The sequence below is a fragment of the Onychomys torridus genome, chromosome 1 (assembly GCF_903995425.1).
Source record: "Onychomys torridus chromosome 1, mOncTor1.1, whole genome shotgun sequence".
Lineage (NCBI taxonomy): Eukaryota > Metazoa > Chordata > Mammalia > Rodentia > Cricetidae > Onychomys > Onychomys torridus.
In genome coordinates, this window is record NC_050443.1 from 105,469,377 (window position 1) to 105,733,532 (window position 264,156).

Consider the following 264,156-nt stretch of genomic DNA (forward strand, 5'->3'; position numbering starts at 1 on the left):
GTGGCCAGAGCACTCTCTAAGTGTTTGTTTTCATTACAGAAAAAGCTGTCTGAAGTCTAGAGTTCTTGCACACACTTAATCCCAACACTCAGGAGACAGTGGCTGAGGTCCAGCCCAGCCTGGTCTGCACAAAGAACTCCAGGCTGGCTAACCAGGGTTACATGGTGAGACACTACTATAAAGAAAAGATTATCATCACTCTTTTGCTGGAATGTAACATCAGGATTTTGCCTTTTTAATTGCTGTTAGTCCAGAGCCTGGGTTTTAGGACTGAGCTGGCTTTGAAGTTACTCCAGGCAGAACCTTACAACCTAGTGTACTTAAAGCAGAAGGTTTCTGGGAACAAGACCGGTAACCTTGGAGGAGGAGTCGGCTGCCCAGGATGACGTCCTACTTGGCACCAAATGGCAAAGCTGCCTATGTATACATATTGTTTCACTTTGCTTTTCGAGACAGGGATTCTCTGTATAACTGCTCCGGTTGTCTTAGAACCCACTTTGTAGACAAAGCTGGCCAAGAACTCAACAGAAATCCGCCTGCCACTGCCTCCTAAATGTTGGGATTAAAGTTGTGAGCGACCACACCTGGCTACACGCATTTTAAAGTTTCCACAATAAAAGAATTTTGGAACAGGCTCTTATTATAATAAAGAGCCGAAATAAGATGATGATTCCAGCTGGGTGGTGGTGGGACAAGCCTTTAATCCCAGCACTTGGGAGGCAGAGGCAGGTGGCCGAGTTCGAGGTCAGCCTGGTCAACAGAGCGAGTTCCAGAACAGCCAGGACTACACAGAGAAACCCTGTCTCGAAAACAAAACGATGAGGATTCCTGGAGGAAACTGAGGGGGCCCTGTCCCAAACTAAGAAGTGGAGGACTGTGAGCTACTGCAGAGATGCCACACTTCCGGTAACCCAACTTCCGTGTCCTCTTCCAGACCTGCAGCACCACTGGATGAAAGCAAATGCCTTACATTGATTGGCTGTTTCTGAGGCTCCTCCTTACGGCGGAGACCTTTAGGGAACTTCTCACTCCAACGTCCTAGCCTGCCCTGGACTCCCGGCTTTCTATTGGACTGCCACTTTCCAATCCGCAGGGTTTCTGAGCCTGAGTCCTCAAGCCCCGGGGCCCATTGGCTGCAGTGATGGCGTCGGACCCTTAGGTCTTTGTGGGCGCCCTACGGGTTAAAAGCAGAGGAGTAAACGCGAGCGAGCCAGCCAGCTGAGCGTCTTCGCCCAGGTTAGATTGCCTTCCCCTGCCCGCACGCGTCGCTCAGCTCGAGACCCTGCGCCTCCTCCCAGGGGTCGCCAAGTGCGCTTGCGCGGTAACAGCCGCCCGCACTTGTGCCATTTCCCCTTCCCTTCTTCCGAATCGCCTTCCCCTCCCTCCCCTGCCCCCTTCCCTGCCCTGCCACCCTCCCTTCCCCTTAGGCCCTTCGGTGTGGTCTTCCCGGCCCTGATCCTTCCCCTACCCCCCCCCCCCCCCCCAGGACCCTGGCGCCCCAGCCGCAGGTGCTGCGCCCCCGGGAGCCACGATGTGTGTCGTCTCAGAACCTGTGGACCTCACTGCCCTCACTGCCCTCCGTTTCCTCCACGCAGGCCCCCACATCCCTCAGAATGACGTTGGACGTGGGGCCGGAGGATGAGCTGCCCGACTGGGCTGCGGCCAAAGAGTTTTACCAGAAGTACGACCCTAAGGACGTCATTGGCAGGTGAGCCATGGCCGGTAATTCAGAGGTTCAGAGAAGTCGGATCCCAGCCAGGAATAAAGGATTCATTCTGAAAGCTGGCTAGCTGGGAAGTGGTCAGTGGAAAACAGTGACTAAACTAGTATTCTGAGTTAATACTTTCCCCCTTCTCTAACCTATTCATTTATATAGTCAACAAACTTGACTGTGCGCCACACACAAAGGCGAACACAGAGGGTAGACAATGTCTACACGCTGTAGTTCAGTTAAAGTGGTTCAAAGGAGCACGGGTGTGTTTCGCAGGTGTCCAGCTAGCTAGGTAGAGGTCTGTATAAAAGCTGCGGTCACCATCACTCCAGATGCTCTATGGGTTTTAGTTTGAGAAGCACAGTATACTACTGGTTATGTTGTGTTAGACACTAATGGTACCAGGTGAGGGGGACAGGAACATAAAGTTTGTGTCTTGGGGTTCCCACTCTAACAGTAGAGACAGATAATGAAAGCAAAGTAAAGGTTAATGCAAGTGTTAGGGAAAAAATAAATAGTCAGGATTAAAACAATGAAGGGAGTCGGGGGTTTAGTTCAGGCCCTGGGTTCAGTCATCAGCTCTGGAAAAAAAAAGAAAAGAAGCCTCCACAGATGAGGAGCTTTAGGAGATTTCTGAGAAAATGATAGGAGGGGGTGGGGTTTGGGAAGCAGTGGTGTTCGTGGGGGTCAAAGTTAGTGTTTCATTCGTGATAGATAGACAAGAGCTTTACTACAGCGCTGCTTTCTCGGCCCCAAGGAGCTGAGTTTGGAGTTGACACGGGAATTATGAGGCCAGGTAAGTCATGAGCTGAGGCGGGAGGCTTCTCATTTAGAGGGCCATTTAGTGCAGTGCTTGAGGCTAGACTGTGGTAAGAGGCGGGGGAGGCAGGAGAGATGAAGTTGGAGAAGTGAGGACCGTAGGGCTTTAGGCCACAATAAGGAACTTAAATTTTCATGTAGTGCAACTGTCTGCTTTCACATCGTAACATGATGTGAGGATGCTTGTGAGCAGAGACCGTGTTCTTCCTGCACCTCGGTTGACTGGGAATAAAAGCAGAATCCATCTTCTATTTTGCTGGTGTTTGGCATGAGTTGGGTAATTGTTAGGAGACTTTTTAGCATATGGTGGCACTTAAAACACTTAGGTTTTAAAAAGCTCTTTCTGGCTCTTATGTAGAGATTGGATAGGACAGGGGCTAGTAATGTGGTAGTTTAGATTGGTGGTGATTGCAGAGATGGAGAGAAGTGGGCAGGTTCAGGTAATGGTTTCAAAGGAGACTGGATATAGATCATGAAGGAAGGAGAGAAAACAGGTGACTTTTAAGGTTTTTATTTGAGCATTTGAGTACTGAAATGAAGACCGAGAAAGGATTAGATTGGGAAATGGAGTAAACAAATCAGGAGTTTCATTTTGGAAATACTAATTTTGAGATGCTCCAGTGGATGGTATTTTCAAATGAGTTTGAGTCTGGAGCTCAAGGAAATCTAGATGACAATCATAAATTTGGGAGGCATCAACATGTAAAAAACAGCTGTGAGGAGGGAGAATAGAGAGAGGTTGAAAGGGGCCAAGGCTCGGGTCCTGGGTCATGTCACCATTTAGCAATCACTTACAAAGAAGCTATCAAGGAACTTGGGGAGATATCTATGAGCTATAGAGGGAGACCGAAGAGTGCACTCTTAGAAGCTTGGCAGGGTCTGCTGTGTGAAACGCTCAAGAGGCCTGGGAAAGACAGGGGTGTGGCGTTAGACTTGGCAGACACATTTAGATATCACATGGAGATGTCATTAAGTAGTTGGAACCAGGATTCTAATGAGAAATTAAGGATCAAAGACAATATAGTGTGTGAGTTGCACATAAATATTTAAAGCTTCTAGGACTCAGTGCAGGTCACCAGTGTTCTATTGCTGTGAGGAGACACCATGACCAAGGCAACTTATAAAAGAAAACATTTAACTGCAGGCTTGCTTACAGTTTCTCAGGGTCAGTTCATTTTCATCTTGGCAGGGAGCATGGCGGCGGGCGGGCAGGCAGGCAGGCAGGCGGGCACTGGAGTGGGGCCTGATAGCTCATCTCATCTACACACAGCTGGCAGATACAGCAAAACTTGGCCTGTCCTGGACTTCTGAATCCTCAGAGCTCATCCCCAGTGACACACCTCCTAATCCTTCCCAAACAGTTCCACTTCCTAGGGAGCATGCATTCAAACATATGTGCCTGTGGGGTTATCCTCATTCAAACCACCACAGAGTGTATTAAGGAAAGGAGCCCACATCCAAATCCTGAGGTGTTACAGGGTTTGGGACAAGCTAAGGAGGGTGTAGAAAGCATAAGAGCTGTGGGGAAGAATCAAATATTGACTGCACTTCCAAGGGAAACAGAAAGTGGTTTTGGAGGCGGCAGATCAGAGGTGGCACCCCCAGTTACTGTAAAGGCCACTTGTCCTTCTCCTCCTCTTTTACAGCTTGCCTTTCTTACAAGTAAATTAATTGCTTCCCCTTTTTTGTTTTGTCTTGTTTGAGACAGGGTTTCTCTGTGTAGATCCAGGACAGGCACCAAAACTACACAGAGAAACCCTGTCTCGAAAAAGAAAACAAAACACCTGGTGGAGCAGTGAGAGGTTTCAGCTGGTATCGTGCTTGAGGTACAAGTCTGAATACCTTAGTTTGATCCCTAGAACCCACATAAGGAAGGAGAGAACCAATTCCCTAAAAGTGTCCTCTGGCCTCCATACATGTGCGCGACAGACACACACACACACACACACACACACACACACACACACACAGTGATAAGTAATAAAGGAGTCTGGAAATAGCCAACAAATGAGTTGAAGTACAGACTAACGCAGGACTAACTGAGGTCATTAGGTGGGTAGTTCTTGGGTGGTCATTAGGTCATTTGGTGGGTAGTTCTTAGGTAGTCATTAGGTGGGTAGTTCTTGGGTGGTCATTAGGTCATTTGGTGGATAGTTCTTAGGTGGCTGGTGAAGGAATTGGAATTGGATGTTGTTTTTCCCTTCTTTTGTATTTTATATTTTTGTTTTTCAAGACAGGGTTTCTCTGTATATACCCAGCTGTCCTGGAACTTGCTGTGTAAACCAGGCTGGCCTCAAACTCAGAGAGATCCGCTTGCCTCTGTCTCCCAAGTGCTGGGATTAATTTGTACTACCACCTCCTGGCTCCTTTTTTTTCTTTCATTTTTTTTTTTTTAAAGATTTATTTATTATGTATACAGCATGTATGACTGCAGGCCAGAAGAGGCACCTGATCTCATTACAGATGGTTGTGAGCCACCCATGATGTGGGTGCTGGGAATTGAACTCAGGACCTCTGGAAGAGCAGTCAGTGCTCTTAACCTCTGAGCCACCTCTCCAGCCCCCCTTTTTTCCTTTTTTAAAGTATGATTTTAATTGAAATAGAATTATATAATTTCTCCCTCCCTACTACCCTCCCTCAAACATTTCTCATGTCCCCCACTTTCAAGTGGATAGCCTCTTTTTTTATTTTTAAAGATTTATTTATTTATTATGCATACAGTGTTCTGCCTTCACGTATGCCCGCACGCCAGAAGAGGGCGTCAGATCTTATTATAGATGGTCGTGAGCCACCATGTGGGTGCTGGGAATTGAACTCACGACCTCTGGAAGAGCAGCCAGTGCTCTTAACCTCTGAGCCACCTCTCCAGCCCCCTCTTTTTCTTTGATTATTACTGTTATGTATGTATGTGCGGAAGAGGAACAGAAATATTGTAAGAGCCAGAATACCAGGAAGTCTATTGGGCTTTTATTTTTATCTTTCAGGTAATAGGGTGACAGGTAATTTTTTTAATCATTTTTTTTATGTGCATTGGGGTTTTTTTTGGTTTTTTGTTTGTTTGTTTGTTTGTTTGTTTGTTTTGAGAAAGGGTTTCTCTGTGTAGTTTTGGTGCCTTTCTAGAACTCACTCTGTAGACCAGGCTGGCCTCAACTCACAGAGATCTGCCTGGCTCTGCCTCCCGAGTGCTGGGATTAAAGGTGTGCGCCACCACTGCCCGTCGATAAATAATTTTGAATGAATCCCACAGTTAATTTTAAGCGTGAACATATAGCACATAGAACATGCTTTTAATTCTAGCACTTGGGGAGGTAGAGGCAGGTGGAACTCTGAGTTTGAGGCCAGCTTGGTTTGTGTAGCAAGTTCCTAAGCCAGCCAGACTTACAGTGAGACTCCTCGGTGTGTGTGTGTGTGTGTGTGTGTGTGTGTGTGTGTGCGTGTCACTAAAAAGGGGACAGACAGCTGGTAGATAGGGCACTTGCTTAGCATGTATGAAGCCCCGGGTTCGATCCCCAGCATTTTAGTGGGGGTGGAGAGGAGAAGAGACTGTTACTCACGGCAACTGATAAGCTGGGAATTTCAGACAGTAACACAACTGAACCTGTGTTTAGGAAGCTGATTGAGAAGCAGTGTGTGGGATGAGTTATGAGAACCTCAGCGGAGGCAATAAATGCCCTGAGGTGAAGCCCTAGGATGTGGGTTAGACAGAGTGGTTGGGTGGGATGAGAGAGAGGGACAGTTTAGCTATGGAGTGTGAACAGCCACAGCATTAACAGATCAGAAATATTGAGAGAGAAGTTAGTTTTGGGAGAAAGTGCAGTAATCATGATAGATGTGAAATGTCCTTATGATCCACAAGGAAAGATGTCCAGGAAGACATGTCTGACAAGGGAAATATCTGGGCTTAGAGGTTGAGGTCACAGAGGTGCAGAAGATACTCAGGGAGAATGTTCAGGGCTAAGTATGGAGCCCTGGGCAAGCTCAACTTACTTTTTTTTTATTTATATTTGTTATTTTTGAGACAGCCTCTGTGTCACCAAGGTTGGCCTGGAACTCAAAATTCTTCTGCCTCAGCCTTCTGAGAGCTGTAGGTAGAGGCATTGGCCAAGTACTCAGTCAGCTCTGTTGATTTGTTTTGTCAGGGTTTTGGTGGGGGAGCTGAGGGGCTGGGTTTGAGCTCAGAGATTTCACATGCTAAGGAAGTACCCTGCCCTTGAGCTACAGCCCCGCCCTCTATTCTGGCATTGTTATTCCATGCTCAGCAAGTACACCACCCTACACTAGTCTGCTAGCCCAAGGCTGACCTCTAAGGAGTGGGCAAAGAACAAGGCAGAAAAAAGATTGGGCTTTGAGTCTTAAGACTTGGCTTTTCCCTTGAAATGAGCTAGACTCTTACTAGAAAGGCTTACTCACCAAGAATAAAAGGTGTATGGGAGGCTTGAGGAGGGAGTTGTTCCTTTCTACCAGAGAACAGACACAGGACTACTGGTGGAGGTGGCAATTAGTCTGGACTTGAGCCGTTGAACTTCCCGAAACTACAAGATTCTTAAATGAAGTTTATTAAAGATGAGTTGACTAGAGACTGGGAATGTAGCTTAATGGTAGAATGCTTCCCTAGCATGTGTGAGGTTCTGAGTTCCACTACATACATACATACATACATACATACATACATACATACATACATACATACATACATACAAGTTAGACCATAAGCTTGACACTCAGATGGACAAGAAAATGAAATTATAAAGTGACCAAGAATAAGACAGTAGGAAGAGGTGAAAGTATTGGTGGTCCGGTTAAGATATGGCCAAAAGGTAACCATAACCACCCATTGGCTACACTACATTTGACCTGACACTCAGTAAATTTGTATTTTGCCTTTTACTGTGATATGGATGACAGGATTCTAAACAAAGGAGGCAAAGCATGCAAAAGAGAACACAGAGGTAAGGCCCTGTAAAGGACAGCCAGGAAATCAGCAGAAGAAATATGTTTTCATGACAGAGCCCACGCATGGAATCCATGTGCCTTTTACAAAAGCCAAATGGACTGTCCTGCCCCTATCTTACTAACATTTTCAACACCCTGTTGAGATATTTTTGTCCACGTTTCAGAGTTGTAGAAGATAAAGTCCAGCCGGGTGGTGGTGGTGCTCACCTTTAACCCCAGCACTCGGGAGGCAGAGCCAGGCGGATCTCTGTAAGTTCAAGGCCAGCCTGGTCTACAGAGTGAGTTCCAGGACAGGTTCCAATACTACACTGAGAAATCCTGTCTTGAAAAACAAAAACAAAAGAAGAAGAAGATTAAGTCCAGATGAGTCATTGGGTCATTTCTGGATCAGCTGGTGGCAGATTTGGGGGCTGCACTGAGGTCTTAGTCTTAAGATCTTTTCTTACATGTAGAACGTTACAGGGTACAGGGAGGTTTGGGGTTTGGATGGAAACTGGAGATAATTTCTTGCCACTTCCTGCCAGGTACAAACTCTGGGACTGTGAAAAGCCTTGCTCAGTGTGTAAGCCCTGATCTAGTCTGTATTTCACCCAAGTTATCTGCCGGAGTTCCTGTGGGCTTCGTGTGGCAACTTGCTGGTTGGTACTTACATGCCTGAGGACACTGCGAGGCTATTTAAGGCCAGGGTTTGTTCCTCTGGTACTTGTCCTGTTGTCAAATGGGTCTTCAGAGTCTGGTATAATGGACCAAAGGCTCTATTATATATGGAAGTAAGAATATAAAAGCCAGATGTGGGGCGTACTTGAGATCTCAGAATTTAAGTAGCTGAGGCAAGAGGATTGAGTTCAGGGCCAGGCTTGTGGATATAGTGACACACATCTTTAATCCCAGCACTTGGAAGGAAGGCAAATGCAGTCAGATCTCCGTGAGTTCGAGGCCACCCTGTTCTACATAGTTCCAGGACAGCCAGAACTATACAGTGAGACCCTGTCACAATTAATTAATTAATCAATCAATCAATCAATTAATTAAAATAAAGGAAGAGAGGGGGCAAAAGAAAAAGGGTGAGGAAGTTGAAGAGAGTGGGGGCCTGACTTGACAATCGTTTGCTTCTGCTAGAGGAGTGAGCTCTGTGGTGCGCCGCTGCGTCCATCGGGCTACTGGTGATGAGTTTGCCGTGAAGATCATGGAGGTGACAGCTGAGCGGCTGAGTCCTGAGCAGCTGGAGGAGGTTCGGGAAGCCACACAGCGAGAGATGAACATCCTTCGCCAGGTCGCTGGCCACCCCCATATCAGTGAGGCTGCGTTCCCTGTTCCTAACCATACCCTAGAATGTCCTGTAGGTCTCTCTCTCTTCCTCCTCACTCTCCCTCCAAGAACGGCCAGTCTTTGGGTCCCTGTGGCCTCCTTGGTACTCCGTCCTGCCCAGCAGAATAGTCTAGCTCTGCCTGTGGGTGGAAGACCACCTGCGATGTGTGTCCTTTCCATCCCTCTCTGCCTTTCTGCCTCTTTCCCCAGTCACTCTCATCGATTCCTACGAGTCTTCTAGCTTCATGTTCCTGGTGTTTGACCTGTGAGTATCCCCCGCCCATCCGAGAAGCCTATTCCTTGCCTCCATGTGTGGCCCCAGTGTTACAGGGCAGGGACCACTCTGTTTACTTCTTGCTCTGCCTCCCTGAAAGCCCAGGCACAGGCCCCCTTCTGTGTGCCATGATGGAGGCAAATATTTCAAGAGTAATAGTGACCTATCAAAATGGTCCCTGTCCCAGCTCCTCATGGTTATAAAATGACTGGGATAGAAAAGACTAGGCACCAAGTATTCACCAGTGAACTAATTCCTTATAAAAGTGCCTCACTCAGCAGGCTTTCCTCATTTACCATACTGCACTGCTGTCCACCGCTGCCTGTGGGTTCTTTTTCTTTGGTTTATCTGAATCTGATGTTCTATGTCATATGATAGAGTGCAACGGATTTCAAGAGTGTTAGTTAGCCAGGCATCATGCCTGTAATCCCAGTACTCCAGAGGCTGAGGCAAGAGGATTGCGGATTCAAGGCTAGCATGGGCTCTGTACCAAGACCCTGTATCTGGAAGAGGAGGGAGTAATCTGAATACCAAAGATTAACATAGACCTTCAGAAAAACATTCATGAAGCTGTCAAGTGACCCTCTGCAAAAATCTCAGGGGAAATAGGAAATGTTGCAGGTCTATGACAGTCTGTTTTGAGTGTTGGTCAGAATTGTAATTATAACCTCAATTTGATTATGCTTATTTTTGTATGTATTTTGGGGAGGGGGTTGGTTTTGGTTTTTTTGTTTTGTTTTGTTTTTTAGAAACAGGATCTCACTCTGTAGCCCTGGCTACAAACAAAGGTCCTCCTGCCTTTGCCTCCCCAATGCTGGGATTAAAGGTATGTGCCACCACACTTGGCCGTGACCTCAATTTTAAAGAACGATAAAAGAGCAAACTCCACAATGGTTTCACTCTACCTCTTGGTACGTGTTAATTGAACTTTTGGCCCATGTTCTAGACGCTAACTCTAAGAGGTTAGTATCTTACAGCCGTAGCCCCTCTCAGATAGGAAAGACCTCCTGTGAACTACTGTCCCGAGAAATCACTATTCTCACTAAAAGTGTCCCTTCATGGCACATTAAGGATATTTCAGCCACCAATCCACTGTGTCAAAAACTGCCCTGGAATGCAGCTCACTGCTGGAATGTTCTCTCCCATGCTTCTGCAGGCCACAGAGGTTTCTCTCTTCACTAGCCTTGACCTCTTCTCAGTAGGGTGCATCTGCCTCTTCTCCCCTCCCCCGTTCCCTTAGGATGCGGAAAGGAGAGCTATTTGACTATCTCACAGAGAAGGTGGCCCTCTCAGAAAAGGAAACCAGGTACTGGTAGAGCCTAATGCCCCTGGGATGTACAGGGAGTGGTACAGGGAGAAACAGAAGAGGACTTAGCCTATGCTTCACCCAGGTCCATCATGAGGTCTCTGCTGGAAGCAGTGAGCTTTCTCCATGCCAACAACATTGTACACCGAGACCTGAAGCCTGAGAATATTCTCCTAGACGACAATATGCAGATCCGCCTTTCAGATTTTGGGTTCTCCTGCCATTTGGAACCTGGTGAAAAGCTTCGAGGTGAGGGAAGCAGGTGCCTTAAGAGACTTGGGAGGGAAAGAGACCCATGCTTGAGGTTGGCTGGCCAGTTTGAGAGCTGAGTCCCAGATGCCAAGGAAAACAAAGTAAATACATGCTGAGTAGCCTCTTTGGTTTTTCAAGACAGGGTTTCTCTGTGTAGCCTTGGCTGTCCTGGATCTTGCTCTATAGCCCAGGCTGGCCTTGAACTCACAGAGATCCACCTGGCTCTGCCTCCCAAGTGCTGGGATTAAAGGCATGCGCCACTTCTTGATGCATAGGCTTTGTGCAGCTTAGTGGACTTCCTTACCTGGGAGATTGGAGATGGATAAGCAGAGGACTATGCCAAGGAAGTGAGAAAAAGGAACATTGTTCAACCTGAGGGATCCCAGAAGAGGGGCCTTCTGAGCTGGACCTTGCCCTAGGAGGAAAGGAAGAGTAGGGCTAGAAGGACCCAGCAGTTTGTTTGAAGTGTAGATATAACAAGACCTCTGCGTGGTGCTTCCCTGCTGTGAGGAGACTGGTGTGTCCAGCCAGCCTTGTGTAACATCTCACCTGGGGCCCTGGGAGCCAGAGCTTGCATGATGTTACGCATTCACTGTGATAAGAAATATTTCTGGGGGACTGGAGAGATGGCTCAGAGGTTAAGAGCACTGGCTGCTCTTCCAGAGGTCTTGGGTTCAATTCCCAGCAACCACATGGTGGGTCACAACCATCTATAGTGGGATCTGATGCCCTCTTCTGGATTGCAGGAATACATGCAGGCAGAATATACTTAAATAAATCTTTTTAAAAAAAAAAAAAAAAGAAGAAGAAGAAGAAAAAAAATATTTCTGGGATTGGGAAGATGGCCCAGTGGATAAAGCATTTGCCATGTAAGTTTGAGGACCACAGTTTAGATGGCAGCAACCATGGAAATACCAGCATGTAGGAGGCAAGGAGGCAGGACCCTTGGAGTAAGCTGGCTAATTGGACTATCTGAATGATTGGAACTTTGGGCTCAAGTGAGAGATCTTGCCTAAGTATGTGAAGTAGAAGACAGTTGAGGAAGACGGCCAATAAGTAAAGTCAAGTGCAGAACTCCCAGAGCTGTTCATTAGCTATCTTTCCCTTTTTGATTTTGCACTGCACGTACTAATAGCTATGAAATAATGGCATTTACCATGGGCAGGTACCACACCAAATCTCTGGGCTGTGGCTTACTTCCCTAATTAAATAGTGTGGAGTCTCCTTTCTATAACTAGGCGTGAAGACAGGTTTTGCTCTTAGGCAGCCTGACTGTAACTTGCGGACGCTGTACTTCATGTCCTTCAGGTCTCCACACAAACCCCTTTAGAATCCTCTGCCTGCCTGCTTCACCCTCTTTCTTGGCTGGAGTCATTCGGGTTTCACAGTAAACCTCCACTCAGGGAAGCTCCCCTGGTTTTGCATTTTCTTTATCACATGGTTTACACTCTGCTACTTCTTACTTGCTTCCTGGAAGATAGTGAGCTTGGGAAAGGTACGTCTATCTCAAGTCCATCTAATAGAGCTCTTAGTACATGCTAGGTAGTCAAATATTCACATTCCCAGCCTTTTTCCATTTCGGCTTACTAAATTCTCTTAGAAGTACAACATGGAATAGTTTGGAATTTCTGAAATCAAAGAATTGGTACCTTTGAGTGGTAAAAAGAAACTAAAAATACAGATTTGGGGCTGGAGAGATGGCTCAGAGGGTTAAGAGCATTGACTGCTCTTTCAGAGGTCCTGAGTTCAATTCCCAGCAACCACATGGTGGCTCACAACCATCTATAATGGGATCTGGTGCCCTCTTCTGGCTACAGGCAGAACCCTACATACATAATAAATAAATCTTTTTTAAAAAATTACAGATTTGTGTCAGTTGAGTCTAGGAGGAACCTAGACTCAATCCTGATGCCATGATAAAGAACCAAGGAAGGATTTTGGGTTTTTGTGGGCTTTTTTGTTTTGAGACAGGGACTCTTTCTGTAGCCCTGTCTGTCTTAGAACTAGCTATGTAGACCAACATAGTTCATGTAGACCTCAAGGGAGGGTTCTAAACAGACTACCCCCATAAGTGCTTTAAGAAATTCCAGGCTTGAGCTGGGCATGGTGGCACACTCTTTTAATCCCAGCACTCAGGAAGCAGAAGCAGGCAGAGTTAGTTCCGAGCCAGTCAAAGCTACACAGTGAGATCCTATCTGAAGAAAAAAAAAAAAGGAAAATCCCAGGCTGGGGATGTAGCTCAGTGGTAGAATACTTGATTAGTATGTATGAAGCCCTAAGTACAACCCCAGGTGTTTAAAAAAAAAAAAAAAAAAAAATCCTGTCTTTCAAATTAAAGAGAATCAAAAAGAACCCATATTTCTGTTTGTTCTCCGTTGGTGGGGTGGAGTTCCACTCAGTGGAACCTTTGAAAGGGAAGATGGGCGGGAAGGGACACAGCCGAATTTTGAATTTTGCTTTTCACATGTATTATGTATCTAATAATGTGGTAACAAGATGTATTGATGAGAGTGTAGCTTACTTTGCCTTGAAGGTGGAGGAGGGAAACGATGTGGTTGAGTAAGGCCTTGAAGTCATTCCCAAACTTCTAGGAAGGCCACTGTCAGCTTTGGCAGGAATGTAGTTGGTTAGCGAGGGACATGGCCTTGCTCTGAGGCTCAGCAGGAAGGGAACACTCGTGCTCCGGCCGACTTGAGAAGGCTCTGGTGTTTAGTGCTCTGGAGGGGCTGGTGGCATTCCTTCAGTCTTGTGCCCTCTCTCCCCAGAGTTGTGTGGGACCCCAGGGTATCTAGCACCAGAGATCCTTAGATGCTCCATGGATGAAACCCACCCGGGCTACGGCAAGGAAGTCGACCTGTGAGTTTGTGCTACGCTTCCTTTTCCTTCTGTGTGTCATGTCCTTGCTTGTTACCCAGGCCAGCCTAACCATGGTCTCATTCTCAGCTGGGCCTGTGGGGTGATCTTGTTCACACTTCTGGCTGGCTCACCACCGTTCTGGCACCGGCGCCAAATCCTAATGCTGCGCATGATCATGGAAGGTCAATACCAGTTTAGTTCACCCGAATGGGATGATCGTTCAAACACCGTCAAAGATCTGGTGAGTAGCAGGGAGGGGCCATTAGAGGACACTAGGGAAGACCCAAGAACGGGCTCTCATACGCTAAGGTTTCTCTAGATTTCGAGGCTGCTGCGGGTGGATCCTGAGGAGCGCTTGACCGCTGAGCAGGCCCTGCAGCACCCTTTCTTTGAGCGCTGTGAAGGCAGCCAATCCTGGAACCTCACACCACGACAGAAGTTCCGGGTAAGCCTGAGATTGGCAGGGTCTACACCTAGGCCTTGCCCTGTTCCCTGTGCTGGATGCTTTAGTGGGGCAAATACTGACCCTTTCCCCAGGTGGCAGTGTGGACAATTCTGGCTGCCGGGCGAGTGGCACTAAGCACTCACCGTTTGCGACCACTAACCAAGAACGCGCTGTTGAGCGACCCCTATGCACTGCGGCCTGTACGGCGCCTCATTGACAGCTGCGCCTTCCGGCTCTACGGGCACTGGGTGAAGAAGAGCGAGCAGCAGAACCGGGCTGCCCTCTTTCAGCACCAGCCTCCCAGGCCTTTCTCTATCATGGCCACTGAAGAAGAAGGGGCCGCCAACGTCATCACAGAGGATGAGACTGCGCTGGTGCTGGGCTAGGGCCTCATCTCTGACAAACCGGAAAGCAGGACTCTCCAGGAGGAGATCTTTTCTTTTTTTTTTTTTTTTTTTTTATCATTCCAGCCTGTTGGGTCTCAGCCCTTAACCCTGCCTTGCCAAGTCTACCACTGATAATGCTACTCATTGCAGAAACCAGCCCTCAACCTCCACCCCTCCTGGACTCGGAGGTCAGGGCTGAGATGGAAGGGAATCTCCCCACACTGTGCCTGGCCTTGTCACCGCTGTCTGTGATGCATCTGAAATAAAACTGCTACGTGCCTGGGAGAGCCAGCGCCCTGTCTGCTGCCCAGTTGCACAGGGACACACGAAGGTGCTGTGGAGGTGGGGGATGGGATGCTCTCTCTGGCCAGGTCTTTATTGGAGAAGATGCTGGGGATCACTTGGTCTTGGCCTTGCCTTTGCTGGGAGGGGGCTGACTGGGCCGCTCCAGGGCAGCCAGTTTGCTGCTCATCCTTTCCTCGCTGTCCCTGAGCTGTTCCTCCACCAGCTGCTGGAGCTGCCTCAGTTCCTTGCTCAGCTGGGTCTTGATGTAGGTCTGGAGGATGCACACCTCACCTACAGGGAGAGGAGGAGGACAGGGGTGTTAACTGGGAATGAGCCACTGGGAACCGTCAGCTGGGCAGAGTGGCCAAACTGCACTCTGGATTCAGATTCTGACTGCACGTGGGCCTGACATCAGGCAGCCAGCCTCCTCATGAACGATTCTTCACCGTAGGGTTGAGTTAATATGCACAGCGTGTTTAGAAGCGGGCATCCTGGAACCTAGCGTTACCAGATCTGTACTTGCTGTTGTCAAGTACTGTCCCATCATTCTCTTTCTGGGGCCACCTTTTCTACACATAGCAACACCCCAGGAGTTACATTATTATCTGGACTTGGGCATAAGGAATTATTTAGAGAGGGACATGGGGCTGGAGAGATGGCTCAGTGGTTAAAGGGACTGACTGCTCTTCCAAAGAATCTGGTTCAGTTCTCAGCATCCACATGGCGCTCACAACCATCTGTAACTCCAGTTCCAAGGGCATTCAGACCTTTTCTCCCCTCTGTGGGTTCTGCACACATGTGGTACACAGATGCACATGTAAACAAAACTGCCAGACACATAAAATGAAAATAGATAAATCTCAAGAGACACCAGAACTAAAACTACGTCCCTAGCTGGATATAGTGGAGTACTTCAACCACCCCAGCACTCAGGAGCTTGAGCAGGGCTTGTTCAAAGCCGCCTGGGCTACACAGCAAGACCTTTCAAAAAGACAGAACAGGAGCTGGTGGGATGGTTCAGTGGGTAAAGAGCTTGCTGTACAAGTCTGACAACCTGAGTCAATCCTCAGAACCCACAGTGGAAGGAGGACTGACCCCCCAAAGCCCTCTGATCTCCACACACATTCTGAATGTCTCTAATAAAATAAAAAATACCAGTATGTCTGTAATGAAACAAGGGACTGGAAAGATGGCTCAGCAGTTAAGAAGCAGAGGGAGGAGGGTCTCTAGGAGTTTGAGGCCAGCGTGATCTACGTAGTTCCAGAACAGGCAGAACTAAATAGATCCTGACCCAGAAAAAGAGGGTGGGGGGTAGGCTGAGGATATACAGTTTGGTGGTAAAATTCTTATGCAGATGGCTCTAATTTCATTCCCCAGTATTAAAAAAAATGGTGTGTGTAGGGGCAATGAACTCAGATAGACCCAAACCCTTCCTTTGACCTTGACACAGAGTCCCAGGGCACCTTAACCCCTGAAAATGCTCACTTGGCTGTTGCTCTGGCTGGGTCACAGTTTCCGGTTCTTCCTCCTGTGGAGAAGCTGCTTGTTCTGCTGTGGCCTCGCCATCTTCTTTCTCTGCACACCAGAAGCAGGAAGAGGCCTTAGTCCCAGCCCTGGCCCAGTCCCAGCCTGGTCCATCTGTACCCATCTTACCCTCTGGCCAGGACTTGGGTAGCGGTAGTCCCATGTACGTCAAAGAAAGGTCCAGCCGAACCTGGGCAAACAAGGGAAGAGGGGGCTGAAAGGATAGCACCTTCAGGAGGAGGAAGGGAGGCGGGGCCGCTCTGCCCGTCCACAGTACCTGGGGTGTGAAGACGTATTTGTAGAGCTTGAAGTGGCGGAAGTAGGTGTTGACCACGTAGTCTGCCAACGCCAGCAGCTGTTCCTCTTTAAAGAGGTCGATGCTAAAAGGGGGCCGCTGTGATGGCAATTAGGAGTTAAGTGCCACGACAGCCTCCAGAAGCCCACCTACCTCATCCTCCAAAAGTGCAGCTATCCATGAGCAGGGGCAGACCCCAGGGCACCTTCCCAGGAAGAGGGTGGTGGGAGAAAACAGGAATTTGGGCTAGATCTTACCCTGACTCCATGGCAAAAGAGGCTGCTGGTAAAGTATCGGTAACACTCCTCCACATTGCCCAGAGGGGTAGCTGGACGGAAACCAGGTAAAGCACTCAGCCTCCCACCCTCCACCCTTTCACCCCACTACTGCAGAGCAGGGCATTCACAAGTGCACAGATCTAGGAGTAAGGCCTGGCTTGTTTTATTCATTCACTCAACAAATACCAGGTTCTCACTATAGACTTTTCTAGTCACCGAACAAGACAGACAAGGTCCCATCCTCAGGAGGTTTCAGGGACAGTGTTTCATTCTCTAGTTTAGGCTAGTGTGAAACTCACTGTGTAACTCAAGTTGACCTCAAACTAATGGCATTGCTCCTGCCTCAGCCTCCTGAGCACAGGGCTTTCAGGCTTAAGCCAACCATACCTGGCATCAGGAAGCTACTTTGTTCTTTTTTTGTTTGTTTTTGTTTTTGTTTTTATTTTTGTTTTTTGAGACAGGGTTTCTCTGTGTAGCCTTGGCTGTCCTGGAACTCACTCTGTAGCCCAGGCTGACCTGGAACTCACAGAGATCCGCCAACCTCTGCCTCCCCAAGTGCTGGGATTAAAGGTGTGCGCCACCACTTCCTCACGGTACTTTATTTTTGAGAGAGGGTCTCCTATTGCCCAGGATAGCCTTGAACTCACTTCATAATTGAGGATGACCTTGAACTTCTGATTCTCACAGGTGTGTGCCACCCCACCTGATTTATACAGTGCTGAAATTGAACCCAGGATTTTGCAGATGCTAGGCAAGCACTCTACTAACTGGGCTACATCCCCAGCCCCCTATTTACATATTTCTCAGAACAGACCCATAACACTATTACATATGTTTCATTTATCAATTAGGAAACAGACCTCAAAGGTGATAAAAATGTGGTGCAATAATACTAGTTATGGTGGAACCAACGTCCCAGATGGCAGTCCCCCTGCTCCTGCTTCCCACAGTCACTTGTGCTAGCCCAGCCTCCTCTCCTGGGGCTCAGAGCTTTTGGTGGCTGCCTCCCTCTCACCAACACAGGCCTTGTGAAGATCTTGGAGCAAGGCACAAGCTGCTGATGTCTGCTCTAGTGAAAAGCCCTGCTGACGGCAGAAGATGAGCACATGGGAAAGGAGGTCCAAGATAATGGCATCCCGTAGGCTCCGCTCAGGACAGCCGAGCTCCAAGAGCTCAGCCAGAACCCTTGGGAGGGAGAGGAAGGAATGGTGACTAGACGGTTCCCCCACCCACCCTCACCTCAGGATTTAGTTTTATTATGTGGGTATGGGAATTTTGCCTGCATGTGTGTATGTGTACTATGTGTTTGTCTGGTACTCAGAAGAAGGTGTTGGATCCCTGGGAATTGGAATTACAGACTATGTGGGTGCTGGGAACCAAACCTGGGTCCTGGGGAAGAGCAGCCAGTGCTCTTAACCACTGAGCTGCCTCTTGCAGCCCATGACACAAGCCTCTCCTCATCCCCATCACCTGGTACTCTAGTGTCCCCCCAGAGCTCTCTCTCTTCCAACTCAAACCCATACTCTCTCATCTCTTCCACAGTGGCTGCCTTCTCCAGTCTGTGCATAGAATGGATGTCCAGGTATTTCCTGTCAGGAAAAGATGAGACAAATTAATGACGGCTCATATGGGGCCATGACTTCCAGGGCATTGGACTGGGGATCAGGAGTTGAGGCTTGGCTAACTTGCTAAGTCATTTTTGTGGGCCTCACTTCCACTGTAAGTGAAGAACATTATGGTCTAGGATCTAGACTCTAGATGAGCCCTTAGGAGACCTTTTATCTATAAATCCAATGATTAGAAAATCTGAGTTCTTGTCTTGCTGTGTGTGACCATGGTGAAGTCCCCCCGGGTCTTGGTTTCAGTCTGCACAGTGCTCCATCATGTTTACATGCTTGGTACTTGTCTGTCTTCTCACACTGCCACCTGGACTGAGGAGCCCGGAACACTGGTGACTTGAGCCTCTCTCAGCTCAGTCTCTTCATCTGTAAAATTGGGGTACCCTGGCTGCTGGATAAGACTGTTGGGGAGACCTTAAAGGAATAATAAAAATGAGAAGTGTAATTTCCCCCCTGGCTCTCCACACTCACCACATACAGATTCGGGGCTGGGGTAGCGGTGGCTGTGGAGAGAAAACAGGTTATAGAAAGAAAAGCTATTACAGTATGTGGCCCCCAGTCCATGGCCCGTAGTGAGTGGCTAGGGGGTCTGAGAATGCTATAATTTCATGTGTAGTACAGGGGGCGAGGCTTGGTTTTGGTGGGCTTTAAATACTATTTAGCAGCCTATTAACACGGTGACTCCAGAAATGTCTCGAACGTTAGTAAACGTAGCGGCTGGCGGCGCCTTACCGGGAAACCTGTTATAAATATTCACTAGTGGACAACTCTCTTCGGCCCTCACCGGGAACAAGTTGGCTCCAGGATCTTCAGCCACGTCCACAGAGGTAGTGGCCGATGCGGCGGGCTCGGTCGGAACGTCTGTTCCGGTCCTCATGGCCAATCCACCCACCGAGCTGGGACACCTCTCCAGTTCCTGCTGCAGTTTGGGGAGCTGTTCATATTCCGACTGCACCTTAACACCCATGATCTGGCTGGATGTGGGGCTGATCATCTCTGCGTCCTTCTGAGCCACAGCCAGACGCTCTCTTGCCTGGGATCTGGGACAGCCAGCTCCCCCACTGCAATGCCCCGACCTGCCCCTTCTAGTGGTTCACAGGCGGTGAAGCAAGTGGCAGCCAATCCACAGGGGGGCGTCTTCCCGATCTAGTCTCCCCGGTGACCGTTGTTAAGGAAAGTAGAAAATACAAGCGCAAGCCAATCATTGAGAAGATAGAGCGCATGCGTAACAAGTTGCACGTGCCTCTTCAAAGTTGCTTGTAGAGGGTCACTCTTTTTAAAGATTTAATTTAAAAGAAACTGTGGCCGGGCGGTGGTGGCGCACGCCTATATCCCAGCTCTGGAGGCAGAGGCAGGACGATCTCTGTGAGTTCGAGGCCAGCCTGGTCTACAGAGTGAGTTCCAGGAAAGGCGCAAAGCCTGTCTCGAAAAACAAACAAAAAACAAAAAGAAAGAAAAAAGAAAACAGTGTGTGTGTGTGTGTGTGTGTGTGTGTGTGTGTGTGTGTGTGTGCGGTGTCCACGGAGGCCAGAAGACGGCGACGCATCACCTCGATCACCTCGATCACCTGGATCGGGAGTTACAGGTGGTCGTGAATCGGGTCTCTCAATGGCAGTAAAGTCTCCAACTGTAAATCCACCTCTCCATCTCCTAGGCTGCAAAGTGCAACTGCGGTGTCAGTAACTATGGGAACAGCCTGCTGGCCAATCATTGAGAGACATACCGTCGATCGCGAAAAATACTAAAAGACTCAAGAGGCGGAACCAAGAGCCACCAATGGAAACAGGAAATAAGTTTCGCCACATCCGGAGCTGCTCTGACGCCTGCGCCGTGCGTCTGGCGGCCGGTGACGTCCGGTGAAGTCCAAGATGGTGGCGCTCGGCTGACCCTACCGTGGGTGCGGACCCTGGCCAGCGGGGGCGGGGTCCGGCTGGTGAGCCCCGCGGCACGCTCGGGGTCCGCAGCCCCGGACGCGTCCACAGCCCTGCCCTCTGCTTTCCGCAGGTGACGGAAGTGCCGCCTCCGCCCGCTGACGGCCCGGAGAGCCCGGAGCCGCCCCGCCGCCACCGCCGCTATGTCTGGCCTCAGCAACAAGCGCGCCGCCGGCGACGGGGGCTCAGGACCCCCCGAGAAGAAGCTGAACCGCGAGGAGAAGACCACGACCACTCTAATCGAGCCCATTCGACTTGGGGGCATCTCTTCCACGGTTGGTGGGCTTTTGCTGAAGTCATGTTTGGCCTCAGCCCAAAGAGTTCAGAATCTTGAGTGTGCACGTGTGTGTATATACACACAACGGGGGGGGGGGGGGGGCATGGCACGCGTGTGATCAGAAAACAACTTTGTAGAGTCGTTCTCTCCTACTCATACATTAAATATGTTCCCATAAGTCGTGCGATTTGTTAAAAACCTGTCAGAAAAAGACAGTGGTAGAAACAGAATGTGAAGCTCTCTGTATATGTCTGAGTCTTTGTGGATTTCGCTGGTAGCTAGCCTTAGTATACTGCTCCCCTTTAATCTAGTCGCCCTCCCTTGTCTCTGTGATGGCTCAAGACCCTGACTGACACGCCTCTGCTGTCTCTTCCCCCGGGTAGGAGGAGATGGATTCCAAGGTACTGCAGTTCAAGAACAAGAAGCTGGCGGAGCGGCTGGAGCAGCGGCAAGCTTGTGAGGATGAGCTCCGAGAGAGGATTGAGAAACTGGAAAAGAGGCAGGCCACTGATGACGCCACGCTCCTCATTGTCAACCGCTACTGGGCCCAGGTGGATGCCCGAAGACTGCCCTGCTGGAAAAGGCACTGAGGCATTCATAACCTCTTTCGTTCTCTCTTCTTTCAGCTGGATGAAACCGTAGAAGCCCTTCTCCGATGCCACGAGCGACAGAGAGAGCTGTCTTCGGGAACAGAGGCACCTGGGTTCCAGGAGGGGCTAACCCGTGATGTTATCCCTCGAACAGACCCAGGGACATCAGATCTAAGGGGTAGGACCAGAGCCCTGGGGACCTTAATTTCTGAGAAAAGTCTGGAGAAGGAGGTGGCTTTGATGTTGATCTGCTGAAATGCCCACCCCACCCATAGCTGTTTAAAGTTGGTTTCATGCCAGCTGTGGTGGTGCACACCTTTAATCCCAGCTCACGGGAGGCAGAAACTGGTGGTTCTCTCCTAGAGTTCCAGGCCAGCCATGGCTACTTAGCTACATGGTGAGACTCTGTCTCAAAAACAATTTAAAAAATGAAATGGTGAATAAGAACAAAGTTTTAGATCTAACTGGATCTTCATAATCCTTTCTCAAGAAGTAGAAGCAAGTGGATCTCTATTTTTTCTAATTTATTATTTATTCAGTTATGGTCTTTTGAAGCAGGGTCTATGTCACCCTGGCTGTCCTGGCACTCCACCTATAGACCAGGCTAGCCTCAAACCCAGAGATCTTCCTGCCTCCTGAGTGCTAGAATTAACGGCTTGCACCACCACTGCCCAGCCTCTGTTGTTAAAAAACAAAACAAAACTGAACTGGTCTTGAGTCTTGGGCAATCTTAAACAGATCACAGGTGTAAAAATTAAAAAGAAAAAAAGGAAGAAAAGGGATACTCAATAGTAATTATGGGTTTATCTAGACAGAGGGATAAACAAAGGTAAACAGAAAGAAATATATTCTTGCCATAAAGGAAACTATATATCCATAGTAAGTAAAAAGTATTGGGACTGCTGAAAAGGAATAAATGTCTTGGGAGGCTGGGTTCTACTTTAGATTGGGAAGGCAGAGGAGCCTTCTCTGAGGATGTGATGTTACTGACCCTTAAGAAAATGAACTATTGTTAGACATGGTGGTACAAGCCTTTAAGGCCAGCACTGGGGACTCAAAAGCAGGTGATCTCTGTGTGTTTGAATGAGGCCAATAAGATCCTGTTCTGTCTCAAAAAAGAAAAGAAAGAAAATGAGTTATTTAAATTTAGGTCTCTCCCTGTGGAGATGGGACAAGAGCACACTGCAGGTGGTATTATTAGCCCTTGAGATTAAAGAGCTCCTTCTGGAACATGGCACAGTTTGATGGGCACTGCCACTTTTATTCCCTTTATTATGGGTTATCTGTCCTTCCAGAACCCGTGCCAATGCAGTTTCGAACCCCTCTCAGTGAGCCAGCCTTGGCTTTTGTGGTGGCACTGGGTGCTAGCAGCAGCGAGGAGGTGGAGCTGCAGCTGCAGGGACGGATGGAATTCTCCAAGGCTGCTGTGTCTCGAGTGGTAGAGGCCTCGGACCGCCTCCAGCGGCAGGTGGAAGAACTCTGTCAGCGAGTATACAGCCGGGGTTAGTTCTTTAGACACTGTCCTAGAGAAGTCCGTCCCCACCTGCATCCTTAGGAGTCCCTTCCCTAATCTCCGTAATTCCTTGAGGACAGAGCTCCCAGTGAACAGTCAGCCTTGTTCTTGTTGGGACCACTTAGTTCCAAAGGGGGATTTCGCCTTTGATTCCTGAAGTGGGACCCCAGAGAGATGACTGGAGGAACTGTTGTCTCTGGTAGGGTCAGACCCCTCCAGTGAGAGGGCTCTCTGGAACACTGTACAAAGCTCAAAGGTGGCTGTTATCCCTCTGGACCGAGAGGCAGGTACCCAGGCTTTGTGTGACAGCAGGCTTCTCTCTCCGGTTGTCAGCCAAACGGTTCTCCTCTGAGCTGGCTTTGGTGAGACATCTGGTACATCGCTCCGCATGGAAACTCCCGGGTTATCCAGGGCTTGACTCTCAATCTGGGCTCTGCATTCCTAGGGGACAGTGAAGCCCCTGGGGAGGTGGCTCGGGTGCGCACCCGGGAGCTGGGCAGAGAGAACCGCCGACTCCAGGACTTGGCCACCCAGCTGCAGGAGAAGCATCACCGCATCTCGCTGGAGGTGGGTCAGGGGTCTGGGTGCAGCTCGAACCAGGGCAGGGTTTGGTGTGCCACCTGAGGGGTCTCGGGAAACCAAGCCACTTCCCGTCGCCCCCAGTACTCTGAGCTCCAAGATAAAGTGACGTCCACAGAGACCAAGGTCCTGGAGATGGAGACGACGGTGGAGGACCTGCAGTGGGACATCGAGAAGCTGCGCAAGCGAGAGCAGAAGCTCAACAAGCACTTGGCGGAGGCCCTGGAGCAGGTGCGGGAGCGGGTGGAGCCAAGTACAGTGCCTGGGACTCCAGCTCTGCCCCTCACTTCCCTTGTGTCTGTTTTCTCTGCAGCTCAACTCTGGCTACTATGTGTCTGGGAGTTCCTCGGGCTTTCAGGGAGGCCAGATCACACTTAGCATGCAGAAGGTGAGCAGCAGCATCCCTCCAGTCCTTCAGGCCAGTCCAGCCCTTGGCATCCCCGAGGCAAACGTCTGTATTTGAGACTGTTTCCCGCTGCACTTCTTTCTTTCATTCACTTACGTACTCAGTTATTGAACAACTTCAGGAGTTAAGTGCTAGGAGCTAGGTGACTGGAGCGCACCAGTGACCACGGGAGCCCCACTTTGTTTGAGAAGCCAACGTGCATATTTGAGCGCGCTCGGTCCTCTTGAGCACCTCCCTCCGCCTTAACGCTGGACTTCAGTCTGTGTTTGCACAGACTTTATGTTTTGCTTCTTTGGTCTTGAGGCAAGGTCTTATGATATAGGCCAGGCTGGCCTGGAACTTGCTGTGTAGCTGAGGGTGACTGATCCTTTTCCTTTTGTCTCCCAAGTGCTGAGATTATAGGCTTTGAACTACCATACTTCTTTTTTTTTTTTTTTTTTTGGCGGGAGCTGAGGACCGAACCCAGGGCCTTGCGCTTACTAGGCAAGCGCTCTACCACTGAGCTAAATCCCCAACCCCAGAACTACCATACTTCAAATCAGTTTCTTAACATTTATTTTATTATGTATACAGTGTTCTGTCTGCATGTGTGCCTGTACGCCAGAAAAAGGCACGAGATCTCATTATAAATGGTTGTGAGCTACCACGTGGTTGCTGGGAATTGAACTCAGGACCTCTGGAAGAGCAGTCAGTGCTCTTAACCTCTGAGCCATCTCTCCAGCCCTCAAATCAGTTTCTTAATGAACTCCAACTCTATTTCATATGAGAGAGCAATAAAGTTCCCATGGAAGTTAGGGAACTTCTATTCAGGGGAACATACAAGTAACAATAGAACATAAGTGGGTAATGAGCAGCATGAAGAAGTACAAGAAAGACATTCCTGTGCAGGGCTGATTTTCCCCATCTCCTCAGAGCCTGAGGCAAAGCCTTGGTCTGACTCTGTCAGTGCTCAGCACAGGGGAGCCTGGGAGGAATGCATGGAGGATTGTGGGGGACACACTGCCCGTCCTGGTCTTGCCTACCACAGCCCCTTCCACTCCTTAGTTTGAGATGTTGAATGCAGAGCTGGAAGAAAATCAGGAATTGGCCAATAGCCGCATGGCAGAACTAGAGAAGCTTCAGGCCGAGCTTCAGGGGGCTGTCCGGACCAATGAACGTCTCAAGGTAGGCTGTGTTGAGACTGAGAGGCCTGGACTGAGCCGCAGATCTGGCGCTAATCGGACCCTTTTGGATGCCTTCCTCCCCAGGTGGCCCTGCGGAGCCTTCCTGAGGAGGTGGTACGTGAGACAGGGGAGTACCGCATGCTACAGGCTCAGTTTTCCCTGCTCTACAATGAGTCTTTGCAAGTGAAGACCCAGCTGGATGAGGCCCGGGGGCTGCTGCTGGCCTCCAAGAACTCCCACTTGAGACACATTGAGCATATGGAGGTATGGTCTTGGGATGAGTTGGGTCTGGGGTGAGGACTAGACCTGTAGGGTTGGGACATTCATGTGCTCCCATGGGTCCTTATGAATCTGCTAAGAGTCCTTTGGTCCTAGAATCTTCCTTGGCCAGAGATGAGACTGGGGGATGTATATCTTTGTTTTTCTTCCAATTTTAATCATTAACTCTGTTTACAAAATATTTTTTTAAAGTACCATTATAATAACCATAAATGTTCTGTAAGACCTGGGCTCAGAGAACAAACTCACAAGAGATCCACTTGCCTCTGCCTCCTGAGTGTACAATTATGTACGATTAAAAGCATGAACACCACCACCACCGCCGCTGCCTTTACTATTTCTATAGTAATCAGATGTGAAGTAACACAGTAAAATACAAGCCCGTTTAAAGATCTATTTATTTATTACGTATACAGTGTTCTGTCTGCATACATCTCTGCAGGCCAGAAGAGGGCATCAGATCTCATTACAGATGGGTGTGAGCCACCACGTGGGTGCTGGGAATTGAACTCAGGACCTCTGGAAGAGCAGTCAGTGCTCTTAACCTCTGAGCCACCTCTCCAGCCCACACAAGCCCATTTAAACACAAACTGCTTTAATGGCTGCAGGAAGGAGCTGGTTTTGTTTTCTGTTTTTCATGCATCTGGTTCTGGTAGAAAACAGTTTGCATTAGGGCAGTGTGTACCCTGGAAACTTTGTTTTCTGCTTGTGCATATTCATTGGATCCAAAACCACACGTAGATAGAGCTTGTTCTAAGCACCTTCGGCTCCTCTCCCTCCAGAAGTCACAGTGTTAAGGACTTGGATGTTTTCTGGGAATGGCATTTACAATTACTTATCTCCAGCCAAATTTTACATTTTCTCTAAGTGAAGCAGTAAACATAGAATGAAAGCCTCCAGAGACCAGTCTCTACCCACAGTTTCCACCAGGGAGCACAGCAGCAACTCTGCATGGCAATGGGAATGAATTTCAGTTTATTCCTGTTAGTTTTTAATCATGTTAATATCAGAAATAGAGCCAGATATCCAAAAAGAAATATTAGTGCCGAATATTTCACGGTGTGGAATCAGGGTTGCACATATGTCTCAGTTCTTATTTAAAAACAAAAATAGCCGGGCAGTGGTAGCGCACACCTTTAATCCCAGCACTCGGGAGGCAGAGCCAGGCGGATCTCTGTGAGTTTGAGGCCAGCCTGGGCTACCAATTGAGTTCTAGGACAGCCAAAGCTACACAGAGAAACCCTGTCTTGAAAAACCAAAAAAAAAATAAATAAAATAAAATAAAAATAAAAATAGAAAAAACCAACAAACCAACCAAACAAAACCAACCAACCACGTTACATATGTATGTGTGTGTGTATCATTTAAAGTTTTTATATATATGGATGTTTGCCTGCATGTTGCTGTGCACTACATGTGTGCCTGGTGCCCTCTGAAGCCAGAAAAGGGCATCAGATCCCCTGGAACTGGATGGAGTTAACAGATGGTTGTAAACCACCATGTAGGTCCTGGGAATTGAACCTGGGTCCTCTGTAAGAGCAGCCAGTGCTCTTACAACTGAGCAATCTCGCCAATGCTTCCTTCTTTTTTACAGTGGTTTTTTTTTTGTTTTTGTTTTTTGTTTGTTTGTTTGTTTGTTTAAGTGTTTTGCTTGCATATATGTATGTGCAGCACAGTTTGCCTGGTGCCTGCCGAGACCAGAATCCCTGGGATTAAAGTTATAGAGGGTTGTGAGCTGTCATGTGTGGATTGGAAACCAAAAACAGGTCCTTTGGAAGAGCAGCCAGTGCTCTTAACTGCTGAGCCATCTCTTTATCAAGGTGTCAGTGTGTAGCCTTGGGTGGCCTGGGACTCACTGTATAGATCAGGCTGGCCTCCCATGTAAGACATCCACAAGCCATTGCTTCCAGAGTGCTGGGATGAAAGGCATACGCCGTAATGCTTGGTGTATTTATCTGTCTTACATTCATTCACTGGGGTCCTTTTTGCTTTTCTGAGAGACTTAAGCTTAAGTAACCAGTGCTGGCTTTATTTCTTTTTTCTTTTTGAGACAGAATTTCTCTGTGTAGCCCTGGCTGTCCTGGAACTAACTAACTCTGTAGACCAGGCTGGCCTTGAACTCAGAGATCTGCCTTACCTCTGTCTCCCGAGTGCTGGGATTGAAGGCATGCGCCACCACCATCTGGCAGCTTTATTTCTTTTCTTTTCTTTCTTTCTTTTTTTTGGGGGGGGTGGGGATGGGGGGCTTCCGAGACAGGGTTTCTCTGTGTAGCTTTGAAGCCTGTCCTAGAACTTGCTCTGTGGCCTCGAACTCACAGAGATCCGCCTGCCTCTGCCTCTCGAGTGCTAGGATTAAAGGCATGTGCCACCACCGCCCGGCTTTTTTTTTTTTTAAGATGTATTTATTTATTATGTATACAGTGCTCTGCCTACATGCATGCTTGCAGGCCAGAAGAGGGCACCAGATCTCAATACAGATGGTTGTGAGCCACCATGTGGTTGCTGGGAATTGAACTCGGGACCTCTGGAAGTATAGCCAGTGCTCTTAACCACTGAGCCATCTCTCCAGCCCCAGCTTTTTTCTTTATAAGCAAAAACTGGGTCTTTTCATTAGTATGAGGGTAGGATTTTCATAGGCTGTGTGTTTTTAATACCTCAACCCACAGAGTGATGAATTGGGGCTGCAGAAGAAACTGCGCACAGAAGTTATCCAGTTGGAGGATACCCTGGCCCAGGTACGCAAGGAGTATGAGATGCTGCGCATTGAGTTTGAACAGAACCTTGCGGCCAACGAGCAGGCTGGTACGTGGTGGGCTTGGGTGGAGGGAAGCCTGAACCTTTGGGCTGCTTATCTAGAGCCAGTAACTTGAGGGTTTCTCAGAGCCTCAGTCCCCCACAGAAAACAGGCAGTACACTACCTGTACCCTCACAGTGCTGTCAGCAGCTGGGATGTGTCGCTGAGCCGGTGACGCCCGACTGTGAGCTCTTCTGACCTCTCTCTGAGAGATTTGTCTCACAAAGGTTTATTGAGTACTCCCCATGAGCCACACTCAGTTCTAGGTTTTAGGGTTTTGCCAATAAACAAAGACTCTCTGCTCCTGTGGGGTGAGTTTAGTAGAGGGTGATAGCCAATGAAGAACAAGTAGAATAGTGAGGCAGGAACCGAGCATGATGCCCACACCTGTAATCCCAGCACTGGGGAGGCAGGCAGATCTCTGAGTTCGAGGTCAGCATAGTCTACAGAGCAAGTTCCAGGACAGCCAGAGCTACACAGAGAAACCCTCTAAGGGGGTGGGAGTATGGGGGCGGGCGTGGGGGAACACCGACTGCTCTTCCAGAGGACTCAGATTTGATTCCAGTACCCACAATTCCCAGTGATCCAAGACCCTTTTCTGGCCTGTGGGGACACTACACTACACAGACATACGTACATGTAAGTAAAACACTTACACATAAACTTTACAATTAAAGATTAATGTTTATGTGTATAAGTATTTTGCATATATGTCTGTATGAGTATGCATGTATGTCTGTGCACCTCAGGCATGTGTGCCTGATGCTCATAGAGGCCAGAAGGCACTGGATCCCCTGGAACTGGAGTTACAGACTGTTGTGAGCTGCCATGTGGGTGCTGGGAACTAATCCTAAGTCCTCTGCAAGAGCAGCCAGTGCTCTTCACCACTGGGCCATCTGTCCAGCCTCTCTGAGGCCTTATTTCCCCTCTGTATAATGGGAGCGTTGGCTCTATTCCGCTTCTCTCCCCTCTGGGGAGTAGGAGAGTTGGAAAAAGACAGTCCTACGCACCCACTTCTGCCTTTTTCCCAGGGCCTATCAACCGTGAGATGCGCCACCTGATTAGCAGTCTCCAGAATCATAATCACCAGCTAAAAGGGGATGCCCAGCGATATAAACGGAAACTTCGAGAAGTACAGGCTGAGATTGGCAAAGTGAGGAGAGGGAGCTGCCTGGGAAAAGCCTTCGATCGATCTTAGTGAGCAGTGGCTCACCTCCTTCTTGTTTTCCTCCATCTTTACAGCTCCGGGCCCAAGCCAGTGGTTCTTCCCACTGCATTCCCAGCCTGAACCAGCCAGACGACTCTGGCCTCAATGCCCTAGCCCCAGGGAAAGAAGATGGGGGGCCAGGCCCTGGAGGTACCCCTGACAGCAGAAAGGAGATGACTTCAGTGCCTGGAACCGCCTCTGCTGCGTCTTCAGTAAAGAAGGAGGAGCTGGTCTCCTCTGAAGATGATGCCCAGACCCTAACTCCTGGGGCCCAGGGCTTGCCCCCTCGGGGCCGAGAACCTGAGGCCAGACCCAAGCGAGAACTTCGGGAACGGGAAGGGCCTAGCCTGGGGCCCCCTCCCATAGCCTCAGCTCTCTCAAGGACTGATCGAGAAAAGGCCAAGGTGGAGGAAGCCAAGAGGAAAGAGTCGGAGCTGCTCAAGGGTCTCCGAGCAGAGCTCAAGTGAGGTCCTGTTGCTGTCCCTCCGCGTCAGGCAGCTCGCAGCTCTCCTTACTAAGAGCCCTCCTGTCCCCTTCTCTAGGAAGGCCCAGGAGAGCCAGAAGGAGATGAAGCTGCTGCTGGACATGTACAAGTCAGCACCCAAGGAGCAGCGGGATAAGGTGCAGCTCATGGCAGCTGAACGGAAGGCCAAGGCTGAGGTGAGGGCGGGAGGGGCATGCAGAGTCTGGCCCAGGGATTTCAGAGCCGTGGGCCAGCTTCTCTTCTTCTTCTCTCACTATGCAAAGCAAGCTAGTAGTGGTGTTGCTGTATGGACCAGTGTTTGAGGGCTTCCTCCCATGGATGCAGGTGGATGAGCTTCGGAGCCGCATCCGAGAACTGGAGGAAAGAGATCGAAGAGAAAGCAAGAAGATTGCAGATGAAGATGCCCTGCGACGGATCCGGCAGGCAGAGGAGCAGATTGAACACCTGCAGCGCAAATTGGGTGCCACCAAGCAGGTGTAACGCCCTGTGGTCTCCTTGCTTCTAAATGCTGGGGTTCCCTTAGCCCTCTGTTTAGTGCCTTTAGCGCGGGACGTTTTGATGGTCTGGGTACATGCTGTTTTCTCGGGAGCTCCCCAACAACTACCTTGTTAATCCACCACTTCCTACTTCCCTTCCCATGCAGGAGGAGGAGGCGCTGCTGTCCGAGATGGATGTGACGGGCCAGGCCTTTGAGGACATGCAGGAGCAGAATGGGCGTCTGCTGCAGCAGTTGCGGGAAAAGGATGATGCCAACTTTAAGCTCATGTCGGAGCGCATCAAAGCCAACCAGATTCACAAGCTGCTCCGGGAGGAGAAGGATGAACTGGGCGAGCAGGTTCTTGGCCTCAAGTCTCAGGTATGGCAGCTACGGTGTGATGCTTGTGGATGCAGCTGCAGTTTGCACCCCGTACTGAGGCCTCCCATCCTCAGGTGGATGCCCAGCTGTTGACAGTGCAGAAGCTTGAGGAAAAGGAGCGGGCTCTGCAGGGCAGCCTTGGGGGTGTAGAGAAGGAGTTGACACTGCGAAGCCAGGCCCTGGAGCTCAATAAGAGGAAGGTAAGGCTGGCCTTTGGGCATGGCAACTTGTATGATTGGTTCATGTATTTCCCGCTAGCTCTGCTTGGCAATCCTGACCCAGGTGATCCAGGGTGAAGCTTGGCTCTGTTTCCTGGATAGCTCACAAGTATATGTTTACTGTTTATCAGGCCTTGTACTCAGTACTTGGCACAATTAATCCCATTTTATTTGTGTGTGTGTGTGTGTGTGTGTGTGTGTGTGTGTGTGTGTGTGCTCGCTCGCGCTCTCTTTCTCTCTCTCTCTCTCTCTCTCTCTCCCCCCCCCCCCTCTCCCTTGAGGGTAGGGTTGAAGGACAGGGGTTGTTTTCAAGATGTTATTCTTAGTTGCCTTAGTTTTGAGGCAGGGTCTCTCACTGAACTTTCCATTCTAGCTAGGCAGGCTGGCTAGTGAGTGAATCCCTGGGCTTTGCCTATCTCCACTGGGTTACAGACATGCACTGCCAATCCTGGGTTTTGACATGGATCATCTGGGATTGAGTACAGGTCCTCATGTTTGCCTCACCTGCCCTTCACCCACTAAGCCAGCTCCCCAGCTTCAGTAATCCTACCAGGATGGTTTTGTTTGTGGGAGCTTTTTGTTTTTAATTTATGTGTATGTGTGTATGTGTGTTCAAGAGACCAGAAGATGGTGCTGGATCTGCTAGAGCTGGTTATGGACAAGTGTGAGCCGCCATGTGGGTGCTGGGAACTGAACTCGGGTCCTTTGCAAGAGCAGCCAGTGCTCTTAAGCAGTGAGTCTCTTTAGCACACCCTGTTCCATAACTGAGGGATCTGAAGCTTAGGGAATGTCAGTTGACTTGTTCAGGAACAAATACAGCTGGGATTGAGACCCATGTCAAGTTCCTGAGGACTGGGCTAGAACCACTCATTCGGGCATGCAAATGGCTCAGTTGAGTAGAGGCACTTGCCTCTAACCCTGATGACCCAAGTTCGATCCCTGGGATCTGTTTGGAAGAAGGAGAGAACTAACTCTTAGAAGTTGCCCTCTGGCTTCCGTGGGTGTGGCATGCCAATTATACCCACACACATACAGCCAATAAAGTCATTTTTAAAAAAAATTTGAGGTTGAGGCCTGGTCTACAAAAGTGAGTTCCAGGGCAGCCAGGGCTGTTACAGAAACTCTGTCTGGAAAAATCAAATAAATAAATAATAATTAAAAGTCATTGGGTAACTTCAGCCGGGCGGTGGTGGCACACGCCTTTAATCCCAGCACTCAGGAGGCAGAGGCTGGTGGATCTCTGTGAGTTTGAGGCCAGCCTGGGCTACAGAGCTAGTCCAGGACAGGCTCAAAGCTACAGAGAAACCCTGTCTCGAAAAACCAAAAAAGAAAAAACAAAAACAGAAGTCATTGGGTAACTTCAAATAGATGTGGTGGTTGCTGCTATGTAGTCGTTTTCTTTCTTTCTTTTTTCTTTTTTTAATGTGGGTTCTGGGAATCGAACTTGGGTCCTCGTACTTCCGAGCACTCCCAGCTAAGGCATCCCTTCAGCCCTGTATTGTTTTCTTAAGAGGTTGCTTGCTTTTATTTTCTCCCTATGGAGATCATGATAGGTTTGAACTCCTTTTGTGTGTGTTTATTTGTCTAGTGACACGGTCTCTCTATTTAGCTGCTACTGTCCTGCAAGTATTATGTAGATCAAGCTGGCCTGTGGCCTTTGGCCTCAGACTCATAGAGATCAGCCTCCCGAGTACTAAGGTCAAAGACGCGCACCACCATGACCACTTTTTTAGATATCCTGATTTTAATTTATGTACATGGATGTTTTTGCCTGCTTATATGTCTTTGTACCACACGCTTGCCTGGTGCCCTTAAGAGGCCAAAAGACGGCGTCAGATACCTTTGAACTGGAGTTATAGGTGGCTGTGAGCCACCATGTGGGTGCTGGGAACTGAACCCAGATCCTCCGCTAGAACTGCAAGTCTTCCTAACCACTGAGCCATCTCCAACCCAGATGCTGAGAGCACAGGCTTTATATTAAACATAAGAAAAGTGGGCGATGATGTAGCTCAGTGAGTAGACTGCTTTCATAGCAGATGTCAGACTCTGGGTTCAGTTTCTAGTACCGTCTAACCTGGCCTATAAACTCAGCACTGGAAAGGTCATCAGGAGGACGAAGAAGTCATGTCATCCTCAGCTACAAGCAAGTCTGGGGCCAGCTTGGGCAGTGATATTTAGAGACCTTGTTTGGCAGGTGGATAGAGATAGAGGATTAACTGGAGAGACGGCTCAGAGTTAAGATGGCTGCTCTTCCAGAGGCTCTGGGTTCAATTGTCAATACCCAGCACCAATATGGCATCTCACACCTGTCTGAGGGGGTCCACCACCCTTACACAGATATGAATGCAGGCAAAACACCAATGCACATAAAATAGAGAATTAAAAAAGACAAGATTGATATTGATTTCATAACTAGTAGGGTATTGTCTTCTGGTGAATTCATTTGTGTAAAACAGGATTTTTATGTCCCTGTTACATGTCAGGTTGCTTTATGCTGACCAACACTGGCTGAGCCCTGCCTCCCCACCAGTAATCCCACAAATAAGTAATGCTGCCCATCCCTCACATTTCCCTTTGTCTGTCTTTGTTTTTGTGTGTTTGTTCATTTGTTCTTGAGACATGATCTCTCTATGCAGTTAGTCCTGGCTCTTGTCGAGCTCACTCTGTAGACCAGGTTGGCCTCAAACTCACAGAGCTCCACGTGCCTCTGCCTCCCAAGTGCTGGGATTAAAGGTGTGCGCCACCACACCAGGCTCTTTTTCTTTTTAAAACAAGTTCTTAATGTATTCCAGGCCGGCCTTGAGCTCTCAGTGACCCTCCTGCCTCAACCTCCAAACTGCTGGAGTAACAGCTACATGCCACTACACTTGTTTCAGACATTTGAGGAAGGAAACTAAGACTGTGTGAAAGAATAATGTGCTCCTTGGGGACATGACTTCAGAGCTGAGTCCCAAGGGAGAGTGAGTATGTCAGAGCTGTTGAGCAACAGAGACACGAGCCTGGAGGAGGTCAAAGACCAGAGGGAGCACTCTCCCGCAGTAAGATGCTATGCTGAAAAGATTAGGAAGAAGTGAGGCTGAGGACCACAAGGCAGGGTCATCCGTGGACTGTGGCCCCCAGGCTTGGGCATACAGTCCTCTCCTTCCTGTTCCCACCCACCTCAGGCTGTAGAAGCAGCCCAGTTGGCTGAGGACCTGAAGGTGCAGTTGGAGCATGTGCAGACTCGGCTTCGAGAGATCCAGCCATGCCTGGCAGAGAGCCGGGCTGCCCGGGAGAAAGAGAGCTTCAATCTCAAGAGGGCTCAGGTGTGTGCCTGGGGAGGGCCCATGGTTACAGTGCGGGAGGCATGCAGGCACGCGGTGTCTTAGCCTGGCTTCTGCTGCTCCAGGAGGACATTTCCCGGCTACGACGGAAACTGGAAAAACAGAGGAAGGTGGAGGTTTACGCAGATGCTGATGAGATCCTGCAGGAGGAGATCAAGGAGTACAAGGTGGGATGTGGTGACGGCTGGTGAGAGTTGGCTAGTCTCTGGGGCTCCAAAATCAGGTAGGATAGCAGAAACCCTGATTGTGATGTCAGACTGGCCAAGCATTGGTTGTATATATGCCATGGGGCAGGGGAGGGATTGCACCCTGTCCCCAGCAGTGAATTTGTAGTAATGCTACCATCTCAGTGATAAGTAATGTGATGGCAGAGGTCAGAGACAGGTCAGAACCCAAGGGAAGTCTCCAGAGTAAGTAGCCCTGGAGTGGGGAAGGGGTTGTGTAGCAACAGGCTTCCTAGAAGGAATTGTCACCCAAAGCTTGAGGAATGGGGATGAGAAGGGAAAGGCCCCAAGAAGAGCCATGTGGCTGGAGGAGAGATGGGTGAGTATCAGCAAAGTCCGAAGGGTGTAGGGCAGGCTTTGTAGCCTGTAAGCAGAGAAGAGGTTTTTACTTGTCAGGTTTGGGGAGGTGGAGGGGCATGTGACGCCGGGGATTACACCTTCTCCAAGCTTGGCCTTCTCGAGGCTGAGCGCATGCTTCTCCACTAAGCTGTATCCTCAGCTCCAGCAAAGGTCAGATGTGGGGCTAACAGCAGCTGTGGTGGGTGGGAGGGTGGGGACTGTCAGGGGAGTCGTTAGAGCAGTGCGCTCACTGAGTCAGAAATGAACACTTAGCTGAGTGAAGGCAGCAGACAGGGCAGATGGGCTAAGGCGGTGCTTAGGAGGTGGGACTGCTGGACTCAGGGATGGCCAGAGTGAAGGAAGAGGGACACCAGGGAGGCTCGGTTCTGGATGGAAAACTAGGTCGACAACACTCAGGAGTGGATTAGGAGCAGGTTGAGGAATGGTTTCAAGGGTGATGAGAACACGCTGCCTCTGAGCTCATTTGGGAGGCTGGGAAAGCATTTAACACCTCCAAAGGCTGGGCTAGAGAAGAGCAGGGGTATTCCTCTCCCCTTAGGAACCTCAATATTTCAGTGGCAGGCGGAAGTGACCCCCAAGGGTTGGAAGAAAATGGAGACGGGAAGTAGATGAGGAGGAGAACGACCTGAGCCTGCGCAGTGCTCCTGGGACTGGGTGGACTTGGGTGGAACAGGGTGGTCAGATCACCAGTCAGGAAGAGAGGAATCCCGTTGTGGCAGTTGGGCCTTCAGGAGGAAAAGGCAGACATGGACAGCTTGAAAAGGCTTTCCAGTGCTCATGGCAGAGTCCTGAGAGAGTGAGATAACACTGATCTGAGGAAGTTGGGCTAGCTGGCCAGGACTCCTGATAGGTCAGACACACGCCATGCAGGGCTGACACAAGGTAGTGGCTGACTGGAGCTGAAGGAAGGGCCTCCTGATAGCAGTTGGGGGGTAGGCGTTAGGCTAAGAGAAGGTCCCAGCAGGATCTGGGGACACACGGGGTAGGTCTAATTGAGTGTAGAGGTAGCATGTTTCTCACGACTAACATGTTCAGCAGTGACTTAGCAGGTGCAAAGAGAAGAGGGGGACCCATTGGAGCTTTTGCCCAAAAAAGCAAACAAGGCAGGAGATGAAGAGTTCAGGCTGGATCCCTGTCCTTAGGAGACCCAGCTGCTCTGCTGCTTTGTCGTTTTGTTTATTTTCTGTTTGGGTTTGATTTTTTATTTTTGGTTGGTTGGTTTTGTCTTGTGTTTGAAGGAGGTCTTATTGTGTGGCCCAGGCTGACCTTGAAACTGCAGCACTAACTCCAGCCTCCAAGTCCTGGGGACCGCAGTTGTGAGCACCATTCTTAGCTCCTTTCTGACTGAAAACTTGGTTTCTGAGCCTGTCTCCTCATTCATGCTGTGTGGGTTCCCACTTTCAGAAGTTATGGTCAGAATCAGAAGCATCTGCCATTGGGTAGGCCTAGCCTGGAATTCCCGGTGTTAGCTTGGAGTGTGGGCACTGTCAGGGATGCTCTAAACATGGTGTCTGTCTGTCTGTCTGGTCCAGGCGCGGCTGACCTGCCCCTGCTGTAACACTCGCAAGAAGGATGCGGTGCTCACCAAGTGCTTCCATGTGTTCTGCTTTGAGTGTGTGCGTGGCCGTTATGAGGCCCGCCAGCGGAAGTGCCCCAAGTGCAACGCGGCCTTTGGTGCCCATGACTTCCACCGTGTGTACATCAGCTGAACTTGAAACTCAGGGGACTCTGAAACACCCATAGACCCTAGGGGCTGTGCCCCCAGCTCCCCACTCCCCCAGGGGCAGTGGCCCCAGCCTCCTTTCCAGACTCCATGAACCCAGCCCTATGTACCTAGGTGGTTTGGGGCTACTGGTGCAGGAGAGGTGGGATTAACCAAGCTGAGCACCATCTTTTCTGAATGTCAGGTCTGCAGCCTGGGGCGCTCCCTAGGTTCACAACATCTAACTGGAGCCTTAGGAGCTGGCCTGACTCTGTTTCTACTGGGGAGACAGATCCATCCTTACCCCTAAAGGGGAATTCCTCCACCAGGAAAGGGCTTATCACCTGCCTACACGACCTCAGTGATGACCAAGGACCCTTTGCTTGGCACAGGGTCCTGGGCCCAGGGAGCCTTTCTTCACCTGCTTGGCTCCAGGCCTGGGCAGGGCTTTAGCCCTCCTGTGGAGTTTCCTGTACCCTGGTAGCTTTTGTGCTGAAGAAGGTGCAGCCTCGGGTGTCTGCCCTATTCCGGGAAGCTCTGCAGACATTGCCTCCTCAGTGCTGATTCAAGGTCATCCATTTCTCTTAGCCAGACTCTCTTCCCAAGGCCTCTTCAGCCCTCTTCGCACATCCTGCTGCTCCCTTGAGCACCTGGTCCTAGCCCTGCCTTCATCTTGGTGGTCTGAATTGTGGAGGTGCAGCTTGCCTGCCAGGAGGGAAGGGACAATCTAGCACTTCCGTCATTCCAGGTAGAGAGCTTTGCCTACTGTCCTGTGGCTAGCCTCTGCTCAGATACTCCCTGCAGTACCTGCCTGAACAGACTCAACAGTGAAGACAGGACCCAGTGGAGCCGGGAGATGGCCCTGCAGATAGCTACAGGATCTTTTGGACTCAACAGCCTCTACTCCAGAGGTGTTGTGTATGGGCTGCTAATTGTTATGAATAAATACCCAACCCTAGGCTGCAGAGTACCCAGTCCACTTGGTCTAAACACAAGTCTAGGTGCCGTACCTGGGTTGGTGTGGATCTGGGGTTGGGAACTGGGCACATCTGAGAACCCGCTTCAGCCCACCCAGCAACTGTGGGCCCCAGTGAACAAAGGCGAGCATATCTGCAGAGACCTGTTTCATGGAGCGACCCAACCCAGCTCACACTGGAGAAGCCTTTGGTTAAGGGTTGGCCACGCCCTTGGCGGTCATTGGCCATTCAGATAACAGCTTCTGGGTTGCATCCTGGGAGATGTAGTCCATTACCTCGCAGAGCGAGGTTTCCTTGTTGTACTGGCCAAAGGCGTGCGAATTTTTAATTTTATCCACCCCTACTCTGCGAACACACAAACCACGACACCTCAGCATGATGATTTTTCATTGTAACCTGCTCTGGCCACTATCTGAGCCCTTGGAAACAGTTTGACCAAACATGTGGAGTGTTGTAGTGTTGTCCGCTATTCCGGTGTCGCTCTCATGGAAGTCACCCTGGGGCTAGAGCCATGGCCGGTGCTGAGCGGGGTTGGGGTGGGTGTGGAAGCGGCAGTCTTGGCAGTGGCCTCCGGCTTAGAAACAGCAGTGCCTTCTGGGGGCTCTTCGGCCCTTTCTGCCCCCGGCTTGCCTTCGCGAAGACTCCCAGTGCTTTCTGCTTTCTGACCCCGCCTGGTTTCAGTGGGGTCGCAGTGACTGAACCAAGGTGGACTGGAGACAGAAATGTGGGCTGCTGTGACCTCGGGCGTGGAGCTGGCAGTGATGGGGACGCTCGCCGAAGCACGGGTCGCCCCAGGAGATGACATTGGGCCACCAAGAAAGCCACCCTGACTGGAGTAGTTAAGGTGGGAGAAACGCAAAGTATTGCATCATAGAGACACAGCCACCTGAGCTGTGCGCCAGCTGATCACCAGCTCTCTTCCAGCATGATCCTCCCAAGTCATGGCCCGCCATGGGCTCCTTAAATAAATGCACACCAATTCATTAGAGGCAAGTCCGCATGGGTTGGGGGTACTCAAACCTCCATGTGGGGTGGTAACCCCTAACTGTACAAAGTAGAGCATACCAGAGCATACCGCTTCCTTAAGTCAGACTGGAGAAGTACTGCCACCTTAGGGCAGTGAAAATCAGCCATCAGTCTGTCACATGGGTGCAGGGTGTGTCTTAAATGGCCAATAAGATTTCTTTGCTAGTCAGAACTCTCCCTTGGCCAACTGCAGGCAAGCTGGAGTTAAAGCGGCCTCAGCATTTGATGGAGACTTCTCCCAGAACTCACCTCAGGCTTTTGCTGATGCACCGCCGGCTCTTCTCAGGGTCACTGCCTCCTGATCTCTTCTTCCAACCTTAACCAGGCCTCCCTTTGCACTTAGCCTTCCTCTGAGGCGTTTATCAGGGCCCAGGCTACAGCTACTGAAACCCAACTCCCCAAGCTCCAGCCCTGAAAATCCATGTTTAAGGAGTGCGAGGGGACGTGTGACTCAGTCCCCCACAAGACTAACCTTCCTTAGACTTTGAAGGCCTCGGCTCTGGCTGCACCTCCATCCCTCCCTTATGCTCTGGAGCAGGGGTTCTCAACCCTCCTAATGCTGGGACCCTTTAACACAGTTCCTCATGTTGCAGTGACCTCCAAACATAAAGTTATGTTCACTGCTATTTCCTAACTGTAATTTTGCTGTTATGAATCGTGATGTAAGTATCTGTGTTTTTCAATGGTCTTAGGTTGTTCCACCCCCAAAGAAGTCATGACCCACATGTTGAGACCTGCTACTCTAAATCAATGCCCAACTGTTTGCCTCCTCTATCCCACCCCACTTCTGACATCTATACAAAGAATTCCCTGTTCCTGAGACCCCTAGACCCTGGAGTTACTTACTCCAAATGCCATCCACTCCACTGTGGCAGGCATGACCTTTAAATCAGTACTGCTCTGGTCCCCTTCCCATTGGAGTCCTTGCCCAACTGAAGACTCTTCCAGGACAGAGACTAGTCTATTTCTTCCAGGGACATGAAAAGGCAAGTCCTCCCCAGCCCACATTCCAGGAACAGAAAGGGAGAAAGCTTACTCTGGGATGTGGGCTAGAGGTACAATAATGTCCAAGAGACGGCTAGAGAAATGTCTCAGGGGTTAAGAGCCCTGGCTGCTCTTCCAGAAGACTTGGGTTCAATTCCCAGCACCCACATGGCAGCTAACAGCCATCTGTAACTCCATTGGCAGGCACTGCATGCACATGGATGCTCAGACACATGCAAATAAAAACCCCACACACATCAAAAATGTTTTTAAAGGCCAGGCGGTGGTGGCACACACCTTTAATCCCAGCACTTGGTTGGCAGAGCCAGGCGGATCTCTGTGAGTTCGAGGCCAGCCTGGGTTACCAAGTGAGTTCCAGGAAAGGTACAAAGCTACACAGAGAAACCCTGTCTTGAACCCCCCCCCCAAAAAAAAGTTTTTAAATTAAAAAGAGAAAGGTCAGGGATAAGCCTTTGTGTCTTCAGCAAGAGTCCATAACAGACGGGCAGAGATGGGCTATGGCTAGTGTTGGTCACAGGAAGCCCCTTAGGGGCCCATGACCAGACTTAGTAGACAGACAGTAGAAGCCAGCCTGGTATGAGGACTTCCTTGGAGTCATCCCAACTCCCTTAGATGAAATCAAGTTCTCAGCAGGTCCAACCACAAGGAGAAAATAATGGCCGGTGTGGAGGTGGTCTCCAGGCCGTCTGACTTCCCACAGGACTCACTTTGGCCCGGGGTAAATGGCCGCACTTCTAGAGCTTCAGCCCCTCCCTTGGGGAGAATCCGATGCTATCCTGGGGATGGGACAGAAGCCAGGGCACCACAGACCTCTCAAAGAGGACAGGTCATGGAGGGCTGAGCTAGGCCCAGGACCCAAGGGGGGACCCTAGAGAGGAAGCTGGCAGCTTTCTCCTGTGGTACTGGGGAGACTGCAGTGCTGGACCCAAGATAACCAGTACCAGAGCCACAGGCAGCCACCCAGCTGACCAAAGTTTTCGCTATTTCTCACGAGGCCATGGATTGTTTGTGAATTCCATAAACCTGTCAGCCTTCCCCAAGCAAATACTGGCCAAGAAGCATGGGGCCCTGGGAAAGGGGCAAGCCTGGGACAATACTGAGTTTTGAGGTCCTCATAGGCCTTAGTTCTGGGAGAGGGCATGTCTTGAGCTCACTGAACAGTAGGAAGAAGACACTTGGGAAATGTGACTCCTTTATTCTCTTCAGCTATTCAGCAGGACACGGGGACACAGCACTGTCACTGACACACACTCAAAAGCAGGACTTCCCTTCACTCCTCAGGGAGAAGTCGAGTGGGCAGGGCTTCCTCTGTGAGGGAAAAGGATTCTGGGAGCCTCCCCCGGACTGGGGGGGTCATGATGGTTCCTTTAGGAGCTCTATCTGGTCTCCATACTCAACAACAGCTCCACGTTCCCCTTGGGGCAGAGCAGCCTCACCCTCTCCGATGCTTGTACCCCCCTCTGCCCATGGTTGTGGGGCACTTCCGAAGGCTCTGGCCCACTATGGAGTTGGCTCCATTATGCCTTCCAGACTTAACTCTGATGGACCTTTTCCCGAGCCAGTTACAAGGCTTCTGGGCCCTCAACAGATTCCTCTCTGGTGTAGCTAGGTCTGAGAGGGAGGCGGCCAAGAGAACAGGTCTCACCACGAGGTCTCTGCTCTGCCCTTTCCTACTAGGAAACCCAGCCCACCACCTATCCACGTGGTCCATCTAGTACTAGCTAGAGTCAAGACCAGAGCCCTCACCTGTCTCCAGAACGTGTGAGCATCCTGCTGGGTAGACTACGTCTTGGTCCTCAATAGTTTACAGTCAGCCATGTTACACTGCCCGCCTCCCCCAGCAGTCTTCTGATGACACGTTCAGACCTGGGTCCGAGGGAATCCACTCCTAGTTTTACAAGGATACCTCTCTCTAGTTTCTGCTACCACCTGAGAAGGGGTCGAATCAGCTTATACTTAGGAGAGTATCTACTCCATTTTATAGGGATACCCCCTTTACCAGCATTTCTTTCGACAGACAGACAGACAGGCTCCTCCTGTCCCCATGGTGCCCTCCTAGCGGGTACTTGGGTCTCTAGCAAGGCTCTCTCTACCTGTGTAAGGCCTGCCTTTTCCTCTCCCCGGAGCACCGGCATTTCCCCCAGTACGCTTGATTTTGGTCCTTTAAATTTTGAGGGTCATCCACTTGGGGACAGGATAGATGAAGGATGATGGGTCTCTACCTTTTGAACTTTTAGGTAATGGAATTAGAGGTCTCTCCCACAGTTTTGTGGGGATCCAGGTCACTCTTCTGGGCACAGACAGGACACCTAAGGATCATATCACTTGGCGTCTCAGTCCTCTTCCTCTGGACAGAATGTCACTAACGCCAGCACTGGGCTAAGGACACTCACTCCCTTTGCAACCCAAATACGGGGGAGAGTCCTTCCCATCTTTAAGGGTCTTTGTTACAGATGTTTCTCACCAAAGTGTTTCTTCAACCACTGTGTAAGGAAACTGTCTCTGCTCCATCACAGAGCTCAGGTGAGCAGGTTTGGCTGGATTGATGAAGTGTCTAGCCTGTGGTGTCTGAGGAGGACATGGGTGTGGTAGGGGAGCATTTCTCACCCTTTCATGTCCTCCACTGGATTCTGGCTAAGGAGAGAAAGGCCAAAAGGATCAGGTGGAGTCTGTCCCTCCCCAGGGCCAGGATCAAATCTGATCACCCCATCTAAAGGGCATCCACGTACTGGGGATGAGGAAGGTGGTCAAGTTTCCATTGTCTCTTCAGGGACTCTGGTCCAGTCTGTGCTGTGTCAGGACATCCAGCATGTGCGGCCTGGCTCATCCTGCAGGCAGCCTTACATAAAGTTCACACAAAAGGCTGAGGTTTAAATCATGTTGCTGGTAGATCAAAGCTGTCTGTTGGGTTGTCTTGCCATCCCTGGTCACCACAGAGAACCCACAAGTGGCTCTCATGAACTTACAGAAATCTAAGGAGAACAAGCACATACAAGCCTGGAGTCTCTGAAGGAATTTGTTCTTTGGAAGGTGACTAGCAGCAAGTGGCTCCCCACTGAGGACAGAATTTGAGGAAACGGGATGCCACTGCAGTAAGACTTGTGGCAGTTAGCTTTCAGGAAAAACCTGTGAGACCTGAGAATGTGGCAGAGGCCCCTTGAAAGCCCAGAGGCCTCTCAGAGTAGACATCTCCAGCTGGCTGGGAAAAGGCTGGTCCTGCGTGTCTGAGGAGAACCCTGACGGCCTGAACTGGGATCTGCTTGCACTTGAAGTTTAACAAGCTCCCAGGGGGAGGAGGAACTGGCCAGCTTCCATCTGCAGTTTCTCCCCATGCTTTGTTTCCCTTCAAACAAACATTACCTTCCCTGATAGCTGAGGTGGTTTCTCAACATGTTCTCAATATTCTTACACTCAAGGTTTGTTATGTACCCCAAACTCCAGCCCTTAAAATGGCTTGTCATTTTGGGGGGCTCTTACTTATAAGGAACCCCTCAGTCCTCCTTCCCCTCATACATACAATTCACCCAAACCCCCAGTGCAATGGAAGTCTCGTCTACCTGCGGGTCTGGAAGCACCTAGTCATTTCCTTCCCATTTCTCTTCTAGCTCAACAGAGTTCCGGCAGGACTTCCCTGCTGAGCACTTTCCTCTGTCCAAGGCTGCCAGGAGAGAATAAATACTAGGTAGGAAGAGTTGAGGTGTTTCCTCCATCATCCAGAGCACCTCACAAGTCAGTGCCGACTCTATTCCCTAACCCTCTCCCACCCAAGGATTCTGATAAGGATTTTGATACAGGATTTTTATGGGTTTGTCTAGAGACATGTTAGAACCTCTTCCTACAATTAATAGGGCTTTAACCCACTATGGTTTACAGGATTTCTCTGCTACAGACTTAAAGGGCTTTGTTTCCTACATATTTATAGGGCTTCTAACCCAGCAGTTTTTCTCTACGGCTTATAAGTGGTTCCCACCCACAATCTTACAGGCTTCTCTTTGCTGATGCAAATGCACTATTTCTTCCCAGGGTTCTAGACCCTCCACTTTTCTATGATCCAATGGGGTTGGCCTCCTTTCCCCACAATTTCTCAGGAGAGAGAGGACCCTGGTCTCCAAACCTACTTCACAGGGAGACAGCTGGGTGACAGCTCCTATGGAGGAGGAGAGCTGTAACTTCTGTGAAGCCATCTCCACACTCAGGGCACAAATAGGGCTTTTCCTCTGAGAGAGTTTTAGGACTTTCCTCTTCCCTGTGGCTGCTGCTCTTTGGGGGGGTAGAGGCCTCTCCCTCATCTTCCTGGTTTGTGGACAAGGTGGCTGGCTCTGAAGGGGTGTCCTCAGGAGTGGGGGCCCTTTCTTGAGTGTGGGTTTCCTGGTGGCGGGTAAGAGCTAGTCGATCGAGGAAGGAGGCCCCACAATCAGAACAGCTGTAGGGTCTGGCCCCCAAGGGGCTCCTGAGATGCTCCAACAGCACTGAGGAGTTCTTCCCCAGCTCTAAGCTCTTCTGGGACTTGCCACCCGCATGGACTTTCTGGTGCTGCAGCAGCTCAGAGCTCAGGCCAAAGCTTTTTTTGCATTCCGGGCATTTAAAGGGCTTTCCACTTAGGAAGGGACTCGACTCTGCCCCTTCCCCAAGGCCAGTCCTACACTCAGGAAAGAGAAAGGGCTTTTCATTGCCATGGGTAAGCTGATGTTGCAGGAGCACGGCCCTGTCTAGGAAGCTTTCTCCACAGTGGGAGCAGACATAGCACTTGGAGGACAGTGGACCCAGCCTTTGGCTGAAGCCCTCCTGACCCTCTGGCACTTTCAAGGACTGTCCTGGGGGGTCAGCTCTGCCCTCCGAAGCACCTGGGTGTGAATTGCCTCCAAAGGGGAACCTGGAGGAGCGGAACTGCAGAGGCTTGGGGGCGGGGTGTGCTATGAGACCATCTGCATTTTTGTAGGGGTTTTCTCCAACATGAACACGCTGGTGCTGCATGAAGATGCCCTCATCATTGAAGCCCTTTCCACAGACCAGACACTTGTGGGGTTTGGCTCCTGGTGGCGGGGTCATCAGGGCAGGATCCCCAAGCCCTAGCAAGCTGTCACTCTGAGCTCTCCGGGCAGGAGTCTTGCCTCTCTCGTGGATCACGCGGTGCTGCTCCAGCTCCTGAGCCTCCAGGAAGGCCTTGCCGCAGTCGGAGCACACGAAGAGGTTCTCGTCCATGTGCGTGCGGACGTGCGTGATGAGGTTGGAGCTCTGGCTGAAGCTCTTGCCGCACTCGGGACACTTGTAGGGCTTCTCGCCCGTGTGCGTGCGGCGGTGCTGGATGAGGTGTGAGCTGCGGATGAAGCTCTTGCCACAGTCGGGGCACTTGTAGGGCTTCTCCCCGGTGTGGATGCGCTGATGGCGGATGAGCGTGGAGCTCATGATGAAGCTCTTGCCGCAGTCGGCGCAGATGTAGGGCCGCTCCCCGCGGTGGATGCGCTGGTGGTTGATGAGGTTGGAGCTGACGCTGAAGCTCTTGCCGCACTCGGGGCACTTGTAGGGCCGCTCCCCCGTGTGCGTGCGCTGGTGGCGCAGCAGCGTGGCGCTCAGCGTGAAGGTCTTGCCACAGACGGGGCACTTGAAGGGGTCCTCCCGGAGGTGCGTGCGCTGGTGCTTGATGAGCGTGGAGCTGTGGCCGAAGCTCTTGCCACACTCCAGGCACTCGTAGGGCTTCTCCCCGGTGTGCGTGCGCTGGTGCTGCGTCAGCTCCGAGCTCTGGATGAAGCTCTTGCCGCACTCGGTGCAGCGGTACGGCTTCTCCCCGGCGTGGATCTTCTGGTGCTTGAGCAGGTTGTGGTTCTGACCAAAGCGCTTGCCACACTCGGGGCACTTGTAGGGCTTCTCACCCGTGTGCGTGGCCTGGTGCTGGATGAGGTCGGAGCTGCGGTAGAAGGCGCGCCGGCACTCACCACACTTGTAGGGCTTCTCGCCAGTGTGGGACCGCTGGTGCTTGATGAGGTTGGTGCTTTGCGTGAAGGCCTTCTCGCACTCCGTGCACTTGTAGGGCTTCTCCCCCGTGTGCGTGCGCTGGTGCTGCACCAGATTGGAGCTCCAGCTGAAGCACTTGCCACAGTCGGGGCACTTGTAGGGCTTCTCGCCCGTGTGCGTGCGCTGGTGCTGCACCAGGTGTGAGCTCTGTGTGAAGCTCTTGCCACACTCGGAGCACGTGTTGGGCCGCTCGCCGGTGTGGATGCGCTGGTGCCGGAGCAGTTTGGACCACTGGCTGAAGCTCTTGCCGCACTCGTTACAGATGTACGGCTTCTCAGCCCCAGAAGGGCGGCCCTGCACCAGCTCCCGCAGGCTGGGTTCACTGGCAGTGACTACTGGGGTGCTGTTCCACGTGGTGAGGGTTCCCCACTGCCAATTGGTCTCACAGGCCTTAGTCCACTCAGATGGGGAAGGGACTACCTCAGAGGCTGATGGGTCCATAGGGGTCTGGTGGTCTAAGGGGTTGGAAGAACCCCGTGGGGGTGGGGAATCCTGAGAGGCTGAGGCATCCTGGGAGGGGCTCTCCAGGGGCATCTCTGGTGGGTCCTTGGATTCTGGACTCTGAGCTGGATCTCCCAAGATGATCTCCTCCCCAGAACTTTCCTGCTGAGGGCTCTCCGGTTCATTCCCACTTTCAGCACCTACAGACAGAAAGGGGGTCTCCAGCCCTCATCTCCTTTCAGAACATGGGGTCTGGTCTCTCTTCCCTCCGCTGTGATTGCCCAGAGTGTGGGCCCCTCCCTGAGCCAGGGCCACCGTCTCATCACAGCCACTCACCTGGGTGAGCACTGTCCTGGCTCTCTTCAGGACCCTGCAGATCTGGGCCCCACAGCACTGTCTCGGGCTCCATCCCAGAGCTCCCGACTGTGAAGGTTCCAGGGACTCTGGTGGGGGAGAGATGGACACACAATTCCACTTGGTTTTGTGCTTTTCTTTGTGCGTCCACTGTGTGACCCTCAGTGGCCTGCTGCTCTTTTTTCGGGCACCAGCTCTCCCTGCGCCCCGTGGCCCCAGAGGCCTGATTCCAAACACTGTAGATCTTAAGATCGCAATGAAGCAACTCAGTGAATGTAAAGCGTCAATTAAAAACTCGTCAGTCATAACCCTTTGTACCTAGACTGAGGCTGGAGCGCTATCCAACATCCACAGGGGAGGCAGACTTTCACCCCACACATCCCATGCCCAGAGGCCTGGAAACGTGTTATTTTGCAAATCAGACAAAGCTCATTAAGACTCCAATTTTCTTCCTTTATGGGACTGCTAATTGAGACCAATAAACTTTTCCTTTATGAGCCCCAGAGAGAACCAAGACTGACAGTTCTTAAAGGGTTAAAAAAAAAAGATTCCCCCAAGGGACAGAGACTCACAGGGCTGGAGCACTTTGCCATCTAAGCACAGAAAGGGGGTCACCCTGGGGTGGGAGGGTGAAGTCTGAAGTCAGGGGCTCCTACAGAAGACTAGGGGAAGGGGAAGGGAGAGGAAAAGGGATGCCAGGCTTGGTGGCATGCTTGGGGGATAGAAACAGGAAGATCAGAAGTTCAAGGTCAGTCTCAACTACAGGAGATCTTGTCTCAAACAAAATGAAGGAGAAGGGGAAGGAAGGAGGGAAGGTGGCGAGCTGGTGAGCAAGCATCCCCCAGGAGGGCACGGTGACTATCAGGTGCCGCTATCTCTCAGTGCCTTGGGAGACTCGAGAATCATTTGTCCGTTTTAGACATTAGTACAGTAACACTGGGGGAGACAACTCCACGGCCCCAACCTGGAAAATAATGGAGCTAAGACCACAAATGCAGGGCTCTGTGTTTGGCTTGCCCCTATGCCTCAAAGCACCGAGTGACCTTGACAGTCACATGAGACTCAAACTTGTGGACTACTGGCAGGAGAATGAGGAGTCAGGCTCAGAATGAGCCCCGACTGTGAGAATGGGCTGGAGAAATTCTGGGAAGGAGCTGGACCCAGTGATGAGGTCTGAGAAAATGGGTCTCTTGAGCTCTAGGTAATGCTGTCCCCAAAGCCATCCATTACCAGACCCATCCTTCTGCCTCCTGCTTTTTGTCGATGCTTTTTTATTACATGCCTCGGACAGTAAAAACTTCGTAGGATGACTGAATGAACTGGACATAGACACCCCTTGCTCCCGGAAAACCTATTTGGTTCAGTGTCTTTAACGATCGATCGGTTTGCACAGGGACGTCCGAAAAGGATAGCAAGTTCAGAGTGAGCCCCCTGGGGCTCAAATCCAGGGATGCTTCCCAGGAGAGAGAACAGGGCCACAGGAGCAAACTGCAGGAGGGCGCTCACATTTACACATGTACCAGATCCCTGGAGCGGCCCAGACTTGGAGTGACAGTGTGGCTAGGTACTTTGTGCGCAAACGCTCACCAGGAGGCAGCTGGTAAGTGAAGCGGTGGAAGCGACAGACAGCTAGCTGACCAGTGCCAAAGAGCAGCAGCAGAGACAGAAGTGAGTGGAAGAAAACCAATTTCATCGCCACGGTCTCCCCCGACCTGTGTCTTTAGGCGCCTCCCCGGATGGGAGAAAGGCACTCTGCTGAGCAGACCGAGGACAGAGGACAGGTACTCGGACTGAGAAACTTGAAACTCTGGGGCCTACCTTAGAAGGGGAAGGGTTAATGACAAGGCCACGGGCAAGAAGTAGCCAAGACGGGGAGGCGAGAAGTACTGGGACCCAGCCCCGGCCGGGGAGCGCCAGCCTCGGGCCCCGGAGGCCCCCGGAGGACCGGGGCGGGAAGGACGGCCCGAGGCGGCCGCCTGCCCGCGGAGGTGCGCGCGGCCCAGGGTGACCCTGACCAGCAGGCAGCGGGACCGCCCTCGACGCCGCCCCCCGCGCCCAGGCGGACCCGCAGCGCCGACCCCGCGCCCGGCTCCGGAAGGCCAGCCGAGCCGCCTGCGCCCCCTCCCCGCCGCGGACGCCCAGGCTCTCCCGGCGCGCGCGCCTCCCCTCCCCCGCGGCGGCCCTCGCGCGGCTCCCACAATCCCCCGGCCGCCGCCCCCGCCGCCCCGGGCCCGGCCTGCGCCCCGCACCCGTCGCCGCCTCCGCGGCCCTATTGTTCCCCGGCGGCTGTCCCGGGCCTCCGGGCCACCCCGGGAACCCAGGCGGCCCCGACTCACGGCGGTGGGGGTCTGGGAAAGGCCGGAAGGCCGAGGCCAGCCCCGGGGGACTTAACCCCTTAAGTGCCCTGCCTCGGGGGACGGGCGGGACGCCGAGGACGCCAGGGTCCGTCTCCAGGGCTGATTCCAGGCTGAGGACCCGGGGACCAGTTCAGGGTGACTGGGACGGAGCAGGAAGTGACCCCAGCTTCCCGGGCCCCTCTAGCCGGGAGTCAGAACATCAGCTCTATGGGATTTAACCCTTTGCCTCCCACGGCGTGGGAAGAGAATGGGGAGGGGAGTGCGGAAGCCCCGAGGCGGCTGCTGACGCCCCTCTCCCGCTGTCGAGTGGGGTCGCGCAAGATCGGCTTTCGAGGGCGCCCAGAGGCCGGCGAGGGTCTCTGGGTCTCTGGCCGTGCTCGCTCTCTGACGGCTCTGCCAGCCGCCCGGTTAAGCTGATCTCAGATTCGGCCGCGGTGGGTCCCCTGAGACCGGCCTTTGTTTGGACTCACCCTGGGATGGGGCTGGTATGCCTGAGTTAGTGACTAGGAGGTGGGAGCAAAGGTTGGGTGGGCAGCCCCGGTCCAGCGTAAGAGCAGAAGCTGAAAGGCCAGGCGAGACTAGCCTGGGCTACGCGGCCCCGCCTCCACCCCACCCTTTGTCCCTCTGCCCCCCACCTCCTCCGTCCCGGCTCCTTAGAGGAGGAAACTGAGACCCTGGGTGGCAGCAGAAAAGCCAGTGTAGGGTCCCTGGCAAAGGTGGGCAAGCATTATACCCTGCATCCCAGGGTATAATTCACAGCAGGGCAATCCTTCCAAAATCCTAGGACGCCAGAAGTTGTGATGAATGCCTGTAATTCTGTTGCTCTGGAGGCGGAAGCAGGAGGATCAGCAAATTCTAAGTCCGCCTGGTCCACATAGTTCCAGGCCAGCCAGGGCTACATAGTGAGACCCCGTTTCAAAACCACGCAGCGACCTCCCAGGACCAGGTAACTGGATTCCAAAGACTTTCCACCTTGTGTCTCATTTTTCTCCTCACCACAATCCTGAGAAAGAACTATGAATCACCCCTGTTTTACAGACAAGGCGATCAAGACATGAGGTGTGAGGTAGAATGTGTAAGTCCACATTTTTAAGTGAACCCAGGAGCGAGGAGACCAGAGTTGAACAGGAGTTGAGCTTTCTTCCCTCAAAAAGTTTAACAGTAATCAGGCTTGGTGACACATACCTGTGATCCTCAGCCATTAGCAGGCTGAGAGGCTGGAGAATCAAGAGCTGGGGTTCAAGGTCAGCCTGGGCTACACAACAGGACCGGCTCAAACCATAACTAACTAACTTAATAAAAAAGTTCGGGATTGGGGAATTTAGCTCAATGGTAGAGCGCTTACCTAGCAAGCTCAAGGCCCTGTGTTCGATCCTCAGCTCAAAAAAAAAAAAAAAGTTCCAGGTCCTGTGTGATGCTAGCACTCTAGAGGCTGAGACAAGAGGATCACTGTAAATTTAAGGCCAACCTAGGCTACATAGTGAGAGCCCTGTGTTGAAACACTAATCAATAAATCCTGACTTGTGATAGTGAATAACATGGTCAAGTTTTTGTTTTTGTTTTTCCCTTTGTTTCTCGAGACAGGGTTTCTCTGTGTAGCTTTGCGCCTTTCCTGGAACTCACTCTGTAGACCAGGCTGGCCTCGAACTCACAGAGATCTGCCTGCCTCTGCCTCTCAAGTGCTGGGATTAAAGGTGAGCATCACCACTGCCTGGCTAACATGTTCAAAATTTAAAGATTGCTATACTTAAAGAATCCATAAGAAAATGGCTTCAGTTTATAAGACGCTAGTTTGGGAAATGTACCCCCTGTCAGCAATCTTGCCCAAGAAAGATGACTTCCCAGACTAGTTGAGCTAATATTAAGAAGCTGCCTCTATTGTTCTTGCAAGACAATGGGTCCTGGCAACTAACCACTAGCTTTTGGTTTTTTAAAAACTGCCTGCTTTCTGGAGAACTGAGACACCTTTGGGATGTCTGTTATAAAATTAGGCACTGCTTACACAAAGGCAGGATGTGAGCTTATGCCCTAACTCTGATTTTCCTCCCCCGAAAAAAACAAAACAAAACAAATGAATACTGTAACTTCGTGTGTGTATGTGTGTGTGTATGTGTGTGTATGTGTGTGTGTGTGTGTGTGTGTGTGTTTCCTTTATAAACTGTACTAACATCAGATCCAGACCATAGGCAGAAAATTCCAAGTCTCTGCTGTGGTCCTGGCCAGTAATTTTTAATAAAGCCTCTTAGTTACTAAAAAAAAAAAAAAAAAAAAAAAAAAAAAAAAAAAAAAAAACCAAGAAAAACAAACAAACAAACAAAAAAAAAAAAACCCAGCCGGGTGTGATGTTGCACTGGGGAGGCAGAAGCAGATGGATCTCTGTGAGTTCAAGGCCACCCTGATGTACAAATCGAGTTCCAGGGCAGCTAGGGCTGTTACACAGAGAAACTCTGTCTTAAAAAACAAAAACAAAAAACAAACAAACAAAAACCTCACAACAACAAAACACTAATAGTCAGACTGATGAATCTCTGAAAAAAAAAAACCTCACAACAACAAAACACTAATAGTCAGACTGATGAATCTCTGAAAGACCTCAGACCCATAACAGACTGTGTGTGTGTGTGTGTGTGTGTGTGTGTGTGTGTGTGTGTGTGCATGTATGGTGTACACGTGCACGATGCATTAAGAAATCATACGAGGTTGTGGAAAGGAGCAGAGGGGTAACAGGAGAGCTGAGTAACTAACAACCCAAGTGTCAGAAATGGCGAAGGGGTACAGTTCTCTTGGTATCCAGGGTTTCTATGCGGCTTCAGGATTCCCAGCGCCAGCTCCCTTAACCCACTTTTCCTCCGGGCACTTCTGGAGCTTGTCTCTGGGTCTAGTCCTTAACTCCTCCCACACCGTCAGACTCTTGCTCTGCTTGGTTCCCGACCTCCTCTGTTCCTCATATCCTGTGACAGGGAATTCAATCGTTTCTTTTTACCTGTCTCTCTACATACATTCTACTGTCAGCTTTGCTTGGGCAGGGCTTTGCCTTTGTGTTTACTGCTGTGTCCCCAGGGCCCACAACTATTGTAGCATGTGCTCAATTTGTTGAACAGACTGCAAAAGCTGGGCCCAGCCCTGGGGCGGGGAGAAACCCGAGAGCTGCTGGCTGGAGGTGCAGAGAAGAGGTTAATTAGTCCAGCAGAAGCTTTGTTTGTTTGCTCTCTGTTTTAGCTGGGTTAATTGCTACATTTAATAATCAGTACATAAAAGCCAGGTGTGGTGTCTGTACCTGTAGTCTCAGCCAAAGTGGGAAACTGAGGCAGGACGACCACTTGAGTCCAGAAGTTTGAGATCAGTTGGGGCAACACAGTGAGACAATCTCACAAGATTCACATGTGCATTCGTTCCCTGCTTCTCTGGAAAATCCAAAGGCGTAACTGAGTGAAAGCGAGGACACATCCACTCCAAGGTACGGTTGTAAGGATGAGGGAGTGTGAAAGAGGCAGCTGAGAAGAGTCCAGAGCAGAGAAGGAACGAAGCAGAGGAAATATGTATGGTTCAGAGGTAGACTGAACCAGGTCATGATGGATAGGAGGGGGGGGAGGGAGGGAGGGAGGGAGGGAGAGGGAGGGAGGGAAAGAGAGGGAGGGAGGGAGGGAGGGAGGGAGGGAGGGAGACAAGATCTCGAATCTCTATTCGAGAGAGCAGAGAGAGCATGTGGCCCAAGTGGCAGGGTTGTATAGGAAAGAGAAGCTGGGCGAGGGGAGCCCCTTGCCCGGGAAGGTGTAGGGTGGAGGTGGGTGAGCAGCGAGGACCACAGGGACTGAGCGAGCCTAGCAGCCAGTGTGCACTTGGTATGCTACGGGGCACCTCAGCCTTTTGTCCTGGGTTTCTTGGGGGTCCAACAATAACAATATATTCAGTATGCTCACTTGACCCAAACCGACTGTAGTCAGGCAGAAGTTTTCTTCCTTAGGTGTCCCAGCGCCTCTCCTGAGTCCTCGGCTCTCAAGCTCAGGGACAGTTTCACTCGTAAATGCCCTCCCTATTGATTTAATTTTCGAGGTGGTTTTTCTTTCATCCTTTTGTCTGTGTCCCCTACGTTCAGAGTAAGAAATATGACGGGTGTGAACTGGTACCTTCTGACACATTATGTTTTATTTATTTGGGCTTTTGAAATAGGATCTCACTGTGTAGCCTTGAACTATGTAGACCAGGCTGGCCTCAAAATCATAGAGCCCCACCTGCCTCTGCCTGCCAAGTGCCGGAATTAAAGGCGCGCGACACTATGCCTGGTCACATTTACATTTGCTGAGTGCTCCCTGTGTGCTGACAGTCTTCCCAGTGTTTACACAGTGGCTTCTTGGATCTCCTCAGCATATGATGCCAGCCTTATCATCAGACTGATGAGAAAGCCACTGACACACAGTGCAGTTAGACTGAAATCCAGGTGCCACCGTGGCTCTTAACCATTATTCTTAGATGAATTCAAGTGTATCTGAACTAGCCAAGAGGCCTAATGGCCCCTCCATTCTCTCCTACTCTAGAAGTCAGAGCAAGGCACTAGAGAGGGCAGGAAAACTCCATCAGGTCAAACCTTTCTCCGATAGTGAGGAATGGGCGGTCCACTCCTAGGGAAGCAGGGATGCTCTGGCCATGTGCAAAACTGTGGTTGTCTTTTTGCTAGTGGGCAGCTGGTATGGTATTCATGTGAATGAGCCTGGCTGGGGAACTTGGGGAAGGATAAAGGGGACCCTTCCCCAGGCCTTTTATAGACAAACCATATTTCAGAAATGATTTACCATCCTCCCACAGGGCCCCTAAATACTGATCTCACACCCCAAGTGCAAGGTTGCTGTGAGAGTATAGAGGTACTGGTTGAACCTGGTCCATGTCCTGTACCCCCAGGCCACAGATTCTGCTGCCTGTTCTTAGAAGGATGAGCCTTAGTAGTCAGGGGCCATGCAGCCCAATGAGATAGTGCTAGTCTGAGCATGTGGCAAGAATTAGTTTCCTTTCCTAGAAGAGGGCATCAGTTAAGGCTTTGCAGTTAGAGGTCACAACCCTTGGCCTGCAGGCAGGAGAGCAGGAGCCTCATGTCTGGAGGACTTGGGGGCCTACAATCATATGCTCAAGCCCTCTGCTCCACAGAAGCAGCACCACAGAGGGCGGGATGGAAAGGCCAAGAGTTCAAGCTGAAGGAGACTAATCGACTAATGCTGTTTGCCCCAAGATCACTGCCGCATTGCAAGGTGGGTGGTTTCCTGGGGTAGGCACTGGGGAAGAATGGAGCCTCCCTTCCTGGAGATGTGTGTCTCAATGAGGTATGCTAGGGGCTTCTTTTCAGTATATGATGCTCAAATAAGAGACCTATGCCCAAGGCAGGGCTTCCTGGACCAAGGACTTTCAAAAATCAGGAACCTGCCAGGGTGGTAGTGGCACACACCTTTAATCCCAGTACTCAGGAGGCAGAGCCAGGTGGATCTCTGAGTTCCAGGCCAGCCTGGGCTACAGAGATCCAGGACAGGCACTAAAACTACACAGAGAAACCCTGTCTCAAAAAACAAAACAACAACAACAACAAAATTAGGAACCTATAGTGGAGCTGGGTATAATGGCTCATACTTCAATCCCAACCTTGGAGACAAAGACAGAATGATCCTTGGGAGTCTGAGTTTAGCCTGGTCTATATAGTGAGCTACTGGTCAGCCAGGGCTGCACGGAAAGACTGTCTCAAAAGAAGCCCGTCAGATCTCTGTGAGTTCCAGGCTGCCTGGTCTACAGAGTGAGATCCAGGACAGGCACCAAAACTACATGGAGAAACCCTGTCTCAAAAAACAAACAAAACAAAACAGAAGCCTGTAGTGGTTCCTGGCCTAGATACTCTTCTTTACATCCCCACGGCTTTTCCTTGTGTACTCTGCCGCAGAAACCTCCTGTTCAATGTGGTCCATTCTAAAATCAACGTCAGCTACACAACCCCTGCCGTCTCCCAGACTTGCCCTTTTCTCCACTGGCAACACATTTCAGAATCCTCAGCTCTATCTCCTACACCAAAGCCGGTCCTGCTGCTGCCCCAGGCCTGGGTGCCTCCACCTGCACCCTCTTCCAGCCCTTGCCCTAGGCCACTGAAGCTCCCTCTGGATACCCCCGTGCTCCATAGTTATCAACAGAGGAAAATTCAGGAGGGGGAGTCTTGGGAGCCATGTGAAATTAACATCGAGCAGCTTTGGAATTCATGGAATATGGCAGAGCTAGCAGTCAGCACAAACACAGTGCATGGGCCTTGGAGAGGTAGAGCCCAGAGGACTACATTTCCTGAACACCCCAATAAGCTCTGTTTATTGCTCTTGAGGTCACCACGTCCCTCATAATCTATAAGTTGTATGAAAATTCTAAGGGGGTTTCTAGTCCTCACTGGCCCGTGTTACTGGTACTTACAATAACAGTGATGGACTTTTTCCGACCATTGCTGCTGGAGCAGATTAATGATTCAACCACCACCCTTAGAAAGAATTCAGAGATGTAGATTGTTAGTAAATAGATTAAGATATTGTTGTTAGTGGCTTTGAAGTAGAAACTCTTGGGGAACAATTTAAAGTCTAGAAAGGCACACTCTTGTTAGTTGATCGAGGGACTCATTGAGGTCAGGGAACAAGAACAATGGCAGCCTGGTTGTTACTTGCTGACCTGCCTGTCTTGCTAGGATGGGTTGGTGATCAAAGGCGATGATTAATTCCTTCTACCCAGTTTTGCCCTCAGCTTCCTGATATGATTTAATAAAAAATTACTGAGTGGGTATAGACTCTGAGGTCTTAAAGTAGAAATGACTCATGGTGAAAAAAAATGAAATGACTGGTTTATTATATATATATATATATATATATATATATATATATATATATATAAATTTAGATTTGTGATTCTCTTAAGAATTTTTGTAAGATTACCTTTTGAGATAAAGAAAATGATTGATCCATTCTTTGTAATCACAAAATACAGCCTGCCAGTAAAGGAAGTAGCTGAGAAAAGTTCCTTGCTTGCTTACACTTTGTAAATCTGTAACAAGTTGCTTAGACATGAATGCTCCTGGGTCCTTGGGAATAACTTGTTTTCCACCTGTGATTTTATGTAAAATGTTTAATCATGTATGAAATAAGAAAATGCTGGTTTTTACTTGTATTCATTGTAATCATTCACCTAAGGATTAGAATGTAGCCACCTTGTAACTTTTATATTGCTTGAAGTGTTTTGCTGGGGTGTATAACTTGTAGGAAAAGAAGGGCAGAAGGACAACTGTGGAAGGGAAATGTCAAGGGGACATCTGGAAGGAGGTAAGGGAGAATAAGGCCCTGAAGTGTGTGTGGGTGTGGGGGGGTGTTCCCCTTTTTCACTAGCCCCAGAAAATTAAGTTTTGCTCCCTCAGAGAAAAAGGTCTATTGTTATGATTAGCCACTGACTGCCAAACCTCCTCTTCAGTTCCTAACCTGCTGAAAGCTGGCCTTTCAGCAGTTGGCAGGGGTGGGGGGTGGCTATAGAATATTTTTTATTTTATTTTATTTTATTTTATTTATTTATTTATTTGTTTGTTTGTTTGTTTGTTTGTTTGTTTGAGACAAGGTCTATCTACAGAGCCCAGGCTGGCCTCAAACTCAGAGATCCGAATGCATCTGCCTCCCGAGTGCTGGGATTGAAGGCGTGCACCACCACCTCCAGTTACTTCTTTTGTTTTATTTGTTTGAAGCAGGGTCACAATGCTCAGGCTGGCCATGGTGACCTTTAACCAATGACCTTGCCCTAGCCTTGCCAGGGCCAGGATTACAGGTGTGAGAGACTCTACACAGCACAACTTTTAAAAGTCAAAATAATTTTGAGCTGTAGAAAAACCATATTGACCAAATAAAATAAATGTGAGTATAGTATTAAATAAAAACAAATATAAGCAAAATAAAACTTGTGTGTATTATTTTTCAATCAAATGTTTGCATTAAGGTATGACCTGAAAAAATTCATGTCACCATTTTGAGCCTTAGTCATCTGCAAAATGACTAAGGGCCTTGACTTGGAATAATTTGTAGGACCTGATTCCTGAAGGGGCACCTAGGTGCTTGTGAATAATAGTTGCTTCTGAGAAAGGATTGCAAAGAAGAAATTTTTTTAAAACTTATTTTATTTGCCTTGGTGTTTTGTCCATATGCCTGTGTGAGAACATTGGCTGTCCGGGAATTGGAGTTATAGACAGTTGGCAGCTGCCCTGCTGGTGCTGGGAATTGAACCTGAATCCTCTAGAGAGCAAGCAGCCAGTGCTCATAACCACTGAGCCACCTCTCCAGCGGGAGGTAAGAGCTCACTCGGCTCTGTGGATAGACCACTGTAAGACCTTAGCATCTTCAGGTCTCGGATGTTCTGGTTGTTAACTCCAAACCCAGGGCTTCCACCTTTTGTTTGTTTGTCTGTTGAGACAAGGTCTGGAGTATCCCAGCTGAAACTCACTCTATAGCCAAGAGTGAGCTGGCCCGGTGCTGTTGCTCCCACCTCCCGGGCTAGGATTACACAGGTGTGCACCATCACACCCAGCTCCCACTTCATAGAACAGTTGCACCTTGCCTCCTTTGGCCTCGTCTGACTACTGGGTTTCTGCATAGTACCACATCTGGTTACACATCTGCACTATTCACATTTTTCTTTATTTCACTGATTTTTATTTTCTTTCTTTTTTTGGTTTTCTTTGACAGGTTTCTCTATGGAACATCCCTGGCTGTCCTGGAACTCGGTTTATAGACCAGGCTGGCTTTGAATTCACAGAGATCTGCCTGCCTCTGCCTCTCAAGTGCTGGTACTAAAGACATACACCACCCCCACTTGAACTAATTTTCTTAAATGAAGGAGATGTTTCTGAAGCTGGGCATAGTGATGCATGCTTGTAATCCTGACACTCAGGACCACGTACATTAAGATCCCATTTAAAAATTAAAAGAGCCTGGTGATGGCAGAGCATACCTTTAATCCCAGCACTCCAGAGGCGGAGGCAGGTGAATCTTAAGGCCAGCCTGGTCTACAAAGTGAGTTCTAAGGACAGGCAGGGCTACACAGAAAAACCCTGCCTTTAAAAGAAGAGGAGGAGGAGGAGGAGGAGGAGGAGGAGGAGGAGGAGGAGGAGGAAGAGAAGGGGAGGGATACAAATCTGAGAAGAAAACTCAATGTTAGTTCAATAAATAGAGAAAATTTCTACAAACTACCATCAGTCAAATGTCGGCAAGGTGGGCAAGCATGGGAATAATTTAGCACTTTGGGATTTCATCTGGTGTGTACTCACACATCCTCCCCTCTTCTTCCAATAACACATTTGACAACCTACAACCTTTACCTCCATGAACTACACCAGATCCCTCTCCATACAGCATCCCTAGAAACCTCAGTACTCCCTGGATCCCACCTGACTCAGGTTACCTATACACCCCTCTGAACAATAGTATAAGTTTCTCTGACCATATCAACAATCAAATTTAGATAGTTTCTATTCTAGTATATTCCCAACATATCCAAGCATGAAGAAATCAAGGGCCCATGGGCCTGAGCTGGTGTTGGAAGCATGCCCAGTGAGGCAAATGGTATCCTTAGGTAAACTTCTACAGGGAATCCCCAGTTTACCCTCTTAGGCCCGTGCATAATTGGACATTCATATGGTTAAAATCAGATGTATTATGGAATGGGACTTTGTGCAGTACAAAATGCTGAAAGCTGCTGCCAGCAACAGCTTGACCAGAGGCCACAAGAACACACGACAATTGATAGTTCAGATAGCAAACCACCAGATGACTAACTCTCTGATGGAGGAATCTCATTAAGCAAGGCTTATGGAACCACAGTCTCTGAAAATTGGTTGCTCTGTCTGTAACCAGTTTTTCTCTTGTGCCACTACATTTATTCCCTAGAAACAGCTGTGGGGTTCTTTCCACAGCCCAGTTGTGGTGTGGTTTGTACTTTCTGGGCACATGTATCTGTGGATGGTCAGAAAGATGATTTCTTTTAAGCTGTGTAATTTTGAACTTTTTAAAAAAAGATTTATTTATTTATTATGTATACAGAAGAGGGCACCAGATCTCATTACAGATGGGTGTGAGCCACCATGTGTTTGCTGGGAATTGAACTCAGGACCTCTGGAAGAGCAGTCAGTGCTCTTAACCTCTAAGCCATCTCTCCAGCCCCTTAAGCTGTATAATTTTGATGAATAGAAATATACTAGGATATGCTTCATAATTCGATCTATTATTCCATGAGAACGGTAAGACACTTAGGCCCTGTTTTCTATCACTAGCTCAGACTGACTTAAAGAAAACAGCAACTTCTTCTCAGTTCTAGACAAGATATATACAATTAGCTGATTTTAGGCCTCAAAACAAATTCAAACTAGAATAAAATTCTCACAAGTTAAACCTTCACAAATAGTACACAGGGACAAATTCCCAGATGTCTAATTGTGGAACCAAGGTCAGACACAAAGCAACTTTGACACTAGTTACCTGCTTGCTAAGTCTGGCTTTTAAGGACCTACTCCATACAAAAATTCCTCAGCAACTTGTTGTCATGGTTACTCACTTCCTCAGATGTAACTTTTTTTTCTTTGGATGGGATAGATATACGGGGAGAAAGAACAAAGAAAGGAAAAGAAGAACTTGAAAGACAATAAAGTGAATGGTCTGGTCTATACATGCGTGAGTCTTATTCCCTCAGATGAATAAGAATTATTCCTAAGTCCGGCTACTCTGAAGGCATTCTTCTTATTTTCGTGGGTGCAGTCCTGGGAGCTGGTCTCTTAGGCTGCTATAAAAAAAAAAAAATCTATAACCTAATCTATCAACCAAAACAGAGAACCACCGTAACTATGCCCCTAGGAAGTGAATTCCTCCTCTTGAACCCCATAAGAGGAAACCCTGAACAGTAACAAGGAGCCATGGTGCCCCCTTGTCTGCTATCAGCCTTGCCATATCCCTCTCTGAGCTGTCCCTTCACTTTGCTCTCAATAAAGCTACCCTCCTACTTTGCACATCTATGATCTTTATTTTTAGTTTTATGGCTAAGAGGTCAAGAACCTGGAAATGCCCGATCCTGACCACTGGCTGGAGCTAGAGCTGGGTTGGTAGGGTGTTTGCCTAGCATGCAAGAGACTCTGGGTTTGAATCTCAGCATTTTGTAAAATGGGTGTGTGGTACACACCTGTGATCCAGGTACTCAGAAAGTGGAGGCAGGAGGATCAGAAGTTCAAAGTCATCTTTGACTATAAGGCTGGGTGTGGTGATGCACATCTTTAATCCCAGCACTTGAGAGGCAGAGGCAAGCAGACTTCTAGAAATGAGTTCCAGGATAGCCCGGTCTACATACCAGGTTCCATGTTTCAGCTACATAGCGAGACCCTGTCTAAAAACAAAACATCAACAACAACAAAAATCCCACAAAACTTGAAACATACTTGGCTATAGTGAATTTAAGGCCAGCAAGGGATACAAGCAGGAGGAGGAGGAAAGGAGGGAGGGAGGGAGGGAGGGAGGGAGGGAGGGAGGGAGGGAGGGAGAGAGAGGTTGGAGAGATGGCTCAGCAGTTAAGAGCACTGACTGTCCTTCCAGAGGACCCAGGTTCAATTCCCAGCATCCACATGGCAGCTCACAACTGTCTGTAACTCTAATTCCAGGTGATTCAACACAGTCTCACAGAATATATGCAGGCAAAACACCAGTGCACTAAATAAATGAATAAATCTTTTCTTTTTTTTTTTTTTAGCTGAGGATCGAACCCAGGGCCTTGCACTTGCTAGGCAAGTGCTCTACCACTGAGCTAAATCCCCAACCCTAAATCTTTTTTTAAAAAGAAAAAAAGAAAGAAAAAAGACACCCCCACCACCCAAATACAAGCTATAACACAATCTGCCTGCTCACCTGCTCACTCCTTGGGCTGAGAATAGAGCTGTCCTGAGCCTTGAGAATCCTGTAATTGTGTGTGTGAGGGGAATGTTTTCATTTCATTTCTCTTGGGCAGATAGCTAGAAGTGGAGATGCTTTGTCCTATAGTGATTCTGTAACCTTCTTAGGAAGGTGTTTTTGTTTTTTTTAGACAGGATCTCTATATAGACCAGGCTGACCTCAAACTCAGAGATTGGCCTGCCTCTGTCTTAGGAACTTTTAAGTTGAGACTCCCTCAAAAGAAGTGGGGCACAGCTGGAGAGATGGTTCAGTGGTTAAGAGCACTTGCTGTTAGTGATTAAGATCCCGCCTGGTGGTGGCGCACGCCTTTAATCCTAGCACTCGGGAGGCAGAGGCAGGTGGATCTCTGTGAGTTCGAGGCCAGCCTGGTCTACCAAGCGAGTTCCAGGACAGGCACCAAAACTACACAGAGGAAAAAAAAATCCCTTACTATTATCGCAGAGGACCTGGGTTCTGTTCGGTTCCCAGCGGGGACATGGTGGCTTACACCTGTCTGTTACTCCAGCTCAGGGCATTCCATACCCTCTTGTGGCCCCCTCGGGCACTAAACTCACAGATGGTCCACAGATATACTTGCAGGCAAAGCACAAGCACACAGAAAATAAAAAATGAATTGAAAAGGTACAAACAGGAAGGAGGAAGAGGAGGAGGAGGAAGAGCACTCAGCATTTCTGCCTCTATCCATCCCCCCAAGAGAAGTGAAAACATGCGCACACAATCACAATCTTGTGAAGGCTCAGGACTACTCTGCTTACAGGCCAGCGGTGGAAAGAAGTCAGATGCCCACCAAGGGATGAGCAGGCAAATTGTGCTTTCGCTTGTATTTTGGCAGGAGGAGGTGCACCTGGCGCACATCTGTACATGTCGGCAAAATACTCATACTCATTCAATTAAAAATTAAAAATAACCACGAAATGTCCAATCCTGAACAGTACTAGCCTATTAGCATATAAAACAGACCCTCAGACATTAGTTGAGCGCCTCAGCATCACCTCCTTGAGGAAACTGTGGCAACACTGACCAGTCTCTAAACGGATCAAGGAGTTTAAGCAGAGCTCCAGGCATGGCCGCACACACTGTGGTGATCATGTGACCATGATGCCATGAAGCTGCTTGGCGGCAGAGGAAGGAGGCTCGCCTCAAGTTTGAAGCCAGTTTGGTCTACAAGTTCCAGACTGGTCATGACTACATGGCTTTTCTCAAACAAAACAATAACCAGAACAGAAGCCCCGCTTCACTGCATTCTGAAAACATCTTCCAGGGTCACAGAATTTCCTCTGTGCAGGGGTAGTGACATACTGGAGCAAGCACCATTTCCCACCATTTATTTCAAAAATACTTATTTATTGGCTGGCATGGTGGCATACACCTTTAATTCCAGCACTCGGGAGATAGAGGCAGGTGGATCTCTGTGAGTTTGAGGCCAGCCTGGTCTATAAAGAGAGTTCCACGACAGCTATGATTGTTAGACAGTGAAACCCTGTCTCACCCCTCCCCAAGTTGTGTGTTCAGGCGTTTGTGTGTACAGGTGTGTGTGTATGTGATGTGTGTCTCTCTTGTGTGTGATGTGTCTTTGTGTGTGTGCAGGTGTGTGTGTGTGTGTGTGTGTGTGTGTGTGTGTGTGTGTGTGATGTGTCCCTGTGTGTGCAGGTGCATGTATGTGCCTCTATGTTGTCAGAAGTCAGGCAGGGCGTTGGGTGTCGGCCTCTAGCAGCCTCTGCCTAGCCCTTCAAGGCAGGGCTCTACCTGATCTGGAGCTCGGGCTCCAGCAAGCCTAGTGGTCCTTTATCAGTGCTGGAGTTGCAGGCATTCGGGGACATCTGGCTTGTCACAGGGGTGCTGGGATCCAAATTCTAGTCTTCATGATTGTGGAGGAAGTGTTTTTAACCATCGATCCATCTCTAGCCAACCCTGGAGTTCGTTTTATTTTATTTTTTAAATTATTTATTTATTTATTTATTTATTTATTTATTTATTTATTTATTGAGCTGAGGACCGAACCCAGGGCCTTGCACTTGCTAGGCAAGCGCTCTACCACTGAGCTAAATCCCCAACCCGATTTATTTATTTTATATGCATTGGTTTTACCTGCATGTATGTATGTCTGTATGAAGCTGTCAGATCCCCAGACTGCTGAGTTACAGACTGCTGTGAGCTGCCATGTGGGTTCTGGGTCTTGAACTGGGGTCCTCTGAAAGAGCAGACAGTGCTCTTAAGCCTTGAGTCATCTCTCCAGCCCTTTCTTGATCGATCGATTGGTTGGTTGGTTGGTGTTTTTTTTTGTTTTGTTTTGTTTTGTTTTTTCTTCAAGACAGGATTTCTCTGCATAGCCCTGGTTGTCCTCGAACTCCATTTGTAGACTGGGCTGGCCTTGAACTCAGAGACTCACCTCCTGAGTGCTGTAACTAAAGATATGTGCCACCATGCCCAGCTTAGCCCCTGAGTTTTTTGTTTGTTTTGTTTTTGAGGTAGGGTTTCTCTGTGTAACAGAGCCCTTGCTGTCCTGGACTCCCTTTGTAGACCAGGCTAGCCTCGAACTCACAGAGCTCCACCTGCCTCTGCCTCCTGAGTACTGGGATTAAAGGTGTGTGCCACCATACCTGGGCAGCCCCTAAGTTTTTAACAAAATTCTATTAGTTACACACACATGCACGCATGTGCACACACAAGCTTGTATATGTCAGAGAACATCCGTGGGGAGGTGGCTTTCATCATCTACTATGTGGGTTCCAGGGATCAAACTTATTCATCCACTTAGCAGCAGGGCCACTGAGCCATCTTGCAGAACTGTTAATTTATATATTTCATTATTTTTGTTTTTTGAGACTGAGTCTCGCTCGTTATGCAGTCCGGGCTGGCCTGGAACTTGTGACTATCCTGCCTTGAGCTCTCCAGTGCCGGGATTACAGTATGGAACACCACACTCAGTTTTCCAATAGATTGTTTCTTTAAGATTTATTTGATGTATATGAGTGCTTTGCATGTATGTATGTGTGTGCACCATGTGCATGCCTGGTGCCTCAAAAGTCAGAAGGGAGTTATAGATGGTGGTAAACCATCATGTAGGTGCTGGGAATTGAACCCCGGTCTTTTGGAAGAGAAGCCTATATGCTGAGCTCTGAGTCACCTCTCCAATTGCCCGCCCCCACCCAGACTTTTATTCTGCTGTAGGAATAAGGTGACTCCAGCTTCCTTTTCTCTGGCTAGACAGACAGCCATGCTGACCACCTCATGGGGTGGATGCTTCAGTGTAGAACACCAGGCATGCAGTTCAGAAAGAAGCGGCTGGGTTGGAATCAGACTGGTGGGCTGTTGACCCTAGATTCTTCTTCTGTGCGGTTTGAGTAATATCACCACTTCACAGAGCCCCAGGAGCTCACGGGGGTCACATATATCAGGACCTTGGCACACAGGAAGCTGTCAGCAAGCAACTCTCTCATCATGTCACAGAGCTGACGCTTCATGACGGTCTTTTTGAAGTAATAAAAATGGTGAAAGTATCAGGGCGGCTGTGAACTTGAGATCATCTGCGCTGAGTTCAAGGGTGTCCTCCACAGTGCTCTGCGTCTGTAAAGCACCCACAGCATGCCATAAGTTCTTGTAGCAAGTGGTCTAATTAGCCGGATCTTAAGATCAGTCCTCAAGGCAGATGTGATTTCGTTTACAGCCAAGAAAGCAGAGGCTCTGACCCCGGGCTGTAGCCCAGTGGGTGGTAGGGTGCTTGCCTAGGATGCATGAAGCGGAGAGATTCCGTCCTCAGCACCGCATAAACCGCGGGAGATGGAGACATTAAGATCCGAAGTTCAGTTCCAGACTGGCCTGCGGTACATGAGACCCTGTCTCAAAAGCGAGGTGATTCATTAACTTGCCCGAAGAATTCAACAGAGACTATTCGGGGACATAAGCCTGACGGGTAGCCCCAGCATCATCGAGAGGCTACCCTGTTTCTTCCCTGGAAGACAGCGAGAGCGCCAGGCTGCGGAGCAGAAGGGGTTATTCCCACTGAGACGCGGGCGCTCGGCTCCTAGAGCGGCCAGGCGGGCGGGAGGAGCGCGGCTTCCCGGGCCAGGCGGGCGGGAGGAGCGCGGCTTCCCGGGCCAGGCGGGCGGGAGGAGCGCGGCTTCCCGGGCCAGGCGGACGGGCGGAGCGCGGCTTCCCGGGCCAGGCGGACGGGCGGGAGGAGCGCGGCTTCCCGGGCCAGGCGGGCGGGCGGGAGGAGCGCGGCTTCCCGGGGCCAGGCGGGCGGGAGGAGCGCGGCTTCCCGGGGCCAGGCGGGCGGGCGGGAGGAGCGCGGCTTCCCGGGCCAGGCGGGCGGGAGGAGCGCGGCTTCCCGGGGCCAGGCGGGCGGGAGGAGCGCGGCTTCCCGGGGCCAGGCGGGCGGGAGGAGCGCGGCTTCCCGGGCCAGGCGGACGGGCGGGAGGAGCGCGGCTTCCCGGGCCAGGCGGGCGGGCGGGAGGAGCGCGGCTTCCCGGGCCAGGCGGGCGGAGGAGCGCGGCTTCCCGGGCCAGGCGGACGGGCGGGAGGAGCGCGGCTTCCCGGGCCAGGCGGGCGGGCGGGAGGAGCGCGGCTTCCCGGGGCCAGGCGGGCGGGCGAGAGGAGCGCGGCTTCCCGGGCCAGGCGGGCGGGCGGGAGGAGCGCGGCCTCCCGGGGCGGGATCTTGGATTCCGACCGCTACAGCGAAGGGACCGCGGGGCTCCGGACGGAGGCCTCGGGCCGGTTCCGGAGGGAGGCCCGGGCGCTCCAGCCCTCTGCTCGCCCTTGCTGCCGTCTCTGAGCTTTGGGAGCCGCTCCCTGGGGCCTTTCCTGGGTCAGCCAGAGATGGAGGTGGTCCCGGGCTCGTGGCTGTAAGGTTTGGTTCCTGGCATGGCTGAGGTCACTCATCTAGAAAGCTGAGGAGCCAAGCCCGTGTCCGGACATTTAGCTCAGGGTCTTTATCTCTCGGCATCATGGGGAGTTGGTGTGGTCACTTTTCTAAGGAGGCTGGTGGCCCTTCTTCTCAGAAGAGGTAGCTTGCTTTGTTTGTTTGTTTGTAAGACAGGCCTTCTACCGCAGATTCCCACGCGCTGGGCTTAGAGATTCCTGCTCATCATATCCAGACTTCAGCTGTCTTTCCCACCTGCCAGTCAGCCGCTTCTGGGTTCCCACTGTACAATCATCGCCTTCATCCAGCTTCCCAGGCCTCCCCCTCTCCAGCTCTTGACAAACCCGTGTCATTTGCGTCTTGGCTGTCTCCACCTTTACCTCATAGAGACTCCAGACAGACTCTTCGGCCTGTCCACAGAACCTTGGGACCACTGTGTGGTCAGTGTCTGAATTCAGACCCACGCCCTTCAGCTTGGCATCCAACGCAGTTTGAGATGTGGCTCCAGCCACAGGTTGCTCAGTGCTGCTCGGAAATGGGTTTCACCCCAGGACGGTTGTAGAGGGAAGCAACATTACTGTAAAAGGTTGTCACCATCGCAACCAAGAATAGACATGTGAAACGGACCCGATAGACACCTGCATTCTACATCTGGCTGGATCCAAGTACTGCAGAATACGTGTTCTTCTCAGCTGCCCTTAGAACTTTCTCTAAAATAAATTACTACCACACAAGTAAGCCTTACAAGTATGGGACAATTGAAATAATTGCATTCTATCTGATCATCATAGACATCAAACCAACTAAAGACCCTAGAGTACAAGGCTCATGAGGTTAAACACAATACTGAGTGAGCATGGCTTCTTCAAAAAGCCAAGAAGGAATTCTAGAAATGAGTGAAAATGAAAATACAATAGATCCTGTGAGTCACAGTGGAAGTGGCGGGAAGAGAGGCATCTGTGCGGTAGTTGTCTATTTTAAGGAATTAACGGATAACCCAAATAAATAATGATACATACTGTAGGGCTTTGAAAACAAGCCAAACCTAACTCAGTAGATGGAAAGAAATAATTAAGATGGGGAGAAATTAATGATGTTTGAATAATATGATGAATGAAAAATTATAAAGAATGAAAGATAGCGTTGCTTCTTAGAAAAAATAAGCATGATGGCTGGGCAATTGTGGCATAAGCCTTTAATTCCAGCACTAGGGAGGCAGAGGCAGGTGTATCTCTGAGTGCAGGCCAGCCTGGTCTCTAGAGCAAGTTCCAGGACAGCCAGGGCTACACAGAGAGACCTTATCTCAAAGAATTAAAAAAAAAAAAAAAAAAAAAGAACCAGTTCTCACAAATTGTCACCTGAACTCCACAAGCAAACTCCGACATGCATGCACCCACTCACGCGCACACATATACAATAGTAAAATAAATATTTTTATTTATGTAGATATGTGTCTATATAGGTGTATGTGTGAGTGTATATACAGATATATTTAAGTGTATTTGTAGAGGCCAAAAGAGGGTGTGGGGCGTCCACCTTTGTCACCCTCCACCCATTGTTTTGAGGTGGGGTTGTTCCTTCAATTCAGGGCTTGCATTTTTCTTAGATAAACAGGAAGTTAGGAAGCCCCACAGACCCTCCTGTCTCTGTTCTAAGAACTAGGGTTACAGATGTGTGCTGCATGCCAGATTTGTACACAGGTCCAGGGACCTGAATTCTAGTCGTCATGATGTGCAGCAGATGCACTCAACTGCTGAGCCATCTCTCCAGCCCCAAAGACAATTTAAACACATCTATAACAAGTAATGAAACCAAAGCAATAATTAAAAACTCCCAAATAAAAAAGTCCAGGCCAGCCAGGCAGTGGTGGCACATGCCTTTAACCCCAGCACACAGGAGGCAGAGGCAGACAGATCTCTGTGGGTTGGAGGCCAGCCTGGTCTACAGAAAGAGATCCAGGACAGGCACCAAAACTACACAGAGAAACCCTGTCTTGAAAAACAAAAACAAAAAAGTTCAGGCCAAGCAAGAAGAACAGCTCGGCGGTTAGCACAATCGCAATGGGTGGACTTGGAGAAGCAGAGCCTGGAGGACTACATTTCCTGAGCACCCCGTGCTGTTATTGAGCACAGCTCTGTTTATTGCTCTTGAGGTCACCACGTCCCTCATAATCTATAAGTTGTATGAAAATTCTAAGGGGGTTTCTAGTCCTCACTGGCCCATGTTACTGGTACTTACAATAACAGTGATGGACTTTTTCCGACCATTGCTGCTGGAGCAGATTAATGATTCAACCACCACCCTTAGAAAGAATTCAGAGATGTAGATTGTTAGTAAATAGATTAAGATATTGTTGTTAGTGGCATTGAAGTAGAAACTCCTGGGGAACAATTTAAAGTCTAGAAAGGCACACTCTTGTTAGTTGATTGAGGGACTCATTGAGGTCAGGGAACAAGAACAATGGCAGCCTGGTTGTTACTTGCTGACCTGCCTTTCTTGCTAGGATGGGTTGGTGATCAAAGGCGATTAATTCCTTCTACCCAGTTTTGCCCTCAGCTTCCTGATATGATTTAATAAAAAGTTGTTGAGTAGGTGTGCACTCTGGGACTTAAAGTAGAAATGACTGGTTGTTTTTTATATATAAAAATTTAGATTTGTGATTATTTAAGATATTTTATAAAATTACCTTTTAAGATAAATAATAAAATGATTGATCCTTTCTTTGTAAATTTGAAATGCAGCCTGCTGGTAAAGGAACTGGCTGAGAAAAATACCTTTCTTATATCTTGTTAATCTATATAAACAAATTGCTTAGACTTGAATGTATGCGAGTCCTTGGAGATAAATTTTTACCTGTTGTAGTGATATATTGTGTACCCTATTAAAATTTGCCTGAAGATCAGAGGACACAACAGGCCAGTAGATTAAACATAGAGGCCAGGCAGTGGTGGCACACACCTTTAATCTTAGCCCTTGGGAGGCAGAGATCCACCTGGATCTCTGAGTTCAAAGCCACCCTGGACTACATGAGATTCAGTCTAGGAGAGAAACAGAGCCAGGCAGTGGTGGCATACTCCTTTAATCCCAGTACTTAGGAGTCACATGCCTTTAATCCCAGTACTGGGAAGCACACATGCCTTTAATGGCTGAGCAGAAAAAGGTATATAAGGTGTGAGGAGACAGGAACTAAAGACCTTTTGACTGAGGAAGCCCTTTTGGCTAGAGGCCTTTTGGCTGAAACCTTTCAGCTGAGAACTCTGAGACATTCAAACAGAGGATTCGAGGAATTGGCGAGGTGAGACATGGCTGTGACTTGTTCCTTTGTCTTTCTGATCTCTTAGCATTTACCCCAATATCTGATTCTGGGTTTTTATTATTAAGACCAATTGGAATTCACACTACAACCTGTAATTCATAAAATGTTTAATCATGCAAGGGAAATGAGAAACATGCTGTTTTTTACTTGTATTCATTGTAATCACTCACTTAAAAAATAGAATGTAACCATACATTATAATTTTTTAAAGATGTATTTATTTATTATGTACACAGCATGCAGGCCAAAAGAGGGCACCAGACCTCATTACAGATGGTTGTGAGCCACCATGTGGTTGCTGGGAATTGAACTCAGGACCTCTGGAAGAGCAGTCAGTGTTCTTAACCTCTGAGCCATCTCTCCAGCCCGCATTATAATTTTTATATTGCTTGAAAGATTGGGCTGGGGTATATAAGCTGTAGGGGAAGAAAATAAAGCAAGAGAGTCCCTGACATGTTGAAGGCCAAAAGAGGGCATCCATTCCCCTGGAACTGGAGTTACAGACAGTTGTGAGCCACCATGTGGTTTCTGGGAATTGAAACCAGGTTCTCTGGACCAGCAGCTAGTGCTCTTAACTGATAAGCCATCTCTCCAGCCCAGCTAACAAATTCTTTACAAAACCAATATTACCCATGCCAAAACCAGACATAAACACAATAGAAATTATAAACCAATCTCCCTGATGAACACTGATACAAAAAATTTTAATAAAATACTTGCAAACCAAATTCAAGAACATATTTTTTTTTTCAAGACAGGGTTTCTCTGTGTGGCTTTGCGCCTTTCCTGGAACTCACTCTGTAGCCCAGGCTGGCCTCGAACTCACAGAGATCCGCCTGGCTCTGCCTCCCGAGTGCTGGGATTAAAGATGTGCGCTATCACCACCTGGCAAGAACATATTTTTAAAAAACAACTCTTCCTGGGGCTGGAGGAATAGCTTAGCAGTTAAGAGTACTCTCTGCTCCTCCAGTATTTGGTTCCTAGAACCCATTTTGGGAAGCGTACAACCACCAACTCCTCATGGCCTCTGTGGACACCTGTGCACACGTCCCGCATACATTCACAGAGACATACACATAAAAGTAAATAAAATAAAAATATTTAAAAAATTATTTAACACTCTAAAGCTTTCTTTCTTTCCAAATAGCAGGAATGGTTCAACATATATAAGTCTATAAATGTAACATATAACTGGACTCAAGGACAGAAATCACACGATTATCTTGACAGATTTAGAAAAGACCTTTGACAACGTCCGGTGTCCCTCCTTGAAAGGCCAAAGAATGAGGAATAGAAAGCATATATCTCAACATAATAACTGGAGGGCGGGGTGGGGGCGCCCAGAGCTCAGAGCTCAGAGTTGGAGGCAGGTGGATCTCTGTGAGTTCCAGGGCAACACAGTGAGGCTCTGAAAACAAATGTGTGGCCAACATTATACTCAACAGGTTAAAACTGAAAGTTTTGCTGCTGACTCCTTCTCCTCTCCACTCATTATAGTGCTGTAAGTTTTAACGGAATCAGTAAGACAAGAAAAAAACAAAAGAGAAATAAGTGGGAAAGAAAAGAGCATCCCTAATGGCAATTAATATGATTCTACACATCAGACCCTAGAGACGCCGTCAGAAAACTCTTAGAATTGATAAGCACTTTCAGCAAAATGGCAGGATACAAAATTAACACAAAAATCAGTATCCTTTCTGTGTACCAATGACAAACATGCTGAGGAGGAGATCAGGGACGAAGCAGGGGAGATGGCTTAGCAGGTAAGGCACACTTACTGCTTTTTGAGGACCTACAAATTTAAGAAGACACTAGCATATAGAAACACCACTCCAGATGCCCATGAGTTGGGAGAATAGAGAATCATGGTACTAAAAAGAGTGTGGTGCCAGCTCAAACACAGATATGCAGAACGATGGGACAGAATACAAGATCCAGATAAAGCCACTCAACCCCAATCACCTAATGTTTGACAATGATACCAGCAATTAACGTTGGAGAAACGATTGGGCATGTACGAGGAGAGTGAGATGATCTCATCTCTCACCACAGCACAAAAATTAGCCCCAAACAGATCAAAGACCTTAACAAAAGACAGGAGCCTCTGAAACTGTCAGAGTAGGGAAGACATGTCAAGATCTGGACACAGAGAAGACCCTGAGGAAGACCCCAGTGCCTAGGAGCAAAGGCAAGTGACCAACAAGTTAGAGCCACTCTCCTTTCTGTTGCTGTGATAAACATGCCGACTAAAAACAGCTAAGGAGGGAAGGGTTTCCTTAAATTTTGACTTTCAGGTCACAGTCTGCCATGAACTCTGAAGCAGAAAATAGGGAGGAGGCTGCTTACTGCCCTGATCTCCTGGTTGCTCCTCTTCAGCTTTCTTATCTAGCCCAGGACCACCCACAGTTCAGTGGGTCCTCACATACCAAGTCAAGACAACACCCTACAGATGTGCCCTTGGGCCATCTGATCTGGGCAGTCCCTCAGTCAAGGCTCGTCTTACCAGGTCAAGTTGACAATAAAAACTAGCCCTGGGGCTGGAGAAATGGCAAGCTGGTGGTTAAGATCATGGGCTTGCGGGCGGTGGTGGCGCACACCTGTAATCCCAGCACTCGGGAGGCAGAGGCAGGTGGATCTCTGTGAGCTCGAGGCCAGCCTGGTCTACCAAGCGAGTTCCAGGAAAGGTGCAAAGCTACACAGAGAAACCCTGTCTCGAAAAACAAAAAAAAAAAACAAAAAAAAAACAAAAAGGGCATGGGCTTCTCTTCCAGAGGACCTGGGTGCTATTCCCAGTGCCCACATGACAGCCCTAACTGTATGTAACTCTAGTTCCAGGATCTGACATCCTCACACAGATGTACATGCAGGCAAAACATCAATGCACATAAAAAATAAAATAAAATTAATTAATTAAAAGGAAAATAAACCAGGCAGTGGTGGCATATGCCTTTAGTCCTAACACTCGGGAGGCACAGGCAGGCAGAACTTTATGAATTTCAGGCCAACCTGGTCTACAGAGTGAGATCCAGGACAGCCAGGACTACACAGAGAAACCCTGTATCAAAAAGACAAAAAACAAAACAAAACAAAATTAAAAATAAATAATATAAATAAAATCTTTAAAATAGCACAGACTCATAAAATTGACAAGCTTTTATATAGCAACGGAAGCAGTTAATTAAGGAGACAGACCGTAAAATGGGAAATATTTTTTAAGCTATGCATTTGATACAGAATTAAATTTTAGAATATACAACAATTTCAAAAACAAAACAAAATGAAAAACAACTACCGAGCAATAAGAAAACAAAGGACTGCTCAGCAGAAGATCTGGGTTTGGTTCTCAACATTCACATCTGGCTCATAACTATCAGTAACTCAAGTTCCAGGGCATTCAGTGCCCTCCTCTGGCTCCTGAAGATCCCCAGAGAGCACATAGTATCTGCACATATACCCAGATGAAACACCCATATACATAAAATAATTTTTTTTTTCAAAAAGAAAGCAACCCCAATCAATAATTGAGCTAGCAAAATGAACACATTTTTTTGAAAGGGGAAATGCAAGTGCTGTGGAACAATCCTTCTCTACACTATGAATATGTATTGTTCTCATTGGTTAATAAAAAGCTGACAGGCCAGTAGCTGGGCAGGAAGTTAGGCAGGAAAGCCAAACTGAGAATGATGGGAAGAGGGAGGGTAGAGTCAGAGGAGGTGCCAGTCAGTTGCCAAGAAAGCAGGACATGTAGAAATGAGGTAACCAACCACAAAGCAATAGATAGATTATTAGAAATGGGTGAATTTAAATGTAAGCGTTAGCTAGTAACAAGCCTGAGCTATTGGCTGAGCATTTATAGTTCATATTCAGCCTCTGAGTTGGTTATTTGTGACTAAGCGGTCAGAACAGGAAATGTCTATTTACATGCAAGTGTCCTCTAAACATAAGGAAACAAATTTATCCATTAGAGAAACATGAATTGGAACTATAGTGAGCCAGGTATAGTGATGTACAACTTTAATCCCAGCACTCAGGAGGCAGATGCAGGCTGACTTGATTCTGAGGCCAGCTTGGTCTACAGAGTAAGGTCCAGGATTGCCAGAGCTACATAGAGGAACCTGTCTCAAAAAACCAAAACAAAAAAACCCAAACAAACAAACAAACTGAGTTTCAACTGGCCAGCAGAACTTCTTTTTTATTTCTGTGATGTGTGTGAATGTGTAAATTGTACATGTGTCTGCATGCATGTGTGCTGATGTTTGTCCATTCTGGCACACATGCAGGCCAGAGGTTGAGATCATGTGTCTTCCACAGCTGCCTCTCCATCTTATGTTTCCAGTTACTTTTAATTTTATGTATATGTGTCTGTCACAAGTGTATGGATGCCTGTGGAGGCCAGAGGAGTCATAGGTGCCTGTGAGCTGCCCCTCATTGGTACGTAAAATGAACTCAGGTCTTCAAGAAGAGCAGCAATGCTCTCCCTGGGCTGGCTAGTTTATGCCAATTTGACACAATCTAGAGTCGTCTGAGAGGAGGGAGCCTCAATTGAGAAAATGCCTCCATAAGATCTGGCAGTAGGTAAATCTGTAGGGCATTTTCTTAATTAGTAATTGATGGGGGAGGGCCCAACCCACCCTGTTCTGGTGGTCCTGGCTTCTATAAGAAAGCAGGATAAGCAAGTCATGAGGAGCAAGCCAGTAAGCAGCATCCCTCCGTGGACTCTGCATCAGCTCCTGCCCTGCTTGAATTCATGTCCTGACTTCCTTCAATGAACAGTGATGTGGAACCTAAACCAAATAAACCCTCTCCTTCCTAAGTTTCTTTTTGGTCATAGTTTCATCATAGCAATAGTATCCCTAACTAAGCCAAGCCCCCACCTTTCCTTTGTGAGACAGGATCTTTCACAGAACCTGAGACTAGAATGGCTGGGGTCTGCCCATCTACACCAATATCAGGATTGCGGGTGTGTGTGATACCACATTGTCTCTTTATGTGGACAATGCGATCTAAGCTTGAGTCCTCACACCTATGCAGCCAGCACTGTCCACTCCAAGCTACCCCCTAGTCTCCAGGTTTTCTTTTTATTACATTTGTTTGTTTGTTTGTTTAAATAGGGTCTCACTGTGTAGCCCTGGCTGGCCTGGAACTCACTCTGTAGACCAGGCTGGCCTCGAACTCACAGAGATCCGCCTGCCTCCCTCATGCTGGGATTAAATATATGTGCCACCACGCACAGTTCCCTTTCCTGTGTGTGAGTCAACTCTCTTCTTCTACCACATGGACCCACGGACGGATCTCAGGTTGTCAGGCTTGGTAGCAAGCACCTTTACTTGCTGAGACATCCTGCTGGCCCCAGAATTCTTGTTACACTCGAACCTGTATTAAAATGGGGAGATTCAATTACAAAACCAAAGCGCTCCCATTTCCCAGTTCCTTTGAGGCATCAGAGCTATAAGCACAGTGGTCTCATGCTGGTGCACTCAGCACTGCTGGCGGCTGCCCACTTTAGACACAGCTTCAGCTGCTTGTCAGTGTCCACCGCTCCCAAGCACGTCCTCGCCTCTCTGAGTGACAGGTGTGCCTTCATTAGTTTTTTGTTTTGTTTTTTTTGTTTTTTTGTTTTTTTGTTTTTTTGGTTTTTTTTTTGAGACAGAGTTTCTCTGTAGCTTTGGAGCCTGTCCTGGACTAGCTCTGTAGACGAGGCTGCAAAGCTGAGGCCGAACCCAGGGCCTTGTGCTTGCTAGGCAAGCACTCTACCATTGAGCTAAATCCCCAACCCTTTTTTTGGTTTGTTTTTTTGTTTGTTTGTTTGTTTGTTTGTTTGTTGAGACAGGGTTTCTCTGTGTAGCTTTGCACCTTTCCTGGAGCTTGCTCTGTAGACCAGGCTGGCCTAGAACTCACAAAGATCCACCTGCTTTTTTTTTTTTTTTTTTTTGAGACAGAGTCTCCATACATAGTGCAGGTGGGCCCTAAACCCTCTATGTATAGTAGTTTCATCTGGCTTTGAACTTGTAGTTCTGTGGATTACAGGCATGGCACCATGTCCAGCCCTCGGATTTCATATAAGAGCTGTCTCTCTGGGGCTGTGGTCTTTATCAAAGGTGCACACCTGGAAGGCAGACTAGGAGGACTCTGTATGTAAAAGACCATGGGAGGATGTGCCCTGGCCTCTTCACTTCATTCTTAGACCCATTTTCCTTGGCCACTCAGAGCCTAGGGCACCTCCACACACATCGAGACCAGGTGCCTCACAACACTCAATGAACCTCATGACCGGGCCATGGCACTGTCTTCCCCAAACGGCAGATCCTGTTCGGCGAGTCCAAGGCTACTTCTACTCTGAAGACTTTCCTGCCAGCCAAACTACCGCCATTAGTGTGGAGGTGCTGGCTAGGTCAGTGGGGCCAAACTGCCAGCAGCTGTGTTTACTCTAGCTTTCCATGTTCAAACCTAAGTGGGAGTCTTGCAAATAAACATAGACAAGGCAGAGGGGTGCACACTTCATAATGTGCACTCCTGGGGACAGATGCAAGTGAATCATGGGTTCAAGGCTAGCCTGGGCTGCATAGTGTGGCTGTGTCTCAGAAGCTGGAAAATGTAAGGCAGTTAATAGCATTTCCTGCTCTTCCAGAGGCCTGGAGTTGGGTTCCCAGCTCTCTCAGGAGCAGCTTACAACTACCTGGAACTTCAGCTCCAGGAAATCAATGCCCTCTTCTGACCTCCTCTACCCACCACCATGCATCAAATCATTTAAAACTAAGAAAATATCTGCAAGTTTAAGGCCAGCCTGGTTCTACACAGTGAGCTCCAGGATAGCCAAGGCTATGTAGAGAGGCCCTGTCTCAAAAACCAAACAAATATATTTGAAGCCCAATTAATATAAAATTTAATAGCCTGGATATAATAATTTAATATTATTAATAATAAAAACAATTATCCAGGTAAATGACATAATCCTGTGCATGTTAAACACTGGAAGGTCTTTGTGTCTAGCCTGCCTAGCCACTCACTAGTACAGTGCCTGGCAGACGTGAGGTATGGGCTGAGGCAGCATGTGCCGTGATGAGGTGCCCCAGACAAGTCACAGGCACTGAGTTCCTGGCCAGTGCATGGCTGGAGGCACCCCCATGAAGCTTGGCAGTTCAGAGTGCTTAAGAGGCAGCCCCAGAAAACAGAGGTCTCGCCTTACCCACTCATGGAAGTCAGAGCACTTCAGCACCCAGGAGGCTCTGCTATGGATCCAGCCGGATCCAGACCTAGTGAGCAAAACCCCAGCCTGACACCACCGCTTCTGAATTCCAAACTCTAGAGTCACAGGAATTGACAGACACTGCTCTGTCCCAGCACTTGTCAGTGTGTCAGTGAGGCCACCACCATGCGGCCACCACTGCAGAGGAGAAGCCTGGAGTTCTCACGCCTGGTATCCGGCCCAAGGCCACTGAGAGTCGGGCAAAGCCAGGGTGAGACAGGGCAGGGAGAGGTCCTCGGGCACTCTCAGCAGCTCAAGGGAGTCTTTTCCAACTTTTCTTTTCTTTTTTTGGTTTTTCAAGACAGGGTTTCTTGGTGTAGCCCTGGCTGTCCTGGAACTAGTTCTGTAGACCAGGCTGGCCTCGAACTCAGAGAGATCTGCCTGCCTCTGCCTCCCAAGTGCTGGGATTAAAGACGTGGGCCACCACCTCTCTGCCTTTTCCAGACTTTGAATCAGAAAAAAATCCAGAGTCACAGCTTTGACTTGGGAAGGAATTTCAGGCTGTTATGGTGTCAAAACACCAGGAGCTAAACACTAAGATATTGCAGGGTAAGATTTATTCACAGCTAGGCCTAATTTACAGTCCTCTCCTCGGGAGCAGGGGAATGAAAGCGGCCTTCTGCTGCAGCAGAGAGAATCTTATGTAGGTCTTTCATGAACTTTGCAAGCAAGCAAAACTTAAACAAAAGCAGAACTTTCTGCTGTTAGCATTTAGCACAAACACAATGTCAAAGTTTGGGAAGTCATTCTGATTGGCCAATTTCAGGAAGCCTCAGTAAATCGCTTTTTCAGAAGGTTTGTGTGGTCTGTTGGTTGAAAAAACAGTCTATACAATAGGAACATGAATCTTATTTCACCTAAGAAATACAAGCACAAGCATCAAGATTCCAGGAACAGGTCTGAGGCTGAGTAGTAAGAGGAATGGAGGCGCTGTTGTTTTTTAGCAGGTGAAGAAAATGATTTTACACACATTGAAATCAACAGTGCAAACAGCAATTGGGAACCAGCCTCTGGCATGGCCGAACTGGTCTGGACATTTTGTTAAAGATACTTTAGTGTGGGTTAATCTCTATGCCTAAGGAGAAAGAGATGCGCAGACGTAAAGAAAAGAAAGCTAGGGTTTGGATGTGGCTCCTCTGAGGGTGGGAGGGACATGGCAAGTCCCTGCTCAGTCCCGACTCCTCCAGAGAAAGCTGCAGTCGCTTCCTGCCTTGGCCTCGTATCCAGTTTTGGTGGCTCAGGAAGCTGCTATTTTCTTTTAATGGGGTTAAAGGTGGCTCCGGAGATGCCATGGATGGCATTTTAATCTGATGACGTGAACCAGGAGCCACGAGGGCTGCACATGTGGCTGCCCAGGTTGTTGGGCACATGTCTCTTTCCTGTGAGCCGTGATTCTGAGGGGAGAAAGACCTCCCAGGTGTTGGTTGTGTGAATTCTTTCTCCCACTGGTGAGAGGCTTCAGCTAGATTCCCAGGTGAGGGGCTCCTCTCTCTTTTTATGTCTCCCACATTTTCTCCCTCTGTCCTGTCTCATACACGTCATCGACTCAAATGTTAGATGGGTGATGCACCGTGATCCACTCCAGAATGTTGTCATTGACCTGAAGTGAACTTGTGCATCTGTTAGCTGTCTTGCTCGCCATCCTTCTTCCTCTGTGACAGCACTGGTGGCCACCCTGTGCCTTTGTTTATTCTGGCCACTTCACGTAAGTGACAGCTTTTTCTGGGGCTTTAGATTGTAATTTTCCCTACTTAAAAAAATCATTTTGAATTCTGTGTGTGTGTGTGTGTGTGTGTGTGTGTGTGTGTGTGCGCACATGCATTCAGGCACTGGTTGCCATTAGTTATAGGCTGTTAGGAGCCTCCTGATGTGGGCACTGGGAACTGAACTTGGGTCTTCTGGAAGAGCAGTAAGTGCTCTAAACCACTAAGCCGCCTCTCCAGCACCTCTTCACCCTTTAAAAAAGCATTCACGGTATGTTTTTATTTTATATCTTACATGTCCAAAAAGAGGGGGTGAACATAGCCCTTGATTAAACATCACCAGTAAAGCCACCCCAAGAGGGAGGGGACAGTTGAGTCTTGTACAATATTAGGGGGACCAGCCTCAATATCACACATCCCAGGGGCTCAGGAGAGAGACTATGAACAGCGAGGACTATTTTGGGGAATAGAATCTCAGCACATCGAGCTTTTAGTCCAGTCATTTATTCTTCCAAATCTTCTTCTTCATCTCCCGTGCCCTGGGAGTCTGGTATATATACACTTATAAGCAGTAATCCCTTGGCAGTGCAAAGCCAGGCTTCCAGGGTCAAATGGAGGGGTGATAAGAATCACATAGAGGGGCAGTAATTGTTAGTTATCATTTGCAACCCCAAAGGGAAGTGACTAGTGGGGAAATGAATTACCTAAAGGCTAAATTTGGGTAATATCTAAGAAGAGGGATCTTATGTGTTCAATTATAATCTTAAACATGATTGATAGAAAACATTAAGAATCTGTAAGTTGCTAGGTCAATGGGAAAAAATAAAACTCTCTTCTTTTTTTCTGTGGCTCCTATCTGTCCAAGCTATCTGCCATTTTTCTGCAGGGTGGGGGAAGGTGTGCTCGGTCACTAGGCAACCTGTGTACAGCTAGATGCCTCTGGTGATAGTTAAAGGAAGATCTGGAACTAGAGGTAAGATTTGGGAAAGGAGGAAGTTAAGCTTAATTGGCACATCCCTCAGGCCTTCTCAAATGGGTAGTCTGGATGCTTAAGTCTGTTCTTAGAGAGTACAGAGGTGTCTCTGATAAGGTACTTTCCTCTGTCTGGGGATGGACCTGGCCGGATGCTGCCAGTGATGATAATTACAGGGAGGCTTGAACTGGGGTTGTGGCTGAGCATAGCTGTCAGCACAGATGATTATCTAAATATTCCTAGAAGTGGTTAGGTAAGGAGTTAAAGGTCTATAAAGTTAGTAAGGCTGTAAGAAAGGAGGGTCTGAGCTAAATTGTATAAAGCTGTTACTTAATGTCCACCTGACGTAGGCAGTATCTCCTTGTGGAATTTACCTTAAATCAGGAGACTAGCATGTGGTGGTCTGGACTGTTACTTCTGTTAGTCCTTGAATGTGGCTAAGGGAGATATCTGATTCCAGTGCTGAAAGGGGAGAAAGGGATGGTCTGGGGGGTGGGCAAGGAAGCCTTTCCTGAGGCTGTTCTCCAAATACCTTGAATGTATATGTCCAGAGAGTGATCAGTCCACACTGTTAGCCCTTCTTAGGGAAAAGTCAACTGGGCAAACAATGAAGGCACACATGATTTTCATAACAGAATACAGCTGATATATAACAAGCCAAGGAACAACAAAAGCTCCTTGGGATTTGTCTTCCTCTGGAGGAATTCCTTGATCCCTCCAGGTAGTGACTTTGCCATAACCAGCTGAGATCTTATGATGTATTCCTGCAGCCTGCAGCAGTTGAACTACAGACAATCCCCGCTTCATTGTTGCTACAAAGCTTCCAATCTGGCCATTCTTCCAAACGCATTGTTTTATTTTTAGTTAATGTATATGTTTGCCTCCATGTATATCTGTGCACCCTGTGTTGGGAGCCCATGGAACTGGTGTTACACACAGTTGTAAACTGCCATGTGGGTCCTGAGAACTGAATCTGGGTCCTGTACAAGAGCAGTGAGCTCTCTTAACCACTGAGCCCTCTCTCCAGCCTCCTGGGTGCTTCCTTTGGATGGCTATTGTTTTGTGTTTACATCTCAAAGCAATTAATACTATTTTATTCATGGGTTCTCAAGGGCTCCTACAGCACCACATACCTTCTGTGGGCTGAGGCTGCCTCCCAGGACTTGGTTGGTGGACTAGGAAATTGATTCCTGCTTCTAAGCATCACTCTGCCAACAGTTGTCCTATACCCCTACAAACCACTGCATTTCTGGTCCTGTAGCTAGCTTTAATAGCTCATCCACAAATGTGTGCTAAAACCCACCTGGGCATTTTAATGCTCAGAACCTGCTTCTGAGACTGAGTTTCGAAGCCTGTACCAGGACTCACAGGAGGGTTATGCCGCCCCCAAGTCCTGATCTTTGAACCCTGGGCCAACAGATTCATTATCTAGTTCACCACTTTTGGTGTCCCTGCTGGCATAGGACTACCTGGTCAAGAGGCTCCAGGCTGCTGCAATGATGGGATGAGCACGAAGCCACCGGGGCACGTTTGAAAGGCAGGTGACCAAGGAAAGGGTCTCCAAGCTCAGTTTGAAGCATTATAAAAAAGGGAGCCTAGCTGGGCTGTGGTGGCGGGAGGATCTCTGGGAGTTCGAGGCCAGCCTGGTCTACAGAGCGAGATCCAGGACAGGTACCAAAGGTACACAGAGAAACCCTCTCTCCAAAAACAAAAAACCAAAAAAAAAAAAAAAAAAAAAAGTGGGGGGGGGGGGGGGGGGGGGGGGTGGGGTAGCCTATTCCACCATGCCTGGCTCTGTTTTGCATTTTTGTTTTGTTTTTTGTTTTTCGAGACAGAGTTTCTCTGTGCAGCTTTGTGCCTGCGTGTGGGCAGGTAGGAACCCCAAGCAAATGTGGTACTGCGGAGCCGTTGCTTCCAGCTGCTGTGGACCGGTGTTCTTTCCGTTTGGCACACTCTGCCCTCTGTCTGCTAAGGCTGGGAAAAGGAACTGACTGCCCAACTCCTTTTCCTCTGACTTAGAGGACTTCAAGTGCTCTCTCCAGTGGAGATGCAGGCTCTTTCAACACCCCTAATTCAATCTTAGTTACCAACCTAGACTTTCCCCGCCTTCCCTGCAACTTCTAGGTACTTGAAGACTGAGATGAGCTAGACATGTGTGTCCATTGCTAAGGGTGCTGTATTTGCCAGACATTTACAAAGAACCTTCACACATCCCATCACGGCTGCCTCAGGACAAGGAAGAACTTAAAGGGGCCATAGAGGACATCTAGACAAACCCACCCCAGCAAGAAATCAGAGGACGTGACTTGCTCATGGCCACAGAGCAAATGAGGGTCTTCCCTATGCCTGCTTATTTACACTTTTTTTTTTTCTTCAGAGCTGAGGACCGAACCCAGGGCCTATGCGCTTGCCAGGCAAGCGCTCTACCACTGAGCTAAATCCCCACTTCTGTGAACCTAGGCACTCAGGATTAGAGACTTCCACGAAGGATAAGGTCTGTTGTAGGGCAGGCTCCTTCGACATCACCCGGTGGGTCCAATTCTTCTACTACCAGGAGATCCGGAAGATGGTGGTTCCTTGTAATTTGCGGGCTCTGGTTCCCTTGCCCTTCCAAATTAGCCTGAACTAGCCAGACTTGTGGTCGCAGGGCGTCCACCCACAGAGGCTCCGCTCACTGCAGCAGCTGAGCACGTCGCTGGAGACGAGATTCAGACGTTCGGAGACTTTAGCTAGCCTTCCTGAGGTCCTCCTCTGTGCCCAGTCCAGGGAAACCTGCCCTTGTCCGATTTGGGGGTGTGGCTTTAAAGTAGCTAGCGATGCACAGGCCACCCGGTGTTCGGTGGGGGCGGATGGCCGCCTTCTCATCCCTCCTCTCTCATCTCTGGCAGGCTCCAGCTGTGCATGATTTAACGTGCCTTCCCAGGCAACTTGGCTGCAACCCATCTCTTGTGACTCAAGGTCCACACAGAGACGACAGGGAGGTCCTGTAATCCCCCAGGGTGGAGACAGGATTGTGAGTTCAAAGCCTGCTTGGACTACTTAGCAAATTCAAGGATGGCCTGGACTACAGAACACCCAGTCCCCAAACAAACAACAAAACAGAAAACAAAGGCAGAGGCAGCTACAACAAACCTACAAAACAAAAATTGGAGGAGGCTGAAAGAGCACCCCGCCAGCAGAGAGGACCAGTGACAGGGGGGACTGGCTGCCTTCACTTAACCAGCAGAAGCCAGTGAGGACCTCAGAGTTTTCAAGAAGACATAATTGCAGGGAGCACACATCTTTAATCCCAGCACTTGCAGGGTGAGGCAGGGGGATCTCTATGAGTTTCAGGTTGGCCTGGTCTACACAGGGAGTTCCAGGACAGCCAGGGCTAAATAACACAGAGACACCATCTTTTTTGCTGTTGCTGTTGTTGTTTTTAGACAGGGTTCTCTGTGCAGCCTGGGCTGTCCTAGAACTCGCTCAGTAGACCAGGCTGGCCTCGAACTCAAAGAGATCCTCCTGCCTCTGCCTCCCTAACGCTGGGATTAAAGGTGTGTGCCACCACCGGCCTTGAATTCTTAACGTTTCTTCCTGTCTTATAAAAGCTGGGCTTATATGAATTGTGATTCTAATTAGTCTTATTAAATAAAAACCTGGAGTCAGATATGGAGGTGAAAGCTGAAAGATCAGAAAAGCAGAGCACAGTGGGCACTAGAAACTTCTTACCTCTATGAAATCTCAGACCAAATTGTGTGTGTGTGGGGGGGAGGGGGTCCTGTCTCTATGAATCTTCAGACCGAATGGGCTGGAAGTTGACTGTCCTTACCCTTCTGTAGCAAATACTTCACCAAATGGACCATATCCCCAGCTCAGGCACTGTTCCCTCTGCCTCTCTGGTTATTGAGGACATTTCTCTCACTTTTTTTCTTCCTTTCTTTTTCTTTAAACTTTGTAGTTCATACTGCAGCGCAGGCTGGTTCCAAATTCTGCCCTTGTACCTCAGCCTTCTCAATGCTGGGATTAGATTACAGACTCATGGCCACCATACCCAGCCTGGATATCATCTTTGTTATTATTATTGCGTTTATTTGTGCCTGTGTGTGTGCACACATGTGCACACATGCACTCCATGGCATGAATGTGGAGGTCAAAGGCCAACTTCTGGGAGCTGGATCTCTCCTATAATGTGGGTTACAGTCCAGACTGAGCTCAGTTTGTCAGCCTGGGTATCAAGCGTCTTTACCTCTTGAACCATCCTCTATAGGACCTCTTTGTTCATGCAAATCTTGTAGTTAATTTATGAGGCAGTCCTATGACTGGGAAACAGCTTGAGTCTTTTCTTAGGTGTATTTATCTTATGAGTGTTTTGCCTGCACATGTGTGTATCACCTACTTGTCTGGTACCCACAGAGGTCAGAGGCCCGTGATGCATTTCTTAATTATTTTCTTTTCCAAGACAAGGTTTCTCTGTGTAGCCCTGGCTGGCCTGGAAGTCATTATGTAGACCAGTCTAGTCTTTAATTCACAGAGATCCCCCTCCTCCTCCCTCTGTCTCTGGAGGGCTGGAATTAATGGCATCCACCACTATAACCAGCTTGATTTTTTTTTTTTTTTTGAGACAGGGTTTCTCTGTATAGCTTTGGAGTCTGTCCTGGAACTCACTGTGTAGACCAGGCTGGTCTGGAGCTCACAGAGATCCACCTGCCTCTGCCTCCCCCAGCTTGAATTTTTTTTAAAGAGAAATTTACCAAATCCTTTTAAATGCAAAATTCCATGGTACTAAATACATTTATAAGTCAAATATAAAGGCACACATTTGTAATCCCAGTAGGGAGAGCCAAAATTCAAGCCCAGCTAGAACTACATAGGTAGAACCGGTCTCAAAACAAACACTGTAAATAAACATACATAGTTACAGGGTGGCATAGTGGCTCAGGGGAAAGGCACTTGCTGCCAAGTCTGAGGGTCTGAGTTTGATCCCCGAGACCCACATTGTAGAAGGTGAGAACTGACTCCTGAAAATGGTCCTCGGACCTCCACATGTGTGCCACAGCAGGCACAGGCACACGTTAAATATAAGGTATATGTGAGATATGCTACATATATTTACATTGTTGTACTGTCCTCCTCACTGTCCATTCAGGAGCTTTGCTAATAAACTCAACTCCACAGTAATTAAAACATAGCCCCTGGTTATGCTTCCTACTCTTTTCTGGTTACCTTTGTTCTAGTTTATGTCTCTGAACTTGCTTATTCTAGGTGTCTAATATAAGCGGAATTATATTATATTTGTCTTTTTTTATTTTATCTTACTTTTTATGTGTAAGGGTGTTTTGCCTTCATATGTTTATGCACCATATGCATGCAGTGCCTGCAGAGGCCAGTAGAGGGCATTAGATTCCCTAGGACTGGAATTAAAGATGGTTGTGAGCTGCCATGTGAATACGAGGAATCAAAAAATCCAGGTCTCACTGGGGCGGTGGTGGCACATGCCTTGTATCCCAGCACTTGGGCAGAGGAGGTGAATCTCTGTGAGTTCGAGGCCAGCCTGGTCTACAAAGTGAGTTCCATGACAGCCTCCAAAGATACAGAGAAACCCTGTCTCGAAAAACCAAAAAAAAAAAAAAAACAAAAACAAACAAACCCGCGTCTCCGGAAGGGCGTCCAGTGCTGTCACTACCTGAACCACCTCTGCAATCTTTTTGTCTGACCTATCATGTTACACAAGGTTTTCAGAGTTCACCCATCTTATACCAGAATTTTGTTCTAAGACTGAAAAACTATCCCATAATATGCACATTCCTTATTCTGTCAATTAACACACCCGCTGGTAGACATGTTATGGTTTTCTCCTTTTGGCTGCTCTGAGTGACCAGCCAGCTCTGTTTTCAATCTTTGAGCCAGGTGTGGTGGCACACACCTTTTAATCCCAGCACTCAGGAGGCACAGACAAGTGTATCTCAGTGAGTTTGAGGTCAGCCTGGTCCACACAGAGTGTTCCAGAACAACCACAGCTACACAGAGAGACCCTGTCTCTAAAAGGGGGTAGGGGAGCTAAAGACTTTTTCTTCTGTTCCAGAGGCCTCAGTGCCAATACAATGACCACAGTGGCAAATTTCAGCCTAATTGAGCAATCACCAGGAAGTACTGTAAGGATTTACATCCATTGTATCATTCAATTAAAATGTCAATGTCAGGGCTGGAGCGATGGCTCAGTGGTTAAGAGCACTGACTGCTATTCCAGAGGACCTGGGTTCAATTCCAGGCACCCACATAGCAGCTCACAGCTGTCTGTACCTCCAGGATCCACCATCTTTACACAGACACACAAAAGGCAAAACAGCAATGCAGATAAAATAAAATAAAATTAGTTAAAATGTCAATGTCTCCATTTCATGGGAAAGCATCTAAGTAATAGTGGAGCTTGGATTTAAATCTCCATGCTCTTTGTCTCCAGAGCCTTAGCTTGTAACCAGCTCATACATGTAATTAGCTTGAAAGAGTTTAGCTTCTTTAGTTAGTTAATTAATGGTTGTGTGGGCAAATGTGGGCATTCCTGTGCTGTTGTGAACACGGAGAAGGCAAAGAACAACCTCAGAATCACTCAGCTTCCACCTTGTTTAAGGCATGTACCTCTCTCTCTCTGTATATATAGATACAGATGTAGAGATATAGATATAGGTAGATAGATAGATATCCTTAGGACATAAATAAGCCAAGAAACAAGTTATTTAAAAAATACTTTTTAAAGATTTATTATTTTTCTTTGTGTGTACGTGTGTGTGTGTGTGTGTGTGTGTGTGTGTGTGTGTGTGTGTGTAAATGCCATATGTGTTGCACAGGTGACTTTCAGAGGCCAGAGAGGGTGTTGAGTCCCTTTGAGGTGTTACAGGTATTTGTTAGCTGCCTGATGTGGGTGCTAGGAACCTAACATGGGTCCTCTGGAAGAGCAGAAAATGCTTTTAACTGCTGAGCCATTTTCCCAGCCCTATAAGGATAAATCTTAGCCAGGTGGCGCACACCTTTGATCCCAGCGCTCAGGAGGCAGAGGCAGGCAGATTTCTTGAGTTTGAGGCCAGCCTGGTCTACACAGAGAGTTCCAGGACAGCCAGGGATACACAGAGGAACCCTGTTGAAAAACAAAACAACACAACCCCAAATGTAAATCTTTAAGGAATTAAGTAAGAATGGCTGTTGAGATTTGGGGATATATAGAGTTCCCCCAAAATGCAAGGAATACTGAAATAGAAGACAAATAACCAGCAACCTAAAAGTAGATGGGCTGTGATCTCTGTCTCTGGGCAGAGACACATTTAGCCATGTGCACGTGAGGCTGGTCCTCTGAAGGCCTCTTGTGTGGTCCTCTACATGATACTATATAACTCTCTTTCCATTTATGAGTCCCACTAGACTCAAAGGACAAGGACAACATCCCAATACCCAGTGTACTCCAGGGCCTTGTATATATTCTGTTCTCCCTAGAATTTGAACTTAAGCTCAAGCTCTGGTTCTTTTTTTTTTTTTTAACTTTTATTTGTTTATTTTATTTGTATTGGTGTTTCGCCTGCATATATGCCCGTGTACCACATTCATGAGTTACAGACAGTTGTGAGCTACCATATGGGCACTGGGAATTGAACCTGAATCCTCAGGAAGAGCAGTAAGTACTCTTAACTGCTAAGCCATCTCTCTGGCCCCTTGAGCTCTAATTCTTAAATTGCATCTGGTTCCCAGAGTTGTTTCTGTCCTTGGTGCCTAGACAAGGTCCTGTTGCCCAGAATGAATTATTTCAACAATGAGGGGTAAGTATGGATTATCTCCCTAATGGAGTATCATGAAACCAACAATAGTCATGTTTGAAAATGTCAATGACATATGAAGATTTGGGCTTTGCTTTTAAAATTTTTTCCTCTTATTTACTGAATAATTAAATATTTCTTTTGTGAGACACAACAGTGTTCTCTGCACTCAAGGTTCAGGTCACAGGCCACCTTCTCTGTAGACCTACTCAGGTTTTTCCCACGAGAAGCAACCTTGCCTTGCTTGGATTTCACAGCATCTGGCTTTCTCCAGTCTCTCAAAACTTCTGCCATGGCTGTGACCACTTCACAGGCAAGATTGTGACTTCCCTATGCACCAGCTTCTAAGAAGATGTTCCAAGATGTTCAGCCAGACTTGGACTCATTTCCCACAGTGTGAGAGGAGATTGGGTGGCGTGGCGTTGGCCAAAATGAGGCCAGGAGAGAGGTGTTTGCTGACATTGCCTGGGCAAGCACAGGTGACACAGGTGTTACGATTATCATTGCACATTCATGCACAAGGAGATGTTCAGGCACAGGTGAGACAGGCACACTCATGCACAAGGAGATGTTCAGGCATGGGAACCATATTGGAATCCTCAGTGGCAACCAACAGCTGCTTGAGAAATTCTGAAACATCACTGTGGCCTTCCAAATCATATTTCCAGGTTAGCAAAACAATCTTTCTGAAACTTAGATCACCCTGCCACCCAGTGGCCTGCTGATAATGCCTCAGTGGCCTGGTAGTCAAGGCCCCTGTGATCTGTCTCCACAGACTTATTGCCACCTCCTGCCACACTCCTCCATACACCTCACAGAGTCCCACCCCCTTTGGATTCTTATTACCTTGGCTCCAGCTCACTTTCACATAGCATTCAGGATGGTCTGATACACAAACTGAATGATGCCACTTTATTACTGCATTGAAGTTGGGATGAAATCCTAGGGTTTTTTTGTTTTGTTTTGTTTTATGTGTATAGGTGTTTTGCCTTCATGTATGTCTGTGCCGCAGTGGATGCTGTTCCCTCCGAGGCCAGAAGAGGGCATCAGATCCCCTGGAACTGGAGTTACAGGGGGTTGCAAGCTGCCATGTAAATTCTGAAAATGGACCTGGGACCCCTGGAAGAGAAGCCAGTGCACTTAACTACTGAGCCAACTCTCCAGCCCTAAAAATAAATTTTAAAAACTTTATATTGCTAGCCGGATGTAGTGCTGCATGCCTTTAATCCCAGCACTCAGGAGGCAGAGGCAGGCGGAATCTTTGTGAGTTTGAGGCCAGCCGGGTCTACAAAGTGAGGTCCAGGACAGCCAGAGCTATGTAGTGAGAGCCTGTCTCAAAAAAAAAAAAAAAAAAAAAAAAAAACAAAAAAAAACCCAACCAACCAACCAAACAAACAAACAAAAACACGAAAAACTGTAGATTGCACCCCTCTAATCCCAGCACTTGGGAGGCAGAGGCAGCTTAGTTTGCATCTACATAACCAGCTCAAGGACATCCAGGGCTACATAGAGAGACACTGTCTCAAAAACCATTTTTTTTTTTTTTTAATATTCTCAGAGGACCTGATCCTGTGTGCCTTCATTGTGACACTGAGGAGGAAGGGTCACTCACACGTTCTTCCAACCCTGAATGCACAGCACACACACAAAAACAGAAAGAGCAGACGGACCCAAAAGGAGAAACTGTCTATTCAAACAAAGAGGAAAGACAGTCTATGCCACAATAAAAGATACAAGCAAGAAACCACGTGTGCTCCACATCGTTCGTAGACTTGATTTTGTCCTAAGGGGAAGATGTTCTACTGAAAGTGACTAGACACAACCCACGACAGACAAGAAGACCTTGAGCCGCGCGTCTGCTCGGAGATAAGTTCAGTGAAGGCAGGAAGGCGTTGCTGTAGGAATGGCCGCTTATTCTCAGTGTAAACAGACATGATGGACGTGACTTCTTCTCAGAGTTCAGACTACAAGATGTGAGGACACATTACAGGTGGACGCCGGTGAGAAATCAAGCGGAACGAAACGTTTACAACAGGGAGTGTGCAGTCAAAGTGTGCAGACATCTTTCACACCATTCTCCTAACAGTTCTGTAATCTCAAAACTGTTTCCAAATCAAAAGCTAAACACCAAAGTGGTCTGCAAGGTCTACGACACCATCCCCACCCAGCAGCCGGCAGGCTCAGTCCGTCTACACGGACTGCATTGCCCTTCCCCAACACAGTAAGCGCTTTCTTCGCTTGAGGGCCTATTATTGCCTTTCCATAGAATCCTCTTCTCCATACTGTGGGCCCCCCATACTGTCACTGTCCGAACGTATTTACTGTGTTCTTCCACAGAACTCTGAACTTTTTCTTCACAGTATTTGTCACAGTTTATAGTGTGTATTTTGTTTGTTTTTGAGACAGGGTCTTAGGTAGCCCAGGTTGGCCTCTAACTTGATAAGTAGCCAAAGATAACCTTGAACTCCTGACCCTCCCACTCCACCTCCCAAGGGCTGGCATTACAGGTGTGTGCCACCACGCTAGGCTAAGAGTTGGTATTCAGGGAGGGCTGAATACCAGTCTATTTTCCCTAGTTGCCTGGAGGCTTCCTGAAGGCAGGGCTTGGGTCTGTTCTGCTCATGAATGTGTCGCCTGCACCAGTTACTGAATCTGGCACAGCACTGGGCCCTCAAGTAACCAGCTGGCTGGTGAGAAGGTGAATCCCACTCTCCAAGTTCATTTCCAGCCGGTTGGCAACTCTCAGAAACACGCCCTGCAGTTAACCTTTAGTCCCAAGAGTTTAATCAAGGGGCACTGACTTTAACGGAGCCCTAGACTGTCCACTTGCCAGCCAGTTTGAAGCTAAGGAATGGGAGCTCACCGGAGATGCGCTGCTGCTAAAGGGGCTGGGGACCTAGACACGAGGCAGTCTGGTTAAATGAGAGCTCCTTCACTGGGTTAGAGGAAGTCTAAGCATGCCGCCCAGAAGACCCTGACTTAAGGAGACAGAGGAGTGAGAACTGCTGCTGAAGCCAGGGGGCGGGACCGAGGGGAGGACCTTACTCTTCCGCTCTCCAGCCTTGTTCAGGAGCAGCAGTCTGGTGCTGTGGGGTGGAGGAGCTCGGTGCAGGTGAAAGGCTTGGCTCCTGTGCTGAGAGAACCTATGAGCATGGGCAGTGGACTTAACCTTCCCAGACTGCCAGCTCTGATCTGAGGGTTTACCTTGTGGGGCTATTGTCAGGACCGTGTGATGTCAGCACTCTGCCCAATGACATGAGCACACTCATGGTAGGAGGGCACGGCTTCCAGCCCATGGAAACATTTCCTAACGGTGCACTCCGGTCACCTCTCAGCACTTTCTCATCTGGTCCTTCCTGCAATTTGAGTCCTACTTAAAAAACACTGTGAATACATCTATTTAGCACCGTGCTTTATCCAAAACCTTTAACCAAGAAGAGGGTATTTTGTTTGTGTTTTCCTGAGGTGCTAGATAGGAAACCCATGGCCCTCGCTCACACTAGGCAAACACTCTACTACTTTATTCCCTCAGCTAGCAGCCTTCTTAAAACCGAACCCCACTTGATTGCAGTAACCCTCACCTGAGAGCATGCTGTATCCTGTTCTCCACTTACTCGAGTGCCACCTCCCCTTCAGCCTAGCCATTCTGTATGGACAGAAGCATACCAGTCCCTCTTCCCGGGCATTCTATTAATGTCTGATGGTAACTTCCTACCTCCCGTCTCCAGAGGAAAGACCAGCAAGTTAATAGCACTTCACAGCTTAGTAAGTACCGGCAGCCTTCTCCTCCACCCTTCACCCTCACAACTGGCCCTGTGAGGTAGATACCGTGGGTAACGACTGTATCGGCCCACATGGATCAAGTGTGTACAGTGTACCCTGCTCTGAGTTAAGAGGTTCATATGTGATCTCACTTTAACTTACCAAAGCCCTGTGAAATAGATCCCGGGTCCCTACTTTACAGAAGAGAAAAATCCAGTGGTTAGAACTTGCCCCAAATCAAAGAGGTAGGAAGTCATGAAGCTAGGATCTGAACCGCAGCCTGCCTGACTCCAAAGCCGTGCTGGTAACCTTTCCACAGTATTACCTTATGAAGCAACAATATTGCTTCCTAGATATGATTCTACCCACTAAACTGAAGCTTAAAGAGGTAAGTGGTTCAGCCAAGGCCTCCCAGCCAGGCATAGGCAGAGCTGGAGTGTTCCGACTCCATGTGGTTTCTTTCGATGCCTGGGCTTCATATGCACACATCATTCCTGCTCAGCCCACAGCCGGGGTTTCTATTCAAAATCCTTGATGACGCTTATTGGGAAACCCAAGGGGTTTTGTTTTTTGTTTTGTTTTAATCTCAAAACCAATCAGGGGGATTGGGGATTTAGCTCAGTGGTAGAGCGCTTGCCTAGCAAGTGCAAGGCTCTGGGTTCAATCCTCAGCTCCGGAAAATAAAAATTAAAAAAAAAAAAAAAGTCAGGAAATAAACTGGGAAAGAGGGGACATACCAGAACTATCAGTGCTCTAATAACAGGTTCAAGAGCACAGAGGAGCCCTGGCTGGAAGGAACCACTGTGTCAGCTCAGAGCAGGAACAGGAAACTAACACAGGAAGTCAAGGCGTCTATCCTTGGGCTTTGGGACGCAGTAACTGGAAGGGAGTCACAGTCCAGTCCACTCACCCTCCTGTGGTCCCCGACATTGGAATGCTTTGGTGCCCTTTGTCCTGTTGAGTGAATCTCACAAAGAAGATAAACATGAATGGGTCTCATGCATAGGATATTTTATACAAGTCCTAGGATGGTCTGAGAAATTATGCAGTTGTAACCTAGTTTTTATATCAGCAATTTCAACTCATGATTGTGGAGTACTGGAAATCTAATCGGTAAACATTTTGTTATTCAAATACTACCCAGTCACACACCGGCGCTTTCTACCTTTTGGGTATTTAAGGCTTCGAGCTCTGTCTGTTTGTTTTTGTTTTTTGAGACAGGGTTTCTCTGGGTAGCCTTGATGGTCCTGGAACTCCCAGAGAGCCTCCTGCCTCTGCCTCCCAAGTGCTGGGATTACAGTCGAGCACCACCACCGCCCGCAAGCTCTTTTAAACTACTACTAAATGAGTTTCTTAGCGTTTGAAGTACAGAGAGTTATGAAAGATACAAAATAAGATTTTCTAGATCTTCCTAGAACTCCTGGTTTTCATTTTCAAATCCTGAAATTAGTATCTGTTGGAAACTTGAAAACTTCTGCCCCTCTGGAAATTCAGAAGCCTTCATCAATAGCCTCTGTCACTTGAAGCTCCTAAGTCACTCAACAGGGCAGCACATGGGCCTGGGATGGTCTTCCTGCCTCAGTAGTGTTCTAGAGGTCACTAGGGACTGAGCTGGAATCACTAGCCTTACAACAGAACTTCAACGTCATCTCCGTTATGGACACAACGTTCACTTTCCTCCCACAGGGCATCTGCTCATTTTATTATATTTTAAAAAAAATGTCCTGAGCCAGGCGGTGGTGGTGCACACCTTTAATCCCAGCACTCAGGAGGCAGAGGCAGGAGGATCTCTGTGAGTTCGAGGCCAGCCTGGGCTAGTGAGTTCCAGGCCAGCAAAGGCTGCATAGTGAGACAAAAAAATAAATAAATAAAAAATATTAAAAAATTTTAAAGTCCTATATAGTTTTCCGCTGAGAAAAATGGATGTTCCTTAAATGACTGTTTTCACAAGTCACGGCTTCAGCCCCGGCAGCATATCCAGCACAAGAAGTGGTATGCTAGCAGGAACTGTGGGCTCAGGCAGGTGGCTGGTTCTGCCACAGGCAGGCTGCGTGACCTAGGGCAAGCTCTTCAACCTCTTGGCTATTTAGCTTCCAGATCTGTAAAATGTAAAAGTAACAGGATCTATGACATAGGAATAGCGTACTAAATAATTCCCACAAATTGCAGTATGTAGTTAATAAGCCCTCAAAAGTGGGAGACATTCCCTGGCAGGCAGGCCCAACACATTGTTAAGTCAGGAGGCAAGAGGTTGATGAAAGCCCTTGGAACCACTCAAATGGCCCATTTGCCATGGGTTCCTCAAAATGGGTAGTCTCTCCAGGTAGGTTTGGCAGGCTCGGGGCTGGACTACAAGTCTCCATCCATTCCTGGATTGGGTCCTACAGCAGGAGGCGGAGCCTGACCTGAAGGGTCATTAGACCATGTGTGCCCCTCGCTTGACAGGCAAGGTTGGCATGTGTCTTCTCCAGCCAAAGGTTAACTGGCAGGCCTAGTGTCCAAAGGCCCGTGGAGGGGGGTGGCTGCCAGGTGTTTGTTGGAGTGGTATCTCTACACACGGGCATACTCCTACACAAGCATGAACTATGATGCCAATCACAGACTCCGCAAGGGAGCACCTAGGACCTGCTGCCCAATGCTTCAGACACTGCTCGCTGCCCACCAGGGCAGATCCTGTGGTTCCGAGGGTCGAAGGTGCCTCCCTGGGGCCCATGCCTGGCCTTTGGTGGGTAGCTGCCCTGGTGCATGAAGAGGTGGCCAAGTCGGCCCAGCATCTGTTCTTCTGTATATTCAAGTTGCTTCTAGGCATCACCCCGCAGCGTCCTCAGACGCTCCTTGTCTGTGACCTGCCCCAGGCACCACAGTTTTGGACCCACAACAAGCAAGATGGATCCATGATTTAGGGTCAGGGACAAGTGGAGAGCTGGCTGCCTACCTCCAAGCACACACAGCAGGCGTCCAGCTCCGAAGCTCTCTCCACCCTCACATGGTGCGAGTCGGCGACTGGGTCTTGGGGCAGCTAAAGAAGACCTAAGGGCCTCGCCTCGTTGGGTGGCCGCTCACCTCCCCTTCCCCTGTGGTATCGTCCTGGGTGCCCTCTGGGCCTTGCTCCCACCTCCCGGAGCTCTGGTGTCTGGCACCGGGGGAGTGGAGCGTGCGTTTGTCCGGAGGCCTCTCCTGGGAAGAAGCCTCCTGAGGGGCTCCGTTTTCAAGCCTTTCTCTTGGTGGGTTCTCCTGGTCATTCTCACTCCAGAATCCTGCAAGGAGAAAAGAAAACATGGAGCACTTCTCCACCTACACCAAGTCGGAAGGACAACAGGAGTCCTAACAAGGACAGCGTGCAGAGAATACCACAAGCTGCTAGATTCCGTGTTTCCTTGTGTGTGCATGTTCGTGTGTGCAGGCACATGAGGAGGCCAAAGGGGACCCTTGGGTGTCTTCCTCAATCACACTACACGTTATTGTTTGAAACAGGATCTCTCGCTGAACCTGGTGCTCACAGACTGACTGGCCTTGGCTGGCAGTTCGGTAAGTCTGACCGTTCCATTGTCTCCCTGCCTCCTCAGCACTGATAGTACACATTGACACCACCAGTCCGGCTTTATTTTATTTTTTCAGAGCTGAGGACCGAACCCAGGGCCTTGCCCTTGCTAGGCAAGCGCGCTCTACCACTGGGCTAAATCTCCAACTCCCAGTCCAGCTTAAAAAAAAAAAAAAAGAGCTAGGCATGGTGGTGCACATCTGTAATCTAAAAAAAAAAGCACTGACTGCTCTTCCAGAGGACCCGGGTTCAATTCTTAGCACCCACATAGCAGCTCACCGCTGTCTATAACTCCAGTTCCAGGGACCCAACATCCTCACCCAGACATACGTGAAGGCAAAACACCAATGCACATAAAAAATAAATAAAAAGTGTAACACACTCCCAGCCTCTTCCTGACTGGCTTAGGAAACAAGGTGGCTAGGAAGGAGAAATGATGCATCTACAGACCTATCTTTCCTGCTTTTTTCTCCTAAAGAGATCCTATTTACACTCTGCCTATTTCCCAAGGTTCCAAGTTTTGCTAGGGGACCTATGTGGTCTCAGAAAAATAGACGGTTAAGTGATTAACTCTGTAACAGGGTTGAGGGCTCAGGAAAAGGCTGATTAATGGACCCCCCCCCACCAAACAACAAGCCAACACTGACATATATATATATATATTTTAGACAGGGTTTCTCTGTGTAGCTTTGTGCCTTTCCTGGAACTCACTTTGTAGCCCAGGCTAGCCTTGAACTCACAGAGATCCGCCTGGCTCTGCCTCCCAAGTGCTGGGATTAAAGGAGTGTACCGCCACCACTGCCCAGCAACACTGACACCCTTAACACAGGCAGTCCTGGGGGAGCCAGCTAAGTTGCTCACTTTCCAGGACATGGACGGGAGCTGCCGACTTACAGAAAGTGCTCCTTGCCCCTGAGCCTCGGGGTGAGGCTGCTCTTGGTCCTGCCGTGATAGAATAATGTCTGCAAATCTGTTCAACCCCAGCTGTCAGGGACTGAATGGAACCTTCCCTCAGACTCACAGGTTGAAGTCCTAACTCCTAGTATTTCAGAAAATGGCCACATTTTGATATAGGGTCTTTAATAATTGATAACTGAATTAGAAAGTCATTAGAGTCAGCTCTAATCCCACATGATTGCTGAGGAAATTTGGATACAGAGCATGTCCAGGAAGACCATGTGAACACATGGAGAACATGACTAAGGAGAGAGGCCTCTGAAGAGACCAGCCTGCTAAGACCTTTTCTTAGACATCTAGTCCTCAGAACTGTGAAAGGCACTTCAGACCTGGAAGCCCTCTGAGGCCTGTGAGTCGGCACTGTGAACTCCAATGGTAGCAGACTTAGCCGGCTGGCCTCTACACTCTCCTGATGGAAGGTTGAGTATGCCATGAAGGCCATGGAAAGCAGTACAGCTATGAGGAGCAGATGTAAAGAGAGTTGTCTTGAGGTAGAAAAGCTAGTCCTTTCTAAACTACATGGAGAAGGCCCCAACACATGACTTTTACTGTTAACCAACATGTTGGAATCTTATATAGTACAGGTTTGTTGGCAGATATCCATTCATTAGCAGACATAACAAGAGAAGATACTGCCAACTTTTGGTTTAACTTTGGCTGTAAGAATCCTCTAGAACATCTCACAGACAGAACAGCCAGCATATACACGCGTGTACACACTACAGTGTTCTTAGACCTTTGGACAAATCCCATGTTGGAGGCCTTACTGTGTGAATGATGGTGCACAGCCCTGTATGGCTGACCCCTCTAGTATTTCATACGGTTACTGGGGCTGTGCCATCGGCAAAGCCAGGCAAGCTGCAAAAACAGCATAGAAGGGCTTCAGATGAAAGAAACAACCTGCTGTGATGCAGTTCAAGAATAACTGACATCATGTGATAGGGTTAAAGATCAAGCTCTTGAACTAGCACTCAGCTGGGTTGGTGATTGAACTAAAGGAAAGTTGTGGGATATTGTATCACACTGTGTGAAGATGTGTTGCTGTTTTATCTTGCCCGCCTAAGGTACCTGATTGGTTTAATAGAGCTGAACAGCCAATAGCTGGGCAGGAGAGAAGAGGCGGGACTTCCGGGCAGCGATAGGAACTCTAGGATGAAAAGAGGCAGAGACGCCACGGAGACACTAAGGAAGTCAGATGTACGTACATATGGAGAGGTAAAGAGCCACGTGGCAGGATGTAGATTAATAGATACAAGTTAATTAAGTTATAAGAGCTAGTTGGGAACAAGGCTAAATGTTTATAAAGGCCAAGCTTTCATAATTAGTAAAAAGTCTCTGGAGCTGGTGGTCCCAAAGAAAGTCTGACAACAAAGAAAGACATAAATTGTTTCTAAAGATATAAGGAAGGAGGCAGAGAAACGTGTTGAGGAATCTCTGACAGAAGACAAAGGAGATAATATGGAACATTTCAAAATCTCCTACTCTGTGACAGCCCCACACAACTGTTTTGCACCATGGATTGTACATACCCACTGACCAGTTTTCATCCAACATTAGTCTGATAACCACAAAAGCAACTGTCTGCCATGGAGGCCATTAACTGAGGGGCTTTGTCCTCACAGTCCTAGCAGAGAGACAGGGACCCCACTGGGGATAACAAAACTGTCCTGAGCCTCTTGCCTGGGTTGAAAGAACTCATCTCCTATTCTGGCTACTAAGAAGCAATAAAAATGAGGAAAAAAAAGAAAAGTCAAGGCCAGAGAGATGGCTCAGTGGGTAAAGGTGCTTGCCACCAAGCCTAAGGACCTGAGTTCAATCCCTGGGACCCACACAGCAGATGGAGAGAACCACCTCCCATAAGTTGTCCTCTGATCTTCATACAACGGTGTGGTAAACACATACAAATACTGTAATTTTAAAAAGAAAAATCGGGCTGGAGAGATGGCTCAGGGGTTAAGAGCACCGGCTGCTCTTCCAGAGGTCCTGAGTTCAATTCCCAGCAACCACATGGTGGCTCACAACCACCTGTAATGAGAACTGATGCCCTCTTCTGGCCTGCAGGGACACACGCAGGCAGAACATTGTACACATAATAAATAAATAAATCTTTTTAGAAAAAGAAAAATCAACAGACTGTAGTGGTTGGTTTTTGTTGTTGTGACAAAATCCCTGAGAGAAATAAAAGAAGAAAGGTTTAGCCGGGTGGTGGCAGTGGCGGTGGTGGTGGTGGTGGTGGTGGTGGTGGTGGCGCACACCTTTAGTCCCAGCACTCAGGAGGCAGAGGCAGATCTCTGATTTCGAGGCCGTCTGGTCTATAGAGCTAATTCCAGGACAGCCAGGGCTACACAGAGAAACACTGTCTCAAAAAACGAGGAGGAGGAGAAGGAACATTTATTCTGTCTCAGTCTCAGAGGTTCCTGTCCACGGTCAACTCAACTGTCATTACTGTTTCTGGACTTGTCTTAAGGCAGAGTGACGTGGAAGGGCATGAAGGAACAGACCTGCTACCCTCATCTCATGGTGGGCAGGAAACAGAGAAAAGACAGCGTTTGACAGTCAGGGACCCAGGCCTCCAGCTGGACCCCTCCCAAGCCTCTCCTGAGCAGCACAGCATCTCCTGGGCCAGGTTTGACCACACAGCCTGGACAGTTCACATGTCAAGGACAAAGGCTGTGGTGCACAGTGAACACTGCTATAGTTTGGTTGTAAACTGTCCCTCACAGCACACGGTTTAAGCACCTGCTTCCCAGCCAGTGGCACTGTTTTGGGAGGCTATGGATCCTTTGGGACATGAGGTCTGGCTGGCTAACACAGGCCTCCAAAGACAGGTCTTCAAGGCCTCCAGTTCTGTCTGGCTCTGCTTTCTTGATCCACGGAGACACGAAAAGCCTCTGCTGCCATCAGCTTGGCCACACTCCCCACCAGGCCAGACTGAAGCTGGGAGCTGAAACAACGCCCGCCCATGAGCTGCTTCTGCCGGGTGCTGTTTCAGCACCCAGGAAAGCGGCAAGAGACCAAGTCAGTCTCAGGATGACAAAGGGAGACCATCATAAAAAGGGACTGGGGCGGCGCTGCAGAGACGGTTAAGAATGTTTACTGTTCTTCCAGAGGACCTGGGTTTGGTTCCCCTGCACCTACATAGTGGCTCACAACTGCCTGCAACTCTAATTCCAAGGGACCCAAGGCCCTCTTCTGGCCGCCAAAGGCACTAGGCACACACATGAAGACAAAAAGTTCACATACATAAAATGAAATACATGAATATTTTTTTTAAAGAGAGAGAGAGCACTGGAAAGACAGCTCAGCAGTTAACACTGGCTGCATCAGGCCGTGGTGGTGCACACTGTTAATCCCAGCACTTGGGAGACAGAAGCAGATATCACAGTGAGTTTGAAGCCAGCCTAGTCTACAAAGCGAGTTCCAGGACAGCCGAGACTGTTACACACAGAAACCCTGTCTCGAAAAACAAAAACAAAAACAAAAACAAACAAACAAAACAACAACAACAAAGCCACTGGCCACTACTGAGTTCTAATCCCAGCACCCACATAGTCACTCACAACCATCTGGAATGCTGACTCCAGGGAACCTGGCACCTTCTTCTCGTCTCCACAGGCACCAGGCAAGAAAGTGGTGCACGGATGGACATACATGCAGGCACAACAGCCATATACATAAAATTAAATTATAATTTTAAAAACTCTTGAATTGGTGACATACCTTCAATCTCAGCACTGGGAGGCAGAGGCAGGAGGATCTCTATGAGTTCAAGTCCAGCCTGGTCTAGAGGCAAGCACCATCATCTGCACAGACACTGAGTCTCAGCTGGCCGGGTCATAAGTGCAGCCTGGACTGCGGCCTGGGCTTGCTTGGGAGCCTTGTCACACTCTGGTCCCTGTGGGCAACTCCACTGTTAATCTCCAGCCTGTTGTTTCTGATGTACAAATAGGCCTCCAAGCATCAGGCCTTTTTGGGGGTGGTAAATGTGAGGTTCAGCTTGATGTTTACATCGGAGAACACGTTTACAAATCTTTTTTTTTTTTTTTTTTTGGTTTTTTGAGACAGGGTTTCTCTGTGTAGCTTTGCACCTTTTCTGGAGCTCACGTGGTAGCCCAGGTTGGCCTTGAACTCACGGAGATCCGCCTGGCTCTGCCTCCCGAGTGCTGGGATTAAAGGCGTGCGCCACCATCGCCCGGCATGTTTACAAATCTTAAACTGCCTAATCCACAAAACTCTCCACTGGGGTATGAGCCCTGGAATTTGGGGGGGACACATGTTCTTCCCTGGTTGCCAAGGGTAGCCTTTTTTTTTTTTTTTTTTTTGTGGATATATTCTGTATGGAGAAAAGGCCAGGATGCTGGCTGGCTTCATACCAAACACCAAGTGCCATATTGGTTTGCTCCAAGAAAGATGTAGCTACAATCAGGGTCATCACCTGATAGTCTATAGTCATCTTCAATCACTCTCCAGAATCCCAATCATTTCTGTCCGGGCCAGACTGATAGAGGTGCCACTGCGCTTACATTAATCTCTGTTTTCCTCAGGGACATGGTCGTTCATGGGTCTTCTAGAGAGAATCTTCCAAGCCTTTTATTCAACCCTCCCCTGCTCCCATATTGGCCCTCAGTCTGTGGGCCACAGGGCCTCTGTAGGGATTCAGTTTATAACTTTTCCAAGTTCTTCTAGTACCTTCTTTAAGATCATGGGCACAACCAGATGGTCACCGAGTATGACATTAAGTGCGTCGGCAGAGGGCGCTGGAGGAACATTGCAAGAGGAAGGCGCTGGCTGTTGTCTGGTTCTGTCCCGCTGAGCTTTCCTTTCTCTTGTCTCTGGTTGCAGTTTTTCTGGGCCAGTCGATGGGGACATCCTGGGGGGTCCTCTGCCCTACGTGGACGTCTGGAACAGAGAGCCCCAGAGATGCTGCAGCTTCCTTACCATGCTTCCTCTTCCAACATCCAAAATCCAGACCGTATACTGCATTTGCGAGCACAGGTTTCTGATGCTTGGACATCTTTGCACACACACTACACCTTGACCTTGATGCTGCTTCCTCCATGCAGAACGGTGGCACAGTAGTCTTTCCCCAGAGCCTGGTTTCTATAGCAACTGTCTTAGAAGCACTGGACTACCTGTGTGTCTGGCAGCTCCTTCCAGTCCTGCACTCTCACTGAGTATGTGTGGTCAGTGCTTGAGTCCTGTACTGACATGTCTTTCCAAAGTGTCTGATCCCTTCCAGCAGGGCTGGGAAAGACACGCACGCATTCCCCAAGCGGATCACATGGGGAATGTCAGTCTAGTTTTGCTAGAGTCCCAGCAAAGCTCTCCAGTGCTGGCCCTTGTCAAGCACACTTGCCACGGTCCTTGGTTCCAGGACCAAGGCTTCACCCGACACTAAAGATGCCAGGCTCTTGGGACATTCCATTGTTGAGGCACATGAGTGACTTACCTGTCACATTCTTTCAAGTGACTCTTAGCCTTGGTAAGGACTCTTCCTTAACATTCGGCTTTAGAGACAGTGGTCAATCCTGTTTTCTGTAACTTATGTATTCTTTAGAATTATTTTGGTTCTTTCCAGCCCAGCCCCTACATTTAAATCATTTATTAATAAGTCTTTTGTTTGTTTGAGACAAGATCTCAAAATTACAGCCAAGATTGGCCTTGAACCTGTGATCTTCCTGCCTCAGCCTTCCAAGTCCCGAGATTACAAGTGTGTGGCATGACACCCCAAAATAATTCTGTGTGCTAAACTGTCCTATTGTAGTTCTGATTCTTGACTGTCTTAGGGTTTCTATTGCTGTGAAGAGACATCATGACCACGGCAACTTTTATAAAGGAAAACAGTTAATTGGGGTGGCTCACTTACAGTTCAGAGGTTCAGTCCATTATCATCATGACAGGGAGCATGGCGACTTGTGGGCAGATGTGGTACTGGAGTAACTGAGAGTCCTACATCTTGCAGGCAACAGGAAGTCAACTGAGACACTGGGCAATATCCCGAGCATAGGAAACCTCAAAGTCTGCCCCCACAGTGACACACTTCCTCCAACAAGGCCATACCCACTCCAACAAAGCCATGCCTCCTAAGAGTGCCACTCTGTATGAGATTATGGGGGCCAATTACACGCAAGTTACCACACTGATTGAATCCTGAGTATTCTAACTGGTACTGGCAATGGCCACAAGAAACAGACCTGGGAAGAAGACCTAGGGGATCGGTTTGGTCACCCTGGGCTTGCTGAATTCTTTGCCAATAGAAAGTGAAGTGCTGATATGCCAAAGGATGACAGCTGGTCAAGCTGGGACCTCCATGACCTCCAAGTCCCAGCTGGAGCTCGGAATTTTGCCTGTGATGAAGGATATTGTGTTAGCGAGATTATCCCAGACTGTCCAGGTGGACCCCATAAACCCAAGGATCTCTGAAATCAGAGAATTAATTCTGGTTGGGAACAGAGGACATATGACTTCGGAAAGGCAAATTCAAATGGTGAAGAAGCCATAAGCCAAGGAGTGTAGGGAGCCTACACAAGCCAGAAAGAGCAGAGACACAGATTTCCCCTTGTGGCCTCCAGAGAGGAACACACAGACATGACCACACCACAGAGACCAGTGGTGGACATCTGACTTACAAAACTATAACATGGGCTGAAGAGATGGTTCAGAGGTTAAGGGCACTGGTTGTTCTTCCAGAGGTCCTGAGTTCAATTCCCAGCAACGACATGATGGTTTACAATCATCTGTAATGAAATCTGGTGCCCTCTTCTGGCCTGCAGGGATGCAGGCAGAACACTGTATATGTAGTAAATAAATGAATATTTAAAAAAAAATAACTATAACATAATATATCTTTTTTTATTTGTTTGAGACAAGAACTTGTGATCCTCCAATCTCACTGACCAGAGTGAGTGTTGTGACTGATTACAAGCAATGGGCACTAGCAGCCATCAGTGTCTTAAGCCACTAAATGTATGACAACTTATTACATCAATACAAAATAAGATAACTAGAAAAGATGTTTGTTTGCTTTGTTTTTGAGACAAGGTTTCTTTGTGTAGCCCTGGAACTCACTCTGTAGACCAGGGTAGCCTCGAACTCAGAGATCCACTTGCCTCTCCCTCCCAAGAGCTGGGATTAAAGGCGGCACCACCACCCAGCTCTCTTTCTCATAGCCTCTATTTTACCTTCCTTTTCTTCAGCTTCCAGGTCTCACTTTTAAAAATGTCTTAGATATTATTTTACATATATGACTGTTTCCCCTATATGTATGTATAAGCACCACATGTGCTCTGTACATGCAAAAATATCTGATTGCTGGGCGTTGGTTGCACACACCTTTAATCCCAGCACTAGAGAGGTAGAGCCAGGTGGATCTCTGTGAGTTTGAGGCCATCCTGATCTACACAGCAAGCAGGATCCAGGACAGGCACCAAAGTTACACAGAGAAACCCTGTCTTGAAAAAAAAAAAATCTCTGATAATGCCCAGGAACCTGCACACTAAGTAGGAACCATTGTTCCTGTCATATTTACATCCCCAAGTTCAAAAGTGGCCACGTTCTTTCTCCAGATTCCATGACGCATGATGCTCTAGAACCCAGAGGAAGAATGTTCCTCTAAGCCTACCTTATGACCCACATTCATAAGAGTCCCCTCTTCACAAAGACCCTTGAGTTCATATTTTGAATTTGAAGGAAAAAACCTGAGATTTGGAGATAGAACTCAACTGGTCAAGTTCTTGCCTAGCGTGCACGAAACCTTGGGTTTGACCCTCAGAAGTACTTCATTAAACAGCAGCATAAATACTGGCACTTAGGAAATTGAAATAGGAAGATCAAAAGTTCGGTGTCATCTTCAGCTACATAGTGAATTTGAGGATACCCTGGGCTACATGAAATCCTATCTCAAGAAAAAAAAAAGAAAGGAAGGAAGGAAAAAAGGAAGAAGGAAGGAAGGAAGGAAGGAAGCTGGGTGGTGGTGGCCTTTAATCCCAGCACTCGGGAGGCAGAGGCAGGAGGATCTCTGTGAGTTCAAGGCCAGCCTGGGCTACAGAGAGAGTTCCAGGAAAGGCGCAAAGCTACACAGAGAAACACTGTCTGAGAAAGAGAGAAAGAGAGAGAGAAAGAGAGAAAGAGAGAGAGAGAGAGGGAGGAAATAAGAAAAGCTGCTTTTGTTAGAATGTTGGGAGATGGTTTGCAGATTCAAACCTGGAGCCATCCAGAGTGCGGGACTTGCTGGGAAACAGTGCCCATCACTACCCACTTCACGTTTGCAGCTTCCAAATCCAGGAGGTCCCAGGGAGCTCTCAGAACAGGGGACTCTTGGGTGGCCTCCAGGCTCCCTGGTGGAAGCACTAGCTCTATTGCCAAGGTAATTCCCCTCACTGTTCTAAAACTCGATTTACTTGTCTGTAAAATGGAGATCATCTGTCCTTGCTGGATATTGCAAAGAAAAAACTGTAATGGACTCAGCATCAGACTGCCATGTAGTACCCCGGGGGCTGGTTCTAGATGAGGACAGCAGTTAACTCATCCTTAGAGAGGAAGAACTGTGCAGGATAAAGGTCCTGGGGAGCAGACTCAAGTCTTGGGGTGCTCTAACTCCTCTCTGGGAAGGGTCATCTTTAACTCCACTTCTCAAGCATCTACAGACTGCCTCAGAGGACCCAGCATACAGGGAACCCTAAAATACTGCCCCAAGGACAGGGGAAAAAATGACCTGCCGGTCTTCAAACTTGGAGTTAAAGAATGCAGTCTCAGGCTGGAGAGATGGCTCAGAGCACTGTCTACTCTTCCAGAGGTCCTGAGTTCAATTCCCAGCAACCACATGGTGGCTCACAACCATCTGTAACGAGATCTGGCGCCCTCTTCTGACATGCAGGCAGAATACGGTATACATAATAAATAAATAAGTCTTTAAAAAAAAAAAAAGCAGTCTCCAGTCTGCCTCCATGATTCACTAAGTACAGTGAATTAACTTCTCCGTCTCAGCTTCCCATCTGCAAAATGAAAACAATACTACTTACCTGATGAAGTTCAAATGATTTGTGAGATTCTAATGTGCACAGTGCTCACGTGTGCACACGCGATGCTCAGACGGTAGCTAGTTCTCTCTCTCTCTCTCTACACACACACACACACACACACACACACACACACACACACACACACACGTGTAAGCCTAGGGCTGACCATCTTCACTAGGGTTGCAGGTATAGACCATCACACCCAGTTCTATGTGGTACTAGGGATCACATCCAGGGCTCTGGACACGCTGGGCAAGCAGTCTGTCAGCTGAAGTACATCTCTAGTGCTTTTTGGAGATTTCAAGTTTTCTAATAATTGATTTATGTACATTGGTTGTGAGGTGTCAGATCCCCTGGAAATGGAGTTACAAACAGTTGTAAGCTGCCACGTGGGTGCTGAGAACCAAACCCAGGCCCTCTGGAAGAGTAACCAGTGCTCTCAGCCTCTAAGCCATCTCTCTGGCACTGAGGTTTAAAGATTTTTAAAGTGTGTGTGTGTGTGTGTGTGTGTGTGTGTGTGTGTGTGTGAATGTGTGTGTGTGTATGTGTGAGAGAGAGAGAGAGCATGTGTGTGTGTGTGTGTGTGAGAGAGAGAGAGAGAGAGAGAGACAGACAGACAGACAGACAGACAGACAGACAGAGACTAGATAACAGTAGCTACTATTATGGGTGTCATTCACAAGCAGAGTGCTTGCTCGCATAGCTTGAGAAGTGGAGGTCCTGGGTTCCATCCTCAGCATTGAGGGTGGAGGGCAGCTAATTCAGGGGATGTAGCTCAGCTGGCCCTGGGTTCCATCTCCAGCAGCACATGAAACCAGGTGTCATGAGACACTCCTGCAATTCCATCACTTGGAAGGAGGGAGGGAGATCAGGAGTTAAGGACAGCGGAAAGACCCTGTGAGAAGGAAGCGATGAAGGGAGTGGGAGAAGGGAGTGGAGGAGGGAAGCAGCTGACCTAGCCTCCAGAGCAGCAGTGCTGGGAACCCAGGGCTGTGGTTCCAACCTCTGCCTCAGTCCACTGGGCAAGGAGTGAGAAACCATTCCACTTTCCAAACTAACTTCCTCAGCCCCTCTTCCTTGACTACAGAAGGGGTGTTAGGAGATCAAGCTGGTGAACTGAAAACACCAGCTGTCCTCATCCATCACAGCCCGGAAAACTAGAGCCCAGAAGGGACTCAGATGCTGCCCAGGGTCATGGTGATGGTTTAAGGAGCCGCTACTGGGCAGCCTAATCTGCACCAGCCGTGCTGTGGGGAAACCAAGGCCAGATTGCTCTGCAGGAGTGGCTGCCTCACCCTTGGCTCCGGCAGCTAGGCCACACCTGTCTGTGTTTTCTGGTTTCACAAAGGCTGAGCAGGAGGCAGGAGCCAGTCCCTCCCTCTACAGGCTCAGCCCCTCCAAGGCAAGGCGGTTGATGGTTGCTGAATCTACGTGTACCTGCTTCTTCCCAAGCTCTTGAAATACATGAAAACCTCAGCCATGCTCATTACAGATTTTACAACACATTTGACTTTGCCACTGCATCTCCTAAACACCCTCGAGTGTGCAAAACCACTGCAAGAAATTCAAATACAGCAGTAAACGTAATGATGCTGAAAACAGTGAGGAACTGGAATCCCAGAGCTGTGGGAGGCGAGGTCAGGAGGATGGTGAGTCCAGAGCAGCCTGTGCTACACAGCAAGAACCTGCCTCACAACAACAACCGAGTCACAGATCCTCAGACCTGGAACGTGACTCACAGTATTCCTGAAAAAATTCATGCAGGTGACCACAAACTTGAGGAAAAGATCATTGGCTTATTGTGTCCACATTTTCTTGGGGTAAGTAAGATCTAGACAGGCAATGTGACTTGTCCAAAATGACAATAAGCACAAGTCAGTTTGAATCTAGGAATGACCTCATCCCTGTCCTGCATCTCCATCCTATACCACTCAGGTCTGTTCTATCGACAGGAAGACAGGCCCGGCACACATGACAACCTGAATGAAAATCCACAGGCAAGTCTGAAGGGACAGAAAGGTTATTGTACTGTGTCCACCTGTTCTGTGGAGTCTTAGGGGTCACCAGCCAGGTAGCACCCCTGACTGCACAGCCTTACAGACACCCCCCCCCCCCCCCCCGCTAACTGATGACAGGCTTCTGCCAGTTAAAGAGTGTATGTTTTAAGAACAAGTGAGCACGTGATGAAGAACCACTGAAGCCATGATGAGATGGATTGCCCTCGCCTAACACTCCGAAGATCACCTGATCTCTACAGAGGGTCTCAGAGAGGACAGAGGCAGATGCAATAGTAACAGCTTGAGCATGCATATGTAGAGAGGGAGGGACTGGCACATATCTGAGGCCTAAAACTTGCTATGTAGCCAAGAATGCCCCCACCCCCGCCTGGTTTGCATGATGCTGGGGATTGAACCCAGGACTTCATGCATGCTAGGCAAGCGCTCTATCAGCTGAGCTACATCTCTAACCCTGACATCGTGTTGCAAATGTAACTTGAAAACAAGTAGGACTTCACCAGTGAAGATGTGCTCAGTCTTGTCCATTTATCCTTAACACATGTATCACCTACATTTTCCTTTGATGAAAAGGACTGTCACACACACTCTGCCCTGGAAGGACAGATGTGGCCTTCTACTGACAGAGGAAGGAAGAGATGCAACAACGTGGGAAGAAGTGGCATGCTCAGGATCTGACTTAGAAGGTCAAGGAACCTTCAGGTAGGAGGTAAGGTGACCCCGAGGCCTGAAAGGTAAGTGTTTGCTAGAATGAGAGGGGATTGGAAGAGCTTTCCAGCCAAAGGTGCAGAGGTGCTAAGTGACATAAGCCCAGGAAGCTTTAATGTTTTGTGTTGTTTTTTTTTTTAATCTTTTTTTCTGAGATGGTGTTTCACACACCCCATGCTGGCCTCAAACTCACTGTATAGCTGAGGATGACCCTGAACACCTGACTTTTCTATTAAGATTATAGCTCAGCTTCAATGTTAAAAGTCAGGTAGAGTTGCTGGGCGGTGGTAGCTCACGTGTTTAATCTCAGCACTCAGGAGCCAGAGGCAGGTGGATCTCTGTGAGTTCAAGGCCAGCCTGGTCTATATAGCTAGTTCCAGGAGAGCCAGGGTTACACAGAAAAACTCTGTCTCAAAAACACAAATAAAACAAAAGATAGAACATTCCAGGGAGAGGGGCAGGAGCCACGTGGATAGGTCCTGTCTGCCACGCTGAAGAATTTGGTAGGTGAGCTCTATAGGAAAAGACAAGAGTGAAGTGGCAGCCTGTGTCTCAGTGGCTGGAGGACAGTGGGCTGTTACTAGAACTAAGTGAGGGGTGCGGCAGATGGGCCAGCAGCCTGTGGCCACACAAGAGCCAACACTAGAAGAGGAAGAATTAAGTCCAAACTTCATCCACATAGGAGTAGCCAGTATCCCTAAGCTCCCAGTGATAAGCACTCTGGGAGGCACACTCAATGTTTCAGAATTTCCATTTTCAAGGGCAGCCAGGAGTCCAGTCTTTGAAATGTTGTCAACCCTGACAAGATTATGTAAACCAAGCAAATGATGTCCATAGGCCCAAAGTCGAAGCACTCTTAGTATTGCTTGGGGAACTTTCAAAATTCAAGTCCAAAGGGCGCCATGAAGGTTTCAATGCAGGGTAGTGGTAGACCACTTTGGGGTTTAATAAAAATTGATTAGGCTGGCAAGATGGCTTAGTAAAGAAAGCACCCACCTCTAAGCCACCACTTCTCAACCTATGGGTCGTAACTCCTTTAGGGGTCGAACAACCCTTTTACAGGGGTCACCTAAAATCATCAGAAAACACAGATATTCATAGTGATTCATAACAGTAGTAAAATTACAATTATGAAAATAATGTTATGGTTGGGGTCACCACAACATGAGGAACTGCGTTAAGGGGTGGCAGCATTAGGAAGGCTGAGCCACTGCTCTAAGCCGAAGGACCTGAGTTCTATCCCCAGGACCTCTCTAGTGGAAGGACACTCCCGAAGTTGTCCTTAGACCTCCACTTGCACACACACACACACACACACACACACACACACACACACATATACACACACATACACACACATTCACACACACACATACACAGACACACAGACACACAGACACACAGACACACACACACACACAGACACTACTAAATGTAGGTGATGGTGCTTGCCACCAAACCTGAGTTCTGTCCCACATCCCATGGGGTGGCAGGAGAAAACCAACCCCTTCAAGCTGTCCTCTGACCTCCACTGGGGTGGGCAGCACATGTGCATGTGAGCTTACATGCACAAGAAATAAATGTAAAAGAAGATCAAACATTAATACAATTTCCTGAAGTCCCCCAGTCCGAGTGCTAGATCACATGCTCGCCCTGGCCGTGAGGCTGTCCCCACACGAACTCACTTCCCATGGTCTCTTCTCCTCCCTTTGGTTCGCCAACACTGACCTTGCTGCAGGTGCCTCCTAGCTCAGGGCTTTCACACTGGTCATTCCCTGCAATGCTCTTCACACAGACCTTCCCATGCTTTACAGACTCATCGCTTCAAGGTTTTCTTCAAACACTGCCCCAGCAGTGCCTCTTCTGACCTCTCTATTTAAATATGCAACCACTTCTTTCTCCTATCTTTCTTTTCTGCAGAATTTTTCCAAAGTACCATCACAAGCCCCACAATGCTCCAGTCAGCATCAAGCAGCATACGACCATTTACCACAAGCCTGTACCACTGGGGGGGACATTATATATGTGGTGGTATTGTGTTCCCCAAAATATTGTGCACCCTAATAAACTTATCTGGGGTCAGAGAACAGAACAGCCACTAGATACAGAGGCTAGAAAATGGTGGCACTCACACCTTTAATCCTAGCATTCCAGAGGCAGAAATCCCTCTAGATCTCTGTGAGTTCAAGGCCACATTAGAAACAGCCAGGCATGGTGACACACGCCTTTAATCCCAGGGAGTGATGGCAGAAAGCAGAAAGGTATATAAGGCGTGAAGACCAGAAACTAGAAGCTTTTAGCTGGTTAAGCTTTTAGGCTTCTAGCAGCAGTTCAGCTGAGATTCATTTGGATGAGGACTAAGAGGCTTCCAGTCTGAGGAAACAGGATCAGCTGAGGAACTGGCAAGGTGAGGTAGCTGTGGCTTGTTCTGTTCCTCTGATCATCCAGCGTTCACCCCAATACCTGGTTCAAGTTTGATTTTATTAATAAGACCCTTTAAGATTCCTGCTACAATTATAGTTTTCTCACTTTGTGTTCACGTACTCTACAATGTCACACAGCAATGAAAAAGCCCAACATGCATTGGTCCAGACATCTCCTCTTCCTCATGGGACTCTGACTGTCTTTCTGACTTCCTACCAGGGGCCCTGCTACCACGCCCCCCCCCACACACACACAGACTCGCTGAAGGCAAGATTCTTTTCTTTTTTGTTAGTGTTATATCCCCAGAGCCCAGAACGGTATCCAGCAAACAGGAAGTACATCATAACTCCATGTCACCAATTCAGAGAGAATTCATCGGCCCTCATGGGGCATCAGACTGATGCTGAGTCTCAGGCTGACTATACCATTGTAAGGTCCCCAGAGCCAGGGGAGGTCCCACCATGGAAGGACAAAGAGGCAAGATGATACCATACTGGGAAGTCAAGGTCTGAAAGACAAGAGGAACCTCACAGGCGAGGGGAGAGGAAGGGGTCGTGGCACAGCAGACAGCGGAAGGGAAGCCTCAGAGGTGAGACCAGGATGCAGGGCGCCTGGAGAAGTATTGAAGGCGTGCAGCAGCAGAGGCCACATCCTGCAAAAGGAGCCAGACAAGAAGGCTTAGCGGGGTGGCACCAAGGACAGATGTGGGCTTGTGAAGGGCTGACCACTGCATAGCGGAAGACCCCAGGTCAAAGGGGAAAGAAGGAGGCAAGAAACTGTCAGGAAGCTGTTGCAGCATTTTTCTTGGCACTTGGAGAAAGCAGAGCAAGGCTGGGGACATGGCTCAGCAGTAGAGTATGTGCTTAGCATGCACAAAGCCCTAGTTCAGCCCTCAGCGCTGCAGGAAACCATGCATGGTGGTGCACGCCTGTAACCCAAGCACTGGGAAGCTGGAGGTGGGAGACTTGAGGTCTGCATCCTAGACCACTGTGATGGCTGTGTCTGCTAACTCGACTACAACTGGAATTAACAAAACCCACACAGGGACACCTGTGACAGAGTCTTCTTCATGGGCTCCTTTGAAGTGGGAAGACCTACCCCAAATCCAGGTCTCACCTTCTGCTGGCAGCCTACATGGAGGACACCAAAGAAGGCAGCTTTTGCTTCTCGCCCTCACTGGCCCTGGCAAGTTCATGCCTGCGCTGGTATTAGAGGCAACGTCTTTGGGATTCCAGCTTACGCTGACGGCCAGTGGAGACATCCAGCTTCATGGGTGGCCAACTACTGGATTCTTGGACTTTTCTGTCAGGAGACAGCCATTGTTGGACTAGCCAGACCACACCCTGGAAGCTACGGTAATAAATTCCCTTCATACAGATTTGTCCATTCAGTAAGTTCTATTCCTCCAGAGAACCCTGACTAATACAGGTTGTGGAACCAGGAGCAGCTGGCTCTACAGCAACAGAAGTGTAAGGATAAATTTTGTTTGTTTGTTTGTTTGTGTTCTTTCGAGACAGGGTTTCTCTGTGTATCTCTGGCTGTCTTAGAACTCACTCTGTAGCCCAGGCTGGCCTCGAACTCACAGAGATCCAGGTGGATCTCTCTGCCTCAGAAGTACTGGGATTAAAGGTGTGTACCACCACTGCCCGGCAAGGATGAATTTTTTTTTTTTTTCCCAGAGCTGAGGACCGAACCCAGGGCCTTGAGCTTGCTAGGCAAGCACTCTACCACTGAGCTAAATCCCCAACCCCAAGGATGAATTCTTTAAGTATCTGGAACAAGCTTTCCAATTTGCTGAGTTACTGAACCTCTCCTAGAAGCATGGAGAGCAGTTAAAAACCCAATTATGAACTCTCTGACAAACGTATCGGGACAAATACATTGGATTATCCTGATTCACCTAACTGTGAAGAGAAGGAATTTAATGATTCTATATATAAAACTTTGAGGGGGGCGCGGGGATACACGCCTTTAATCCAAACACTCAGGGGGCAGAGTCAGGTGTTTCTCTGTGAGTTCGAGGCCAGCCTGGTCCAGAGAGCGAGATCCAGGACAGGCACCAAAACTACACAGAGAAACCCTGTCTCAAAAAAAAAAAAAAAAAACCTTTGAGAATTTGGTGGAAAATATTGATGCTGGTTGGTTGTTCCTAGAATCTCTAGATAAACTAACAAAGGAAAAGAATGAGCTCCATGATAAAACTGACCAACTTCTCAGGATACTGTGCTGAAGGAAAACCGTGAACTCAGTGATAAACTGACCGTCTCCAGATGCCCATAAACAGCTAAAGGTTTCTAAGTGTGCCCTGGAAGGGAATCTTCTCTCCAACAGCCACAGAGCTTAAGTTACAGAAAAACACAACAAAGCCCTCATTGTAAGATCAGCTGAATTTCAACGGCAATCCAAGTCCAGGCCTCGGAAGGTGTCAGCAGTCAAAGTAAGGACATCAGTTGGTAAAGAATGGGACCGTATAACTTGGATGGAGATATGTGACAGGACCCCACTGAGTCTGAAAACACTGAACCTTCAGATTCTCAAGGGTTTATCTCATGTGAGGAAGAAGTTTATCTACCCTCAGCAAAAGATGCATCCCCACCCCAACTCCCTTCTGGAAACACTGCCTTTTCTGCCTTTGCCTGAGGAAATCAATTCTTCACTGTCAGCTAAACCAGCCATGACTTTCCCTGAAAGAAATGCCAGGCAAGAGATTACTAATGTCTCCCAGGGGCCACCAATAGTTGCTCTAGACCTATAACCAGACTTAAGGCCAGGCAGGCTCCTTGATGGGAGACAGAAATGTCGTCCATGGGGAGGTGTGCTATGCTACTAAGGAGCTTGATGAGTCTGCTAGTTCAGTCAAGCACAAGTCTGGGGACTAAGTGTGGGAGTGGACTATAAGGGTGTGGGATATTAGTGGAAGGAACATAAAACTGGATTTCAGGGGTGAGTAGGTGTAGAAATGGCTTAGGAGTTAAAGCACTGACTGCTCTTCCAGAGGACCCAGAATCCACACGGCAGCTTACAACTGTAACTCATTCATGTGATACACAGATATACACACACACACACACACCATATATGTATATATGGTGTGTATGTGTGTGTGTGTATATATATATATATATATATGTGTGTGTGTGTGTGTGTGTGTGTGTGTGTGTATACACACACACATATATAGGCAAAGCAAAACACCAATATACATAAAATAAATTTTAAAAACTGGATCAGTCTGGGAGGCAGAGGCAGGTGGATCTCTGTGAGTTTGAGGCCAGCCTGGGCTACAGAGTGAGTTCCAGGAAAGGCGCAAAGCTACACAGAGAAACCCTGTCTCAAGAAAAAAAAAAAAAAAAACAAACAAAAAAAAAACTAGATCAGGCTGACTTTATTGATATAGGACTTCTGAGTGGAGATTCTAGGTTTAATATGGAAGCTTGCACAGTTACAAAAGGCATTGAAGGCACACACCTTTAATCCCAGCACTCAGGAGGCAGAGGTGGGTAGATCACTTGAATTTGGGGCCAGTCTAGCCTCCAGAGTGAGTTCCAGGACAGCCAGGGCTACACAGAGAAACACTGTCTCAAGAAACAAAACAAAACAAGGTGTTTTGGTAGTTTAAATGAGGATGGCTTCCATGGTCTCATATATTTGAATGCTTAGCCCCTGTTGTAAACTGTCTGAGAAGGATTAGGAGGTGTGGCCTTGTTGGAGGAGATGTGTCACTGGGGGTGGGCTTGGAGGTTTCAGAACCTAAGTCAGGCCAGCATGTCATATTCTATCCCTCTCTGCGCTCCCCCACCTGCCTGTGGATAAGGATGTAGTAGCTCTCAGCTACTTCTCCAGCACCATGTTCCCTGCCATGATGATAATGGACTCACCCTCTGAAACCATAAGCAAGACTCCAATTAAACGTTCCCTTTTCTAAGAGCTGCTTTGGTCACGGTGTCCCTTCACAGCAATGGAACAGTGTCTAAATTACCTTCACTTATATTCACTCTATCAATTCTCTTCCTCTAGAGAACCCTGACTAAAGCTACATAAGAGGATGGAGACTCAGGACATGCCGGCTCAGGCCTGGGGACTGGGGATGGAGACACAGATGGGCACAGGCAATGGAAAGGAAGGGAAGATAAGGAAATGAAACTGGGACCCACAGGACAGCTCAGGGGTTGTGTCACCATTCGGCCACTGAGTCTGCAAGCCAAGAACAGAATTTGGAGGAAGGGAATTAACTTGGGAATAGGTGTGAGGCAGGAAGATAGAATGTTCATAAAGAAAAAGAGCACCCAGGTGCCATGGGCCAGTGGTTAGTGGGGAAGAAGGGGGAGCCTGCAGGTGAGAGTCCCCACAAGAGTGCACTTGGGGAGGGACGGGAAGGCACAGCACATATGCAGCAGAACGTGATAAGAAAAGGAGCAGGCCCACGGACCAAGACAGGGCTGGGGGTGCTGGCCACAGAGAAAGTAGCCAATAGGCTTGGGACAGTAGCCAAGGCCCGTGACCAGGAGAGGAACAGGGAAGACTGACCTTGAATCTTTTAAGGCTACTCAGAAATGGATACCTGCTACAGGGCCAGAACCTGCCCAGCTTCAATGATGGGCAGGTCCCTGGTACCTGCCCTGCACCGTGGGTACATCCTTATCTGTAACGTGGGATGCCGAGGAAAAGCTGTCACTTGTTAGCTCTTACTGTGCACTGAGTCAAGGGCTCTCTCCCCATGGATTTCCTCATTTAATCCCCAGAACAGTTTCACCAGGCTCACATTATTATTGTCCCCATTTTACAGATCACAAAACAAAGCAGATGAGAACAAAGAAGCACATCACACTGAGAACGACAGCAGGAGCTGGACAGACGGCTCAGTAGTCAAGCGCCTGCTGCTCTCGCGGAGGACTCAGGCTCCCGGCACCCACACGGTGGCTCCCAGTTGTCTGTAACTTCAGCTCCTGGGATTTGACACCTCTGGCTTCCAAGGACTCATGTGCACATATCCACATGTAGGCACACACACACACACACACACACACACACACACACACACGCATGCACGCGCACACACACACACCTCTACACATAATTAAAAATAATAATTTTTAAACACAGGGCTCTTCCAGAGGACCCAGGTTCCATTCCCAGTACCCACATACCATCTAAAATCTGTAACTCAGTTTCAAGGGATCTGTCACCCTCTTCTGGTCACCTCAGGCACTGAACACACATGGTGATAGGTATACTTCCAGGCAAAACACTCATACACATAAAATTGAAAATAAGAAACTGAATGCAGACGGTGAAATTCAAACCCAGAACTTGAACTTGAACTTGAACTTGTGGCCTCAACATCATGCTGCTAAGCCATCCAAGGCACTTTACAGTTTACAGAGCATTCACTTCACTGTGTCACTGAGGGGAATAATGAGATGACACACACCCAGAAAACTGCTGAGGTTACCACGAGGTCATACTGACTATTGGCCCTCCAGAGCTGTCCATACCCTACGCCCCAGCACATGAGCATGTCACTTTACATGACAACAGATTTTCAGATGGCCTGAGTTCCAAGATGGGGGGTGACCCTGTATGCCTAGGAAGCCCCTGTGAGCAGCAGGAGAGCCGGGGAAAGGGTGCCATGGTACAAGCAGAGAGGTAGAGAGATTAGCTGGGGTTGAGGAGAAGACAAGCCACAGACTGAATCCATTCCTGAGTCCACGTAGCTTCTAGAAGCTGGAAAAGCCAAGAAAACAGATTTTCCCTGACAGCCTACGCCAGGCGCCCGGCCTGCAGGCACCTTGACTCTGGCCCAGTGACACCAAGTTTGGACTCCGACCTTTAGAACGATGGCATTGTGACTCTTTCGTTCATTTGTTCCCACAATAGGAGTACCTGTAAGCACATCCCTGCAGTGACCTTCCTAGCCAGCCTGACCCCACTTCTGCCACAGCAGACACTCTGACATTTTAAATAGCTCTTCCCCAAACCTCAACCTCTCCTTTTGTTAAAAGCTAACACAGGGCTACCCAAACCTGACCTGCTTCTCTGACTAGTATGAGGAATGCTTGTATGGTTGAAGTTTCTCACTGGGCACTGGCCAGGGGTGGGGGTGGGGCAGGGTTAGCACAGGGGCGAGGCCCAGTTATTAGTGTATTAGTCCAGTAAACAAACAAGTCAGAGAGTAGAAACAGCCTGCCTAGAGCCACATGGACAGTGACAGAGGACCTCACAATCCTCCTGCCTCAGCCTCCTGGGTACTGGGATCACAGGCCACCATGCCCAGCCCCATTTGTTTACTCATTCATTCATGGCTTACTGTGGTCCCAGTGTTAAGCTAGGCACAGCTGGGAACCTAGTTCTGTCCTGGAGATGCCTACAGCCTAAAAGACAGAAATCCAGACTCGTGGTCCCCAAACGGCCTGACAAATACTAAGACAAAGGGAAGGAAGCAGAGAGGACTGTGGGAACTCAAAGGAGACGATGTTGATGGAGCCTGGAATCAGGGAAGGCATCTAGGAGGAGGTGGCAATTGTGTAGGCGATGGGAGGACTCAGCCCAGAAGTGTGGGCCTAGAGCCCTGCATGGAAGGGGTGTTCAGCTAGAGACACGGTGTGCCACTTCCTGGGGGCAGGGAAGGAGTCGGGTCCTTCCAGGCCTCTCTACCCGTCTGGGCCTGTGTTCCTGTGAGTGAAATGGGAGCTGTAATATCTGCTGGGTCCCGAGGAGGGTCAAAGTCGGTGAAGAAGGGCAGGGCGGGAGTGAAGGGAGGCGAGGTCCTGGCTCAAGCCCTCATGGCTCATCTAATCATGGTGAGCATGAGCCAAAACTGTCTCCAAAGACCCTCCCCAGCCTTGACAGGGAAATCACATGACACAAAATTACAAAAGGGTCTTTATTTATAAAAAGCCAAAGGGGCCCTTGGAGCGACAGGACAGGAGGCAGGCAGCTTCTCAGGGGTCAGGGGCATTTGGACAGATGCGCTTGAGTGGGGGGGCGCCCTCCGAGTCCTCTGGGTCACCCTGGGCTGCCTCAGGGACAGGTGGTACTGGCTCAAAGACAGGGTAAGCTTCAGGGGCCTGAAGAGGAAGGGCGGACAGGTGTGAGCTCCACTCTACCCCAGGAGTATAGATAGTCTCCTAGCCTTTTCCACTCTCTTCCCCTGGGGACCTAGAGTCTGGCGCAGGACCAAGTGACCAACAACAATGGCAATGCTGTTTGGGGGAAAGAATGTGATTTTTCGGGAAAGTGAATCAAGGTAGTCCTTGTAGGGAGGCATGGCAACGTCTTACGCTAACCTGACAGCTCAGGAAGTGTGTCTGTGTGATGCAGGCCCAGGCTCTCGTGCACACTGAGGAAGAGAAGCAGCACCCAGCTGCAGCCTGAGCCTAGGTTTTTGTTTTTTATCCTTAGAGGAACACCAAGATCATTTCAGGCTTCCAATGCTCTTAAATCAGCCGTGATCCAGCCCTCAGGACGGTGTCTCTAAAACAATCCTCTTCACCCAAGAGTCCAACCTCACCTAAGCCTTTTGGTGGGTTCTAGGTCCACATCTCCCTCCTGGACCCTAGAATGCAATCTCCCTCTGCCCCCAAAGCCCCATTTCCCACAAGGCCAGAGTCCAGCCTCTGGCCTCTCTCACCTCAGCTTCCAGTAATTCTGGAACAGGCTCCTCCTTGGTCAGCTTCGGGGGGTCCTCAGTACCGCCTGCGGGTGTGCCCCCTGGGTCTGGAATGCCAAATGAACAGGTACCTCCTGAGCAGCCACTCTGTGCCAGGAGAACAGGCCGGGGGCAAAAGAAACAGGCACCGACCACACAAGACAACACTGTGGGAACCACAGGAGGGCACCAAGATGCCAAGGGAGGGAGATTCACGTTGGATTGTGTTAGTAGGGAGTGAGCCAGGAGACAAACTAAGGTAGAGCAGAATTTAGGCAGAGGGAAATATATGCTTAGTGACCAGAGATTCTATGTTGCACTAAATCCAAACCCTGCCCTTAGGTAAGCTATTTCTCTGAGTCTCGGGTAAACCACCAGAGACTGCCATGAGGACCAAGTGAAGCAATATCTTGGAAGCCCTTAGCACACAGTAGGTGCTCAGTAAGTGCTAGCTAGCATTTTCATCCACTCATTCATTCCTTTTTGTGGTATCAGAAATGGGCACAGGGCCTCAGGCATGTCAGACAAGCACTCTACCACTGAGCACTGAGCTGCATCCCCTGTCCTACCATTAACAAAAGTATCTGGAACAATCTGGACACGGTCCTGAGGCCCACCCATGTCTTGGTGTTCTTGGCTGGGGGTTGGGGAGGCAACAATTTCAGCGGCCACAGTGTGTGGAGGCCCCAGTGGCCAAGTAAAGACTCGAAGGCCATGAAGAGCCACTGAAGGAGATGAAGCGGGACAGTCATCACTTGGGATCTGTGCTTGAGGAAAGGCTGTTCTGCAGCTGTGTGAAGGCCACCGGGGACGGGAGGCGAGGCCAGAGCAGGTACAAGTGAGAACCGAGAAGGTAGGGCCAGAGGCACAGAAAGCAGCCACACTTGGGAAGTAGTACTGACCAGACAGGGGACCGACTATATGAAGGCAGAAGAGCTGAAGGGGGCTCAGGCCCAAGGTGTTGGCTCACTGGCTCTGTAAGTCTGACCATCTTTCTCTGGATGACAGGCTCCTCGTGTATAAAGAGGAATCATAATAGGATCATAAAGCGACAGTAGAGATTGAATGAGAAAACAAAAAACAAACGCTGACGTGCTCAGAACACTCCGCAGGGAAGGGCACTCTGCTGCTAGTAACCACTCTGATTATCAGAATTATTTACTCCCCAAACAGGTATTTACTGAACATCTATTGTGTATCCCACAGTATGAATGAACAAGATCAGTACGGCTGACGTGAGATGCTAACAGGAAAAGACAATAAGCAAGCAAAAACAAATCTGCATAAACATTTCAGATGGTGATATGCTACCTATAAATCTAGGAAGCAGAGGATTGAGACAGCAGCTGGATGTAATTTCTGCCGGGGTCAGGGAAGGTTCTCCCCCAGGGGCAGGACGGGGAGAGAGGACAGGACACTGATACAAGTACAAGCTGGGGTCAACTTTGGAGAAGAGAGGGCTCCTGAGAGCCACCTGGTCCTACCTCTCTCTTGGCCCAGTTGTGGGGGCTGAGTATCCTCCGTAATCGCTTCCGGGGGTCCAGTAGGCGATCCAGGACGGCTGGGCTGGGGTGTCCCCCCAGGGCTGGGCTCAGTGCCCTTTTGCAGTGAACCTTCTGAATGGAAACTCTGGTTGCTGCTCTCATCTGCTGAAGCAAGAGCCAAGCTGGTCGGCCTGGGGGCCTCTGGTAGCTTCTCTCCCTCCCTCCCCATTCCAGGATCTGTACATACCATTGAGATCCAGCAGGATGAGGGGGCCACCCGCTCTGGGACTGGTGCCCCTGCCTCGCCTCTCCCGGCCGCCTCGGGATCTCTCTGCCCCGCCTCCTGCCCGCCGCCTCTCCTGAGTGAGAATGGGTAAGGTCAGAGCCAGTGGTCTGCTGAGCACGTACAAATCCCCTCAATACAAATAAGGAGACCTGGGCTCAGAGAAACAAGAGGTGTAGTCTCAGGTTGTGGAGGCTGAGTTTTAGGTCTTGAATTCAGAGAAGGGAGGGGGGCATGTGAGGTGTGTGTGTGTGTGTGTGTGTGTGTGTGTGTGTGTGTGTGTGTGTGTGTGTGCTAATAATCGTTACCATCTGCCTGAGCTCCACACTGGAGTCTGAAGCCGACTGAAGGTGGAGGCCAAGGGAGGGAGGGAACTGCCTGAGGTTGCCCAGATGCAAGGCTTGCTGGGGGTTGGGCTTGCTCACCTCCTCCTGGGGATCCACCACAGGCACCCACTTGAAGATTCGAAGGGAAGTGTCACCCACAGTCACCCAGCGCTTCTCCCTGTGGGAGGGCAGGAGACTGGTCAGGGAGACCCAAGGGTGAGCCCCACAGAGCAGGGGGTCGGGGAGATGTGCTAGGGTAAGGGAAGCTTCGCTAACGGGGCACAGAACCAGAAAGAGCCCCTGCAAAGCCTAGGGCACAGACGGATATAAGTTGGAGCTGCGGTTTTGCAGACACCTGGGGCACTCAGCAGGGTGCCACCAAGGCCTGGCCAGGGACTCTGGCAATGAAGACCCGGGGCCGAGCTTGCAAGAGTGTCAAAGCTTCAGGGGGCGGGGCATAGATGAGCTCCCGCTCTGGGAAAGCACCACTCCGGACCACGCTTTGTAGACCTCTGGGAATTGCCAGGGAAAGGGGAGCCCAGTCGATTCAGAGCACAGCTGGTGGGCGGGGGCAGCTGGCCAGGAAAGGGCGGACGCGTTAGGAGGAGGTGGCTTGGCTGTGTCCCTGGCCCAGGGGCAGCGCTCACCATCTCCGGACCTTCTCGATGGTCGCCATCACCTTCTTGATGTCATCTTTGGCCCGGCTCCGGGTCTCGGCCCGCACGGTCCGGCCGGCCATGCTGGCGGGGGGCCTGGGGCCGGGACAGAGCCCGTGGTGGGACGGCCTGCGGTCCGGCGATCTCAGGCTGCGCGCCAGGCCCCGGCGCCGCTCTTTCGGCCTGCCGTCCCTCCGGGAGTTGGCCGCGCCCTCCCTCGCTCCCCAACGCCTCCGCGCGTCCCCGCCTGGCTTCCTGCGACCGCGCCCCGCCCCGGCCCGTCCCCGGAGCGGCCCGGGCGGCGCGGGCGGCTAGAGCCCCGGCCTGGAAGCCCGGCCAGCCCCGCCCCGGCCCGGGCCCGCCCCTCGGGGCGCACGGACGCACAGCGCCCTCTGCCCGCCGCGGAGAGGGAGAGCTGGGGGGCAGCTGTGCGGCTGGACGCGCGCGGCCCGAGCGAGGCGGTGCGTTCGGGCCACGTGGGCACAGGGGTGCGCGAGAGGGACTGTCCTGGTGTGCGTCCGCGGCGGGTGGGCGTCCCTGAAATGCTGTGTGTGCGCGCGTCTGCCCTCTCCAGGCTGTTTTGATTCCATGCTGCCCAACTTAACTTGTCCATCCCATTCATTCAAGTCTCATTAACAGTGCCAAGTGCGTGCCAGACTTTCGAGTGGGGAGCGGGCCTCCTCAGCCAGAACGGCGGAAGTGAAAAAGACAGACCGTGTAGATGAAGTAGCAGAACAACTTGGCATTCCTTGAATGGGGGAGTGTAGTTGGTAGAGGTACTTTGGAAAACTGGCACTTTCCCAGTGAAGCTAAACGTAATGCCAACCCGGTTTCCCAGCTATTCCAGCCCCAAGCTGTCAACGCCCAACCGAAGAAATGTGTGCTGTCTAGGTTTTTTGTCTACTCGACACAAGCTAGGGTCCTCTGGGTTGAGGGAACCTTGATTAAGAAAATGACTATCACGTTGCCCTGTAGGTAAGTTTGTGGGGCATATTCTTGATTAATAATTGATGTGGGAGAGCCCAGACCGCTGTGGGCAGTGCCACCCCTGAGCAGATGGGTCCTGGGGACTCTAAGAAAGCAGGCTGAGCAAGCCTTGGGGAGCAAGCCAGTAAGCAGCGTTCTTCCCTGGCCTCTAATTCAGTTCCTTCCTCCAGGTTCCTGCCTTGAGTTCCTGACTTCAACTGTAAACCGAAATAAACTCTTTCCTCCCTAACTTGCTTTTGATCATGGTGCTTATCACAGCAATAGAAACCTCATCAGGTCCAAACGCTTCTGTGTGAACACCCAGACAGGTACTGGAGTACTGGAAAGTTTGTAGCTCTTTTCAGATAACAGCACAACCTGGGAGCAACGCCACAACAGATGTAGTGAAAGACCAGTTACAACCTGTTTATGCCATGGACACAGACACATCAACCAGAATGACCAAAGTCCTGCTATGCCCAACAGTGGGGATAAGCCTTGAATAAAAGAAAGTAGACAGCATGCATTAGGTAATTCTACCATGTAAGTTCCATGAAAAACCAAAAAAAAAAAAAAATACAACACATCTTTACATCAGTAAACAAACATCTTTTTGGTTGGTTGGTTGGTTGGTTTTTTTTCAAGACAGGGTTTCTCTGTGTAGCTTTGTGCCTTTCCTGGAACTCACTCTGTAGACCAGGCTGGCCTCGAACTCACAGAGATCCGCCTGCCTCTGCCTCCCGAGTGCTGGGATTAAAGGCATGCACCACCACCGCCTGGCTCACATCTTAAAATAATATTCAACAACACCCAAATTTAGTTCCCAGCACCCCATGTTGCACTGCCTGTCAATCTTGCTCCCGGGGATTCAATGCCCTCCTCTGGCCTCGTCCAGCAACTGCACTCAGATGTACATATGCTCCCCCCCCCCCCCACCCCCGCCCCCCCAATGAAACGGAAATGACTGCCTCTTGGTTGATTTTATTTGAAGTTGACCCATCAATAACTAGGACATGTCTGCTGTGCTGTGTGTGAAGGGAGCCTGCAAAGTTTGGGTGTGATCACACCCACCATGTCAGACAGCATTTCTGAACCAAACTGTGGTAAAATCTCAAGTCTGTCACACCCACCTACGTGACTTTGGGCAAGTCATTTGTCTTTATGGCCTCATCTATAACATGGAAATAAGTTAATGTGTATATATACACAGCATTTAGGATAGTGTCTGGCATACAGTGAACACTCAATAAATACTGCTGGTTAGTGTGTGGTTGTGGCCACTGCTGACAGTCTGGCTTCAAATGCACCTGTAATCTGCTCTGGTAATGAATTCCTTTGTTCTGATCCTTTGTGCATGTTAACATCCTCACACAGGCCATTCAGTCCATGTGCTCACAAAGGCCATTAGCTGAGGCCTGAAACCAAACAAGGATCCTCTCTGCGCCAGAGGCCAAGACAGAGAGAGTAGGTGCTTGGGACCAATAGCAGAGACAGTTGTGTCCAGTGCTTCCAGTGTCTCCCTCGGGCTGATGAGCTGCTGTTTGGGTGTGACCTGGATGAAGCCTGTGCTCACCTGTGTGAGAGTCTGGGCCCAGATGCCTAAACACACATGCGTGCGAGAGAGAGAGAGAGAGAGAGAGAGAGAGAGAGAGAGAGAGAGAGAGGGTGTGTGTGTGTGAGTGAGTGTGAGGGGCGGGGTCTGTAACGGTATGGGGAGGGAAAGGCTGTCTCACACCTGATCAGAGTGACAGAGAAAGCAGAAGGCATCTAAGACAAGAAGCTAGGCCAGGCGGTGCGTGCCTTAGGTGCACCCTGGCTTCTTTCTTTGTCCTGACCCACAGAGAGGACCTGAAGCTTTCCTCTTGGGTTTCCCAGCTTTCCTCTCAAAGCAGCCCTTATGGTCAAGCTCTACCTCAGGTCGGAGCCTGAGTCTCCTCCTCCCAGCAAGACACAAGAGCTGCCTTAAACGCCCAAGTGTCCATTCACTGCGCCAACACCTGCCTCCCCGCTCTGGCCCCTTTCCCAGTCGAAGCCTCACGAGCCAGTTCCTGAGCTCAGGGCCAAGGAATCTTGCCTGAAAGTAGTGGTGGGAAGGAAATGTTTGGGGTCTGAGCTATGATTGGCCGAGCTCGAGCCACGCCCCTGGCCCTTTCCCCCCTTTCCCCCCTCCCCTCCTCCCCTCCGGTAGGGGTGTGTTGAGGGAAACCGGGATCGGCCTGGGGCCGACATGAACCCAAGGGAGGGAAGTCTGGGTAAGGGACTGAGTGACTGGATCCTGGGTCCCTCACGGGAATAGGAGTGAGGTCGAAAGCTGGGATCTGGATCTCTGTCAACACCACCCCACCCCTGAGTCTGGGAGGAGAAAGACCTGGGCGGGGTAGGGGTGGGGGGGTCGGGGGAGGGAGGAGACGCCGGTGTCAGGTAACCAGCGGTTGAGTTGGGAGACAGGGCAGGCGCAAGGGTTTAGAGGAGGCCTGGAGTTGAGGCTTCAGGGGCCTGGGTTCGGGGCTTAGAGCGCCGAATATATGGGTGAGTACACCCTGAAGGAGGGCTGGGGTCGGGCTGGGGCAGGATAACAGTGCCTCTCAAAGTACTGGGAAAGAATCAAAGCTGAAGGACTGGAGGGAGAGGCCGAGTTAAGGAATCTTTGGTCCACGGAGGAGCTACGAGTGACAAGAGGCCAAAGTACAGGCTTCTGAGATCTTGGCTGGTGGTGGGAAACTCAGACGAAAGGGGTTGTCGGGTCGGGACTACATTCCCCAGCATGCACTGGGATGCCTGCGGTGTGAATCTTGGGAAATGTAGTCGTCTTCCTTTGGCACCACCCTCTGGTTTGTACCAGGGAAGGCCCGCCTGTCATTGATACGTTGATGCTGTTGAGCCTAGCTTCTCACCTAGGAGCATCAGGAAGAGAATGGGTCTTGGCTTTCTCTATCTGTAGAACAGGCCGAGAAAGCGCATTGCAACGTGAGGTTCTGTGCTTCGGTGATGCTGACTGAATTCAACAACAGTTGGAGAAATCCAGAGATATGTGAACTTTGTCCTGAAAGGGTCTCGGGATAGCGTTGGTGGTATAGGGTGATCACAGCTGCCTTCTAAGAAGTCTCCTGATAAAACAGATTCACAAGGCTAAAAGAAGCTACCCTGGAAGTATGAACAAATTCTTTAAAGTGGAAGGCAGAAGCTGATTTGAGGGTAGTGAGAACCTGGAGGCAGCCACTATGGAGGAGCTTATGAATTTGGTCTTAATAGGATTTCAACAGTGATCTGGGGGCAGGAGAGACATTTCACGTAGAGAAACTGCTTGGCGCCTGGTTTTCCCTCCATTGGGACAGATTCTTCCTAGCTTGAATATTACCATCCAGAGCAGAACCTCGGGGTTCAGGAAGAGCCAGCTTAGGAAAGATGGTTAAGGACTAGGTTTGGGTTGCCCTCATAACCCCTCACTCCCTCCTCTTTCCCACCAGAAGACCCCCAGGCTGACTTCTCAATCTCATTCCTTCCCCATCTGGAGGCCAAGATCCGCCAGACACACAACCTTGCACGCCTCCTGACCAAATATGCAGAGCAGCTGCTGGAGGACTATGTGAGTAGGAAGAGGGTTGGGCTGTGGGATGGGGAAGTATACATCACAGACGTCTTCACCTATTTCTCCCCCCTCATCCCCCTCAATGGAAATCAAAGTATCTGAGGGGACCGTTAACTTTCTTCTGGCCACACAGTAAAGCAGAGAACCCTACTAGTGGCCTTGTGATACTGTGCCTCAGTTTGGAGGCTCTGCCTCAGTGCTGGAAATCAGAGCCGGTCTGAGGAAACAAAGGGAATTCTGGGAGTCAGGAAACCTAGATTTGGGCTCACTGTGATCTTGAGGTCTCTACTTTTAGGGCTGTAAAATGAAACAGCTGAACAATATGAACTTCCACCTGGACATTTAGAGAAGCCAAGAAGAGGTTTCAATCAGGGGCAAAAATTCTACCTGTGAGGGGAACTTTTACAGAGTGAAGGGACCTGCTGACACCCTGTCCTGGCCACATGAAAAAGACTCCTCCAGATTACCAAGGTGTTGTGGGGAGAGGCTGGTGCTTTGAAACTAGGGCTGCTAACTTAAGACCTTGGGGTGCGGCATCAAAAGGACTGTGACGATCGATGCTAACGGTGGCAGCAGATGACAGGGCCAGCTTTGTAGCCATACTACCTTTGGTCCAACCAAATTCCAGCTCTGCTTCCTGGGTGAGTGACCTACTGCCGATCACGGTATTCAGCCCATTCCTTTTCTTTTTTTAAATTCTACTCATTTATTTTATGTGGGCACACAAGTGCCCTGGTGTGTACATGGAAGTCAGGAGACAACTGAGGGACTTAGTTCTCTCTCCTACCATGTGGATCCCAGGATTTTAATCAGGCTGGCAGGCACTCAATGGGCCACAACTTCCTTTTGTACCAGGCCTACCTCACCATCGTCAATCCCCGTTTTTTTAGGAAGACACTATATTCAAAGTAGCGACCACAAGACCTGCACCAGAGGCCTTAGGGAACTTGACGAATTACAAGTCACCTCTGTCTTCCTTCACATGCTGCCTGTCAAGATGGGGAGAGTCAGGGAATCCGGTGGAGTCCCTGCATGGAGTCTGTGGTCCTCAAGAGCCCTCTGATTGAAAGACAGAACAGGGAACATCCCTTGCTTTCACAGATGAGAAGGCTGAAGCAAAAAGAAGGGAATGGTCTTGTAAGAAGTCACAGCGGGGGCTGGAGGGGTGGCTCAGTGGTTAGGAGCACCGGCTGCTCTTCCAGAGGACCTGAGTTCAAGTCCCAGCAATCAATGTAATGAGAGATCTGGTGCCCTCTCTGGCCTACAGGGACACATGCAGGCAGAACACTTGTATGTGTAATAAATAAATCTTTTAAAAGAAGAAGGAGGAGGAGGGGGAGGAGGAGGAGGAGGAGGAAGAGAAGAAGAAGAAGAAGAAGAAGAAGAAGAAGAAGAAGAAGAAGAAGAAGGAGTCACAGCTATTCAGTGCAGATAGGTGTTTAACCCAGGTCTGGGGCTGAAGATATGGCTTAGCTGGTAAAGGGGCTTGCCAGGCAATTTGGTGTCCAGAGTTTGATTTCCAGACCCACCATAAAGGTGGAAGTAAACTGACTATAAGTTGACCTTTGACTGTCACATGTGCAATGTGGCACACTCCTTCCTCCCTGACACATCCTATACACATGCTTTAAAAAAAAAGGAGGGGGGGTGAGGATTTAGCTCAGTGGTAGAGCACTTGCTCAAGGCCCTGGGTTCTATCCTCAGCTCCAAAAGAAAAGAAAAGGTAGGGCACACACCAGCCCTTGGAAGGCAGAGGCGGGTGGATCTTTGTGAATTTGAGGCCAGCCGGTCTAAATAGTGAGGCCAGCAAAAAGCTAGTGAGACCCTGTCTCAAAATAAACAAGTAAGGTTAGGTATGGTGGCACATGCCTTTAATCCCAGCATTTGGGAGGCAGAGGCAGGTGGATCTCAGTGAGTTCAAGGCCAGCTTGGTCTGCAAAGGAGTTCCAGGATACTACATAGTGAGATCTGTCTCAAAAATAGCCCCCCCAAGCCAGTCGGTCGTGGCACACGACTTTAATCCCAGCACTCGGTAGGCAGAGCCAGGCGGATCTCTGTGAGCTCGAGGCCAGCCGAATCTACAGAGTGAGATCCAGAATAGGCACCAAAACTACATGGAGAAACCCTATCTCGAAAAACAAAACAAAACAAAACAAAACAAAACAACAACAAAATCCCCCTCCCCCCCAAAAAAGTAATTAAAAAATGGCCAATATTTATTGAGCTTTTCCTGGGTTCTAGAGTTTGTCCGTCGGACCCTGCATGCTCCTAACTACCTTATGAAATTGATACTCTTATTATCTGTTAGAGAATCCAAGACAGTCGTGTGCAAAGCCCATGTAAATTCTTGGTTTAATCTCAAACACAATAGGATCTGCTATTTGCCCGATGAGGAACCTAAGGCCCCAGGAGAAGGGAGGAGGGCTCTTAAGAGTGGACCAGCCCCGATCAAGATCGCAGGAGCCCGGCTGACTGGTGACCGTCTATCTCCACAGGTGCAGCAGCAGGGAGACCCCTTCGGGCTGCCGGGCTTCTCACCACCGCGCCTGGCACTGGCCGGCCTGAGTGGCCCGGCCCCGAGCCACGCGGGGCTACCGCTGTCCGAGCGGCTGCGTCTGGACGCGGCTGCCCTGGGTGCGCTCCCCGCGCTGTTGGACGCCGTGCGCCGCCGCCAGGCGGAGCTGAACCCGCGCGCCCCGCGCCTGCTGCGGAGCCTGGAGGACGCGGCCCGGCAGGCTCGGGCTCTGGGAGCCGCGGTGGAGACGGTGCTGGCCGCTCTGGGCGCAGCAGCCCGCGGGCCCGGGTCGGAGCCCGCCGCCGCCGCCGCCGCCGCCCTTTCCCCGGCCAACAGCGCTGCGGGCGTCTTCTCAGCCAAGGTGCTGGGGCTCCATGTGTGCGGCCTCTATGGCGAGTGGGTGAGCCGCACCGAGGGCGACCTGAGCCAGCTGGTGCCCGGCGGCGTCTCCTGAGGGTCGGTACTCTGTCCCACCTCTGTGGCTTCCCATTCTGTCGCTCCGTCCGTGTCGGTGCCTTCTTGGACTGTCCCCGACTTTCTGCATTGTGTGGTCTCTTTCTCTTTGGCTCTTGCCTCCTCAGGGAGCTTCGTGTGCCTACCAGTTTCTCTCTCTCTTTTTCTCTCTCTCTCTTTTCCTCCTGTCTTGAATGCTTTTGTCTCTGAGAGTTTCTGTTTCTCGTTTCCTGGTCTCTTGTTCTTTGCTTGCTTGTTTGTTTTTGAGACAGGGTCTCACTCTATAGCCCTGGGTGGCCTGGAGTGGCCTCGAACTCCCAGTTTTCACATCTGCCTCCCCATTGTCCGTGTGACTATGTGTAACTCTGTTTCATCTCATGGAGGTGACACTTTCTTCCGTTCCTTTGTCCTGTCCTAACTAGAAAAGTACCCGCTGGTCCTGTGGTGGCAAGGCCACCCATCTTCAGGGCCATCTCCCTGGTGTCCTCTCCTCCCACCAGTTCCTTTGGAGCCCTGTCTCTCCCTCCCCCACTTCCCTGTCCTTCCCTTTCTTCCCTCCGTACCCTATTCCCAGTGACCCCAGCCCCAGCCTGGTCTATGGAGAGGGAAAGGCAGAAAAACATCTTAAGAGAGTTTTATTTGAGAATAAATTAATTTTTGTAAATAAATGTTTAACAATAAAACCACAGCTTCATGAAACACAGTTGTTGCATGTGGGGAGAGAGATCTGAGGAGAATAGGATCCTTACAGTACAGGAGTGCCCTCCCCCTTACCCACAAAGGCACAGTACAAACAGATTCATGAGGAGCCCAGGCCAGAGTCACCATTTGTCAGTCCTGAACACAAAGTGGACACCCTCAGCAGGAAACGGAGGAGACATGAGCCCTAGTGGCTGTGACTAGACTGGGCCTCTGTCCACTGGGGAGTTCAATAGGAACCATCGATGAAGAGGTAGACTGAGGGTAAGGGCAAAAAGAGGCCTGTGTCCCAAAGAGGCCATGTCTTCACCTAGGAATTGAGGTAGACAGAGACAGGAAGCAAGCCCCTGGACTTCCTCAAATACAAGAAGAGGAAAGTCAGGGCAAGCTCAGGAGGGAGACCAGCTGTCCTCTCCCTAGGGTGGGAAGTAAAGCCTCTTCATGAGGGCTCTTCTGTCCAACCAAGAAGCAGAAATATCAACACACCACTGGTTTGTTGATCCATCAAATGGGTCCATGGAGCCCTGCCTAGATCTGGAAGGGAGTCTGGTCTGTAGGACCTGGCAGGAAGACCCAGGCAATCAAGAGTGGAGGCTTGGCTTCCAGGAAATCATCCCAAAGACTTGTCACAGGGGTCCTGACTGCTGAGTGAGATGTGATGCATTTTCCATCCCAGAAGTAAGGCAGGAATGAGTCCTCTAAAGGAAAGCCTGGGGCTTCTCACAGAAGGACGACCGTCTATGCTGGGTACTTGGCCTTCAGTAGAGCCAAGTCTCTCACAGCCCGGTCTGTCCAGTGACCATATTCCCGGGTCACTATGTAGCCTCGACATTTCCTCTCAAAGGCTGAGGCCCCGAAAGGGACAAGCCCCAGAGTATCCTCTTCTGGAGGGATGGGCAGCCCCAGAGCAGTCATGATGGCAGCCATGTTGCCCAGTAGGCCTTGGGCCCGGAGTCTCGCTGCTCCTAGCTGGGCCAGCAGAATGGGACTGCCAGGATTCAGATCACTCTGGTCGTCCCCCACAAGCTGGAGGTGCTGGGTCAGGGCCAGGAAGCCTCCCTGGGCTCGCCTTAGCCGCTCTGCATCATCCATCGCATGCCAGGTCTGGAAGGGGACCGCAGCAGGAGGCAGGCTGCTGAGCTGGAGTTCAGGGGCAGAGAAGCCGGGGTCACTGAAGGGGCTGCCCTGGTACTGGAGCTGCATGAGTGACAGATAGAAGTAAAGTGGCTGAGGAGTTTCTGGGGGACATCTTCCCTCTGAGACTGGCATTTTCCCGGAGGAGGCCACCATTCACCCTTTGGGAGCTGCAGGAATAAGCAAGTGTGTTACAGGCTCCCTTTTGTCCTCTACATCAACTGTGCCTCCATGAATCGCAAGAACCCGTAGCTCTGCATGGCAGAATTGTAAAATGAAGAGTATCTGACTTGCAGTAAGGTGAGAACCACTATCCATCATGTATGGCTATCAGTGAGCAACGTAGTCATGTTCACTCCGAGGACATTACTAAAATATAACAGCTGATGTTTCTCTTTATTTTTTTAAACAGGGTCTCTCTGTGTATCCCTCACTCTCTATCTGTATGTAGCCTGGCCTCAAACTCACAGAGACCCGTCTGCCTCTCTTCCCCTGTTGCTAGCATTAAAGATGTGAGCCAACACGCCCAACCTAGAGCCTAGATTTTGTAATTGTCATGGTGTAAAGCACAATGCAGTGGAGGAGTTGTAAACTCCAGGGTCTCAGGACCAGGTAGGTATGTGATTTAGGAAGGGACAGGGCTAAGATGAGGTCAAGTTTTGGCCAATGGGATCCCTGTCCCTGCTACTGGAAATGGAAACCAGCCCCTCATGGGTCAAGCAAACAAACATCCAAGACTCACAAAGCAAGCTGCCAGTTTTACCTCTAGACAATGAGTTAGTGTGGGGGTGGGAGCTTCTAGAAACGGAGTTCCACAGACCTGCTTCCAGACACTGGCACTAGCTCAGTGCCTGAAGGCAAATTACCTACCTGTCTACAACTCCATTTTCTCACCTGTAAAATGGACTCTAGTCCCACCTCTCAGAACGTTGAAGGGTGGTTCCAGTTCTAGTTAATGACAGCACAAGTGAATGTGTCTCTGTCTAAGAGCCACTGCACCCCCTTGCTCACAAAGGGGGTCTCTTGGACCGGCTCTGCTTGCCCTGTGCAGGCCGGCACCTCCTTCCTCAGAGCCCTGCTTTTGCCCAGTATCACTCACGTAGGTCTGCAGCAGTGTTGATGTGTTCTTCTGCATGTAGAGAGCCAGACTGTAGGCTTGACTGATGGGCTCTGATGGGGAGATGGGGGCCGCAGGCCTGAGGGGTGGCAGCAGGCTCAGTAGGCCGAGGGGAGCTGGTACAGGACATAAGAGGGTCAGCATTAAGTCCCTGGCCCACTCATCATTCACTCATTCCAACACGGCCTTCAAAGAGGACAGCATTTGTGGCCTGTGATGTCTTGTCTGTTCAGGTCAGAGCAAAATTACCTGGTTGGCAGATAGTTTCACGCCCAGAACTCCCCTTTGAGACAAAGTCTTACCGTGTAGCCCTGGCTGTCCTGGAGCTCACTATGTAGACCAGACTCACAGAAATCCACCTGCCTCTGCTTCCTGAGTGCTGGGATTACAGGCCTATACCACCTTATGCAGTTGTGGGAGTGTTTTTTTATCTGAATAGTCATTAGAAATGTTCCCTTTATGAAAATCCATCCAGCTGAACCAGGCTACCTACAAGTATAATGTGTACCTTTCAGAACATTTGTTACTTTCAGTAAAAATTTGAAACATCGGAGAGGTGGCTCAGCAGTCAAGAGCACTGGCTGCTCTTCCAAAAGACCCAGGTTCAATTCCCAGCACCCGAATGGAGGCCTCCAACTTTCCTTCACTCCAGTTCCAGGAGACCTGGCGCCCTCTTTGGCTTCCTCAGACTCCAAAAACAATAAAATTAAAAACAACAGCAACAACAAACGTTGAAAAACACAAAAGATGTAGCAGAATCTAATCACTTCTGTCCTTACCACTGTAACCCCTCAGGCTGAGCTCTGTCACCTCCCTCTCCCCTGGTCTCTGTTCCCACTTGGTAGCCCCTTGTATAGTCCCCTCCCATCCAAGCATGTCCCTCTGCTGTTCAAACATCCCACCTGGTTCGGCATACACAGAAGTCCCCAGGTGGACTTCCAGTGCTCTGTTCTCTCTATGCTCTGCCCACATTACTCCCTCAGGACCTCACCCTTGCTTTGCCCCACAGGAACCCCCAAAACACTTCCAAGGCTGTTTCATGCCGCTCTTCAGGCCTTGGCTCAGCAAAGCCTGGCCCTCATAACAAAACTCGGGCTTAGTGAGTAAAAGCACCTTCCAAATGAGGCTGGCAAGCTGAATTTGATCCTCAGAAGCCATGATGGAAGGAGAGGACAGTGTCCTGAAGTCCTCCTCTGGCCTCTTCATATCTGCACACACATCACACATGGCTCACACAACAGTAATAAATACAATATTAGAAACCAATGTCCCTCCCCTGATTTATCGTCTCTAGAGACCTGTTGCCTACAATTGCTTATTTGTTTATTTACTGACTTGTTATTTCTCCCTAATGTCTCCCCAGGAAGGGAACCCTTGCCTGGTTCATTGCTGCCCCCATACAATTGAGTGAATAGAGCCACAGTCTTATTTCCAGGCTCTCTCTGCATTGAGCTATATAATCAGTATTTATTTAATATCTTGGCTAGCAGACAAAAGGGTTCCATTGCAACACACACACACACACACTCACACACACACACACACACACACTTTATTCTTAGTCACCCTCCCCTCTCCTCTCCCCCTTTTCAAGGTTTCTTCCCCCCAAGAAAAGCCTCCCTCTGTTTTCCTATCACACATATCCCATAACCCTCTCTTGTTCCCTCCCCGCCCCCAGCCCTCTTTTCTCCTCATAACCCCCCTTCTACGTTCATGTCCTGTACATACAAATTTAAACTCAGCTTCTTCATGTGAGAGAAAACACGCAATATTTGTCTGAATCTGGACTATTTTGCTTAACGTCATGATCTTGGTTCCCTTCATTTTGCCTGAAAATATTATGATTTCATTCTTCTATAGCTGAATAAAACTTCATTGTGTGTAAGCATCACAATTTTTTTTTTGTCATTCATCTGTGGATGGACACCTAAGCTGGATCCAGATCTCCTGGCTATTGTGATTAATCCTGCAACATGAATGTGCAGATATCTCTGCAGTGTCCCAAACTTCTTGGGTTTTATTTGGTTGGTTGGTTTTTGGTTTTCGTTTTGGTTGTTTTGTTTTTGTTTTTGTTTTTGTTTTTTGAGACAGGGTTTCACTGTGTAACAGCCCTGGCTGTCCTGGAACTCACTTTGTACACCAGACTGGTCTGGAACTCACAGAGATCTGCCTGCCTCTGCCTCTTGAGTACTGGGATGAAAGGTGTGTGCCGTCACCCACCACCTTCTTGTTTTTTTTGAGATAGGGTCCAGCCACACAGCACCACACCTCGTTTATGTGGTGCTAGAGATAACCCCATGCAATATAAGTATTCTCCCAACTGAGCCGGCAGACCAGGTCCCAGGTTTTCATGCTTTGTCTTCACAGAGGGTCTCACTAAATGCTCGGGCATGCTAATGCTCTTTCTGTTCTGCTTCAGCCTCCTGAGTAATTCCATTTGAATACGAGCTAACAGATTACCCTCCCCAGTCCTGATGCAGCTCTCCTCCCATCAGCACAGTGAGGCTCACCTACCTGGGCAGGAGGAAGGTGAGTGCACATGGTCCCCTTAGTTATTCACATCCCTAAATTCAGAACCAATTAGGAGAGAACTGAAAATAAGCAGGTACACTGTACGCCTTCAGTCCCAGCCTTCGGGAGGCAGACAGGGACAGATCTCGAAGTTCTAGATCAGGATGGTCTACAGAATGAGTGAGACCCCTCTCATTTAAAAAAGGAAGAAAGCTGGGGTGGGGGGTGGTGCATGCCTTTGAATCCCAGCACCAGGGAGGGAGAGCCAAGCGAATCTCAGTGAGTTCGGGGCCAGCCTGGTCTACAAAGTGAGTTCCAGGACAGCAAGAGCTGTTACACAGAGAAATCTTGTCTGGAAAATTCCAAATACATACATACATATGAAAGAAGACAGAGTAGAGATGCTTTCTTCACTTATTCAACAAGTTTTAATGAGCTCATTTCTTCTCACGTGCCATTATAATTTACTTGTTTGTTTGCAGACTGAATCTTGTTATGTAGCCTAGGACGGAATTTGCTGTGTACTCCAAGCTGGCCTTAAACTCACCATCCTCCGGCTTCAGCCCCCCCCCCCCCCCAGTGCTGGGATTGCAGGCACATGCCACCGCCCCGGGGTGGCTTATTTCTGTGTCGCTTGCAGCACAAATCTGACAAGGCTGTCATGATCACACTGTGGATGTCAATTCCCTCCATCTAGCCCCAGTCTCCGAACAGTATAACTGCCTTCTGTATCTGCATCCATGTACCCATGCAACTGCAGATGGAAAATTACTGGGTGTACAAAAATTGTTTTCCTTGCCTCATTTCCCAAACAATACAACATACCAACTAATTAGACGGTATTGACATTGCATCAACTGTTATAATAATCTAGAGGGGGTTATGAAGTATACAGAAAGATGTGCATAGGCGATAGATAGATAGAGGATATATAGATGATAGATAGATAAATTGATAGATGATAGATGATTGATAGATAGGTAGATAGATAGATAGATAGATAGATAGATAGATAGCTGATAGACAGATAGATAGAATATCACATTTTATATAAGGGACTGAAGCATCATTGGAGTTTGGTCTCCACTGAGGAAGTCCTGGAATCAATCCTCTGTGGATACCAGCACATAGCGGGGCTTCAATAACCACTCCTTGAATGGCTGGGGAGTAAATCCTTCTATGTGTAGGGATGTGCAGGTCCCCAGCAGCTGCACGGGCCACTGAGACCCTGGTGCCCTGGACCCTCACTCACCCAGCAGGCAGTACATGTTTCCTCCTTGGCTGCTTCAGCTGCAGTCTCTGGATCTTTCCAGGGCACCTGTCCTCCTGTACCTTGGGTAGCTTTATACGTGGGACTGAGCCCTAGAGCCGCCCAGGTGGGAGGGGAGCTACTCCCCTAGACAAGGAGGGCAGGCAGCAGACAGAGCCCTGGCAGAGAATGAGGCAGGCCCAGCCAGGGTACAAAATAGAGTTTTGAGAGAGACCAAGGTGAGGGTATATAGTCCAGGCCACCCAGAAGCCCCAGGGTGAGGAATAGTGTGTGAAGGGGACACTAAGGTGACAACCTGGACCCCCACAGCCCCAAACTTGACCTTCAACCTGGTGGTTGGAAAGGAGGGCGAGGGCGGGGAGAGGATTATGGGGGACAAAGGGGAAGCCCTGCTCCTGCGGCTCTGCACGTCTTGGGATCCAATTTCCCAGGAGGAGGCCGCCCCCTGCTCCGCCCATGGGGACCCAGACATTGGGCCCTGGCTTTCAAGGAGTTTGGAAAGGGAGCAGGAGGAGTGGTTTGGGAACCCCATGACCCACACCCAGGTGTGCCCCCAATACAGCAGCTTGCCCTGGGCCGGCAATTTCACATGTTCATTTTCTCAAGTACTCGTGGACCAAATGCCGTCCCTACTCCAGGTGCTTGGCACAGAACGTGGGACAGATAGGCAAAAATCCCTCATAGGCATGTCTGTATGCACATATCACATACCCAGAGTCCTAGACAGACAAGGACTCATCTGTACAAATGCACAGCGATCGATACACAAACACATCCCAAACACCTGGAATCCCACCCAGCTGGAGCACCTACATAGTGCAGATGTGCACGTAGAGATGGTCACACATCTCACGTGCAGCTGTCCAGGATCCTCATCCAGCCACACCTCAGCCTCTTAGGAGTGCCAGTCCCTCTACCCAGTATACACGGACACATGCATAGGTGGCCTCACGTGCATTCTCCTGAGACCCTTCTCCTCCCTGGAGGTGTGGGGGAGGGCTCCTCCACCGTGGCGTGGTGCCGTTTCACTCTGTCAGAGTGTGTCAGCCAGATGCTCGTCCTCACTCCCTTTAGGGTGGGAGGACAGTTTACCCCACCTCCCCTGGTAGAGAGCAATGTGGAGACGAAGTCAAATACATTCACAACCGATATAGTACAGCACCAACTGTGAAAGCTACCCGTGGTGGAGAAGATCAACAATAAGAAGCTGACAAGAGCTAATGTTTCATCCAGGTATGAAAGCACATATTTACAATCCCAGGACTGAGGAAGGGGGATATCTTGATTTTGAGGCCCGTCCGGACTGTCTCAAAATGAAATTGAGTAAAATAAAACAACCCAAGGTTTCCTCAAGTGACAAGTGGCCGAGAAGCCAAAAGGTTTCAGAGTGATTAGCTGGGTTGGGGAGTGGGGCAAAATCAGCTAAGGGGCCCACGGTCCAGAGGGGTAGGTGCTTACCTGGAATGACACAGCAAAGCCAGGGCAAATCCTAGACCCTGTCCCCAGCGTGGGGATGGGAGTGGGTATCCCAGATCTGAACTGTAGACTGAGATAGGAAGGAGGTTGAGGACACAGACAGTTCTGAGTAGGGGGTTTCTAAACAGCATCTCCAAGGATGGGGCCGCCAAATTGGCAAGTCGGGCCAGTGATAGGTAGGCGATGATGTCAGGGGATTAGGAAAGGCCCATTGAGTGGGTGCACTGAGGCGTGGGCCAGGGCCAACAGAGGAATAGAGCGGGGAGCGGGCAGGGAAACAGATACACGATCTGCACAGCTCACAGGTGAAGGTGTACGTGGGCCTCACCCAGGAGGGAAGGCCAGCCCCCACCAGCCTCACCACTGCCCCCATCAAAGGGCTCATTTTCCCCTCAGAGCTGGAGGGTGTAACTCCCACCCCAAGGCCAGCTCTTTTTGTCCAAAATGACAGTCTTGGTGTTGGGGACGATCAGCAGCAGCTCTGCCACCCTGTCCCACTCTGCCCTGTGGGTCTGACTGTCTCTACTGCAGTTCTGGTCTCAACCGAAGCCAATCCCTTGGGGACCCTAGCAGGTCAGGAGTCGGTACATTTGAAAGCCCTGCCTGTGTTCATCACTGGCTTGAGAGAGCTACTCTCTCTGAGATTTGGTCTTTCCTTTCTTCCTCTTTTGTGCTATTAAGAACAGAACTCATGCCAGGCGGTGGTGGCTCACGCCTTTTATCCCAGCACTAGGGAGGCAGAGCCAGGTGGATCTCTGTGAGTTCGAGGCCAGCCTGGTCTTTTTTTTTTTTAATATTTTTATTTTATAATTAACTAAATTTCACATATCAGCCACGGATTCCCCCATCCTCCCTCCTCCCACCAAGGGAAAGGGGAATTGGGAGTTGAACCCGAGGTCCTAGGCATAGTATCCCAGTACTCTGCCGCAAGACCACACACTGAGGCCAGCCTGGTCTTGATAGTGAGTTTTGTTTTCAACACAAAAAGACACTGCCCAAAAGAGAGAGAGGAAAGAGTTGAACCCACGCCCTTTTCTGTGCATGTCAAATGCTCCTTCACGAGTTACATCCCTGGCACTCCACTTGGTTTGGTTGTTTGGTTTTTTTGTTGTTGTTGTTGTTGTTTTGTTTTGTTTTAACATTTATTTATTTATTATGTACACAGCATGTTTGCCTGCAGGCCAGAAGAGGGCACCAGATTTCAGATGGTTGTGAGCCACCATGTGGTTGCTGGGAACTGAACTCAGGACCTCTGGAAGAGCAATCAGTGCTCTTAACCTCTGAGCCATCTCTCCAGCCCCCGGTTTGGTTGTTTTTAAAGATTGGTTTTTATTGCTTGTGTACATGTACGAATGTGCACACATGGGTGTAGGTGCCTGTGGGGGCCAGCAGATGGCATAAGTCCTCCTGTAGCTAAAGTTGCAGGTGGTTGTGAGCTGGCTCTCCAGCCTTACTTAGTTAGTTAGTTAGTTAGTTGTTTTTGTTTTTTGTTTGTTTTTAAAGACAGGGATTCATTCTATAGTTTAGACTAGTCTCAGTCTCCAGCTCAACAATTTTCTGCCCTAGACTCTCCAGGGCTGGGATATCAGGTGTGGTTTATGCAGTGTTACAGACTGAACCCGGAACTTTTCAAACACTAGACAGACACTCTACAAATTGTGTAACACCCCAGCATCTCATGAAAGTTGTCCTCTGACTTCCACTTGCATGTGCATTCAAGCATAGAACACACACACACACACACACACACACACACACACACACAGTGGGGGGGGATTAATTCTGGCGGTTATTTGACTATTCTTTTTTTTTTTTTTCATGTATACAGAAGAGGGCACCAGATCTCATTACAGATGGTTGTGAGCCACCATGTGGTTGCTGGGAATTGAACTCAGGACCTCTGGAAGAGCAGTCGGTGCTCTTAACCTTTGAGCCACCTCTCCAGCCCAATTTGACTATTCTTCCCCACACACACCCCTTTCGAGGCAGTATTTCTCTGTGTAGCCCTGGCTGTCCTGGAACTTGCTCTGTAGACCAGGCTGGCCTAGAACTCCAGAGATCCGCCTGCCCCTGCCAGTGTGTTGGGATTAAAGGCGTGTGCCACCACCAACCAGCTGTTTGACTGTTTTTTAATGTGGACATGGGCTTGGGCCCTACGTGCACGAGGTGGAGCCAAAGTTGGCATTGTGCATCTCCTCCTAGGAGAGCAGCCCATTCAGCTCACCGAGGCAGCATCCAGTACAAGGTGCGGGCCACAGACTCACCCATCTTCCAGTCAGGCACATCTTTCATGATGATGGATGGCCTTCTCCTCTCCGTCTTTCCAAAATATCTGCAAGGGTCCTTCCGTCCTTCTGGGCCTGGAAAAGTGGCATGAGGGTGATCAGGTCTCCAAATCCTCAATCTGCAGGCATCTGTGCTCACACTTCCACTTCATTATTCTCCAGTACTCAAAGAGCAAAGCCCCGATGCCCACAGCGAACACACTGTATCCCAATGGTTCCCAGCAGGAGCAGGGGGGCAGGTTCCTCTTTAGTCAAAGGGACCCAAAGGCCCCTAATGGGGGCATGTCCTGCTTCACCTCAATACTACTGCTGTACTTAACAAATTAAATTTGTTTCTAAATGATAATCTCCAATTGCATCCACTTCTTTCAAACAACATAATTTCATACTTCTTTTTTTTAATCTTTTTTTTTTTTTAATTTATCATGTATATAGTATTCTGCCTGCATGTGTCCCTGAAGGCCAGAAGAGGGCACCAGATCTTATTACAGATGGTTTTAAGCCACCACGTGGTTGCTGGGAATTGAGCTCAGGACCTCTGGAAGAGCAGTCAGTGCTCTTAACCTCTGAGCCATCTCTCCAGCCCAATTTCATTCTTCTTTATGGCTGAATAAAATTCCATCACACACACACACACACACACACACACACACACACACACACACACAATGTCAAATTCCCTGGAACTGGAATTACAGACATGAGTCAACATATGGGTGCTGGGAAACAACCTGGGTCTTCCACAAGACCAACCAGTGCTCTTAACGGTTGTTGATATATTGTACACCCCAATAAGCTTATCTGGGGGTCAGAGACAGAACAGCCACTATATTAAACATAGAGGTTAGGCATTGGTAGCACACGTCTTTAATCCTAGCATTCTGGAGGCAGAGATCTATCCAGATCTCTGTGAGTTCAAGGCCACACTGGAAACTGAGCCAGGCATGGTGGCAAACATCTTTAATCCCAGGAAGTGATGGCAGGAAGCAGAAAAGTATATAAGGCGTGAGGACCAGGAACTAGAGGCTTCTAAAGCTTTTAGCAGCAGTTCAGCTGAGATCCATTCGGATGAGGACACAGAGGCTTCCAGTTTGAGGAAACAGGATTGGCTGAGAAGTTGGCAAGGTGAAGTTGGCTGTGGCTTGTTCTTCTTCTCTGATCTTTCAGCATTCACCCCAATACCTGGCCCCAAGTTTTTTATTAATAAGATGCTGTGGATATCACTCTGTATAAATGAAGTGTTGATTGGCTAGTAGCCAGGCAGGAAGGATAGGGTAGGTGGGACAAGGAAGAGGAGAAGGTGGGGAACAGGAAGGCTGGGAGGAGACACCGCCAGCCGCTGCCAAGAGAAGCAACATGTAAAGACACCAGTAAGCCACAAGCCATGTGGCAAAGTATAGACTAACAGAAATGGGCTAAATATAAGAGTAAGAGCTAGACAATGGTAGGCCTGAGCTAATGGCCAAGCAGTTTAAATAATATAAGTGTCTGTATGATTATTTTATACGTGGGTTGTGGGACTGCAGGGGCTTGGTGGAACCTGGAGAGAAGCTCTCCAACTACAATAAGACTTTTTAAGACTCATGCTACAGTTACCTATTGAGCCATCTCTAGCCCCTTAAGTTAACTATGTTAATAACTTGACTTTTATCTTTTTCCCACCAGTTCTTAATTGAAACTAGGGCTTATTAGACAAGTGTTCTACCATTGAATTAAAACTGAACTAAATCCCAAATCCTACATACAGAATTCTGTTGTTTGTTTGTTGAGACAGGGTAGCCCTATCTGTCCTGGAAATCACTCTGTAGACCAGGCTGGCCTAGAGCTCACAGAAATCCGCCTCCTGAGTGTGGGATTAAAGACTGTTGGCAGAAGTTCTCAAGTCCCTGTAGCTGCTTCCAAACTACCACATAGAGGCTTATATTAATTATGAATGCTTGGCCAATATCTCAGGGTTGTTACTAACTAGCTCTTACAACTTAGCCCACCTCTATTAATCTATGTGCTGCCCCAAGGCTCGTGGCTTTTGCCTCTGTCCCATTTTATGTGTCCAACTTGTTCTCCATCTGGCTGGACTCCTCTAACTCTGCCCTTCCTCATCCCATCATTCTTAGTTTGCCTTTCCTGCCCAACTTTATCCTGTTCAGCTATTGGCCAGTCAGCTTGTTTATTAAACCAGTCATAGCAACATATAGTCACACAGTGTACAGAAGGATTATTCCACAACAAAAAGCATATGCAGCCACCACCCAGCTCTACCCAGACTTTTATGTAAGTGCTAGAGATCAAACTCAGGTCCTTGTGCTGGTGTGGAAAACGTTTTTTCAACTGAGCTGTCTCCTCAGTTCCCCCAGTGATGAAGACGTAATGTCCCACTATAACTTACTTCTGAACCTAATTACTGTTCCAATCACAGATGTGTTCCTCAGAGATTTGATGGCCACTCATCCCCCAAGACACCCAAGCCCAATCCTAGCATCATCCAGAATCCACATCGTGAGTTCCAATCCTGTTTCTGACTATAAATAACTCTTCATTCCTGGCTAAGATGGGAGCATGGTGATAGGCTTCAGAAATGAAAGCAAGGACATTGGTGGCTGATGACAGCTTAGGGGACAATGAGGGTCTTTTTTTTTCTCCTACTACTACCCTGTACCTCTCTTTCCATGACTCCCGGTGCCCCCAGAACATGTCTCTGTCCTTTAGCCTGGCTTTTGAGACCTCCTATCTCTAAGTCCCCCAGCTTTGCCTTTTGTTCCCCCCACCAATCCCCCTGCCACACCTTCATGGTTTCAGAGAAGACCGCACCCTTGCCCTCCAGCACATCCTTCTGATTCAGCCTTTCTCAGACCCAAACCTCCTCTTGAGTTCTGCCTCTTCTGAGGAGCTTTCCAAACTCTAACCTGGCTAGGTTCTGTAGCTCCTTTGGACCCTCAGGTCCGTGTGGCCCCTGGTCTATTGGTTGATCACCCTTCCTCATTTTCTTGTCTCTGAGTCCTTATCCTCTGCTGGACATTTGTTTATGCTGCATTTTGTTTAACAATGTAAGGGTGTGTTGCATTTCCTGCCAAAGGCACCTGATTGGTCTAATAAAAAGCTGAATGGCCAATAGCCAGGCATCAGAGGGATAAGTGGGGCTGGCAGGCAGAGAGAATAAACAGGAGGAGAAGTCTAGGCTCGAGAGGAGAGAACAAGGAGAGAATGAGTGGGAAAGACAGGGAAACACTGGGAGCCAGCCAGACACAAGAAGCAGGAATGTAGGACATACAGAAGGAAAGAAACGTAAAAGGCCCTGAGGCAAAACATAGATGAGGAAAAACAAGTTAACATAAGTTACAAGTGCAGTGGAATAATCCTCTGTACACTGTGCAGATGTGTTGCTCTCCTTGTTAATAAAAAGTTGATTGGCCAATAGCGAGGCAGGATTTTCAGGGCAGAGGGAATGCTGGGAAGAAGGAGGGGCAGAGTCAGGGAGTGGGAGGAACCTGGAGCTAGACCAGGAAGAATCGACATGGGAAGTTCATAGGTGATGTAAACAAGCCTCAGGGCAGCACATGGATTAGTAGAAACGGGTTAATTTAAGTTATAAGGGCTAGCTAGCTAAAAACAAACCTCAGCTATCAGCTGAGCATTTATAGTGCCCAGGTAAGCAAGCCATTGGTGCATTTCCAAATATCCAGGCTGAGTTTTATTTGTGAGTGGTAACTGCAACTAGCCCTTCATCTTTGTGGGTTCTACATCCATGACTTTAGATTTTAAAAAAAAATCAGAATAAAAACACTGTATCAGTAGTGCTCATATAGAAAGTCTCAAAAAATTTAAAAATTTAAATAAAAATGTCATATACTGGAATAAAAGCAACAACAAAATAACACTGCAGCTGTACCAAATATGCATAGACATTTTCTGTCGTTATTCATAGGTGATATTGTGCAGCAACTATTTACATAAAATTTACACTCTATCAGACATTACCAGCAACACAGATGATTGGAGCAGGGAGGGGGTGTGCACAGGCTGTAGACACATGGACCTGAGCGTTCTCAGACCAATGTTCTGGGACTAGTCTCTGTGAGTACTAGCAGACAGTTGTGCAGTGAATAAGCCTGCTATATAACATGAATTATGCACATACAGTCTCTCTGAATCATAACAATGCAAAACACATCGAAACACTGAACCAAGTTGATAGAATATACAAATTCTAAAGTTGCTACACATCTTTTCTACTTTGAGACAAGGTCTTATTTGTAGCCTGAGCTGGCCCAGAACTCATTCTGTAGCAGAGGCTGGCCCAGAATTTTCAGTAATTCTTCTGCTTTTACCTGTCAAGCTCTTGGGGGAAGATCAGGAGTTTTAACTATAACAGTGAATTCAAGGGCAGCCTGGGATACATAAGACCCTATCTCAAAACAAACAACCCAAAAACACAAACGTAAGTTGGGCCTAATGGTAGAAGTCTGTAATCCTAGTTACTAGAGAAGCTGAGGCTGGAGTATCTTAAGTTCAAGATCTGCTATAGAGTGAGCCTAGGTAAGTTAGTGAGAGAGACCTTGTCTCAAAATGAGATTCAATAAAGGACTGGAGTGTTGTAGAATATTTGTACATTGTATAAAGATGTGTTTCTGTGAATGGTGCAATAAGAAGCTGATTGAGTGGGTGGCAGTGGCACACGCCTTTAATCCCAGCACTCGGGATGCAGAGCCAGGAGGATCTCTGTGAGTTCAAGGCCAGCCTGGGCTACAGAGCGAGATCCAGGACAGGCACCAAAACTACACAGAGAAACTCTGTCTTGAAAACAAAAACAAAGAAGCTGATTGGTCAATAGCTAGGCAGGAGAAGATAAGGTAGGGTTTCTGGAAGAGAGAGGAAGAGGGGGAATCTATGAGCACAGATTTCACCAGCAAACTCTGAACAATTCAGATGTGTCATACTAAGAAGAGGTAGCCAAGCCACGTGACAGAATGTAGATTAAAAAGTATGGGTTAATTAAGTCCTAAGAGCTAGTTGGGAAAAAGCTTAACCTAAGGCCAAGCTTTCGTAATTAATAATAAGTCTCTAGGTCATTATTTGTGGGCTTGCGGTCCAAAGATAGTTTGACAAGAAAGTTTGCTACACTGGAGGGCTTGAGAGATGGTTGGATGAGAAAGAGCACTTAGTGATCTTACAGAAGACCAGGGTTCAGTTCCCAGCACTCACATCAGATGGCTCTCAGCATAATCCCAGTTCCATGGGATCTGATGCTCTCTGCCATCCGTGGGCATCTGCATGCACATAAATTCACACGAACACACAGATACACATACATTTTTTTTCTTTTCTTTTCTTTTTTTTTTTTTTTTTTTTTGAGACAGGGTTTCTCTGTGTAGCTTTGTGCCTTTCCTGGAACTCACTCTGTAGACCAGGCTGGCCTAGAACTCTCAGAGGTCCACCTGGCTCTGCCTCCCGAGTGCTGGAATTACAGGCATGCGCCACCGCCGCCCGGCTAAAATTTTGTTCTTAAAACAGGACTGTAGGTAGCTCAGAGGTAAAGCATTTGCCCAGCAGGTATGAATTCCTAAATTCAATCCCCAGTAACCACACACACACACACACACTCTACAGACTTCAGAGAGTCAGGGGTTGGACAGTAGCCCCGCTGATAAAATGCTTATCAAGCACACACACAATCCTGGATTTGATCCCCAGCACTATATAAAATCTGGCATGGTGGCACTCATCTGTCATCCCAGCAGGAGAAGATCAGAAGAGCAAAGCCATCCTCAACTACTTAATGAATTCAAGGGAGGCCTAAAAAACAGAAGACCCCCATCTCCATGAAAAAGAACAAGAGCCAGGAATGGTGGCACAAGCTTTTAATCCCAGGGAGTGATGGCAGAAAGCAGAAAGGTATATAAGGTGTGAAGACCAGGAACTAGAGCTAGTTAAGCTTTTAGGCTTCTGAGCAACAGTTCAGCTGAGATTCATTCTGGATGAGGACACAGAGGCTTCCAGTCTGAGGAAACAGGATCAGCTGAGGAACTGGCAAGGTGAGGCTGTGGCTTGTTCTGCTTCTCTGATCTTCCAGCATTCACCCCAATACCTGGCTCCAGGTTTGTTTTTATTAATAAGAATTTTTAAGATTCATGCTATAACATATCTTACAGAAAAGTAGAAAGGAGCTGGGATGGAGTTTGATGATGGGATGCTTGTTTAACTCACTGGCTTTGATCTTCAGCATGACAAAAAGTCTTTTAAAAGGGCTTCGGAGATAGCTTCTTGGTAGAGAGGTTGATGGCACATGTGAAGGAGCTTTGGGTTTTATCCCCAGGACTGGAAAAAAAAAATTGGTACCACATGCCTGTATTGCCAGTATTCAGGAGGCTGAGGCAGGAGGATCATGAGTTTGAAGCCAATCTGGGCTTCATTGTGAAACTCTGTCTCAAAGAAAAGAGGAAGAGAGAAGATGTACGGCATCACAGGCCATGATAGCAGGAAACATCCTTGGAATCCCATCAGCTGCCCAGAGAGAACAGACATTTGTCAGCCTGGGTGTCTTAGTTACTTTCCTATTGATAAAACACTGTGACCAACGCAACTTATAAAAGAGAGAGTTTACGGTTCCAGAGGGCTAGAGTCTGAGGCAGCTGAGCTGAGGCAAGGCAGCAGGAGAGCCCACATCTTCATCCACAAGCAGGAGGTTAAGAGAAAACACTGGGGCTGGTGGCAGTCTTGAAACCTCAAGCCTGTTCCCAATGACACATCTCCAGTGACTCACGGTCTTCAGCCAGTCCACACATTCTAAAACTGGGACCATTCTCATTGAAATCTTCAAATCACTGGCCGTTAGAACATATTCCAGACCAATCTAGGCAAACTGCTGTTCAATCACATTTTTGCTTTTTTTTTTTTCTTCTTTATTTTGTTTATTTTGAGATGGGGTCTTTGCTGTGTTTCTCAGGCTGGTTTTAAATTTTCGAGCTCAGGGAATGCTTTTCTACCTCAGCCTCCTTGACTTAATTCATGTTTTGTTTTGTTTATGTTTTTATTTTATTTTATTTTGAGCTGAGAATCGAACCCAGGGCCTTACGCTTGCTAGGCAAGCGCGCTCTACCACTGAGCTAAATCCCCAACCCTTGTTTTGTTTATGTTTTAAAGATTTATTATATATTCAGTGTTGTGTCTGAATACATGCCTGTATGCCAGAAGAGGGCGCCAGATCTCATTACAGATGGTTGTGAGCCACCGCGTGGTTGCTAGGGATTGAACTCAGGACCTTTGGAAGAGCAGCCAGTGCTCTTAACCTCTGAGCCATCTCTCCAGCTCTTGACTCAGGTTTTAACTATACAAGTAGTATCTACTGGTGGTAAAAATTTCACTTATGAAGTGAAAAATGGTAAGGTTTTTTTTTCTTCTTTTCTTCTCTTTTCCCTTTTCAGTGGTGGGGGTGGAGGTCAGGGTTTTACTCATGGTAGTCCAGCACTCTCCCGTGGCTAAGGCTGAGCCACACCCGACTTTTCCTGGGTTTTCCTTTGCAATCTCCTATCTGCCTGTCTGTCGGTTGGGGTGCAGAAAAACTCTCAGCACTGAGGGACTCTATAGGAGTGGTGGCAAATACCTTCACGTTCCGGCACTCAGGAGGCAGAGGCAGAAGGATCTCTATGGCTCTGAGGCCAGCCTGGTCTACAGGCAAGTTCTAGGTCACCTGAAGCTACACACTGAGACTCCATCAAAAAGAAAAAGAAGAGAGAGGGGAGGGAGAGAAATGGCTCTTCTCCTCAATAATCTTATTCTAGTTGTCAGAGCTAATAGAAGGAGGCCTATAGTCCTTACCTGTAAAGATTGTGGTAAGTGAGGGGAGTAGAGTGCTCTTTGTTTTTGAAACCTAAATTCTAGTATTTGAGATCTCTCTCTCTTTCCTTCTGCATCTCTGTGTTGCTTTGTGCATGTCCATATAGGTGCCCTCAGGCCAGAAGAAGTGTCAGATCCACTGGAGTTGAATTTACAGGCAGTTATGAGCTGCCTCATGTGGGTGCTGGGAAGACCAAGCTGGCCTTGAACTCACAGAGATCCGCCTGCCTCTGCCTCCCGAGGCTTGGATTAAAGATGTGTGCCACCACTGCCTGGCTTAAAGTATATTTTTAATTTCTCGCTCCATGTAAGAATTCTTTCTTTCTTCCTTTCTTTCTTTCTTTCTTTCTTTCTTTCTTTCTTTCTTTCTTTTTGGTTTTTCGAGACAGGGTTTCTCTGTGTAGTTTGGGTGCCTGTCCTGGATCTTGCTCTGTGGACCAGGCTGGCCTCGAACTCACAGAGATCCTCTTGGCTCTGCTTCTGAGTGCTGGGATTAAAGGTGTGCAACACCACCAGTTCCACATTTTCCCCCCCTCCCTACCCTGTAAAACCTTTTTTACGCAAAGGCCCACTACTCTAGTCTAAGAATTCGACGGCCTGGAGCAGTGACCAGTGCCTGGAGCAGTGACTTCCCCTCCATTTCCTGTGCACCAATTCTTTTCAGATGGAGTAAGATTAAATAAGATTGTGAGGTCAGACTCCAGCCAACGGGGAAAAGACAGTAACCATATGCACTAGAACAAAAACTAAAGCATTTCTTTGTGGGTTTGCTCCTTCAAGTCCTTTTATCTTCTTGGAGACATGGTTTCTTTGTGTAGCCCTGGCTGTCCTGGAAACTGTTCTATAGACCAGGCTGGTCTTGAACTCAGAGATCTGCCTGCCTCTGCCTCCTGAGTGCTAGAATTAAAAGCTTGTGCTGTTGCAGAATATTATTTTAAGATGTGTTACATTTGTTTAATGCTGCAAAAATGTGTTGCTTTTTTTTGGGGGGGGGTTGTTTGTTTTTCAAGACAGAGTTTCTCTGTGTAGTTTTGGTGCCTGTCCTGAATCTTGCTCTGTAGACCAGGCTGGCCTCCAACTCACAGAGATCCACCTGGCTCTGCCTCCTGAGTGCTGGGATTAAAGGTGTGGGCCACCACTGCCCGACATGTTGCATTCTTTTATGTTGCATTTGTTTAATTCTGTGAAACTGTCTTACTTTGTCTAAAACACTTGATTGGTTTCATAAAGAGCTGAAAGGCCAATAGCTAGGCAGGAGAGAGGGATAGGCTGGGCTGCCAGGCAGAGAGGATAAATAAATAGGAGAAGAAAAAGAGGGATAGAGAGATCAAGAAGTGAGGAAAAAAGGGGCCAGCCATACAGCTAGCCATGTGCAAGAGTAAAAGTAAGGTCACTGAAGTAAGAAAAGGAAAAAGCCCATAAGCAAAAGGTAGACGGGATAATTTAAGAAAAGCTGCTAAGAAACAAGCCAAGCTAAGGCCAGGCATTTATAAGTAATAATAAGTTTCTGGATGGGTTATTTGGGAGTTGGATGGTGTCCCCCCTCCCAGTGTAAAGAGTAAAAACAACCAACAACAAGGTTTGCCTTTCTTTGTGATCCTGAGCTTATTTCTAACATTGAGGACCCCAGCTCCTTCCATCTATAAAATGGGATTCCAAGCCAGGTGGTGGCCCATGCCTTAAATCTCAGCTCTCTGGAGGCAGAAGCAGATGGATCTCTGTGTGTTTGAGGCCAGCCTAATCTATAAAACGAGTTCCAAAGCTAGAGAGACCCTGTCTTGAAAAACCAAGAAAAAAAAGAAGGGATTCTAATTTAGGTTTTTGTTTTTTGTTTTTTTTGTTTTTTTTTAAGACAGGGTTTTCTCTGTTTAGTCCTTGCTGGGTTTGTTTTAAGACAGAGTCTTATGCTGCTTAGGATGGCCTTGAACTTCTGATCCTCCTGCTTCTACTTCTCAAATGTTTGAATTACAGGTTTGAGCCCCACTCCCCACACTGTTCATTTGTTTTTGAGACAATGTCTTCCCATGTAGCACAGGTTGGCTTTGAACATGGAATCCTCCTATTTCAGTCTCTCAAACACTGGGATAACAGGTTTGCATGCACTACCACCCCTAAGAGTTCTTTTTTTTTGAGACAGGGTTTCTCTGTGTAGCTTTGTGCCTGCCCAGGCCTCGAACTCACAGAGATCCACCTGGCTCTGCCTCCCAAGTGCTGGGATTAAAGGCGTGCCCCACCACCGCCCGGCTCAGCTCATAAGAGTTCTTATAGGGTTCTTTTTCTTGTTTTTTCGAGACAGGGTTTCTCTGTGTAGTCCTGGCTGTCCTGTAACTCACTCTGTAGACTAGGTTGGACTCACACTCAGAAATCTGCATGCCTCTGCCTCCCAAGTTCTAGGATCAAAGATATGAGCCACCAGGCTCAAGTCTTACAGAATTCTCAGGAGGAGCAAATGAGACTCAGAAAGCATTGGGTAGTATTTGAGCTAGGCCTGAGATGTAGCTTGTAGTAAAGCTGGGTGGAGATTTGGGATGGGTGAAAAAGTGCATCTTTGGTCCATGTGTGGACAGCGCTAGAAAAAGACCAGAAAGCAGTCCCTGCCCGCTGAAGTAAAATGGACAGACACCTCCCCGGGAAACATGGCTGATGTGTGAGCTGCAAGGAGCCTCTATTTACCTTAAGGCTAGTAGTCCTAGCAAACTGTGACTTCACACAGTTTTGGTCAGAGTTAACTTCCCAGGCAGAAAAGCCACACCCACCAAGTCTCCAGCAGGGCTTGGAGACTCAGAGGAGACAAGGCAGCCGTGGGACTGCTTGGGGTCGTAGTCAGCGGATTTTCCAGGGCTCAGGAGGAAGATCAAAATGGCATAAAGCAGGCCATCGGCAGCTGAGCGTTCAGAGGAGCCCGCCAAGGCTGAAAAGACAAGGCATGAGCCTTCACAGCACACACATGCTACAAGTTCGGGTTGAGGAAATTTGGTCAGTGTGCTCGTCCCCTGTTAAAAGGAGAGATGGCGCCCCCTGGGAACCGGGCTGGGTAGAGATGGTTGGAAGAGGGTGGGAGTTAAGATGGGGGTAATCTACTTGTCAGTTTTCTTCTCACAGAAACTCACTGTCCGGCATGATGGATTCCTGGGCTTCCAAAATGATGGGGCTGGAAGGGACCTCGAAAAAATAACTGCCGTCACATGCCCCGTATTAGAACTGGTTGCTTTCTTGAACACTTAACGCTAACTCTGCTTGGAGGTGAGTATTATCACCCCCTTTTCGGATAAGAAACTGAGGTTTGATGACTTCCTAAGGCAGGAAGGAGATTTTGTATATTTCAAAGTCTTCTTCCTTTGGTCTGCCTGACGTGTAGGGTATCGATTTGCTAAGGTTTGGGGAAAGAGCATGGTGTATTATGTGCCCAGGCTTTCTAAGGAATGAGAGCGTGACCACGCCTCCCTTGTTGCGACAATATTGGTTATGGTTGCTTTCTTTTAAAACACGAAATCGTCACTATCCGAGAAAGCAGACATTCTATACTCCCCGATCACCCGATGTTTCTCTCTCACCCGCACTGATTCCCACAGGTGACATCCGTTCTCCACTGGAGAATGAAAGCCTGAGACTACATTTCCCTGCAAGCCCTTTAGAAAAGAAGGCCAGGAGAATATAGACTTTCCGTTTCCGTTGGGTTGCAATTTGGCGTGTTCGCGGTGATATATATTTCAACAGCTAGCGTCCTTTCTCTGTACAGCTGAAGAAGACACTACATACCCCAGCAGGTACTGGCACCGAGGGCAAGCGACTAGGTTGCCATCTCTACAGCAGTCCTTTCCTACTTATCCTCAGAGACTAGTCTTAGCCGTTGGACTACAAATCCCATAGCATCGTCTGCTCTTTCACCCGCCATCTTTGCGGCAGTCCCCGCCCCTCTCACTTCCATTGTTTCGACAGAAGATAAAAGAGGGGAGCGGGGAAGACTACAATTCCCGGCCGGCTTTGCACCACTGAGTGTGGGATTTTGATAGTTCAGGCGGGCGAGGCGCTCCAAGTGGTAGAATGAAGCGACTAGGAAAGGTTAGGTAGCCTGCCATCTTTATGGTAGTCTCTTTGTGCTCTTGGTTCTGGCATTCTTAAGGAACACAGGAAAGCTAGAAAACTACTATTCCCATCCCACTTCATGAGATTGACTTATTAGGTGTCCGCCCCTCGTTCGCCATCTTGCTTGTAGTCCTCCTTCCTTTTCACCTTTCCATTGTTCCTGACGAGTAGAAATGGCAGCGGGAAGGCAGCAGATGGACTGCGACTCCCGTCAGGTACCACACACGCGGAGGGTTGTGGACCAGAGGGCGTGTGAGTGCCTGGAAAGGAGGTCGGGTCCGGGGAAAAGGCCATCTTGTTTGTAGTCACCGTTCCCGCTCCTTCTCTATGTCCTGCTACGGGGAATCTCGGGTCAACTGGACTATAATTCCCGCCATGCTCGGCTCCCAGCGTGGCATGCTTTTCGCCATCTTATTTGTAGTGCCGGCTGGCCCCAGCATCCCATTTTTCCCACGATAGCGCCCGAATTTGCAGGACTACATTTCCCGTCGTGCTTTGCACGCGCTCGTCCTGGAAAGTATAGGTAGTGGAGGAAGGAGGGAGAAGGGGGCGGGGTTCCTCTGGGAGAAGGAGGGAGTAGAAAGGAGGAGGAGGTGGGAAGGAGGGAGGGGAGAGGGAGGAGAGGAGGAAGGAGGAAGGAGCTGAGGAGGGATGAGAGCGGCGACCAGGGCCCGGGGCCGAAGCAGCGCGAGGCTAGGGGACCAGGGGTGCTGAGACACCCCAACTGCCCCCACCCCCTTCCTGCCGCTGCCCCATCCTTCCCTTACACCCTCCCATTTTAGGAGAGGATTTATTCAAATTTCATTTAAATCCCCATCTCTTGAGGGTCGCGCGTTTGGAGGGGGGAGGGCGGGGGCGCGCGCAAGCTGGGGGGGGCGGGGCCGGAGCAGCTTCCTTCACCCCCCTCTGCGCGCCCTGTGTCTGTAGGTCAGGGGGCCGCAGTACAGGGGCGGACCCAGGGGAGGGGGGCAGGTTGCAGTGACCCCCCCCTCCCCGGGCACCGGCGGTGGGCGGGGTTTGAACCCCGGAAACGGTGGGGGGCCCCGGGTCTGTCCCTGGACCCCTAGGCAGTTGGAGCTGGGAAGGGGCCAGTTAAGGGTCGGGGGCTTTGGGGAGAGGTGGGGGTGGGGAGCTGGGACTCGTACCCGGGACTGAGAGGGGCCCGGGCAGAAGCTGAGCACCCTGCGCCCGAGGAGCCCCCGTTGGCCTGGGGGGGCTGAGGGCCTGAGCCCCCAGAGCAGGACCTCCCCCTGGAAGGGCCGCGCCGCAGCCCGTGGGAGGGCCTCGCCCCCGGCGCTCCCCAGCTCCACTCGCTGCTGTCCCGGCCTCCGCCGGAGGGAGGGGCCGAGCGCCCTCGGGGGGCCGTGGACCCCGGCGTTCTGAGCGTTCCGCGCCCCGCGCCGCCCGGCCCCCCCGCCGCCGATGGCCGCCGACCCGCCGGGAGCTGCCGAGAAGGGAGAGATGGCTCCCGGGACACGTGTGAGGTGGGTTCATGCGGCTCCTCCTCACCCCCAGACCTGGGCAGCTCCCACTCCCATTCATCCTCAGCCTGGCCTCTCCCTGCCTTCCCCGCCCCCAGCCTCACCCTCCCTCCGCTCCAAACTCTTCTCCAGCCTTCTTTCCTATAACCTCCCAACCCTAGGGAACTGGCCTTCCTTCCCCGACCCTGCTGCCCCTTGCAGACCTCCCCCTCCATCCCCCGCCTCCAGTCGCCGCCCTCTAGGCCCCTCCCCCGGAGTGCTGGAGGGCCCCATACCCTGTGGATGGTCTGGAAGTCCTTGGAAAGGGAGAAGCCAGGGGGAAGCAGGTCTAAGACTGGCTGGGAAGAGACCCCTCCAGGCTTGCAGAGTCCATGTGGGATTTGAGAGGATCTGGTTTCCATGGGCAGGAGAGCCCCAGGGGTTCCAGACAATTAGGGATGAAAAGCAGCCTGGTAAGATGTGGGGTAGTGGGGGGAGATCTAAAACCGAGCCCACCTTGAATTTTGTTGAGATGTTAGGCTGGCTTGTAGAAGAACCCCAGGGAACCCGGGAGATTACCCAGGCTGCCTGAGGGGATCCTATTGGCTATCTTGGAGCAGACGACTTCTGTGTGGGTTGAGAAGGGGCACTTAAGCATCTCAGGGGTGTCAGCCCTGGGAAATTGAGAGCACAGTGGGTCATTAGAAATGGAGTATCCAGATTTGAAAGGTTTGAATGACTAGTGCCCATGAGAAAGATAAAGGGGAGAGAGAGAGAGAAAAGTGAGGTGTTTGCACCCACAGTCTGAGGCAGATCTCACAGATTTGGGATGTTTGGGTAACAGGTATGAGTTGGAAGCTCCCCGAGGTAAGCTGCAGACTTGAAGCCCTTTCCAGGAACCTTGGCTTGGGATGTTAGAGGAGGGCTCCAGTGCCCCTCCTTCCAGGGCTTGGGAATAATAAGCATGAGGGAATGTTAGAGGGGGAGGTCTTGAGTAGAGGGAGTGGCCCTTTACGCAGGACACACTAGAGGGCTGACCTTCTTGTCTCGAGGGTAGAAATAGCTCTGCCCCATCAGAGGTGCTGAGATCTCGCGGCCAGGATTCTCTGAGGCCAGCTCTCAGCAGGCCTCTCTGACCTTACCACTATCTGCCCACAGCCCTCGGCGTTGCTGACGCCCCCAATGTCGTCCAGCAGCCGGGGGCCGGGGGCCGGAGCGCGCCGACGCCGAACCCGCTGCCGCCGCTGCCGGGCCTGTGTGCGAACTGAGTGCGGGGATTGCCACTTCTGCCGAGACATGAAGAAGTTTGGGGGGCCCGGGCGCATGAAGCAGTCGTGCCTGCTCCGGCAGTGCACTGCGGTGAGTCTTCCCCCACCTCACATGGCGGGTACCTTGGAACCCCAGCCATGCTTCCTCAGAGCACCATTACATTCTTAGTACTGGCCTGAGCACTATCTTGGTGTCTAATGGCTGCCTCCCTGAAAGTCCGGTGCACGCAGAGACTCTTGTCCCACATGGCGGGTACCTTGGAACCCCAGCCATACTTCCTCAGAGCACCATTACATTCTTAGTACTAGCCTGAGCACTATCTTGGTGTCTAATGGCTGCCTCCCTGAAAGTCCGGTGTACGCGGTGAGTCTTGTCCCACATGGCGGGTACCTTGGAACCCCAGGCGTACTTCCTCGGAGCACTAGCTTGGTGTCCAATGGCTGCCTCCCTGAAAGTCCGGTGCACGCAGTGAGTCTTGTTCCCCATGCGGGTACCTTGGAACCCTCAGCACCATTAATGTTAGTAGTACTGGCCTGAGCACTCTCTGGATGCTTCCCTGAATGTCCCTTAGAGGTGCTGTGTGTTCATTCACTTCCTGTCTTCCTCACTGATTTGTTTAAATGTCTGATTTTGTCTTTGTCACAAAATGGGGACACACACAGAAGAATGTACCGCGGGTCTGTAGACCATACACCAGCTGTATGCCCCGGCCCGAGTGTGTGTGTAAGAGGAGCCCATCTCTACCACCTCGGAGAATAGCTCTTGCCTTTGGCCTCTTTCACACACCTTTGGGTATCTTGAACTTGAGGCCCGAACCCCCTTCTTGTAACCTTGAGCAAATCACTGAACTTCAAGAACCTTCTCTGTAAAATGTTTCCTTTGCGGAGTTTCAAAGATTAGACAGGAGTATGCTATGAATGCCCCATTGAAAGGCGGAGCACTCAGTAGTTATCTGGGAAACGTGGTTTCTTCCATGCCTCCCTTATTCTTTGAGCTGCCCTGGACACCACAATGGCCATTCCCCAGTAGCCACAAGGAAGCGGCTTTACCCTGCACCCAGATCACTGCCCCTCCTTGTCCTCCAGCCACCCTTTCCTGCTTGCCCTTTCACCCTCATGGCCTTTGCTTCCTTTGTCCCCAACCCCTTGCCTTACCTTGATCCTTCTCCTTGATCTGGATCCATGGCCTTCAGCTCCCAGATGTGACTCAATGTTGCCATTGTCCTCCCTAAAGTCACATTGTCTGGAGACCGCTGCCTTCCCCCTAAGACTACATAGCTGTGACTTTCCGTATTCCCAGGATCGTTCCCTAACTGTGGGCTTCAGATCACTCTGGGACTGCCCACTGAACCACCTCAGAATCACCCACCTGAGCTTCGCCACTTGTCTGTCCTCTTTACACTCCAGTGATAATTTCAGGAGCACACTAGCCTTGGACCCTGTGCTAACAATTCCGTTAATGACCGTAGCTGTGTCTCCAACCCCCACATGCTTTGTCGTGTTCTTCACACTGGTCCTGCAAAGGACAGGTCCTTCACCCCATTTTAAAGATGCAGAAAATCAGTTGCTGAAGGTCATCCTGGTAAAAGGACCAAATTAAGGACCCGCACCTACCTCATCCTACAGCTCACGCTGAAGAAAAGTCTACTCTGCAGCTTGGTTTTGGGGTCTCTGATGTCTCCTCTTTCCCCACAGCCCGTGCTCCCACACACAGCCGTATGCCTCCTGTGTGGGGAGGCAGGGAAGGAGGATACAGTGGAGGGAGAGGAAGAGAGATTTGGTTTGAGCCTCATGGAGTGTACAATTTGCAATGAGATCATCCACCCCGGCTGCCTGAAGGTGATAACTCTGGGGACCCTGCAGCCTGGGTGGGCTAGACTTGTCGGGGAGCAAGGAAGCAGGCCAGTACATTCGGGGCATATACTGGCACCTTCTTCTATTCATTCTCTGGTTTCTTGCCTATAGATGGGAAAGGCTGAGGGTGTTATCAATTCCGAGATTCCCAACTGCTGGGAGTGCCCCCGATGTACCCAGGAAGGGCGGACAAGCAAGGTAAAGCAGGGCCAGGAGAGGGGCAGGGCTGGGGATGCGGGAGCTAGCTGGGGCCTCATCCCCAGCTTACGCTTTCCAGGATGCAGGTGAGGGTGCAGGGCGCCGTAGGGCTGACAATGGTGAAGAAGGCACTAACCTAGGGGGTGGATGGAAGCTGACAGAGGAGCCACCACCGCCACCACCCCTGCCCAGAAGAAAGGGACCCTTACCTGCTGGCCCTCCCCCTGACGATGTGCCTGGGCCCCCTAAACGGAAGGAGAGGGAGGCAGGGAATGAGCCCCCCACCCCAAGGAAAAAGGTGAGCGGAAGGGTGAGGCTGGTTTAGCCCATGGGATTCTGGGAGCTGTAGTCTTAGCTGGTGGGTACGTTGGTTCTGGAGCCAGGTCCTGCTTGACCTGGGGAGCGGAGGCTGTGTGGGTTCCCCAAGAGGTGTTTGGGAGTTGTAGCAGGGCTGTGGATGGAGCATGCTCACTGAAGAAGAAATACAAGTGTGAGGTAATTGGTACAGGCCAGGAATCTGAGAGACCTGGAGAATTAGGGAGGAGCTACAGAGCATGCTCAAACTACTACCGAGGCGGAGAGAAGGGCTCAAAAGAGCCTGAGGCGGGAGAAAGGAGCTGAGGAGCATGCTCAGTAAGCCGCCACACTGATTACAAAGTTAGCTTGCTGAGCAGTCTTCCTGGGATGGGGGCTTCTGGGATTTGTGGTCCAAGAAAAGGACTTGGACCTTCGTTTGGTAGTCAGTAAGGGCCTCTAATGGGGTCTCTCTTCTTCCCCTGATAGGTGAAAGGAGGCCGAGAGAGGCACTTGAAGAAGGTGGGTGGAGATGCCTGCCTCCTCCGAGGAGCGGACCCAGGCAGCCCCGGCCTTCTGCCCCCCAGGGTTCTGAATCCGAGCCAGGCATTCTCATCCTGCCACCCTGGGCTCCCTCCCGAGAGCTGGGAGGTGTGCCGGGGACCTCCTCCTTCCCCTCCCAGCCTTCCTTGCCTCCCCCTCTGTATGGAGACTAAGATCTGCCCCTTCCTGCTCATTTCTCTTTCCCTAACCCCACATGGCCCCTGTGGACTTCTGGGAAGAGTTGGGTGGGATAATAGACTGGGTCCTGGTTGTAGGAACCCCTGATTTCCAGCAGCCATTGGGCTGTCGTCTGGCCCATTTTTCTAAGCCTAAGTGTAGAAAACCGAATTTCAATTTCTGCCAGATCACTGATTGTTTATATGGTCTTGGCAGTTGGTTAGTTGCTCTGGGCTGACAAATGGGTTTTCTAATTTGTGAGATGAAAACAGTTCCTTACCTTACCTCTTCTTCTGTCCCGCAGCACTAGATAAATCCAAATAAAAGTAATAGGACCCAGAGGAGTTAAAAGATGGGCCCAAGGTCACATGACAAAGCTAGCATGCTGATGTGCCTCTGCATCGGCAATCTAAACACATGGCTCTGCCTACTGTCCAATCCTCCGCCAAACACCAGGCTGCATGTAACCTTGGACAAGTCCTTAGTCTTTTTGAACCTTACTCGGTGTCTAAAAGGAGTAGCCTAAGTTGTCTCAATATTAGGCACTGTGAGGACCCGAGTCAGAGAGCAAGGGTACTCTGTACCAAGACAGACAAATTACTGCTATTCCCACGTTGTGGACTTGTCTAGTCTAGCTGTCCCATGTTGTAGATGGTGAAGAAAGAGTTTCCACGTCCCAGAATTAAAAGGCAGCACTCCACATAAGGTCTCTGGGAGGTTCATGAGCCATTGACTGACCCACCAGGGTGTCTGGACTTTGAATGCACACTGTAGATAAGGAAACTGAAGTCTAGAGGTGGACTGTGGGGAGTTAGGAACTCAGGACTGTGGCTGCTGGGCTTTTGATCCTCTGGTGACCTCTTCTGGGTGAGTGGTTGGGAGAGTCATTCTGGGCCCTTGTACAGCCTCACCTGTCTCTGCAGAAACCAAAGCCACCCATGGCCTCTGCTGAGGGACCAGCAGTGCCGTCCCCATCACCACAGAGGGAGAAACTGGAGCGATTTAAGCGGATGTGCCAGCTGCTGGAGCGGGTGCCTGATACCTCCTCTTCCTCCTCGGACTCAGACTCAGATTCAGACTCTTCTGGTACTTCGCTCAGCGAGGATGAAGCTCCTGGGGAGGCCCGCAATGGGCGGCGGCCAGCCCGTGGCAGCTCTGGCGAGAAGGAGAACCGTGGGGGGCGGCGGGCTATACGCCCTGGCAGTGGGGGACCACTGCTCAGCTGGCCTCTGGGTCCTGCCCCCCCCCCACGGCCTCCACAGTTGGAGCGGCACGTGGTACGGCCTCCCCCTCGAAGCCCCGAGCCTGACACTCTGCCTTTGGCTGCCGGATCCGACCACCCCCTGCCTCGGGCTGCCTGGCTTCGTGTCTTCCAGCACCTGGGACCCCGAGAGCTGTGTGTCTGCATGCGAGTCTGCCGGACTTGGAGCCGCTGGTGAGTGGCCAGACAGGCCTGAGTTCTGTTGCCGCCATGGTTCTTGCTTGGTCCTGTAATAGGTCTCTGCTTCTCTCTGAGTCTTGGCCTTCCCTGGTGTGCCTGCTGTAACTGATTCTTTCATGGTTACCCCAAGCTCACTTAACCCTCCCAGGGGCTCGGAAGAAGAGATAGTAGGTAGAATCAGGGGTTTGACTCTGGACCCTGTGGCTCCCAACTATTTCCTTTTCGTTTTTATGTATGTTGTTAGTATGTGCCAAGCCGAGTGTCGGGGGGTGTCCACGGCTCTCACGTTTTGAGGTCCATCTTCTGAGAACAATCTAATTAGGACCCAACTTCACTAAGGTAGCCCTTGCCCTCTAAAGCAGCTGTGCTTGGCCCCGCCCCTCCCCAGGGTCATCCTCCGCAGCCTGTCCTCTGATCCTCTCCCAACAGGCTCCCTCCTCCCGCATGCTCCCACAGCGTGCTGTTCCCCTAATGGAGCACAAAGAGGCCTTTGGCATGTGGACAAGCTTTCATTCTTTTTATTTTCGTGTTCCCATCAGTTTCTGGGGTTGGGGACACATAGTGTGTATCGATTTTTATCTTCATATCCCCAGCATAGTACAAAGGCAGTATAGATTGATGTTCAAGAAGTGTTTTACTGAGTAAATACAAGCTTTTTCCCAGGACTCAGATTGCTGTCAGGGCTTCAACAGTGTTGCATCTTCTGCCCTCAGGAGGCTGAGGCAGGAGGAGCCTGAGTTGGAGGCCAGTCTTGGCTACATTAATGATACTTTGAATTTTTTTTAAAAAGGAGGGATGGTTATCTTTGTAAAAAGGGCAGCACCAGGAGGGTTGAGGCACACTTGAAGCTTGCTGCTTAAGTTAGGGGCTACATGAAACCCCCCGCCGTCTTCCTTTGGGACAGGATCTGGAAAGCTAGTACTTTGCCTTGGGGCTTCCGTAGAGCCAGAGAGGCTGGTATGCGGGAGCCGGAGGCAAATGGCTCTGGTAGACTGTTTGCTCCAGTGAGTTCATGCCCTTCGGCTAGTTTTTTAACTTCCTCATGCCTGCCTTACTTGCTTACTTTCTTTTTTTAACCCCCACCCCCTTCTCCTTTCCTAGGAATTGAGCCCAGGGACTGGTGCATAGACCAGTTCTCCACCACTGAAGTATACCCCGGGCCATCTTCTTTTTGTTTTTGAGACGCTCTCAAAACTGCATAGGCTAGCTTTGTGATCCTTTTACTCCAAGTAGCTAGGATTACAGGTCTGCACCACCAGGCCTGGTCTCATTTTCTTCATATAAAACCAGGATAGCCAGGTGATAGTGGCACACACCTTTAGTCCCAGCACTCGGGAGGCAGAGGCAGGCAGATCTCTGAGTTCGAGGCCAGCCTGGGCTACAGAGTGAGTTCCAGGACAGCCAGGGCTGCTATACAGAGAAACCCTATCTCAGTCTCCCTTCCCCCAAAAAAGAGGGAACAGTGCCCTGGAAGATTTCATAGACTGCAGCATAGATGCAGGCACAGAAATTGCTGAGGGTAACCACACCATCTGGGACGTAGTCAATGGGGAGATGTCTGTCTAAGCCTTTTAGGCTAACTCTATGCTTGACACATGGGATCCATGAAGAGACCTGTATGTAGCTGGAAGTGGACAAAAGCAGAGAGGCCAGTGAGTGCATAGTGTTTACCAGCTTGGGCCCTGTAGCCTAGCCCATGGCTTAGCCATGGTGATGGCCTCTCTTCTCACTTGGACTCTGGGATGTATATTAATGTAGTTGGAGCTCAGGTCCTAAGAAGGATTAGCTCTAAGATGCCCTTGCACTTTAGGATACCAAAATCCAAACAACACATTGTTGGTATATAATCTGCTCAATCTTTACATGACTTATAATATCTAATACAATGTGAAGAATATAGAAATAGTTACTGTACTGTATTGTTCAGGGAATAACAAAACATGTCTCCTTCAGTACATAAGCAGTTTTTGTTTTGAATGTTTCCACCCGTGGGCGGTTGACTCCTTAGATGCGGAACCTCAGATACAGAAGCCAAGTCCTATTTACCTTGTGGGATTTAATGAGGCAGTTCCTGCAGAGTACTCAGCAAAGAGCCTGAGGGAACTAAGCCCTCAGTAAATGGTGCCTTCAGGTGAGAAGCAGCAGCCTGGACTGAGCAGAGCCCTGTGGGGAGGGGGGGCATGTCAGGATCTGGACACTGAAGCAGGAGCAGGAGAGAGGGTGCAGAGTGAGACTGGGGGGAGAGGACCGGAGACTAAGTCTGGCTATCATTCAGCACCCTCCTGCCTCAGTCTTGCACCAGCATGCCTGCCTGGCTCAAGACCTTAAGTGGGAAGGGGAACGGTACCCGGGCTTGGGAGTGCAGCTCTGTAATTCCACTGCACGGAAGAGAGAGGCAGAGATTGCAACTTTCAGGCTCGCCTTGGCAATTTATTAGACACTTCTCAAGATAGAAAGACTGGGAGAGCTGAGTGCAGTGGTGCACACCTTCAATCCCAGCTCTTGGGAGGCAGAGGCAGGTGGATCTCTGTAAATTGAGGCCAGCCTGGTCTACAGAGTGAGTTCCAGGGCAGCCTACATTAACAAAAAGAAAGGAACAGGGAAGGGTGGAGGCTGGGGAGATAGTTCAGTCAGTAAAGTATTTGTTGTGAAGACCAAAGTTCCATCTCCAGAACCCATGTAAAAGGCCAGCAGGAGACAGAATTCCTGGGCTTGCTAGCTAGCCAGCCTAACCTGATCAACAAGCTCTGGTCTGGGAAGAGACCCTGTTTCCCAAAAACCAAGGGGGGAGGGGAGCAGTTAGAGAGATGGTTCATCAGTTAAGAGCATGCACTGCTCTTGCAGAGGACAGGGCTTGGAAATGTGACTTAATGCTAGAGCATTTGCTTATCACGGTCCTAGGTTCAAGCCTTTGTACTGCAGAAAGATGGCTTGGACTTGCTGACTCACTGGCTGTGAAGATTGTCTTGTGAATGTCAGCTAAATGTGACCCGGGAGATAGTGATGTTCTTGAAGCTTGGGATCACAGAGGAGGAACAGAGAGTTTCAGTGCAGAGAGAACTCAGATTTGATCTCTTTGGTCTGAAAAGCTTGTGAACCAGTCAGAGACCACTCCTGAGAAAGTAAGGTCTGATGCTGACTTGAAAGTCTGCATCCTGTAGGTAGCAGATTAGATAAAGCAGTGGTTCTCAACCTTCTGATGCTGTGACCCTTGAATATGTCTTCATGTTGTGGTGACCCCAGCCATAAAATTATTATTATTTTTTTATTTTTTTGGTTTTTCGAGACAGGGTTTCTCTGTGTAGCTTTGCACCTTTCCTGGAACTTGCTTTGTAGATCAGGCTGGCCTTGAACTCACAGAGATCCGCCTGCCTCTGCCTCCCAAGTGCTGGGATTACAGGCCTGCACCACCACTGCCCGGCCCATAAAATCATTTTTGTTGCTACTTCATGAGTGTAATTTTGCTGCTGTTATGAATTGTAAATATCTGTGTTTTCTGATGGTCTTAGGCGACCCCTGTGAAAGGGTCATTCCGATCCCCAAGAGGGTTTCGACCCACAGGTTGAGAACTGTTGTGATAGAGAGCAGAGATGGAATATGAATATGAGCTAGAGAAAGTAACCCAAGAATCTGGGAGATGAAAGTGTGTCCTACAAAAAGAGTCTGAGGGAGGAAGGAAGGAAGGAAGAAGGGAGGGAGGGAGGGAGGAAGGAAGAAGGAAGAGGAAGGAAGAAGGGAGGAAGAAAGGAGGAGGAAGGAAGAAGGGAGGAGGAAGGAAGGCAGGAGGGAGGAGGAAGGAAGGCAGGAGGAAGGAAGGCAGGAGGGAGGAGGAAGGAAGGAAGAAGGATGGGTGAGGAACAGTGGTGGTGTTGATGGGAGGTCACAGGAGAGCAGTTTCCGAAGGTGGCAACTGGTTCTGCTGTCAGAAGAGCTAGCGGTAGAGTGCTTGCCTGATATGCAGAAGGTCTGGGTTCTGTCTCCAGCCATGCACACATATAAAACCTTGCTATTCTTGGCTGTGCTTAGAGAGAGGGAGAGCCAAAGCTAGAGTCAGACATCCACTCCAGTTCAGGGGCTTGGTCCAGTGATCTGCTGTACCCCTGGTTTCTGAGAAGGCATCCAGCATTCACCATGAAGGCGACATTGAGTGAATGAGCATAAATGAAGGAATGGGGTGTGGAAAGAGGTAGATGAGGGTGTAGCTGGAGAGCGTTCTAAGTGGGAGAGCAGGCAGTTGCAGGCTTTCCTGTCTGGTGGCTTTGATTATTTAGAACTGGGAGGCAAAGGGCGGGCAGGGGGTTGTGGAGGAGGTGTTGATGTACTAGGTAGACATTGCAGTTTTCAAGGACGTGGGCAGAGAAGGGAGTAAAGGAAGGACTGGCAGGCACGTGGTCAAGGCTGGTTGGTGGGAAACTGGAGGACAGTGGTAGTTTAGGAATCCCAGAAGGCTCTTAGAAGGAAGAACTAGCTGTGGCCTGTGTCCACAGTGATGCAGAGCTTGCAGAGAGCAAGCACTTAGTGCTGGCCCAGCTCTGTCCCCAGGGGCTTTTCTGCAAGATGAGGTTTGGAACTCCGGTGGAAGACAGGAGGATATGGGCTAAGCTGGACTGAAATAGGCAGGCAGCCTATTCAGAATCCTCAGCTGAGCAGTGGTGACATATGCCTTTAATCTCAGCTCTCTGGGAAGCAGAGGCAGGCGGAGCTCTTGTGAGTTTGAAGCCAGCCTGATCTATAGAGTGAGTTCCAGGACAGCCAGGGCTACACAGAGAAACCCTGTCTCAATGTGGGGGGAAAAAACGAAAGAACTCGTGTGCCTTGTCTTTCAAGTGACACTGGTCCTTTGTTGCTGTAGTAAGTCTTTGAAGTCAGAACTCTCACCCCATTTTATGGCTTGGGAAATAGAGGCCCAGAGAGGTCTCCCCAAGTGTGGAGGTGGTAGAACTAGGGTAAGAGCTCCCTGGCTTGTGCAGTTCCCTTCTGGTTCTGTGCCTGTGCCTGTGACAGCATGCCGCCTGGCTTCTTTGGCAACCTTGTTCCCGCCTTTTCCCATTCAGGATTCAGGTTCCATCCACTTAATACCTATGGGTCCTTGAACAGGGTTTTGTTGTTTGTTTTCGAGACAGGGTTTCTCTGTGTAGCTTTGCGTCTTTCCTGGAACTCACTTTGTAGCCTAGGCTGGCCTTGAACTCACAGAGATTCACCTGGCTCTGCCTCCCGAGTGCTGGGATTAAAGGTGTGTGCCACCACCACCCAGCTTGTTTTTGTTTTTAATTTTAATTTATGTGTGTGCGTGTGCTTGTGTGAGTTGATGAGCACCACAGGCATGTGTGAGCACGTTGGATCCCCTGGAACCAGAGCTTCAGGCTGTGGTGAGCTGCCATGTGGGCTCTAAGAACCAAACCCGGGTCCCCTTGAAAGAGCAGTAAGTGCTCTTTACTGCTAAAGCCCTCTCTGTGGCTCTTGAGACACTTTTTAACCTCTCTGGCTTTATTTTTCTTAGCTGAACAAAGCAGGTGATAAGCATCTCCCAGGGATGATGTGGACTTAAATGCTTAGTGCAAAGAGCAGAACCTGGTAACTAAACACATGCCGTTTGTCCTGTGATCTTCAGCACCATTCTGTGAAGGTGACTTGTCCTCAGTCTTGCCACCTGAGTTTTCCAGAGCTGCCATGTTGTCCTGCTCCTGGGTATAGACAGACTCTGCCCTTGTAACCTCCCCTTCCCATTATCTTTACAGGACATTCCCTTCTCTCGGTCTGTGGGCTGAGGAGCCGTGTCCTCAGCATCTTGGTCTTCCCCAGGGGTTTCTTTGTTCCTCATGCCCAGAGGAAGCTGGATACTCCTATCAGTAGGTCCTCCACAGTTGTTGGCCGCCACACTGAGGTTTAATCCCGCTGTCCTGGGACTGACTGCCATAGGATGAATTGGCTCCAGCCAAGAAATGATCAGAGAGACTTCCTGAATGTGAAGGTTTAGAGTTGAACCTTGAAGGGCCTGGGAGAGTTGGCCTTCCTGGCAACAAAGAATGTGCTAGATTATGTTGGCACTAGATAGTATTGCATGCCTATGTAGGCAGGCAGATAGGTATTCTGACCTGGCTTATGTGGAATATGATACAGAACCACAGTTGGACCTGTGAGTACCTTCAAATTAGGATTTTCTTTTTTGGTTTTTCGAGACAGGGTTTCTCTGTGTAGTTTTGGTGCCTGTCCTGGACTAGCTCCGTAGACCAGGCTGTCCTTGAACTCACAGAGATCTGCCTGGCTCTGCCTCCCGAGTGCTGGGATTAAAGGCATGCACCACCACCGGCCGGCCTTTAACTACTTTCTAACCCATATCACCTGCTTAACTGTCCATAGTTTTTAGGTAGACTACAGCCATGGCAACTCCTGACTGGAATATAAGTTTTCATTGTATTTTATTTAAACTTCATTTCTCAACTGGCTTTTTCATTATAGTTCTCTGTTCTCTCTCTCTCTCTCTCTCTCTCCCGTGTGTGTGTGTGTGTGTGTGTGTGTGTGTGTGTGTGTGTGTGTGTGTATTCGTGCATGCGTGCACATGTGTCTGTGTCTGTCTGTCTGTCTGTCTGTCGAAGGGCTGAGGGTGGGCTGAGGTGGGGTGAGGTGTCATCCCGGGAATCAAATTGTCACCAGGCTTGGCGCTGGCACCTGCGCCTGCTGCACCAGCTCCCAGGCTTTCAGGCACAGTGTCCCACTGTGCAGTGTAGACTGGCCTTTAAACTTTTTCTTATTTGGGAGAAGGTGTGGTTGAAGAGATAACTGGATCAGTGCTCTCCCCACCTTTGCGTGGGGTCTGGGGATAGAACTCAGGCAGGTCATCAGGCTTTGCATGGCCAGCATTTTACTGACCAGGCATCTGTAGCCCTTGTTTGTTTTAAGTTACACATTTCCGTGAACCTCTGTTATCTGCTGTGCATTTGTGTGTGTGTGTTCTGTTTCTTCAAGATAGAGGCTCTCATGTGGCTGAGGCCAGCCTCGTACCTCTAAAGTGCTAGAATCGCAGGCCTGTGCCACTGTTCCCAGTACAGCATTGGCTTCAAGTGCAGCTAGACAATGATTGAAAGGTAAACTCGGGCCACATGTGGTGGCACACACCTGCAATCCTAGTTGAGGTAGGAAGAATACCTCAAGGTCTTTTTTTTTTTTTTTTTTTTTTTCCCCTGAGATAGGGTTTTTCTGTGTAGCCTTGGCTGTCCTGGAACTCACTCTGTAGGCCAGGCTGGCCTCAAACTCACAGGGATCCACCTGCCTGTGCCTCCTGCTGGGATTAAAGGCGTGCACTGTCATGCATGGCCCACCTCAAGTTCCAAAGTAGCCTACAAAGTGAGTTTCAAACTAGCCTGGGTTACAGTGTGAGGTCCTTTCTTAAACAAACCAAAAAAGATAAACCCATGTTATGCAGAGAAATAGATAGGTAGCACGGCAGATAAAAGACTCATTCCTCCTTCAGCCCACGGCTTCCCAGGTCTCGTCCCCAGTTTGCCCATCTAGTTCGCTGGGAATGTCCTGGCTTGCCTTTGAAAATTGCTGAGGTAGAAAACCTTGGAGTCTCGTGGAACCTCAGCGTACCACAGGACGTGAACAGCTTCTCTTCGGGAGAGCTGGGGAAGGCTGATTGATAAACTGTTTGGGAGCCTCCGCTCACTGCCCTGGCGGGCTAGTTGCAGTTTGGGATGCTGGAGGCAGACTGTTTGACTTCAGAGTCTGCGTTCCCGTTCGTTCCCTAGAGCCTGGGGCCCACTGGGCCTTCCAGAAACACTGAATGAATGAATGAGAAATGGTGAATGAATGGTTGGAGAAGTGCGCCTAGTGGAAGCCTGGCTTGATTCATTTTTTCAGTGAACAAGTGAGCAGTAACTAACCTGTACTCTGCGTCCGCCTTTAGAGTGTTGGGTGCTGGGGATCCACAGGTGAAAGAGGCCAAATCTGTCCCTGTGGAACTTACATCCTAGTGGGGGACCCTTCATAATCAAACAGACAGGAAATATCGGGGCTGTAAATCCAGAGTTGACTAGCCACATGGAGTAAAGCTGAAAAATGCCTGTGCGCCCTATCATAACTTAGGGAGAGAAATCAAGAAGCCCAGAGGTAGAGTCTGGGGGAAGCTCAGATCTCTTTGGCATTAATTACATCCAATAGTGTGTATGGTGTTTGTGTAGCTACCTGGCAAAGCGCTTTATAAGTTGTAAGGTCCATGAACTGTAATTACTTCATTTGATCTTACAGTGGCCCCGCAAGCAGCCTGACTCATTATCTTCGGTTTATAACTGAAATCTTCTGACTCAGGGAGAGGAATGGACTTGCCCAGGGTCTTGCTTCCCTTTAGCAGTGGGGTGAGGTCCTAAATCTAGTCCTTTTGGCTTGAGGACAGAAGATTCTTGCCATATTTGGGACAGGAGAGAGCTGGGGTGAGTGTTGAGATTGTGGGTTCCTTGAGAGTTGGCGCTGAGGACTCTGTCTCCCCCCTGTGGCTGGCAGGTGCTATGACAAGCGTCTGTGGCCTAGGATGGACCTAAGCAGGAGGAAGTCACTGACCCCACCTATGCTTAGTGGGGTTGTTCGCCGCCAGCCTCGTGCTCTGGACCTCAGCTGGACAGGTGTTTCCAAAAAGCAGCTCATGTGGCTTCTGAACCGACTGCAAGGTAGGGCTGGTGGTGAGTCAGGACAGGGTGAGAACAGAGGTGTATGCCCGATGAAGTTCCAGTATCTGCTTCCTGACCTTGCTTCTAGGCCTGCAGGAGCTGGTGCTTTCTGGGTGCTCTTGGCTCTCCGTCTCTGCCCTGGGCTCAGCCCCACTGCCTGCACTGCGGCTCCTGGACCTCCGCTGGATTGAAGATGTCAAGGACTCCCAGCTTCGTGAGCTGCTGCTGCCTCCGCCAGACACTAAACCAGGTTTGAGCACCCAGGGTCATCAGTGGACGGGTTAGGGCAAGTGGAGGTGTGGGCGCTGAAGGCTCTTCTGAGGCACCAAGCGTTAAAGTAGGGATGGAAGAAAATAGGAACTGAACAGGAAGACCTGTCTTGGCCATTTTTCATTCACTCACTTTCCTGCTGTGTGTTTGGAACTAAGTCTTGAAAGGATAGTGTTCCCTGGGAAGGGAAGGGAAGGCCTGGTGAGGAGTAATGGTGTTCAAACATCCTCTCTGGCCCCAACAGTCTCTTCATACCAGAGCCAGGAAAGCCACCCAAAAGGGCACACACATCTGTTTGCATCACCCCATGCTCTGACTCTCATTGTCTCTGGTACTGTGAAGAGAGACCACTTCTTTTGTCTTCCATGCCTAGGGAACTCAGCCCCTGTGCGACCACTGAGCTCATGGGGTTGGTTGTTGTTTGTAGCAGGAGGTTTTCCTGTGCCCCACAGCCGCTCGGTCCCGAGTAAACACACAGAGGCTTATATTAATTAACAAACAAGCTGTGTGGCTGTAGCTCAGGCCTCTTGCTAGCAAGCTCTTTCATCTTAAATTAACCCATCTCTATTAATCTATGTGTTGCCACATGACCGTGGTATTACTGGCCTGCTGGCATCTTGTTGTTCCTTGGGCAGCAGGTTGGCATCTCTTCTTCCTGCCTATCTCTTTCCTCTATCTGCTTGGATTTTCTGTCCGCCTATAAGCTGCCTTAGCAAATTAGGCCAAAGCAGCTTATTTATTGGGAAGAACATGTATTAGTAATGGGAAGAACATGTATTCACAGTGTACAGGAAGACATCCCACAGCAGTTGTTGTGGTTCTACACAGTCTCATTATATAGACCAGGCTGGCCTGAAACTCAAGAGATCAGCTTGCCTCTGTCTCCTATGTGCTGGAATTAGTGTGAGCCACCACACTTGACCATTTCTTAGTTTTTGTTTTTGAAACAGGTTTTGTTTTTTTGAGACAGGATTTCTTTGTGTGGCTTTGGAGCCTGTCCTGGAACGCACTGTGTAGACTAGGCTGGCCTCAAACTCAGAGATCCACCTGGGATCAAAGGTGTGCACCACCACTGCCCAGCTTGAGACAGGTTTTGTTCTGTATGTAGCCTTAGACCGGCCTGGAACCTGTGATGCTCTGCCTCCTGAGTACTGGGTTTATAGATGTGGACCACTCTCCTTGAATTAAACCACTGTTTTTCACTGTGGTGGCTGAAGGCTGCCTCAGCTGGCCTCCTGCTGCCTTCCTGTATTTTAGCTACTTCAGCCTTCTTGCCAAGTTCTCTCCAATTCTGGGGCCTCTTCCTTTCCCTTCTTCTTCACCTCTTGTGCTATAACATCCTCATCTGATTAACAGCTGTCCTTTCTAAATTCATGGGAGGAAAAGACACCACACTTGTATTTTTTTACCTTGTACATCTCCGAAGCCATGAACTCACGAGGAAGAGGTTTCTGTGCACAAGTTCTTTTCTCTTGGATCTCACCAAGTGTGACTGGTTAGAGCAGGGCAGGGTGGGGCTTCAATGGAAGCCCGATTTTTTCATCTTTGGCCTTCTTTTTCTGGTTTGTTTCCTCCATTTCAGGAGCTGTGTCTGCTCTTAGATTATCTGATATGCTCAGCTTTCTCACTTCTATGACATACAACTAATGTCCCCTGCTCTTTTCCCCACAAGTTCTAAGTGACCTTTCCTCTGGTAGACTTGGGCTGTGGCCAGTCTGTAGATGTGCTCCTTCTCTAGGCTGTGAGCTATGTGAAGGGGTAGAACTTGGGGCTTGACCGTTGAATGCCCACAGAGGCAGTCACAGGAGCCATGTTTGGGTGCCAGTTTAGGGATGACACCAGTAGCCCCGTTTCTATTGTTCATTGTCAGGGTAAAGTAAGCGTTGGTTTAAGGAAGAACGTCTGATACAAATTTCTATATTGAAATGTCATTTTAAGGGCTGGAGAGATGGCTTAGTGTCTGTTCTTCTACAGGATCTTTGAATCCCAGCACCCACATGGTCGCTTACAACCATCTGTAACTCAAGTCCCAGAGGATCCAGTACCCTTTTCTGACCTCCTCCGGTGCTGCACACATATAGCATTACATGCAAGCAAAATACCCATACATTTAAAACATTTAGCTGAGCAGTGATGGTATATACCTTTAATCTCAGCAACTGGGAAGCAGAGACAGGCCAGCCTGGTCTACAGAGTGAGTTCCAGGACAGCCAGGGCTATACAGAGAAACCCTGTCTTGAAAATTTAAAACAACAACAACAACAGAAAGATTCCCTTTTTGTTTTTTTCGAGACAGGGTTTCTCTGTGTAGCTTTGCGCCTTTCCTGGAACTCGCTTTGTAGACCAGGCTGGCCTCGAACTCACAGAGATTCGCCTGCCTCTGCCTCCCGAGTGTTGGGATTAAAGGCGTGCACCGCCACCGCCCCAAGATTCCCTTTTTGTATTGTTAGTCATTCACTTACAAGTTTTAGGCCAGGCTGGGTGTGCTGGTCCACCTTGTAGTTCCAGAACTTGTGAGGCAGAAGCAGGGGTTAATATACATTTGAGGCCATCCTGAGCTAAATATTAAGATTCTGTCTCAAAAATAAATTTCTAATAAAGAGTAAGTCTAACTGAAGCCTCATAGTCCATTCCTGTGCTTTGAGCTACTCAGGAATTTGAGGCAGGAGTATCAGGAATTCAGGGCAAGCCTAGGCAACCTAGAGAGGCTCGGTCTCAGAAAGTAAATGAGGACACAGCTTAATGGAGCGTGTTCACCTGGCATGCACAAGGCCCAAGGTTCAACACTTAGACTCCCTACCACTACCACACACACATACACATTTTTCAGTACTGTGCAGATGCCACAGAACATTTTTGGAAACTTGTCTTGTTAGTCTGGGACATCTGCTGATGTTTTTCTCTGAGCCAGGCTAGTGCCTGGTGGGTGATAGCATTGTGGTAAGTCTGATTCGGTCTCTAGGCCTAAGGGTACTGACTCTGTTACTTCATAAGCATGTGCTCTTAGACAGGTGACTTCAGTGTTCTCATCTGTGAGCAGAGGTGATCAAAATAGAGGCTTGGCTTCCCTCTTTAAATTTTTTTCATTTTTTCCCCCTCAGAACTGAGGACCGAACTCAGGGCCTTGCGCTTGCTAGGCACGCGCTCTACCACTGAGCCAAATCCCCAACAACAATTTTTTTTTCATTTTTGTTGTTTAAAATTATATGTATATGCCTGTGTGGATATGTGCACACGAGTGCAGATGCCTTCAGAGCTGAGCCATTTCTGTAGCCCCAAGGCTTGGCGTCTCTCTCTCTCTCCCTCTCTCTTCTTTTTGAGGCAGAGTTTCTCTGTGTAGCTATCCCTGGCTTCCTGGAATTCACTCAGATTCCCAGAGATCCTCCTGCCTCTGCCTTCCATGCCCTGGGATTAAAGGTGTGTGTCACCATTGCCCGGCTAGGGCTTGACTTCTTGGAGGGTGGTTTCAGGCCCAGCAGTGTTGGCACAGGAGACTTTGGAAGAAAAGTAAACCTGAGATCTTGGGCCTCTGGTTCTGGGGCGGAGCCAGCAGTATGGAGTGGGAGGACACTGAACCCTTTCCCCTGGAGAGAAGGGAGAGGGAGGCCTCTGGATTCCTCCTGCAGTGACCAGCAGCTCCTGAGCATAGGTCATCTACCTCACCAGGGCTGTGGACAGAGCCATTTGTGGACGGCAGCCCCAGTGTGTGGAGCTGGGTCAAAGCTGAGACAAAGATAGGAATCAGTGCTTCATCGGAAGTCACCCTGCCCCTAGTCTTCTGTTTGCAGTGCTAAAACATGGCCAGAGGAACTTGGGGGGGGGGAAAGGGTTCATTTCATCTCACAGCCTGTAGCCCATTATGAAGTCAGGGTGGGAGCTCAGGATGGGAACGGAAGCATTGACGATCTCTCCTCGAAGAAGATTCTAGCTTGTATCAAGTTGACAAAAATAAAAACAAGAAAAACAACCAGCACATACCTCCAGAGGATTTCAAGTAGAGGAGAGATATTAGCCCTTTTGGGTTTGAGGATGGTTCCTTGATACCAGAAAGTAGATCAGGCACAGTAGCATTCAGGAGGTAGAGGTGGGAGAATTGCTGCTAATTTGAGGCCAGCCAGAGTTCCATAGCAAGGGTGTGGGAGGGCGGGCGTCTCTGGTCAGACCTGGTTCTTGGTGGGGAAGGGAGACTGTTGAGCCAGAACAGTGACCTCATAGTCATGGGCGAGTGGAGGGTGCTGCTTATCGGATTACGGGAGAAAATACTGAGCATCCCACTAGGAACAGAGCAGTCAGCAAAAGTTCCTGCCCTCTTGGAACTGACATTTTATGCAGGGAGAAAAAGACCCCTGAGGAAAAATGTTCACGGAGTGTCAGATACTGGGGGTGGGAGTTAGGAGAGAACTGAAGGCCTGGAGCTCTCCTGGGACGCTCCCTGAGGGGACGGAGCAGCAGTCGGATGACTGCTGGGTGCTGTGGGTGTGCCGAAGAGCGAGTCATGTGCAGCAGCGGGGAGGCTCTCACGTGTTGGGGCAGACAGGACTAGCATGAGGGTGGCCCCAGAGCTCTGGGGCAGGGTCCAGGGGTAGGAGGGGCCTCGAGGGCTGAGTTCTACTTTGTCTGCCTAGGGCAAACAGAGAGCCGCGGTCGTCTGCAGGGGGTGGCCGAACTTCGCCTGGCAGGCCTGGAGCTCACTGATGCCTCTCTGAGGCTCCTACTGCGCCATGCTCCCCAGCTCAGCGCCCTGGACTTGAGCCACTGCGCCCATGTCGGGGACCCAAGTGTTCACCTCCTCACGGCTCCCACTTCCCCTCTCCGAGAGACACTGGTGCACCTCAATCTTGCTGGTAAGTGTGATCCCCTTGCTCCGCCTTGCTCGCATGGCGATGTGGGTTCCGGGTCTGTTGCCTGCTCCCTGCTCACCCATCTAGTCTCAGCTGGTACTGCCTCATCCCAGGATGCCACCGCCTCACGGACCACTGCCTTCCATTGTTCCGCCGCTGCCCTCGTCTTCGCCGCCTGGACCTGAGATCCTGCCGCCAGCTCTCCCCCGAAGCTTGTGCCCGGTTGGCAGCCGCTGGGCCACCCGGCCCCTTCCGCTGCCCGGAAGAGAAGCTACTTCTCAAGGACAGCTAGTTGGGCGCCTGTGCTCCCTGCCCCCGGACTCACCCCCCGAGAGCGCCTGGACCTCCCCCCCCCTCCCCCCTTCATTTCACACCCTGTTGGGAGGCCGGGTTATTTTTCCTCGTGACTTGGCACTCTTAAGTTCCATGCTGGGGATCCCTGCCCGGGCCCTTGAGCCAGCCTCCTTCCCCTCTCTCCCACCTGCACTGATCTCTCCGGGGTCTTTGCATCCCGTCTCTTCCTCCCACCTGCTTCACAGTCCGTCTCCTTGGGGGAGTGGGTCAACAGGTCCTGGGGAGGTGCTGAGCCAAAGGGATGGGGGAGGGCGCTGAAGGTGGAGTCTTAAGTTGGAAGAATGAGGGGATGGTGTCTTGCACACGGGATACTGGGAGCCAGGGGCTGGGGAGGTGAAGAATGGGGGGGCAGAAAGCAGACCAACAAGGGTTCAGGGAACAAAGACCAGTTGGGTGGGGTGGGGGGCCAAAGAGGGAGACCAGAGGAGCAATTGGGGATCCAGGTATCATCAGATAGGGCTCTAGAAGCCGGGAATGCCAGGACTGGGGGCTGGGCGAGGAGCTGTGGGGATAGTACCCTCTCTGTGGGGTTACCCCTCTCCTGTGCCTCCACCCATCCGGATCTCACTTCTTCCCCGCACCCTGACTCCTGAACGTCACCGAAAACGGCAGCTATTGGAAGGAGTAGGCCACGGGGCTCCCTGTCCAGCTCGTGGCCCCGGAGTGGTGAGGGGTAGCCCAGACCCCTGCCTGGCTCTCTACACAATACTTGAACATTCATCTGTACTGAAGTGTTACTTGAACCGGGGAACCTCGGACCTGGGGAGTGTGACGTGAGGGACCGGCTACCAACCCTGGGCTAGTGGGCGCCCGGTTCGGACTGTCCCACCCCAGCTGTCTTGCTTCACTGTCTTGGACAGCTCCACCCCTCCGACCTGAGCGAGGGTGGGGTGTCCGCTTAAAGATGGGCAAGATGGGACTTCTCCAGTTTGGCTCTTCCCTTCCTTCCATCGTCATGGAAACTCGTGTCCCATTTGCCCCGGGAACTGCCACTCCGGGTTGCCGTGGAAATAGCAGCCAATGGACACCTCTGGAAACCATGCTAAGACCGGAACCGGTCCCTCTTAGCTGCTGAGGGAACTTAGTAACGGACTCTGGCGCCTCCCTCCCTCCCCCCACCCTTCGTCCAGTGGGGGGTGGGGTCCCGCGAGCCTGAGGGAGGAGTCGGGGCCAGGTCCCACTCGACTTAGGCCGGGGAACTGGATTGTACCACGTGGGGTGGGGGGTCTATCCACATACCTCAGGTAACAGGAAGGTGCGCGGGTGGGGGCGGGGCTGGGTGGACCAAAGGCCGGAGGGAGGGGGGCTGGGGTTGGAGACAGGCTGGATGACGGATGGGGCAGCTTGAGGGAGGGGAGGAGGCACCCCGGCAAGGGGCAAGTGGGGACCCAGCCGGGCTGGGTGCCCCGAACCCCCAGGTCTGTACAATACGGTTTGCTATAAAACTCAGAATCTTGTAGCCGGGGCCGCTGACTTGCTGTGTCTGTCTGCGGGGTCGCTTGCCCCAGATCGCCGCCGCAGAGTGTCGGGGGTCCCCGGGTGGTCCGCAGCCGCCAGTTCCCGGGCCGGAGCTGTGGGCGTCCGCCTTGGTTCTCCAGGGCACTGGCGTGTGTTTGGTGGCCGGGTGGTGGGGTTCAGCTCCACCCAGTCATGTGGTCCCGGGGCCCCGCCCCGCCCCAGTTCCTGTTTCGGCCCCGGGGCCTTATAGACGCCCGGCTCTCCCGCTCCCGCCGGGATGGGGTCCCGCCCGCGCTGGGGCCGGCCCCTCTCGGGGTCCCCGGGCGCCCCGGCCCCTCGGTGACCGTCGGCGCTGGGGTGCAGCCGCGCGCAGGATGAAGGGCGGCGAGGGGGACGCGGGCGAACAGGCCCCGTTGAACCCGGAGGCGGACAGCCCCGCGGGCTCCGCCACGTACCGCGAGTTCGTGCACCGCGGCTACCTGGACCTCATGGGGGCCAGCCAGCACTCCCTGCGGGCGCTCAGCTGGCGCCGCCTCTACCTCAGCCGGGCTAAGCTCAAAGCCTCGAGCCGCACGTCTGCTCTGCTGTCGGGCTTCGCCATGGTGAGGGCGGGAAGGGCACACCGGGTGGGTGGAGCACGTGGTGGGCTCCGGGTCGGGAGGCGCGGGCGGAACTAGGGTGTCTCCAGGGTAACGGGAGGACGGGGTTGTAGTGGACACGGCCCTAAGACTGGGCAGGCTCGGGGAGCCTGCGCTGACCGCAGCGGCTCAGTCACCAAGGCCTCGAGAGTGGAGAGGCGAGGCGAGCTGGACGAGTCGTTATCTGCCGGGCCGGGGAAGGGGCTGGGGTACGGAGTCGCCCATGGAAGCCCAGTCCTCGGGGAGATGCCCCGCCTCTGCGAAGGCACGAAGAACGCTAGAGCGGACCCGAGAGCTGATAAGTGATAAACTGCCGGCGTGGGAGGGTAATTATCAGCTAACGGTCCCGGCAGTGGCCTCGGGAAGTGGGACCGAAGATTCCAGAGTGCAGACCTCAGATGTGCCCTGGTTCCTCCCTCCTCACGGCCAGCCGTGCGACCCTGAGCCGATCTCCACCCCCGGTGCCGTCCTGTGGTTTGCCAAGCTTTTGTCCAGGGGGAGCTGGGAGTGTTATGGAGACCCCTAGAACTAGGTGTGTCAAGACAAGCTCCACTTACCAAAGGAGCTTCAGAGTCATGTGCTAAGTGACCTGGGTGGAAACTGGTGTTTTGAGGAGAGAACTCAGCAGGGGAAGGGTGTGGAGTGAACCTCTGCTAGGTTAGGTTTTCTCCCCAGGATTGGAGGGGAGGAGGAGACATGCCTGGAAGGAGGCTATCCTTCAGAACGTACTCTGTGTAAGTAGACTGGAGGGAGCGGAGGTGAGGTCATAAGAGAGGTTACTTGACTTACTGTCCCCCTTTGTTCTGCAGTCTCAATAACTGAATGAAAAATCTAACCCTAAAGGTTGGTCTTGGTCTATGGTAATTATGAGGGGCCCAGACTCCCCAGGGCACCCCACTATTCCTGATGAGGATAACATCATCACCAGAAAGAGAAGGGCACAGTAACCCCCCTTTGAGGGAGACCAGCCCTGTGGCCCAGTCTGCTTCTAAAGAACAGTTCAAGCTGCAGAACTTGCCGGATCACTGGGATGACAGCATCAGAGTGAGGGCCTTTTCTGGGGATCAGCAGGCTGGGTGTGTAGGTTCTGTGAGCAGGGACTTACCCAAGTCCTAACAAGAGAAGGCTGGGTCAGATCCTGGGAGAAGCCAGAACTAAGGCTGGCCCAGATCCCTGTTTGTGAAAACACCTGTCTACTCTCTGCCGTGGCCCAATTTCCCAAAATACTGTATTTCCTCACCACCACTGCCACCCTGCACCTTCCCTTCTAGCCCAGGGGGATCTCCAGGGTCCTTAAGACACAGAAGTGAGGAGAAGTCCTCTTAAAGCCAGGTGGCTTTCCTGGGCCGTGGTGGCGCACGCCTGTAATCCCAGCACTCAGGAGGCAGAGGCAGGCGGATCTCTGGGTTTGAAGCCAGCCTGGTCCACAGAGTGAGTTCCAGGACAGCCAGGGCTGTTTCATAGAGAAACCCTGTCTCGAACAGCGCCCCCCCCCCCCCCCCCAAAACCAAACAACAACAACAACAACAAAAACCAGAACAAAACCCCAGGTGGCCTGAGGTAGAATAACGTACAAACCATATTCAAAGGCTGTGGGTAGAGCCCTAGTTGGTAGTGTTTGCCTACCATTCAGGAAACCCTAAATTCCATCTCCAGCATAAACCGGAAACGGTGGAGCATACCGATATTGCCAGGACTTAGGGTAGAAAGAAGTAAAATCCAAGGTTGTCCCTAGCTATAGAGAGTTCCTAGGCTAGCCTGGGCTCCATGAAATCCTGTTTCAGCAAACATTCAACACTCTGTACCAGGTACAGTGCTTATGGAGTAGGTGTGACTAGATTGTCAGTTTTTCAGATGAGACAAGGTCTGAGATGTTGAGGCACACAGCAAGCTAGTGGCAGAATTTTAAGTTCAGCAGCCTTTAGAGCCCAAATTTGTACATCAACTCAAATGTTTGCAGAGTCCAGGCTGGCTGGGTGGAGTCATACAGTCAAGAGACTCCCTGACCTGTCAGAAAGGAACAGCTATGATTCAGTTTGGATAGTTGCCATATTTGAATGTGGACTTGGTGGACTAGATTGCCAAGGTTTTAGACTGATTTGGAAACATGAAGCTTCTGACATTTTAAGAATTGGCGACTACTACTTGTTTTTTGTTGTTTGCTTTTTTTTTTTTTTTTTTTTTTTAGTGTTTGGAGGTTAGCATCAACTCTAATAGTGACTAGTCTGCCAGACTCTATTCACAGCAGTTAATGTGTGTTTAGCGTTCTCAGCAAGCCTGTTATCCCCATTTTTTTTTTTTTTTTTCCGGGTAGGGAATTGAGGGAGGCACTTGCTCAAAGGTTATACATACAGCTGGCCAAGGTAGCAGCACATATAATCCTACTCAGGACGTTGAAGCAGGAGGATAGTGGAGTTGAGACAAGTCTGGACTAATGGACTGTTGGAGGGAAATTACAGATAGCAGAGCTAAGAATGGACTACGAAGTTTTGTTTGCTTTTGAGACAGTGTTTCTCTGTGTAGCCCTGGCTAGCCTGGAATTCATGCTGTAGACCAGGCTGGCCTCAAACTCACAGAAGTCCTCCTGGCTGTGCTTCCCGAGTGCTGGGGTTAAAGGCCTGTATCACCACTGCCAGCTGATATATATCTATGTAACCCTGGTACTCCCTAGTTCTGGGATTAAAGTCACTTTTGGGCTCTTTTGAGATGAGGTTTCCTTATGTAGCAAGGCTGCTATCATACGTAAGGTCCTCTTGTTTCAGCTTCCACATGATAAGAAGCATGTGTCACCACACCAGCCTGAGTCTGCTTTTTGTGTGTGGGGGGTGGGTGGGGGGGTTGTGGATTGAATCTAGAGTCTTGTGAATGCTAGGCAAGGTTCTACCACTGAACTACAGACCCAGCCCCCGAGCCTATGCTTTTTTTGTTTTGTTTTTTGAGACAGGGTTTCTCTGTAGCTTTGGAGCCTGTCCTGGATCTCGCTCTGTAGACCAGGCTGGCCTCGAACTCACAGAGATCCACCTGCCTCTGCCTCCAGAGTGCTGGGATCACAGGCGTGTGCCACCACCGCCCAGCTGTTGTTGTTGTTTTTTTTAGGCAGGGTTTCTCTGTGTAACTGTCTTGGCTGTCCTGAAACTCACCCTGTAGACCAAGCTGGCCTCCAACTCAGAGATCCACCTGCCTCTGCCTCCAAAGCGCTGGGATCAGCATGCCTGACAAGGGCACAAGAGCTCATTAATAGATGGCTATGAGCCACCATGTGGTAGCTGGGAATTGAACTCAGGACCTCTGGAAGAACAGCCAGTGCTCTTAACCTCTGAGCCATCTCTCCAACCCCGCTTTTGTTTGTTTGTTTGAAAGATTTGTTTCATGGTTTCAAAGATTTATTTCATGGTTTTTGCCTACATTCACCATGTGCATGCCTGGTGTCATGAATCGCATGGAACTGGAGCTACAGACAGTTGTGAACTGCCATGTCAATGCTGGGATTTGAACCCAGGTCCTTTAGAGGAATAACCAGTGTTCTTAACCAGTAAGCCATCTCTCCAGCCCAAGTCTGTGCTGTTTTAACCTGTATGTTATAACCAGGTAAAAATTCAGAAAAATGTTAGCAAGTCCCTTTGATAGCGAAGTGGAAAAATTAAGGTCCAGGACACAGTAGAGTCTTTCAAGACTCAGTAAGTAGCCGGAAGGCATGGTGGCTTATCCCAGCACAAGTTTCAGCCCAACCTGGGCTGCCTAGCAAATCCCAGACTAGCCTAAATTATAAGAGAAAAACACAGGTGTGTGTGTGTGTGTGTGTGTGTGTGTGTTACACGCCTTTAATCCTGGCACTTGGAAGGCAAACACAGGCAGATCTCTCTGAGTTTGAGGCCAGCCTGGTCTACAGAGCGAGTTCCAGGACAGCCAAGGATACACACAGAAACCCTGTCTCAAAAAACAAATAATAAAAAAAAAAAATCCAAAAACTCAAACCAGTAAGACCCTACTCAAAGAAAGGGGTGGGGTGGGCAGGGGAGCTGAGCATCATCTAGGCACTGTTCTAAGTTTATGGATGTGGCAGTGATGGTGCTACACATGCAAAACAAAGCCCTGTACGGATGTTGTCGGGACTCAGTGTTGGCCCTCTTGTGCCCACAGGTGGCCATGGTGGAGGTGCAGCTGGAGAGTGATCATGACTACCCTCCGGGCCTGCTGGTGGCCTTCAGCGCCTGCACCACTGTCCTAGTAGCTGTGCACCTCTTTGCACTCATGGTCTCCACATGTCTGCTGCCCCACATCGAAGCCGTGAGCAACATCCACAACCTCAACTCTGTCCACCAGTCACCACACCAACGACTCCACCGATACGTGGAGCTGGCCTGGGGCTTCTCCACTGCCCTGGGCACCTTTCTCTTCCTAGCCGAAGTTGTCCTGGTGGGCTGGGTCAAGTTTGTGCCTATTGGGGCACCCGTGGACAAACCAGCTCCTGTGGTACCTGTGTCCCAGGTGCCACCAGTGACCGTCTCCCTTACTTTAGCTTCCAACCTCACACCATCCTCTGCTTCTGTAGGCACATCACAGCAGCCTTCCAAAGCCTGCCCACCTCGGCAAGTGTGCGGTGCTGCCCATGGGCCAGGTTGGCAGGCAGCTATGGCCTCCACAGCGATCATGGTACCTGTGGGACTTGTGTTTATGGCCTTTGCCCTACATTTCTACCGATCCTTGGTGGCCCACAAGACGGACCGCCACAAGCAGGAGCTGGAGGAACTCAGTCGCCTGCAGGGGGAGCTGCAGGCTGTGTGAGCCTGGCTTTAGACTCCTGCAAACGTTGACTCCCTGTGTCTGCAGGAGACCCCAGGGATCTACAGACCTCATTCCGTGCCCCAGACTGGAGCCACCTCCTGTAAACTACTCTCAGGTAGAGGCCAAATTCCTGCTCAGAGTCCCATACTCCCAGGGCTCTTCCCTGTGGGTGTTTGTAAGCTCCGCTTGATCGGCTGGAGGAGCAAGGAAGGAAGTAGGGTCTCAGTCTAAGGAGGCCCTAGTGGGGTCTTGAGTGGTGCTGAGCAGCTGCTTGCTCCCCTGCAGAGAGGTGACATGCCTGGGCAACTATCCTCCAAGGCAGTCAGCCCTTGCTTAGGTACAATCTACAGTTGGCAACCTGGGAGAGATTTTACCTGCCACGGTTTGATGGGTTCCCCATTCCTGAGGATCTGGGTGTTTGTTCCGAGGATGAACCACTCCCCACTTGGAGGCTCATGCCTGGCCCTGCTGCCCTCAGCTCGTCTGGCTCGTCTTTGATTAGAGCTGGGGCAGGAGGAATCTGAACACTGAGGCATGGTGCTGCTAGTTTGACAAGGGTTGGGCGAGTTTGTAAGGGAGGAAATTCAGCCCCTAGAAAGCAGAGCTCTCCAGACACTGACTTTTTGATGCACCTTGTTTTGTTAATAAATTGTGTCTCACATATGTTCTTGTGGCTGTGAATGGGGTGAAGGGAAACCTTGGGTAAGGTTACTTGTTCCTAAGGGTCAGGTGGAGGTGATGTTCCTGATGTGGGGTAAGAGTCCATCAGGTGCCGACAAGGGCTGAACTTCTCAATGTGCTAAGTTATTCAGAGACCAAGGCTTCGAAGTCTTGTTCCTAGACTCAGGGTCTCATGTAAATTTCTTTCTTGGGTGATCACTTTGTCCTCTGGGACTAGTCATGACTTCTCTCATTTAGTCCTCGCAGCCAACTCAATAAACAAGCCTATCTTTTCCATTTCGGAGAGGCAGAGAGGCAGCTGAGACCAGGAAGGCTGATGATCTTGCCCACAGCTACACAGTGTGTGCCTTGATTACCCTTATATAGGGATTTCTTTCCCTTCAACTGGGATAAAACAAAGGAACATCATCTCCTGTGTCTTCATGTAGATTTTTTTACTCAGCCTCATAATTTGAGAGCACAATTCCTGTCAATCTTGTGGTGAGAGACCTAGGACAGTCTTCATTTTATTATCTGGTCAATTAAAATGTAAAAACCAAGCTCCAGTAGTTTTTCCTACACTGTTGAGGGTTGCAGTAAGTCTTTTGTGACCAATAGCCATCCATTCCTGGAGGGAGGTCAGCATAATCAGGGGCTGGCAGAGGGGCCACTTAGGGCATCCTCAGCTCAGGGAGTAGACCTGGTGGGAATACCCGTGTTCACCAGATGAAAAGGGTGTTTAACCTCGGGGCAATCTCAGCTCCCGGCTCCCGAGTGAGGCCCTAGCCTAGGAACTGCCTATGGGCTACCATCAGACCTTCCCTTCCATTGGGCCCACTTAAGGGTCTTTAGGCCTCTCTCATACTTACCAGGTGAACCCCGAGACAGCTTCAAAGCCAGTCACACCTCCCGTGGGCCTGTTCGATATCGCTCAGTCTCCCCGTTTGTCAAATGACATTGTAAAACAGGCCCAAAGGAGATGTGACTAGGGTGCTGGCCTAGCGTGCAAGAAGCCCTAGGTCAGACCCCCAGCGTCCTGTACGCCGGTTATGGTGGCTACCTGTAACCCCAGCCCTCAGGAGTTCGAGGCCATCCTCCGGTGCATGGCAAGTTCGCGTTAGGCTGTCTGAGCGGGACAGCAGCGACACGGCGACCACTTCGTTCTGTGCGCGGGCAGGCACAGCGCCTGAGTCACCGCTCCTGGCGGTACTTTTCCACCTCGCCTCCCGCCCAGGTTTGGGCACTCTACGGGAAGCAGCCCGTTACGCCGCGCTCCGCACGCCCGGCCACGCCCCTCCGCGCGGCGCCCCAGCCCCGCCCAGAGCGGGGTCCGCAGATTCGCTACCAGACTCCTTAAAAGATTATTATTTGGGCACTTTCCCTTGCCTGAGAATTTCCGCGCAACTCTGAGAAGACTTTCCCCCTGTGGCCATTTCGCCCTAAGTCGGAAGCGCGCTGCCACTTGAGTTGTGCCAGAAGGAGAGACCCAGGAACAGCGGTCGACACTGCCAGCAGGGCTTGGCTAAACGGGCGTCATCTTCTCGACTCCACCGCAGGTGAGAGGAGCGGACGGCCGGAGCCCAGGACGGTGGCGAATCTGCACTGCAGCCTCAGAGGCCTGGGAGCTGCGCGAGGAAGGGGCAGGGAAGAGGAGCGCAGGAGCGCGCATCCTGTCCACTCTCTTGCCCCGCCCGCCTCGCGAATCTGCGTCGCGCGACGCACCACTCCGACCTCCCGAGCTCCGGCTGGCCCCGCCCCCTCGCCCCGCCCCCTCGCCCCGCCCCCTCGCCCCTCGGGGGCTGGCCGCCGCTTTCGCCGCCGCCGATTCGTCACGACCCCCAAAGCCGGGGCAGCTGGATCAGGGTGGTGCCGTCCGCTCTCCGGGGGATGCGGCCCGTCTTCAGGCTCCCCGGGCTACAACTCCCGAGCCTGACAGGGCGCCGGCCGAGGCCAAGCCGCCGCGCTGGGCCCCGTGGACCTCTCCGCCGGCCTGGTAGCGAAAGTGCGGATGCGGACGCTGTGGCCGCTGGGCCTCGTGCAGGTGGCGGTGGTGTTTGGTGCGCGCGCCGGGGAGGAGGTGGTGGTGGGGGGGCGCCGCCGCCGCCACCGCTGCGGGGCCGGGTCTCGCGCTGCCGCTGCCGCCGCCGCCGCCGCCGCCGCCGCCGCCGCCGCCTCACGCCGCGGAGGGGCCGCGCGCGGTGGGGGGGAGGGTGAGCCGCTCGCCACGGGCGGGTGAGTAGGGCCCTGGCGCGCGTGCGCGGGGCGGGGGAGGGGGCCGCGGGGGGGGGGAAGACACCGAACGCGCCCGGGCGGGAGGCGAGGGCAGCGGGCGCGCGTTACCCGCGGTCCCGTCGTCGTCCCCCCCCCGGCCCACCCCGCGCCCGCCGCCCGCCTGGACTCGGGGGCCGCAGCCGGGTCTCAGGCCCGGTCTCGCGGTGTTTCCAACGCCCCGGAGAGGTGCCACCTCTGGTCCAGGGGACCGGGGCGCGGGGACGCGAGCGGCGGCTGTGCGGCGGCGGCGGCGGCGGGAGCGGCGGCGGGAGCGGCGGCGGGAGCGGGGCTCGGCCCGGGCCGCTGGCCGGTGAGGAGGCGGGAGGGGGCGGGGCCTGCCCGGGACGGGGGAGGGGTCTTGCGCCGAGGCCAAGTGGGGCGCGCTGGGGAGAGCGGGAAGGTAAGGGGGCGCGAGCCGGGCCTGGGCCCTGGGGGTAAGCCTTGGGGCTGGAGGGGAGGGGAGTGCTACAGGGGGCCCGGGTCCTCAGGGCGGCATCTCGGGGCGCCCTGGGGCGCGGGGAGGTGCGGGGACCCGGCTGGCCATGGAGGGGGACCGCAAGGGGGTCAGGCCCACGCCTTGGACCCCCATCGCGTACCCCTCTCTTCCTGACAGTGTAAATGAGCAAGGATGGACCAGGAAGGTGGGGGAGATGGGCAGAAAGCCCCGAGCTTCCAGTGGCGGAACTACAAGCTCATAGTGGATCCTGCTTTGGACCCTGCCCTGCGCAGGCCTTCTCAGAAGGTGTACCGCTATGATGGAGTCCACTTCAGTGTCAGCGTGAGTGCCCTAGATCTCCTTCTGGACTTCTTGGACCTCGGGTCTCTCCCCCCCCCCCCCACGCCATGCCCCCCTGTCCGGGAGGCAACACCTAGACCTCCGCTACCTGTGGCTTGGTTTTTTTGGTGGCGACAAGTCACGCCAGCTCTCCTGTGTGGTGTGTCTCTACATGGGCTTCGTGGAGTCAATAGCCTGGTCAGTTTTCACCCTGGTTTCAGCTCTTTCTGTTTTCTTGACTAGGACTCCAAGTATACGCCAGTGGAAGACCTCCAAGACCCCCGCTGCCATGTCAGGTCCAAAAACAGAGACTTTTCCCTCCCAGTTCCTAAGTTTAAAGTAAGTGTCGCTGATCTCCCAGCATGTGGGTTCTTGGAGAATGTCGAGGATCCTAGCACCCTGGTCTTTACATAGCGCACCAAAAGTGGCTGTTGAGTGGGACACTGACAACCAGACCTCATTGCTGTTGATCTGTGAGGCTGAGATGTTTGGCACAGGAGGTGTACCTGTAGAGCTGAGGTGTCTAGTGTATGGCTGGTGACATGGGTATGGATGTCTGAGGGATGAGTATGGGTGGATGTGGGGAACAGCATGATGGTGGGCTGTCTTGGTCACTCAGCACTGAAGGGTACTGAGACCACGGCCCACCTGGAGTCCTCTGGTCCCCGCTGTCATTGGGCATGTGCTCCTCCAGCTGGTTTGTAAGAGCAGCTCCACGTCCTACTTCAGTGGGGTATTCTTCAAGCTTCGGACTGAGCTTACAAAATTGGTGATTCTTCATTTCCTTTCAATTTTTTTTTTTTGTTTGCTTTCACTGATTCTTAATGTATGGGATGCCTTCGCCCCTTTCCCTGAGCAGCCTCACTTAAGCTCTATTGCCTGGACATTTGCTTCCCATACCTACTTCCAGCTAGCATCTACCCAGAACTAGAGACGTAAGCACTGTCTTTCTTCTCGCAGTCCTTTTCATTTTTTTCTCTACCGATAAATAGCAGCAGCACAGGCTAGAAACCTAGGAGTCTCCTGGTAGTTCTTTCTTTTCCATCCAATCTTTCTCTTTCCATCATCGTTTTCTTCGTGCAGAGTCTGACATTCATTTCCCTTGGCTTCTGTGGCTCCCTCCTCAAGTTTAAACTCTGCCTTGTTGTCATTTGTCTCTGCTTCTGTTATTTTGCTTTTATTTTCCAAGTGTGTGTTTTCTTTTTCTTTTCTATTTTTTTCCTCTTTGGTTTTTCAAAACAGGATTTCTCTGTGTAGCCCTGGCTGTCCTGGAGCTCACACTGTAGACTAGGCTGGCCTTCAACTCAAGAGATCTGTCTGCCTCTGCCTCCTGAGTGCTGGGATCAAAGGCGTGTGCCAATACTGCAGGACAAGTCTGTCTGTTTTTGGTTTTAAATTACATTATTTTTCGTGTGTATGTGTGTGTTCACACACAGCTTTCATGCTATTGTGCACATGTAGAAATTAGAGCACAATTTGTGGAAGTTGGTTTTCACCATGGGTTCCAAGGATCAAATTCAAGGTTGTCAGGCTTGGTAACAAGTGACTATATCTATTGAGCCAGCTTGCTGGCATACTAAGTCTGTTTTGAGGCATTGGCATGTGTGGTTATTGATTTGGACAGGCCTTATCACTTCCTTCACACTATACCCCTGTTATATTTAAATCAGACCCTCTTCAGTGGATGTCATCAAAATGGATAATTTCATGCCTTGGAAACCTGTTGTTCCGGTAAACTTTGAGTTATCTACAAAGCCCAATAAAAATGATAGCATCTTTATGAATCTTTCCCTGATTTTTCTCTGTATGAAGGATCCTTTTCTTGGCTCCCAGATACTTTGTCTACACCTCTGCTACCACTCTGTCAAGTTTAGATTATATATATGTCTCCTCTTTTTTTTTTTTTTTTCCTTTTCTTTTTGAGGTATTGCCTTGCTAGGTAACCTAGGCTGGCCTTGAACTGATAGAACTGAGGATTCTTGTGCATCAGCCTCCCAAGTGCTAGTATTATAGAGTGCACACTACACTCAGCACTGTCTTGTCTCTTTTCTGAATGGGAAAAAATTTTTTCCTACCTTTGTGTTTTTAGTATCTAATCTATGGTAGTCAGTAGACTTGAACTAATAGATTATTTCCTTCTTCTACTGTCTTTTTTTTTTTTTTTTTTTGGTTTTTCGAGATAGGGTTTCCCTGTGTAGCTGTAGCTGTGTGCCTTTCCCGGAACTCACTTGGTAGCCCAGGCTGGCCTTGAACTCACAGAGATCCACCTGCCTCTGCCACCCAAGTGCTGGGATTAAAGGCGTGCGCCACCACCGCTCAGCTCCTACTTTCTCTTGTATGTGTTGATTCTTACATTTTGTATGCCCCCCCACCCCCAATTTTCATTTTGACGTAAGAGAAATTCAAAGAGAGGTCAGTACTAATGTAGGGCTTGTGATTCCCGCTTTACTTGCCTATCACATCGTTCTTCCAGACCTGTCTTGATGTCATGATCTCTGAAGTTTCCCAGATGGTGAGGGAACTATGCTCATTATGGAAACTCCAGACTAACTCTTGTTTTTCCACAGCTGGATGAATTCTATATTGGACAGATCCCACTAAAGGAAGTAACTTTTGCAAGGCTCAATGACAATGTGCGGGAAACCTTCCTGAAGGATATGTGCCGGAAATATGGTGAGGTGGAAGAAGTGGAGATCCTTCTTCATCCCCGCACTCGCAAGCACCTGGGCCTGGCCCGTGTGCTCTTCACCAGCACTCGGGGTGCCAAGGAAACAGTCAAAAACCTTCACCTTACCTCTGTCATGGGCAATATCATCCATGCTCAGCTTGATATCAAAGGTGAGGGCTCCCCTGCCTGTTGCTTAGGGTTGGTCTATAGCAGGGATTATATCTGCAAATAATTGCCAAATACCTATCTGCTCAGCCAAGTAATTCGGGTCATGATTCTTTACCCAAATCTTCAGGCCAGGTGTGTTTCTCAACTTAAAATTTTTCAAGTTTTAGAGAAAAGGTAAGGTACATGCCAGGTTGTTTTTCAGTGTTATTGATTACATGATTTAATGAGAGTACCCCATTGTCAATCACATATTTCTGCTTATAAGAAACTGTACTTAGGGCGAGATTTTGTTTTATTTTGTTTGTTTGTTTTTTGGTTTTTCAAGACAGGGTTTCTCTGTGTAGCTTTGCGCCTTTCCTGGAACTCACTTTGTAGACCATGCTGGCCTTGAACTCACAGAGATCCGCCTGGCTCTGCCTCCTGAGTGCTGGGATTAAAGGTGTGCGCCACCACCGCCTGGCTAGGGTAAGATTTCAACTGTAGTAAATCTAATACTGGGTTCTTCAAAGTGCTGAGATTTCAGGAGGATTTTTAAAACTTATTTTTATGGGTATGACTGTTTTGCCTGCTTGTACATCTGTATACAGCATGTATACCTGCTGCCCATGGAAGTCAGAAGAAGGCATCAGATTCTCTGGAACTGGAGTTTTGATGGTTGTGAGCCACGACATAGGTGCTGAGAACCGAACTCCAGTCCTCTAGAAGAACAGCCAGTGGACTTAACTGCTGCTGAGTCATCTCTTTGGCTCAGTGAGGGTTTTCCCTTTTTGGTTTGTTGTGAAATTATAGATGTTTTGTGCTTGCTTCAGTAGCACATATACTAAGATTGAAATTTCAGGTAATTGAGGAACTGGAGTTTTAGGTCAGTAGTAGAGAACATGCCTAGCATGCTCATGGCCTCCCCTCCCAAAAACTCTATGAGGATCAGGATAAATAAGTGAGCTTCTTGGTGGCATGTGCCTGTAACCCTGGTGTGGGAGGCAGAGATGGGAGAGGACTGTTGAGGCCAGCCTGTCTCCAGAGATGATCGCAGGCCAACTGCGGCTACATAACGAGATCTTGTCTCAGAAAACCAAAATTCAGTGGGTAAGAGTACTTACTGTGTAAGTATAGAGACTGGAATTTGAATCTCCATCACTCATAAAATCCTAGTATAGTCAGGTGGTGCCTGTAACTTCAGTGTTGGTGTGTAGAGAGAAGCAGATCCCAGAAACTCCCTGATCAGCCAGCCTAAGAAATGGCAAGCTTTAGTTTAGTGAGACCCTGTCTTGAAGGAGGGAGGTAGAATGTGATAATGGGAGATATCCAGTAGCCTCTGTGGCCTCCATGTGTGTGCACTGGAACAGCCGCAAGTTCACACACAGAGATAAACAAAAATTAAAGACGGTGCTGGTTTCAACTGCTTTCAAGGAATTCCAGGGGAGACAGGAGACTCCTGGCAAACTAGGTTACAGTGCCATCTAAGGGAAGCCGCTGTTAATTGGTGTTTGCAGTGGGAGTAAAGACTCAGGCCCTCAAATTTGACTTTATAGACTTTTATATGTGATCTCATGGTTTTGTGTTTGCTTTTTTTCTGTTTTGTTTATGAAATAGACTCTCATTATATAGCTTTGGCTGGCCTTGAACTCACAGAGATAGAGCTCTGCCTGAGTGCTGAGATTAAAGAGCCTTTAATAGTTTAATTGACTTTTTTGTTTGTTTTATAGGTCTCAGTCTATAGTTGCCCTTGAATACTACACTTTACCTCATGGATTTTATTTTTGGTGTGCTTTTTTGTTTTGTTTTGCCTCTAAAGATTTATTTTTGCTTGTGTGTGTGTTGTGTGTGTGCTCAAGAGAACGTGCACACCCACAGATGCCAGAAGAGGATGTTGGATCCTCTGGAATTGGAGTCAGGGATAGTTATGAGCCATCCTGTGGGTAGTAGGAACCAAACCCAGGTCCTTTGCAAGAGCACAGTGCTCTTAACCACTGAGCCTCTCCTAGCCCTTGTTTTTATGTTTTGAGACAGGGTCTCATGTTGCCAAGCCTGGACTTGAACTTCATTTGTAACCCAGGATGACCTTGGCTTCTATCCTCCTTCATCCTGGCACATAGAGTTGTGCCACCATGCTTTGTGTATGTGGTGCTGGGGATGAAATCCAGGATGCCAACTTAGCTCCACTCCAATTCCCTGTTTTATGGTTTGAGTCAGTCTTGCTGTCTGTCTGTCTCTGGTTAACTTGTACTCACTGTGTAGCTACTTCATATTGAGCTGGAGAGATCCTTGGCTTTGCCAAGGATGAAGATTACAGGTGTGTACCACTATACTGGCACCTCTTTTTTTTTTTTTGAGCTGAGGATCGAACCCAGGGCCTTGCAAGCGCTCTACCACTGAGCTAAATCCCTAACACCACCTCTTTGTTTTTAAGGATTACATCTTTCTGGAAAAAAAAAAAATTTTTTTCCCCCACTTTCAAGACAGGGTTTAGGATTTCTTTGTGTATTCCTTTCCAGTGCTGGGATTAAAGCCATGTACCACTACCCAGGATCCTTCTGAAATTTTCTTATATTTATTTATTGGGTGTTCGCATGTCCGTTGTGCACGTGTGGCCTCATGAGGGTCAGAGGGCAACAAGTGGGAATTTATTTTCTCCTTCTGCCATGTGGGTCCCAGGGATCCAGCCTAGACTGTCAAGCTGGGTGGCAGGCATTTCACCCACCTAACCCCTGTAAGAGCTGTGACGTCATTGTGCAATGCAGATAAAATGTCCCTATGGGTTAGGGTTTGCAGTCTTCCTTCATAACACAAGGGGTAAGGGGCTTAGCAGCAGATAGACCTTTTCTGTTTTTTTTGTGCAGAGTACTTAAAGTTTACAGAATACTCTAGTTAGGTATGTGTGTAAACTGAGTATACAAAATAGGGTGGTTGGATTGAACCCAGGGCCTCTCTCATGAAAAGCCAAGCACTGTTGCCTAACCATATTAATGGTTGTTTGGTTTTTATAGTTAAGAGGTAGAGATGAGCCACCCTTTGTTTCTTAAATCTGCAGAAGAGCAGTACATGGTGCTACATACCTGATAATCCCTGAACCCAAAAAGTAGAGACAGTAGTGTCAAGAATTGAAGGCCATTGTTTTCTATAGAGCAAGTTTGACCAGCTTGGCTATATGAGACCTTGTTTCAAAAAAATAAGAAGAAAGGATAGATCTAGTCAAAACAACAAGGAGGTAGAAATGAGGTCGATGTTTCCAAGGATTGAGTTATACTGAAGTTCTAAAACATACAAGTCTAGGAATTGTAGGAAACTTGAGCCTGAGGAAGACTCAAGACTACCAAATTGGGGAGGTGGTTTTTCCTTCTGACCTTTCATTCCCATATCTCTCCATCTAGGACAACAACGAATGAAGTACTATGAATTGATTGTCAATGGCTCCTACACACCTCAGACTGTGCCCACTGGAGGCAAGGCCCTGAGTGAGAAGTTCCAGAGCTCTGGAGCAGCCACTGAGACGGTGAGAAGCTTGTGGCTGCCGTGGTGTTAGGCACATGGACTCGTTACTTGGTCTCCAGGAGCAGGAGCCATCTGGAGGGTCCTAAACTTGACTGTTAAGTACAGGAAGAGCTAAGGAATGATGCCTAGGTGCTGTCAGAAACAAAAGAACAGGGGCTCTTGGATTGGGGTAGGACACAGTTTTAAATTATTCCTGATCTTTTTTCCTTCCTCCTTGCCTCACTTTTTCTCCAGACTGAAGCCCGTCGTCGCTCTTCCTCTGACACAGCTGCCTACCCAGCAGGCACTGCTGTGGGGGGCACTCCTGGCAATGGCACTCCCTGCTCCCAAGATACCCCGTCTTCCTTTGGCCAGTTCACCCCTCAGTCCTCCCAAGGAACCCCCTACACACCTCGGGGTAGCACCCCCTACTCTCAGGACTCTGCCTACTCCAGCAGGTATGGAAAACACCCGTCTTGGCCTGAGCCGTTTGACTCTGGGAGCTGCAGCTGTGAAGAGCGAGCCCCAAGTTCTGTGAGAAGGAATTGGAAACTATTTGTTTTAGTTTCTAATTTCAACTGACAGATTGCTGTTCAGGGACACTAATGTGGGCCCTGTACAGGAACATAGAAGCAAATGTCGAAGAATTTTGATTTGTGTGTATTTAGGGGTGTGTGTGTGTGTGTGTGTGTGTGTGTGTGTGTGTATAACTGCATGCATGTATGTTTATCCCATGCATGCAATACCCAGGCAGGCTAGAAGGAGACAGATACATTGGAACTGAAGTTCTAGATGGTTATCCACCATCATGGGAGTGTTGAGAAATGGATCTTCTGCAAGAGCAGTCTGTGCTCTTAACCGCTGAGCAACTCTCCAGCCCATCCTTAGGTTTTTGGATTTCCGTGTGTCTGAGTGTTTTGCCTGTGTGTGTGTGTGTGTGTGTGTGTGTGTGTGTGTCTGCACACAGTGTTCTTAGTGCCGTGCAGTGGTCACCTGGAACGAGAGTGGAAGATGGGTTGAGCCACCATGTGGGTGCTGGGATCAAATCTGCATCCAGGAGGGCTTTGAACTTGACAGCAGAAACAGTCAGGTTTGGTCACGGAGGGAGGAGCCTAGCTAACTCCGGCTTCTTCCTCAGCAGCACTTCCACCTCCTTCAAACCCCGGCGGTCAGAGAACAGCTATCAAGATGCGTTTGCTCGCCGCCATTTCTCTGCATCTTCAGCCCCTGCAACCACTTCTGCTGCCACCTCAGCAACTGCTGCAGCCACTGCAGCCGCCTCTTCCACATCTTCATCCTCTTCGTCGTCATCCTCCTCCTCCTCCTCCTCTTCTTCCTCAGCTTCTCAGTTTCGTGGTTCTGACTCTAGCTACCCAGCATATTATGAAAGCTGGAATCGCTACCAGCGTCAGTGTTCCTACCCACCTCGCCGGGCAACTCGAGAGGATCCTCCTGGGGCCCCATTTGCTGAAAATACGGCTGAGCGCTTCCCACCTTCCTATACCTCCTATTTGGCCCCTGAGCCCAACCGATCCACTGACCAAGACTACCGGCCCCCTGCCTCCGAGGCCCCACCTCCAGAGCCTCCAGAACCTGGTGGTGGTGGTAGTGGAGGAGGTAGTAGTGGTGGTGGTGGTGGTGGTGGTGGTGGGGCACCCAGCCCTGAGAGAGAAGAAGCCCGGACTTCCCCACGCCCACCTTCACCGGCCCGTTCTGGCTCCCCAGCCCCAGAGACCACCAATGAGAGTGTCCCCTTTGCCCAGCACAGCAGCTTGGATTCCCGCATTGAAATGCTGCTGAAGGAACAGCGCTCCAAATTTTCTTTCCTGGCCTCTGATACAGAGGAAGAAGAAGAAAACAACAGTGCAGGCCCTGGGGCTAAAGATGCAGGGGGTGAGGTGCCTTCTGGGGCAGGTCATGGGCCCTGCACACCCCCTCCTGCCCCAGCTAATTTTGAAGATGTAGCACCTACAGGGAGTGGAGAGCCAGGGGCTGCCCGGGAGTCACCAAAGGCCAATGGACAGAATCAGGTGAGCCTGGAGCCAGGAAGGAAGTGTATGTCTTAGGGGAGAGGGAAGGAGCACAGACAAGAAAACAAACTTGAGGGCAACTTGAGGGAGCTCTAATAGGAGCTGTCTGTGACTCTCCTCCGTACCCTACAGGCTTCTCCATGTTCTTCCGGAGAAGATATGGAGATCTCTGATGATGACAGGGGTGGTTCACCTCCTCCAGCCCCAACGCCCCCCCAGCAGCCGCCGCCGCCGCCACCGCCACCACCACCACCTCCCCCTCCTCCTCCCTACCTTTCTTCCCTTCCCCTGGGTTATCCTCCCCATCAACCTGCCTACCTCCTCCCACCCCACCCAGATGGACCACCCCACCCTGAGTACCCTCCACCTCCTCCACCACCACCACCCCACATCTATGACTTTGTGAACTCCCTGGAACTTATGGATCGACTTGGGGCACAGTGGGGAGGGATGCCCATGTCCTTCCAGATGCAGACCCAGATGTTAACTCGGCTCCACCAGCTGCGGCAGGGCAAGGGATTGACTGCTGCCTCAGCTGGTCCTCCTGGTGGGGCCTTTGGCGAGGCCTTCCTCCCTTTTCCACCCCCACAAGAGGCAGCCTATGGCTTGCCCTATGCTCTGTACACACAAGGGCAAGAAGGTCGTGGGGCATACTCCCGGGAAGCCTACCATCCGCCCTTGCCCATGGCAGCCGAGCCCCTGCCTTCTTCAGTCTCGGGAGAAGAGGCCCGGCTGCCTCACAGGGAAGAAGCAGAGATGGCAGAAAGCAAGGCCCTGCCGTCAGCAGGCACTGTGGGTCGTGTGCTGGCCACCCTTGTCCAAGAGATGAAGAGCATTATGCAGCGAGACCTCAACCGCAAGATGGTGGAGAATGTGGCCTTTGGAGCCTTTGACCAGTGGTGGGAGAGTAAGGAAGAAAAGGCCAAGGTGAGGAGGTCTGGGGACGGTGGACACTGGGGTGTTTGTTGAAGGAGATAGACCTTGGTGTTTCCCAGGTTTCCCAGGTCAGAGTAGGGATAAGAGAAAATGAAGTGGATGTGGGCATTATGGGCAGGGGAATCAGACACCGCAAAAGGTAAGCACAGGCCTGGGTCAGAAGAGCTTTGTCCTGGCTCCTTTGCTGCTTGCAGTGGACAGAACTCTTCAGTGTTTCTGGGCTTGTCTTCAGTTCTACCATTTGTCACATGGTAAAAATTAGTAACTGTTTCCTAAGGGTGGGTGTCCTAAATTATCAGACTTGAGAATCTGCTTTAATTGGCCAGAAATAGTGTCAGTTGATGGATGTCTGTGCTCCTGAGGCGCATTGTTGGTTCTTGGGCAGGAGGGAATACCTGTGCTCTGGGTTCTGCAGCTCAGTCTCCCTACTATCTGCAGCCATTCCAGAATGCAGCCAAACAGCAAGCCAAGGAGGAGGATAAAGAAAAGATGAAGCTCAAAGAGCCAGGCATGCTGTCCCTCGTAGACTGGGCCAAGAGTGGCGGTATCGCAGGCATTGAGGCCTTTGCCTTTGGGTCAGGGCTACGAGGGGCCCTGCGGTTGCCTTCATTCAAGGTATCCAGGATTGTGGTGGTGGTGAAAGCTGGTGGGCTTCCCTTCCTTGGGGAAATGGTGGTTGGGAGTTGGGTGAGGCTGTGGGTGATGGTAGTTGAGGGGTTGTTTTTAATTTCCCTCCCTCCTCATTCTCCTCCCTGATTGAATTCTAAGTGGGCCCTGTTTTTCTGCATCTGCCAGGTAAAGAGGAAAGAGCCATCAGAAATTTCAGAGGCCAGTGAGGAAAAGAGACCCAGGCCTTCTACTCCAGCCGAGGAAGATGAAGATGGTAAGAGATCAGGCAGAGGAGGAGGAGTGGTCTACTTAGAGTATTAGCAAGCAAGAGGAGAGACGAAGGAGTCAGGGTATCTCTGAGGGGAGGCACCAAATGGAGACCTTGGTACAGACTTCAAGAGAATGAAAGGACTTGCAGAAGGCATCAGAAGCATCAGATAGGCTTCTCCCTGAGTTATGGTTTCAGTTATGGTTCTTAGCTCTGCTGTGCTGATTTAAACGGTTCTGTGTTTTGGTTTTTCCACTTACAAAGAAGAAATTTCACATCTGGAGTTCACCATCTAATGCTTTTGTGGTAGAGCCGTCCTAGTCTCTTGAAGTCTGGGCTGTTGGTTGGTAGCTGTGTGACTCGAAGCTTTATTGAGTCTGTTTTGCTTCCCTGGAGAACTCTCTGCCTTGTATTTTCTTGGGCCTGATCAAACAAATTGGCATCCTCTTTCACCCAGCTTACAAAATGATGAAAGAAAACGTGCGGGATGTAGTTTTAAGTTTTATTAACATGTTAGGATGTTGGTCTCTGTGTTGAGATTCAACTTTTCCTGTCTGTAAGTTCAGCCTGTTTGTAAAGTGGGCAATAGTGTGTTTAAAGTTTCTTGCATCTGGGAGAGGAGAGCAGTAATTACTGATCAATTGCAACTACTCTGACTTCCTCTTGCAGATCCTGAGAGAGAGAAGGAAGCTGGGGAACCAGGACGTCCAGGAACCAAGCCTCCGAAGCGAGATGAAGAACGAGGGAAGACCCAAGGCAAGCACCGGAAATCTTTTGCTCTGGACAGTGAAGGGGAAGAGGCATCCCAGGAGTCTTCCTCAGAAAAGGTAAGATGCTAGCACCCAGTGTCTGCCAGAAGCCTTTCCTGAACACCTGCTTGCACAGCCAACTTCTCACGGAGCTGGAACCCAGACAGCCAGCAGGGCTTCATGGGTGAAAACTTATCTTTTGCCTGTTAGTCTCAGTTTGTCCTTTTCTTTTTAAGGATGAGGATGAGGATGAGGAAGATGAGGAAGATGAAGAGCGGGAGGAAGCTGTGGATGCCACCAAGAAGGAGACAGAGGCGTCAGATGGTAAGTTTAGACAGCTGGATAGAGTTCAGGTCTGAGGAAGAAGGGATTATACTGTCTGGTTTGTCTTTTCCTGAATTCATAGATCTTTCCTGCTGGACTTCTGGTCAGTCTTGCCCTTTGCAAAGACAGTTGTTTTAACGACATTCTTTGGAACCCTGGGACCCTTTGGAACATTAACCCCATTAATTCAGAGTACTCCCTCCTGTGAAATACGTTCCCTGTGAACAGTCCAGCAAAGTCTGTTTCTTTTCTCAGGTCCTAGAGGTGAAGGGTATGCATTATCCTTACACCTTGATGCTACCAATTTAGACCTTCTTCTCTTCGGCCATCGGGCTTCCTTTCTGGGCCCAGGTTTGGTTCTCAGCACCTATGTAACTTCAGTTCCAGAAGATCCAATGCACTCTTCTCAACTCCACAGACTTTTTTTTTTAGATAAGAAACATGCATTTAAAAAAAAAGCAAAAACAAAAACCCTCCTATGTGTACTTATTGTTGTACAAACTTCAGACAAAGCCTTGATCCAGACAGATGTGGTTCCTGCTTTTAAGAGCTTGTTGGTCTCAGCACTCAGGAGACAGAGGCAGGAGGACCTTTGTGAATTTGCGGCCAGCTTGGTCTACAGAGTGAGTTCAGGACAGCCAGGGCAGTACACAAAGAAACCCTGTCTTGAAAACCAAAGGGAAAAAAAGAGCTTGTTGGAGGGGAACAGACTTGACAGGTGTGCAGGTGCAGTCACTGCAGACAGGTTACTTTTTAAGGTTGATGAAATAGGGTAATTATGCCTGATAATGTGCTAGGCCTGTTGTCTGCATGGCGATCAGGAATCCCTCTGAAATCCTGTTTCAGCAGCATCCAGAGTTGGTAGCAGTGATGATCTGGGGTCTCACTGAAGAAAAGCAGCAGACAGCTCCTTTCTGTAGGTCCTTTGCCCTTCCCATCAGCTGTTGTCTAACTTGCATCTTGAATTTGTCTTCTCTGTTCTGCTTTTCTCCTTTAAGTTCTTAGGGAGAGGGTCTTTAGCCCAGGCTGGCCTTCTTTTGTAACCCTTTTCTGTTCTGCCACTACCTAAGTAGAGTGCTAGAATTACAAACATGCCATCATTTTAGGAAGTGTACTTTCTTCTCTACGCGGTCTGTGCCTAACTCCCTATTTTCTGCCAGGGTGACACTGTAGGCCATTTGTATAGTCAGTCAGCCCCTGGTCTCCGCTTTGTGTCTCCATGTTCCAGTTCCCCACCACCACTACCACCTTCTAATTGACTCCATTATGGAATTTATAGATGCATCTGTTTTCTCTCTCCCCCTCTCCTGGCCTCACTGCCTTTCTTAGTCTTTCAAGTGCTGAGATTACAGGCATTTTCCATCATACCTCTTCAGGAACTTAGTGTCCTCTCATCCAGTACTGATCTTCCATTAGTGTGGTATATGTAAGGGCTGTGCCATGATATGCATGTGTATGTGCATCAGCTCTCTCTTCCATCATGTCAGTTTCAGTGTTCAGACTCAGGTCATCAGTTTGGCAACAGGTGCCTGCTGAAGCCATTTTGCCGGTCCCTTGTTTTGTTGAGGAAGAGTTTCCCAAAGCCCAGGCAGGCCTCTAATTTGCTATATAGATGAACATGACCTTAAACTTTGATCTTCCTGCCTCTACCTCTAGATTAATATACCTACTGCCAATGACTGGTTCATTTATGTATTTGTTTATTTACTTACATTATAGGTTTATTTAATTTTTATTTTTTTTTGTTTTGTTTTGAGACAGGGTTTCTCCATGTAGTTTTGGTGCCTTTCCTGGAACTCACTCTGTAGACCAGGCTGGCCTCAGACTCACAGAGATCCGACTGCCTCTGCCTCCCAAGTACTGGGATTAAAGGCGTGCGCCGCCGCCGCCGCCGCCGCCGCCGCCGCCGCCACCACCACCACCACCACCACCCGGCTTAACTTTATTTTATGTGTGTTGATGTGTATGTTATGTGTCAGATCTCCTGGAACTGGAGTTACAGACAGTTGTGATCCCCCATGTGGGTGCTGGGTATTGAACCTGGGTCCTTTGGAAGAACAGCCAGTGCTCCTAACCCCTGAGCCATCTCTCCAGGTCCATTTTTTTTTAATTGAGAGATTTTCTATTTATTTTACATAATCAACCACAGATTCCCTTGTCCTCCCTCTTCCCACCCCCAGTCATTCCCCCCAGCTCATCCCCCTTTAATTTATTTGGCTTTTTATTTATTTTTTTAATTTCAAGACAGGGTTTCTCTGTAGCTTTGGAGCCTGTCCTGGAACTCACTCTGTAGACCAGGCTGGCCTCAAACTCCCAGAGATCCACCTGCCTCTGTCTCCCGAGTGCTGGGATTACAGGCGTGCGCCACCACTGCCCCGCTGACTGGCTTTTTATTTTAATGAATTTCTTTAGTATACAGTGTAGGATTCTCATTGTGACATTAGACCTTGCTGTGACTATGCATAGTCATACCTTCCCCACTCCTTGATGATACTCTCTCCCTGAAATGTCCTTCCTTTGGCTTTTATGCCACATATGTTTGTGCCCCCCCCCCTTTAGACCTCTAGCCACACTCAGTGTCCTTTCTGCTTTCAAAGCATGTACTGTTTATTCCAGAATTCTTCCTGTCCAACTTGTGCAAACCCACTTTGGTCAAGCTGACTGCTTGCCAGTCTCCAGGCCTCTCTGTTTTGTTGCTGTTGATATTGGCACTCCTGTTTCATCTCTATTCCATTGTGGTGGGACTCCTCCTCCTCCTCCTCCCCCTTCCCCTCCTCCTCCCCCTCCTCCCCTTCCTCCTCCTCTCCCTCCTCCTCCCCCTCCTCCCCTTCCTCCTCCTCCTCTCCCTCCTCCTCCTTCCCCTCCTCCTCTCCCTCCTCCTCCTCTTCCTCCTCCTCCTTCCCCTCCTCCTCCTCTTCCTCCTCCTCTTCTCCCTTCTCCTCCTCCCCCTCTTCCCCCTCCTCCGCCTCCCCCTCCTCGATTTTAGCATCTCCTTAGGGAGGCCTTCCCAGACTTGTTCTTTTAAGCAGAACCCAGGGCTTTTTTCCTGTATTCTTCAGTCCCCTATGCTAAGGTCTGTCACTGTGAGCATGTATTTGCTTATTTAACCTCTTGACTTCTTGGACTTGCGGCACCTGGCCTAGAGCCTCACGTCCAGAGCACTTCGCAGGGAGTGACCCATGGCTTGACCACTGGTTGTCTCTGAATCTCCAGGTGAGGACGAGGACAGCGACTCATCCCCCCAGTGCTCTCCGTATGCTGACTCAGATGGAGAGGATGGTAGCACGGCGGACTCTGAGAGTAGCAGCTCCTCCTCCTCCTCCTCCTCCTCCTCCTCCTCCTCTTCCTCCTCCTCCTCCTCCTCCTCATCTTCCTCATCAGAGTCCTCTTCTGAAGAAGAGGAGCAGTCAGCAGTCATTCCCCCAGTGCCACCAACCTCCAGAGAGATCCCAGAACCCCTTCCAGCACCTGACGAGAAGCCTGAGACAGACAGAGTTGTGCGCTCCCCTGCCATGCCTCTCCCTGAAAAGGAGACATCCCCAACACGGCCTACAGGTAGGTGATATGACTAAGATGCATGGCTGTCAGCGTCTTAGAGGATGGTGTTTAACTTCACTCACTACCTGAGGTGTTATGTATGTGTGGAGACAGGTCAGTGGGAACCTGGCAACATTAACTCATAACTGAGTTCTGCCTTTGCTTTCCTTTGTACGTGTATGGTCCTTGTTAGTCTATAGCACGTGCATACGATGGTCCTGCTGTAGGGACTGGTCATTCATGGCACAAGTTTACTGAGCACTACTACCACCATGAAGCTATGATGGGCTGTCTGCTGACAGGAACCCTTCTCATCCTCCTCAACTCTTCAGACTACAGGGAGATACAGGCCAGTTCAGCAGTAAATGCATAAAAATAACTATGATTTCAAACCAATAAGTACTATGAAGGAAAAATGCAAGGAACTCAGACTCCTGAAGGCATCTGTGGGTCTGCAAACATCCTCCTACTGAAGCACAGTTGGGCTAAAGTCTGGGCAAAACAGACAATGAGGAGGAATTAGTAGATATATAGGCTCTGCATAAGGCACAGAATGCAAGTTGGAAGACCGGGAAGAAAGGTCACCCTATGGTAGGTTGAAAATTTAGGGTGGAGGGTGGCCAGAACTATAGAAGTGGGTGAGGACCAGCCCATGCAAAGTGCAGAGCCCATGTAAGAAATTTGTCTTTGCCATAGGAAGCATGTCACTAGGTAATAGTATCTGAGAGGAGCCAGAGTGTCACAGGGAGACTGTTAGGAGGCTGGAAAGAGAGCAAAGGATGTATGATGGGAAGCTGGGACTTAGGGGTCTCTCTAAAATGAAATTTTAAAAGATTTCAGCATCCATAGGATGATGACCTCTTCTGACACCTCATACACTCACAGCCTCTTCTGAATCTCTTGGCAGCAAAAGGCCACTTAGAGGGCATTGTTTTCCTTCCATTTTCTGGTCCACATCTGCATTTCAAAAAGACCATTCTGACAAGAAAGAGAGATTTGGAAAAAAGGGAAGAAGATAGAAGGGTAGCATTAGAGAGCATACAGGTAAAATACAGTCAGGCCCAGTAGGTAAAGTGCTTGTCTCATAAGCCTGAGAACCTTTGGGTTTGATCTGAGCACCCACATAAAGGTGTGGTGCCTTGTACTTGTGACCCCAGGTTTGGAGAAGCAAAGACAGATCCCTGGGACTGAGCGCCTTGTCCTAGTGAAGGACCATATCTCAAAAAACAGGGTGGGTAGTTGAGGAACTACACTTGTAGCTCAGAGACAGAGACATTAGGTGGAAATAGGGGTGAATACAGGATAAATAACTTGGTGACACTGCATGCCCGAGAAGATGTTCAGTAAAGTGACCTAGGATTACAGACACTGTTGACTTGAATTTGAGTTATGGCCTCTGTACTTTGAGTTAAAAACATTGACAGTTGGATTATAGAGCTGAGGTTTGGGAAGAACAGTCTGCCCAAGAACAGTGAGAACATTGGTGTGAACTCAGTTGTCCGCACTGGAGAACATGGGGTGAGAGAGCATGGGCAGAGCTTAGAGCCAAAGAGTGGTGGATTTTGTACGTTAGCAAAGCAGAGCTTTAAAAAGATGGGAGTTCAAACCTTGGTCTTACCTTTCTTTTCTCTTCTAGTTTGTTTTATTTTTGCTTTCCCCAGGAATTAGGTTTTCTCTCTTCTTCACTCCAGTGCAGTGTTCATACCCACCAAACCACCAGGCTAGCAGCAGGCCAACCGACCTACCTTAGAATTTCTTAGGAAAGTTTCTGATTGGGCCAGCTTGGATCAGGTGACAGTCTTTGTGGTATCAGTTAGTGCTGGCTCTGAGGGGAAAGCTGGGGAACTGACTTCTAGAGCCTTGTTTTTAAGAATTTGAGGACATAGGAGAGCAGTTCCCAGAAAAAAAAAGCAGTTGTACTGACTGAGCAGGTAACCCAAAAATTGTATCCTACATGAAAGCCCAGGGATGTGAGGGAGCCCACACAGATCTATGTGAAGAAGCTGAGTTGGATGCTTAAGTTGTGTACTTTGCCAGTGTCTGAGACCTACATGATATCCATGCCTTAGGACACAACATATTTAGGGCCTTACTCAGTGCTCCCAAGTAAGGAACACTCAGTTTAAGGTGATCACTGCCTGCCCAGCCAGATGTGGTACTGGCTTCCACTTAGTTCTGAAAATGGTAGAGCCAGATGTAAAAACTCTGAGTCCACAACTATCTAGTCATAGAATGTGTTCTCTTCTAGTGGTCTTCTAAACAAGTCTAGAAGCCCAATATTTTGTGGGAGTCTTTCCCTCCCCAGTTTCCTAGTTGGGCTAGACATTTGGTTTGGTTGGTTATCCCATTTGAATGGAGGCTTCCTGTGCTTAGATAAGCTCTGAGTTTTCTCCATGCCTGACATGAGCAGACTCAGTATGTGATTGTCAGCTGGAATAATGAACAGGTACAGAGCCCTATCCTGCTCAGGGAGCACACAGTTCTGAGAATAATATGAGCAGGAGAAAGGCAGAGTCCACTGTGTAAGCAGGTATGTGTACATATCAGCAGGAGTGTACTAGTTGGAAGCTGAAGGCAAAATAGGGTAGAAATGAAATAAGGCTGCCTCATTCCAGTATAGCTGAGCCCGGGTCTACAGCCCTGACAGTTTTGTCTGATGAGGTTGGCCTTTGCCCATGTGCTTCCATCTCCAGGTACTGCTGAGGAACCACCTCCTAATATACCACAGCCTCCTCCAGAGCCACCAGCTGGACCTCCAGACCCTGCCCCCCGCCTGGATGAGCGCCCCTCTTCTCCTATCCCTCTCTTACCCCCACCCAAGAAACGCCGGAAAACTGTCTCCTTCTCTGCCACAGAGGAGGCACCAGCCCCAGAGCCTCCCCCAGCTGCCCCACTGCAGGCCAAGTCTCCTGGCCCAGTCTCTCGAAAAGTCCCTCGGGTTGTGGAGCGGACCATTCGTAACCTGCCCCTGGACCATGCGTCTCTGGTTAAGAGTTGGCCTGAGGAGGTGGCCCGAGGAGGTCGGAATCGGTCCGGAGGTCGTGTCCGCTCTACTGAAGAAGAAGAGACCACTGAGTCAGGGACAGAAGTGGACCTGGCAGTGCTGGCTGACTTAGCCCTGACCCCAGCCCGACGTGGGTTGGCTACCCTACCCACTGGTGACGACTCAGAGGCCACAGAGACCTCAGACGAGGCTGAGCGTCCAAGCCCTCTACTCAGCCACATCCTCTTGGAACACAACTATGCCCTGGCCGTCAAGCCCCCGCCTGCCACACCAGCACCTCGGCCCCTAGAGCCAGCTCCTGCCCCTGCTGCACTCTTCAGCTCCCCAGCTGATGAAGTCTTGGAGGCCCCTGAGGTGGTGGTGGCTGAGGCAGAAGAGCCAAAGCAACAGCTGCAGCAGCAGCAGCATCCGGAGCAGGAAGAGGAGGAGGAGGAGGAGGAGGAGGGAGAAGAGGAGTCCGAGTCTTCAGAAAGCAGCAGCAGCAGCAGCAGCAGTGATGAGGAAGGGGCTATCAGGAGACGTAGTCTCCGCTCCCACGCTCGACGAAGACGGCCACCACTCCCACCCCCACCCCCACCGCCTCCTTCCTTTGAGCCCAGGAGTGAATTTGAGCAGATGACCATCCTATATGACATTTGGAACTCAGGCCTGGACTTGGAAGACATGAGCTACTTGCGGCTAACGTATGAGCGACTGTTGCAGCAGACCAGTGGGGCTGACTGGCTTAATGATACCCACTGGGTCCATCACACAAATATCCTGAGCCACAGAGCCTGCTTGCACCCTAGAGCAGGACATAGGGCGGGGATGGGGACAGTTTTCCCTGGGGTCATATGGCCAAAAATGTCATCCTCAGGGCATTCCTAGGACTGCACTGGTCTGTCTGACTCACTGTGCCTCGATAGCTTTGTGCTCTAGCTGCCTGCTGTCTTTTCCCTCTTGCGTCTTTCCCTGCCTTGTGTCTCTTTTGGCAGAACAGGATAGGTCTAAACTTGCCTTCTCCAGTCTGTCTCCTGAGTATTCTCACCATCAGACCTGTAGGTTAGGTGTAGGGTGGACAGGAGATATGGGCCCCAAGGGACTGGCCAGTAGGGAACCTGTTCTCTTCCTTAACACCCTGCACTCACCAACCTAAGCACTCCAAAGCGCAAGCGACGGCCCCAAGATGGGCCCCGGGAGCATCAGACAGGCTCTGCACGCAGCGAAGGTTACTACCCCATTAGCAAGAAAGAAAAGGACAAGTACCTGGATGTGTGCCCTGTCTCAGCCCGACAGCTGGAAGGCGTGGACACTCAGGTAGAACCCTACCCCAAGCCCTAGCTTGCTGCCACCTTCCTGTCCTTCAAGTACTCACCACTTCCCTGTCTTGCTCACAGGGGACTAATCGGGTGCTTTCTGAGCGACGGTCAGAGCAGCGGCGGTTACTGAGCGCCATTGGCACCTCAGCCATCATGGATAGTGATCTGCTAAAGCTAAACCAGCTCAAGGTCAGGAGGGGGAACTGGAGGAGGGAGGAGACCCAGTGTACAGCAAGGAGATTGCCCCTGGCGGGATCCTGTGGGCAAAGGAAGGCTGAAGGGAAGGGAAGGCACAAGTTTGTGAGAGCATCTAGCAGTTAAAGCTACCTTCTGTCCCCTAGTTCCGGAAGAAGAAACTCCGATTTGGGCGGAGCCGAATCCATGAATGGGGTCTGTTTGCCATGGAACCCATCGCAGCTGATGAGATGGTGATAGAGTATGTTGGCCAGAACATCCGCCAGGTGAGGCTCCACTCCAGCACCAGCTCTGCTGCTGACTGGACTACAGCGTGGGATTTCATGCCACTATCTGATCTTCTGTACAAACCTCACTCAATACTGCCACTGCCCAGTCAACTAGACATTAGTGCTCCAGCCTGATTGAAGGTGTTGGGGGGACCCAGAACCTTCCCAGAGACCTGAAAGCTAAAGGGTAACTCCTGGGGCAGCTGCATATATATGCTCCAGTTCTGGGGACAGTGTGTGCACCGGTCAGAAGTTGAGCTTCTCAGGAGGACAAGGCCACTGCATCTGTTCAGGGCCAGTGACAGGGAATGCAAGTGGAGCCAACTTGTCAGAGATGGAACCCTGTTGGTCCAGTGTGGCCTATGGATGGGGAATGTCCTGGAAGCTGAGCAGGCAAGGACTTGAGAAGCTAGTAGAGATTGTGTGGGCTGGCCTTGTTGGGGCTTAATGGCAGATCAAAGCCAAGGTATGGATGAGATAATGGCAGCCGGGGTGACAGGAGTCTAGTCTGTGGGTCCAGAATGGTTGACAGAACCGGGTAGTGGCTATAGAGGGTGAAAATAAAAGGTCGAGGTCTTTCTCGGGCATCCCCATTAGCTTCTAGGAGAGTGGTTGGGAGCAGCCGAAGGAACAGAAATGCAATCAAGATTTGTCCCAGTGCAGATGTGAGGCTCAGGGTCCTAGGATTGTAGAACTGACATCCCACAGTCCTACTGAGGTGGACTTGGCTGGAGATTGAAGCCTGGGAGGAGTCCTCACTACCGAGTTGGTGGTTAGAACTCTGCAGAGGTGTAAGGTAACCCAGTGAGAGTGGCAAACTCATCGCCTATTTCCTGGGAATAGCTGCCCCTTGCTAAAAGGCGCTTGTCCTGGCACAGACCATCTGCCATCTGCTCTCACCAGCTGCCCAGTAGGTGTCTGTTTGGGAAGGGTAGTCCTAGGAAAGGATTCAATTGGAGGCACAGCCACTGTCATTTCAGAAGCTGCCCTAGGCCCACAGCATACTGTGGGCTCCACTGTGGTCACACAGGTTCTCAGAAGAACTAGTTTCGGTGCTGGTTTCCCCAGTCCTGTGGCTGACTTTGGGTCAGAATGGGTGGGAGCAGGTAGACCCAGATGCATATCCAATCAGCATGGCCCCAGGAGCTGTTGGCTTGGCCAGAGGGGCTGCCGGGAGTAGGTCTAGCCCCGACAGTGGCCGATGTCCATGACATGTGTGCATCTCATCTTCCCAGATGGTGGCCGACATGCGGGAGAAGCGCTATGTTCAGGAGGGTATTGGCAGCAGCTACCTTTTCCGGGTGGATCACGACACCATCATTGATGCTACCAAGTGTGGCAACCTCGCCAGGTTCATCAACCACTGCTGCACGGTACGCTCAGGGCTGGGCCAGGGCTGGGCTGGGCAGGGGTGAGGTGGGGCTGCGGCTTACACTGCCCCTCCTGCAGCCCAACTGCTACGCTAAGGTGATCACCATCGAGTCTCAGAAGAAGATTGTGATCTACTCCAAGCAGCCCATTGGCGTGGACGAGGAGATCACCTACGACTACAAGTTCCCACTGGAGGACAACAAGATCCCGTGTCTGTGCGGCACCGAAAGCTGCCGTGGCTCCCTCAACTGAGGTGGGGCAGGACTGGTGCCCTCCCTCACCCTATTTATTCCCCTCTGGTGCCCTAAGCTCCCAGCACCCCAGCCTTAGTGGGCTCAGCTCGGCCCACATGCCCCCATCTCCATATGTGGGATAGGGGCCCTGAGCCCAGCAAGGGAGCCTCAGCCCTTCGAGGTAACTTCTGACTCCCCTGTGCCCCGTGCCCAACCACCCTCTTATTTTTTTTTCTTTGCGGAGAAGAAGCTGTAAATGTTTGTAGCTGCCAGCAGCTGTTTCCTGTGGAAACCTGGGTACCAGCCTGTATAGATGCTATTCTTGGGGGCTGGATAGCCCTCTGCTTCATGTTAGTGGGGACCTCCCCTTCTGCCCTGTGTGCACCCCTCCCCAGTTTAGGGGTCTCTGGGGCAGTGGCCATGTTCTCCCCCTGGGGGGGCCTTTGGCCCCTAGTCCTGGGAACTCTGTGCCTGGAACCCTGCCTCATCTGTTCCTGCCAGACCCTGTGGGTCACCCTCCCACCCTGGTGTCCCAGGGCTCTGGCTCGTGGGCCAGGATGGTGGGGGGCAGGCCCTTCTTGTTGGGCTGGATTGTACATAATGTTAATAGTGAAAACCCAACGCCACATTTTTATAATTGTGATTAAACTTTATTGTACAAAAATGCTTGGTCGATATCTTTGGGAAGAGCAGGCTGGGGTGTGAGTTGTCGCCACAGTGGCTGAAGCAAGAGGGGAAACGGGTGGCCCAAAGTTTGCAGGGGACTAGTACTGCAGACAGCAGTGCTGACTTGGACCAACCACCTAACGGACTGCAACACCATGCCAGTATCTCCCCACGGATGCTAGCCAGAGCTGTACCAAGACCAGGCTTCCCTCCTCTCTCCCCAGAACCACAGCTGGTGCTGGGTCTCCAGCCTACTGGGAAAACCAGCAGGAGGGAAGAGCCAAGGTCAGGTAGCAGTGATGACCCTATTATCCCCAAACATGTCATCACCAAGTGTGCAGGTTCTGTCCTCCGCCAGCCACTGAGAGTGGACTGGCCACCAGGGGGCACTCTGGCAAGAGAATTCCCTCCAAACCCCCTTGCCCGCCCCTAGGGGTGGAGGCTAGGCTGGTCTCCTTCCTGGAATGAGCCAGGAGGGAGGAGCAAGCGGAAGGAAGGAAGCCTGTGTGCAGCTAGCTGGCCCATCAGCCCTGGACACAACCTCTCCCAGTGGCCAGTTTGGACTCCCTGGGACTAGCTACAGGTAGGCAGAGATGGTACTGAGCCCCAGGTGGCCCTTCCTTCTCTTACAGTGCCAGCCCTTACCACCCCTTAACCCTTGCTATCCAACTCTTTGCCTTTTCCCTCCTCTAGTCTCCCCCAGTCAGTGTTTCCATCCATCTCCACCCCTAACCCTTTTCTACATCCAATCCTAGTGACTCAGCAGTTAGGGTCAGGAGGGCAGGCAGCCTGATTGCTAAAAGCACACAACCGCACCGACAGCTGCTGCTCGCCCTCTTGCACCATACCGCCGCCCCACCGCTGGACCCCTTCTAGGAATCACACAGTTGGAGCAGCTGGTGTCAGGCCATTCTAGTGAGCTAGATTCTCTTCCCACAGCTGGGCATGGCGGGATCCGCACAGGTGCCGACACTGGTGTACCTGGTCACAGGTGGCTGTGGCTTCCTGGGGGAGCACATTGTTCGGATGCTGTTGGAGCGGGAGCCCAGGCTCCGGGAGCTGCGTGTCTTTGACCTGCACCTGGGTTCCTGGCTGGAGGAGCTGAAAACAGGTGACTGCTGCAGTGGGTACTAACGTGGGAGGGTGTGGTGCCCCATCCCTCCCCAAACTGGGGTACCGCCACTTGTGGAAAAGGTGATTCCTGTGTCTGTTCTCCAGCTCACACATGGGATGGGTGAGTCACTGGGAACACGTGGGCCCCTGGGGGCATACAGGCTGAACTCAGCAGCTGGCTCAGGCCTCAGCTCTGACACCGCCTCGGGCCTCTTCACCAGGGCCTGTGCAGGTGACCGCCATCCAGGGGGACGTGACTCAGGCCCACGAGGTGGCAGCTGCCATGGCTGGATGTCATGTGGTCATCCACACAGCTGGGCTGGTGGATGTGTTTGGGAAGGCCAGTCCAAAGACCATCCACAAAGTGAATGTGCTAGGTGAGGAGCTACCTACCTGTTCTTTTGCGGGACACCTGTCCTTCCTTAGTGTGTGACCTGACCTTAGCATCCGGTCGAGGCTGTCTTGCTCATAACCCAGCCCCATCACTGCTGCCCACCCTCTCCTCACCTACGGTGGTTCTCCTTGGACACTGGGTAGGAGCAGAAAGAGATGCTGAGACAGGAAGACACAGCTTGTATCTGTCCCTTCCTTCACAGGCACACAGAATGTGATTGAGGCCTGTGTGCGGACTGGAACTCAGTTCCTGGTCTACACAAGCAGCATGGAAGTTGTGGGGCCTAACGTCAAGGGCCACCCCTTCTACAGGTAAGCTCAGCCCTGCTTCACTTCAGAGCCCATTTCCCTCCAGCACTTAGTCTTTTCTCTCCCTCTAGGGGCGATGAAGACACCCCATATGAGGCAGTCCACAGGCACCCCTACCCTTGTAGCAAAGCCCTTGCTGAACAACTGGTCCTGGAAGCCAATGGAAGAAAGGTACGCTGCCAGGATAGGGCTTGGGGTGAAGGCAGAAGCAGACCCTGAACCCAAGCTTCATCGCCACCCCATGGTGGCCAGGCTAGAGGGCTGTGCTCCAACATTCTCCCTTTGCCACCAGGTCAATGGAGGGCTGCCCCTGGTGACATGTGCCCTTCGACCCACGGGCATCTATGGTGAAGGTCATCAGGTCATGAGAGACTTCTACAACCAGGGCCTGCGCTTTGGAGGTCGGCTGTTTCGGGCCATCCCAGCTTCTGTGGAGCATGGTCGGGTCTATGTTGGTAAGGACAGAGCAAAGCAAAGGGGGGCCGAGGGCAAGGCAAGAGCACTGGCTTTGAAAGTGGCAGAGCCACGAGGGTCCCCCCGGCTCTGAGGGCTCAGGCAGACAGTGATCACATGGGCACTTCCTGCATGGGCTGCAAAAGAGAAAGGATCCATGCCCGTTGGGAGGGCTGATGTAAAACTGTGTCCTGGGTTTTGCTGGGCACCGAAGCATGTGAGTGCCAGTTCTCCAGAGAAAGAAAAGGGCAGCATCTGTACAGAAACCAAGTGGCCCCTGCAGGGCTGTGGCTACAGGGGCTGGGGGAGCGGCAACCCTGACCAGCCAGTAGTGAGGTTTGGCAGCATCTAATGGGGCCGAATAGGGGACTGGACCAAGGGCCCTCAGTGGCACCCCTCCCTCCCTCCCTCCGGGTAGGCAATGTGGCTTGGATGCACCTGTTGGTGGCCCGAGAACTGGAGCAGCGGGCCGCGCTCATGGGTGGCCAGGTATATTTCTGCTATGATAAGTCACCTTATAAGAGCTACGAGGACTTCAACATGGAGTTTCTGGGTCCCTGTGGACTTAGGCTGATAGGCACCCACCCACTTCTACCCTACTGGCTGCTAATGCTTCTGGCTACCCTCAACGCCCTCCTGCAGTGGTTGCTCCGCCCACTGGTGCGGTACACACCCCTGCTGAACCCCTATACTCTGGCCATGGCCAACACCACCTTTACTGTCAGTACCAACAAGGCACAGCGCCATTTCGGCTATAAGCCCATCTTCTCATGGGAAGAGAGCAAGGCCCGCACCATTCACTGGGTGCAGGCCTTGGAGGGTTCGGCCAGGTGATGTGGCCAGGGACTGGAGGCCGCTGTGGTGCATACTCAAGATCCTGAGCTTCAGAACTGGATGGAGAGAAGTGGCTGCCTTCTGAAGCTGGGGCTGCGGTGCCTGACTGCATGGGTGATGTGGACCCTGCCACATTTTAACTATCCCAGCTTCCAAGTTCTAGGACAGGGGTTGGGGACAGGCATATCTTTGGTCCCAACTGATTCCTGATGGTCCCACTACCCCTTCCCATTTCCAGTTTCTCAAGCTGGAAGGGGCAAAGATCCCAGACACCTGCTGGTCTGCTTACTCCAGGTGTCTTCAGACCTGCCTTCTGCCACATCTGGCTCTCCTTAAGAGGTTATAGGTCCATCTTTTTTTTGTTGTTTTTTGTTTGTTTGTTTGTTTGTTTTTTGGTTTTTCGAGACAGGGTTTCTCTGTGTAGCTTTGTACCTTTCCTGGATCTCGCTCTGTAGACCAGGCTGGCCTCAAACTCACAAAGATCCGCCTGGCTCTGCCTCCAAGTGCTGGGATTAAAAGCGTGCACCACCAATGCTTGGCCCATCATTTTCTTAAGTGTATGTCTTTTAGACATTTATCTTTTAATTTGCTTTAAAGAAAATTGAAGAAATCAATGATTTTCCATGCCTTGCCTCTCCAACCAAATTCAGCTCCTGTGATATTGTTAGCTTTCTGCCAAGGATGCCGACCATGCTGTATCTGGCCAAGCCTGGATTAAAAAGCCTTTTCCAAGTCTGTGTCTACCTGTTGCTCAGCCCCACCCCCAGTGTGTCCCCTCACCACGGCGCCCGTCCCGTGTGGGGACAGAAGGAAGTGAGCACACAGCAAACCCGCTGTTGGATTACTTGCTATTTCTCCCGTCCCACTAGGCCCAACCTGGCCCAGGATGGGGTTCGGGGACTCTGAGGACAGGACATGCAGGTCTGGGGCAGGGGTCAGAATTTCCTGTATTTTATCCATTTGCAACTTGGTCACCAATAGAGAGAAATAAGACTGAAGGCTAACAGGAGGGTGGCCAGGCTCTGGGCCCCCAGCCAGGCCCCAGGAGTCCTGTCCCCTCGGGAGGGGAGGGAGAGAATTCTAGAAACCAGTGGAGAAAAGAGAAGGGGGCAGGGGCTCATGTCAGCAAACATGGCTACGTCACAGGACACGCCAGCGGCACAGAAACACACCAACACGCACAGCTGCACAGCAGGGCATCGGGGGAGGCCAGGTGTGGGGAAGGAGCTAGGGACCAACCATCTTGTTCTCTGTGAGGTGGGTAGGGCAGGGTGAGTGCATAGAACACATCATGTGTACACGCTCAAGGCATGACAAGAGTGTGATGACCCACGGGCACATGAGACGGACACATGGTGTGCTGTGAGAGGCCGGGAAGGGACAGTGGAAGCACTGAGTCCGGGCGTGGGCCTAGGACCACCAAGGGGCACATTTGGGCGTGTCGGTTTTAGGTGTGTGGAGGGCAGGCGGCACACACTTATCTGAGAACATGCAAAAGACACCAGCCCCCAGACAGTCATCCAGGACACACATGGACAGTGGCCAATAAGCACGTCCATCATGTGATGTGTGGGTCTTGTAGAAAGCTGGGTTACAGCAGACTCTCAGGGACTGCTGATCCACTTGAAGCCCAGTGGTGGGCAGCCCTGAGCCCAGTGCCATTCAAAGAGGCAGAAGCAGCATGCCAGCCACAGTCCTGTCCTTGTGAATACCACGACTGGGGTGTCAGGGAGGCTGCTAGAAACACCTGGGTTAAAAGGAGTTCTGGCTGGTCTGAAGGAAGAAGGGGATGGATGCTGGGGCCTCCTCTGACGTCTCCAAAGAAGCCAAGGATGGGGACAGGAGGCTCTGGGTGGACTCCTGTCCTGCCAAAGAGTATTCTGGAAATGGGAGAGGCAGGCTCCCTCCTCAGCACAGCTAACCTGGGGGTTACATACATTGTGGACACACACACACACACACACACACACACACACACACACACACACACGTCAGGTGAACAGCTCAAACATCCAGGCAGGAAAGAAGGAAAGAGCTCAGCTGTCAGGGCTTGTTGAGAAGATTTTCCTCAGGGAAGTCATCTTTGCAGAGTCTCTTCCTTTCCATCTGTCCCAGTTCTGCATGTGCTTGTGTACACACACACACACACACACACACACACACACACACTTCACATGGCTACCCCTACTCCAGGGCAGGGCATATGCACCTCTGTGTGCCACCTACATGTTCACAGGACTTCTAGCACTGCCCTTTATCCCATTTACCGCCTGCCTACTCCCAGAGAACCCACAAAACGTCCACACAATGGAAAGGGTTCCTCCACTCCTCACCACCAGAGAACAGTCACTTCCTGTCTCACCCTCCCCTGTCAGCCAGCTGTGGTTTCAGCAGTACACATGTCCGAGGGACAGATTCAAGGATGGCCCTAAGTAGTAGCCAACAGGTATGTGTGAGACCCAGTTGCCCAAGCCCAAGTCTCTTGAGGAAGAGTCCAGAGCATCAGCTACGGCAGTGAGAACAAGCAAGAGCTTCTGAGGTGAGTTTGAGAGGCAGGAAGGGGAAATGCCATGGTTTCCCGCCAGCCTGGAGCAGCCCTTGACATCTAACCTCCTTAGGCCCACCACACTCCTCCCAGGAGACAGTTTATGTGCAAATGGGTGTGGCCCAGGATGGGCGCCATGCTGTTCATGTGTGAGGCCCCAGCACCTACGTGTGGCCACCTTTCTGGAACTCCCTCAGCCTCGGCATTTGTGAACACACTAGGACGTGCTAGTTGTCCAAGGCTTGGTACTACTATCAGGCAGAAACAGAAAGGGAAGACTTGGTGTGTTCCCCTGTCAGACGGTCTCATGAGGGAAAAGTACCACTTGCACACTCCCGATGGAGCAGTGTGTGTGTGTGTGTGGCTGCTGTTCTGAGGAGAGGGCGTGAGCAACTAAGTGTGAAGAAACAAACCTGGGGATCATGTCCTTAAAGACAGTGTGTGCCTGTGAGAAGCAGAAACAGAAACAGGTAGAGAGTCCCTAAGGATGCACACGTGCACACACATACAGTCATATTCCAGGTAGCTTAGAAACAGGTATCTATACCCACCCAAAACTAGTGTCTGATTCACAGCGCAAATGGCTGTGTCTGAACAGAAAACTATCAGCACCACACACACACACACACACACACACACACACACACACACACACAGACAGAGAGAGAGAAAGAGAGAGAGAGAGAGAGAGAGAGAGAGAGAGAGAGAGAGGAGTCTTGTGCGCAAGCCCTTTACATCATCTGTTAGGGAAAACACACATTCATACAAACTAAGCCAGGTTGTTTATCATTTACACACAGGCTTCCACTTGCCTCCCCTGAACTCCAAGGCTCAACACACACACACACACACACACACACACACACACACACACACACACACGGGCAATTAGTCCCCAGGACATGATACAACCCCTGGCAATAACGGAGCCGGGAGATTCTGTGAGTTCGTTCTACATTACATGAGACGTATGCCATGGTCTCTGGGCCTCCCTGGATCCTTTGAGGATGTGAATTATCCACACACATACCTCCCGCTCCAAAGGTAGCAGACAGAAGAGAAGGTCAGCTGAGGAAATGCTTTTGCATTGGGTTTTCACACTTACAAAACTCCATGTACACACATTATATGGCCACAGATCTATACACACACACACACACACACACACACACACACACACACACACACACGCACACCTGTACTACACATATGTCTATTCACAGAAGACAATTTAGGGCATGGTGGACTGCTGTGTTATACTTGGCTGCAGTCTGCACAGCAACCGGATAGAGAGGGGAGATCAGACCACACACAGGACAGAGGTGGCAGCAAGAAGGCTCCAAGGGATCTACATACATCTACACAAGTACACACACGCTGGGGTGTCCACACGTCTTGAGCATGTGCCCGCGGCATGCATGTTGGTGTGCATGTGTGATCACGCCTGCTGCTATCTATGTGCGGCAAGGTGGAGGTGGGATCCATGGCAAGGTGAGAGCCAGGGACCCCAGGGTCGGCATGAAGGTGAGAAGGAGCCGGGACTGCCTGGGTCTGTTTTGGGAGTGAGCTTGGAGCAGGGACAGTGAGAGGGTGGGGGGGTATTGCTCCCGATGTGTGGGGAGGGACCAAGGGAAGAGGGGGGAAGGGGGGCCTACAAGCCCAGTGTCCCCCCAATGGATGACGCCAAGACCACCCCCAGCACCACACAGCAAATGATGATCATGATTTTCTTCTGCAGGTAGGAAGATGAGTGGGGGAAGAGGGAGAGAGAGAAAGAGAGAGACAGACAGACAGACAAATGAAGGGAGAGTTGGGATGTGGGACATGAGGAAAGAGAGGGGAGAGAAAAGAGAAACAGGAAGAGGTCAGAGCCAGAGATAAGGCACCCACTTCATAGCTGCCACACCCCACCCACTGATCTACCCCGCCATCAGGCCCCTCCGCTGGCTTACCCTCCTCGCCTTGCTCTGGTATTTCACAGCTTTCTTGGTGTCGGACACAGCTCGTTCCACATAGTCCACGGAATGTTCCACATTGTATTCGATGCGGTCAATCATCTCGCCCTGCAGACACAGGGAATGTGAAGAGGGGAGAGGGTTAGAAAAGACAACCTCGGGGCTGGGGTGGGGGTGGGGGTCCCAGACTGGTGCAGCCTGTACCTGGCTCTCCACCAGCATGGCCATGTCCACAAACATGTCATGCAGCTCTCGGATGCTGGTTTCCAGCTTGATGATCTCGTTGTGCCTTGTCTCAATCTCATTTAGGGCCTGCTTTGTCATCTGTGAGTCCATCTTGATCTAGGGGACAGGAGAAGAGAGGGCTAGAACCACCCTTTGCCCATGTCACAGTTTCAACCTAACAGTTACAGGGGCCGGGTTCAAATCCCTGGGCAAATTGTTTACCCTCTTCTGGACCTTATTAGCACCACCTAGAAAATATGGATCATAAGCTGGGGGTGGTGGCACACGCCTTTGATCCCAGCACCTGGGAGGCAGAGGCAGGCGGATCTCTGTGAGTTCGAGGCCAGCCTGGGCTACAGAGAGTTCCAGGACAGCTAGGGTGGTTACACAGAGAAATCCTGTCTGGAAAAGAAAGAAAGGAAGGAAAGAAAGAGAGAGAGAGAGAGAGAGAGAGAGAGAGAGATGAATCATAACAGTGCCTATCTCAAAAGACTGTTGTAAACTGAGTGAGGTCTATAAAGGTGGTTTCCATGCCACAATGGAATGCCAGGGGGCAGAGGTCAACTTTTTTTTTTTCTTCTGTTTTGAGGCAGGTCTCTCCATATAGTCCTGGCTGTCTTGGAAGCTATGAAAACCAGACTAGCCTTGAACTCACAGAGATCCTCCTGTTTCTGCCTCCCAAGCGCCACTATGCCTGGCCAGAGGTCAGCTCTTGCCCACTAAAGTAAGGCCTCTTGGAGGCACCCACCAGGCGCCTCTCCAGTCTCACACAGAAGGACAGACAACCCTAGGAGAGCTGTTGGGAGGAGGAGGACTGCCCAACTGGCCCACAACCTATCTGCCCAGGGTTAATGCAACAAAACCCAACTATTCACACACCTCTGTATTGCAAACCGTTAGACCGTTACGGTGAATGCTTTATACCTGGTCTACACCCATTCCCAAAGTCATCTGGCCATAGAGGCAGAAATGGAGACAGGACTGGGCAGGCCAAAGCTCATGTCCACAGGAGAAAGAGAGCCTGAGTTTGGGGAAAACCCATCCACTCACGTATAAACAGAACAGGGCCGTGTGGAAACTTAAGCCAAACCAAAAGAAAAGCCTTCAAAAAATGAATCACAGAGAATGCATGCTTGGCGGGGGGAGTAGGCTGTAGATTCCTGTGGGTCTGGAAGTATGCTGTCAGCCACCATACTGAAGAGCTCTGACTCAGAAATTAGACTGTGGAGTCAAGTTCTTCACAAATTATTTCACTTTCTGGCTCAATTTTCCTCATTTGTGAAATGGGCTACTTCTGAGATCATAGGGAAGATGAAATGAAGCCAGACATAGTGGTTCACCCACATAATTCCAGCTGAGGCTGGAGGATTGGGCCACATAGCATGATCCTGTCTCAAAAAAACAAACAGAAAGTCCTGCAGGTGTAGAAATGCCTGGCACAGCACTATTGACCGATTTTAAGGAGGTGCCTTCCTGCCCTGCCCCCATGGAATCTCCCAGCTCTTGGTCCAAGTTGTCCATTGTCTGGGATTCCAGGGTGGACGTGGTGGAGAGGCAAACGTTTCCCTGACGGACCCGGACCCTGACCCGACCCCGGGGGGCTCACGTCGTCAGTGAAGATGGCCAGCTTCCCGCTTTCCAACATGTCTTCCAGCTCTTCATTGGTAGTGGTCCTGCCCGCTGTGGAGAGAAAGGACTTCCTGCTCAGGAAGCGGGCCTGAGGTGGTGGCATGAAGGGTGCAGGAACCCAGGAGCCACCCACCCTTCCACCAGGCTCAGGCCGGGGCGCTGGCTCCGGGGAGGAACCACCCGGAGGGGGCCTGTCAAGTGCTGGGAGTCTGGGGAGGGGAGGGCCACACGCACTGATCTCCAGCTGCCGCTGGATGCGGTCCTTGCAGCGGTCCCGGTACTTGGACTGGGTTGCATTATACTCGGTCATTACCTCCACGAACTTCCGCGAGAGTGTGGAGTGCTAGAGAATTGGGAAAAGACACAGCAGGGTGTCAGGGACACAAGGCTGCAACACCAGCCTCCCACGAATTCACAACCGTATCCCCATCCTTAGCCCGCAGGCATCAATTGGTCCCGCGGAACTCTGCTCTCTGCCACAGACCCGCCCAGAGCCCCCCACAGAGACCACTCCTGCAGGGCTGGTCCTCCGCACCCTGAGCCTACCTGGGTCTTGCGGATGCGCAAGTCTGCGGAGGAACGATTCAGCCCCTCTTCCTGCTCAATGCTTTGTTCGATGGCTGGGGGAAAGAAGGCACAGTGACAGGCTGGAGACCAGGGGACGTGGCGGGGGGACCGGGATCTGGGGTGTAGGAAGAGGTAGGTTCCAGGCTTGGGGAAGAGACACCATGCACCACGAAAAGGACTATGGTGAGGTATAGTTTTGCAGGCTGCCAAGTACACGGGTAGGGATTTGAGGGGGTTTCCTAAGGCAGGTAGGGAGAGAGACAGAGTCAAAAGGTCACCAGACAAGTTTGTTCTGGTGGAAGGATTTTGCCTTGGAAAGAGCCCAAACCCAGGAGGGAATGAATATAGCCAGTCCACTAGAGGGGACACCCCCGCTCCCCAAGCAGTTTCCAGTTCCTTTCATCTCTGAACAAGAAGCAAAACCCACCAATCCTTTTTTTTTTTTTCCTTTTCTTTTTCAGGTTGTTGTTACATTGCCTCGAACTTGTGGACTCAAAGATACTTCTTAACTTTCTGAGTAGCTGCTGCTCCTGCAGGCAAGATGCCAGCTACCTTCCAACTTTCCGGTGGCCATTCTTTCCATGAGAATTCTATAGCTTATAGATGGATGTTCCAACAGAGAAAACTTAGTTGCTCTGCTTGTCCTGTGAGTTCCCACTTCTTTTTTATTTTATTTTTTTGTTTTTCGAGACAAGGTTTCTCTGTATAGCTTTGGCTGCCTGGAACTCGCCCTATAGACCAGGCTGGCCTCGAACTCACACAGAACCACCTGACTCTGCCTCCCGAAATGCTGCGATTAAAGGCGCACACCACCATGCCCGGCTGAGTTCCCACTTCTAAAGGATGTTTTAGACTGCTTTTGGACCATGTATTCCTGACTCCGTCACTCAGATTTCTAAGAAGAGCTTGCAGTGACAGCTTCTTCAAGTGAGATCAGAAAATGCAGCAGGGATGAATCACCAAGGCTGCTTAGACTCGGGGCCTCGGGGAGGAAGGCAGCTAGATGGCCCCTCAAGGCAGGCAGGAACAGCGTCTGAGCACTATCCCTGGCTGCGCCAGTTCACCGAAAACACCAGACACACATGATTAGGGATCCAGGGACCTGCTGGTCCTGCTGGGCCGCATAATGAGCCCGGGGTCTAGGGCCAGGGCTGGACAGAAGAGGGTCTTTTACAATTCTGGGAACTCAGTGGTTTGGGTTGATATTTCACACTAGAAACTGGGGTTCAAATTCCTGAGACTACTCGTCAAGGTCACCCTGATGCTACCAATTGGAAAAAGATGGGAAAGATGGTTTGTTTGTTTCCTGGTCAGTTTCTTAACTACCTTCACTTTTCCTGTCTTCTGTCTGGACCTATTCCTGATCCCCTGACCACAAGGTTTTCTCATGGTCTTCTAGAAAGTGTTCTCGATCAGGACACGAGTCTGAAGAAACCACTGAGTCCTACCAAGTGCTAAAATTATAGGGGCACACCATTATGCCTCCTGCAACCCAACTTTTATGGTGTTTGTTTTGAAAATGTCACCTTATAACTCTGGCTATGTAGACCAGGCTAGCTTCAAACTGGTAGAGATCTACCTGCCTCTGCCTCCCTAGTGCTGAGCCTAAAGGTGTGGGCCACCATGTCTGGCAACTTTTCTGTTTTATATTTGAGGTTCTTGATAAGACTTCATCTGGAGAAAAATATTTTGCTGTCAAAAACAGAAGAAAAAAATTTTCATAATTGCTTCCAGTTTCCCCTACTATAGTGATGAGCAAACCAAGGATAGGGACTGTCCACAGTGAGTCAACATCGGAGGCTGGACTCCTCGTGTAGATTGCATGAACATGACCCCAGAGCATACAAAGACCTTGTCCTTACAGGTCAGCATCAAAGGTTTACGCACGGCTTCCTCTTAAGTCCAAAGGGACATGAAGCTTGTTTCCTCATCTCCCCAGGTAAGGTCAGTGGTTTGGGGGACAGGCCCTCAGTAAAGCCTGTCTAAAACCTAGCAATGGCCTCAGTGCTGCAGATCCTTAGTAACTGTCTTATGCTGCTGAATTACCATGGCACACAAGTAGCCGCTCCTTAATACTGCTACCCCTGGCACCAGCAGACGAGGAGGTTCCCAACCCACAGTGCTGTGAGGGAAGGTGATTATTACCAGCACCCAAGTCCTTAAATTAGAGTGAATCCATGAGCATTTGGCAAGGCTCTCCTGCAAGCATGCCAGCCCCTGATGTCAGCCACACAGTCCAATCTGTCCTGAGCCGAGGATACTAAGCATTTGCTGAGCACCCTAGTGGGTGCTCAGTGTCGTGATCAGAGCCTGTTCAGGACAAACGAGGACTGAACAAGATTTAAACCTCTTGGTTGAGTATGTTTCTTTCATCCCCTCCTCCCTTCCTTCCTGGAGTTTTTTAAATAGGGTCTTGCTATCTAGCCCACATTTATCAGGAACTGTCCCCTTTCCTGTTACAGCATCCTGAGTGCCGGGATTATAGGTCGTCACCACCGTGACTGACTGGAAATCTGTATTTCTCTCATTGATGGCTCTCAGGTGCAGTTCAGGCGGAAACCCTACCCAGCTCACTTCCCTGTCACGTGTCTCCAAAGAATGTGGGCAAAAGTGGGCTCGTGCATTTCTCACTGATGAGGAATCTGGGCCCCAGAAGCCTGTGAGCACTGCTTCCAGAGGCCTGCTTGATCCAATGCAGGGCAGAGATCTTTCTCGGCAATTGCAGAATTGCATTCCTCACCTTTCAACTTGGACCGGACCTTGTTTGCCGTCTTTTTGATGTCTGCCGTGAGGTCCTCCAGCTCCTGTTTAGTCTCTGCGGGGAGGGCAAAGAGGGAGGTGAGAAGCTGGATGGGGCCCCAACCCAAGTGCCCCGAAGTGGTACTCACTCTCGTCCGGGTTGGGGGCGGCCAGGATGGCACTGTGCTGTTTCTTCACTTGTCCTACGTCCTCAGACAGTTTCTCAATGCAGCCTCGGATCTCTTCCACCTGGGACAGGAAATCAAGTAACCCCTCACCCCGGTTGGTGGGCCAGATGAGGGAATCAGGACAACTAGCCAGTGCTCCATGAAATGGGCCAAACTCAGAAGGCCAAGGAGTGTGCAGGAAAGAGAGGGGTGCGCAGGGCAAAGGAAGTTGTTGGAAAGGGGCATTCTGGGCCAGGGCTATTGGAGGCTCTACCTGTTCAAAGAACTCATCCATAAAGTGGTCTCGATCCACATGGACCACTTCCTCTTCATCATCACTGTCTTTCGCCTGCAGAGCAAAACAAGGCCAGATCCATGAGCATCCCTTCCCTGTCCCCAAGGTTCTCTTGCTCTCTGGTCCTCTACCTGCTACACATACATGGATGGTTGCAATTCTAGGCTCAGAAACTAGGGAAGGGTCCTAGTCAGGAGGGGCGGCAAGGACACAAACAGTCAGAGCCAGTGCTGGATATCTTGAAGAACAATGTCTTAGATGCCCAGGTACCTTAAAGGGAGTCAGCTACAGGCACTCTCTGAGGTAGGAACAGCCTCATGCATTCAGAGTCTCCTTGGAAAGAAAGCTGTTGCTATTGACTGTTGGATATGGACAAACTTCAATATTTCAACAACCAACTAAATGTCATCTTTGTGATGGTTGTCTCTGGTCTCCAAAGAGGACTCTAGAATGGTTTCCCAGGCTGTGAACCTTCCTACCATCCCCTGGCAGTGCCTGCTCGGGTCTCCCTTTTCCCTGGCCCGACCTGACCATTCATTCATTCCCTTATAGAAGGTCACATCACTGCCAAGCTGCCAGTGGCTGATGCCAAGTTGAGCAAGCACAGCCAGGCCCAGTAAGGGCCAGCAGAGCCATGTCTGCAGCACTCTGACCTGCTTCTTCCCACACCTTCCTCCTCCTCCCTTGCTCTCTACTACTGGAGACCCTCCTCCCCCCACCCCCCACGCTACTCACTCACTTTCTTCCAGTCCCTTCCACCCTACACCCACTCTGACTCGGATTTCCCAGTTGCAACCCCGCAGCTGCTCAGCCCTCCACCCTCAGGGCTCAGAGACACAAAGGGATCTACCCACCCACACTGCCATCTCCAGGCAGACCAGTGACACAGACAGAAGCACTGACACCCAGGCACACAGAAATAGGCCCCCAACACCCACATGGAGCCACCCTGCTACGCTGACATTCACCGCACACAGACCCAGGCAGAGCTGCATTGCCGACACATGGACACACAGACCTGCAGCCACGTCCCTAGGATGTGAAGGAGGGTGCTGCCTGCTCACCCAACCTCTTGAGTCTCAGGACTGCATTCTCACTCACTTGGGCGGAAGGCACAAAAGGGCTCCCCTGGGATCCCCACTCATCTTTGCTTGGGACAGAACTCTCAGGGCAAAGTTGAACACAGCCATCAACAGCCATTATGTCTGGAACCCTAATCAGCCTCAGTGGAAAGTTAAAGGGGTCAGCCTAAATCCCAGGCAGGCTGAGCCAGAGTTCAGACAGAATGTAGCCAAGAGAGCCTGTGTGGAATCCAGACAGAAGCCGAACAGCAGCTGCCTGGAAGTGGAGCCACTGGGACCGGAAGCAGAGAGCTGACAGTCTGTAGCAGAGCACAGAGGACAGGGTAAGGAACTGCACTTGGCTCCGAAGTATCTGTTCAGGCTGAACCTACACAAAGCCAGATGGGACTAACATACAACCAAGATGCCGAGATCACTTGGGATCAGTAGAGCCCCGCAGCTCTGGGACCAGCGCAACCCAGAGGAAACCTCCTGCTGCAGGCCAGAAAGTCACCTGATTCTGCCCAAACCAAACTTGATAGTCTCAAAGACCCTGCTAGGACTACTGGCTTCTCCAGCCTCAACCTGCCCCAGGACTGCCCCTGGCAGATGTCGGCCCTGCATGAGGAGGAGAGTTCATCTTTAGGGTGCATTAGTTTCTTACGGTGCTTTCCAGCTTCTCAGCCTCCAAGGCCACAGCGTCCTGTGGACCCTCCTGTCCTTCACCCGCCCACCCTAGACCAGCTTCATACAGGTCAGGAGAACCTTTGCTGGTCTAGGTACCTAGGAACTTTCCTCTTCTCTGGCTCTTTCCCTTCCCATGCCAACTTGAGGAAGTTCTTCCTAAAGTCTGGCTTCACTTTCTCCTGCTGTTTTCAAAGCCTCTTTCCTTAGAGTATCCTAGAGTATCCAAGCTACCTATTTGCTTGCCCTTGAGAAGGGAAAAAAGGTAGTAGGGCCTAAGTATGATTTGGTTTGGGTAACAATTACAAAGAGAGCTAAAATTCCTCGGTGTGTACAAACATGTTCACATTCATAAACCTTTTGATCCTTACCACCACAGCCCAGTGGGAAAATACCGAACAAATACTGTTCCCATTTCACAGATGAAGGATCACAGAGCCAGGGTGGGCAAAGGACAGTGATCTGCCCAAGGCAGAGTAGGACTAGGGACTAGGTCTGCTTCCCACAAGGCTCTGGTTGCAATTGGTGCCCTAAGCACACTTTGCCATGGGTTCTTTCCCTCCAGGCCAGCTCCTGCTCGGGCCTCTTCAGCCTGACAGCCCAGCCACAGTGCCATGTGCCAGTGCCTTCCGAAGGCATCTTACATTATTCTCTCTATCTCTTCTGATCTTCTTCAAAACTCTGTAAGGGGAGGGCCCGGAGCCAGGGCTCAGCTGTTAAAAGTGTGTATTGATCTTACAGAGGGCCCAAGTTCAGTCCTCAGCACCCATGCTGGGTGGCTCACAACCACCTGTACGTAGCTCCACTCCAGGGGATCTGATGCCCTCTTCCGGTCTCTGCAGGCTCCTGTACCCCCACACACACACACACACACACACGAGGCCGATCTCTGTGAGTTTGAGGCTAGCCTGAGCTACAGTGAGGCTAATGAAAGAAGCCCTGTCTCAAAAACAACAACAGAAATAAAATAAAATCTATTTTAAAATCTTAAAAACTGGGTCTCGAGAGATGGCTCAGGGGTGAGGAGCCCTGGCTGCCCCTCCACGGGATCTGCCTCCATCCCAGCACCCGCGTGACAGCTCACAACCCTCTGGAGCACCAACCCCAGGGCGTCCAGACCTCTGGCCTCTGGGGGCACCAGGCATGCCTGTAGTGAAGACAAACCCTCGTACATAGTAAATAAACAGATAACTCTGTGAGCAGCCATGTATGGTGGTAAATACTTACAATCCCAGCATGGAAAGCCGAGGCAGGAGGATTGCCATAAGTTTGAAGCAACTGGGTTCCAGCTCAGCTTGAGCTACAGAATAAGATCCTAGAGAACAGACATAAACCTGCTCATACTTCTAATTACAGTAGAGGCAGAGCGAGGTGAATCTCTGTGAGTTCAAGGCCAGGTTGGTCTACACAGTCAGTTCCAAGCCAGACAGTAGTGACCACTGAGACAAACATTTCAACAGTTTTACAAAGTTCTGGGTGCTTATCTGTATATTCTGCACATGCCCAAATCTCTCTCTCTCTCTCTCTCTCTCTCTCTCTCTCTCTCTCTCTCTCGTGTGTGTGTGTGTGTGTGTGTGTGTGTGTGTGTGTGTGTGTGTGTGGAGGGTTGGGTGGGGATGGGGATGGAACCCCAGGGCCTATGCACATGCTAGGCAACACTCTATTACTAAGTGACCATGCCAGCTCTTGGTTTTCTGAGAGTCTTACTGTACTCAGGGTACCCTTTAACTTGGAATCCTCCTGCCTCTACTTCCTGAGTGCTGGAATTATAAACCGCATGGCCACCAGACTTATCCATTTAATTCTCACAAGAGCCTCCTGAGACAGACATTATCACACACCCCTTTCATAAGTGGGAAAACTTTCGGCAGAGAGAGGCCAATGAATCTGCACCGGTTCTGCTGCTGAACCGGCGCGGGGGCTTCCACCTTCCAGGCCTCATACCTTCAAATGGCAATCTCCTCCCACAGGGCAGCAGGAAGCAGTAGGACGGACAGGAAAGGCCCTAATGCCACAAGCGGGAGTGTCTGGTGAGGGTGGACTGGGAGCCTCTGTGCCTCCCGTGTGGCAGAGGAGGAGACATCTCAGACAGGGTGCTCTCTTGCCTGAGACTTCACAGCAGATGAGGCCAGAGGTGGAGCTTGAAACAGGGACCCGTCAAGTCTCAAGCCTTTCCCCATCCATCCTTCTGACCAGTGGCAGCGCCTCTGGTCCTACCTGGCCTCTGAGAGAGCTGTTGAGCTCACTCTCTTCTCCTCTACTTCTCTGTCCCTTCACCCACTTCTTTCCAGGGTCTCACTATGTGGCCCAGAGTAGCCTTCAACGTGCAGCGATCCTCCTGCCTCACCCTCTCAAGTGTTGGGATCACAGGTGTGAGCCCATGTCCAGTCCCTCACATTTAATCTCAGCCACTGCACAGAGTAGATGTTCTTATTCCTATCTGACAGATAAAGAAACTGAGTCACAGAAAGATTATATAACTTGCCCGAGGGTGATCGGCCAATGAGGTGTTGGTGGGTGGCAGGGCACTGTTTGTCACTGCCCCCCAACTGCTGGCCACCTGGGAGGATCCAGGGGTTAATAAGAGCTCCTGTCACCTTCTGAAGTTTCCTTGGCTGTGTGGGGCATTCAATTCAACCCCCTAGCTTCCATCTGACTCCTTAAAGTAAAGTTTTCCACACCAGCAACAAGAGGGTTCTGGTGTGTGTGTTCCCACGTATGTGAAGTTGGAGACTGAGCCAAGGGTATCAGATACACACGTGCTCACACACACACTACCGTATACTGCCCACCAGGCTCCTCAAGGTGCGAGCACTACCTTGTCAGACCCCCTCCTGCACCCCTCATGATTCTGCCCATCTGCCTCCTTAGCTTGGGCTTCCCCTCCCCATCTCCCATGGTCCAGCCTGGCTCTTCACTCCTTTCCCTCTGTTAGCCTACAGAGCCCACCTGCTCCCTTCCTGATCTTCTTCCCGCCTCCCCAAGTCACTCATTCATCTAACAAATATATATGATTGGCACTAGGGGTGAACAAGCCTGCGTAGGAAGGGCTTGCCTCCAAGGAGCTGAAGGTGTGTGTGTGGTGGGGGGTAAACAGTGAGAAATGGGTAAGAGTACCTAAGCCTGAAGGTAGCAGAGGAAGATAAACGGTGTGTGTGTGTGTGTGTGTGTGTGTGTGTGTGTGTGTGTGATGGAAACATGCATGCTGGCACTTTATTCAGGTGGCCAGGGAGGGTCTTTCTGAGGAGGTGACATTTGAGTTGAGTCCGACCATGCTGCAATGTGGGAGAAGTTGGACATAAGGCAACGGAAACAGTATTCTTGGGCAGAAAAAACCAAGAACTCAAGGCAGAGAAAAGCCCAGTGCACTGCAGGGGATGATCCGCTCACTCTAGTCTCTGCCTGCTCTTGCCATCCAGGAGGCCATCATGCAGGCTTCCTGGCCTCCCCTGCCCCTCTCCCTTTCTCCCCAACCTCCCACCCCAAGCTGCCACATGTCCTCCTGTTTTCCCTCACTCAGCCCTCTGCTCACTCTGGGTCCTGCTTCCTTCTTGGACCCGAGACATCTACTCAACTGAGGAGTCCCCACATGGAGGCTCCAAGTCCAGCCTAACAGCGCCTAACTCCCAACCAAAAGTCTGAGCAACCTGAGACAGAAAGCCCTGGTTCAACACCAGCTCCGCCAGCTGTGGCACCTCTGGCACTTCTGGCAAGTCTGTCTTTTTTCCTGTAGCCCTTGAGTAATTCCAAAATTAATTAGGTGTCATCCAAGTGGGCTTCTGTGATGCTCCAGAGAAAGTCAAAAGTCACCTGGGGCTGGCTAGCAACCACATAGCACTGCTGTCTGAGGCACCCTGTATGAACTGACCTTGAATTCTCGAAGTAATCTTGTGCAACCAAGTAGTACCATCACACTCCAATTACACATGGTAAAACTGAGGCTGCAATGTAGCTCAATAACAGAGTGCCTGCCTGGTGTACTCAAACCCTCAGTTCATGCCAGCACCACACACAGACACACACACACACACACACACACACACACAGAGAGAGAGAGAGACATACATACAGATAGAGATGCACACACACAGATACACACATAGTCATACATACAGATAGAGATGAACACACACAGTCATACACACAGATATATACACAGACATACACACAGACATACATACAGATAGAGATAAACACACAGTCATACACACAGATATACACACAGATATACACACAGACGCAGATGCACACAGATACATACACAGACACATACACATAGACACAGATATACACACAGACGCAGATGCACACAGATACATACACAGACACATACACATAGACACAGATGTGCACATACACACACATAGACACCCAGATATATACACACAGAGAAAGGCATATACACAGACACACACACACACACACACACACACACACACACACACACACACACTTGCGCCAGGTTAAATAATTTGCCCAAGGTCACACATGAAGTAACTAAGTTAGGACATAAGCCCAGACAGACAACCTGACTCCCATGTCTGAGCCCTCAACCTCTGTAGGATAAACATATTTGGAAACTCCTTGGGAAGACGACAGAGCTCTAGCAAGACAACCAGGCCCGGCAGCTGGCATTCCTGAGGCCCCTTCACCATGTTCTCCGGCCTGCTGAGTGTCTCCTGCTTTCCCACAGCCTGGCTTTCAACTCTAGCACAGACTCTTACACTCCAGACATCTGGAGCTCCTACCTACCCCACCCCGCCTGCACCCTCCCAAACCTCCACTCTCCCTAAGCTGTGACTAACAGCAAAGCCTTCAGTATTCACCCAGCCCTCAGCCCCAGCCCTCCACATCATTTGCCTCCTGCCTCAGCCACCTGGCTTCCCCGCCTCCCAACAGCTCTGGCCACAGGTTTCCTCACCTCTGGGCAGGGAGCCCTGACTCAGAGGAGTACTCCCCACTCTTGTCTCCCTCTCCCTGAAATTCTACCATAGTTCCACCCCCACTTTATCACATTTCTCCAGGTCTGGGAATCATAGACTGTTCTTGGCTGCTGGGGATCTGAGTTTGAATTCTGTTTTCTCCCTTGCTTAGCTGTGTGACCTGGGGAAGCCCTTTAAACCCACTGGGCTTTCATTTTCCCAAATATTAGACAAGGCGGACTCTCTATCTACCTTACGAGGAAGTTGGTTGGGATTTATTAGGATTACCATGGCAACCTGCTCTGCAAAAGGCACCTGGAAGGGAGCTGGGACGCTGAGGCTGCTGGTCTGGGTTTGAATCCTGCCTTTTTCGAGCTATGTAACTTTGGCCAAGTTCCTCTGTTGCCTTTTCTGTGAGATGAGATCATGCTAACACCAGCCTCACAGGACTGTCAGTAATCAGAGGTGATTTCCTATAGAATACGCAGAGTTGACTTGCCATTGCTGCCATTGTTCTCCTGAGGCAGTAAATAACCCTTCATGTCTCCCCCTCAACTGCCAGCTCCCCCTTCCTCCCCACTTCCACCTGCCTCCACAGGCAGTCCCTTGTTTCTGTGTTCCTCCCCTGTAGCTCCTGTGACCTGGGGTCCCCAACTCCAAGTCCAGCCTTTAGAGGCTTTCGAACAACACAGCTCTTGGTCTCCGCTCTCAACCTGTGTTTCAAAGGCCAAAGGTGTGGCCCCAGGTCAGCTGGGCAGCCTGCAGGCCCCTGAGCCATTTGACCTGCCCTACACAGACACTGGCTTGATGACCTTGGGGCAGTCCCTTCCCATCCCTGCACCTCAGTCTCCTCATCTGTCAGATGGAATAACAGTCTCTCGAAATTCTGGCATAACCCACTCTATCAGGGCCCAGTGCCCAGGGGCCACCACCACACAGCAGACTGCTACCTCAACCTCCTTGGGCCCATGTCATTCTCCAAATGGTTTCAGTGCCCTCCCTGCCCCGAAACCATGGCGGTCCCTCCTAAGAACAGCCTCCCCTGCAACCTCCTGACCTGTCCTCCCCCAGCTCTGCTGGCCAGCCTCCTGCAGCCTGGGCCCCGGGCCGCCAGCAGTCTGCCCCTGGCTGCTCCCATGCCCCAGTTCCCCCAAGCACTGTGTGGTCTGTGTCATACAACCCAATTCGGTGACCTGGTGGGTGGATCTTCCTCTCCTCTCCCACCTTTGGGGTCACCTCAGCTGAGGCTCTGGCCCAGGGGAACTGAGTTCTCCCCCACGCTCCCCCCTGTGAGCAGTGCCCTCTCCCCACGGTGCAACACACCAGTGCGCTTGCGTGCACACACACACACACACACACACACACACACACACACCACCACCACCACCACACACTTCATTCACTGCTAGGTGCTAGCTTCTAGTCCCAACCTGTGTCCTCCATCGCATCCCAAATCTGGGTCCTACTGGGCCCGGCATGCCCAGTAACCACCTCCATCCGTCCAGTTTGACAAACCTGCTCCAGGGATGATGGTGTCCCCCATTCCTCTCTTAACATTCACTCTCTCCCATCCCCAGGTTGGATCCCAGGGCCCCCCTGGGCATACGGGCTGCCCAGGCCCCTGAGACCTCTCCTGCCCCCTTGTGTCTTAATGGCCTTCAACTCCCTCCAGCCACTGTCCTCCAATTGCAGGTTCACTGGAGATATCAGGTGCCGGGGGATGTCAGGGTTCCTGGCTTCCAACCTCTATCTAGTCTTATCATTTGCCCCCCATGTCCCAGAATCTCCCCCACTCCGTCCCCACGCGCTCCCCAAATACAGGGTGCCGCCTCCCCACCTCTCCCACCCCCTAGCTCACACTCCGCAGCTCCTGAGTCCGATCCTTCATCCTGCGACGACGACGGGCTCCTCCTCCCCTTCTTCGTCCTCCTGCCTCCGCTGCTTCTCTCTGCCTCCTGCCTCTGTGCTGGAGGCCGGGGTCGGGGGGCACCGGACGAGACCTCCGAGGGATGCGAGGGTAAGGTGCGCGGCGGGGGGGCGGGGAGCTGAGGCCAGGCAGAGACAGGGGCCTGGGCCGACTGGGCTCTGCCTGGGCTGCGGTGGCGATGCGGCTGCGGCACAGGGTTGGATGGAGGGATGCGGGAGCCGAGGCGCGGGGGAGGGGGGCGGAGGGAGGTGAGGAGGAAGGGAGGGAAGGGGAACAGGAGGGGGCGGGGAGCAGGGGGCATGCGCAGCGCCCCGGGCTGGGGGCGCCTGGGGGTTGTAGTCCAGGGAGGGGCACCCACGGGAGGGGCAGAGGGGAGGCCCAGAGTGTGGGGGGCGGGGGCAGAGCCCAAGAAGCAGAGAGAGATGCAGAGGCAGGGACAGGGATGCTGGGTGAACGGCGGTTGGGGTGGACCAGCAGCAAGAAGGTCCTAAGGGAATAACCTGGGAGATACCGGCGGAGTGTATGTGCGGGTGTCTCTGTGAGCCTACACAGGACTTTTATCCTGTCCCTTCAGCTCCGCAGGAGGCTCTCTGGACTAGAAATAACAAACCTGACCCTGGGTGTGCTATGGCTTACTGAGAAGGACATGGGGCTTGTTCTGTACATCCTTCGTCACCCTACCTGGGAGTGCCCTGGCGCTGGTGGGTCTCAGCTTGCCTACCCACAAGAACAGGGTGGTCACTACCTGCTGAGACCTTCTGGTCTGGCATTTTAGATGGTTCTGATAAAAAAAAAAAAGGGGGGGGGTACTTAACCTGGCCTAGGATGAATCTCAGTGGTATATGCTTGCCTAGCTTGCCTGCCAAGGCCTTGGGTTCCACCCCCCACCCCCCATCCCCCACCCCCCACCCCCGCACTGGGTGGGGGGGTGGGGAGGTGGGGGGTATAGAAGAAAGGAAGATCTCTGCTGAGTCTTGAAATCTTGAATCTAATGCCTCAGAAGGTCCAGTGAGCCCTCCACCTTCACCATCCCTCTCTCCATCTCATCACTTAAGAACACATCAGTTCTTCCTTTCCTTGGCAGTGGGCTTTGGACTCCCAGGGGGGTGGGCTTTGACCTTGTTTTTGCCAAATACCCAGTAACTACCCTGAGACACCATTTGTCTGTGTCCTAGCAGGACCTAACATCCATGACCTTCAACAGCTCCTAAACCCAGTGGCCTTCTTGTGAAAACTCTCCCCTCCTTGCACTCTTGCCTGCCTCCTGTCCCATCACCACAACCTCCGGGGTCTGTCTCCCACCTCCTTCCAGGCTCCTCCTCTGTCCTGTGACCCTCAGTCAAGGTTCCTGGGTACTAGCCCAGGTTCTCATCTTCCTTTTGAATCCGTTGACTTCATCTACACATGTGTATGCAGGTGTGCTCACGTATACATGTGCACACATGCAGGTCAGAGGTCAGTGTTGGGTGGCTCCTGACTCTGCGCCTTACTTGTAGCTTTTGAGACAAGATGCACTGATCCTGCAGCTTACCATTTTAGCTATAATTATTGACCAAGAGCCCCTGGAGCCTCCGTGTTCCTGTGCCCCGGGGTTACAGATGTGTGCTGCTGTGTACAGCTTTTATGTGGATGCTGGGTATCGGAACTCAGGTACACATCATCTACCGAGTCCAGACTCTCATCTTGCTCTACCACACTCTTCAGTGCCTTCGTGTCTGTAGCATCCACCTGTACCTGTGAACTTCTCAGAGGAAGGCCCTACTACAGCTGAGGCTAAGAGCACAGAAACATGGAGTTGGAGATGCCAGGCTCACCTGTAGAGAGCAAGCACTGTGGTGAGGGGACTCCACCGGGTCAGCCTTGGCTGCTAGAAGTGCGTCTTCCCGTTTTCCATCTCGGACTACGCAGCTACTCAATGGAGGCAGACTCCGTCCCCGACTCCCCAACACAGCGCTGCTGCCACGAGAATCCATCATGTCCCCCGTGCTACAGGGCACCTCATCAACCTCCTAACCACTCCTGCTATCCCAAGTGTACCGATCAGCAAACCCGGCTCCAAAGGATTAAGCGGTGTTCGGTGTTAGAGGTAGAGTTCTCCCTTTGGCAGCTCCTAACGCTGGAGATGGGAGTTGGCTGTCACATGCCGGGGAAATGCTCTACACTCAGCCCTGGTTTGCCACGTCCTGAACTTCCTCCCATCCCCACTGCCTCAGCTCAGTCTGGGTTCTCAGCACCTTCCCCCCACCTGGACCACCAGGGACGCTTCCTCAACGACCCTCCCTCTTGAAGGCCCTTTCCTTTATATCCCTCTTCCTCCCTGGGTTCTGGGATGATTGTCTCCAAGCTGTCTGGGCATGCTATGATACCTGTTGTACCACGGCCTCCCACACTAGCACTCGGGAAACAGAGATGGGAAGATGCCAGGTTGAAAGACAGCCTGGTTATATAGTGGGACTTTGATTCAAAAAGACAAATGGGCTGTCGAGACAGCTAAGAGCGCGGGGTGTTCCTACACAGCACAAGCTTCAGATCTCAGCACCCTCCTGGTACTGGCAGCTGCCTATATCTCCTGTCTCAGTGGATACGATGCCCTCTTCTGGCCTCCATGGGCACTGCACCCAGGTGGTGCATTTACACATACACAGGCAAAATACACTTAAATACAAATTTTTAAGGGCTGGAAAGAAGGGTCAACAGTTAAAAGCAGTTGCTGCTCTTGCTGAGGACCCAGGTTCAGTTCCCAGTACGCATGTGGCTCTCACAACCATCTGTGACTCAGGGCCTTGCGCTTGCTAGGCAAGTGCTCTACCACTGAGCTAAATCCCCAACCCCCAGCAATCATTATAAAGGAAAATATTTAATTGGGGTTGGCTTACAGTTCAGAGGTTTGTTTCATTAGCATCATGGCAGGAAACATGACAGTGTGCAGGCAGACATGGTGCTGGAGAAGGAGCTGAGCGTTCTACATCTTGATCCTCAGGCAGCAGAGGGCCTCACCGGTGACACACTTCCTCCAACAAGGTCACATCTACTCTAACAAGGCGACACCTCCAAACAGTGCCACTCCCTATGGACCAAGTATTCAACACATGCATCTATGAGGGCCATTCCTATTCAAACCACCACATCCTGTGAGGCCAGATTCCAGCCTCCCACAGCATAGCACAGGCCTATCTGCTGTCTACATTTCCCCAGGAACTGACACAGGCCAAGTATGAAGTAGATGCTCACCGGAAGTCCGAATAAGAGGCATGCTGACTCACATCTTTGCCCAGGCAGAAAGACAAAGAAAATAAGCCCAACAAAGTTGGAAGATTTTGTCTATTGTGCTCATTGCTAATTTCCCGGTGGTTTTGTGGACCCTTGAACATAGTGAGTACACAGTGTTTGTTAAGGCAGTGAATGAGTAAATAGAGTGAATGGACACTGGCAAACACGTGGAATATGAGGACAAGAGTAAGTTCTGTCATTGTCCAGGACTTTATTTATTTAACCTAGAACCTTGGGCATGATAAATAGGTACTTCAGCACTGGGCTACATTTGAAGTCCCTTTTCTTGGTTTTTTGAGCCAGGGTTTCTCTGTGTAGCTTTGCACCTTTCCTAGGACTCGCTTTGTAGACCAGGCTGGCCTTGAACTCACAGAGATCCACCTGCCTCTGCCTCCCGAGTGCTGGGATTAAAGATGCTATTATTTTTTTTAATATGTGTATGTGTATGTATCTATCTGTTCATGCATGTGAATGCAATTGCCTATGGAGACCAGAGGTTTTGGGTCCTCTAGAGCTACAGTTACAGGCAGTTGTGAGCTGCCCAACGTGGGTGCTTGGAACTCAGAGCCTCTGCAAGTGTAGTATGCTCTCTTAACTACTAAGCTGTCTCTCTAGCCCTTCTTTTTAAATGTTTTAAATAATATCCATTTTATCAGTCACATGTATGTATGTGCACCATGTGTGTGCCTGGTGCCCACGGAGGTCAGCAGACAGCATCAGATCCCTTGGAACTGGAGTTACACATGGTTGTAGCCACCATGTGAGTACTGGAAACTGAACCTGGGTCTTCTGCAAGAGCAGCCAGTGCTCTTGCCTGCTGAGCCATCTCTCCAACCCCTGCTTTTAATTTTTTATTTGGAGATAGAGTACTGCTAATTTGCTGAGGCTGACTATGAACTTTCTAGCCTTCTCCTATAGCCTCCCAAGTAGCTGTATTTAAAGGTGTGTGCCAGAGCCAGCAAGGTGGCTCAGGTAGAGACGGTTGCTGCCATCTCAGATCTCCCTGGAACCCGTGGTGGAGGGACAGAACCCACTATTGCAGGTCGTCCTCTGGCCTCCACTTGCCCTATGGCACACACACACACACACACACACACACACACACACACACACACAACAATGAATTCCCTAGAGGTGTCTGCCACCATGCTCGGATTGTTCATTGACCTTCTGCTGCTTTTTCTTTCATTTGCTTGTGGTGCTCAGGATTGATCCATGCCCCTGAATAGGCGAGGCAAGCACTGTATCATCTCGCTAGATCTTTAGGACTTCCATTGAGCACATCCAGGATCACTTGAAATCTGCCGAATAACCTATGAGGTAACTCTGCATCATGCATCAGTTTCTGTTACCACCTCTCTACCTGAGTGACCTTACCAGACAGCCCCTTGCTCAGAAATGTCCCTGTTCCCCGTTGCTCACGTTGACACATGCTGCCATTTCTTAAACACCCTGACTCCTGTCTCAAGCCATTCTTGCCTTTCCTCAAGCTCCTGCCTCCTGGAGGTCTCTTCTCTAGCATAGCCTTCACAGCTTAGCTTCTCCAGTTTTTCATAACTGCTATGGAGTTCGAGGGAAAGCCTATTAGATTGTCTAGCCTCTTTCCTAGAAACTCTGATTCCATAGATGTGGCCTGGGACTAAGGAACCTGAGTTCAGAGCAGTTACCTCTGAGGACTTATTTGCAATTGAGTTTGAGAATTGTTGGATATTAGGTTAGCCAGGTTACGTTACAAAAACAAAACAAACAAAAAGCCCTCCAACCTTGAGTGATTTAAGACTAAAGAGATGTAGGTTGGGTGTGGCAGAGCATGCCTTTAATTCCAGTTTGGGGCCTGCAAGTTCCAAGGACAGTTAAGGCCACACAGAGAAACCCACCTTGGAGACAAACAGACTGCAAGATTTGGTTACTTTCCAGAGATTCTCTTCTCTTTTTATTTTTTCTTTCTTTTTTTTTGGCGGCGGGGGGGGGGGGGGGGGCTGGGTTTCGAGACAGGGTTTCTCTGTGTAGCCCTGGATGTCCTGGAACTATCTCTATAGACCAGGCTGGCCTTGAACTCACAGGGATCCTCCTGCCTCTGTCTCCCCAGTGCTGGCATTAAAGACATTAAAGGCGTGTGCCACCACCGCCCGGCTGAGATTGAGTTCTTAAAGAAGCCTCAGTGGTTTAGGTGAAGCACATATGCACAGCCGATCCACCTGCTGAACTTTCTGGTTAAATCTCTGTCTCATACAGCAAAAGTACCTGCCACAGCTTGCTTGTTTGGGCACAGATGAACAGCCATCGGGTCAGGGCATCCATTTACTAGTGTCTAAGGAAGCTCTGCTCCATGTTCAGCACGCTTCAGTGGAGAGTGAAGCGGACATCATGACTGCCCTGTGCAGTGAGTGCCCGCCTTTTCTGAACCCCAGTGTCTAAGGCTCTAAAACAACTCTGATACCTTCTGGTTTGGGCACGGAGACAGGACTCATTGAGAAAATGATCGTGAAAGTCACTTGCAACAGGGGATCTCTGGTGTGTCCCCTTCCTGGTCCTCTGTCCTTTCAGCCTGTTTCCAGGTTTATCCCAGCAGATCTTGGAATTTGGTTTTACGTCCCTCTCCTCATCACGTTTATTGCCTCATCACACTGTTATGAACCTGAATGTGACTATATTATTAATAATAGTGGTGGTCTCTCTATGTCAACTTAAACATTAATAAAGAATATTTACTAATTAAAATAGGGGGCTGAAGAGATGGCTCAGAGGTTAAGAGCACCGACTGCTCTTCCAGAGGTCCTGAGTTCAATTCCCAGCAACCACATGGTGGCCCACAACCATCTGTAATGAGATCTGGTGCCCTCTTCTGAATACATAATAAATAAATAAATCTTTAAAAAATAGTTAAGATGCTGGTGACATATCATTTTTTTTTCTTTTTGAGCTGAGGATCGAACCCAGGGCTTTGTGCTTAGTAGGCAAGCGCTCTACCACTGAGCTAAATCCCCAACCCGACATATCATTCTTACATAGTGTTCGTCAGGTACTGAGCTTTGTTTTTGTTTTAATTGTGGGGTCTTTTAATTTTACTTGTTTTTATTTTATGTGCATTAGTGTTTTGTCGGGTTCCCTGGAACTGGAATTACAGACAGTTATGAACTGTCATGTGGTTGCTGAGAACTGAACCTGCGTCCTCTGGAAAAGCAGCCAGTGCTCCTAACCACTGACCCACCTCTGCAGCCCCGAGCTCTGCTTTAAACATGCTGTAGGCATTTTTGCTCTCCCAATGACTGTCTGAGGTTACCACTATTATCTCCACTTATAGATTAGGAAATGGAAGTAAAGGAGCTGACATTCCATCCAGATAAAGCCAAACCTTCCCTTAGTCACCCGCTCTCTGCTCCCCAAGGAGCCCTTCAGCATGTCTTTGCAGCAAAAACCAGTTACACGGCAAATGCTAAATTATGGCCTTGCCTTTCTGGATGTGTTCTGGAGAACTAACAGCTTACAACATCCAGTTTCCCTGTCCACTTACATGGTACAGAGACCATTAATTTAGGACTTCTCTTTAAAGTTATTTTGTTCTTAATTACGTGTATATCTGTGTGCCGGCTAGTCTTCTGTCAACTTGACACACAAACTAGAGTCATCTGACAGGAGGGAAACTCAATTGAGAAAATGCCTCCATAAGATCCAGCTGTACGGCATTTTCTTAATTAGTGATTGATGTGGGAGACCCAGGCAGCCCATGGTGGGTGGGGCCATCCCTGAGCTGGTGGTCCTGGGTTCTATAAGAAAGCAGGCTGAGTAAACCATGGAGAGCAAGCCAGTAAGCAGCACCAGTCCATGGCCTCTGCATCAGCTCCTGCCTCCAGGTTCCGGCCCTGTTTGAGTTCCTGTCCTGACTGACTTCCTTTGATGATGAACTATGACGTGGAAGTGGAAGCCAAATAAACCCTGTCCTCCCCAACTTGCATTTGGTCATGGTGTTTCATTGCAGCAATAGGAACCCCAAGTAAGACAATCTGTGTTTGCATGTGGGAGTGTGCATGTGAGTGCAGTGCCCATGGAGTCTTGAGCTACAGGTGGTTGTGAGCCACTCAGTGTTGGTGTTGGGAACTGAACTCTCTGCAAGAGTAATACACTCAGCTAGCTTCAGAACCAGTTTAGGACTTCTTTACAGTCTTTCATTAAATTGGAATACTTATCCAAGTGTGGTAGTTTATGTCTGTAATCTTAACATGGAAGACTCTGGGCTACATGGTTAGACCTTGTCTCAAATCAAACAATTTATAGTCATTCTCGGCAGCATACCCTTGTAGTCCCAGCTACATGAGGGGCAGAGAAGGCTGAGGTTCTCTTGGGCCCAAGCGTTCAAGAGTTCAAGGCTAGCTGACTACTAGCAAGATCACCTCCCTGCTTCCTCCCTGACCCCACTAAGTAGTCCAGGCTGGTCTCAGACTCAGATCTGCGTGTTCCTCCTGAGTGCTGGTATAAAAGCTTGTGCCAACACTCTATTCTCTGGCAGCAAGGGCTCTTAACTGAGAGCTAGTCCATATCTTTAAAATAATTACTTCTGGGGAAGGAGGGGCTGGAGAGATGGCTCAGCAATTAAGAACACTGGCTGCTCTTCCAGAGGACCTGGGTTCAGTTCCCAGAACCCACATAGTGGCTCATAATCGGCTGAAACTCTAGGTCCAGCAGATATGTACCTGGTACAGACATGCATGCAGGCGAAACACACTACACATGAAATAGTAAAAGGAAATGTTACATTAAAAAGTAACATCAGGTGTTTTAGACAGAAAAGTAACAAAGCTTCACAGAGTTAAATAAATGCAACATAAAAGAATATAACATGGGGGGCTGGAGAAATGGCTCAGAGGTTAAGAGCACCTACTGCTCTTCCAGAGGTCCTGAGTTCAATTCCCAGTACCCACATGGTGGCTCACAACTGTAATGAGATCTCGCACCCTCTCCTGTATACATAATAAAGAAATAAATCTTTAAAAAAAAAAGTAATTTGCTGAGCATAGTGGTGCACACCTTTAATACCAGCACTCGGGAGGTAGAGCTAGGTAGATCTCTGTGAGTTTGAGGCCAGCCTGGTCTACAGAGCGAGTTCCAGGACAGCCAGGACTGTTACAAAGAGAAACCCTGTTTTAAAAAACAAAACAAAACAAACAAACAAAACAAAACAAAAACCTAGGATTGAACCTAGTTTGTGTGCATTAGGCAAACGTCTGCTGAGCCTTTTCCTCGTCCTGAAAGGTTTACTCTTAGGCACCCCATATCTGTATAAAGAGTATTATTCCCTACACTTCCATCATAATTTACTGCTGTGACTTACAATCATGACGATTTTAAAGTCTTTCTCTTATGCTGGCAAACATACTTGACATACAGGCCGAATGAGAGACCTAGGCCCGACCCAGGAGCCTCCTGCCCTTCTATCTGGGACCATGTCTGGTAGGCTCCTTTCTTCCAGTGGAGGTTCGTCTCCATCCCCCAGGCTCCGAGTGTCTGTCTGATTCCTAACTTCTCTCTCCACCTCCAAAGCCAGAGATCTTTTCACAGCACTCAACTTTCCCTGGTGTCAGGTGATTGTAAGAATATTCAAACACATGACGCCCATAATGTGAATGGCACTTTTATGTAGTGTTTTTTTTTTTGTTGTTGTTTGTTTGTTTTTTGAGATGAGGATTGAACCCAGGGCCTTGTGTTTGCTAGGCAAGCGCTCTACCACTGAGCTAAATCCCCAACCCCTGTGTAGTGTTTTACATGTTACACTCTGTCACAGCCAGCTGTGGTAGCCACCAGTGGGATCTATGTTCCGTGAAAATCTGATCATGGCATCAGTTGTGGACTTCATGTTAATGTTTATAGCTCCCTGCATCCATTTCTTTCTTCTTTTTTTTTTTTTTTTTTTAGAGCTGAGGATTGAACCCAGGGCCTTGTGCTTGCTAGGCAAATGCTCTACCACTGAGCTAAATCCCCAACCCCCCTGCATCCATTTCTATGTTGAAGCTCTGGCCCTCATGTGACAGACAGAGCCTCTGGTAGGTGCTTGTCTAGCTGAGGAAGGCATGCAAATGGACTAAACATGTGTGCACACACATTTATACATGTATGTATGTAGGCAAAACACCCACACTCATAAAATGTAATAAATCTGGGTGTTTGTGGCACATTCCTTTAGTCCCAGCACTGAGGAGGCAGAGGCGAGCCTCTGTGAGTTCAAGGCCAGCCTGAGAGAGTTCCAGGACAGCCAGGACTACACAGAGAAACCCTGTCTCAAAAAACAAACAAACAAATATAATAAATAAATATTTAAAGAGTAGGTATTCATTTATCATTGTGATTAAGTATCTTTGCCTTCCTAACATGATAGGGTGAAGAACTTGTTTGCCCATCTAAGTTACTTACCTTGTCTAACTTATAATGAAGTAGTATTTCAGCATTGTTTAAATTTTTGGTGCTGGAATATTGAATTCAGGACCTTGTGCATACTAGGAAAGCATCTCCCAATGGACTACATTTCCAGTGCTTAATTTATATAGGTAGGGTTTCTAGGCTGGTCTGAAACTCATTTTCCTGTCTTAGCCTCTGGAGTGTTAGGATTACAGGCCTAGGCCACTGTTTCCATCCTGATTTTATTGTTTTTATTATTAGGTGAGATATTGGACATGTATATGTGTTTAAGACTTACATGTTTTGAGGAATTGTCTTGATCTTTGTCTATTTTTTTTTTTTTTTGAGCCGAGGATCCAACCCAGGGCCTTGCGCTTGCTAGGCAAGGGCTCTACCACTGAGCTAAATCCCCAACCCGATCTTTGTCTATTTCTAAAAATTAAACTGAGCTGGATGTACTGGTATAGATCTTTAATCCCAGTACCTAGGAGACAGAGGCAGGCGGATCTCTGTGTATTTGAGGCCAGCCCAGTCTTGGGGAAAAAAAAAAAACCAAATAAATAAAATAAAAATTAAACTGGTCTTTTTATCAGTGTTGGGAACTCTTTTTTTTTTTTTGGTTTTTTGAGACAGGGTTTCTCTGTGTAGCTTTGCGCCTTTCCTGGAACTCACTCTGTAGCCCAGGCTGGCCTCAAACTCACAGAGATCCACCTGGCTCTGCCTCCCGAGTGCTGGGATTAAAGGCGAGCACCACCACCACCTGACCTCAGGGTTACTTTTCTTGTAACATTTTAACTGACCTTATTCTAACAAGTTACACAACCCATGGGTATGGTGGCGTGTCTGTTTGTTCAGTGTGTTTGTTCAGTGTCAGGTGAGATCTAGCACTTTGTGTGTATGCACAAGGGGTCTACCCCTGAACTTCATCCCTGTAGTCCCCTCTATCATCTTCAGACTAAAGTCCAAGGACTAAACAGTGGCCTGATGACACAGTGCCACTCATAAGAGCAGCATGCATGTGATGAAGAGGATTCAGTTTAGGAGGTTATCATAGCAGGCAGTGTTTGCTGTTTGGGTCCATGTTCAGAAAGGGGTAGCGAGGCCGAGACCCCTCGGAGGTCTATTGATTCCAGGCCTGGAGCTCACTCAGGAGACATTCCTGCTAGTGCTTTGGACTAGGAGGCCTCGGCATGTACTTCAGGTCAAGCCACAGAATGAGGGTAGTTTGAGGAATGGGAGGTCTCGGGTGGAACTCCAGAGGGTGGCTAAGTGATAACTATACACACTCCTGACAGGTGGTGGTGGCGCACACCTTTAATCCCAGCGCTCGGGAGGCAGAGCCAGGTGGATCTCTGTGAGTTCGAGGCCAGCCTGGTCTACAGAGCAAGTTCCAGGACAGGTTCCGAAATTACAGAGAAACCGTGTCCGGGGGCGGGGGAACACTCCTGAGGAGTGAACCACTGGAGCTTCATCTCTGTGGCCCAAGGGCTTGTGACAGCTACAGCCTGAATGCTGTCTGCAGGGAGAACAGAGGCCGCCGAGTGAGAAGAGGCTATCCTTGGCTCCTGGGATAGGAGGCAGGCAGAAAGAGGCAGTAGACTAAGGCCTGCCTCAGTATGGGAGAAAGACCCTGTAACCCAGAGAAGAGGGTCAACCCAGCACACTGTCTGTCCCTTCCTCCATGGGACAAAGTAGGGCAGGAACAGGTGGCATCCCTGGGGATGGTGGAACCATCCTTCCTCTTTCCTTCTAACTGCTGGGACTGCTGGGACTTGAACTCAGGACCTTGTGCATGTGAGGCAAGTTTTGACACTGAGTCCTAGTCCCTAGCTGGTGATCTTAGTTATAAGCACAGACCCTGGGACTGGGCAGAGTGCTTGCCTCACATGCACTAAGTCCTGGGTTCAGTCCCTAGCAATGCATAACTCTGGGAATGGTGGCACATTTCTGTAGCCCCGCACACCACTCTAATCATCCTACTATACAGTGAGCTCCAGGCCTGCATACACAAGACCCTACCCCAAAAACTACACACCTGAAGGAGAACAAGAGAAAGTCTGCCCAACAGTTCATTTCCCATGCGCCCTCTAGCCAAGTCTGTCTGCTGTACACCAGCGAGAAACCCCAACAGCAAAACCAACCGGCATAGGACAGGCCTTAGAGCCCTTCTGTCTTTCAGTCCTAACAAGGGCCATACAAGTCACGTAACCTTGGGCACATCAATTCTAGTTTCCTGTTCTGGAAAAGAAAGGCAGCACCCTATCTCATAGAATTGTCATGTGCCTTCCAGTGCTTTTCTTTTTCCTGGATTTTCTCGTAGCCGTGGCAGACCTCAAACTCATTACGTAGCTTAGGATGATCTTGAACTTCTGATTCTCCTGGACTCACTGTCCTCTACCTCCTGAGCGCTGGAATTACAAGTGGGTACCACTGTCCTGGCTTATGCAGTGCTAAGGGTAAAACCCAAGGCTTCATGCTTGTTTCATGGGCTCTACCAGCTGAGCTACCACACACAGCCCTTGCTTTGTTTTTTCAGACTGGGTTTCGTGTAACCTCCATTGGCCTCAAAGTTGCTAAGTAACCGAGGCTGGCCTTGAACTCATCCCCCTGCTTCTACCTCTCAGGTGCTGGGGTTACAGGCATGTGTTTCCATGCCCAGCTTAATGAATTAAGATGATAAAATGTGTATATTGATGCCTTGTGCAAATATTAAATGTGTTATACAAATATTAAATGCAAAAGGAAGACTTTCACCCATTTATGACTGGATAGTATGTGCCAGGTACCACTGGGTTACTGGGGACCCAGCAGTGAATAAGGCAGGTGAAAATTCCCATCTTCATAGAGTTTGTATTCTAGTGCTAAGCAAAACATAGGGCCTGGGAGGTGCAGGTGGAGAGAGAAGAAATGTGCAGGATTGGCAGGACTGCTACCCTAGCACCTGGTGCACAGTGGGGCTCAGGAGATGGCGAGGGAAGGAAGAGCTGCATGAGTGGCAGAGAGTGGAGTCTCTGGCAGAGACACTGGGCTACTGAAATCCTCAGAGAACAGTCTCCATCCTCATCACCATCTAGCAACAGCAAACACACAATGTTAGCCCAGAGCAGGCAGCATTCTAGTCTTGTTTCTTATTTCATCCTTACCAATTGCTAGGACTTTAATGCTTTTGTTCTCTCTGATTGTTTGTTTGTTTGTTTCAGATGGGAACTAAAGCAGAAATGTTAAATGACCTGCCTCATAGAGCTGAATGAGCAGGGACCCCAGCCCAGGTCATCTGGCTCTGGGGTTGGGAGGATCAGACCTGTAAGCAGCAAGGCCAGGACAGGTTGCTAAGTCTCAGGACCATGCAAAGCTTGGGCTTCAGACACTACCCACTCAACACCTGCTATATAAACCCAAGGTTCAAGGTTATGAAGGGCCTAGAAGGAACACAGCAATCAGTGGTGGGGAGCTCCACCCAATTGCCTGTTTGCTCCACTTGGGGGCTGTCAGAATCACACGACCCTGGCAGTCAGAAAATAATGAGGTCCCAGCCTCCTAGGACCCTAAGTTATCACCTTAATACCTGTGATCGCACCCAGAGACCACAAATGAAATAATAGTGTATATTATAACCCTGAGATGCTTTACCACAAGCACCAAAAACTCCACACTGCAGCTGGAGGCCAAGAGACTGAGAGACGGGCAGATATGGCTGAAAGGCCCAGAGAGAGCTGGATCACAAACTCGCAGCCATGATGCCCAGAACAGAGAAGCCTTAGCTGTCTACAAGAGTCTACCACATCTTTTCTAACCTTAACCTTTTCCTGATGCCATCCAGTTCTTACCCTTAGCAAGGAAGAAACTGTCAGGCCAAGATGTCAAAAGGGGAAATTGAATCTCTGAGGGAAACAATGAAACATTCAAGATCACATACAGGGCTAGAAGACAGGTATCCAAGAGTCATCCCCTCCCCCACGCTTTGTAATGCTAACCAGAGAATCGGAGGGAGGGAATGAGGTGAAGGCAAGTACCAGTTAAACAGAGAGGCAGCAGCTAATATGCAAGGGTACCCTTGCAGAATTCAGGTTTTTTTTTTTTTTTTTTTTGGTGGTGGTGGGGACTTGGGGAGTTCTAGGGGCATAGGCAGACTGAAGACTTAACATATGAGGGCTGTCAGCATCATGAGACCTTGAAAGTCATACCCTACAGCAGGCAGTTTCTTCCACATTATCTTCAGGGGACCACACCAGGCAGGGCTGGACTTCCTGAGAAACCCACCAACACTGTATTCCGTCTGTGGTGTGGTCAGCCCGGATTATCCTCACTGCCTCATTCCCAACTCCAGGCAAGCTCCCTTCTAAAGGGAAAAGGATCAAAGCACCGGATCCACACATGGAGTCACACAGCACTTAGCAGTTTCCAGTCTTGATGTTCTCCCCACTTCTGTGCAGTCACATATAGTACAGAGATGGGAGACCTAGGTCCAGAGACAAAACATGACTCTCCAAAAGTCTATAGCAACGCAGGCTCAGAAATCCAGGCTTCTTGACCGGAACACAGTGTGTGTGTGTGTGTGGGGGGGGACGGGACACTGTTGCTTCCTTTGCTGAACCTCCTCTCAGGAAATCTAATATTCATTTCAGGTTGGGCTAACACTTGCTGAAGGACATTGGGGTAATTCTGTACAATGGAAGCCCCACAAGTGCATGGGGTTCTGGTCTGTTGGTCCCTGATGTGTCACCAGCCCCTAAAACACTGTCTGTTCCGTAGCATGTGCCCAATAAATACGGCAAGCGAACGTAGATCCAGAGAGAAAAAGCTGGGGAAATGGCAGTGAGAGACGCCACAGGCTTTAGTTTCAGATACACGAAGGGCTCACATTGGGATCGAGTCTTCCGTGAGGACCTATTATGTGCCAAGCACTGAATCTGGTGCTGGGGATTCCGTTAAAGAAAAGCAAGTCATGCTCGGTCTTCAGTTGTAAGGCAGGGCTGCGGAGGTAACGACACATTTTTCTCCGTCTGAGCTGCTCGGAAATCATCTTGCTGCTCTGAAGGTGGCGAGCTCAGCGGGACTGCAGTGCTCATGCAGGGCCTAGGCCGCCCACCTGTCAGAGGCTGTGCCAGGAGCACGCAGGGTGTTGGGGGGGGGGAGCTCCACCTTGGCTGAGGTCACTTCCCACCCCCAGATTCTCTGCCTACAAATCCCTGCAATCTTCTGACGCTGTAGACTCGGATCTCATTATTTTCTGACTTCCAAGGTCTCATGATACTGACAGCCCCAAATGTAAGCCTGCAGTGTGCCCACGCCCTACGACCCAAAATTAAACAAAAAGTGAATTCTACAAGGGGATCCTCAGTAGGTGGCCGAGAGTGGGAAGTGTACCCCTCCCCACCTCCTAGAAGCTGCAGGTGCACAGCTCAGACACAGGGGTGTCGGGGACGTCGCGAGACTGAAGTCCGAGACATCGCTGACAGCGCCGGAACACGTGACTGGCTGTCGGGCGTGCAGCCCGCGGAGCTGGGTCTGATCTGTCACGTGATGAGGGGGCGCCATGGGGTGATGTGAGATACGAGGCTCTCAGACTGCGTGCAAATGACGCATTCCAAGTCCTTTGGGCAACTAGATTTCAGTCCCAATATGAGATGTTCCGGTAAAGAGGCGGGGCGGGCTCTCGATCCAGGCAGCCTGGCTTCCGTTCGGCTGCAACTGCTTCCGACCTCCGCCTCTCCCTCTAGCGAGGACGAGACGGGACCTGGTGCGCATGCTCGGAATCATCCACCGAGGGGCGGGGCTGCAGCTGCGGGAGCAGGATGGGGGAAAGAGAAGGGAATTCCAACCTGTAGAACTTTGGGGGGGTCCTATGGTCGGGTTCTTCCCGGCGACCGTGGATGGTGAAAGGGGCGGGACCTTTGGAGGCTCGAGGGGGTGTTGGGGTTCGCAGGGTGAGGAAGGGGGTGTCAAGTGTGAGAGAGGTGCAGGACTTCCAAACTTAGAACCTTGAGGCCCTTGGGGCTCAGGTCCAGGGACGGGGCGCTCCGGCCGCCATGCGCGACAGGACCCATGAGCTGAGGCAGGTGAGAAACCGGGGCCGGGGCGGGGGGCGCGCCGGAATGAGAAGCCGGGGCCGGGCAGGCGCGCTTGGATTGAGGACTCCTGGTTTGGGGTCCGGGATGGGTGGCTGATGGCCAGGAAGGAAAATCCCGGAAGCCCATGGTTCCTGCGGGACGACAACCGCAGCGAGCGAGTGGTGCCAATGAGTCCGGCCCTGGCAGGGGGATAACAGCTCTGAGGATGAAGATGAGGTTCGAGTCGCGCTGGTGGTGCACCCAGGTACCGCCCGGCTGGGCAGCCCGGATGATGAGTTCTTCCAGAAGGTAAGGTCCGGAGGACCGAGGAGTAGGGATGACTAGAGTACCACTGATGTCTTCAGTTCCCTTGATGATCCTCCTTAGGTCCAGACAATTCGGCAAACTATGGCCAGACTGGAGAGTAAAGTCCGGGAGTTGGAGAAACAGCAGGTCACGATTTTGGCCACGCCCCTTCCCGAGGAGAGTAAGCGAATTCCGGGCTCACGCACGATAGCCCGATGGATTATGGGGGATGTAGTTTTATATAGATGATGGCCAGGGTGGGTTTGGTTTTGGTTTGTGGTAGAGGCTGTGGTTTGGAAGTGTTGGCCTTCTCTCGTTTAGGCATGAAGCAGGGCCTGCAGAACCTGCGTGAGGAGATCAAACAGCTGGGGAGAGAGGTCCGGGCACAGCTAAAAGGTGAATGAACTTCAAGGGCCTCAACCAGATCATCCCTGGTGATTCAGCCTTGTTGATATATGGGGGAGTTGTTGCCTACACAATCCAGGTCACACGGGCATGCCTGGGTCTAGGATCTCTGCCCTGTGGCATCCAAGCCATGGTACTTTCCATAGCACATGCTGGCCTCTCCGATTCCTTTATTATTATTTTAAATTTAAGTTCAAAACTATTTACAGTTACAGTTCTTGCAGCCCAGTGTGTGTTTTTTGAGCAGACAGATGAGGGGTTTCTTAGGAGGCTTATTCACACTTGTGGGAACCCACTGATGTAGTACAAAGAAAACCTTCTCTTAGAAGTTCAGAATTAGCCTCCTCCTCCCCGACTTCTTCCTCCTATGTAGACTAGGCTGCCCTCGAATTCCCAGAGATCCATCTGTCTCTGCCTCTTGAGAGCTCAGATTAAATTAAAGGCCTGCCCCAACTGTGCCCAGTTGGCTGATCTTACCCCCTTCTTTCTTTCTCCTCCTGGTTCCTTTTTTCCCTCCTCCTCCCTCCTTATGTGTTACTGCTAAAATACATCCCTGCTCATAAGTCACTTTGAAATAAAAATTCTATGAAGATAAGAACCTCCTTATTATATAGCTGGAATGTAGATGTGGCCCTGTGTTCTGGTCCCAAAACAATTTTTTAAATTTATTTAAAAATTTTTAATATGTATTTTTAAACTTTGTAATTTTTTTTGAGACTCAATATGTAGATCAGGCTAGCCCATACAGAGATAAGCTGGCCTTCCAATTTTTACAAGTCTCAAGGCAGACCCCCCCACACACTTTCTGTCAACCCTTGTATTTCTCCCACAGCCATAGAGCCCCAGAAGGAAGAAGCTGATGACAATTATAACTCAGTCAACACAAGAATGAAAAAAACCCAGGTGGGTTTTGTTTTGCTGGAGCTAGGGCATTTTATCCAGTGTTTGTTAGGTTACTAAATGGTGCTGTGCAGCCCTCAGACGCCTTGATTCTGGGATCTCTGTCCTGAGGGTTTTCCATGTGAAGAAGCTTATGCTTAACACAGAAAGAATTTGGTATAGGTAGAGGATCCCAGTCTTAAAATGCTCAATCTGTCATAGCACATGCCTCCTCCATTCAAAGCGAATTTGCTGTGTCAGGCATGACTTAGGCCTGGCTGCGAGAGCCACGTGTTCCCAAAACTGAAATGGGGGATTTGAACTGAATAGGGAACAAAGAGATTCCTCATGCAGGACTTGGAAGAAGAGACAGGAGTAAGAAATGGTGAGTGGGGCTGGAGAGGAGGCTCAGCAGTTAAGAGCACTGGCTGCTCCTTCAGAGGACCCGGGTTCAATTCCCAGCACCCACATGGCAGCTCACAACTGTCTATAACTCAAATTCCAGAGGGTCTGACACCCTCACACAGACATACATGTAGGCAAAACACCAATGCACATAAATTAAAATAATAATAATAATAATAATAATAATAATAATAATAATACTAAAAAGAGCCAAATGTGGTGGCAGAGGCAGGCGGATCTCTGTGAGTTTTAGACCAGCCTGGTCTAAAAAGTCAGTTCCAGGACAGCCAGAGCTGTTGCACAGAGAAACCCTGTCTTGAAAAACCAAAAGCCAAAACAAAACAAAACAAACGAATGAACAAAAAACAAATAAATAAAAAGAAAAAATGGCAAGCAAGGACATCCTTGGCCCCATAGATAGAATTCAAGAAAAGAGGGCTGGCAGGTGGGTCAGTGCTAACGATGTCAGCTTATGAGCCTTATAATCTGATTCAGTCCCAGATCGGTGTGGTCAACAGAGAACTGACTCCTGCAAGTTGTCCTCTGACTTCTACATATTTGCTGTGGCACACATTCCCTCCCCCATGCACACACACTAGAGAAACATATTAATGTATAATCCAGGGGCTGGAGAGATGGCTCAGCATGTACCACTTCCGAAGAGGAACTGAGTTTAGCTGATCCCAGCACCCACATCAGGTGGCTCACAACCATCTGTAAGTCCAGCTCTAGGGGCAGGCCTCTGACCTCGGAGACCAGCACTACCCACAGATAAACACACATAATTAAAAATACTAAAATATGTCTTGTAAAGAACATTTTTAAAAGAAAAACAAAGAATTCCGGGGCAACGGTGAAGCAGGAGTCATATCAGGCAATTTCTTAGTGAGGAGATTTGATGTGATTTGACCGGACCCTCTGGTGCACAGTGAAGAGTGGTTGTTGGGAATTGTGGAGGTCAGGATTGGAGTGGGTAAGGAGGTTTGAGCATCTTGAAAAGGTACAGGAGCGGAAGTTCAGGACAATACACTTATTTGAGGAATCAGGAGAGGAACAAGGAGGTAAGGCACCTTCCTTACTACAGGGCACCCACCCGGGGTGGTTATTGGTGAGAGGGTCCTGTTGCTCCATGGTAGTAGCATGGTGCCACTGAGGCACATGAGTGTACCTGCCATCTAAACAGCAGCACGGCATTCAGCAAGCCTTCAACAAATGCACACAGAGTGCCTGTGTGCCAGACTTTTAAACTAAAAATTCTACCTTTGAGATATTTACATTCTAGTGGGGCACAACAGCCACCAAATAAGTATTTTAATTTTTACTTACTTGAGTCAAAGGTCTCACTAAGTAGATCTCACTGGCCTGGAACCCACTGTGCTGGTAAGGTTGCCCTCAAACTCAGAGGTCTCCTCGATTCTGCCCACAGTGCTGGAATTAAAGGTGTAGGCCACTCTACCAGGCTTAAACTTTTATAATCTAATAAGTATTAGGGGACAAAACAGCATAAAGAGAGAGAAAGTGCCGGGCAGTGGTGGCGCATGCCTGTAATCCCAGCACTCGGGAGGCAGAGGCAGGTGGATCTCTGTGAGTTCAAGGCTAGACTGGTCTCCAAAGAGAGTTCCAGGAAAGGTGCAAAGCTACACAGAGAAACCCTGTCTTGAAAAACCACAAAAAAAAAAAAAAAAGAAAAGAAAAAAGAGAGAGAGAGTGCTGGAAGGGAAGGGTATTTAAATGAGGGGGAGGAGCAGAACTGAGTGGTAGTTTGTGCTTAGCTTGCATGAGGCCCTGGTTTCCGTCACCAATAGACAAAGAGGATATATTTGTTTCCTCTCTCAGTGCGTGTGTGAATGCACACGCACACCACGGTACTCGTGTTGAGGTCAAAGGAATGGGCTCTCGCCTTTTCCCTGCCGAGGTGGGGTCTGGCCGTGTCTGCCAATGCACTAGGAGCCCCTTGCCTCCGCTCCCACGTCACTTTAGACACACTGGGATCACTGGCACACCACCACAACTGGCTTTTTACACGGGCTCGGGTCGTTAAGTGTGGGCTGTCTTGCACAACTGGCATTTTCACAGGCTTGGCCATCTCCCTAGACCCCCCCCCAAATAAATTTACAAGTAAGTAAGGGCTGGGGTGTCAGACAGTTATTAGAGTGTTTGCCTGGCATGCAGAGGGCCCTAGGTCAGATTTCCACCACCACATAATGCAGCTCCCTGTTGGTGCACACTGTGATGATAGCAGGCCAGCCTGGGCTACATGGGACCCAGTCTCAAACCAAATAATAGTAATAATCAATAAGTAAGATCCAAATTAAAAACTCAAAAAGAGATGAAGCGCAGAGGCAGGCAGATCTCTGTGAGTTTGAGACCAGCCTGGTCTACAGAACTAGTCCAGGACAGGCTCCAAAGCTACAGAGATACCCTGTCTCGAGAAAGAGAGAGAGAGAGAGAGAGAGATATGAAGCCAGACATGGTGCACACCCGTGATCACAGCACTTGGAAGGTAGCGACAGGGTCAGAGTTCAAGGTCACCCTTAATGAGCTTAAGACAGCCTGAGCTGTGTGAGACCATGTCTCACAACCAACTAACCAACAAAAATAAGTAAGATGGGACTAGAGAGTTGGCTCGGCAGTTAAAAGTACCAGCTGTCCTTCCAGAGGACCTGGTTCAATTCTCAGCACCCACGTGGTGGCTCACAGCCTTCTCTGACTGTTTCAGGGATCTGACACCTTCTGGCTTCCACAGACACCAGGCACATGTGGTACACTGGTGAACATGCAGGCAGAATGCCCATCCACATAAAATAATAATGATACAAGTTTAAAAAGTCAATGATTGAAGACTTAAAGGTGGCGTGGGGATGAGCATTCTAGGCAGAAGGAGCGTGTGCAAAGGCTGATGTGAGCATGTTTTGTTGAGGAAGAAACCACTGGGGAAGAAGGAGAGAGAAGGAGCTAGTGAGGAGTGGGTGGGAGGAGGCAGAGTCATGGGCATCATGGGGGCCCTGGTAAGGCCTTTGGCCTTCGTGCCAAGGAGTGAGGGAGTCCGCTGAGGTTCCAAGGTGGTCGTGCCTGCTGACGCCGCTGGACTTCCTGTCCTTAGCACGGGGTCTTGTCCCAGCAATTTGTCGAGCTTATCAACAAGTGCAACGCCATCCAGTCGGAATACCGAGAGAAGAATGTGGAGCGCATTCGGAGGCAGCTGAAGATCAGTGAGTTGGGGCACCCGGCCCGCCCTCCGGGCGTGGGAGCGCAGATCAGCTCTGAACTTGCCTTTCCTGTTACAGCCAATGCCGGAATGGTGTCTGACGAGGAGCTGGAGCAGATGCTGGACAGCGGCCAGAGCGAAGTGTTTGTGTCCAACGTACGTGGCCCTGGCCAGCATCCCTCTGTCACCTTCCATCTTTGAGTCCTGGTTTCTTTGTATGGAGGGCAGACCAAGGCCCAGACAGGAGTGAATTGGAATGCTGGGGTCATAGGTTCGAGGGCTGTTCCAGAAGCTCAGCAGGTCTCCCTGTGACATCTCCAATTCTCGTCTGCCCTCCAGATACTGAAGGACACACAGGTGACACGCCAAGCCCTGAATGAGATCTCAGCACGACACAGTGAGATCCAGCAGCTAGAGCGCAGCATCCGTGAACTCCACGAGATCTTCACTTTCCTGGCAACCGAGGTGGAGATGCAGGTGGGTGCCCAAGGAAGCCCTGTGCAACCTGAAGTCCCAGCGGTGACCTGGAGTTAAGCTGTGCCCTTAAGACACTCACCTGGGCTTTTATGCTCTTCCAAGCTCAGGCACACTCCCAAGTGGCCTCCACTTCATGCTTAGCCAAATCCTACCCACCTCCACATCTACCTTGATGGTCAGTCCTTTATACATAGCATCCCACCTGTGCCTCCAGCTTGCACGTCACCTAGGCATGGCCTTGATCATGACCTTCTCTTCCTATGACAGAACCCCGCCCCCATGCTGTTAGAACTGTGGAAAGCTGTCCCCAGAGGGCCGAGCTCTTAGTCTCTCGAAGGTTGGAATGGCACTCAGGCCTGGCTGTAGGGGTCAAGTGAGCTTCCAGCCTTGTCCTGACCTCCTGAGCTGAATTCCACAGCGCTGCAGCTGTTCTCTGCTGCAGCTGGTAGTCATGGGAAAGGGCTTTCATCCAGTGGGAATACCCAAACCAAAGCTGGTAGTGCCAGGAGGAGGCAGGGAGAGGGATGGAGACAGGCCTAGAAGGGTAAATTCAGACAAAGTTTACTATCTGCGAAAAGGTACTAGCCATGTGAGGCATTGGTGCAGGCCTCCACTGCAAATGGAGGGTACATGGGACAAAGGAGCAGAGAGAAGAGACAACATGGCAGCGGTGGGACCTGGAAGCCATGCTCACACTGAACATTGGTCAGCTCTTGTCCTGCCTTACCTTTGTTAGCATAGGTTCTTTCTGCCAAGAATGTCTTGACTAGCCAGGCGATGGTGGCACACACCTTTAATCCCAGTACTCGGGAGGCAGAGGCAGTTCTGTGAGTTCGAGGCCAGCCTGGTCTACAGATCGAGTTCTAGGATAGCCAGAGCTACACAGAGAAACTCTGTCTCAAAAAACAAAACAACAACAAAGAATGTCGATTATTTCAGTAACTATTCCCTGCCTCCATGCCTGGTTATCCCTCCCTCTGCGACTGTCCTTTTCTCTGAGCAGGGGGAGATGATCAACCGTATTGAGAAAAACATCCTGAGCTCAGCAGACTATGTGGAACGTGGGCAGGAGCATGTGAAGATAGCCCTAGAGAACCAGAAGAAGGCGAGGAAGGTAAGCCTCGTCTCCTGCCCCAGCCTTAGGCTCTCCAGAGGGACTTTCCATGACCCTTCCTCTCCCACAGAAAAAAGTCATGATCGCCATCTGTGTCTCTGTCACTGTTCTCATCTTGGCTGTCATCATTGGCATCACCATAACCATTGGATAATGCCACATGTTCTTGGTGAGATGTGGTGGGCATGCCCCATCCCTGGCACCAGGCTTCCTGCCTCCTGTCAGACCCATTTCTCCTCCTTCCCTTGCAGGCACTGGGAGAGCCAGAGACCCAGCGTTTGTGGAGGCAGGGCAGGCCTCCAGCTGAACCCACCCTCACACTGGCCCTGTGCAGAGGGGCATATGGTTCTTCTGTGGTTGGCAGCTGCTCGTTCCTGGAGCCCTCCCCTTCACACCACAATGTCTGGGAGAGGGTTTGCAATGTCCTGTTTGTCTGGGACACATGGTTTTGTAAAAAATTAAAAAATTAAAAACTTAAAAAAAAAAAGCTTGAGGCCACCTGTGCCTGTGTGTTCCTGGAAAGACTGGCCCAGGCCTCAAAGTATCCCTTCTCTCTTCTCTCTGGCCATTGCTGGTACTGGACCCAGTCTAGACAGGCTCAGACCAGGCTTCTGTAGAAGTGCAACCTCAGCTGGCTCTGCCCACAGGGTGGGTGAGGTGGGCTGGGGAGCTAGCACTCACAGTAGGGAATACATATCCCTGAAACAATAAGCTGTCTAGTCCAATGCTGGGACATGGGTGAGGTGTATGTGTGAGAGGTACCAGTGGCATGGCTGAGGCCAAGAGGAAAAGACATCTTGAGAAACTCATGACCAGACAGGAGGAGTATTTCTCAGTGGGGACATTTATGTGGAATGTTAAACATAATAGAGACAGACAGCATCAGAAGTTGCCAGGCAGAGGAACCAGCAGGCCAGGTCCTGTGACCAGAGATGGGCATTGCCTTTTATAAGAGGAGTGTTTGAGACCCATCACCCCACAGTAGCTGCCTGGTTTATGGGGATTATCCAGTGGAAGTAGGCAGAGGATCCTGGAGCCTGGTTTTTTTTTTTATAAGGCACATAAGTTGAAGACCCTGATTCTGTTTGAAGGCCAGCCTGGTCTACATAGCACATTCCAAGCTATTCAGGGTTACTTAGAAGGACTCTGTCTCGGGGGAAAAAAAAAAGAAATGAATGTGTAGCCTGGTTATGGTAGGCCATCTTTAATCCCAGCATTCAGGAGGCAGAGATAAGCGGATCTCTATGAGTTCGGGCCCAGCCTGGTCTGCAAAACAAGCTCCAAAACTGCATAGAGAAATCCTGTCCAAAAAAAAAAAAAAAAAATCGTGAGTGTGTGTGTGTGTGTGTGTGTGTGTGTGTACAGGCATGCATGCAGAGGTCAGAGGTTAAACTTGGAGGGATAGGTTCTCTTTTTCCATTGTGGGTTCCAGGGGCAAACTCAAGTTGTCAGATTTGTGTGGTGTGTGCCCTTACCTGCTAAACCATCTCGCTGGCCCCTGATTCTGAATTTTCAAGAGCTTCCCCTCCGGGTGCCTAGTTTCCAGAGAAGAATGTAGCTTTTTGTGAAGACACATGGCTCAGGACTAACTCGCTCCTCCTGGCTCAGGCTTGGTTAGATTCAGTGATTCTTGGCTTTGCTCTCCAAGGCTTTCTAGACACCCCGTCCCATCCTGCTTCAATCCCACAAGACACCACAGCTCAGGCACTGCTCCCCGTAATTGAGCTGAGTCCTGAAAAGGCTAGAAGAGACAGGCTAGGTACATTTCCTGGCTATTTGGGGAGGAACAGAAACTGGGATTGGCCAAGTGGACCCCTGCCGGTCTTCATCTGGGTAGTGGCCAGCCAGCAGCTGGAGCGTCTGTCTGCCTTAGGCTGCAGGCTTCTTGCTATCTGTCTATGGGATGTGCTTTGGTCTCAACTGGGAAGCAATGGGTTAGACAGCCTGGGTTTCCCTGAGGAGCACCAGGATTGTTCGGTGTCCAGGGAGCAGCCCCTCCCCTTGATGTAGAGTGGTCATTTTAAGAAGCTTGTATGTGCGGGGCGTCACACGGAGTCCCCTGACACACCCAAAAGTAGTAGAGTCACTGAGTGTAAGGGACAAGGTAAAATCTCTACAGAGGTGTTGGGCTTGTGTAGGAATGGCAGGGGAGTGAATTGGGACTTCACAGGAAGAGCCCTCGTTCGGGAACAGACAGTGATTAAATGACTGCTGGACGGGGAAGCTGGGGCCCCGGGGGATCTTGCCCGAGCACCACAAGTATTTGTCTCTGGGGACTCTAGGCTTCCCTGTTTTACATCTCTTTGTCTCCACCTCACTTCTAGCCTGTTGGCTGCCTTTGTCCAATGTCTTTCTTTCTTTCTTTCTTTCTTTCTTTCTTTCTTTCTTTCTTTTTTTTTTTTTTTTAAGATTTATTTATTTATTTATTATGTGTACAGTGTTCTGCCTGCATGTATCCTTGCAGGCCAGAAGAGGGAGCCAGATCTCATTACAGATGGTTGTGAGCCACCATGTGGTTGCTGGGAATTGAACTCAGGACCTCTGGAAGAACAGCCAGTGTTCTTAACCTCTGAGCCATCTCTCCACCCTCCTCACCCCCAATTTCCATGCTGCCTTCAAAGCAAACAGATCGAGGCACCAACTGAGATCTGGGCATCTACCTGTATGCACCTGGGTGTCTGTCTTTACATTTTTATTATTTTTTATTTGTGCACACACATGTGAAGGTCAGAGCACAACTCAAAAGACTACAGTGTGGGGTCCCATTAAACATAAGTCATTAGGGTTGGAGGCAAGTACCTTTATCCACGGAGCCATCATTTCCAGTCAGGTATGGTGGTATATGCCTGTAGTCCCAGAACTCAGAAGGCTAAGAGGGTCATTATGAGTTTCAGGCCAGTGTGGGTTACATACATAACAAGCCCCAGCAGGCTAGCCAGGGCTCTGCTTCAAGCCTGTCTACCAATAAACAAAAAAGGAAAGAGAAAGGTAGTGAGGTCTCACTATGTAGCCCTGGAGGTCATCTGAAGGTCATCCTCTGTTTGAGGTCAGCCTAGGAAACATGAAACACTGTCTCAAGGGGGTGAGGGTGTGGATACAGTTGAGAGGGTTGTAAGCAACAAATTCAGGGACTGGGCAGATCATGAGCCCTGTAAGCCTGAAGACAGGAAATCAAATTCTCAGAACTCACAAGAAGAGTATGTGCTGGTGCACACAGGCCATCCAGTGGAGCTCTGGTGAGATGGGGGTTGGAGACAGGAGAGGCCACAAGAGCCTCAGAGCCAGCTAGCCTGGTAAACAAGAGACCTTGTCTCCAATAAGGTGTGGGTGGTTGTCCTCTGACCTCTATATTAACTCACACATATATGAACATGCACACTCATAAACACATACCATAACACATAAACTATTAAAACTCATCCTGTAACAAAGCCATATCAAGTGTATAATTCATACCTTTTGTTTGTTGTATTGTTTTTGTTTGTTTGTTTTCAAGACAGGGTTTCTCTGTGTAGCCCTGGCTGTCCTGGAAACTCTCTCTGTAGACTAAGTTGGCCTCAAACTCAGAGATCCCGGCCTCTGCCTCCTGAGTGCTGGGATCAAAGGTGGGCACCACCACCACCCAGCCAGTTCACAACTTTTGTAAAAAGCCTTCATACTTCATAGTGATTCTCAACAAAGCTGTTCAGTTCATCAAGGTGATATGGAAAAAGGAAAGATTAACAGGCCAGGGGGTGGGGGTGGGGTGGCGCACGCCATTAATCCCAGCACTTGGGAGGCAGAGGCAGGCGGATCTCTGTGAGTTCAAGGCCAGCCTGGGCTTCAGAGTGAGTTCCAGGAAAGGCCCCAAAGCTACACAAAGAAACCCTGTCTCAAAAACAAAACAAACAAACAAAAGAGATTAACAGATGAATCTGTTCTCTCAAGACTTAGTAGACTTAGGCTGCCTACAGTCACTAGAGAGGAAGCATTTTTATAAAGAAGTATGGGTGTCACTGCTGTCCCATGGAACGAACGTGTAGCCCAGGTTGATCTCAAACTTACGCCAGTTCTCTTAGCTCAGCCTCCTTGGTGTTGGGACTGCAAGCATGTGTTTTCTGTTACTCATCAACTTATCATCACACTTAGAGGCTTACAGCCCACATTTACTGTTTTATAATTCTGGAGGTGGGAAGTCCAAAGCCAGTGTCGCTCAGCCAAGGCGGGGCTTGGTGGCTCTGTTCCTTTCTCAGGTCCAATTGTTGCTTGTATTCCCTTGGCTGACGGTGGGCCCGTCGCCCACTTGCAATCACATTGGTCTGTCATCACCACTTTCTCAAGCAGTAACTTCTTTATCTCTCTTATCAATACCTTCGTGTAGCCTGGTGTGATGGCGCATGACTTTAATCCCAGCACTCGGGAGGCAGAGGCAGCGAATCTCCTCAGAGGAGGAGGTCAGCCTGGTCTACAGAGCAAGTTCCAGGACAGCCAGGGCTGCACAGGGAAATCCCAGTTCCAAATGCAAACAAAATAAATGCCTTTGTGATTGCATAGAACCCACCCAGACGATCAAGCTACATCGCCAACCCTCTTTGGTTGCACAGATGATAATTGTAGAGCAGACTCTCTCAGCTGAGTCTGTAAATTTTCACATCTTCCAAGGCTTCTGCCATATAAATTAACCTTAGCAGATTCCAGTAATTAGGGTATGAACGTATGAGTGTGTGTGCCAGTGACATACTTCCTATTTTATGTTTGTTTGTTTGTTTTTCCTCCCCCCCCCCCCAGACAGGGTTTCTCTGTGTTTTGGTGCCTGTCCTGGAACTCACTCTGTAGACCAGGCTGGCCTCGAACTCACAGAGATCCACCTGGCTCTGCCTCCCGAGTGCTGGGATTAAAGGCGTGTGCCACCACTGCCTGGCCCTATTTTATGTTTAACTCAATTTATTCACAAAATATTTATTGAGCAAGATTTATGTTCCAGGCATTGTTTTGTTTTTGTTTTTGGTTTTTGGTTTTCCGAGACAGGGTTTCTCTGTAGCTTTGTGCCTTTCCTGGAACTCACTCTGTAGACCAGGCTGGCCTCGAACTCACAGAGATCCGCCTGCCTCTGCCTCCTGAGTGCTGGGATTACAGGCGTGTGCCACCACCACCCGGCCAGGCATTGTTTTAGGTGCCTGGGGAAAAGAAAGAAATAAAGGTGAGGTCTCTGCTTTATACACAGTGTTTGTTAGTGGAGAAGTCAGGTGAATAAATTGTTAAGATAATCGTTATGAAAAAGAGGATGGCAGAAAGCTCTTACCCTTTGGAGGGGAGGGAGGCCGGGGAGGGAGGCCAAGGCAAAAAGATGGGGAGTTTAATTCCAGCCTGGGCCACATATCAAGGCTTCGGGAGGCAGGGTGGGCTGATCTTTCTGGTCTACATTGCAAGTTCCAGGCTAGCCAAGGCTACATAGTGATACTCTGTCTTTAAAAAAAAAAAAAAAAAAAAAAAAAAAGTAAATAAACAACACAATACAGTGAAACTGGCAGGATGCTAGGGATAACTGTTCTAGTAGGTTCTCACAAGAGCCATTTTAAGAAAGATGACTAATACCCAGGTTGGTACTGACACCCAGAGGGCAGAACAAAGCCATGAAGGATTATTTCTAGTTTGAAAACCTAAGAGAATTTCTCAAGGTGGAGTTTTGTTGGTTTATTTGTGTTTGGAGACAGGGTCTTTCTTTGTAGCCCCAGCTGACCTGGAACTCACTCTATAGACCAGGCTAGTCTCAAACTCAGAGAGATCTGTTTTCCTCTGCCTCCCCCATGCTGGGATTAAAGTCGAGTGCTACCACACTAGGTATATTTTTAAAATATTTTAAATGTTTGTTTATCTTAATTTATATATATGTGTGTTGAACCCAAGGATGCCAGAGGCATTGGATCCTCTGGGTCTGGAGTTACAGGTAGCTGTGAACTACCTGATATGGGTTCTGGGAACCAAACCCAGATCCTTTGCAAGAGCAGTGATATTCTTAAATACTGAGTCATCTCTGCCGTCTTCCAAGTTAATTTGTTCATTGCTTCAAATGGGCAGCTCCCTTTCCCCTTCCATCTGCCCAGGTGTCTGTAGCTCCCCATTAGGTGGGGAGCAGTGCTGGCAATAACCCAGGTCGTCATACATGCTGGGTAAGCACTGTGCCGCTGAGCCACATCTCAGCCCTTTAGTCTCACTGGTCCACAGCTGAGCAATTGTGTTTCAGAGCAGACTATACCCACAATGTGACCTGCATCTGATTTTGATGACTGATAAAATTTGAGACTTCAGCATATGAGACTTTTAGGAGTGTGACAGGGTTAGAATTTTGGGAAATGTCTTTTTGCATGTGAGACAGACATTGATCTCTGAAGACCAGAAGGAGAGATGTGCTAGGAAAATAACAGCCCCCTGAATATTCTATGACCTGTTATCTATGAATATATACCTTTACATGGCGAAAGGTGCTTAGTAGGTTTTTTTTTTTAAACTATGCTCCTGATTTCTTCTTTTTGGAATTTCTCTCTCTCTCTTTAAGATTTATTGATTTATTATGTATACAGAAGAGGGCACCAGATCTCATTACAGATGGTTGTGAGCCACCATGTGGTTGCTGGGAATTGAACTCAGGACCTCTGGAAGAGCAGTCGGTGCTCTTAACCTCTGAGCTGTCTCTCCAGCCTGTGGGTTTGTTTTGTTTTGTTTCAGTTTGGGGGATTGAACTCAGGACCTTGTAAATGCCAGGAAATGACATTCTACCACTGAGCTGCACACCCAGTGACTGCTCAATGCGTAGGTCTCACTGGGTATCCCAGGGTATGCTTGACTTGTGGTCCCCTGCCTTCATGTACAAAGGAGCGTGATGACAACAGGTGTCTATCATCACATATGGCAGGTAAAAGGGACTGTGCAGGTGCTACTAGAGTTACTAATTAAGAAGAAGGTTAAAATTGGATTATGCGGATGAGCCCAATGTAATCACACAAATAACAGAGAAAGCTCTCCACCTAGCAATGGAAGACTAAGGCCGCATTAACAGTCAGCAGCCTGGGTTGGTCACTCAGAGTTGTGATCCTAGTACCCAGCAGGCTGGAGCAGAAGGATTTCAAGTTTGAAGTCAGCCTGGATTACGTAGCAGGACCCTGTCTCAAAAAAAAAACACAAAATAAACAAACCCCAATATGGGCTAGGAAGATGGTTCTGTTGGTAGTATTTGCTGCAGAAGCAAACCTGAATTTGAAGAGCTAGCACCCATGTGAGAGACAGGCACAGCAGCCCGGGAAGGTCAGGGGACATCTCTAGGGCTTGCTTGCTGGATGGACACCAGTCTGGCCAAATTCATGAGCTCCATGTTCAGTAAGAGCATGTCTTCAAAAATAAGGTTCTGGAGCCGGGCGGTGGTGGCACAAACCTTTAATCCCAGCACTTGGGAGGCAGAGACAGGCGGATCTTTGTGAGTTCGAGGCCAGCCTGGTCTACCGAGCGAGATCCAGGAAAGGTGCAAAGCTACACAGAGAAACCCTGTCTCAAAAAACAAACAAACTAACAAACAAAAAAATAAGGTTCTGCTGAGGATGGGGGTGCACGCCTTTAATCCCAGCATGTGGGAGGCCAAAGCAGGCAGATCTCTGTGAGTTTGGGGCTATCCTGGTGTACATAGTGAGCTCCCGGCCAGCCAGGGCTATGTAGTGCAACCCTGTCTACAAAAAAACAAAACAAGACAAAAAGACAATAAAATAGTAAGGCAGAGAGACAATCGAGGAAAGCCCCTCATGTTTACTTCTGGCTTCCACACACATGTGCACACATACGCACATGAACCTGAGAAGGCTGTTGTGGCTGGAGTCTGCTTGTTGGGGACAGATGAGACAGCAGAGAGACCGAAAAGATGACCCAGGACAGAGGCTTCTGTTGCAAATGCGCTGTCAGCAGCCCCGAAATGACTGGTCTCCACAGCGCCTCAGCTGGGTCCAGAATGTCGCTGCCCTCCGCTTCAGCCTTAGCACTAGTCTGAAGCACTCCCCTCTCCTGAGGAAGCCATCTTCTTTCTGTGCTGGCCCTGAGACTCCTGCCTCCATCTTCCAATGCCAAGGTCACAGGTGTACACACACTGGCCTTTCCTCCCCTCCTTTTCCTTTCCCCTCTCTCCTCCCCCCTCTCCCCCCTTCTCCCTTTTCCCCTCTCTCCCTTTTGTTTCCTCAGGAGAAGAAAAGCTGTGGGTACCATCAAAATTGATAAAGGCTCTATTTGAACAAGAGAGACCTCTTATTAGAAGAGGTGATAGATAGTTCATCAACCATCATGACCATCCAATTTAAACTAACTTATAAGACTAACAAATGCTTTTCATTTGATCAGATATAACTTGCTATAAGGGAACCTCCCCAAAGTTAGGGTTGGGGAAGGGTTTTGTTTTTGTCTTTCAGAAGAATGAAGGTTAAGGAATCTGAAGACCAGTGGAAAAATGAGACATCTGAAGAAAAGGACAAATCATCTAGAAAAAAGTCCCAAGAAAAAGAGTGAATTGGCCTATTGGTACATCACATATCTAACAGGATACAGTTTCATAAATCCTCCCAAATGTTTGTTCCTGCTGTTCTCTACAGACACACAACACAAACGGTCTTTTTGTAGTCCCAGTTCAGTTGAACTTTAAAGCTGGCTCTGGAGTTGGAGTGTGGCTCTCTCCTTCTCTAAACCCAAGCATATTGTTAAAGTAAAATCCAAAATCTCTGTATCATGTCAGAAGAGCCACCTGATATGGGGCAGAAGAAAAACCAAAATTTAGGGACTACTCTATTGCTACTAATCTCATGGTCCTTTGGTTTTATTTTGACTCTTCAAAGCTTTTCTTAAGGTATAAATATTACCTCAAAACTTATAAAGTTAATAAATATATATTTAACTTTTTTGTCATCATATTAATGATCATATGGAGTACTAACTAATTCTAGAAAAAGGCTTCATCTAGCTTCCTGTACGTGATTTCAGGTTTGCGTCTCTATCAGGTACTTAGGAATTAAGTTTTGTACTCTGGATGTACTTAACAAATATTGATCCTTTTACTTCTTTGAGATCTGCTGGGGTTGGGGATTTAGCTCAGTGGTAGAGTGCTTGCCTAGCAAACGCAAGGCCCTGGGTTCCATCCTCAGCTTCAAATAAATAAACAAATAAATAAATAAATGAATGAATGAATGAATGAATGAATGAATGAATGAATAAATAAATAAATAAATAAATAAATAAATAAATAAATAAATAAAAGGAGATCTGCTGCATATGACATTTTAAATATTTAAGCTTTTGGCAGTGAACCATGACCATGCCTAACAGTGACCTTTAAAGTCTCCAAAAGGAGGATGGGACCCCACAACAATGATTCCACCAGGATTATGATAATGCCACTAAGCTGACAAACACCACCCAGTGATCAGATTTGGACTACAAACTGCTCAGGACAATTTCGAGGTGGCTATCTAAGATGATCCAGCCTCACAGACTACTCTAGTCAGGACTTGAGACAAGCCCTTCACTTTCCCGTTACACAGAGACTGGACAACAAAGGATACAGCTACCTCTCCCAGGACTTGATAGGTAATCCCCTAAAGATGCCATCGTCCCCAGACAGCAGGAAGTCAAGTTAAAAACACAATGCTCCCTGGGCGGTGGTGGAGCACGCCTGTAATCCCAGCACTCTGAGGCAGAGGCAGGCGGGTCTCTATGAGTTTGAGGCCAGCCTGGTCTACAGAGCTAGTCCAGGACAGGCTCCAAAGTTACAGAGAAACCCTGTCTCGAAAAACCAAAAAAAAAAAAAAAAAAAAAAAAAAAGGATAATTTTGGTAATGCAAGTTAGAACAGAAAATGAATTAGGGCTCTTTTTTGGGAAAACACCAAATGGCAGAAGACATCGCTGGTGCAGCAGGAGCCCCAGAGGACCCGTGGGCCCAGGGTTAGGAGGCCGCTGCAGCTTCTGGCTTCTGAGGAGGATTCCGCAGAGGTCTTAGGGGCTGTGGCCATGGTCAAGGCTGGGGGGCTCGTGGAGGTAAAGCTGAAGACAAGGAGTGGATCCCCGTCACCAAGCTGGGCTGCCTGGTTAAGGACATGAAGATCAAGTCCCTGGAGGAAACCTACCTGTTCTCCCTTCCCATTAAGGAATCTGAGATCATTGACTTTTTCCTGGGAGCATCCCTAAAGGATAACATGCTAAAGATCATGCCAGTGCAGCAGACTTGGCCTGCCCAGTGGACCAGGTTCTAGGCTTTTGTCGATATTGGGGACTACAATCAATGGTCATGTTGGTCTTGGTGTTAAGTGCTCCAAGGAGGTAGCCACTGCCATCCGAGGAGCCATCATCTTGGCCAAGCTGTCCATTGCCTCTGTGCGGAGAGGCTACTGGGGAACAAGATTGGCAAGCCCCACGCTGGTCCATGCAAAGTGACAGGCCTCTGTGGCTCTGTGTTGGTGCATCTGATCCCTGCCCCCAGAGACACTGACGTCGTCTTTGCTCCTGTGCCTAAGAAGTTACTAATGATGGCCAGTATTGTTGACTGCTACCCATCAGCCAGGGGCTGCACTGACACCCTGGGCACCTTTGCCAAGGCCACCTTTGATGCCATCTCCAAGACCTACAGCTACCTGACCCCCGACCTCTGGAAAGAGACTGTGTTCACCAAATCTCCTTATCAGGAATTCATTGACCATCTTCTGAAAACCCACACTAGAGTGTCTGTTCAGAGGACCCAGGCTCCAGCTGTGGCTACCATATAAGGGTTTTTATACAAGAAAAATAAAGTGAATTAAATCTGTTTAAAAAGAAAGAAAGAAAATGAATTAGGTACAACCTTTTGGACAAGATAGGCTAGATTTGAGTATTTTCTCTCAACTTGTCAACTGTTAATGGATTAGACATTGTTGATATATTTACTGCCTGTATATATTGTATATAGTTATTGTACTTATTGTGTACAGTTTTTTTATATTAATTATAACATTTTATTTTAGACAAAAACGGGGAAATGTGGTGATATTTTGTTTGTGCTTATCAAATAAAGCTTGCCTAGAGATCAGAGTGCAGAGCTAGTCACTAGATGCCAGGCAGTGGTGGCACACACCTTAATCCCAGCACTTGTGATCTCACACCTTAATCCCAGCACTTGGGATCTCACACCTTAATCCCAGCACTTGGGATCTCACACTTTAATCCCAGCACTTGGGATCTCACACTTTAATCCCAGCACTTGGGTATCTCACACCTTAATCCCAGCACTTGGGATCTCACACCTTAATCCCAGCACTTGGGATCTCACACCTTAACCCCAGCACTTGGGAAGAGGAAAGAGGAAGTGATAAGGCAGGTGTCAGGGTGGAGACAGGAGCTCAGCCCTTTCAGTCTGAGGATTCCTAGAGGTAAGAAGACTTTCTAGTGTCTGCTGCTCTGCTTCTCTGATCTTTCAGCTTTCACTCTGATATCTCACTCCAGGTTTTTCATTATTAAGATTAATTAGAATTTACGCTACACTTCCCTCCTCTTTCCCTTTCTCCCTCTTTCCCTCTCCCACCACCCCTTATTTTCCTGGGAACTGAGCCCACGGTGAGCCTGTTTATTCAGAGGGGATGATGACCACAGTCCACAGATGGAAAGCTGAAGCCAGCTTTTGTCTTAGCACCAGAGCCTATGAATCTGCATTCACCAGCTATACAAGACCTAGCAGGAAACTGGGAGTTAAGGGAAATTGGAGACTAGTGAGGGACAGAGATCAAGACTTCTAGACATTACTGCAGGTGTGATGGCCCAGGCCTTCAATCACAGCCCTCAGGAGCAGAGGCATTTGAGGCCAGCCTGGTCTACACAGTGAGTTCCAGGACAGCTGGGGGGCTATGCAGACAGACCCTGTATCAAAAATTAAAAACAAATAAAAAAAAAAAAAGAACAGCCAAAAAGATTTTTATGGACATTACTCTGAAAATAAAACTGGACAAAGACATCCAGGGAAATGGCAGATGAATGTTCTAGGGAAGGGCTGGAAGTGGAGCTCAGCTAGTGGAGGACGTGTGCAGCCAGCACAAAGCTCTGGGTTTGATCCGAACCACATGAAGTGGCTACAGTAAGGCACGCCTCCAGGCATGGCACTCAGGAAGTGCACAGAGGAAGATCAGTCATCCTGGCTGCTTAGCTAGTTTGAGGCCTGCCTGGGGCACAGGCTCCTGTCTCAAGGGGAAAATAATCTTGGGCTGGAGAGATGGCTCGGCAGTTAACAGCACTTACTGCTCTGGCAGAGGACCTGGACTCCTTTCCCAGTACCCACATGGTGGCTCACAAACATCTGTAACTCCAATTCCTGGCTATGCAATGCCCTCTTCTGACCTCTGCAGGCTCCAAGCTCACACCTGGTGCTCACACACATATACAGGCCAAATACTTGAACATAAAATGAATAAAACTTTGTTGTTGTTGTTGTGGGTTTTTTGTTTGTTTGTTTTTGTTTTTGTTTTTTGTTTTGGTTTTTCAAGACGGGGTTTCTCTGTGTAGCTTTGCGCCTTTCCTGGATCTCGCTTGGTAGACCAGGCTGGCCTCGAACTCACAAAGATCCACCTGCCTCTGCCTCCCCAGTGCTGGGATTAAAGGCGTGCACCACCACCGCCCGGCTGTTTTGTTTTTTTGAGACAGAATTTCTCTGTGTAACAGTCCTGACTATGCTGGAACTCGCTCTGTATACCAGGCTGGCCTTGAACTTGCAGAGATCCACCTGCCTTTGCCTCTACCTCCCAAGTGCTGGGATTAAAGATGTGAACCAATCCTGCCTGGCTTTTTTGTTTTTGCTGTTGAGGGTTTCTCTATTATAGCCCTGGCTATCCTAGAACTCATTCTGTAGACCAGGCTGGCCTTGAACTAAAATCAATAAATCTTAAAACAAAACAAACAAAAACTTTAAGGAATACCGACACAGAAGTCTCCAATAAAATATTTGCAAAGTAAATCTAATCCAACATCATGTGAAAAAAGATTATATGACATGACCAAGTGGGATTTATCCCAGGAATACAAGCTTGGTTTACTATCCAGAAGTCAAATAATACAGATTATTAATAAAGAACAAAAGCCATAGGATAATCTGAATAGACACAAAAAATACATTTGATAAAATAAAACTTGCTTTCATATAAAAAGAAAAAAAACTTAACATATTAGAGACTTGAGATGTAACTTAGTTGCTAGAGTGCTTGTTAGCCCGAAAAAGGCCTGTGTTTGATCCCAAGCACCAAATAAACCAGACGTGGTGGTTATGTGACAGAAACTCCACCACTCCGGAAGTGGAGGCAGGAGGATCAAAAGTTCAAGGTCATTCTTGGTTGTGTACTGGATTCCAAGCCAACCTAGACCCCATGAAACCTCTAAAAAAACAAAAGAAACAAAACAAAACAAAAAAACAAAACAGCACAATAGGAGTGAAAGGGGAAACTTCCTCATCATATCAAAACACTGCATCACTAACAAGGAACAATCCAAAAGTGAAGAGAGAAAACGATCCATGTACGTACGCCTGCTGCAGTGGCTGGCCTATAATTCTAGCACCTGAGAAGCAGAAGGTTAAGGAGTCCCAAGGCTAGCCATGGCTATATAGTGAGGTTGAGGCCAGCCTAGACTATAGGAGACCCAGTCTCAAAACGAAACTAAATGTCATGAAGGGAAAAAATTTCATTTGTAATAGCAACAAAAAGAATAATTTGATATAAATTTAATAACAGAAGTGTAAGATTTAGGGATAAAGTTACTGTTAGGAGAAATTAAAGGTCTACGGTGGGACTTGAGGGGTAGCCCAGAGGTTAACAGTACTGGCTGCTCTTCCAGAGGACCTGGGCTTGTTTCCCGGTTAACAACTCACACCTGTCTGTAACTCCAGTTCAGGGATCTGACACCTCTTCGGGCATTGCATGCACATGGTACACAGATATACATCCCAGCAAAATACCCATGCACATAATAAGATAAATCTTTAAGGTCAGGTGGTAGTGGTGCACACCTTAATTCCTAGCACTTGGGAGGCAGAGGCAGGCAAATCTCTGGGTTCAAGGCCAGCCTTATCTACAGAGTGAGTTTCAGGACAGCCAGGGCTACACAGAGAAACCCTGTCTTGAAAAACCAACTGCCCTAAAAAAACAAACAAACAAAAACTTTAGAAATCAAAATAAAGTATCTAATTAAATTTAAATCTCATGCTCACAGGACAGAAAATTTAATATTGTTAATATGCCACAAATGGATCAACTGATCAACTGATTCAATACAACTACCAAAAACTAAACTAGCTTTTTAAATTTCTTGGCAGGAAAATCTGACAATTTGATCCAAAAATTCAAATGAGGTTGAGTGTGATGACATACATCTGTAATTGCAGCACTCAGGAGGCTGAGTGAGGAGGAGAATGAAGGGTTAAAGCCAGCAAGGGCTACACAGTGAATCTGGGGCCAACATGCAGCTCTCAACCCCAATCTCAAAATCTATTAAGTAAAATAATTAAAATGGAATTGTAAGACCAGAAAAAAAAATCTTGAAATAAAACCAAGTTGGGAGAAAAAAATAAGATAAACAAGTTGGAAGTCTCATAAGCCCTGATTTGAAGTTCTTCCAAACTGTACTAACCAGGGGGCTGGAGAATAGTTAAGAGTACTTATTGCTATTGCAGAGACCTAGGGTTCAGTTCCCAGCATCCACATGGTCATTCACAACCATCCATAACGCCAGTTCTACAGGATCCAACACCTTGTCCTGGTGCACAGACATCCATGCAGTCAAAATACTTAGAAATAAAGAAAAATCCTACAATAGTCAAAATAGTGTGGTTTTGGCATAATGGCAGACATGAAGCTGAAGATGTGGAGCATTTGCCCAGCACGTGCCAGGCCTTGGGTTTGATCCCCAGCTAAAAACCAAACAAACCCCTCATATTTACAGTTAGTTTATTGTTTCTTGTTTTTTTGTTTTTTTTTTTTAAGAAGGCCAAGACAATTCAATAGACAAAGAATGGTATTTTCAGCAGATGCTTCTGAAACAACTGAGAATTCATAGTTAAAAGAATGAAGTTAAATTACCTGCCTCAGTCCATTTACAGAAATTAACTCAAAATGGGCCAGGTATCTTAAGTCTAAGGGTTCCTAGCTATAAAAACATAAAAGCTTGTGAAAATACATCTACGGTGGCTGGAGAAATGATTCCACTCCTAAGAACTTGCTGCCATATCAGGTGGCTCAGAATTGCTTATAGTTCCAGCTCCAGGGGGTCCGACACCCTCTGTGAACACCTGCTCTGACATGCACGTAACCCACATACAAACATATAATTAAAAATAAAAATTAAAAGCAGAAAGTTTGTAATAAACTACAAACTTTATGACTACTTTATGTGTGTGTTCATGTGTGTATGCGTTCATGTGTGTGTCTGTGCATTTGTGCCAGAGCACATGGAAGGTCAAAAGGGTGACTTTTCGAAGTGAATTCTCTGCTTTGAGGATGTGGGTTCTGGTGATCAAACTCAGGTCATCAGCTTTGGTGGCAAGTGCCTTTACTCTATGAGCCATCTCGCTGTCCACCTGCCTCTGCCTCCCGAGTACTGGCATTAAAGACCCATGTCCCCCCTCCATGTCCCCCCTCCCCCCATGGCCACCTAACTTATTTTTATGATACCAAAGTCCTCATTAAGAGCTAAGCAAATGCGCTACCACTCAACTACATACACTCTCAACTCTAAATAACCCCCTCCATTTCAGAAGTTTAGGGGTATGTGTGTGGGGGTACCACACTGCTTGTTAGAGGTCAGAACGTCTAAGATCAGTTCTCTCCTTCCATCATGCAGGTCTTGACTATTGAACTTGGGTTGTCAAGCTCGGTGGCAAATACATTTTACTAGCTGAACCATCCCACAAACCCAAAAGACTTCCCTCTGAATACCGAGGACCTGGGCATGCCTCTGCTATCTCTGCCATCGAGACGCTGCTGTTTCTCCTGGGGCTCACTGCCTGGTTTACCATTCCTCAGCTATGGCTGCAATGTCCCTGATGACTGACACAGGAACTGTATCCTGGTTACTTCCCACATCGCCAACGTGGTGGTCCTCAACTCCTACAAGAGCATAAAATCCCAGTGTGATGGTGCATGCTTGTAATCTCAGCACTCAGAAGGCTGAGGCAGGAGAATCACCTCAAGTTCAAGGCTAGTCTGAGCTAACACAGGGAGACACTGTCTTAAAAAAAAAAAGAAAGAAAGAAAGAAAAAAAAAAAGGGTTTCCTATAGTAAGACTCTTTCTCAAAAAAGGACGAAAAGAAAACAGAGCTTAGGAAAGGGAGTTTCAGCTCACTTTGGCCTTTGGCTTTGCTATAGCTACCAATGGAAAGGGAGGCCTTAGTGGCTATAATATATGACCTAGGAGTCTCCTTCAGCAGCCTGCTAGGCAGGCGAGGGTGCTTGCTGTCAATCCTGACAATCTGAGTCCCATCCCTAGGTCCCAAATGGTGAAAGAGGAGAACTGACCCCCAGCTGTCCTCTGACTGCACACATGCACCATGGCACACATGTAGCCACATACATACATATGCACACACACACAAAACAAGTATAAATGCAAATTTTTTCTTTCCTTTTTTTTGAGACAGGGTTTCTCTGTGTAGTCCTGGCTGTCCTGGAACTCACTCTGTAGACCAGGCTGGTCTCAAACTCAGAGATCCACCTGCCTCTGCCTCCCGAGTGCTGGGATTAAAGTCGAGTGTCACCACTGCCCAGCTAAATGTAAATTTTTAAAAAATTTGAAGACTAATATAACCTGACCCCAGAGGGGAGCACACTAATGGCTTCCACCTTGCCACACTCCAACATCCCGTCTGCAAATCTTACCCTCACCTTGTTTTTTCTTTGTTCTTTTCTGTTTTTTGAGACAGGGTTTCTCTGTGCAACAGGCAGTTTGTTTGTTTGTTTTGTTTTTGAAACAGTCTCATTTCACTTTAGACCCCTTGCAAATCTGGCCTTTAAATCTTGATCCTCTGCTTCTACCTTCCAAGTGCTGGGGTTATAGGCATATGGGCTACCCCTGGATAACTCATTTTCCGG

The 264,156-nt window shown here is 49.8% G+C and overlaps 13 protein-coding genes, 1 long non-coding RNA gene and 2 pseudogenes across 34 annotated transcripts; 11 read left to right on the top strand and 5 right to left on the bottom strand.

Annotated features, from left to right (window-relative positions):
* Positions 1 to 915: 915 nt before the first annotated feature.
* On the top strand, positions 916 to 14,602 carry Phkg2 (phosphorylase kinase catalytic subunit gamma 2). Of its 2 annotated transcripts, XM_036194160.1 has the most exons (10): positions 916 to 1,236; positions 1,596 to 1,708; positions 8,603 to 8,778; positions 9,002 to 9,056; positions 10,306 to 10,371; positions 10,457 to 10,620; positions 13,389 to 13,479; positions 13,567 to 13,720; positions 13,799 to 13,924; positions 14,017 to 14,602. In XM_036194160.1, the coding sequence occupies exons 2-10, from the start codon at positions 1,614 to 1,616 to the stop codon at positions 14,308 to 14,310; spliced, it is 1,221 nt and encodes a 406-aa protein (XP_036050053.1). In that variant the 5' UTR covers positions 916 to 1,236; positions 1,596 to 1,613; the 3' UTR covers positions 14,311 to 14,602. The 2 variants fall into 2 exon arrangements, with proteins under 2 accessions (XP_036050053.1, XP_036050059.1); XM_036194166.1 differs by lacking the exons at positions 916 to 1,236; positions 1,596 to 1,708; positions 9,002 to 9,056 and having other exon boundaries at positions 8,724 to 8,778; positions 14,017 to 14,601.
* Ccdc189 (coiled-coil domain containing 189) lies at positions 14,363 to 19,591 on the bottom strand. Of its 2 annotated transcripts, XM_036194177.1 has the most exons (9): positions 19,096 to 19,591; positions 18,783 to 18,814; positions 18,216 to 18,281; positions 17,708 to 17,877; positions 16,672 to 16,742; positions 16,397 to 16,513; positions 16,249 to 16,309; positions 16,081 to 16,170; positions 14,363 to 14,886 (listed from the first exon to the last, which is right to left on the bottom strand). In XM_036194177.1, the coding sequence occupies exons 1-9, from the start codon at positions 19,303 to 19,305 to the stop codon at positions 14,708 to 14,710; spliced, it is 996 nt and encodes a 331-aa protein (XP_036050070.1). In that variant the 5' UTR covers positions 19,306 to 19,591; the 3' UTR covers positions 14,363 to 14,707. The 2 variants fall into 2 exon arrangements, with proteins under 2 accessions (XP_036050070.1, XP_036050082.1); XM_036194189.1 differs by lacking the exons at positions 14,363 to 14,886; positions 16,397 to 16,513 and having other exon boundaries at positions 16,077 to 16,170; positions 16,620 to 16,742.
* Positions 19,592 to 20,090: 499 nt separating this feature from the next.
* Rnf40 (ring finger protein 40) lies at positions 20,091 to 37,194 on the top strand. Of its 2 annotated transcripts, none has more exons than XM_036193905.1 (20): positions 20,091 to 20,204; positions 20,316 to 20,517; positions 20,903 to 21,070; positions 21,146 to 21,287; positions 22,405 to 22,611; positions 23,068 to 23,189; positions 23,286 to 23,432; positions 23,515 to 23,589; positions 24,652 to 24,771; positions 24,855 to 25,034; positions 27,716 to 27,851; positions 28,875 to 28,996; positions 29,086 to 29,513; positions 29,593 to 29,710; positions 29,859 to 30,008; positions 30,178 to 30,390; positions 30,465 to 30,590; positions 33,773 to 33,913; positions 33,997 to 34,098; positions 36,048 to 37,194. In XM_036193905.1, exons 2-20 carry the CDS (start codon positions 20,386 to 20,388, stop codon positions 36,222 to 36,224), a joined length of 3,006 nt encoding a protein of 1,001 aa, XP_036049798.1. In that variant the 5' UTR covers positions 20,091 to 20,204; positions 20,316 to 20,385; the 3' UTR covers positions 36,225 to 37,194. The 2 variants fall into 2 exon arrangements, with proteins under 2 accessions (XP_036049798.1, XP_036049791.1); XM_036193898.1 differs by having other exon boundaries at positions 20,147 to 20,208; positions 36,048 to 37,191.
* A 3,211-nt stretch (positions 37,195 to 40,405) lies between these two features.
* Positions 40,406 to 48,956, bottom strand: Znf629 (zinc finger protein 629). Of its 5 annotated transcripts, none has more exons than XM_036193649.1 (3): positions 48,860 to 48,956; positions 46,015 to 46,121; positions 40,406 to 45,878 (listed from the first exon to the last, which is right to left on the bottom strand). In XM_036193649.1, exons 2-3 carry the CDS (start codon positions 46,085 to 46,087, stop codon positions 43,345 to 43,347), a joined length of 2,607 nt encoding a protein of 868 aa, XP_036049542.1. In that variant the 5' UTR covers positions 46,088 to 46,121; positions 48,860 to 48,956; the 3' UTR covers positions 40,406 to 43,344. The 5 variants fall into 5 exon arrangements, with proteins under 5 accessions (XP_036049542.1, XP_036049540.1, XP_036049533.1 ...); XM_036193647.1 differs by lacking the exon at positions 48,860 to 48,956 and adding an exon at positions 48,369 to 48,577; XM_036193640.1 differs by lacking the exon at positions 48,860 to 48,956 and adding an exon at positions 48,282 to 48,577.
* Positions 48,957 to 91,844: 42,888 nt separating this feature from the next.
* Bcl7c (BAF chromatin remodeling complex subunit BCL7C) lies at positions 91,845 to 119,387 on the bottom strand. Of its 3 annotated transcripts, none has more exons than XM_036176985.1 (6): positions 119,054 to 119,378; positions 118,506 to 118,584; positions 118,045 to 118,156; positions 117,798 to 117,959; positions 116,296 to 116,381; positions 91,845 to 93,257 (listed from the first exon to the last, which is right to left on the bottom strand). In XM_036176985.1, exons 1-6 carry the CDS (start codon positions 119,143 to 119,145, stop codon positions 93,060 to 93,062), a joined length of 729 nt encoding a protein of 242 aa, XP_036032878.1. In that variant the 5' UTR covers positions 119,146 to 119,378; the 3' UTR covers positions 91,845 to 93,059. The 3 variants fall into 3 exon arrangements, with proteins under 3 accessions (XP_036032878.1, XP_036032880.1, XP_036032879.1); XM_036176987.1 differs by lacking the exon at positions 91,845 to 93,257 and adding an exon at positions 115,535 to 115,732 and having other exon boundaries at positions 119,054 to 119,387; XM_036176986.1 differs by lacking the exon at positions 91,845 to 93,257 and adding an exon at positions 115,535 to 115,732 and having other exon boundaries at positions 117,798 to 117,962.
* LOC118586875 lies at positions 93,278 to 109,877 on the top strand (annotated as a pseudogene).
* Positions 119,388 to 122,210: 2,823 nt separating the features above from the next.
* Ctf1 (cardiotrophin 1) lies at positions 122,211 to 127,118 on the top strand. Of its 3 annotated transcripts, none has more exons than XM_036194962.1 (3): positions 122,211 to 122,280; positions 123,496 to 123,614; positions 126,113 to 127,118. In XM_036194962.1, exons 1-3 carry the CDS (start codon positions 122,256 to 122,258, stop codon positions 126,584 to 126,586), a joined length of 618 nt encoding a protein of 205 aa, XP_036050855.1. In that variant the 5' UTR covers positions 122,211 to 122,255; the 3' UTR covers positions 126,587 to 127,118. The 3 variants fall into 3 exon arrangements, with proteins under 3 accessions (XP_036050855.1, XP_036050863.1, XP_036050872.1); XM_036194970.1 differs by having other exon boundaries at positions 123,499 to 123,614; XM_036194979.1 differs by lacking the exon at positions 122,211 to 122,280 and adding an exon at positions 122,474 to 122,557.
* Positions 127,119 to 127,969: 851 nt separating this feature from the next.
* LOC118588554 (cardiotrophin-2) lies at positions 127,970 to 129,710 on the bottom strand. Its single transcript, XM_036194992.1, has 2 exons — positions 129,518 to 129,710; positions 127,970 to 128,481 (listed from the first exon to the last, which is right to left on the bottom strand). Exons 1-2 carry the CDS (start codon positions 129,677 to 129,679, stop codon positions 128,023 to 128,025), a joined length of 621 nt encoding a protein of 206 aa, XP_036050885.1. The 5' UTR covers positions 129,680 to 129,710; the 3' UTR covers positions 127,970 to 128,022.
* Positions 129,711 to 147,712: 18,002 nt separating this feature from the next.
* On the top strand, positions 147,713 to 148,670 carry LOC118587927. The gene is made up of 3 exons (XR_004945484.1): positions 147,713 to 147,883; positions 148,010 to 148,150; positions 148,480 to 148,670. It is a non-coding gene; the product is annotated as an uncharacterized LOC118587927 (long non-coding RNA).
* Positions 148,671 to 149,012: 342 nt separating this feature from the next.
* Fbxl19 (F-box and leucine rich repeat protein 19) lies at positions 149,013 to 171,821 on the top strand. 5 transcript variants are annotated; one of them, XM_036194066.1, is made up of 11 exons: positions 149,013 to 149,208; positions 151,650 to 151,812; positions 153,417 to 153,560; positions 153,687 to 153,773; positions 153,853 to 154,071; positions 154,557 to 154,718; positions 155,711 to 156,222; positions 164,728 to 164,891; positions 164,980 to 165,141; positions 169,787 to 170,005; positions 170,116 to 171,279. In XM_036194066.1, exons 2-11 carry the CDS (start codon positions 151,750 to 151,752, stop codon positions 170,292 to 170,294), a joined length of 1,911 nt encoding a protein of 636 aa, XP_036049959.1. In that variant the 5' UTR covers positions 149,013 to 149,208; positions 151,650 to 151,749; the 3' UTR covers positions 170,295 to 171,279. The 5 variants fall into 5 exon arrangements, with proteins under 5 accessions (XP_036049959.1, XP_036049966.1, XP_036049940.1 ...); XM_036194073.1 differs by lacking the exon at positions 149,013 to 149,208 and adding an exon at positions 149,612 to 150,477 and having other exon boundaries at positions 151,612 to 151,812; positions 154,557 to 154,589; positions 170,116 to 171,821; XM_036194047.1 differs by lacking the exon at positions 149,013 to 149,208 and adding an exon at positions 149,612 to 150,477 and having other exon boundaries at positions 151,612 to 151,812.
* Positions 171,822 to 171,959: 138 nt separating this feature from the next.
* Orai3 (ORAI calcium release-activated calcium modulator 3) lies at positions 171,960 to 177,900 on the top strand. Its single transcript, XM_036194101.1, has 2 exons — positions 171,960 to 172,416; positions 176,593 to 177,900. Exons 1-2 carry the CDS (start codon positions 172,189 to 172,191, stop codon positions 177,235 to 177,237), a joined length of 873 nt encoding a protein of 290 aa, XP_036049994.1. The 5' UTR covers positions 171,960 to 172,188; the 3' UTR covers positions 177,238 to 177,900.
* A 1,298-nt stretch (positions 177,901 to 179,198) lies between these two features.
* On the top strand, positions 179,199 to 202,752 carry Setd1a (SET domain containing 1A, histone lysine methyltransferase). Of its 4 annotated transcripts, none has more exons than XM_036194010.1 (19): positions 179,199 to 179,938; positions 180,782 to 180,946; positions 181,187 to 181,282; positions 183,511 to 183,781; positions 187,151 to 187,272; positions 187,506 to 187,708; positions 188,389 to 189,280; positions 189,413 to 190,207; positions 190,655 to 190,831; positions 191,012 to 191,099; positions 191,763 to 191,920; positions 192,079 to 192,166; positions 195,380 to 195,721; positions 198,397 to 199,461; positions 199,831 to 200,003; positions 200,084 to 200,194; positions 200,347 to 200,466; positions 201,705 to 201,842; positions 201,919 to 202,752. In XM_036194010.1, the coding sequence occupies exons 2-19, from the start codon at positions 180,797 to 180,799 to the stop codon at positions 202,090 to 202,092; spliced, it is 5,163 nt and encodes a 1,720-aa protein (XP_036049903.1). In that variant the 5' UTR covers positions 179,199 to 179,938; positions 180,782 to 180,796; the 3' UTR covers positions 202,093 to 202,752. The 4 variants fall into 4 exon arrangements, with proteins under 4 accessions (XP_036049903.1, XP_036049921.1, XP_036049894.1 ...); XM_036194028.1 differs by having other exon boundaries at positions 179,199 to 179,453; XM_036194001.1 differs by lacking the exon at positions 179,199 to 179,938 and adding an exon at positions 180,067 to 180,129.
* A 445-nt stretch (positions 202,753 to 203,197) lies between these two features.
* Positions 203,198 to 206,240, top strand: Hsd3b7 (hydroxy-delta-5-steroid dehydrogenase, 3 beta- and steroid delta-isomerase 7). Its single transcript, XM_036194086.1, has 7 exons — positions 203,198 to 203,322; positions 203,679 to 203,850; positions 204,074 to 204,229; positions 204,449 to 204,557; positions 204,626 to 204,725; positions 204,847 to 205,009; positions 205,426 to 206,240. The coding sequence occupies exons 2-7, from the start codon at positions 203,685 to 203,687 to the stop codon at positions 205,839 to 205,841; spliced, it is 1,110 nt and encodes a 369-aa protein (XP_036049979.1). The 5' UTR covers positions 203,198 to 203,322; positions 203,679 to 203,684; the 3' UTR covers positions 205,842 to 206,240.
* A 3,210-nt stretch (positions 206,241 to 209,450) lies between these two features.
* Stx1b (syntaxin 1B) lies at positions 209,451 to 224,800 on the bottom strand. The gene is made up of 10 exons (XM_036194122.1): positions 224,489 to 224,800; positions 215,943 to 216,017; positions 215,651 to 215,750; positions 215,503 to 215,577; positions 212,742 to 212,815; positions 212,430 to 212,538; positions 212,173 to 212,246; positions 210,546 to 210,683; positions 210,339 to 210,449; positions 209,451 to 210,118 (listed from the first exon to the last, which is right to left on the bottom strand). The coding sequence occupies exons 1-10, from the start codon at positions 224,516 to 224,518 to the stop codon at positions 210,038 to 210,040; spliced, it is 867 nt and encodes a 288-aa protein (XP_036050015.1). The 5' UTR covers positions 224,519 to 224,800; the 3' UTR covers positions 209,451 to 210,037.
* Positions 224,801 to 239,743: 14,943 nt separating this feature from the next.
* Positions 239,744 to 247,540, top strand: Stx4 (syntaxin 4). 3 transcript variants are annotated; one of them, XM_036167071.1, is made up of 11 exons: positions 239,756 to 240,276; positions 240,475 to 240,576; positions 240,655 to 240,754; positions 240,895 to 240,969; positions 241,811 to 241,881; positions 245,366 to 245,474; positions 245,550 to 245,626; positions 245,810 to 245,947; positions 246,951 to 247,061; positions 247,132 to 247,230; positions 247,313 to 247,521. In XM_036167071.1, the coding sequence occupies exons 1-10, from the start codon at positions 240,247 to 240,249 to the stop codon at positions 247,213 to 247,215; spliced, it is 897 nt and encodes a 298-aa protein (XP_036022964.1). In that variant the 5' UTR covers positions 239,756 to 240,246; the 3' UTR covers positions 247,216 to 247,230; positions 247,313 to 247,521. The 3 variants fall into 3 exon arrangements, with proteins under 3 accessions (XP_036022974.1, XP_036022953.1, XP_036022964.1); XM_036167060.1 differs by lacking the exon at positions 247,132 to 247,230 and having other exon boundaries at positions 239,753 to 240,276; positions 247,313 to 247,540; XM_036167081.1 differs by lacking the exons at positions 241,811 to 241,881; positions 245,366 to 245,474; positions 247,132 to 247,230 and having other exon boundaries at positions 239,744 to 240,276; positions 247,313 to 247,540.
* A 9,412-nt stretch (positions 247,541 to 256,952) lies between these two features.
* LOC118577341 lies at positions 256,953 to 257,825 on the top strand (annotated as a pseudogene).
* The last annotated feature ends 6,331 nt before the right edge of the window (positions 257,826 to 264,156 follow it).

Coding starts and splice junctions, on each gene's coding strand:
- Phkg2 (XM_036194160.1), top strand. CDS start 1,614: ATGACGTTGGACGTGGGGCCGGAGGATGAGCTGCCCGACTGGGCTGCG. Junction 10,372..10,456: donor CTCTCAGAAAAGGAAACCAG/GTACTGGTAGAG, acceptor TGCTTCACCCAG/GTCCATCATGAGGTCTCTGC. Junction 13,721..13,798: donor CAAACACCGTCAAAGATCTG/GTGAGTAGCAGG, acceptor AGGTTTCTCTAG/ATTTCGAGGCTGCTGCGGGT.
- Ccdc189 (XM_036194177.1), bottom strand. CDS start 19,305: ATGATCAGCCCCACATCCAGCCAGATCATGGGTGTTAAGGTGCAGTCG. Junction 18,282..18,782: donor CAGCCCCGAATCTGTATGTG/GTGAGTGTGGAG, acceptor TTTTCCTGACAG/GAAATACCTGGACATCCATT. Junction 16,310..16,396: donor AATACGTCTTCACACCCCAG/GTACTGTGGACG, acceptor TTGTTTGCCCAG/GTTCGGCTGGACCTTTCTTT.
- Rnf40 (XM_036193905.1), top strand. CDS start 20,386: ATGTCTGGCCTCAGCAACAAGCGCGCCGCCGGCGACGGGGGCTCAGGA. Junction 20,518..20,902: donor TTGGGGGCATCTCTTCCACG/GTTGGTGGGCTT, acceptor TCCCCCGGGTAG/GAGGAGATGGATTCCAAGGT. Junction 30,591..33,772: donor TGGAGCTCAATAAGAGGAAG/GTAAGGCTGGCC, acceptor CACCCACCTCAG/GCTGTAGAAGCAGCCCAGTT.
- Znf629 (XM_036193649.1), bottom strand. CDS start 46,087: ATGGAGCCCGAGACAGTGCTGTGGGGCCCAGATCTGCAGGGTCCTGAA. Junction 45,879..46,014: donor CCAGGACAGTGCTCACCCAG/GTGAGTGGCTGT, acceptor TTCTGTCTGTAG/GTGCTGAAAGTGGGAATGAA.
- Bcl7c (XM_036176985.1), bottom strand. CDS start 119,145: ATGGCCGGCCGGACCGTGCGGGCCGAGACCCGGAGCCGGGCCAAAGAT. Junction 118,157..118,505: donor TGGTGGATCCCCAGGAGGAG/GTGAGCAAGCCC, acceptor ATTCTCACTCAG/GAGAGGCGGCGGGCAGGAGG. Junction 93,258..116,295: donor CAGAATTACTGGAAGCTGAG/GTGAGAGAGGCC, acceptor TTCTCCTTGCAG/GATTCTGGAGTGAGAATGAC.
- Ctf1 (XM_036194962.1), top strand. CDS start 122,256: ATGAACCCAAGGGAGGGAAGTCTGG. Junction 122,281..123,495: donor CCCAAGGGAGGGAAGTCTGG/GTAAGGGACTGA, acceptor CTTTCCCACCAG/AAGACCCCCAGGCTGACTTC. Junction 123,615..126,112: donor AGCAGCTGCTGGAGGACTAT/GTGAGTAGGAAG, acceptor CTATCTCCACAG/GTGCAGCAGCAGGGAGACCC.
- LOC118588554 (XM_036194992.1), bottom strand. CDS start 129,679: ATGCTGACCCTCTTATGTCCTGTACCAGCTCCCCTCGGCCTACTGAGC. Junction 128,482..129,517: donor CAACACTGCTGCAGACCTAC/GTGAGTGATACT, acceptor TCACTCATGCAG/CTCCAGTACCAGGGCAGCCC.
- Fbxl19 (XM_036194039.1), top strand. CDS start 150,416: ATGGCCGCCGACCCGCCGGGAGCTGCCGAGAAGGGAGAGATGGCTCCC. Junction 153,774..153,852: donor AGGAAGGGCGGACAAGCAAG/GTAAAGCAGGGC, acceptor TACGCTTTCCAG/GATGCAGGTGAGGGTGCAGG. Junction 170,006..170,115: donor GGTGCACCTCAATCTTGCTG/GTAAGTGTGATC, acceptor GCCTCATCCCAG/GATGCCACCGCCTCACGGAC.
- Orai3 (XM_036194101.1), top strand. CDS start 172,189: ATGAAGGGCGGCGAGGGGGACGCGGGCGAACAGGCCCCGTTGAACCCG. Junction 172,417..176,592: donor TGCTGTCGGGCTTCGCCATG/GTGAGGGCGGGA, acceptor TTGTGCCCACAG/GTGGCCATGGTGGAGGTGCA.
- Setd1a (XM_036194010.1), top strand. CDS start 180,797: ATGGACCAGGAAGGTGGGGGAGATGGGCAGAAAGCCCCGAGCTTCCAG. Junction 181,283..183,510: donor TCCCAGTTCCTAAGTTTAAA/GTAAGTGTCGCT, acceptor GTTTTTCCACAG/CTGGATGAATTCTATATTGG. Junction 200,467..201,704: donor TTGGCCAGAACATCCGCCAG/GTGAGGCTCCAC, acceptor TCATCTTCCCAG/ATGGTGGCCGACATGCGGGA.
- Hsd3b7 (XM_036194086.1), top strand. CDS start 203,685: ATGGCGGGATCCGCACAGGTGCCGACACTGGTGTACCTGGTCACAGGT. Junction 203,851..204,073: donor GCTGGAGGAGCTGAAAACAG/GTGACTGCTGCA, acceptor CCTCTTCACCAG/GGCCTGTGCAGGTGACCGCC. Junction 205,010..205,425: donor GCATGGTCGGGTCTATGTTG/GTAAGGACAGAG, acceptor CCCTCCGGGTAG/GCAATGTGGCTTGGATGCAC.
- Stx1b (XM_036194122.1), bottom strand. CDS start 224,518: ATGAAGGATCGGACTCAGGAGCTGCGGAGT. Junction 212,816..215,502: donor GGTCCGGTCCAAGTTGAAAG/GTGAGGAATGCA, acceptor TCTTTCCCCCAG/CCATCGAACAAAGCATTGAG. Junction 210,684..212,172: donor TGGCCATCTTCACTGACGAC/GTGAGCCCCCCG, acceptor CCTGTCCCCTAG/ATCAAGATGGACTCACAGAT.
- Stx4 (XM_036167060.1), top strand. CDS start 240,247: ATGCGCGACAGGACCCATGAGCTGAGGCAG. Junction 240,577..240,654: donor ATGATGAGTTCTTCCAGAAG/GTAAGGTCCGGA, acceptor GATCCTCCTTAG/GTCCAGACAATTCGGCAAAC. Junction 240,755..240,894: donor CACGCCCCTTCCCGAGGAGA/GTAAGCGAATTC, acceptor TCTCTCGTTTAG/GCATGAAGCAGGGCCTGCAG.